The sequence below is a fragment of the Cebidichthys violaceus genome, unplaced genomic scaffold (assembly GCF_023349555.1).
Source record: "Cebidichthys violaceus isolate CVI_PGR_0920_01 unplaced genomic scaffold, fCebVio1.0.p SCAF_8, whole genome shotgun sequence".
Taxonomy (NCBI): domain Eukaryota; kingdom Metazoa; phylum Chordata; class Actinopteri; order Perciformes; family Stichaeidae; genus Cebidichthys; species Cebidichthys violaceus.
The window spans coordinates 11,379,651-11,668,008 of NW_027176964.1; the positions used below are offsets into that span (position 1 = coordinate 11,379,651).

Genomic DNA, 288,358 nt, shown 5'->3' on the forward strand with positions numbered 1-288,358 from the left:
AATTGGTTTGCAAACACTTTAAACAAATAAGATGCTTTTTAACAGCAGTATTCCCTTTACACAGTAGCAGTTATATTTCTTCACTATCTGTGCTAAGTGTGCTGACTTTATTTGAAACGTTTCACAGCTGTGCAACATGAATAAAATGTTTCGTGCATGTTTCAACAAAATGTCTGTCTTCTGTTTTCATGAAAGTCAGAGCATGTGAATGCAACTCCCACTGTTCATCAATATAAAGCACTGTAACTCCGAAGTGATGATGGTTACCCAGCGATGTCCAGTAGTCTCCAGTGAGAGCAACAGCTGGTGCACGTTGTAACGCCGTCGCTTTTGTAGTCCTCTCCTTTTCATACAACTCGTGTATTCTTCTTGTGATGGTGCTTCTTGTGAGGGAGGCTCATACGTGCCGTCATTCGTTGCGATCCTAAGAACGTTCCTCAGACTGACATCTTCCACAATACTAATCGGCCTGCAGTTTGTATCTATCCACTTCTCTGTGCCATTTGTTAGCTTGTCTTGCTTTTGTTTATCTATACTTCTCCCACGCGCTGCATCCAACGTAGTCTGCCGAAGTTTCTCTCCACCATTTGTTTGGGTGATTTGCTGGCATCAACGGTGTGTATTGCATTTTTTTTTTAAACTGCGATAACAAGCGATAAAATAATTGTCAGCGTTAATTAATTTATGCGTTAAGTTGCCCAGCACTACTAATTACTAATATTATGTTCAAGTGAGATTTTCATTGACTAAAATGCTGACTAAAAAGACTGAATAAAAAGACTAAATAACTATGCAATATTTATAGCCTAGCCTATATTATAGTAAACCTCATCACTTGCCAATAGGGGACGAGCCCTGAATCATGGAAATAACTTCAGTGGCTAGACAGATTTTCGTTCTTCTTGACGCAGCCTTTCACGACCTAAGTCACACTCTTGACATAGGCCATTATACTACAGGGGTAGAATCGCATGATCTGTTCAACTGAGGATGTAGGCAATTTTACCAGAGGTGGCCAGCATCATAAGGAGATGATTTAGGCAACAAAATCATTTTTGTCAAAAAATGACTTAGGCCACTATTTTAGGAAGGTGACGTCATACCGCCCAGCACTAGAAATAACTTAATCTTTAACTGATGAACAAATCAGTTAAAAAGATAATTGTATTTGTCATGTCAGCGAAACCTACTGGTAGTGTAACTTCTCTATTGTGGGTTTTGAAAGTAACGGTTAACCTTATAGCTAGCAAACAAAAGGTGAGCCTGTTTCACAATTAATTGTTTGTATTTCGTCAGATTGTTTGAATTGGCAGGCTAGTAATTATTAAAAGACTAATACTAGGTTAATTACAGCCGTATGCTTCACTTTTACAGTGTCCTATTACAGTGTGTGCTACTTGCAGCGCTTTTCCAGACCCAAAGCACCAGACAGAATACAAAAACAACAACATTAGGCATAAAAACACATAACATTGCAGCTACAGACAGTGATACAGACAAAAACATAATAGCAGGGTATTAAGAACATGTTTTTAAAACTAAGAAGACTGTGTAGATATGAACAAGGTCACAGAGATATTGGGGCCGAGACGCTGACAAGTCATTTTTTATGCATTTAACGAACGTTCTTTCATCTGCTGAATGCCACTCGGTCTGCTGAGAACACGGCAAAGCTATATCTTAGGAACTCAACGCATGTACTGTATCATCGCTCCTTTATCTTTTACTATACAGTATCAGTATTTCATATTTGCCTGGTATATGATCACTTCAAACAGAAATGCAATATGAAAAAGACACCCAATGAAAACTTCCCTTTAAAGAAAACACCTGCAATAATAACATAACGTATTTTTCAATAACAGAGTATCTTATAATTCCACTGGGTCTCCTACTAATGACTGTAACTGTAACTTAACACTCTCAAACCCAGAGATGCTTTTTTGGGGATTCCAAGTCTAGTCTCAACTCACTGTGTGTGCGACTTGAGTCCAAGTCCCCGTCTCTGTTATGGGGCCTCGAGCTGTAAACAGTGTGAGGATTTTGTTCTCAATGCGGGAATGAACAGGAAGCCAGAGCAAATCAACTGAGACTGGAGTTACATGTTGATATGGGGAGGTGCATGTGAGAATAGAGTTTTGAACACACTGAAGTTTATTAGTAATAAATGACTGGAGGCCAAAGAACAAAGCAATGCAGTAATGTAATGTGGCTGTAACGAAGATATGAACCAACTTTTCAGCATCAGGAGGTAACCAGAAGCTCTTATTTTTGCAATCATTTTTTGCGGTAATTTTATTGATGTGTGGTACGAATGAGAGCTGGCTGTCAAACATGACACACAGGTTGTGGACTGGAGATCAAACAAGGTCAATTATCACTCTTTTGTATAGCGAATTTTTAAACCGTCACGGTTTTATATTTTCAAAACTTCCCTGGAGTCTAGAAAAGCTATTGTTACAATGTGTGTGTGACTCCAGGGAGATAAACAATAATGAGCTTGTGCAGTGGGCCACACAATGAAGGAGCAAACCAGGAAGCTTGAAAACATTTTTGGCTTATGTGCTTGCTGAGCAATTTTCATTCAAATGGATGAGCGCCATCTTGCAGTCTGGTATCCAGTTATCACAATACATCCATTCGCAAATTGGACAAAATCTAGGTTTTTTTGCTGAATTGTCCAATCTCAACTGTGTAGTCTGGTGATTGTATTGTGACAACTTATGGTTGATTGTGACATTGAGTCAGTGTATGCTCCTTCCATATGTGGTTAGTTTCAACACTGGATGAAGGTTGATTTTAAGAAGTCATGCGCTCATAGGGAATTCGCCTCTGTTTCGAACTATAAATTAAGGTCCCAACTGCACAGATAGATCAGATGGCATCTGTCTGGCATAGTGCTGAGTTTTGCACTCTCACAGTTAAACACTGATGAGTTTGCCACTCGCCGCCAGCATGCGGCAGTCAATCTTTCCCCATATGGCTCCGAACATGCTCACAAGCTGCTGTCAGCCAGTGACTAGATACCTCCTACACCAAACAGTGGAAGTGATATGGGCCTACGCCACGCGTTCAGCAAAACAGCAGCAGATGGTGAATATTCTGGATCCACGAGCCATTGTGATGGACACCTCTGAGACTCCACTGAGTGACAGCTGCTTCTCGGTACGTGTCCAGTCACTGTGCAAGCTGAGGATCGTGGGAAATTACCTGGAAGGGTGGATTGGCAGCTTGATCCCAGATGTGATGTCAACGTGCACCCTTAGGCGTATTATTAACTGATGATGACATAGTCAGAATCAGTACCGAACTAGATGATAAACACGGATGGATATGAGATGTAGCCTGTGGTTTAATTTTTCAAAATGAATGAATTAATGTTCAAAGTAGAATCTCTAAAAATAGACTCATTAAGTTCTGCTGTTTTTCTGCAGCTGAATGAAACACTGACTTTATAATTGTTCCTCAGAATAGAGAAACATAATGTACAAGGCATTTCAAAGCAGTCTAATTACAGATTGTAGCCATAGCTACAAAAAAGTATGCGGCTGATTTGATTTCCTACTACATCTGGACAGATGTTAGCTGTCGAGCTCTTAATGGTGAGACTTGTTTTTAATGAAAGATTGCTGCATCCGTCTCACCTGCATGAATTATGATCTGCATAAAGAAATTAAGCATGACGATCTGCAGATGATCAGCAGGGCGTGATTCTCATGACCACACAGTGTGGGAAATACTTTAACCAAGTGAGTGACTTTCACCGTCTTTATCATTACATTTTCACTATTAATAACCACATTTCCTTCTTTTGTTGTCTCTTCCCAGAAGACAGGAATACAGCATACACTAATTAAAGGTGTTCGAATTCAAGAAATGTGTTAATGATGGATTCTATTAACGCTTTAGGGTGTTTGAAAGTGTAATAATATAATTTCAAGCAGAGTATGTGTTTTGTTTAAATCACTTAAAACATTCTTCCTATCGTACTAACTTTTTTAATTTCTTATACTTGTTGTGTTTAAACATTCTGCGGACACTTTTTAAAAATAAAATGCGTAAACTGAGCCATGAATTTAATCGGGTCTCTCAAAGGTAGCTGAAAAGCTTGGAAAGCTTCTATGATTTGTTAAGTGGCTTCACTTAGTGCAACATTGAAATTATATTCTGTCATTTACTAAAGCATTCATAACATTTGAGGAAGACCTGTTTTAATATACAACTCATCTTAAAGTCTTGTGTGTTTATAGAAATATGTTATTAATCCGCTCAGTGCATATGCAAGGTTGACTTGGTTGTTGACTTTGTCTTATGGTTATTATAGGTTGATTAACGGAGTTTTAACAGAAGTTTCCTCCAAGTTTCGTCTTAATATGTAGCCAAGGAAAAAAATCGTCATGTACAATGTATTAAACCAGTGTTTCTTCAGCAGTTGTGTCTACGCTGAGCGTAACATCAGTCAATGAAATGACCTTGAATCCGCTCTGTGTTTGTTTTCATTTGGAGACATCTCGGTGCTAAGCAGTGTCAGCCATTGCTGTGTTGTTTTCACTGCATTTCTCAGTAATCACTGTGCCAGTATACTGCAACGTCACTGGACTGGCAGCAGACAGCTGCCAAACTCATGAACAAACAGGCATGAGCTGCTCTACTGAGACTAGATTAACAAATAGCAGAAATAAACACAGTGGCCCTGACAAGAGTGTCTGTTTTGTGTTAAAATGTGTGATATAGACGGAGATCAGGCGGTAACCTCTGGGTCTAAAAAGTAAAGTAAAATAAACCAAAATGCAGAGTATGCTTTAGGGCGTGGCTACCTTGTGATTGACAGGTCACTTCCATGGCGTTGTCAAGTTGGGTGTTGTCCAAATTTTCGTCTTAAAACTTTAACTGAAAGCTAATTGTAACATTTTGGTCGCCTAAAAATGTCCCTCTTGTGTCTCTTCTGGTTGCAAGAAAACAAGATGGCGAAGGACAAAATGCCGAACTCAAGGCTTCAAAATGGCAGTCCACAAACCAGTGGGTGACGTCACAGTGACTACGTCCACTTCTTTTATACAGTCTATGGTGTATGGTGTGACATCTTAGGAAGTCAGGCTGAATGGACGGGTCAACAAAACATTTTAAACAGACAGATGACATTTTTTTAAAGCATAAACAGGATAGTTCCATAATCTTAGCCATGTGTTTATAATTGTAACTCTGATGACGAAGATCTCCTAACCTTGACAAAGTACTTTTTTTTAACCCAAACCACAATCTTTCCCTGAACCTACCTCAGTAATTGTTGTGCCTAAACCTAATCAAACCTTAATCAGAGTGTAGTGACATTTTAAAACAGGGATTTATTTTGTTGGAGGAAACAAAAAAGATTACATAAAACTTAACTTTTCAATTAAATCAGTAGGTTAGTTTTGATAGCCAATTTCAACTTTGAAAAATGTAATCCACAAAACACTACTCCATCTTTTATGGCAGCGAAGAAGAGGATTTCAGAATCATGTCTTTTGTCTGATTGCAATGCTAGTCTGATCATGGAAAGATCACGACTGGCTTCGGGGAAGTTAAAGAACTTTCAAATCCATTCTGTTGCTGTGTTTCAACAATATGTCAATCACTGTAACTAAAAAAGATCCCTTATGGGAAGAGCCGTGTAGAAAGGAAGCCCTCCATCAGTAGTTAAGAGAAAAAGAAAAAAAGATGCCTAGGGAGAGCAGGATGTCGCTCACAGGTGTGAATGTGTCACTCCTCCCTGTCTTTCCCTCTCACGCCTCACTCTTTCTCACCCAGATCACTTCTTTTGGAGTTGCCGCAGACAATTCCCGAAGAGTTATCTGTTGCTCAGTGACAGGTGGTGCATTTTATTTTCAAATATGTGTGAAAAGACGGGAAAAGCTTATACCTGCTTTGTGCCGCCGCCTCTCAAAGCGAACACTTACCCTTTTGGTGTGCATGTGAGGTTTGGGATAAAGCAATGTCTAGGATCTCTGTGTGTGAACGCTTGCAAGTGTCAGAAGTCTGTAAGAATGGAGAAGATGCATTCTTCCAAAGGTGATGCAGGAATATTAAAACAAGAACTTGTGCCCCATTATGAACATAAGATGTTGAGATTACATCGTTTCTTTTAGGATTTGTAACAGAGAAACTTTTTCTTTTCATTGCCCGTAGAAGTTAGAGCTGTGCCCTTAGAGGCAATTTCCCATCCCTCTGTATTATAGTCGTCTACAATATTCTATCATTAAAACATTCCTCGCCACACACACACTCACACTCACGCCCGCTCATGTCGCGCTCATTAAAAGGAAAGAAGTAGGATAACATAACCACAAGCTGTGTGCCAGCGTGTACATTTGACTCTCATGAGCACATAACCCATGAAGCCTGAACCTGACGAGCGTCTCTCTCGCTACTCTCGGATGTTCTCCATTCATTAACACTCATTCCATTCAGGAAATTTAGAGAGGTGAGGGTGAATGACGTGGAGAGGAGTGCAACAGTGGATGTCTGCAGGGGGGAAGGAGTTATAGGGTCTTTGTTTCCCTTCCTTTAGAGCGAGAGAGACGGGGAGGAGAATAAAAAGAGCATGAACATGCTTATTCTCACTAATCTCACGCTGAGTTTTCACACCTACTGCTCCAGCATGATACATTATTCAGTGTTTGTTTTGCACGGCCTCGCCCAATCCTGAGCCGAGTGAGCGCACAAGCTGCAGGCAAAAAATAAGATGGTAAAGCTGCGAGGTGTCCGTTTGTTCACCGCCGGCTGAACCGTGGAGGTCAGCGTGTGTGAACTTTTGATGCTGGACTGCATAACTTTTGGTCACAGACACCATTTTTTAAATAACACTTACTACACAAGTCGTCTCTCCACACTTGAGTAAGGCCCGCCTGCTGTGGCCCACCTGCACTGTTCTCCACAGAAGGTTTTTTGAGAAGCGCATGGGACACAACCGCTTTCTATCTGTGTCTGTTGGAGATCCACACTGGGAGAAGAGGGCTTCAAAGAAGTTCTGTTTGATGTTATGCAACACAGAGCCACAAGCTCTCTGGGTTGCTCAACTTAAGTACCACTGACACCAGGGAATGGGAGTTTTGAGGAGAAGCCTGTTAAAATTCATGCTAACAAATTAAGGTTTGCACTGGCATCCTCAGTCATAATGGACCTACATGGGAGGGAAATCCTGCAAATACTAATAAACCCAGGGTCTTAATTGCCAACTATTCGTAATGCTCGTGTTTGTGTTTGGTCTCTTAGATGGAGAGGATTTGCCACCACGGGACAATTTAATGGTGTCAGAGCTCTCTGTGGGCTGAGCTGTCAGTGAAGACGTCATCTAATTTTCTGTGGTGATCTAGAAAGTTTGGGAAACCTACACCTGCGTAATTAAACCCAAGCATAAAAAGTGATCAAAGTCAAAGCATCTAGAGATAAAATACTCTTTTATTATTGCTATTGTAAATTCTATTGTATGTTTTCTTCTACTTTTACTATTCATTTTACTTAATTTTAGTATGAATGTACTTATTGTTTTACTGTGTGTTTATATATTTATTTATTTATGTGTACCTAGCATCCTTTGGCACATTTCCTTCAGTATGAACAAAGTCTTTGTTCTGCAGTATTTGATAATCATGTAACTTTGGCAACTGCTAAGATTCTCAAGGATGTTGTGTTTTTTTAGGATGCACATCGTATTAAACTTAGCATGGAGACGCATACAGTAGCTGAGAAACTGACATTTGAGATGGCCATATAGCCTCATGATGAATGATGGATAGTTCTGGTTACCCATGATCACTCAAGCAGCACAGGTAAAGTGTTTTCCTCTAAGCCGGGAGCCACCGTTGACCAGTGGTCCATGTCTGCAAACCCTCGCCCACATCTCCTCTTTTCTTCCTCCCTGTCTTCTCTCTCTCCCTCTCTCTCCCTCTCTCTCTCTCTCTCTCTCTCTCTCTCTCTCTCTCTCTCTCTCTCTCCCTCTGCTTCCAGAGGGGCTGCTGTTCACCGCAGAGTGCCTCCCGCTTAATGGTTTATGCGACAGAGACCACCACAAGATGCGATTTAAGGGAGAGGGGGACTCGGGGGTTCGGGGGTCTGCAAGGGTCGCAGGGTTTCATCGCAGCCATGACCAGACATCCCCCGTCCGCGTCCCCCAAACCTGACCACTGAATGATTCATGAGGCGAAGAGGGTGAGGAGGAGGAGGAGTGTGTGTGTGTGTGTGTGTGTGTGTGTGTGTGTGTGTGTGTGTGTGTGTGTGTGTGTGTGTGTGTGTGTGATTGCATCATTACTGAGGCTGGGCCCTCTGTTGTGTATTCTTAACCTTGACACGCAAGAAAGAAGGAGGGGCTAGTGTTTGTGTTGTAGGTGAGTAAACACACAAGTGAAGGAAAGACAGACATGCTAATCATACAAGCAATAAATCAGTGTTACACATGCATACACACTCATGCTTCACATGCACAAAGAAAGCTGGGTGTGGCTGTGGCGTTTGGAGGGGCAGTGCGGGTATCCCCACTGGAAATGCCCTGAACACAACCTCCCCTTCCCCCTCTAATACCGTATACATGATTAAGACGCGTCTCTAGAGGCGTTGTAAGACAGAGGAACTATTTTCTGCAGTTAGCATCTTCCTATTTCTCCCACCAAAGGCCCGTAGGCAAAACAAGCCAGGGACACAACTCCTGAAAAATTAAGATCAACTGCAAAACAAAACAGCTCGAAGACACTAATGAGGAGATAAGAAGTGGAGTGATGCACGCCATGAAGGAGCGATGGTGCGGTGCTACGAGGGAGGAGGAGTCATCTTTTATTGATTCAGGCATTAATGTACATAATGTACAAATTGGCTCAGGGTGGCCGCTCATGTGAAGCCTACTGCCAAACAAATTGGGGCACTTGTCTCAATATCCACTGGCGGGCGTATCAGGGCGTGAATATTAAATCCAGAGTAATTATGAATACACTTTTTCTTAATTTTACCTGACTCGCTCGCTCCATGCATCTTTTGTGAAGCCAAAAACTGTCACAGGAGGAATCTAAGAATCTGGGCTTGTCAAAGGGTCTGAAGCCTGCTTTGCTTCTTGACAGCCGAAGAGAAATAAAGAGGGAGGAGGGAGGGATAAATAAAGAATGGACACGTCTTAAATATCGCACAGGTAGCTCAAACCCTGACAATCGACAATCTGTCAGCCTTTTCTTAGCAACAGGGCAACTCCCATGAATCAACGTCCTCGGGGAAGAGACAGAGATGTGTGGCGGTTTCTTGTGGCTAATTCCTTTTGTTGAATTTCATCAATTTACCACCTGTGCTCGACTGTGTTGCTGTTATTACAGTTTCTGTGAGATACACACACACACACACACACACACACACACACACACACACACACACACACACACTGTGTATCTGTTTCCTCTGTTCTGCAGGATGTGTGTGTGTGCAAATGTAAAGTGTAAACCCCATCCCAATGCAGAGCTTGCTCAAGGTCTGCCTTTGTTGAGCACACACAAAATACACACACACACACACACACACACCAACACAATCTCTCTACCTCACTCCCTTTCCACACATACAAACACACTTGACACATGCGTATACATAACCATGTCCCTCTGTGGACCGTTGCCATGCAACATTTCTCTGATTCGGTTAGTTGAGCTCTGGTGCATGTGCACACACGCTCACACACACACACACACACACACTCCTGCTGGCTGATGAGGATCAGATCTCGCACACACGCTGCTTTGCCACACCCATCCTCCTCTCCCACGGGACACAGCTGCACTGCCAAGGCCAGGGATGGAGTGAGGGGAAAGACGCGGCGCTGTTCCTGGAGGAGGGACACTCTCTTTAGCTCTTGCAGCTCAGTGCAGGGTCGTGGCTTATCTTGACGAGCTCCTTGGAGATGTCGGACGGGGTCTTCGGTTTGAATTACAGGTGCATTTGCTTTGATGTATTCAACCGTTAGCTCTGTTTTTTGAAACTGCAAACTTGACATTGTAAAACCACCTTGAAATGTTGTAATGTGGTGAGGACTGGTCAATGAGAAACACCAAAGACATTTCACTTTGCTTTGTAAGTGAGTTAATTCAGTGATAAATCCTCTTGCTGATAGATTGTTGCACCAATTCTGCACAAGGCACCGATGCTTTAGTCTCTTTTTCTGTTTCGTTTCTGTTGATCTAGCTTCGGAAAGATAAATTGAACTTGACAGGACTTCAGGTCGACACAACCCACTAGAGAACAGCAGAGCTGTTGCTGTGCTTGCTGGAGGATGTTTCACTTTATCTTCTGTAATGTGACTTGAGGTCTGTGTTTGTTTCAGGAGAAGATCTCAGTCTGTGGCTGTTGGTGATCATGTAAAGTCAAATTTTGAAGGTAGACTCAAGCTTTATTTTGATTTAAGACTATCAAAAGACTGTAGTCAAGATGTGTGACAGTGCTACAACCGTCTCTCTGCCGTCTTTGTTTCACAACACACGATGTATCATATTAAAAATTATGTATTTCAAAGATTAGACATTCATTAGAAAATGTTGTTGTTTACAAAAATTTATTCATACAAATCTTACAACACTTTCATAACATTGAGAAACGTAAAACCCCATATAAGGACTCCTGTGTGTATAACGATGCCACTTGTACTAAGGTTCACTTTTAAAACACAAAGTCTTCAGATAGATAAGAGATTAAACATTGAAGTAAGGCGTTTGGCGCTTTCAGAAATATCAACAACAGGCATTTTCTATGATCTGAACAACATCTCTGTCATGTTCTGAAACTCTTTTGTTCTGAATAGTGATGCACATAGTTGTAAATAATATGTCGGGGCTATTTTTCTGATTAATAAATTACTGACCAATATCAAAATAATCAACAACACGTCATAATCGACAGTAACAAACACTGGTCATTGTTCACAACTCTCGCAGACACTGAACACCCCAAACTCATGCAACACACGCACACACGCACACACACACACACACATTGCCTGTTCCATCAACATATACATTCTGTTCTTTTTATATTTTTATACTCAATAAATCATTGGCCATGCTTTAAAAGAAAGCCTAATTCTACTACTACTCTTGGGGCAGACTAAGCTGAGCGATTAAACAGAGTGAAAGGAAGTTTCAATGTAAGCTTATGGACTGCAGCATTGTAGGGCCACTAAAATTGCCATCTGTCACTTGTGGCAAATTTCATTTTTTTTTTTCTCATGTCGAAGCAAGGCACCAAAGCCAAAAGCTGTTTCCACCTTCACATGCACGTTCAGTCACCCATTTACACAATACAAACATCTGATGCACGCTCAAACACTTGCACCCAAAACATGAAGGCTCACCAACATTCAAACATCTACCTCTCCGCACACTCGCATTCAAACAAAGCCTGTTGGATAAAGCCGAAATTGAAGAAGGAGTGTGTTCATAGTTTCTATGGGGGGGGGGGGGGGGAACCAGGCCACTGATTGGATTGCAGAGGAGCATAAAGTAGTATTTGCATAACATTGAATAAATATGTGAGATGTCTCCCTATTAAACGTCAGTGGGACGATCCCTCAACTGGAGGGCTGATATTCATCCACCTCCATTCTCAAGCCAGAGGGAAACTGTTCTGTTCATCCTTCTGCCGACACCAAAGGGAAGGTTTTACCATCTGATATTTTCTATCGGACTCATTGACCCCGATGTTACTTTGGCAGGTGAAGAGAGGCGGCGGGGCTCTCGCCTCTTCTTTCGTCTCTGTATCCAGGTGTGACAGCCTCTCTCAGGCTTTGTGGGCGCTGTGACCCGTCTCTTCACTTTGTTTTCTCTCTCTCACACACACACACACACACACACACACACACACACACACACACACACACCTTCTCTTTGTCTCCAGCTCTGTCTTCCTCTCCATGCACACCTCTCTCTCTCACCTAACACTCTCCTCATCTCTTTATCACATCCTCACTGCACAAACCTCAGTAGACATCTAACACAGATCAGTTTCGTCTTAACAAAGAATCACAGCACTGTTGAATCAGCTATTATGCACGGCGATCTAGAAGCAAAAGAATCTTTAAAAACCGCTACCAGGACGAAGGCAATCGACAAAGAGGGGGGGGGGGGGGGGGGTCCAGTGTCTCGTCTTATGATATCCACAATGACAGCAGCATGGGGGAGGTAAGAATTCAACAAGTCAGTGCAGTACCAGTTTCCACCACCTCTAGCCCTCCTTGTTCACATTTCCAACACATCTGAAAGGGGGGTGGGGGTGGGGGGGGGTGGTGCTGAAATAGGCTTAGCACAGCCCACCTACCCAAATAGCACAATCCAAAAAAAGCACGATGACATGCAGTTTTTAAGCAAAAATCAGCAATGTGTCAGTTTCCACATGCACCACTAAATAAGAAACATAGTTAAATATCCCTAACTGTAACTCAGATGCTACCTTTCCTCTCCACCTCTGGTCACAAAAAAAATGCTTCATTTCCTGCATCTTGTTCTGGGTCCGTTCTGAATATTTGTAGTGCTGCCGAAAGACAATCAACAGTTGAAGCACATTCTCCCAAATAATTCTGTTGACTGAAACACAGACAACACTGAGATGACTATGTGCACTGTGTGTAATTTCTATACTGTACATAACACACACACACACACACACACACACACACACACACACACACATATGGAACATTCTTAACACAGCACGATTTATCTCCCCACAGTAAATGACTTTGAGGCAAGTGAGCAAGCAGTGTTTGCCGCATACTGTCAACAGCAACTTGAGTGCTTCCTTTATCTCTAGTAAAGGCAATAGGGCCCTTTAAAAAGCCTGCAATTAAATTTCTGCTTAAAAGAGGGTCGGATTTGTACCACCAGTTACATGAATGGCCGTGGGAGTCAATCAGTTTTTCCATCAAATGAGAGGCTGTTCAACAAAAGCCACGTGGACTCCCCTGGAGGGGCAGCAAGCTCTACGAACCCACAGAGCTCCCATTAAGGGAGCGAGGAGGAGGGTGGACAAGGGCAACATCTATCATTTAGGATAAGCCCCGATATGCCTCACATAGCATGCTCACTGCTTCTTTGGGCCTGTTTGGAAAACAAACAACACTAAAAAAATAGAACGTTGGTTACAAAAATAAGTATAACATTCAATACTTTGATTGTCTTTTTAAAATCTATTTATTTTCTGCATATGTAGATGACCTTTAAAGATTTCAAGCGCATAATGTTGAAGGTGCACAATTATCTTTTTTTTTTCTCTTTCTTCTAATTTCTTCTTTTTTTGCCATTTTGTTTGTTTTTTAAACATCTCAACATGAAAATAAAATATTGGTCCACAAAGTATAACTGTGCGGTATCAAGTGCTTTTGTACAAAAAGAAAAAAAAACGATATTATTATTAAAATATTCATTTTAATGGCTTTACTTCATACATAAATACATGTTAAAAGAACACAGGCGCAATCCACTGGTTGGTCAGATATATCTGAATGACTTTGATTTAACGACTGGATGTATATACACAGGAGGGCAGTTTGGGCGCTTTAACAACGCTACAAATAGGCAAGTCGGCGTCCTTTGTTCCTAACTCTCTGTCTGTACCTTCTTCCCAGAACCGCTGCCAGGTATTTCTGCACGGCCATCTGCTTTCTATAGCGACTGTAGCTGTCGGTGAAGATCCCATCTGAATGTCTTTTGGATAAGGGCTCTGACTCTTCCTCCATGCTGTTGTCTTCACTGAAAAACGAAAGAAAAAAAATAGCATTAGTTAAAGCTGCAGCCTTCCACTTCGAAACACATTTCTGCTCGTTTTGACGTTTTAGCTTTGATAATATATTCATCTTGCCATGAAGCAAAGTAGCATACAATGATTAATAATTCATTTTGGGGCCCTTTATGCTTTTTTTTTTCTTTAAAAAAAATGGGCGCCAAGCAAGACAGTGTAAAAGAAACAGTGATTTGAAGCGTTTTAGAAAAGTAATACATTATTAATTTCAGCCCATTGCATATTCTGACGCATGTTTTTTGTTTTTTTTCAGAGCGTGGGAAAACCAAATGAATTTTATGGATTAATCACATTTAAATCGAAGTGTATTTTAGTCTGAGAAAGCTGACCCTCAATGTTAAGGGAGGACACGGATCATGAGCGCAGAGCTGCGCCACAACAAAAACAGACACAAAATGAAAATGAATACAAGTTGTTTTTTTTCAATAGAGTGATACAAAAAAAATGAGAACAAAACACGCACATTAAATGATAAGCAGTGATGCAGCAGCCTGGACTTGTGCAGCGGAGAAACATAATAAAAGTGATGACTGCAGGTGAACGCTTATAAGAAATGCCCTTACCCTGCACGAATTGTCATCAGAGAATGCAGATAATGTCTCGCTGTTAACTGACCCAGGATCTCCCTCAAGGCTCTATCTAATTCTTCCTCAGCATGCCTTTCTGGTCTGAGATGATAAAACGCCAAAACACATAGATCGTCAGTGACTAAAAAAAGCGCAGACAAAATGATCAAAAGTAGCCTAAAATGTCCCCACCCACCCGCAGGTCCAATATCACATCAGCTGCAATTTTTGTTTTCTTGCACACAGACTATCCTTCCGTGTGTGCCGAGCATTTTTTTTATGTAATCTTGATTATTAACAGTAATTGGAACCAACATTTTAGGCTACTCGGTGTGAAAATAACACTGAACAAATAACATGAGAAACTCTGGGAAAAACAAAGCAAGCAAACATTATCGCAAACAGCAAAGAAGTCATTAAAAATGGAATCCAGCTCGAGGCTCGAGCTGCGTTGTGAAAGCACGTTTACCTCTTCTCTGGCGGGTAGTAGAGAGTGTACGCGTCGTCGTTTAAGGATGGCGGGCTCCTTATAGCAATCTGATCCCCATCAAAACCCATGTCGGATAATGAGTTCCCGTCCTCATCGAAGGCGTCGTTGTCGAGTCTGAAAGACGGAGAGCATTCATCACAAATTTGATCTGTGTGCACAAGTGGGACGCAGCAGTGAAAGAATGCCAAAATGTCTGCTTCCGTTTGTAAAATCACTGGCAGGTTAAATGCATTAGAGACAAGGGGAGGAAACGAAAACACATTCAATACCTGGAGGTGTTTGGAAATAAAAACTAGAAAACGAATTATTTAAATGTGACCAACAAATAGTGGCTTAAAATGTGTTAAATGTGTATCTTCGTGTTTATTCTTTGTTTAAATAGATTGTTGTTTTTTTCATCGGAAAAATCTGTTTTTAATTCCATCTGGGTGCTGCTGCTTTGAACACAGGTTGAAGCCTCATTAATAATTTAAGAATCGAAACAAAGGGTGTGAAAATGATCACACTCAGTGGAGGCGAGGAGCCAATTTTTTTTTTTATTAAAAGAATGCCGCAATTAGCAGTGAAATATAAGAATCAATGAGAACCACGCCCAAATTATGGATATGCTTTCCACAGAAAAAAAAATAGAATACATCTTAAATGCATGGAGCTCTCCTATTCGCTTTGCCTCGCCTCTCCTTGGTGACGCCAGTCCACCGTCATCCCAAGGGCTATCAATTGCATTGACTGCACTCTCATTTTTAATAAGGGGAGTTCTGTGAACCGTCCCACCGGACAGATACCTCTATGCAATTTCCATTATCACTGTCCACACAGGACTTGCATTTGCGTAAGTTAAGATTACTGCATTTCTTTGTGTTCAATTACAAAGCGCATCGTTTTTTTTGCGCAATTACGCACACTTTTTTGAAATTAAAGTGCCAAAATTCAAATCTTCAAAAGAAATAAAATCATGAATAACAATGCAAATGCCATCATTGAACAAACTGGTGTTTAGCAGCAACATGGATCAGTTAAAATAATGACTACAATCAGGTTATAAAGACCCACAAAGCACGTCCACCTACCTAATCTTAGGGTAACTTAGTCCGATAGGTGTGCAGAAGACGCTGTAGTGCATTAAGATTCCGTAGACGAGCAAGATTAAAGTCGCTTTACTCGAACTGGCCATGCTGTTAGAAGATGAAAAACAGACGTAACATTAAACAGGTTAGTCACTCCAACATGCTGGCTCTTTGTTCTGCCAAATTCACATGCTGCGCTACTTCTCTTATCACAAACTACAAAACTGGATCGAATATAAGCCGGTTTGATATTAACCGGATACTGGACACAGCGTCCGTTTGCTCAACAACACCCCCCCCCCCCCAAAAAAAAAAAGAAAAAGAAACCCCACTAAGATTTCTGTCTGTTTTGTTCATCTCTTTCCGTAAAAGTTAAACTGTGGTATTGGCACCGAATCCTTTGCATGCAGTGCCAAAGTAATACATACAAAATAAAAACATCAGATCTCCGTGCAGTGCAGAAAAAAATGAATAATTTCCATTACTTTATCTCGCTCTCCAGCAATGCATTTCTCCGAAGACAATCCGCAGATAAAGCACATACCTATAGCAGGAGAGCAGGGAGAGCGCTGTGCTGTAGGATGCGATCCGGGCGCGGCTGTGGTTGTGTGTCTGTGTGTGAGAGAGAAAGACAGAGACGGTTTCTTTCTCACGGCACTTCTTTCCTGGATGAAGCGCCTTCCGTCGTCTCCTTATGTTTCCCTCAGTACAGCCTGTATCTCACTTTTAAGACACAGTTAGGAGGACTCAGCCCGGCGCACAGGTGAACAACAACTCGGTGGGAAAGTGCGCTGTACGTTCGTCTGCATATCGCTGCTCTAAACTTTTGTCCTGTGCTGTGATTGCCTTGGTTTTTTATCTATGTATCGTAAGCCTGGCCCCCCTCCCCCTTCCCCCTCCCCCTCCCCCCTCCTCCCTCCAGTATGTCACATTAAGGATGCTATAGACGTCATCAAGTTTGCCTCCCGGAATAAAAAAAGTACAGTTCCTTCCTCATCGATGCATCCGTCACCCCCCCCCCCCCCCACCCCCCCCCACCCCCACCACCACCTCCATCCTAAGATGGAAGTTTGCTTCCAAACTTTTTCCCTTTTCCCTTTTAAATATATATATTTTTTTTAAACTGAAATGTTTGCGAATGCATACATGAACTTTACACGGATGATGACGGTCAATACAAATCAATTTGTCCCTCACCGCCACCCCGACGGGTTATTACCCACGCGTCATCAATAAGTCCAATTAGGCTTTTTAGAATTATGACAAAGTTCAGAGCTGGGAAACGATCTTCTTGGCTGGTGGTGGTGGTTTCGTGTGACGGGGGGGACTTCCGCTGAATAAGCCCAAGGCCTCTGGGGAGTCAGGAGCTGTCCAGTGCTGAAACCAGTCGTCTCAAATTGCGGCTTTCTGTATTTAAAGTCACTTATTCTAATCATTTCCAATAATTGTTCGCTGGATATCGACGGGCTGGCGTTAATGGCCGCGCAGTGACGGCGCTGAGGCCTTGGTTTATACGTTAGATTGTTCAAATAAACGAGGCACGTAATCTGATTCGGAGCTGATGACGCAGGATGCCGGTTCAGAGAGCTTTCAGCCTACGTGGCTTTAAAAACGGTCCACTCATTTTCCAAACATTGTTTCTGAAATTGTCTGTATCGTTATAATGCGCTGAATGATACTTTAAAACAAAAAAACGCTCTAGAAAAAGGCGTGTTGCTGCACTGTTATATATGTGGCAATTAACCAAGAAGCAGTATAGGGCCTGATTCTTTCCACGCTGATGAAGCTTTGTTTGGCACATTTTTGGGCAGTCGAACCTCTTTATGTGTCTCTTTAATATGCTACTTATTATTTGCTAATAGTACAGTCAAATAAAATAGCAGTTAAGTATAAACTTGGCATTAATATTCCTGACGTACAGTATAAAATTGATGGCTTGCATCAGAGTGTGATGGATGCAAGTTATGAGGCTTTTAATTTGAAGGGCACTAATTTGGCAGTCCTGTCTGGGGCCTCGTTTTAATCACCAACTCAGGTTACTGCGCCGTTTGATTGAGCTCTGTTCAACACTGAATCAGACATATAGCTCACCGACCAACTGAAGAGTTTGCCAAAGAGGAGAGAGATTAACGTCAGCGTTTTGTTTACTCTGACGCAATATGACGAACAGAGCCAGCCACTGCCGGGGGGGGTGGGGGTGGGGGGGGCGATCCACAACTTCTTCTTCGACTGGCGCGATTCCCACGAAGAGCTCAACTTAAACCCTACATGTTTTAAATGGAGCAGACTGACGGTCGGCCCGATACTGCAGGAGTAACATTCCGCTCAGTAACCTGAGCAAACGGCGCCATCATGAGGAGGAGAAGAGACGCGCGCGAGGTTCGGTCGTCATCACCGGTGAGAAAAGATGAGTCAATACTCTCACGTGTGGTCCTCATGAGGTTAACGACAATAACCAATATCTGTTGTGTTTGCTCAGCAGAACAAATTGAGGCTTCACCACCCACTCATATATTTTAATTATAATGAATTTACTAAATATTTGAATGTGATTATAGCCTTAATTTAATCAGGTTTTTCGTTGAGATCAGGCACTAGCATTATATGTAGAATCCACTATGTTATTACATTATCTTTTAATTCATACTAGGATAAGAATAATACATGTTATACTGGCATTCATGTATTGGGTTAAATTGGGTAAATTTGATTTGATTGTATTCCTGGTTAATGACTATGTCGATTACGATTTGCTTTAGAGGGATGTCAATTACATTGCACTCATGTGTCGTAGGTTTAGCTACAAATGCGTAATGAGAACAGCCTGGATTTAGCATAAAGTCCGGTGGATCTCACCCTGTGGAAGAGGTGATAATGTTGTATGGAAGACTCAAAATGCCTTAATGAAAACAAATCAAACCAAGAAACAAAGTGGAATTCAATACACATTGTTATATGTAGTCCCTTTATAATGTGGGGCCATGCTTCTATAAGTGTTTTTCATTCAAATGACTCTTTGCTAATCCCCGCCCCTTAAACGCAGACTGACCAATCATAGCATAGCATCAGCCAGCCTCTACCTGCGTCCTATACTGAATGTCTACACGTGTTGCTTTTGCTTTATACTGATTGTTACAGTGAATAAATAACGACCTGGCTTTAGAGGAATGTGTGGTTCCTTAATTTCATTGTCTTTTGCGTAGATCGCCAGGTGATGTAATGGTTCCCTTTTACTTTCTGATCTGATGTCTTTAGCTTCTATCGCCATGTTTTTAAACCTGTTTTTAGCTGCTGAATCAGTTCGACATCCTGGATACAGCCATCAACACTTCTGTCTAAAATGGCTTTTTAGTTTCTCCTAAAATTTGATAATATTTCTTCAGGAAGTGCAGTTAGTGACTCAGCTCTGACGGTAGGGGCAGGGGGCGGGGCTTAGCGAATGCTCAATTATGACATACCAAATGCGTAGAGGCCTATAGCAAGAAAATGCATACAATAGTGTGTATTGTTGTTCCTGTTATGTCTTCAGTTTGTCTTTATTGTGGCATTTTAAATCTCCCTCTATCTTGTGACCCCTTGGAGGGGTCTCACCTTAGATTGGGAAACACAACTCCACTTGCTCACACTGTCCATTATTACCCCTCAAAGAATTTCAAATAATCTAATTATTCCTCCAATAAGACACAATGTACTTCAGGCACACATTACGTTTTATCTGAGCACGAATCTTTATTTTTATAGAAATACATATCTGTGAGGAAATAATCTAACCTGACACCCGAGCGAGTTCCAGAAATACAGTCAAAAACTGTGTTTTAGGCCTGTGTGTGTGTGTGTGTGTGTGTGTGTGTGTGTGTGTGTGTGTGTGTGTGTGTGTGTGTGTGTGTGTGTGTGTGTGTGTGTGTTTAGTACATCTTGTTACCCGCAGGGGCCGCTTTGGAGACGTCTCCCAGGGGGACACTTCCAGAGCCGCCCGCGCACAGTGCAGTCCGAGTCAGTAGGGGTCAGCAAATCCCTTTAAACTGAACCTAAAAAAAGCTCTCATACTTATTGAACCTGCAGTGTTGAAGTATTGTAGTTTTTACTCGTACAAGATGTTTAAAATGCAAATTCAACACAACCACCCACTCTCAAAAAAAGCTTTATCCTAGCTTTTTACTTTTATAACTGTCCATAGCAATAGCATTTAACCAGGCCCACTCTATTTCCCTTTGGAAATGTCATGTGACTGATCATACATAACGTGTTAACTGCAAGCCTAGCCTATATATAATGTTAAATATAAGTATAAGTAATAAGCAGTCCTATTCATCCATGCATTCAATCTAGAGGTTGCCTGCACATTGCGAATACGGTTAATAGGTTAAACGGAACGACACAACATCGCTATTTATGTCTACATTATAAAAACAACTATTTTTTTCTTGATTCGGTTGGGTGATACAAATGAGAACCGTTTTATGTATTTGGTACAAAGCCAGATGGAGGATTTTCTCCTCATTCTGAGCCAGTGATGTCGGCCATATTGGTCACAAGGGAAAACCATTCAATAGGAGGTGATGTGACGTTCAGGTGTCATCGAAAATAAGAAAATGTGCCGGCATGAACCTAAATGAACAAAACTACAGAGCAAGAAAAGTTATAGGTGAAGTGTTATTGCTTTTAATTGTTTTGGGAAAATATTTCCCTTCTCAAAACATCAATTAATCAATGTGTTTCTGTTCACTATGTGCTTTGTTACAAAGTATACATGTTAATAATTTAGGTGAGAACTAAAATGATCGGTCTATTGACAGGAAAACTATTTTAATCATTTTAAGTAAAGAAAAGAAATCATCATGAACTTCTTCTGTATATTTCATTTGGGATCATTTACTGCTTTTCTCTGTTTTTATAAGCTACTATTAAATTGAATATCTTTGTGTTTTGGTTGGTAACAAAACCAGTAATTGAGAAAAGTAGCATAAACTGAATTGCTGATTAGAATAATCTTAAATTATTATGGTGATTGGCCTAAGTGTTATTTCCACTAAATTAATTTATATTAATTGAGCAGGAGAATTCTGGAAGTACTGGAGTTTATTTAGGATGTTGGATAAGAAACCCTAGGACTTTAAATATGGTATGTTTTCAGACTTTCTTAATAATACTATTTGCTTTTTTTTTTGTGAAATACAAGAGAGCTTTGAACGTTCAAAAAAATATATATTTTAACAAAAAAGAAAAAGCCGGATGTACGACTCTAATCTGAGTACTTGAACGCAGCGTTATTCCTTCTTCGGCCTCGTCGGTTTCTCGGCACTAGTCGGGCTATTGTTGTGCGTCTTTCGGGGCAACCCTGACCCATCAGCGGGCGGTGATTTGTGGATATTATAACTGGTCTGCTTGGCTCTCACTCCGCCATATTAAGCAGCCTTTGTCAGCTGGCGGTGTGTCCTCGTGTTTTAAAGGAATATAAAGCAGCACGGCGGAGCACTTTGTGCGGGTGAAGTAGTTAATCGGTATGGGACAGACGGAAGACTGAGTTTCCACGTTAGGAACCGCGTCTTTCGGCCGTTTACACTCCTTTGGATTGTCGACGTGAAGAAAAAAAACCGTGGGAGTAAAGAAAAGAGATCACAGGACGCATGTAGCCGCAGTGAAACGCTGCAAAACGTCGCATTTTAAGGTAAGAAGTGCTCGTGAAGAAAAGTGGTATTTTGTCCTGGAAGTGAGCGAGCAGGGCCTCGCTGGTGCTGTGACACTTGGAGAAAGTTAAGAAAAGAGAGCAGGAGAGTTTCCTCGGTTTGTTGCATTGTTGTAAAAGTCAGTTTCATTGTCAATCCAGAACCAGGACTTGATTTAAAGGATTATTTACGTGTATCCTTCGATGAGGGTAGAACACAATGAGTAAAGACAATGCTAGATTGCTGCATTTAAAAGGTTTTAGTCATGAAATTAACACAATAATCAAATCAACTTCATATAAATTGTGTAGCTTCATTTCAAATGTGTTTGAGTTTTTGTTTCCCCCATAAAATGTAACTATCTACTCCTTTTCTTTCTGCCTCACCCAAATCTCTATCTCTTCTCTCACTATCAGCTGCTGCAGGCCTCAGCTGTTTAAAGGCCTTTATTGTAAGACATACTGTGTCACAACAAAAACCTTCCAAAATGACAACATTTCTGTAATCGAAGCCCCTTTTTCAGTGGTCACCAAATCTGTTCTTGCATGCTTTTATTGTGGTGGTGCAATTATACTTCCCAGATTAGCATTTTCCGTAAAATGCATGTGTGTAAGGAGGTATAAAGTACAGGAGTGCTGTTGTAACATTGTGTCCCGTGTGTTCATACAGTCACTGTCCCTGATTGTGGCTGCTTGTATACTCCCGTGCCACGGTAATCCTACTCCACGATAATCCCTCTGTTGGTACAGACCCAGTTGGCTGGACAGTCATGTCGCTCTCTCTCACTCACGTCGCTCTCTCTCACTCACACACACACACACACACACACACACACACACACACACACACACACACACACACACACACAGCTGGAAAGGAGAGGACTGTTGGCAGAGGAGTGAGGAGCGCTAACAGGTGGTGCTGGCCGGGGTTCAGGGACTTGAGTTTAACTGGAGGCTTTAAAGATCCTTGCATTCTCCTCAAGTGTCCTCATGGAACGAATGTGTCATTGCAGAATCGTTACAGTCTGCTGATTAAAAGCTTCCAGTCTGTAGTGAGATGGCGAAAAAGGTCAAAGTCATATTGCCCCGCGCTCTCCCGTTCCTCAGATTTCAGACATCGTCGGTCAACGATGTGGCCACAGAGAAACAAGAAGAGCTCTTCTGTTTTACTGCTTGAAGATGGCCCTCTCTCTCCCTCTCTCCCAGCGTCACTCTAGCCATTGACAGGCACAGCAGGTGGCCTCAATGGCATGAATGGATTCGGAAGGAAGTCCCCCCCCCCCCGGCCCTCTCCACTCACTGTGATTGGCAGAGATGGCAGGCTGCCCTGAAGATAAGGCCGAGCTGCGCCTCAGAGAGCGTGCCAGGGCAATTACCGAGTTATGCTTCAGTAGCGGTTCCGCGGCCCCTGGTACCTCCTGGTCTCTCTGTGATTGTGGCCAGTGTTTGCGGAGCGAGTCTGTCATCTTAGCTTTCAGGCTTAATGCACTCGATCGGTCTTTCATAGCACGAGCTATGAAAGTTCGGGTTGTGGACTTCACAGGCTGCCATTTGTGCAAAGGCATGTGAGAAAAACTCTGAGCAGTCGTGTTACAGTCTCCTGAGTACCTTTTGTTGTTGGGCTGAAATGATCAGTGTAAAACTACATCATAGTGATCAATGAATCCTTTAAGTCATTTGTTATGCCAAAATGACAACATTCACTTGTTTCTCCTTCCCAAATGTGGGACTTTGTTTTTGTTTGGTGGACGAAACAAGAACTATTGAAGATGTTACTTATGTCCTTCGCCATTTTCTTACATTTTACAGCCTAAATCAATATAGTTTCAGCCGTGCTTTTGACTATTTTCATGCGTGTCTCTAATAAGACTTGAGTATCATTTGAAAAGCGTTGATGCTGCTGCAGATACGATGGTAGTAGTACTCTAAGATATAATGTATATCTGGCCTTCCCTGTGCAGCTGTGATGTAGCGTGGCACATCTGGGTGTGGTCACAGTAAAACCGACCACACCTGACCAAACCCAGCTGTGATTTTTGAATGAGGTCAGAGGTTCAACAGACTTAGCGGACACTGAGACCAAAAATAGCCCTTTTGAAACGAGGGCACCGTGACGCACGTTTTTACAACTCTGGAAAAATGTCATGATGTCGACTACTTCATCTTCAGACTGAGAGGTACGCAGGTGGTGTGCTTCCAATTGGCTCCTTGCAGGATGTTGAAGGTAAAGCCAAGTTGTTGTTTTTTGTTTTTTATGCATGTTGTGTTGTTTTGCCGGACCCGCATTGCATTGGCACTCCCTCTCTGGAGGGTCATCCGTCAAAGTTGAACCCGGCAATGCAACTGAAGATGAAACGGTTGCTTCTGTGGTCACTTCCCAGAATTGTAAAGTCTCTGTGAGGATGACAAACCACTAGTGTCTGACACGCCTTTAAACACATTCATCTTTTGCTCCAACTGGACTTTCTGGATCACATTTCCTGTCTCATTGATACCAACACTCCCCAAAGAGGCCAGTGCAGCTATACAACCATAGAAGAACGTTGCCTATATGTAATATGTAATGGTCAAAAACTGACAAAGTTTTGATTCAAAACAAGAGCTATCTGATCAAAGTAAAGAAGGCCTTCACTGCCAGGGTCAGGTTAGTATTGAAGTTTCACATCTATTCCAATGCACTGAAGTCTTAACTATACATAAACAAAACCTGTAGTTTCTGAATATACACTTTTTTTTTTAGGAGTGTGCAGTTTTGTTCCAAGTGACTGCAAAGGTGACTCAAGGCAGTGGCGCAAAGGTTGGAAGGGCCTCTCCCAGTGCGCTCCGGAGTTGCATCGTTTCTGATGAGTCAGAATGGTTAACGAGAGTTCAGAGCTGTGTCACGCTCGGTGAATGAATTACGCAAACGTCACGGTCGTCCAAGATATCCCGTTTACACAGAGCTTTAATGGAAAGTCCAGGCTCCTCTCTGACCTCCATACAGCTGGTCAATCACACAGTGAAGAGGGTGTGAATGTCAGACTGTCCGTTTTGAAAGTTCACAGAATTGGTTGTACACAGCCCCCTAATCCAATGTTTGACTATCAGTTCTGAGTATACTTTCCTCTTTTTGGTGTCTTTGGGTAAAAATTCCGCAATAACCTTCGAGCTTATTGTAATTCAAATAGACTTCTGCACCTCCTCTACAAAAAATCTAGCCCGTGGACGAGAGACTTCAGCCAATCACGGGTGTTGGCTGTTCTACTAATACAGATGTGCGACCACATCTCTTTGGTTAAAAGTCTGATTTAATGGCGGGATACCCTGCAGGAAAAGTTGTTATTCAAGCCGTGGCAACATCTGCCTGCACTGCAGAGCAACACAACTTATCAAAGCGTACAATATCTGTGAAGCGTTATGGAGACGGAGGGAATGCAGTGCTGGTACTTCAGTCATCTGCTCCCGGCTACTGTTAGCAGACGTCTAAACAACTTTCAACTTTTTCTCTCCCGTCTCTGAAACGCTTTGCCAATGTTGTAGCTTTGTTGTTTGAAGTGAATGAGTTACTGTATGAAGGACGATGAAGCGCATCACGGTGTTCGTCTGGTGAGAGAGGAGAGCTGCAGGATCAGGGCTATGTTTTTTTTTTTATGCCTTTACCAGAAAACTGCCTCCTCTGGGGTACCCCTTGAATTCCTGTATATGTTAAAAAGTAATTATTCATTTTTTTGCCCTATGATGCCAACATGTTTTTGAGCCTGTCCCAGATTTGATGTCAACAGTTTGGCCTGGTTCCGTGTCGTGCTGGGATTGTTTTCTCCTGAATGTTGAAGCTTTTGCCGCTGCATGCAAGCAAGCAGCGGCAAAAGCTTCACCTCCTGCAGCTCTCCGGCCTCGTTGCATTCGGCCCTGTGGGAAGCAGCAGCCTGTGTCTCCTTAATCTGACACGGCATCACTGGCAGTCTGGCACACGGCCTCACATGTCTCACGTCCTTTGGAGGAGGTCTGGCTCCAGCGTTTGTTTCGAGCACATACCGCTGCCTTTTGTGTGCGCTTGGACAGTGTTGCCTGGAAGTAAAGTTATTCACAAATGTGTGGGAGTGTGCGAATAATTTTCCCTTCTATTTCACGTCGTACTCGATGCAGCTCGTTTAAGATTCCCACATCTGGTGTCTCTTGTGTGGTAGAGTAAATGTGAGCGTTTGAACTCATCTGGTACGTCTGAACTTATAAATATACAAAAAACCAAACTGTTTCTTACAATATATTTGAGCTCAAAGCTTAAATGAATGCTTAAAAAGCCATTTACATTTGTCCAATAAATCCATAACCCACATCTCTGTGTGAGCTCGAGGCGGTATTTACTGTGTTCCCTTTGACCCACCAAAAGAATGACACATTTCTTCCAGCTCATCTCATTGTGTGTGCGTGTATAGCAGCCTCATTTAGGGAAACCACCCGAGAGACCATACAATAATCTGCCTGTAATTAAATTTAATGGGCGCTTGATTTGAGCCGTCATTAGTTTTGGTAAATTTGTCACTCAAGAACGATCACTCTCTTCCCCACAGATATCCTCACTCTTTATTTCTCAGGTTTTCATGACCCGCTTTTCGCCTCCCAGGACTCGAATGTGTCATTTGAGGGCCGTTAAATCTGAATGAAATCCTCCTCAGAGGATAGACCAGGACTGTGGGGGGGGGGGGCACACATTCTGTAAAGTGGTTTGCATAAAGTTATCCACAAACACTACAATGGTTTTTATTAAGTCTGCTGCAATAATGAAATTGTCCCTTCAAAGGAGCTGTGGTTGTAAATGTGTTTCCCGTCTAAAGAGGCATCTGGTTGTGTTGGAAATTGAATTGTAACACTCTTGATTGACGTTTTGGGCTTTTTGGCTCCACCACCTAAGGACAGTGTCTGTGCCCTTCTTAGCATTCGTGCTGCTCAGTGTTAGCATGTGTATGGGATTGTATAGCTCAGGGGATTGTGAGTGTGCTGAGCTCTGTGGGGGAGCATCACGAGGTACTTTCTCTCCGTCCATAACAAAAGGTAGATGAGACGCACAAAAGAATGAATCCAAAGGCTTTCTCTGGAGAGGTGAACTTTTCTGTTCTTCTCGGAGCACAGTTCTTCATGGGTGGTTCAAAGGCTGGGTAATACATTTGTCATATAAAATAATGTTTTGTGTTAGTTCACATGTCTGTATTAACTGCAGGAAAGTTGAGTGTCTGTTATCTAAACTGTTAAAGTCAGTTGAACAACGGGAAGTGAAAATGTTATTGGTAGCCGGCTGAGCTCGACCAGAGAATATTCGGTTAAAACAGAACTGGCGATGAGGTTTTGTCCTCATTGTTCTCCGTGAAGTTAGCTGGAAGTGATGTAATGTAGATGACTCTCCAAATTTAGTGATTTTGCAATCTGGTATTGACCCAAATTTTGGATCGGGACAGCATCAAAAGGTTTAAATGTATTTCTGTGGCAGCAAGAAAAGTGATTTGTATTATTAAAAACAATATGTTCTCGTTTTTTTAAAATAAATCACATCATGACGGCCCTAGTTCAATTCTGGAAGTCATGTCTTGTATATCTTGGGCCAAAGAGGAGTGGATCCAAAGTAGAACTTGTGGGCGTTGAAGTACTTTGACACGCCAGATCATGCGCCGACCCTGTGGACTCGTTCAGGCTTGCTATCTACTCGTGGCCATTTTAAGAGTGAATCCTCTGGGTGCATAATGGTGTAAATGGGAAAAGGTTTGCAAATCGTTTTGGAAAGGTTTGTTTTTTTTAATACACTATTCAGCCTACTATACATGACAGCATTTGGGAACATTAATCATTAGAGTCTCCCAAACAGAAAGTCAAACGGCTGTGTACCAACAGTCGTCATGATCCTCAGTAGTGTGGTTTCATCCGGATTAGCCATCGGTCTGGAGTGTTTGTTTCAGGGACACGGCCGAGGGTTTGAATCATCGATACACTCTTTAAACCACACTGACACTCTCACACCTTGTTTTCTTTCAGCTCAGCCATTCCTTTGCTGCAGCATTAACTCCAGGGTCAGACGCTAAGTGTTTAGGACATTTGGAAACGTAGTGGTTGACATGTGCGACAGGATGAGGTCAAAAGGTGGCGGCCATGTTTATGTTGTCTTCTGCTCTGATGTTGGGGGGGCTTCTACTGTGACGTTTGTTTAGTGTGGTCTGCTGCTCAATGAACCTGGAGGTTCAGAGCACTTGACCTAGAAGGCAACTAATCGTCGGGTCTGTAAAATGTCTATAATAGTGGAAAATGGCATTACGATTTCCTGTAAGTGACTTCTTCAGATTTGTCTGACCAACATTTCAAAACCCTCAAAGTATTGAGTTTATCACATAAGACAAAGAAAAGCAGCAAACCCCAACAACTGAGCAGAAATTAGCTCTTGACTTTGAAAATATATAGTTTCTAAATCGTTGCCGATTCATTTTCTGACAATAGATCAAACGACTCATCATCTCAGCTCTACTTGAGAGAGTATTGCTTTTTTTTGTGAAGCTGTATCAGGAATCCCCTTGACAAAATCTAGGATGTCCAAATTTTCGAAACTACCTTGATGTTTCTTTGAAGGTAACAGAGTCGTCACTGTTCAGGCTCTTTCCTGATATGTTTTCTTGTACTAAAATAAGAAAGAACAATCTCAGCTGTACCTCATGTTCTCAGAAGCCAGAGAACTGCAAACGTTCATCAAACTATACATTGTTGTCATTTTACACCCACTACATTGCAATCTTTGTAAGACGGAGACACTCTGACTGCTGAAAAGAGCCGACGTGTTTCATGTTGCGTTGCGTTTTAAACAACACTAACAAACTGCCAGCACAAGTAATGCTGTCGTCACTGGCTGTTATTCTGTCCGCGGTAACAAGCCGGCGAAGAGAGTCTGGTTTCCGAAAGGGCCATCAATTAAAGTGGACTGCTTAGCTGGCCAATGTACACGAGTTATACTGACCTACTGATTGTATTTGTGCCAAATAATGTAATTTCATCTTCTTCTACTTCTCTTACATTTGTTTGTATCTGGCATGTAGACGCAGTGTGAGTTAAATGTAAGAATACTATTAGTGATTCACTGTGCAAACAACTACACAAAGAATAAAAAGCGTGTCAGCTATTGAACTGAATTCTTCATTTGCTTTTTAAACAATGACCGTTCCGCTGCCTCAGCATTGGCTTTCAGTCCGTACCGTTTGTTGGTGGGAGAAAGTCAATACTCCATCCATCTCAAATAAGTATATCCATACATTGACTGTTGACCCGAATGAGGTGTAGCGCTGACCTTCACAAGCTGCCGCCATTCTTTCAGTAGAGATTCAACGGGTTGTTTTCTTCATTGGGGGATTTAGTTCCAGTTTTATAGAACAAAGAACTGGCTGATCAATACATGATTTACAATTACTGATAGACGGAGAGCGCCCTGCTTTGGACATCTCACCTCTTGGAGGAAGTTTCTCTATTAGCCTGAGCAGCTAACGTTAACTCAAACAGCTAATGTCGGCAAAATCCAGAAACCGGTTTGAAAGCTATAACATAGTAGCTCACACATTGAGAGTGAAGTATAGCAAAAAGATCCGTAAATAATTTTTTTACTCCATATAATCAATCATCAATTAAAATTAAAAAATGTACGGTTTTGGTTCTCAAACCGTGTGGATAAAATCAAAGAAATTGAAATGCGCCAAACATAATCCAATATTTGTGTTCAACTCAAAATAATGAATAGAAAATAAAGCTAAAAACCAAAACATAGCATGTGATGAGAATTTATAATTAACAGAAATATGGACGCCTGCAGTTCTTCACAAGAACACACATTAACGTTAGTAGATGGTTTAAAGCCTCTTTTAAAGCAAAGCCACTGAGCTGTGAGAGCTGTACTCTGGGTTCTGCTTGTCTCTGCTTTGTTTCCCGTCTACGAGTGACAGCAGCACACACCTCTGCTACTGTTACACCAACATGTGACCTGTCACTGACGGGCATTCGAAACTATGTCGTACCATTTTTACAAATGCCAGGATATGAGTCACTGACAGTGGATCTGACTTGTTGGCGGAGGAATACAACCGTGAGGCGGTAATTCTAGTTTTCATGTCTTTCTGTTTGTGTGAAGTCATTTGGTCTTTTGGTTGATGTACAGCAAACACACACAGGGACTCGTATACGAGTGAACACTAACTCTTAACACCGAAGGGCTTTTTTGCCCCTCACAGATCCGTGTCAGTGACTGTGTGATCACAGGGCAGAGCTGAAATGGCCACAGGCTCTAACGGGATCTAGTTTCTAGCTCTGCTAGCTTGACGGGCTTTTGTTCGGACTTGTGAAGTCATCCGTTTTGCATGCAGTCTTTGTTTTCTGCATTGGAGAGTTATGCTAAGACCACCCAAAAACAGCCCCAGAATAGTATGTACAAAAGCATAATTATTTCTCTCCACGTTGTGACACAAGCTCAGCCTTCCATGGCAAAGCAGGAACTCATGACTTTAAGGTGCTGTCACTAATTTATACCTCGAGACACTGTGAGTTAGGATACCTGTCCAATTTGGGACAATTGCAGTGAGGCTGAACTGGGTCTGCTCCTCTCTGGGCCATAAAATCATACATATGTGGTGTCTAACAATCATTAGAAATGAAACAATAAACATGATTTGGCACATTTGAGATACTTACAAATACTTAAATACTTACAAATTCAATCGGCTGTCAATATAACGGTAATGAATAAGGATTTTAACAAAACGGAGAACTGAGGACAAACGGTAAAAAAGTTTGGTCTTGTGAAGTTCATTCCCCTTTAATGATCTTTAATGGATCTCGATTTACCGTCTCATGTAAAGATATCTGACTGCGTGTTGGTTCAGGAACATAAAGTAACAGGATTTCATGTGTTGTTACAAGATTTTGTAGGCTACCTAGTGACGGCTGTAATCAGTCTACATGTTGATCAATATGTTGAATCAATGGCAATCAGGACTAAATAAATCTGTGTATGTTGGTGGACACAGTGTGGGATGTCTATTCTTTTCAAGACACAGGTTTCAATAATTCTGTCCCTAGATTTAGCCACCTTTACAACCGGCGTCGTTTGCATTTGTATATTCAGATTGTACCTAAATTCACAAATATTGTGTTTTTCTGGCAAGTTTTTGGATTAATTCAAACATTGAATACAGTTAATACGCCATTCATAGTTTGTAGTTGGTGTCTTAAATGTGTATCTAACCACGTCCAGAGAGGTTTTACAAGTATCTTAGGTTTCATTTACAGTTTTGTACGAGTTCATCACAATCCATAACCAGGAGCTTGTGTTGCAAGAATCTAAGATGGCTTCGTCGATGTATAAATAAAGATTAAACTCAAATCTCCGTCTTTTCCTTCTCCTCCCTGCAGGCTTGACGATGGGTTGCGTCAGAAGCAAAGAGGACAAGGACCCGGCGCTAAAGTACCGCCCCGACAACTCGAACGCCACGTCGATCAACGCCCACCTGGGCCACTACGGGCCTGACCCCACACTGATGGGTCACTCACCCGCTATGAAGACGCACAACAACAGCTACAACAGTCACGCCGCCTCCCTCACGCCCTTTGGCGGGGCGTCTTCAATCATGACGCCGTTCGGCGGAGCGTCCTCCTCCTTCACCTCGGTGGCTGTGAGCAGCCCCTTCCCCGGCGCCATCCCAGGTCAGTTTGTGGAGAGGACTTAAGGATTCAGTGGGAGACGAATGGGACCAGGAACAAAGGAAACCTGCATATGTGATTTAAATTTAAAAAAAGGCTTTGAAAGTTTCTCAGCTTGAATTAAATGTCCTTAATTATTCAAATAAATTCAAATAACTTTGGGTCCCCAAGCCCAAGAAACAGGCGTAAAAGCTGTTTTTAATAGAAGACAAAATGAAAGTAAACTAATTTGCAATCCTCTAAACATTTTCCTCTAAGTTTTCATTATATGTAAATCAGTGTACAACTTTAGAATAAACTCTGCTGAACATTTGTTATGCGCGGGACGTTATGAGCAGCAGATGTTATGCAAATTAGACATTTGAGACGAGTCAGCCAACGAGAAACCCCAAATAGGTCTCTTATATGGGAAGCAGTGCAGCGGGCGTGGCGTTTACAGAGCCAAAGAAAACAATTACATGCAGTGGATTAAAATCAAGCACACATTTTCATTTACAACAATGATCAGAAGGAGTTTTTTTATTATGGATTTGTTGGTAAATTAAATGACTCTTGGTGGCATGAAACATTATCTTGTGCGATTGCAGGTGCTTAATGCAGCATAGATTGGATGGGTAAATTATGCAGTAAATGTACACTACAAAAAATAATGTTTCCTCCCAAAGCACACACACACACACACACACACACACACACACACACACACACACACACACACACACACACACACACACACACACACACATCCCTCAGTCCCTGTCTCACTCTCTCAAGGAGGATAATCTGGCCTGAAGGGCTGCTGTAGATCTAATTCCTAAACATTTCAGAGTCCTGTTGTTTCTCTGCACTCTGTCACTTCAGACTACAAACAAATCTACTCTTTCCATTATATATGAGAGATTAGTCAGTGTGGTTCACTGACTTGAAGGGATGCCACAGAGTTTGGCAAATGTGAAAGGAATATCCTTTTTTTTCCCCTCTTGTGTTCTTTGAATATATTAAAGTTAAGAGAGATGGTTGTATTTTTAGTCCAGGCTCTGAGTTGCAGGATGTGGGACATTGAAGTAAAAAATAGTTAGTTATTGTTCATCAGTTTGTTTGCTTAGCTCAAGTAGGAAATATTATAAAAGTAAGTAAGAAAGGAAGCTAATTAAAATGTTGTCTTTATTTGACGGTCAAATGTCTTTGGCTGTGCTTTAATTTGTAGTGCAACATTTCAAGATCAAACGAGACTGGATTAAAGGAACCGGGACCGTTTTTTTGAGCCTCTGTGGGATTAACTATCGTACATGTGCACACCTCCAACACTCAGTTTCTTGTTGCTTTCAGGTGGTGTCACATTTTTCGTGGCGCTGTACGACTACGAAGCGAGGACGTCAGATGATCTGTCGTTCAAAAAAGGGGACCGCTTCCAGATTATCAACAACACGTGAGTGCATTTTACACACGGACGGACCCCTGGTGTGTGTGTGTGTGTGTGTGTGTGTGTGTGTGTGTGTGTGTGTGTGTGTGTGTGTGTGTGTGTGTGTGTGTGTGTGTGTGTGTGTGTGTGTGTGTGTGTGTGTTTGTTTAATCCCTCATTGTATTCAGGTCTGATATCGGGGCAGAAATCTGTCTGGGTTAATGGGTTCCTCTAATGGGCCATCTGTTAAAGTCGCCATCGCTTTTCTCCCGCCGTAGATCATTCCTCTAGTTTAGGGTTACATTGTAAAACACACCTCTCTACCCTCATTTATTAGAATACAAGCAATGCGCATAATAAAATAGATGAATGTAGTATCAACATTTACAGAATTTGTATTCAAAGACTCCAACGATGCATTGATAATATGCCTGAAGTTCAAACTCACAGGGTTATTATGGAATGAGTTTTTATTTTCAATGCTCATTTTCTAATCGTTATTTGTGGGAACTTTACCCCTAATATACAATATAATAAGTATATTGTGCACTTTATTTGTTGAACAGAATTAAAGTTAATTACAATAAGTTATAATGAAAAGGGAAATTGGTCTTTGCTCCTACGACTTACTGCAGCAGCAGCATCGTCTTGCTCCCAGGTGGGAAAATGGGCAGAGCTCCAAATACTCCACAAATCACGTCTTCAGCCGCTGTCCGTGAGCAATGATGAAAATACCATCTGCTTTCAGAGAAGAGGTGGGAGGAGGACACATTTGCTCAGGTTTTACGAAAATGCCAGCATACAGATTTTCCCTACACCTCAGTTCCTCCTTGAATTCAAGCTTCTGCTGTTAAAAATACCAGAAACTGTGCCCAGATGTGCTGATCTTATGAATGCAGTATTTAGTTTCTATAGCCTTCTATATGGTTTAAGTTTTGTTCTCTTCGCCTAGTGTTTCAGAAAGTGTGGATATCACAATACATTAAGCACATTTAAAAGTCAGCCATTTTATTTTTACACTGTGCCATCTTAAGGCATTTACCAACATTTTTATTTCAATTAACTCACAATTACCTCATCATTTGTTAGAAAGTAACGGTAACACTTTCTATGGCGCCAGTGTCCATAATGCATTATAAACATACATATGTGTTATAATCTGTTTATAACACTGTATATTTATATGTATAGTCACTCATAAATATCCAGAATGCTTTATAACAATAATCCTAACCCATTTATAATGACTTACACGGTGAAGTATCCTAAAACCCTAAAACTCTTTGTCACTCATTGACAATTTTGACTTGATGATTTTTTTTTACTTTACTTAAGTTAAAGCAAACAATGACCACTTGGAGTAACTTATAATCACATTACAATGCATCATAACAGTGATTATGATGCATTGTAAAATGTCAGTAAGTGACCAGCAATTATGAAGTATATGATACTTGACCATATAAGTAATTATAAAATACTTTATAATGTGTTACAACTGTAATAAAGCATAATGAATATTTCTTAATGCATATATATATATATATATATATATATATATATATATATATATATATATATATATATATATATATATATATATATATAATCAAGGGCCATATTTTGATGCTTTTGTTCTTTTACTGAGGTAGGATTTGTGATGCAGGACTTGTACTTGTAATTGAGTGTTTTAACATGGTGATATTGGTAGTTTTTCCTTGAAGGATCTGAATATCTCCGCCTCCACAGCTTGACGTGGTTTAAAAACCCACAATGTGATGACGTGGTTGAATGACGCGTGTTGTGACCTTGTTCCTTTTCTCTCTTACCTGCAGTCTTATGAGTAGGTGTATTCTTCAACCAATGCTTTTGTGAGTTTCTGATTTCTAATTTTCTTCTCTGTTCAGGGAAGGCGACTGGTGGGAGGCTCGCTCCATCAACACCGGACACAAAGGTTACATCCCCAGTAACTACGTGGCTCCAGCCGACTCCATCCAGGCTGAAGAGTGAGAGCTCATTACCTTTTTCTAACTCTCTATCTCCGTCATCTTCCAACGTTGTTTCACTTTTATCCTTCACATTCCTCTCGCGTTAATCACTCGGCTCGGTTAGTTCTCCTCTGATTGAGAGGACCTGATGCGGCTGGGTGGCCACACATTGCGACTAATCCATCATGCACCAACACGCAGAGAGTGTAAACAATGGATCTCTGTATTGCTTGTTGTTCATCCGGTGTGACAGAAACTGTAAGACACTGCTTTTAGGCAGTTTTGGCCTGGTTTCTCATTGGCTGACTCATTAAAAGAAAAAAAAAACCTGTGTATACCAGCCAACTGCCTTTAGTCTAAAAGAGTGAATGCAAGTGATCAACAGAGTTCAGGATTTTTGATTCCCTCCTAATTTAGTCTGGGGGAAATGTGTCTCTCTTTGTGCAGATGGTACTTTGGTAAAATGGGCCGCAAAGACGCTGAGCGGCTCTTATTGCTTCCAGGGAACCAGCGGGGCACTTTCTTGGCAAGAGAGAGTGAGACGACCAAAGGTAAGAGGATTTCATTCTTGAAAGCAAGACTGAAAGTATAATGCTGAAGTTTGCATGTATTAGGCAAGTGAGGAAAGCTTCCCTTATTTATGCTTGTGCAAGCTTTTATTACAGCTGTATGTTAAATTGTATGGACAAAGATCATATTTTTAGTTGTTTTTTTATGTAAGTTAGAAGTAGAATGTGTTTTATATTCACCTGCTCCTAAGAAGCACAATCTAACTTACACTCCGTGGCTCTTAAAGGTGCCTACTCTCTGTCTATCCGGGACTGGGATGAGGTGAAGGGAGACAACGTCAAACACTACAAGATCCGAAAGCTGGACAACGGTGGTTATTACATCACCACTCGGGCCCAATTTGAGGTGCTGCAGAAGCTGGTGAAACACTACACAGGTATGCAGCCCGTCACTTAGCATTGAGACAAATTATTGTTTACAACTGGACAGCTGTTCTTTTTTCTTTCTAGACTCATGGAGTCTGTTTTCTGGACAAATAATGTCTATTGTAGTCATTTATACATTTAGTGGTTTTTTTGCAATACAAGTATTTAAGCCAATGAGTAGAAAATGCATAATTCAGCTGCAGATCAGCGGGGCTATGTATTGAATATGTTTTTCTGAGGCCGTTCACTGACAGTCTCAGCTCAGCAATCACCACAATGTCCCAAAAAAGCAAAACCATGTGAGACTTAAGGCAAAAGAGGCATGAATACAAAATGTCTTAAGCCTGCTGTAATCTCCTGAATGTTGACGGTGAGGCAGCTGTGACTTGAACAAAATGCAGACTGTCACAAGAAAGCATCTGGATGATTTTACAAGGACTTTACAAGAACACATTTAAACTCCCAGAAGCAGAACACAGGATTTTAGGTTTTGTGTTGTTGCCCCTGCCCCGCACGCTTCCATACAATTCATGTGATACACTAACTGCAGTGCTCTTTATAACTCAGACTCCTTTGTATTGCTCTAAGTGTAGCCCTTTGACTCCAGTCAACAATAACTGAGAAGTCATACCCGTTCAGTGGTTTAAATATCACAGGATGGTTTCTCATTGTGTCTCCATTTTCTGTGCCCAGAATACCAATGCTACACTTTTACGAGATAGTTAGTGCTGCTGCTGTCGGCTGCATTAAGCGCTCAACAACCTCTTGATCTTTTTGCTTTCTTACTGAAATTGAAATTAAATTGAGTTCAACATAGTTCATGTCATTATGGTGAAATTACCATAAGATTTGATTATTTCTGGAACGAAGCATTTTAAAAAAAGTAAAAGGATTAATCTGTGAGGAGTGACTGAGGAGGTAACGGGCCAAGATTTGTGTCAGCTTCATTGTGGTTTGATTGTAGTTTGTTGGTGTTGATGTAATGTGAATACATTTTTATAATTGTTGTTGGGCAACCACCGAATGAGAGCTAGTGTTAGCTTAGCACAAACCATGAATACTACTTAATACTTGATAAAAGGCTACAGTTTAAATGAATGAAAATAATTTACCCCAAATCTTAAGTTCCGCACTAATTACCTCCAGGTAATGATGAAGTCATAGAGCTCCAGGTATCCAGCAGAAATCACCACAGTGAGAAGAAAAAGCTAATGACGTTAGGCGGGTTAAATTTGTTTTCCAATCAATGGCGCTCCTGCAAAAACAGGCTGATCGCTAACAAGCTACAACTCAAAGATCCTTCTGTTTTCTGTTTTTGTCCCTCCTGTGTGTCTTCACTCGTCTGTTCCTGTCCAGAACATGCGGATGGTCTGTGCTACAAGCTGACGGCCGTGTGCCCCACGGTGAAGCCTCAGACTCAGGGACTAGCTAAGGATGCCTGGGAAATCCCGCGAGAGTCACTTCGACTTGAAGTCAAACTTGGCCAGGGCTGCTTTGGAGAAGTCTGGATGGGTAAGAGACCGCGACGTTCACTGTACTAAAGCACACACGGTATGCGTTTCAAACACGCGAGCATATTGTCTTGTGAAGTGGTTTGTGAGTGACGAATGAGGCCACTAAACCCACTCCGAATGTTCTATCAATCGTCTTTATTTTTGTAGTTCACGTTTTTTTCTTCACTTTTTCAATACATACAAACAAAATGGCACACAGAACCAGTTTCATTCTTTCCTCTTTCCATCCCGTTCCCTACCTGATGAGACATCTGATTGGCTACAGATAAATTCCCTGTTGAAAAAAATGCAGTGAAGTTCACACGTGACAAGCACTTTGTAAATGCAGGTTTGTATATAAATGCAACAACAATTTGTGAATCTCATTTTTTGTTTTTCATTTCACTTATATATAATAACTATTTTTGTGCAAAGAGGCATTTATATATAGATCATAAAATACTTTTCTGAGTGCATTCATCAATATTGAAACTGATCTGACCCCATGCATCATGAATAAGTAAAGAATACAAACAACTGCATGTACATATACTCACACGGCCATTAGGGCTTACATGCAGAGACAAAGCATCCGCTGTACATTATTCATAACTGATGTAAATTTAATGTAAAACAAAAGCTGTAGATGTAAACCGAGTTAGTTTTTAGAATGATTCTTTCTAGCTTAAAGTTATCTCACTGGCCCACATGCTGATGTTGCTGTATGTTCTCACACACACACACACACACACACACACACACACACACACACACACACACACACACACACATACATGCACACACACACACACACACACACACACACACACGCACACAGACGCACACAGCTCAGTAATCACAGGTCACCTCCTACGCTTCAGTTCTCCAGCCTGCATGTGAGACGGGGAGCCTTTCAGTGAACACGGCTCTCTTCTTTCATCATTCCGTCTTTCATTACTCCCGGCCTGCAGCAAGCCTCGACCTGCAAGCCTCCGCTGTGCAATCCCAGGAATCCCTCTCCGTCTCTCCCTGCTCCGTTCGTTCTTGATGGTTTTTCTACTCTGCTACAACTTCTTACTGAAAATCCCGTCCTGGCTCACGTGTTTGTTCAACATTACGTTTCTTTTAAAATGTGTTACGTTTGCTTGTGCTAGTTAACCTCCATCGTGTTCTCACCACCTCATATTGTTATTACTACTATCAGATAATATCGCTGCTCTACTTTGTCCTCCAGCTTGTGTGTGTGTTGTTTGTTCAGCGTGACTCATTCATGAAGGTCAGCCTTATGACGGAAACAGTAGATCTCATGCCTCAGCTCATTGTAAGCAAGCAGGGCGTGAGTAAGTGGCTCTCGACCAGGAAGTGCCTGATTATTTTAGCTGTCGTGTTCTTTCTCTCCAGAGCTGCTCTTCACACATGGAAACGCTGCCAGAGATCACTGGCGTGATTTTTAGGATTGACTTTTCAATCACTTAAAAGGGGTCAAAAAGTCTTTAATGTACCTTCAGGGTTTTAGTAGTACAGTGCGTGTCACTTAATAAATTGGAAAAGCATTAGGTTAATTATACTTTGCAGGATGCACAAATGCAACATTTGTTTGTGTTTGTTTCAAACACAAGGGATCATTTTGTTTTCCTGATGTGTGTTTTTTTTTTTATTCAGGCACATGGAATGGCACTACCAAGGTAGCTATCAAGACCCTGAAGCCAGGCACCATGTCTCCTGAGGCCTTCCTGCAGGAGGCTCAGATCATGAAGAAACTGCGACACGACAAACTGGTGCCTCTCTACGCCGTGGTGTCGGAGGAGCCCATCTACATCGTAACTGAATTCATGGGCAAAGGTAAGGAGAGGTCAAACTCGCCAACCAGAAGAGAAGAATAAGCACGAGTCATAACAGACACACTTGAAGAGATGTATGTGAACAAGTTGACAGGTTTATGAAAACAATGATGGAAACTGAAACATGTTACAAGTGCTTCATAGCTCTAGCTCTATGGACTGGAGCTGTTCGTAGAGTGACATTTGCGTACGTTACACATACAAAAGACTCGGTGATGCTTTCTGCGCGGACATGACGAGTGATTGTTACTTCACTTGTTGGAGCCTCACTGTGCAGTAATACATCTGAAATGTCCTGGAAGAAAGATTTAATTGTAAAAAATGCATCTTTAAATGTAACCACATGATCAACTGTCCTCCTTAATCATCAATGTTCTTAATAACAGGATCATTCTGTAGTTGGAGGCATTAATGTACGAAGAATCTCTAACCTTAATAATTATTTAATTGATTGTAACTCTGATTATGAGTCTGTTTATAAGTAAAGTCAAAGACGAACATAAAACTGAACTTACTGAAGAAGACCTTTGCCGTTGTGTTGCCTTCGAGTGTTTTTGGTTATTTGAGCATTTTCTGATGCTGAACTCTTGTCTCAACTGATCCTTTATTTATTTCTGTGTTGTGTTTGTGCAACACGGATGTATTGATTCCACTCCTCTGAACTCTTGACAGGTAGTTTACTGGACTTCCTGAAGGAGGGAGATGGTAAATATCTGAAGCTGCCCCAGCTGGTGGACATGGCTGCACAGGTAGGCTCAAAACACAGCGTCTGAATACAAACACAAGCACAGAAACTCCCTTTGCCCCTGACCTGCCCAGCTGCTGTTTTTATATCTGTGTGAGAGAAGGATTCACGTGGATCAGCAACAAACAAAGAGAGCTCCATGTTGGCAACTTCCCAGCCAGAGTGTGAATATTCAGACCCTGTGAAGAACGGTTTGCTCTTCTTCTGCCTGTCATATTTATTTAATATCCCACCGGACATCTCGACCCTCCTCATGTAGATGCCTCCCCTCGTTCTCCAACGCTTAACTGCCACTGTAGCACTTAAACACAGCTCATCAGGGGCCACTTAAGCGCGCTGGTTCAGTCACCTACCCTCATCTGCTCTTAATTCGCCTCTCCACACTCCCAGGCTCCCTCTTCTCCTCACTTGGCAGAGTGGAAAATGCTTGAGAATTAGACAGAGGCGAGTTAAAACCTTGAGACGCCTCTGAGGGAGTTGACAGCCAGCGTGAGGAGATAGTTGTGTTAAAGATTTGTTGTAGCTCCAAATATTCTCTTTTTGTAACATTATTGCTGCCTGCATTAATATCTGGATCTCAAACAATGAAGTGTATATTTCCTGTCCTCGACTGTTTGCTTTTGTTGCGTCCTGATGCTATTTTCTCTCTGCCAACCCCCCCCCCGTCTGTCCGGTCCAATCCTGTCTCAGATCGCAGACGGCATGGCCTTCATCGAGAGGATGAACTACATCCACAGGGACCTGAGAGCTGCCAACATCCTGGTGGCTGATAACTTGGTCTGCAAGATCGCCGACTTTGGCCTGGCTCGACTCATCGAGGACAACGAGTACACCGCCAGACAAGGTGTGTGTGTGTGTGTGTGTGTGTGTGTGTGTGTGTGTGTGTGTGTGTGTGTGTGTGTGTGTGTGTGTGTGTGTGTGTGTGTGTGTGTTTCTCTATTTCAAAGACTAAACTATTAAGTGATAAGTTGCAGATCAATCAATGATGAAAATAATGCCATGTTGCAACCCTAAACATATTGGTTATTCCTCCTGCCTGACTTTGTTTTACTTCTTTTTTTCAGGTGCTAAATTTCCCATCAAGTGGACGGCCCCTGAAGCTGCTCTGTACGGCCGCTTCACTATCAAATCAGACGGCTGGTCGTTTGGTATACTACTGACTGAACTGGTGACCAAGGGCCGAGTACCATACCCAGGTAACATTAAGACAGCACAGATGTGTGCTCATCAGAAGTGTGTCTTCATTTGTTCCTTTTCAGTTTAAATGGGAAGCTGCCTTTTCCTGAGGTTTTCGAAACTTTCTGGTTTTAAAGTTCCGCATTAACTTGAACACGTGGCTCATATTTTTCTTCATGGAAAAAAGGAAAAATTCATTCAGTTTTGTCTCAGCATAATTCTAACATACTGCCCATCATCATCATCATCATCATCATCATCTTCATCTGAAGCTTTTAATAGTCTTGTTCTCACACTTCCAGATGAGAATACATATATACTATATATAGCTATGATATGAGTCAACACAGATGTCACTGCATGGGAAAGAACCTCTTACTCTCTCTCACACGACGCTGTCTGCCACCTCGTTTCTGTCCCCTGCTGGTTGAGAGCAGTACTGCATCGTGTCGGCTGATGACGGCGTTTGCCTGGCACTGATTACAGAGCGTGCCATATGGCAGACTTAACCACCATCTCTTGTAGAGGGCCATCTGGCTCCCGGGGCTCTTTTTTTTTGGTTTCAGTGCAAACCTTTCGGTCTAATTATTCACCCCAGAGCCTTTTTTCCCCTTCTTAAAATTGTAGTATGACTCACTGGTAATTTGTGGCTCTTGTCCTGCTGTGCTGCAGTCTTTTTGGGGAGCTTTATTTCTAATCTCTTTTAAAAACGTAGAAGCAGTGTGATGCAGGTATACCAAGACCACGTGCCGAGCATGGGAGCACATCATCTTTACTTCTATTTCAGTCTGTGTGTATGTGTGCATAGATATGACCGGCATGTTATTAGAGCTGAGGGTTTCGGATCCAAGACATAAATCACACTAACACCTCAGCATCCGACATACCACCGCCACCATATCCTGGTCTCAGCAGTTGCTCTGGGTCTTTCCTCTCCCAAACTGTGTGTGATAATCTGATCCCCACTCTCCCACAGAGAGATGGAGATGGGGGGGGCGGTTGTGACCATACCACTGACTCTGTGTCATAACCTCTTTTAGCTGCAGTCGAGCTCCCCATGGAGCTGTTTCAGCGCCGTGTCACAGGGTTCAGGACCGCTGTCTTCCTGTCTTGGGAATGAATCCACGACTCTTGTGCTCTAGGAGGGAAGGAGGAGGGCAGAAGATGAAGCAGCACTGTTTTTGCCAAATCTTATGTGATCTCTAGCTTATTTTACACTGGGACAGCTGACATTTCTAATTACATTTTATTTCTACAAACTACTAACGATGTTTGTGCCCTGTAAGTGTTATTGCGTGTCATTTTTTTCCTTTAACACAGTGGTTTGCGGGGAATTTTCACCTACTGTCAGCAGCATGATGCCATCATTTGCTGCAGGCTTCACACTGGGCTGCCTCCTAATCAGAACTTGCACCATTTTTTTTTTACCAGAAAACTTTTTATTTGGTTTTCTCAGGGACTAGGCAACTCACACCAAAGAAGTCATGTCGTTGCCTCACTATTTTTCATCCGTTAGTTACCTGCAACTACGGTCCTTTTAAAATAAGATACTTTTGTTTTAAAGAGTGACAAAATAAGAGCTACAAAACAGACTATACATGTATTGCAAATAAAATGACTTGCATTATAGGGAACGTCTGTGGCTCAACTCAATTCCTATCGACATGTGGAGGTATATTTGAGCAGGACAGTGAAACCTATAGATGAATGACTCAAATTGTGTGTTATTTTGGATTAAAATGCAATCCACCTGCAGTCCTTTTCAAACCATATTTCTCTGTGTTTCTTCCAGGTATGGTGAATCGAGAGGTACTTGAGCAGGTAGAACGAGGTTACCGCATGCCCTGCCCCCAGGGGTGCCCCGAGTCCCTTCATGAGATGATGAGGCACTGCTGGAAGAAGGAGCCAGACGAAAGACCGACCTTCGAATACATCCAGTCGTTTTTGGAAGACTACTTCACAGCCACGGAACCACTGTACCAGCCAGGAGACAACCTCTAGTCTGAGGGATTTGGGGTGGGGGGGGGCGGGCGACCTCTGACATCATACGGAGGAACATCAGTGGAGAACAAAGCTTGGGGACAACAGAGAACTTCAACATGGGGAAAGGCCTTGATGAGGCTTCAGAGAAAGAGGTTTTATTGCTACAAACTAGTCCACGACCACACTGGTATGTCTGCTAGAGCGGGAAGAAAATGTCTTCTGAAGTAGAGGGTTGTCCCCTTTGTACCCTGGGGACAAATATGTGGGGAGTGTCCAACTGTGCAGATTGGTGCTGGTGTGTTAAACTCTGGGAACCCTGCTAATCAGAATAATTCATATGAACTGGCCACAACACTGTGATGAAAAACAGAGGGATTGTCTTCTAATTTAAAATCAACGGCTTCTTACTGATTTTTTTTTTTTACTTTTTAGATGATACATTTCCCCTTTCTCCTCCAATTCCCCCCTTTTTATTTTATTTTACACACAGTTCTTTGATATTGGAGTCAAGATCTTTTGTACGTGCGAGTTTGGTTTGATTATGTAGGTTGATACGTTATGTTTTTGAAGTGACCAACGACTGGGGTTGAATTGTCAAGTATGCGCCGCTGCGTCTGTAAAGCTTTGATGGAGAAGGTGTGAGGTGAAGTAAATGGCTACTTTATGGATGGACGAATGTAGTGAGAGATCGATGCAGATGTACATAAAGTATGAGCAGAAAGATGTATTTGTAGCACGTGTGATCAGGTGGATGAATGAGAACATGAGAAGACCGTGTTAAACACCCAACAGATTATATTTAATACGGTCACTTGAATGGTAAATCACGTCAATTTTATATACTTTTTTTTTTTTTTTTTTTTTTTAAACAGGGACTTGAAATCATACAGAGGTATTTTGATAATATACACGTGCGGAAACATTTTTCCTGTTTAACATTTCATAAATGTTTTGACATTTCAGCTGTGAAAAAGAAATTAGCATCTTGTCTTTTTGTTCGGTGCACATTTGTGATTGCTGTAACATATTTTTCCTTCTGTCGCACACATCTCCACAGTTTAACTTAGCAGAGCCTGGTGGATGGTCTAGAAATCTGTTAGATCTATTAAATTCACATCATTGTGTAAATCATAGACACAGCTGTTTTTGTTTTTCTGTTCTCAGTAAAATCCCACCAAACTATGACTTAATGCACCGTCAATGTTTATTCCAAAGCAAACAACAAAATGTTTTAATTTGTAAATGCAACTATGCAAAATCAACCAGCGATCTTTTATAGAACGAAAAGTGTGAAGTGGTATTTGCCTGTGTCGAGTTCCCCTTTATGGTTTTCTTACCTCGATTCCCAGTTGTAGAGCTGAGGGAAGTAGAACCAGACAAAACAAACACGTTGCACACACTGTGGTCACGTCAGGGATTTAGAGCTTTTCTAGGTGTTGAGAATATACGAGTCCAATAACAAGTTCTTAGAGGTACTTTCACTGTCTGTCCAGCAGTATGAGATGAGATGAGACATCCGAGGAGATGTAAAGGCATCTTTTTATTGTCATTCAATAAGTGAGCTTAAAGATTGGACAAAGATGTGAACTTTTTCTTTTTTTTTTGTCTTTTTTTTTCTGTGCGTCACTCACAAGAACCTAATATGTGATTGTTCCTAAAGATGGGACTTGAGCTAGTGGGGAGATAATGAAATAACTGAGAATGGTAACTAATATGATTTTGTACAGAAAAAAATAAAAGTTTTACTTAAAGGTTTTTTTTCTTGAGCTCTTCTTGAGAAGCGACTGACGTCGACGTTTCATGGACAAAACTCAACATCCAAGAAGCCGAGAAAGACATTTCTTATTCACTCTAGACTCCTCATGTGGAACACATCTGCACTTCACCCGTCTTTTATTTGTTTTTAGTTATGTACACTATTTGACAACAGGTTTGACGTACATTTTGTTATTTTTTACATTTAATAAATAGCAACGATTGCTGTCGTTCAATTGTTGTGTATATTAATTTCAACCAGATTATGCCGACTATACAGTATGGCAAGCTACTTTTTTTTACACAAAGGAAGTACTGGTAGAAGTTTAGAAAGGGAGACAGTGGGTTTATTCATCCTCGTCCCTGTAAAAAAAAAAAAATTAGAGTACCAGTAAATATTAGAACATAGCAACCAAAACTCAGAAAAATTAAGCACTTTTGCCTTAAGCTCAGCAACTAATGACAACTTATGCCTTTTTTTCCATTTCATGCCTTTTTCTAAAGAAACTCTACAGAAGGACAAGAGATCGGAGAGAGACGATGGATGATGGCTGTGTTACAGTGAAGCTCATCAATGTTCTCACCTGACCATCTCCTTGTACTTGTTCAGAGCCTCCTGGGCCACATACTGGATGAAGGCGGGGTCTCGCAGCTCCAGCTCCCCAGGAACAGAGAGGAGAAGTGGGGGAGAGTTCAGGATGTTGACCTCTACTCTGGTCTCAGTCTCAGATGCATTCTGTTCGTCGTGGCTCTTTGGTGCCACCTGGAGAGTGAAAGAGGTCACCTGTTACACCAACCAAACATCGGTTAGATAAACGTTTTCCACACTTGGTGGAGAGATGTTTCTCTCCACCTTGACTGTTTATTATATGTAAATGTTCCCATGTTAGATTAATTAATTAGAGATATACTTTAAAAAATGTGGACATATCCTTTAATTATTTATCATATGTGACTGATGACTCCCTGAAGACTTTATGACACCGTCTCAATCATGCACATTGTTAATCTGCCTTTAACTCATTTCCTTCTCACCGTGGTGATACGGAAGATGTTTTCAGGAGTGCTGCTGTTGATCACAGTCTGAGCCACCCAGCTGAATTCAGCCGCCATGTTGCTCAGCCAGTTGACGGTTTCGTCAGTGTGGCGCCGGACAATAGACAAGATCTCGTCATACTGCTCCTTGGACACATCCAGCAGCTGGGAAACCTCGTCCAGCTCCACGTGCAGCTCCCGAACACTGGGGCACTCTGGAGACAAGAGGAGGAGCGGTCAGAGGAGGTGCTGAGGTCAAACACGGATGTGATGGAGGTGGTGCTTCACCTGTGAGCAGAGGCCCCTGGCAGGCCTCACACTGGCTCTGCAGCTGCCAGCACTCTGACGTCTGCTTGCGAAGGTCTCTGCACAACTTCCTGTTCTGCAGGAAACGCGGGAAACTTTCCCTCACTACACCAAACAAAAAGATGTTCAGCAGTTAGATTTGTGCTTTTTGTTGATTGGCATTGTGTGAAGATGTTTGTTGTTAAATGTAAATATTAGTGACAAGCACTGAATCGCATCTCTGTAATATACTACTTTTGAAATATGAAAAGTTAGCATATCGAAACTCTAACCCAGTAGTCCTCCACCATGTGCCACTGAAGCCAAATACTTTGCATACAACCAGAATAGTCAGTAGTTTTATGTAGGCCTGCCCTCGACCAAGGAAATTCTTTGTTTATTTCATCGACAGATCTCTGTGTCTCCACAAAGAATCACACAAAAGCGCCACTTTAAAGTGAGAGAAGTGCTCATAAGTTTCTTGGAAATAAGTAATTCAGCATTAAAAAATGAAAAAATCTTAGTCAACTCAGACCAAAACTACCCATTAGTCGCCAATCGATTAGTCGATTAGACGTATTTGGGCCTCTTCCCACTACCTTTCTTCTTCTCTTCCTCCACTGCCACGTGGATGTCATCAAACGCCTGGGTCACCACAGCTCCAAACTCCTCCACCACGCTCTTGCCGAAGTCAAAGAAGGAGTCCAGCACCTCCTCCAGTCCGACGCCCTGCAGGAAGCCCGAGTCCCGTCCGGCATCGTAAAGATCGGCGGCGGCCTCCTCCGTCAGGACGACGCTGTCGTTCAGGAAGGCTCTCTGGAGGACTTCGTCCAGCCTGCTGCGCATCCTGGAGACCAGGGCCACGCTGCGGCTCACCAGCAGGCCAACCTTGCCGGTCAGGCGGTTGAAGGAGTCCTCGATGCGGTCAACCTCGGTGTCGGTGTTGGTGTTGTCGGGGCCCTGATTCACCAGGATGTCCCCCGCATCTATGCGAGGCTCCCGGGGGCCAAAGCGCCTGGATACTCTGCGGAAAAAGTTATCCACCTGCAGTATGAGAAGTATACGAGGTGAGTTTATTTTGATATTGTGTAGGGCGTGTGGTTGACAACCTGGGGATCACAAGATGATTACTGGGGTTCACACTAAGGAAAGAACTCTGCAACACAAAATTATGTTAATATTTCTTCTCAAAAAGCTATTCACATGAAATATACTCTGAGGCAAATGAGTCACAACTCAAAGACCTGAACAGGCCTCAAATAAGACATTTGAAGGGACCACAAGCAAAAAAAAAAAGGTTGTGGAACCACTGGTCTAAAGGAAAAATACATGATTGCAATATACATTTATGATGAATCATTAATTGTGCTACTATTCATCACAAATGCATACAGCTGATTTTAGTCATTAATGCTTTCCTTCATCTTACATGTTGATGTATTTGCAGTGTTTGAAATGAAAAGAAAGACGATGGCACCAAATACAGCAATGGATTGCTAAAAGGGTAAACTTTCAGTTGACAACCACACAATTGTATTATTTGTGGCTGCAAAGAGTTTGGAGAAAAGAGCACAAAAGCCTGAGTTGTAGTTTTCATACCTTGGCTTGGAAAATGCCAAATCCTCTGCGGCAGGTGGAGGTGTAGAAGGTCTTACAGGCGTCCTCCAGACAGGGTCTGCACTCCACCCATTCAGACTGCAGGGAGTCTTTGCACTGCTCCTCCGCCTCCTCCAGCCTCTCAGTCACCTCCTGAGCCAGTTGGTCTGCCCCCTGGTGGCAGAAAGGGAAACATGCTTCATGAACTTGCTTTGCTTTCTGTCTGCCTTTCTTTCTCAGGGAAGGTTTTGTGTTGGTCTTGCCTTCTTCTTGTCACTGCTGTGTCGGAGGGACTTCATGAGGTGTTCATGCTTCTGCTCGTTCCTCCACATCACCTCTCTCATCTGCTTCACCCCATACAGAGCTCTCCTCACCTCCTCATCCACCAGTTTCTCCCCATTCAGGGACAGCTCTGAGAGATGGAGGGAGAAAAGGTGAGATGTTTTAATAAACACTTATGTTGACAAAAACTATCAAAACAGCTGCAGAACATCTGTATTTATTGTTTGTATCAAAAGACGCAAACTTCAAGAGAGAGAAATAGTGTCAGATGTTGACACTGGTTGCATTTTAGAGACATTTGCTAAGGGACTGCTGATAAAAAAGTTACTTTAAACTCTGGTGCATAACATCACACATTCCCTCAAAGATAAGCAAAGACACATTTAGGTTCCTCTGTGTTGACTCACGTTTTAAGGTGTCCTCTGAGATGCCAGTGGGTGGGTCCTCTGGGGCAGAATAAAGGACCCCCAGCGTCGCCACCAGAACAACCAAACCGAGCAGCAGCTTCATTCTTGAGCTCAGAGCTTTTGGAAGGTTAAAAAAACTGACAAGTGATGATGATGATGATGACACATACACAAACCGAGGAAACGAAAGCAACAGGTGCTTTCTACTCTGCTCCAGAAAGCTAATAGGATTTGAGCTTGAGCATAAATAGACATCAATACTGTACATGGTCTTAAGTAGGTCTGCCACTTGGTGGTGCTACACATCTGTTTAGCCATAAGAAACTACAGTGTATGTCATGCAAGTTGGTTGGACTACAAAGATGTGTCACAATGATACATTTAGTAATCCTGCAGTAACACCAGTGTTACATATAAGTTATTATTTCATCTGATTTTGAACTTTAAATCAGACTTCTGTGGCGTAATATGAGGGAATATTTAGACGATAGCATTTACATACAGATTGAGTTTCAGTTTGTTCTTAATCTGATTGTTTGTATTGCTTGAAAACTTGTGTTTCTGTCTGGACTAGCTGCACCGTCGGGTTCCATCAAGTCACAAAAGCTGATATCATGTTGTGTTCACATGTTAATCTGGTAACCAGTAAACAAGCTCAACTCACCTGCCCCAGTTCGGCCACACGAGGAGTTACACAAGTTGGCATCCAGCAGGGATTTACAGTAAATGGGGATGTACTCTCTTATGTCGTTAAGGGCTTAAGCTGCTGGTACAATCAGCTCTATTATATCCTGCTCTCAACAAATCAAGCTGTTGTTTCTAACGCACACTAAGATGACCACAAGAGTCATATAATCTAATCATGAATGTATAATTCTAAATTATAAATAAATGTAAAGAAGCACAAATTGATGAGACTGATGTTGCAGTAGCCATGACAATATCTTTAAAGTAGCAAGAAAACCAATGAGCATTTCAAACGATGATAACATTAATTCATCAAACTAACATTCATTATAATAACATCTTATTAAAAAAAAAAAATTCTAATAAAATAATCAACTCAAGTTAAATACAAATTACACGGTTATGATGACTAATCACAAAAAGAGCAGAAAAGGCCCAAAGTGACCATCACAACAGAGGAACTCACCAGCAGATGACTGAAGGTGCTTCTCCACTGGCAGGAATAAACAAAGAGCTCTGTGTGGACAGTAGGTGGGAAATTTGTGTGGACCTGACCAGATCTATTTGTGCTCCTTCTACTCCAGCTTCATCCTATTACAGTCTTTGATGTCTGTTAATCCAGAGAGGTTTGTTTTGCATAAGAGGTTGCTTAGTCATGTCAGACATGTTTACACTGAGGAAACATGTATTTATTTGATACACATCAACATATGGACAAATATGTATTTTCGATTTTGGGGATGTCTGCCCCTTTAATCCTTACATGCAGAGAAGTAGTGTCATCAGAGCACTTTACAGCATAGTGTTTCTGGCATTTTATTGATGAGGGAATTAGTCAGAGTGGGATTATTATGGTGAACCTGTTGGACATGAGCCATGTGTTGACCTCATGAGAGCAGAGCTGCATCCTTTTGACACACAAGCTACTGTAAATATGCAACCAACCCATAATAGCTGAGCCATTATTTTTAGGTGATTGGTAACTACATTCTGTCATGTATAAATTAACACCAGCTATTCTTAGATCTGTATTTTTAGTCAAAGGAAACGTTCCTCACAGTAGGTAGCTGTTTAGCATCTCCACTCTTGGATTGTGAGGGACTACTAAGGGTGAAAGGGTTCCTCTGTCCCCATCTCTTCACTGATGCCCCATCTCCCTCAAAAATGTGCCCTCTTTGCATTCGGTGACCCAGAAAATAGGGTCCTCACTGGATAATAATCAAAACCAGCCATCGTTCAGCTCAGTCCGCAGCCTCGCTGACACCTTCAACACCTGGTTCCTATAACACTGCAGGGAGAAACGTTCTTCCCATGTTCTCCTGTGGTTTACTTAAACGTAAAACAGTTGACAACTAAAAAGAAAAGGTCTGAGGCTACATGCACGCAATCTGAACAAAAAAAAGGGTTTCACACTTGAACTTAAAATTAAAGTTTTTGTTGATCTGATGTTGCACAGTTGAGTTCTAAGAGAGATTTATGAACAAGGTGCAGCAGAAGGTCCATATAACCGGCTCACGATGTGGCCTTGTGTTAAGTCTCGTGTTACTGATCAAAGCGTCCCGTCCTGAACTGAAGAGATAAAAAGGTGCAGAGGATGAACTGCTTTAAAAAGACATGAAGTAATGGATGAAACGGTTAACGTCTTAGAGCTGTGTTGAGTTTTGTTAATGTAACTCATTCAACAGAAAAGCTCAAAGGGGAATTTGGAGCAAATATTTCCTCAGTCTAAAACAAAACTAATGAGCATGCAACAAGTGAGCGAGGCATGGAAACTCCAATTAAAAAGAGTAACAGTTATTGCATGAGGGATATTTTGCCTTTCAGCCAAATTCATGGTTAACAAACAGCAGATGTGAGGAAAAAATATACTTTGAATTTTGTGTAATTGTCTTCTGTGGACACGGAGTGATCACTCTGTCACTAATTTAAAGCTATAATTAATATATTTACAAAACTTCACAGGACTATGTGTAATGAGAAAGGTGTCGCTCATTGTGACAAACCTACAGAGAATTACCGCCCCAGGCTGCAGAATTTTATAGCATCTTTCAGCTCATTTTGGTTTAATTGCCTCAAACTTAGTTGTTTTGGTTCAATCCCACCGCTCTTATCAGTGTTTTCAGCTGAAGCAGGCAGCTGTTTTCAGTGGTCACAGTTGACACTATCTGGTGAATAACTTGGAGCACCCAGCAGCTAAAGAGACAGATAGTTTTCTCAGGAGTCGGTAGAGACGAAACAGAAAAATCAGAGGTAAAAGAGAAGGAATATTGGACTTCTATTGATCAGATGGCCAGAAACACAACTCCAAATGAATGACGTTGCTTCCTGCCTGCTGGAAGTGTAAAAAGATAATGAACACATTCCTCAAGTCAACTTTACAGCTTGTTGCTGCTCATGTGGCAAAATAATGAATGTACTGTATTATACCGTTGTGCAGGCTCAAAGAGGATCTCCACTATTGGATTTAAATAGTCCAACATTTTGTAGTGGGATTAAGTTATTTTTAGATGATTATGTATTCTAAAAAAATAAGAAACCAGAGAAGTAAGTCTTAAACCTGTTTAAAAGTATAAAGTCTGGGGCTGCTGAACCAATAGAAAATAGCAATTGTTGTTCATTAAATTCAACTCATTTTCAGTATCAAGTGTAACATTGAAGCATGGTGGAAGTAGCACAGCTAGCTAGCTAGCTAGCATGGTTACAGAAAAAGAGCTGAACAAAGTTATCCCTCATCTGGTGATAGCAATGTTCTTTCCTACACAAGTATGTGGATGAAATGTGCTTTTAGTCACGACTGCAAAACCTCAGCTCAGTGAGACCGTGAATTGCTGTAAGTTGGTTTAGTTTCTATGGAGGTTAGCCCGCTACAAGGGTCGCAATGGCAGTGAATCACAATGTAGTGTTTGCAATGGTAATGTCCTTCTACTCCTATTCTATTATGGTTTAAATATTCTAGTTTTTGGATTTGGGAGAGAGTTGCTCATGTTTAGTAATATTTGTGGACTGTCTTAGTCCATATAACATGACGTTTTAAAATGTGCGTAGTTCACCTATAAGGCAACATCTTTTCCCTCTATTCAACATTCAAATTGAGGTAATCACAATGAATTATTCATTGAAAGACAGTGACTTTGATTTTGGTGTAAGAACAAGTATTCAATGGGAATGTGTTTATATCAAAGCACAACAGGGCTGCTTTTATTTTGGCATCTACTCCAAATGCTGCAAAAAGTTGCAGGAACCTGTTCTAAGTTTCATACCTCAAGGATGTGCTCCAACTCCAAACATCAACAATAGAAACAAATGCACGCAAATGCGCGCGCACAGACACACACACACACACACACACACACACACACACACACACACACACACACACACACACAATAAGGGGTGCAGACGGTGCGCACCGATGAGAGAACACGTGGTTTCTCCGCGCAGCACCACTTCCTCTCACGTTTGGATTCCTTCACTTTTTGAGTTTCTCCGGTTACTGCTGCGGGTACCACCAGAGTGCTGAGGCGGACTAGGATACACCCTCACCCCAGCATCCCTCCAGACTACCAGATAAATAACAACATCGTTTTCTCTCTTGCTCTGGGGACTTCTGCTTGCATTCCCTACTTGCAACAAAAAGTCCGTTCCCTAGTTACCTGCTGCACTTCAGGAGATCGTCCCCGGTGTGAGGACTCACGGATGGAGCTTTGAATTCTTATTTCTCTCTACTCCAACAAACTGTGGATTTTTGTATACCCGCAGATCCAAGGGGCTGTGCGCTCAAAGGGAGCTTTTGGGCAAATGCCATTGCGATGCTGTGAATGTGACTTCAAACAACAACAGCTTCACAACGGTAGAGTCCTGTAAACCACAATGAAAGGTAGGCTCCCTCAGAGGAGGCAGAGAGACAGATATTAACTGAAGCACACGCCACAGTTTTCATTGATCATCATTGGATCTATTTTTTTGCTCGTGCATTATTCCGGTCGCACTTTTCTTTTGTCACTTTTCTGCCTCTTTCTCTCAGTCTGAGACGAGAGGAATGCGTGGGCTTCATCTCTCGTCTGACATCTGGTTTCAATTAGGGGACTCTGCTTGGGATTGTTTTGCATCTGGCTGCTGCTGCACATCAAACACTAACCTACACTCACAGAACTATTCACAACAGAGCAAAACAAAAATACACATGCCAATAACTTCATCAAGACAGCAACTCTTAATGTGTTTAGTAGTCAAATATAACGTTATTTGTGCCTTTACAGCGCTTTCTCTTTTTGTTCTATACTAAAGACTTGTACACGTCGGATCAAAAGTTTGGCTTAATGAAATTGGAAGCAGCTGAAGGAAACACTGATTCAGTTTAACTCTCGTGCATGGACGGCTTTATTGTGGTGGGCTATAACTGCGCGCGCGCGTGCATGCTCACCCGCCAACCGGACCCTTAATCCAATGATTTGCTCCCTTTCTACCCATTAGTGAATACAACAGACCCAAAAGTGTGCGAGTCATGGTGGCCATTGGTTAACAACTCATGAATTTAAATAAAGGTTTATTTTAGGTTTGCCAGATGTGATTCTCAGATGCCAGATGTTTTGGATGTTGCTCAATTAACATCGTGCATGTCATTCTCACCCTCTCACAAAGGCTCTTGGTCCAGTATTACATTAAATGAGCACTACATGACTCCTGCCACCTAGTGGTCCATTTTAGAAGACTAACACAAAGCTTTGCATTGTGGAGATGAATATGAACAACTCTCTGCATCTTTAATGTGACTGCCATGTTAGCCACTTCCTGTTGCCCCTGTAGTGAGAGGCAATGGGACTTGTTATTAGAGATTTGTAGTGGCTTTTATTCATTTTGTGTACTTGATTTATTTTTGTAGTTGTTTTATAGGAAGTGGACATCACTGTTGACATCTGCAGGTATTCTGTAAGACCAGCATACACCTACAAAAAAAAAACACCACAAGAAAAACACAGAAAAACTGATTGAGCTTGTTATCAGAAAGTCCTCTTAACTTGTTTTTTGGAAACCTTCGGGAAACCTTTGTGGATAAAATGTACTCATCCACTGATGAAGGCCACGAGATGTGTTTAAACACCCTGGAAAAAGCTCAGGAAGTTGTTATAATTATTGTTTGTCACGCTGCAAACACTTAAGGTATGAACAACAGACTTCTTTTGACTGCATAAAGTTTATTCCTGTGGTGCATCAGTGGCCCTCTGATGTAAAACTTGTTTGATTTTGATTATTGACAAATAGCCACTACAGAGACAAACACAAATATGTTACAGGAAGCAGAAAGCATATGGTCCGTAGTAATATTCATTCAATTTATTGACATATTGCAGTAGGTCATCAGTCCCAGTGAGCACTCACTTGCAAGATGTCTACGTTAAAGCTGAGCTAAATTTGGTCAGAATGTTAGAGTTCTGGTTATTATAACAATAGTTTCAACAGGATTTCAAAGACAATCCTCCAATGTGAAGCAGCTGCTAACAATATATGGAGAATTAGTAATTAAAATGCTGTTTAACCGGCAGTTACGTGTAATTAAGACAGATAAATACTGTTCACTTATTAAACAAATTTTAGCCCAGTTTTAACAATGATGCCTAGACATCTTTTAACCTGCAAAATCACCAAATTAGTGCTCGCTGGGATCCATTCCAGTGGTGTTGAGCAATCCCTCTTTGGAGTTATGGCCCCACAGCAGCAATATTCAACCGAAATGATACAGAGTTTGACTCGTTAATCTATTTTCAAGTTTATTTTCAACCCTTTTGGCAAAATGCAATGAACTCCTTTTCCCCGAATGGCTCTTGAAAAGCCAAGCATACTTACGGTAACATCAGCATTGTAATGGGACACAGTCAAGTTGCTTGGAAACAAAAACAGGAAACCGAGTATTGGGGTTGTTGGGGAAGGCAGATTCCTCAAGTAAGATGTGGTTTCAGATTATTTACAACTGTTTGGATTGTTCTCGTCACCTCTTAACTCGCTCTGCTTTCCTTCAGAGATGTTGGCTCAAAAGTCCCTGTGATTTCTCACTGGTTTAAAATCAAGAACAGTCCTACCTATTAACCCCAGGAGGAGACATGCAATACACCACGAAAAAGACAATGTCCCATCCGCATTTTTCATTCGCCTTTTCACTATAAGGAACCTTTTTAATTTTAGTCTGCCTTCAAACATCTTCAAAACAGCAGATGAAAACTAGCCTCCCTGGCTAACTCTGGCTCACTTACAGTTTGACTGTAGACTAGTGTGCATTGTCCCTGCAAAATAAATAAACAAATAAATAAAAAAATATCTACAAAAGTACTTTCCCACAAAAGTAAGAGCTGTTTGAAAGGAGAGGATGCTCAGTGCCCGTCAGGTCATGGGAGTCATCCCACCAAGTAAAGGAAAAAGAGAGTTTACTTAAAAGAGCTGAGCTAATCAGAGCTAGACCGGGTGTATTTTTATTTTGAAAGGAGACATTTTTAACATTCTGAACATTAATATAGCAGCAAACATTAATTATCTATGTAAAGATATGGTGGAACAGAGTCTACCTGAGCAGAGAATGAATCCGCCGACTCGCCATCGACATGTTCAGGGCCGTTGAGAGGCAATCGAAATGCTCTCAATCTCAGATCTCTCACCTTTAACATTAAGCACTGCACAAAGAATGGCTTCAGTGGACTTTAACACAGATGAAGCAAGTTGTAAAATGTATGTTTAAAAAGGACTAAATAAGGCTAAAAGGATTGAAATTGATTGAGTAAGTTCATCCTTGACCTTGGAAACGATAGTTTGAGAAAAAAATAGCCCATGTGCCATTTAACAACCTTTACTGGAGTTTTCAAAAGCATTTCACAGTCTTCATCAGCAGAAAACGTTTGCAGAAAACTGAGCAAACTCTCATCTGCTGATGAAGAGTGCAAGAGCTCTGGAAGAATGTCAACATCGGCTTCAGATTTGTTTGTGTCTAAGTGCTGTCGAGTTGAAAGTCCTTCACCTTTGACATGCTCTGTTGGGGGGCTTTTATCTGAGTGTCTGGAGGTAAAGAGTCACACAGGATTGTTTTTCCTCCTCCAAGGTGGTGTGATTACATGTGATTCTGTGTGACGTGGGATACACTGCTTAAGGCTGAGTAAATGTAATAACTGAGGCTTATTAAAAAAGAAAAAAAAAATTGTGCTGTCTTTTCTATTTTTAAAACAACAAAACAGAACATATCCAGAGAGCAATATACACATATGATCAAACTAAACAACAAAGACTTTCTCGTACTGTTGTGCCAGCATGTACAGATATAAAACAGAAATAATAATATAATAAATATTAATAATAAATAATAAAATGCATCATAAGAAAATAAGTTTTATTTATATACAATAGACGTGTTGATGTGATAATATGAAGTAGTGTGCCAGTTTCTCTGTTTTTATTGTTTGGATGCATTATGTGTTTGTAGCTTCATAACTCATCATACCTTTAATTGATAAATAATTCCTTTATTTCTGTGTTCTCCCTCCAGACGATTTTGCTGATGAGGAGGAGGTGCAGTCCTTTGGTTATAAGAGGTTTGGTGAGTATCAAGTGACTTCTCGACTTCCAGCTGTGATCCTTCACTGGTTCGTATCCCTTATGGCACATCAGTGAAGTCAATTCTCCAAATGGTTGCATAAAGAATATTTTCTATAATAATTCAATATTTATCTTGGCGGTAGTAATTCACAAGGTTAAAAGAAGGCCACACCTCATTTCCCAGAAACAAACTTATTTTTGGCTGCTGCTTTCATTTTTAGTTCACCATTACAGCAGATGGAAAGGCAAACCGCAGCATCCTGGGTGTTCCCGACCAGTTGCCTGACTTTGCAACCTTATCAGCATCTCAGTGTGCTTTTGCTTCACTCACCACAAACCTACACATAATAACTTGGTCTACAACCAACAAAAATCAGTTTAGAAATGGGTCAATGCTGATTTCCTTTTCTTCAAGTGTATCTGGTTCTCAGATCCAAATTTTTTCCAGACGTAATCTCACTCACTCATCAGGCAATACAAATTATACCCATTGACCAGATGTTGGTACCTTCTCCAGCTGTGTGTAGCACTTTCTAAAATGTTACATTTAAAATTCCTTGAGTTTGAGCACATCTCCGGACACAAGCCACGGCCATTTCCACCAGGAGAGGTTTTAGCAAAATATGTAAAACTTCTTATGAAAACTAGCACTGAGATATTAGACTGGGTCTCAAAAGACTGTTACATTTCCGTATCAATAGTTATTCAAGAAGATTGATCATATGGTGTCCCTGTCCCATGTATGTAGGTCAGAGTAATGTTACCAGCCACCGCAACGACAGGTATTTTCACCTTGTGAGTCTGTGTGTGAGTCAGCCAGGTGTTTATGTGTCCGTTTGTCTGTCGACAGATTTTGATTGCATCACAACTGTGCAAGATGCACAAAACTTTACAGGTGTGTCGTTGAGTTATATATGCATTGTTATGTGACAATAACTTGCTCGAAGTGGTCATTGGGTGCTTTATGTAAAGTGAAAAAAACTTTATTAAATCAATGTAATAATCACATTATGATGCATTATAAAAAATATTATAATGTATACAATTATGGGCATTATGAATACATTATGATCCCTGCAGAAAAAAAGTGATTTATTTATATAAATGGTAAATAGTGTTATAAAACATTATTTATATTTGTGAATTGATGCTTTTAACTATAATTACATTATAAGTTCATTATAGACATGAGCATCGTAGAAAATCGTACCATATACTTTTTTTTCTAGTTTCTGTATTATACACCAACCAATCTACCATAAACATTTGCTTAAATTCACTGTGTCCCACTGTTCAAAGACACTGTTCCTGTGATTTGCTGCTTGCAGCTGTAGCTCTTCTCTCTTTGATAGCATGGCTTGTGAAGAACAATTATTTCAGTGCGATGTATTTGTGTCTCTCGATAACTTTCTCCTGCTTCTGTCCCAGAACAGAGATCAAGTTTCAACACTGAGGTGAAACGGTCACAGTGGTCGCTCTGATTTAAGAGGTGTTTTAGAGCACATGTTTTATCCAGACACTCAGCAGTCGAACGTCAGGAAGTGTGGGTGCAGTAGGACTCCACATTGTGTGTCATCACGATCAAATTACACATGTGCACACATCTTGAATGTGTGTGTGTGTGTGTGTTTATTCAACTTTCTTTACAAGAAGAGGAGAGTTAAGATTTTTGGCTTCCAAAAAGTTTTTTAAATAATCTGTGTGATTTAGATTTACTGAACACATATTTATTCATAACATCTGTATTTTTTACTCTCACTACTTGACCTCTGGCTACTAAGCAGCTGCACGGGGAGAAAGGGTTAAAGGAACACTCCACCAAAAATGTAGCTGTTGAGTATCAAATACTCTTGAAACATGTTAAAACGTTCACTGAGACGTCTCCATTAACACAACAACAACAAACTGGTGAACCACATAGTTACTCCATCTGTTCTGAAGCATCATTTGTTGTTTCTCAACTCACGTATCCAGGGTTTCTTTTAAAAGCAATAGTTTTACATTTTAGGAATTGTGCTTCTTGGCTTGCATGAGAAAATTGATGCCACTCTTATGTCTGTGCATTAAGTATGGAGCTAGAGCTAGGAGGTAATTAGCCTAGCTTAGCATAAAGCCTGGAAACAGGGAGAAACAGCTAGCCTGGTGTTTTAACAATCTACCCATCCGTCCACTTCTATGCAACATCTCCACTGCAGTGACAACAAGACACTCATAAGTTAACCCTAAAACTACAAATTGTAGTTTTACATTTCTATTTGTGTACAGAAGAGAAACTAGATAGAATGTGTCTATTAGTGAGATTTAGTGGTGCTGGAAAACCTACTCTTGAACCTAGCTGTTTTCCCCTGCTTCCGGTCTTAATGCTAAGCTAAGCTAATTACCGCCCTGCCCCAGCTCCAAATTTAGCGCCGAGACATGAGAGTGATATCAATCTTCTCATCTCGCTCTCAGCAATTGAAAAAATAGAGTTATATTCGTAATAGTATTTTCTAAAACCTTTAACTATTCCTTTCACATGCTATCTGTCCACACATACTTGTGTGCTGGCAGAGAAAATGTTCTATGCTTCTCGCGTGTCCTCAGTAAGGAGAGGAATGAAGTCCTTGACTCATTTTGACATCTGCTTTCTGCAAGAGGTCTATTATCCCACTGAGAGTATGTCCAAACCTGAGAAGTTGCTGAGCCACTTCCTGTATCCACACTGGAAGTTTGTTCAGTCCAAACCTATATACCCTGAGTGAGAGGTGGAGAGGGAGACGGCATTGTGGACCTTCAGGGTCTATGCTTGGGCTGTGCTGTGTCAGCAATGTGTCGAGGGAAGAGGGGGATGGAAAAAGAGAAAAAATACAACCTCAACTGGAGATAATTTCACAAATATGTATTTATCTCAATATTTTACAACTGCTCTCTTTATCTTAGTGTTCCTCGGTGCTCAGTAGTTACTTCTGCCTTATTTAATATGCTTTATTTTTTTCTAATTCAAGGGGGAAACATTTGTCAATAGTTTTATTTTCGGCCGAGGAGTTGCATTCCTTGCTTGACTTATTTTTGGGAGCAAAACAGCGAGTGGTTTTAATTTACGGGGACTTTATTACCAGAAAAGAATGTTTCGGGAATGCCTGCCTGTTACTTACAGCCCCCTCCAGGGCATGCATGCATGCAGTTTGTGTTCTGTCGTTCTAATGAAAGATTACCCGCTCATGTTTTCAATAAAGAGCGTAGTGAGTCAGAGGAGGAAGAAAGATAGAGAAAACATTAAAGGATTACAGAGAAGTAGACGTTTACAACAGGGAAACTAAAAGAGAGGCAGATAAAACAACACAGAGCACTGCTGGGTCGACGTTGTTGAGCTTATCGCAGATATCGCAGATCTGCAGGAGTGGTCTGTGACTGGTCGAAAGGATGGTGGGTCAATCCTGGATTGTCCAATGACAGGCAGGCGGGAATGCATCACAGACACGACACAAATCACTACGTCCTGGCAGGGGCCAGCGTAAAGCATGCCATGAGGATTTCTGCTGAGAACGTTTGTTAGCATGAGAGGGGAGACAGGCGTAGGTCAGCTGCAGGTCAGCTGAACAAACCCCTGCACTCAAGAGCAGCCCCTCTATTTAACACTCAGCTTAACACAGATGATAATGACTCAAATGCAGACGGTGATAAGAATATATCTGCTGCTACGTATCTCACCAGCCAGTAGAGGAATGTGTTGACACAGCGGAGGCAAATCATCATGAAATATGACTTGGAAAAAAAATATTTCAGAAGGAAAATGGCATCAGCTTTTGTTTTTCTGTCTTTTTTTCCATTCTTAGCTGTTAAAGAGCAGGATATCAGTTGTTTTTTCATCTCAGTATCCTTACGAATTAATCCTGGAAAATTCTGTTTCAGGAATAATTTATCTACTGCCAACGTTTGGTACCAATGCAGGAACTATTATTCCCTTAATTAATGTACTGAGACAGACAGTAATGGTGCGTTCTCACGAGCATGTACACAATTTACTTTCACTCACTACAAATGGACGCTTTTCTGGCACACAACGAAGTATATGTGTCGTTAGAGTTATAGCATAGAGCATTGGGTTGTTGTTGATCTCGACAATCAGCTTTTCTATGATTTTTTTGTTGTTTTATCTGAGTTTTGAGTGGATCAGATCACAAATATGTGCTTCAGGTTCACAAGGGAATTGAAATGTGATTGGTTGTCGCCGAGTTGTTGTCCCACAGGTCAGAGGACATCAGCATAAACTTGAACCTTTCTTCCATGTCTCACTGAGTGCCTTTTGAGTCTTTGAGTAGTAAATTGCCACAGTTCACAAAAAATTGTATCCTGTGAAAGCACTGTAATTTGTAGATATCCCACAAAATCAAATTGTATGTAATCCAGGTAATCATTTACCAGGTAAGATAAAGACTGTAAAAAGTCCCATAGACACAAACCAACCAGTCTTTCCTCCAGAAGACTGATGTGTAAAACAAGACGGCGACATTGATTTATTTGTCACGTAACTTCTGAACTGTAACGCCACTTCAGTAGTTATTTTAACCCAAACCGTGATCTTTTCCTAAACCCAACCAAGGAGTTCTGTTGCCTAAAGCTAACTAAGTTGTTTCCTGTGAAGATGGAATTTTATTTTGAAAAGACTGAATGCATGTAACAAGCGTGAATTGACAAATGTTGCTGTACATTCTTAGGAAAATGGACTGAATGAACTTTTCGTAAGAACTCATACAAATCGTTGTATGAGGATAGGTTGTATAATCTGAGAGGTGGATGGGCCTGTAGTGCATCTTAGTTTCATACAAGAGACTAGAGTTAGAGCTCTGTTGTAGACCAACAATTACTGTTGGGTTGTTTTCAACCTTGACCATGATTTCTGTAACCTAACCTCAACCACACTAACTCTGCAGTAACCATATGTTATCATAACAGTAGTTTCAGTCTGAGCAAAGATTTTAATTAACATGATCACATACTGAGAAAAGGTTCACATAAATCTAAATACAAAAGGGGGGTAGAGGGAGTTACATTTGCAGGAAGCAGCAAGCAGTGCTCAGCATTGGTGTATGCAGATAGTATACTGCCATATAGTTAATATGGACTCCTTGGAATCAGATATTGTACATTTTCGTATATGGAACAGCATGAACTCCTGCATGGCTCCATTTGCTATCAAGTTCAAAATGAGCTCCAGCTGCCCTGACTTCCATCTTATCTTTATAGCTGGCACTTATTAAACGCATACTGTACAGACAACGCAATGCAGATGTTAGTGAAAGACCCCCGTTAACTCAATATGTCAATGAAAAAGGATTTCACATCATCTAAAAGTTGACACTTTTGTCAGTAAGCCTTGTTATATATAGCCGTAGCTGTTTTGACCGAAGTCGGCCTCACCACCTCATCAAACTTCTTCACACCATTTCGTGCTACGTGTCTCTGAGGGATATGTCAGCCAATGGTAACGACGCGCCTGCAACCAACTGCCATCTGATCAGGCGTCTTCTTTCCCATAATGGATGTTTGTCGAGCTCTACTTTCCCTGCAGGTTTTTGGCTCAATCACAAGAATAACAGACACAACTATTGGACGTGTCTGACTCCATTTTCTGTCAACTAGCCTCAGATATGCTGAAGAAGTTCTGCATATGGCTCAGCTTCAGTGTTACTCTTAATGGAGGTTTTCTTGGCTCCAGAGAGGGCCAACATCAACCTTGCTGCTTCCTCTCTTTGAAAAACAGCAGAAAGCTAGAATGAAGAATGTGTATTTGTCTTTGTGCTGCGAGTCAGTGCAGCTCACCGTTCAACTCTCAGACCAGCCTGTGCTGTATTTGTTGCTCTGGCTGTGATTACGTTGGCAACACACTAGCACACCACTCACTGTTTTTTTCGTGTTTACACTGTAGTACTTGTTTTTTTGGAGATACTGAAAAATGTCTGAGTGTTGTGCAAAGGAGCCAGCCGTGTGGAGTTTTTTGCTCTTTCCGTTGACTCTGCTCTCAAGTGTTTCAGATGACTGTTTCAAGTCAGGCATGTGTTTGTGTATTCACATCTGTACATCTGCTGCAAAGGAAAAATATCAGAACCGCCTGACTGAACATAATTGGAGCAGCTTTTATTATTGTAGCATCAACTTTACCATATTAAGAAGCACAATACTATAGTGTTGGTTGTCCCGCATTGTGCCAAAACAGATTTTGTCACTTGTTTTGAGATTTCTTACACTCCAGTTAAATTGAGGGGAATGAAATTTAATTTGTAGAGCTTAAGCATTACACATTTTTTTGTTTTTTCACAATACAACGGTATCATGTCTTTCCACACACGTGTCCAAGTTTTTTTTTTTTAAGCGGTGTTATTTCTGTGCATTGATTCTCAACAAGCTGCATATGGTGTCAGTAACATCAAAGCTTGTTGCAATTTTTGTGGCCATTTTCTGTCAGTATCTTTCTGGCTCCAGCACAGGAAGATGACAGATTCTGATGTGTGAGTTGTTTTTGCAACTGTGGAAACAGCTGTCAATGAGCACAGCAACAGACCTATTTGATTAACTTAATGATTGGAGATAGGGCAGGAATTCAGAGGCCTTGAGCCTTTCAATGCTTTGAGAATATAATGTTTTGTACTGGGTGACAACAACAAGAGAGCGAGATCTCAGGAACCTCAGGAGATGAAATTAAAACCGTCTTTATGACTAGACTGCACCAACAATAAGTAAGAAAATATAATTTGTCTTCGTTGGACAATTGGAATATGGCATCTATTGGTAAAATATTTATTTAAAGGGACAGTTCATCCAAAATCAAAAATACATATGTTTCCGCTTACCTGTAGTGCTAATTTATCAATCTAGATTGTTTTAGTGTGAGTGTATCGGCCGTAGTGATGTTTACCTCCTCTCCAATATAATGGGACTACATAACACTTGGTTTGTGGTGCTCAAAGCGCTGAAAAAAAAATGCATTTCTATGTTGCATGCAGGAACTATGGTTGAAACAAAATATATCCTACATGAAACTTCTCCCTTTAATAATGCATTACATAACTTTCGACATAGACCACAGTGCAGCTACACTGGCCTGAGCTGGCAGTTAGACCACCCTCTCTGTGGTCAGCGTCTTACCCTAAAAAGTAAAGCCAGACTTGGCTGGACGGCTGGCTGGGTCCAGACTCTGTGGTTTTATTGGCTCTACTGTGCGATGAAGCTTGAAAGTGGTGTGTGGTGATCAGATGGAGTACAGCACAGACCCCGGCTGATGATCATCAGGCTGGGTGATCATTGTTGCTGATTCAGCATCTTAAGTGCTTCCACGGCGGGCCACCCAGCAGGCGTGACCACACAAAAACCCAACTGCACAGATGGTCCGTGGCGTTAACTCCAGTGTTCAACTTGACACGCTGAGCAGCGGTTTTGGGTTGGCATGAATGTGTAACGATATATTCCTTACCCGTGTGACAAAATATGTCTCAGTTTTTTTGTGTTCATGTTATTGTGGTGAGGAAGAGATTAGGAGGTGTCAGGCTTTTTGATTGATCTCACTGCGTACATTTTTTAAATGTCTTCCAAGTCACAGATAGTGAGGCTTCGCTGTGGGAACCATTATAAATAAAATACAAACATGGTTACAATTATAGATTTGTTTGACATTGATCACACTTGTATCATCCACTGTGCACAAACAGAGTGCAACACGTTTTTCCTGGCAGTGGGAAAAGATTAGTTCTTGAGAAATTATGAGATCAGAGGCTCAGCACATTGCCACATGGAGGTTTTAGTCCAGAAATACAACTTCCTGTTAGTTCTTGCTTTACTGGACCCTCTTGTGCACTTTTCCTAACCCTGTAAATGAACCAGTTACACTTTTTATATTTAAAGTGGGTTTGTTCATCGAAGTGGTCAGTGCTTGTCCCATGTGCGTTCTTTTATTGTAATCCTGTTTCACATGTTGGCAGACTATATCACTGACTGTGCTTTTGGAACCAAATATTAGCTTTGTAGCTCACATTAGAGAGTTGCTTTTTAGGATTGAGATTGGTTTCTTGAGCCAAACCTGATCAGCCGTTGGTTGACATGACAGGCTGCACCCAAGATAATTAGTAATTTGAGGACATTTTGACATTGATAAGCTTGTTTTTTAAACCAAAAACAAGATATATGAGTATTCTGCCACCAGCAGTTACTTTCACTTGCTATAGTAACCTCCACTGGCACAGTTTCATAACAGTTGTAGTTTAAGCTAACTGACATTTTTACTGTGACCAAGCATCATGGACAGGTCGAATGTCCGTGTTGGAGTATTCTGCTTCAATTCAGTGCTCTGCTTAATAAGTGTTGTTGTAATTGTCACAGTTGTTAATGTAGTTTTTCTGTGATCACATTACTGCTAGCCAAGCTAACTAGCCATATACTAGCTCTCTGGAGCTAATGTTATGCTAATACCACATTCTTTAGCTAACTGTTGATTACTGTTGGGCTAATTTTTGACGTTATTATGTAAGTTATTTATTATAGCCACTTTGATTATGTATACCAGCGCTGTGCTTAGCCTCTGCAAGTGTCTGCACTATGAACTGTACCCTACAACCTTGCAGTAAGTGAACAGCAAATGTATTATCATCTCTCTCTCTCTCTCTCTCTCTGAGGTTCACATGGTCCGGTTTTACTTGAAATTACCTCATTTCGACATGCCAACACTGGAACATGAGCAGGAGGAGCCAGGGGGTCTCTAGTTCTCCTCTCAGGCCAATAAAGTTAGTTTATGGTTTCCATGTTTTTCTAAATTCATAGTAATGAATGATGGTAATTTAAACGTCTGTTTTAAAGGAGCGCATTTTGTAACTGTAAATTTCCTTTATTTTAGTTGGAAATGTAATGCTCTAGAATGGGAGTGAAAGCTTTGTAATGTTGAATGCCGAAGATACTATAAAATTACCATATCATGCTTTTTTCATTTTCATTTTTCAAACTGTTGGCCCTTCAGAGAAAGAAACTTGATGATTTTAAAACAGTGTTGGGTTTGTATTCGCATGTATAACAACTGATTATCAGGCTGAACTGAGTAACCTAGACCATGTTTAGTAGAACACAGCTACATTATGTCCAGTGGTCTCTTCTCAGCACAATTTGATAAACTGATTAAATGGTTCTCCAGGTCATTGGTTCAGGCTCAATTTTACAGCACAGGCATATAAAATAAAAAGTAATCATCTAGTAAAACCATCACGCTGCATAATCATTATTTAGAATGACAAGTGATGAGAGAAGTTTAATTTTGGCGTTGAAATATAGCTTACAATAAATTAACATGTCCTTAGTATGTTTGCGCAAGTAAACCTTCTTGCATGTGCCTGCTTTAAAAACATTATTTTCTAATAGTGTAGATGCAGGTGCTATTTGAGTTGCATTTTACAGCTTTCCCTGGGAGTATTAATTCTTAATTCCATTTTTAAAAATCCTGCCAGCCAACACCATCTCTACTTGCCAGCTCACAGTGGACCGACATCACATCCCTGAAACTTTATAAAGGACGGGACTCCAACTATTTATCTCCAAATCTTCCCATCCACAGTGAGACCAGAGGCACACAGTGAACCTAGATTTTAGTCTGTGATGGAAACTGCTGACTGGGACACAAAGAGCTTTTTGATATCCAATCCTGCCTTACAAAAGTATCCCTAATACTGCGGCCCATGCAGCTTTGTTTATGGGGCACACTTGCATGCTTAAAAGTCTGTCTCTTGAGATTACGATGTAGGACCGATTTGTCATAGTCTGTCTTCTTCTAACCAAGCACAGATGGGATGACAAAACCTGATCTAATCAGCTCCATGTTCACTGCTTCATTGGATCTGAATCCCTGTTTTATATGCCATCTAACTGTTTTCTCTACCAATTAGGCTGTTTGTGCCTTTTAGCACTTTAAAAAAACAGCACCAAGCTCAGCGAACAACAAATGCACCATAAAGTTTTCCCTCAACAGTGAACTCTGTTCCACTGAAGGATGCCATTTTTCTCCTTTTGCACGCTTGTGTCAACGGATATACCACCACTCATTATTTCCAAATGTTTCACTGTTGTTGTTGCACAACTTCCATGAAACTTCCAACTGTCTATAAGCATGCCAGAGTACTTGTGGGACTTTCAATTATATAAACTTTGCAGGGAAAATGTCATCTTTGAAAGTTTATAGACGGCATAAAGAGCAGGTGGCGATAGGCAAGATTGCAGTGGCTCTTGAGTAGTATATAAACTCGTTGAAGAGATTTTGCGTCAAAAGTTTTTTCATCAAGTAAAAAATGTCAAATCTTTTTAAAGTATACAAATTATACAAGTTGGGGGCGACCGTTGCACACTGCGTTAAGAGAGTCGTCTGGTAACCACAAGGTCGACGGTTTGATCTTTGGCTGGGACGTGTCCTGCGTCGAAGTGTCCCTCAGCAAGACACTGAACCCCTAATGGCTCCTTGGGTGCTTCTCAGCAGCCCACTGCTCCCAATGAGCTAGCGGTGGGTTAAATGCAGATTAAGATCAAATCTCATATATATGTATATGACAATAAAAAATACTAACTATACAAAATATACAAATTAAGGGACAGTATGGAAATTATTTGGGTGGGGAGTGTGGTTGAAATTCATTCATTTGTTAAAAAGCAGGACTCCCTTAGCATTTCTTTTACACCTCATCCCAGCCTGTATTTTGAATAAAGAGCTGCTAAGTTAATGGTTAAGAATGAGTGAAACACCCTGGATTCCACTTCATGAAAATACTGTATATGAATTGTATCAGATAATGTTCCAGACTGATATGTATGAGATCAGAGATATGACTTTTCATCAAATCAACACGATGCCTGAGTCACATAGCTGTCCATAATGGGAGAAATGGCTTCCAGACAGCTCTTTCCAAAAGCACAGCATTACATATAAAAATGAAAGCAATGTTTGATTATCAAAAAAAGAATGAATCTGGGATGAGAAAAAGTTCAAAGATCCTCCCCTGCTCTCCCAAAACGTTCAGTTTCCTGGATTATTTATATTCATGATGTAACCCAGGGATACACAACACAATGCAAATGTAGCCCATTTGCAACACAATTTAAAAAAAGACAGTTATGCATTACTTTAGTGCGTTTCTTTTTATATTTGCATCAGGAGGAATATAAACAGAAGCAAACCATGTTTGAGCACCAAGCATCATTGATGTAAACACAGAGTCCACCTCCTCTCATCCCATCGGGGTCTTGTGTTCTGTCCCTTTGGCAAATGACCACACCCTAATCATTTTTGTACAGTCTCTAAGCATGTTTTTTAGTAGGCCATATAGTATAAGACTTGAGGGATAATAGCATGCTGAAGAGGATGTTTTCCAGAGACGCCGGCCCATATTGGGCTGCATATCCCAGTATGGTGTTTATGTTAAAGTCTGTGGCCAATGCCTTCAAAGGACACTGTTCAGCCTTGTCAGCTTTAGGCAATGTGTGTTTTGTGTGCATGTGTGAGTATGTGTAATGAAGGCATCTCATCCTGTTCAGACATTCAGTCATGTTATTTTTCTTTAACAATCCAACATACAGATCTCTGGCGGCTGTAAACCACTGATCTCCTTACTCATCATGAGTACCACGGAGAAGGTTTCTTATAAAAACACCTGAAATAGCCCACAGAAGGCATAGTTTAAAAAAAACGCAGCCCTTTATTCTTATGATGCTTGGCATGAGGGGATTATGTATCAACTGTTTGCATGCGTCCTTTGATTTGGCTCTACTGTAACAAGGTCCAGATGTTCTAGAGGACCAGGGCCCAATTTAAAGTGTCATAAACCTGTTAGCAGCGAGTGAAAAACATGGCCCTGGCAAGCTCAGCAATTCAGGGACCCTAATGTCTTAGTAATTTGTCTTAGTGGTAACTTCCCCTGTTTGAGAGTGTTTGCTTGTTAACATTCCAGTTGGCGACTGTTATTACTGGGGTAGCGCCAGAGGGGGAGATCACGACCACAGTGCACATTGTTAGTTCAATTAAAAGTTCAATATTGTCTCAAGAAAGAAGCCGGAAGTACAAGTACTTCAATTCCAAGCTGCACTGGGAAAGATTAATAAGTATAATCACATCAATCGTATCTGTCTAAATTGCATTGTATTGTAAAAAAGAAGGCCATCCATCCATTAAGTCACTTTATTTACCTAAATTCAAGTGTAGAACATGGACACATCTGAGGACAGGAAGTAACAAAACTAAACTGAAATGAAATACACATCGTCTGCTAAACAATGGTCCACCACTTTGATCCAGACTGAAATATCTCAACAGCTATTAGTTGGCATGCCATGACATTTTGCACAAACATTGATGGTCACCATGAATTCAGATGACTTTAATTGACCGCCACCTTCAGGCCAAAACCTCCGCTTCAACAACACTTTGGTTCACTGATTTTACCAACAAGATTCGAGCCCCAATTGTACTTTGTGCTGAGCACTGCTGATTGTTAACTATGTTAGCATGCTAACTAAACTAAGACTGGGAACATGCTAAACATAACACATGTTAAACATCAGCATTCAGCTCAAGGCACCACCGGGCCTAAGAACAGTCCGACAGAACCGCTTGCATGGCTGTAGACTCTGTCTTGTTTCCTCTTCCCCTCATTCTTGCTTTTTTTCTTATGAAATATTACTACTACACATGAGATATTTTTGAATGGGCGCCTCCTTGGGAAACCGTATGCCTACCCAAGACAGCAGTATTATATGTCTGAATTACGAATTTATTGAAAGTCTTCCTTCAAGTGGGTTGAAGTAATGAGGCAAATTAACTCAGGAATGAAAAAAATTAAACATTATTATTATTATTATTGTGTCTGAAAATTGCATTTCATCCTCAGTGATCCACTGTGATTTGTGGAATATATATTTTGATGCCTACTTGTGTCTGTTTTGGTTTGTTTTTTAAACCAAATTGTTTCAGTAAGGCTGATTATGAAAATTACAAACTGTAACTTGAGCCACAAAAATACCACATTGTAGTTAGTAACTACTTAAAATAAAAAAATGTGTGTTCCCTTTGGAAATGTGAGTCGAAAGTTCAGCATTTGGCAGTGTTGTAATCCGTCAGACTTGATCCAGGTGGAGTGGAGAGGCATGGCCTGTCTGTATGACCACATCCGGCTGTGGTAGCCACCCAGTTACTGTATATAACATAGTATTAACACTCTGCACAAAGGGTCTTCACACAAAAAGGCTCTAGTCTGTACAGGCTTTCTTTGTGTTGCCATGGAAGTTTCCACTGCCAGCCAGGAATGAGACTGGGCATGCAGGCAAGTCTCATGGCAGGTATGACATGGAATAAGGGAATAAGTGTTGGGGAATTTTTTTTCTTTGACTGACTCAGAGTCCAAATGAAATACAGCTGTTTTACAGACACCACTCTGGACTGCCTCCATCTTTACTCTCTCTGCCTCTTTTCTCGTTGTCACTGTTTCTCTGCTTTTATTCTTCAGTTTCTCAGCAGTGAGCTAATTAACAGTGACAACGCTGAACCACAACTGACCATAACTTCTGCTCAGTATGAGTTATTTGTGCAACTCTCACGCTGGTCAGATACATTCCAGGAGATGCTCCAGGGATATCTATGTTGGTGCTGTTGCTTCAAAACAGTGTCTTTGTTATATTTTATCAAGACTACTGAGTCTCTGTACTTCACCACAATGGTCCTTTGAGTTGAATACTTATATCAGCATAATAACATGCTCATATGCAAATTTTCATATGTTTAGGTATTATGTTTGCCTTGTTCACATCTTAGTTTAGCCTGTTAGCATGCAAATAGTTGCTATCACTAATTATGAAGTACAGCTGATGAGTATCATTAGTTTGCAGGTAAGCAAAGTATTTGATATATTAATCTTGACCTGATGATGGCGCTGTTGTACATAAATGTTGGTACCAAATGTCATGATAATCCATCTCATAGACGTTTAGATGTTTTATTGGGTAAGTGAAAATTCTGTCCTGCTGGTGGCGCTAGAGTAAAAGTCGGAGGAACACCGCAGTCATTAGGGTTCATCCTTCGGACTTTATGAATGTCTTTAGCTAATAAAATGGTAATCTATTCAGCTGTTGAGAAATGTCCAATGGACAATGTCATCCCTTTATTGAAAGCATGGCTGGAAAGCAGTTATAAAATAAATGCTCATGGATATTTATTTTGTCTTGGTCCATAAACTCAGACCATAAATGATTATGTAGATACTAAAAAACAAGCCAAAGCTGGAGCTACATGGTTCTCACTTGACAGCTATGATATGTTAGGTACAGTATTCTCCATGTTACCTCTGCTCTTTCTACACTTATGTGGCATTTATGTACGTCTTGGGGATAATCTTGCTGGATTCCAGCTTGCTGATTGGGACGTCCTGGCTTCCGTCCAGCTTCTTAACTCTCAACAGGCTAAGTCCCCCCCCCCTCGTGTTCTGCACTGGGCCGTTTAGCTAAATGATGTGTTTTCAGTCAGCTCATGACATGTATGTGTCAGCATGTTTATGTACTGTGGTAGTTTATGCGTAGACAGCAAGAAGTCTCAGTGGCCCTTTGGATATGAAACATGGCACGCTAGTGAGGTACATCATGGGGGTTTGTAACACAAAGCTGAGTAAGCAGCACACGCAAAGACAATTTTCTTCTATCTAGATGTTCATGACCCTTGGAATTTGCTTTGAAAAGATTGTATATGATGATTTTGATTGTCCAAGACTTTTATGTAGCGTGCTAGGTTATCATCATCAGGAGACAGTAGGAGTTCAGTCTCAAAAATGTTAACTATAATTTACCATGATTAATACATTAACATACCTTTATCATCCTCTGTGGATGTAATTATGACAAAGCCAGTCATCAAAGAACTACTTGGCCGACATCTAGTATGAATAAAGAACCCCAGTATTTTTGTTTTCGTTCTGGATTTACTTTTAACAGAATAGTGCAGCTACTTACTTACATCATTACTGTGTGCCGCATCTCTGTTGCTTAAGCAAAATCCCTATTAGGGGAACGGAAAACACTCCAGTGGGAAAATGTTGCAACCCTGGCTGCTCTGCCCAGAATGAGTTACCATGTTAGTTCAGTGGAAGCATCATTGCTGTGAGAAACCTGTCCCTGCCAGGTTCTACAACACAGTATGTGATGTTGTTAACTTTAAAGTTAAAGTCCTGACAGTTAAGGCTCTTTCATTTTTGGTTATGATTTTACCATTGTACACACCAACTTTTCCCATGATGACCAAATAGCTTGAACCTCCATCCAAGTCAGAATCCAAAGGTGATGGAACATTTTTCATTGCTGCCGCCTCACCACAGATTCAGAATTTTACTCCTAAAAAATGGAAAGTTTTCTAAATTGATACAGCAGAACCAGAGATTTGGTCTTTTTTTTCTTGAAAAACATCAAAATTAGTCCAGTCATGAACACAATTTGAAACTACAGACTGATGGCAGAAATGTCACGGTGAGGCTTTTTACAATTCATGCTGTGTGTTTTATGACACAATCTGACATGTAATAATAAAGGTATGTGAGGGCATTGTACCGAGAAGAATCTGTTGTTTTATGTTAATAGTGGGGGGTTTGTAGAAAAGTTAATTATTGAAGCATGAAGAAGGGCAATAAGTCTGGGTGAATGAGTTTTGACTGTGAGAAAGTATTTGAAATTCAGTGAACCGGAAAGCACGAGATACACACATTATACTGCCGCCATGTTCAAACTCTAATGAACACAGAAATACCACCCCCCTGCTTTGCTCTTGACCCAGAACCTGCGAAAGGTCGGCTGCTTGTTTACATGGTGTGATGTTGTCCTTTAAGCAGCATGTGGTCAGGACCAGTGGGGGGGGGGTTCTCTGATGGAGCTCGCCACTCTGGCTCCTATCATGAGGCGCTCGGCACACATAAGGACAACAGCGGCCTGCATATCTATGACTGTGGGTCCAAAGCTGGGCCCCTTTGAGGTGGTCAGATGTGATGTTTGCACAGATGTGTGGGTCCAGTACCCCTCTGGTGGTCCAGGCCCACTGCTGGGAAGGATGGAGCCTCTTGTGGCTACACATTCAGTCCCATCACGGGTGACAGAGACAGGCCTCTCATACTCTGAAGTCATGTGAAGATGTCAACAATTGACTTACCCAAACTGCCAAGGGCCATGTTTTGTATTTTAAATCAATGCAAAATGGTGCACAAGCAGTCAAGTGATCAGACAGGTTGTAATCAAACCGCCAGATTAGCCGAAAAAAACAACATCCGCTGCTCCTAAAGTAGTGTTATTACGGTAAGGATGGCCTTGGAGCTAGGTGAACAGCGTTACCATGGTTTTACACTCGGCGGCTCACGTTACGCATATTTGGAAAAGGGAGGGGTGAGCGGAGGAGTATTCAGTTGGTTGCAATCTGCACCCACACCGCAGGATGCCACCAAATCCCTTAAGACAAGTTTGTCCTGACAACATTAAAAGTGTACGATAAACCGTTTTGTTTCACAACCTTCCTGTCTGATAAAGTGTTACATGTTTCCAGAAATTCTCTCTTCCTCTATAATCTGATTTAAGTTTTGTTCCATCTGCACAAAGATCTTTGTTGCCGGTTGTGAAGCACCAGCTGCCCTCTCACTCTGCTCGCCAGAGGCTACATGGTCAGCTCTAATGAAGTCAAGTAAACATCCTGCCTATAGTATAATGTTTAGCATTGTATCACATGGTGTTGGTTGTTTTCAGGACAAAAGGGTAAGACTAGTGAACATCTGTGACATGAATGCCCAAAGATTTCACTGCACTGGGATTTTAGGTTGGATGGCAACGAGGAATGACACATTAAGTGGAATGGTACTGTTTTGTCTCGGTTTCTGGGTCGTATGGCGAACACATGTGCAGCGTTTTTTAAAGTTTCATATTGAGTCATTTATTCATGAGGGCAAATGTTTTCAATTGAGACTTGGCTGAAGAAAGGCACAGCGTGTCACACTTTAGACACGCAGAACTAAACTTAGTTATGAAATGAAAAACAATATCCCATTTTTGAATGAAAGTCTTTGGTTTATTTTTATCAACTCCCTGCTGCACAACATTTGTGTTAATACTGCTCAGACCTACTGAATACTGTACACCGGTTTGTGATGCAAATTCTGTTGTATGTTGCAGGAATTCAGGAGGGAACGGAGTGCACCAAGTGCAAAAATGACTGGGCGCTGAGGGCGGCTATTGCACTGCTCTATGTGCTCTGTGCCCTGCTCACCATAGCAGTGGCCGTCCTCGGATACAAAGGTAAGTCTAAACTGAACTGTGTTTTTCGTGTGTCTGCTAAATGTAGATTTTAAAAATGTGGTCACATAACACAAATCCAACTACATTTAATCGTACATTCAACACAGAAAAATAAGAATAATAAGAGTGTGTTTCAGAGTCACAGTCCAAAGGTTCTTTAAAAATGATGACATCAATGAGGGATAAGATATCTTATTTTATACCAATCTTCTGTTGTTTTAGCCTAAGATTGGACAGATTGCCCTGAATGTTTGTACATACATTCAGGGTCCCCAGAGGATGTATCTTACTGACTTTGGTGATCTCCTGACTTTTCACCATAATCAGATCAAGATCCTTAATTAGACCAATACTTTGGTTTAAGACTAAAAACCTACATTGGAAAGTGGCAAATGTTAGCATGCTGTCATGCTAAACTAAGATTGTAACCGTGGAAACATTACCTGTTAAACATCAACATCAACATCAACAGAATGTAAAACTAAATCCAAACAAGTCAAGAGAGTCCAGCCTAAGATTTACCGCTTGAAGAGACAGAACACATGGTTTACGTTCACCTGAATTGATATCTTTTGGAGAGCTCCAGATTGGAAACACAGTTGTTTTGCAACATTGTCCTAACTGCAATATAGAAACAGAAAGGAATTCCACATATCTCAGGCGCCATCAATATGGAATGCACTTTGTGTATTATTCAGTCTCACGCATTTGTGGCCCCAATCTATCATAGAAAACCTCAAAATATCCTTGAGTTCTTCCTGTTCCACAGGCGCTCTGACCTGGACAGACAACACGAGGCATTCATCCAGTGAGGAATGATTTTTATCAAAATATGGTCGACAAATTAAGATCTAAATCTGAATCGTGCCCTGTAAGTGCTGTCAGGATTGTTTGGGGTTTCCAGCGTTGGGTCTGTGTTTGCGTGAAGCCCATGTGATTTTGGTGGTTTGGCTCTAATGTCTACCAGATGACCATGCAGCGACTGCCCTGGCTTAACAACCCAGAGGAGATTTTATGGCTTGGTAGCAATTTGTTGTCTCATGAACCACAGGTTGACTCACAAATGGCTGCAAGTGTCCAAAATCGTTTGCAAGAAAACCGGTGAAGGCTGTTTTCTGTGTGTTGTGTTGTTTCCCTTCTGCACTCTTTAAACAGCACATGCAGTAGTTTACCAGCAAACATAAATACAGCTTTCTGCACTGATCAAAATCTTTGCTGCTGCGTCACTGAGTTTGTGCTCCTGCTGCATTGATCAGCATTAATCTGCTGGGCCTCATGTTGGGTAACTGCCTAAGTATGGCTCATAACTTCACAATAGGCAGCCAATAAGCCTTACTCAAATTAGCAACCTTATATAACTCAATAATGCTTTTCCAATACAGGACTGTGGGGTAGACATACGTCATTGTTTTTAGGGCCAGGTTGTAAGTAGTGAATGTATGGGCAACAAATACAGTATTTGTCACTACTGAAAAAGATAGAGAAATGAGCATTTTAGAGGAAGAGACCAAAATCTCTTTAAAACTGGCTCCATTTGTTTTTGTTGTTTTTTGTCCCAAGTGCATGTTATTGTCACTTCTGGAATGATAACAGTGAAAGCCAAGGATGTTTTCCAGTGCAGTTTTTAGGCGCCCACATACCGAGAGAAAAACAAACGGTGGAGGAGAGGACATGGACTCTTGTTGCAGATGTGAGGTGGACAGAGAAAGTGGAACCAGAGTCAGAGTGTGCTCGTGTGGTATTAATCATGTGTTTGACATTGATTATACTCTTGACGTTGAATTTGGGAATGTTCTCTGAAAATCTTTGTTTGTATTGATCAACAGATTGCCCGGTTACAAAAAACTTAGGAAACTCCATGTGATTCAACATCCTGCTTTCAAAATTGCTGTTTGAGTTTCCAGATATTTACTGGAGCGAAATTAATACAGCAGCACCCTCTGCTGTTCACAATCAGTTTAGCTCAGGAAATTCAGATTTTTCATGTTATGGTGTAATATTTATGTATAAGTGGAGGAAGTGGAGAAATGCTTTGCCAAAGTAAAGGTAGCAATACCATATCAAATCATTCCTTTAGAAGTTAAAGTTCTCATTAAACAGTAGTGTCAATTAATATATATTGGATTGTCAATACTGATGCATTATTGTGTAAGCAAGGTTTTAAGGTTGTAGCTTGTGAATGTGGAGCTGCTTTTAACTGCTGTTAATGCTGTTAGATAATAATAGATAATTTATAAATAATCTGTTATTACAATATTGTCTGTTTAACATAACTGTAACCGTAATGATCTATTTATACCTTCTCGTTCCTCTTTTGTCAGTGGTCCAGAGAATGGACAATGTCACAGAGGGCATGCAGAATTATGGAGGCAAGATCAACGCTGTGGAGACAGACTTAAAGAAACTAGGTAAGTCTCATAAACATAAGATTGGATATCAAATATGCATTTTTATTTTTTCACCAACGATAGCTGGGAACAAAATTTGAAGTGCAAGGAGATGCTTTTTGACTTTGACATTTTACCATATTTTTGTTTTCTTTAGAGTAATTTTTGTGTGTGTCACCTTTTCAGATGATCAGACAGGAGAGAAGTCAGGAAATGCCACAAGTAACATCAAGACCTTCAAGTCAGATCTGGAGGCCTTACAGAACCAACTGAACGATATCGCCCTCAGGGCAACCAGGAACAGGGATTTGCTGGACGGACTTCAGATCACAGGAGATGACATGCAGAACGGCCACGTCTCCCTGCAGGGTTTTATGCAAGGCAACGAGGCCTCATTGCGTGGGGTCAACCAGACTTTGGCCTCCTACAGTGGCATGATTGACGACCTCCAGACAGACACTGCGCGACTCCAGTCTGAGATACAGGGCCAGGTCAAAGTGCAGAGCCAGACCCAGGTTAGTGTCAGTGCACTAAACATCACCCAATCCCAGCAGCGCAATCTGCTCAGCACGCTGCAGAAGACGGTGGAAGGCGCAGGCCAGGCGGTGCAGAAACTGAAAAATGACTATCAGGGGCTGCAGCAGACGTCCAGACAGAACCGAGCTGACACAGAGTGGCTTAAGGAAAAGGTCCAGAACCTCCAGGTTTTGGCAGCCAATAACTCAGCCCTGGCCCGTTCCAATGGAGAAGCTCTGGATGACTTGGGGGCTCAGCTCAGCACGCTAGCCAGCGAGATCCAGAACACCTCCGCTCTCAATGAGGAGCATGGCCAGAGCCTGCATGAGCTGATGGACCACCAGAGAGACCACGATAACGCCACCTCATCTAAGTTTGATAAGATGGAATCACGACTAGACAGACATGAGAATGACATGGACCGTGTGACTGGAAACGTAAGCTTCGCCACGCAGCTCCTAGGTGCGATCAGCTCCGACCTGAATGGCCTGAGATCGTGCGCCGAGACGGTGATGCGACATTCAGACCTGTTACTGGAGCTGAATGTTAGTGTGACGGAGGTCATGGCAGATAGCAAAGACCAGCGCGCAGAGCAAGATGTGCTGGCAGCCAGAGTGGACAAAGAGGTCAGCAGCATATCTGTGGTGATGGAGGAGATGAAGCTGGTGGACAGCAAGCACTCACAGCTCATTACCAACTTCACCATCCTGCAGGGTAAGAATACAAGACGCACTGACGTATCCTGGAAATAGTGAAAAATGTTTAAAATGATAGGATGATTTATATTTAGTTATTATTTATTCTCCAAATGTACTAAAATAACAAATACATTTACAAATATCTAGTCCTTACATTTCCTTGATTAAAAATGTTTTACAGCTGTTTTTAAAAACTATTAAATTCAGAGTATCTCCCCTCATCTGGTAAACTGCTCCAAATGTTGGCTCTATGCAATGAAAGGATTTAGATCTTAAAGAACCACATTGACTAAGTTCTGGATAACACCTATGTCAGGTCTCTAGTACACTAATACTATCAACAAAATAATGTAAACTAACTAAAAATACCAAAGTAGATCTTTTTGAAACATGTTAACACCCTAGGACATTCGGACAAACTCATCTGCTGTTACTATGTTTCAGGTCCACCAGGTCCAAAGGGCCTCAGGGGGGATAAGGGTCCACAGGGAACAGTGGGCCAGCCAGGACAAAAGGGCGATAAGGGAGACAAAGGGATGCCAGGGTTGGTGGGACCTAAAGGAGAGAAAGGTGCTGCTGGACCACCAGGTGCGACAGGTCCAAAGGGTCCAATCGGGGCTCGGGGTCTTACAGGGGCTAAAGGATCGAGAGGGTCTGGAGGTCGACCTGGAACCTCTGGTGAAAAGGGTGACCCTGGGGCTTCGGGGATTCCCGGTAGGGATGGACTGTCAGGGTTGCTGGGACCAATGGGGCCTCAAGGGCCCAGAGGAGCAGCAGGATCTGCAGGGCACGATGGGTCTCGGGGGCCTGTTGGACCCATTGGCCCTCCTGGTCCTCCAGGGTTACCAGGGATACCTGCGCCTGCACCTCCATTTTTAAAGCCGCCTCAACCCACGAGGCCCGCTATGCTCCCTGAAACCCCCAAACCACCTCAAGCCCCCAAACCACCCCAACCCCCCAAACCCCCTCAACCCCCTAAACCAGCAGAGGAACCACAAGGCTCCGTGTCCCGGCGGATCCAGCCCCCTGTCACCACTGCTCCAGCACCTGGTGAGTTAAATGTTTAAATTAAGGTGGCCCATTCTAAGTACATTTTTACAAATTCTAATAACATTTGACATATGATTTTACTTTTAATTGATATTCTATAAATAATTAATTCCAGGTTGCCCAGCTGAGTTCAGAAGGTTTGGAGACAGCTGCTATTACTTCTCCTCTGGTCCTCAGAGGCTCAACTTTGACGAGTCCAACCAGTTTTGTACTAACATGTCATCTCTAATGCTCATTATCAACGACAATGAGGAACATGTAAGCGAGATATGACCCCGATAGTTATTTTTAAAACATTCAGTGACTTTAAAGAAGGAAACCTAATTTTAAAATCCCAGACTTGTTTTTTTCTGAACTGATTTTCCTCTCAAACATCTTTTGCTCCTCTATCCATAGCAATTTGTGAGAGATGCAATTGCAGGAAAAGGCTATTTCTGGCTGGGTCTAACTGACAGGGAAGAGGAAAATGTCTGGAAGTGGGTGGATGGAACTTTACCAGTTTTGAAGTGAGTAAACCTGCAAAATTGGTTCAACAAATAATTATAAATTTGCAATTAAGCAGATAGAATTACTATGTTTGAGTGATTTCTGACTTGATTCCTGGCTTCATTATATTCCAAAACAACAGGCCTACTAACAAAGATCATGTATGATGCTTCAGCTTTAATATATAATTCTTCATGTTGTTGCTCTTAGGAAGTGGAAGCCTGGCCAGCCGGATAACTGGACCCATGGCCATGAAGAAGGCGAGGACTGTGCTGGCCTGATCCATAATGCCAACTGGAATGATTTCTACTGCACAGACCGCATCGGTTTCATCTGTGAACGTGCCTCTGACTGTCAGTACCTTCTGTATATGAGACCTTTTTAAATGATTTTTGTTCTGTGTATTTGTGCGTGAATATGTTTTAAAGTATAGCGGTGGCAATAGTCTGCCAACAAATCCCATGTAAAGACCACAATCAACAAAGTTTTACTGTCAGTACTCTGTGGTACTCAGCCCCATTCATCCCTACTCAAGATCTAAATCTTGAGTTGGAATATCTTGAAACCAGCTGAGCGCTGTAGTTCTTAGCAAATGTTACTGAAACTGTAGTATTCTAAAGTACCTCCAGGGGTACAAGTACCCCCATTTGAGAAACACTTCATGAAAAGTGAGTGCAGGTATTTCTGATCACCAGGATGGTGAAAATGGGATTTACTCTAAATAGCCCAGAGCCCAGTGACAAAATAATCTAGCTAAAGGTCTGGAGCTTTTGACCACATTGCATGATCCTCATCAGTAGAGTTTACTCAGTTGCCCTGGAAACGTAATGGATGAAACTTTCCATGATTCGGAGCCTCTTAGGCCTGGAGTTTGTCTGCATCAATCTGTGGTGCAACATTTTTATCTGTGTGTACTTCATCATTATAATGAGTTTGCAGATTACCATATTTAGTTGTAATATATCAGCCTGTAAGCACATCATAAAGATGTTAAAATGTACCATATGTGTTCTCTTCACAGTGGAAGTTCCCGTTTTATAGCATCCATCGATGGCAGTGTGAGCTGTCTCTGGGAGAATGGTGAAGAGGCTGAAGTTGAGGTTGAAGATGCGAGGATAATGAAGGACATGAGGAGGAGCTCTAGATGACTAGAGGACTCTGTCAAGCATCACTGAGACTTGGACTGGTCTTTGTCTTAAAGGCACTTTACAAGTATGCTGCAAAAGGCATGCACAGACCCAGCCCACTATTGTATTGATTTGGTATTTGTACTGAAGGATACATTTATTTAGGCTCTACTAAGTCAACCGCCGTTGTACAGGTGTATCTGTAAATAATATTTCACAAAAAGATACATTGTTGGTTGGGATTGAATTTCATATTGTTGTATTTCTTGGCAGCCTTCTCATTTTTTATTATTTCAAAAAATCCATATCAGAGGATTCTGTTGTTAATAAAGTGGAACTATTTTTATACTGTCAAATACTTCACAACTGTGATTAGAAATAAGCTCCGTGGAAAATGATGAGGAATTACTCACTATCAGCAAATGACTGCAAACTCGGATAATAAATAGAAATAAAGAAATTAAATTCACCTTTCTAAAAATGAATTTTTCTTTTTGAGAATAGATGCTCAGTGTGAGCAGTGCTGCTGTTTTATGAAGGACAGTATTTCTTAGAATTTAGACTGCCAGTATGATTTGTATACAGTGAGGCACACATTAACAATATGTAAAATGTTTGTAATGTAGCCATCATATGCTGATTTAGTCATTATGCCAAATATGTGAAATATGTTACATGTTTATAATTTGCATAATCAGTTGTTATTGTTGTATGATCAACCTTTTCCAATTCATATAATGCTTAAGGACTGAGTAGCATTTTGTAATCTGCTCAAGGCCCATTATGCCTTAATGAAATTACCAAGTTCCTATGGATCACAATAAAATGGTAAAGAAACTGTGTGGACTCAGTGCTTTTTGTCCAATGAAATATGGTAATAAATGCCATTTATTTGTTCAATAAATGTTTATAAAAACTAATGAAGAAAGGCAACTCCTAATTGATATATCAATTATATCAGACTCATGCACATCTGCATCCTTTTATTTATTTGTAGCTTTTTATAATCTTTCTATAGTCTTTTTTTTTAACAAAACCAATGTACAACAATCAGACATATAGGGGAATCATGTAGAACAAGATTAAAAATGGCAGTACATCTTCCATATATTTCAAACACCAAGATATATAGTCATTGTTACTGCCTTAACTTTGGAATGAGATCTTTTAGATTAAAAAAAATATGTAAATAGTAATTTGCTAATATAATTAACTTGACAAGATTAAATCTTTAGATTTGTGAAAGTTATGGAATAGCAGTACATAAACATAAAGCTATTAATCAGTGATGGAATAAGTATTTTTACTTAATTAGAAAAACTAAATTATAAGCATTAAAATAAACTAATATATAATTGGAATTACGTATAGAGAACACTTTATTTAAAGGTGGAGTAAATTTTACTTTATGTAGTGGGTAGCTTGTCAATTTCCTTCTGGGATCAAGAGAGTTTTACCTAAAATACACAGAATAATTTAGTTGTTGTTCTTCTGAATTATACATTCAAGTAAAGTAAAGTAAATGTGGTTAGTTACAAACACACAAACACAGGGGTGGTGAGAAGGAGTGTATGCTTTACACTTGATCAAATAGTAATTGCATATGCATATATATTTATGTTAAATAATATTTATGTGTAGAAATAAAGATATGAGCAAAAATTCCCAACAACATACAGATAGTGCAAATAAATAAACATGAAAGGGATGTAGTGGGGTCATGTAATCATGTTTCTGTATGTTGTATATGTTATGTTCTATATATAGATATACAGTATTTAGGGTATTTATATTTTAGAACAAACCCAAAATAAATGTACTGTACAATACATTCTGTGTGAGCATTTCAAAGTGGAACTGCTCTGTAATATTTTTCTTTTTTTCTCTCTTTAAATCAGTGACTTGTTAACCCTGGTAATTATTATAATGCTATGGGTATTTAATTAACTACTGATTGACAACAAATTATTTTTAAATGAATCTACCTCGTACCAGGCGGAATGCACACACTCACACACATATATTAGTTATAACGTAACCGTTGGGGAAAAGATTAAACTGACTTGATGAGTACATTTGGTTAAGAAGATTTCGTGGTCAGCGCAGGGTCAACGCGATGAGCTAACGTCACATGACCACCATCACCTGACGATGACATGTTTGTTTTTTTAGGGCAATTTGTAGCTTATGGTTCATTTCCTCTAATGTGCAGTCAATTCAGACACGTTAACAGCTGTGTGAGTGTTTTTATGAATTAAAGTTGGCGAAAGCAGTCAATTTAACACGCGACTGTCGGCTTCAATTACCCAGCATGCTTCGCTTGTTGCCGTCTGGCGAAGCAGTGACTGTGTAGAATAGAACCAGCCAGTTGCATTTGACATTCATGAAGTTGTCGTTACTATGCGTGTATATTGTATGAAATAACATACAAAAGGGAACGAGCATAACTGGAGGAAGGTGAAATCTGTTGCGAACACACCAGCAATGCCTCTCTTCACGACAAACCCATTTGACCAAGATGTTGGTGAGTAATCACAACTGGAGGCTATTTGTAGCAGGCTAGCCGACGTAGCTCCGATAATACATCTTTGTATGTGTCCTTCAGCTGTATTAACTTTAAATAATACCCTCAAGAGCTTTGGTACTAATGCTGTACTGCTGTCTTGTAGTACATATTGTAGTCTACATTCACTGACATGCTGTAGTCCACGTATATTAAGGTCTGTTTTGTTTGTTGTGATTCGCTCTGTTAGCCAAGGAGCACAGTTAAGGCTAACTAGCTTGCACCCTTATATTATATGTGGAGATTTAGCTGTTCGCTAGCAGCAACTTGCATTTTGGTAACGTTCACAGAGTGTATTTGAAGAGTTAATACTTGCAATATGTGTTTGTCTGTTTCAAGTTACATTATTTGTAAACATGAGATTTACTTTGGTCAGGTTAATTGTTAATAGACATGAGACAGAGATGTTGTCTAGCTAGCCATCTGCCTCCTCATCATCTCACTGTATCCCATCGTATGTTAGCGACCCAATATGATGACTCTAACATCTCCTCGTCTCTTCAACACGTCATTAGCACGTCACGTTACAGTGTGCAGGGCGTGGAAGAAGTACACACACGCCCAACTAATGATGCAGTGCCATATAAAACAGTAGACAGTCTATTGTACAAAACTATGGCCCTCAAAACTAGCAGTACATGCTAATTTAGTAAAGCTTATGATGGGTATGTTTGGACTCTCGAGTGTTATTTCAGCTCGACTGGTTATTTTCAGGCTCTTTGTTCTGATTGTGTATAAATAAGCTGTTAATATCTATGTGTTGGTGATCCTCTACTTGTAAGCAGGGGTTGAGGATGTAAATAAAATCATCCTATTATGGTATTTGTTATCCAATATTGCAGAGTATATGTATATAACAATAATAATAACAACTTGTGAGTAGTCTTGCTGCTAAACACCCAGAGTTCTGCATTGGGTTGTGATGCAACAGGATAGAGAGACGACCTATAAAAATGAATGTTAATATGGTACATTTTCTGTAAAACAATTGAGAACCTGTTAATGAATAAATAACCTGACACAAATCCTGTTTTTTGGGGGGCTTATACAGCAAATTAAATACTTTAAAAATCAATTGACTTTATCACATTGATGTTAGAATTATATAAATATCCAATGGAATAACAACAACAACAGTATAAATGGTATAGCAACTTAATATCTTCACATGGTATATATAATATCATCTCGCCCACCCTGACTTGTGACCACGTTTGTCGGTGCATTTTTTCAGTGTTTAGCCGAAATGTACTTCATGACTGGATAACAATATGTGTCAGATTTATATGAGGTCTTACTTTCACCACTTTTATTAGTGAATTTCTATGGAAACATTAGGTAACTTGCAAGATAAGTCAAGTACACAATTATGTAATTTGGCACGAGTAGTCCCAAAAAAATAATGATGACTTATGCCAAAGACCGGAAGAGTGCAGTAGAGAAGAGGAACACTCACCACCACTTAAAGACACTTAATGGCATATATTCCTAATGGCACAAGCTACAGTCTCAAATAAACTAAATTGATACGGCCGATTGTTTCATCACAAAAACTAAACATGAGCTTCAGATTGGTATTTACTACAGGGCCTTCTGTTATTTTGTCTGTTTATGCTCATTTGTATGATTAACAAAAAAGGAAAGGATCTCTCTCTCACACACACACACACACACACACACACACACACACACACACACACACACACACACACACACACACACAGCTTGCAATTGCAATTTTTGGTTAAAGAGGCTTTATTATTTCTGATCCTAGGAGGATCATCACCTCTCCTCTCTGCCTCTAAATAGAATAAATCCTGAAAAGTGCTTTTGCGCAATCTTTAACTTTTACGCTTCTGTTGGTTGTTTTGCTTCTTTCCTGCAGAGAAAGCAACCAGTGAGATGAACACAGCTGAGGACTGGGGCCTCATTCTGGATATTTGTGATAAGATAGGGCAGTCACGCACTGGGTAAGTTAACTAAACCTGACACACAAACACATTCATCAGACACTGGATTAAGTTTCCCTTTAAGGTTTTTCAAACGTAAAACACACGTAACCCAGGGTTGGAGATAGAGCTCAGGGTCCAGGTGCACATGGAGTAATTGAAGATAAATATTGATACCTTAATGTTCATAAAAAAAACCTATATAGTGTCATATTCTATTCCACATAGCTGGATTGTTTTTTGGTCCTTACCAAGCAGTTAATCTCCACAACCTTTTGATTTCTTCTATTGCAGGCCTAAAGAATGTCTCCGCTCTATAATGAGAAGAGTGAACCATAAGGATCCTCATGTGGCCATGCAGGCATTGACTGTAAGCAGGTTGTTGACAAACAATGTTTGGTATAAGTGTACAGTAATTGTTTGGTTCTTGGGGGCATCATGTAGTCTTCTTCTCATCTATAGTTAACGTTTCACTGAGATGTGAGCGAGTGGAGTAACCAACTTTCCTCTGTGATAAGTTATATCCTAATAAGTGCGACATGTTTGTCAAATGTTGCCATGGATTAAATAATGAGTCTGATGAACTGTTTGCATGTCCTCACAGCTCCTTGGTGCTTGTGTCTCAAACTGTGGGAAGATATTCCACTTGGAGGTGTGCTCCAGAGAGTTTGCCAGTGAAGTCAGTAACGTCCTAAACAAGGTTTGTGATGTGACTTTTGATTTCAGTGTGTTGTCCCCTTTAATTATGTTTGATTACTTGAAATTAGATCATGCTGCATCCATTTCCCTTGTTCTTATGATGTGCCTTTGTATGATTGTCCCCAGGGCCACCCCAAGGTGTGTGAAAAGCTGAAAGCCCTGATGGTGGAGTGGGCAGAGGACTTCCGCAACGATCCCCAACTCAGTCTGATCTCAGCAATGATCAAGAATCTACGTGAGCAGGGTGTTACTTTCCCAGCTGTGGGGTCCCAGGTAGGTGTGTCGAGTGGAATTTTAGCATACTCTATATGTGAAAAGTACATTTTTAAATTACTTTATTTACGGTGGTGAGTCAGATCCAGACCATACAACTGCAAGACCCTCATTTCAATTTCGTCTTTGTGTTGGATGTCGTACTCCTCTCTTGCGTCCCATATATCATGCCAGAAAATGATCTAACAAAAAGGTTTTTATATAATTGGATAATTTTAGGTTGTTTTGCTTAAACATTGAGACCCACACTTATCTTTTTATTCTTCTAGTTGATTCACATGAGCATGTGATTATTGTTTTTCTTTTCACAGGCTGCCGAGCAAGCAAAAGCAAGCCCTGCTTTAGTGGCAAAGGATCCCACCACCTCAACAAACAAGAAAGAAGAAGAAGATTTGGCCAAAGGTAAGGACACTAGCAGATCACACAATTAGATTGCACACTGAAATGCTTATTTAGGGTTTTCAGCCTTGTTCTGGACACTGGACTTCTTCAATGCTCAGACGTCACTGGAGAAATGTGTGCGTCTCTTTTGTGTGCAGCTATCGAGCTGTCTCTGAAGGAGCAACGTCAGCAGCCGCAGACCTCCCTGTCGGGCCTTTACCCGAACACCTCCGGCCTGCTCTCCTCGCACAAGTCTGATGGCAGGAAAGTCCGCGCCATCTACGACTTTGAGGCCGCTGAGGACAACGAGCTCACCTTCAAGTCGGGGGAAATCATCACCATCCTGGACGATAGGTGAATTTTTACACACACAAATTGTAAGTAGGGAAAAACGGCATGCAAGGATTTGTCACGTGACTGAGCGGATTGAGGTTGAGGTGGTGAGCCAATGAGATCTTATTACAGTTTAAATCTGTTTTTTGATTTCTGTGTGTTTACTTTTTCTTTCTTTTTTATTTCAGTGACCCCAACTGGTGGAAAGGGGAAACATACCAGGGAGTGGGTTTGTTCCCCTCTAACTTTGTCACAGCTGACCTCACTGCAGAGCCTGAGATGAGTGAGTACATTTCATCTTCAGTTCTTTGATAGGCCTTTTAGTCCATTAGCAATATTGCTTTATTGATCCTAGAGTGGGAAATGCTTCATCATTTGCACACAGCTGGTCAAACAATGCAAAGACCAACAAGACATTGGTCATCAACAGAAAGTGATCAGTGGGTTATCATATGCAGTAAACTGCAACAATGCCCGTACTTCTGGGAAGGCATAGGAGAAATTCTCTGACAGCATTTTGGACAGATTTGCTCTTCTTTATACAACTCTTTCCATTTCGTATACTGCTTTTAACACTTTTCAGTGTCTGCTCAGAATAATTTTTCTTTTCTTTTGTAAGCCATTCATATTATACATTTAAGTCTCATAGTGTTCCTCAAGCTCTTTTTAATTCACTAAGCATCTAACATCTTCATTGCTGCGTGCGTGCGTGGCCACACAACTATTCATCCACTGTAAATTTCAGAGGATATATAGTTTATTTATTTATACTATTGTTAATGTCAGATGTGGTTAATCCACAGGACAATTGAGCTCCTTATTTTAGTTCTAAAACTCATCGCTGTTTTTAAATGTTTTGAAAGGAATTAACGTACTTGGTGGTACACACAAGTGTGAACAGTTTAAATCTAGATCGGTTGTTTTGTTATTTTGTATTAACATGAGGACCTAACCCCACAGAAAGGGTTAGGTTCTCTGAATGTTTATTGCTTTGTCACATTTTTTATTTTATCTCTTGTTGCTTATTCATCATATTCTTTGGCATGATGCTTCTGCAGGTGTGTCATCCCTCAAAACACTCATACTGCATGTGTGGGTTCTACTATCTTTGCTTTCCTTCCTCCATTCATGTAAAAACACCTCCAATAATCAAACATGATGAGGACATCTCATGAGCGTTATTGGGTTGTGTTTCAACATACAAATATGAACATCAAAACCTTTTGTCAATAGCTCGTAACATAGTTACTTTTGAACTAGTCTTTCGCGCTAGTATCCGACCGTAACTGAGTGTCCAGTCAGCGCACCCTGACCTCCTAAATCTGTAGAACTGATTTATACTGTTACGTTGTTTTGCTGCTGCCGCATTTGCTGTTATTTGGAAATCTGCAGTGAAGACGGAGAAGAAGACGGTGCAGTTCAGTGAGGACATCCAGGTGGAGACCATAGAGCCTGAACAAGAGCCTGTGTATATAGACGAAGTAAGTTCCCTCGTGTGAACACTTGCTCACGATGCTTTTTCTGCCTCATTGAGTTCTCGATGTATCTATCTAGAATGTATCTAGAACATCACAAATATCTGTAAAAGTGTCATCACATGATTATTGAAATCCTTCAGGACAAAATGGACCAGCTGCTGCAGATGATCCAGAGTGCAGATCCCACAGACAACCAGTCGGACAGCGTTGAGTTGCTACAGTTGGAAGGTAAACAGAACTCCGGGTTGATGCTGTATGAAGTGACTGTAAGTGAGATAAAAGTTAATGTCAGTATTGTGAAGCTAATCCGATATTTTATTTTGAAAAGGTGGATTATTGTTGACTACAGATATAATCGCTAACTATTTGTTGTATTTAAATCAGGTGCCTGCAATCAAATGGGGCCCCTCATTGACCAGAAGTTGGAGGACATAGACAGGTACATTGTGCTGACGTGACACGTTTTTCCCGCAGAATGTTTTAAGTATTTAAATCTACATAATTCAATCTGTAAATATTAAATTAAGAAAATCTAAATGTAATTTTCTGGTTTGTATCATCAGGAAGCACTCGGAGCTGTCGGAGCTGAATGTGAAGGTGATGGAAGCTCTGTCTTTGTATGCCAAGATAATGAATGAAGATCCAGTTTACGCCATGTATGCCAAGCTACAGAGCCAACAGTACTACATGCAGCAACCTGCCAACGCAGCACAACAGGTACAGTCACTTACAAATCGGAAATATATATTTTTTTTAAAGGCATAAAAGTCTAAACTGTCTACCATACCAATGGGGTTTTGAGTGCGAGCTAAATTCTGGATGTGCACAATTTCCTAAATCTTAAAGGGGCAGTTACACATGTTTTCCTTGTACTGATTGTGATGCTTTTCTTTGCACAAAAAGGTCAAAACTTTTCACAACAAGCTCTTTGAATTGGTACCTCAGTCGGTATCTCCAAACCTCATAAATTATACCAGAACTATCTCGATTGAACCCAGTTGCACTCCAGATGAGAAAAAAAAACTATTTCAGGAAAGGTTTAGATATAAAGGTATACATTCTGTCTAGATTTGCATCCGAACATGAGGAGAAATTAGTATTAAGATGCCAACTATTTATTATTATTTAGATAACCTTGGTTACCTACCTGCTATTTTTCCATGATACTGGTCTGAATTGCAGTATTGGAGGGGAATTTAGATTCTGCTGCCTATAGATCTGATTCTTTATTAATTCGTCAATATTAAAAAAAAAGTTTACTGTCATGAAGACTTGTCGACATTGATAAAAGAAATCATGAACCTCGGAAGCATAAGATTCCGATTGATTGGGCCTTTTGGAAACCAGTACTTAACTGGAACTGGTTCTCGATTCCCATCCCTACTTGCTTTTTGATCTTAGACTTTCCTCCATCAGTAACACTCACTGTTCATGACTCTGACCACAGGTCTACCCTGGTCAGCCTGCATCGGGTCCGTATGCCGCGGTGCAGGGTTACACTGTCCCCATGGAGCAGCTTCCACCTGGAACCCCCATACCTGGTCAGCCAGCTCCCAGGTGAGTTTCACAAGCCCCAGTGGCTTCTTATTCTGGTTCACTACGCACATTACAAGTTAGTCGCAAATAACAAACTTTGCTGCACGTCATCCCCATTTCTCCAGAGTAAAGAGTGCAATAGTGTTAATCGTTTTCATTATTTGCTTTCTGTCTCTTTAATGTACCATTTATCAAGGAAGAAAAAAAACCAAACAGCTTATTTAAAACGGCAACATAATACCTCTCATCTAGAGTGGATTGTTCATTTTTTACTGTGAATTCTCAAGTAGTAGAACCAGGCGTATAGAAGAGACGGCCTTTCCTTCATAATTGCACCTGTTGCACCAAACGTCTAACAACTTAGAGTGATGAAGGCGTGACATTTTGGACACCCATGGATGTACAGTAAACTGTAACATATGACTGGTTGGTGGATATTGTCTTTTTTAATGTGAATTATGTGCCAGAGTGCATTAAAAAAAGCAAGAGCCTAAGTATGAATTCTACCTTTCCCCTGCTATTTAATGATTCCACCTTTCTGTTGTGGTGTTATTAATGTTGCGTCATTCTTTTTCGTAGTGACGTTCATATGTACATGGGCCAGCCTCCAGTCTACACTGCAGCTCCAGGCAGCATGGCCCCAGCAGACTTACAGTCCTACCAGAACCCAGCCAGCGGCCCAGGCCTGCCGCAGACGCCAAACTACAGCGCCCCCTCTGGCCCGAGCATAGCACCTTCATCAGACGCCTCGCAGGCCCCCTACTCAGAGAAAGCCTTGCTATAGGGGCTCACTGTTATCCTCACGCATACACATGCACCAGACCTGATCAGATAGTGGTGGTAGATCATTTCTTTTTTTATGCGTTTTGATTTGTGTGCAACACCAGGTGGGTGAAAACATTCAAATAGAGTAGACTAAACTTGACATATGACACGCTTTGCGTTGTTTTATCTGTCAGATAAATACACAGTTGCACTTCTCACTCCAGGTTTAGAAGTGATCACGAGGCTTTGATTTGAAGAGCTCACACCAAGACGCACATGGTCTGAAAACAGAAACACACTGTGTTCTTTCAATTAATTATGTTTCTGCATTTTCACTCTTCTTCTCAAATTCCTTTACACGACTCAGAAGTGAAGACACGGAGGAGCTTTCAGTTCACTTTTATCTTCAATTGCTTCAGTTAAGTTTTGGTCATTATTCAAGCCTGATCACTTCTAAATCTAATAGCAATATATGCATTGTCCAGTTTTATGTACGGGACCTGACATTTATTGCTTCTTAAGTTATCATAGGACTATTGAGAAATCAAGTTTATGTTTTATTTTATGAGTCCTAGCCACATAATTTGGTACCAATTATAGAGGAACTGAGACTAAGTTCTTTCAGTTAAAAGTGAATATTCATTTATCAGTCATTTATTATTTGAAACTTTATCCTTCATACTATATATATTTTTGAATGCTGAGCTGACCTACTGTGTGCTGACTTGAGACTTTTTAGGTTATACTATCAATTCATTTTAAATAAGTTATTGGAAGTGACTTAAACTGTTAATCTACAGTAGTTTACCTACAGTTAGTATCACATTTTTCTTTCCTGTAAAACTAACTAGGAAATTACTAAAAAAAACTATGGACCTGTAAAATAAAACAAACAAAATTGCTTTAAAAACAACAAAAAAAACAGTGTAACTATAGCCACTTCGATCTTGCCACAATATATGTGTGTGTGTGTGTGTGTGTGTGTATGTATATGTATATGTATGTATGTATATATATATATATATATATATATATATATATATATACATATATACATACTGTATATGTGTGCAATTACTATTTGATCAAGTGTGAAACGCATTCCTTCTCACTACCCCTCAACATGCACACTGGAGCTACACACAAACACACTACAGGTGTAGAGTAGCGGACACACATCCTCATCAGTGTATAATAGTTTACCTTCACTCACACACTTACACACCGCAGCCTTCTCACCCACTTAACTGCATTGCTAGTCGTGTCACCGAAAAGCGGCGTCAACATACTTTTATTTTTTTTATTATTATTCAGAAAAAGGACTTTTAGCGACGCTAAAAACTTTAGATTACTACATTCTGTATATGTCGACAACTTTTAGAAGTACTGAAAACTGAAGCCACTTTTGTTTTTTTTGGGAGGGGGGGGGGGGGGAAACCAGAAGAATTTAAGCATGCACATGACTCTTGTATATACTGAACTAGTAGTGGAGCCACATGGCGGCCACATGGGTGGATGTTAGCACAGCTCCGGGTGTTTCGCTCAGCCTCGAAGGTGAACTCTGCAGTCATGATGTCCCTGCTGAACTAAAGGTGTAAAAGCCAAAGGGAACAAAGCGGGGGAAAAACACTCCAGAAGACAAGATTTCTTTTCCTTTTCTTCTCATGGTTGACTCTGAACTTCATGCTGCAGAGTTTTCCTTTTCAAAACAAGCAGCTCTAGATCCTTGTTGGTGGATTCAGTGTTTGCTCGTCTCCATTCAGGGGCTGTACTAACAGACGACAGACTCAGCTACTGAGGGGCGAACTCTGAACCGCCTCAGTGTCTTTAAAAGCATCTCTTTAGTCAGTGTTGAAGGTTTTTTTTGTAGTGCATTTTAATTTATGGTATGATTATTGTTATGATATTTTAAATGGAGAAGCAGTGCAGGATGTATGTATTCAGAGAAAAGCAGAATATGTGATATTCTGCCTAACTTAGTTGTATATTTAAATTGCTCACATGAGGACATGGACATTACTCTCACTGTTTTATACTTGCTTGTTGTACTGTAGGGTCAAATGGTAATGTGAAAAACTGATCTAACCTCCCGAAGCATTTCAATCCTGTCCTTTCTCCGAGCTGTCTTACACTAAAACAAATTCTACCTGAAGCAGGACTGAAAGGAGGTTTTATGATTCTGGAAAGCACAGTCAGGATTTATAAGCAGCTCCTTTTTTCTTGGTTTCCATAAGCTATCAGTTATAAAGTCACTTTAATATCAAATATTGTATAAATCTACCGCTCATACCATAACTTTCCACACTCTTCTATGGCTTCTACGTGTTCAACATCTTTGGGAAAGAGTTGTTGTCTATGAATACTGACTGGATTGCAAAACTATAAACATTATTTATCTGTTGTTTGATATTGAATGATGCTACATGAAGGAATTATGAAGCGGTCTTAAATACGATGAACTGTGATTTTCCAGTTGCAAAACTAATTGGTGTATTGATCTGATACTTGAGATACTAGTTGTGCTGCTCCTTGCCACCCCTGTGCCACCGTAACAATTTAAAAACGACTCCGTTTAAAGCTTTGGAACGTGGGACTTTGCAAACAAGAGGTCATTTTTTTTTCCCCCACTGAACTTGATTTTTAGCATTAATATAGTTGATTTCAAAGACGAGAAATCTTTGTTTTGCTGCCTTCCACTAAATGCAAGAGTGAAATGGTGTTAATTTGTTTGATCAAAGAGGGCTGAAAATATCAAATGTATAAAAAGTAGCAGCTATTCTTGGACCTCGAGCCACTTAATCGTCACACATCATCCAAATGTAACATCTCGTTGCACCACAGCGTTGGACTGCAGCCCCGATGTACCGTTATTGCACAGGATTGAGATGCTGCCTGTTTTTAAGTTTTAAACATCATTATTGTAAAGGTTCTGTCTAAACTTGTATCCTGCTGTTTGTATGTATTATTTTAACCATACTTATTAATTGGTATTCACAATAAAACCAGGCCAAATGTACATAATTATATGAATGGCCTTGTTTTCTTCTTTTTAGAGCTCTGTAGGTACAAAGTGGTTTAAAGTGGTGCCTTTGTGATTCTTCGTGGAGAATCTCAGTTTTACAGATCTGTCAGTTAAATCAACTAATTGATTAGTCAACAAATAATCATATGGGTGTCAGTTGACTAAGAATTTATTTGGCCAATGACAGGCCCAGTTGCTAGCCTGATGAAGCAGATTTACTGAGCTTTTGAGCATTAAATACTGTATAATCAGGCTCTTTTTAGTCACTCCCCGTAAAGATTGTGCTTCCAACCAATGGAGGAACATGAGATAGGTGTTCTAATGTACACAGACCAATCCAGAAGTGTGATATGGAAAAGATTTTGAGCATGACCTTAATAATTTGTAGTCAAGTTGACAAAATAATGTGTTAAAACAGCTCACAATCTCACCATTTGTAAAGTTGTGAAAAATAACATGTAACAGCAATGAGGTCTGTAACTTTTGAAAACCCCTTTTATCAAATATCAGATAGCAAAGAGGAAGACACTCTAGCCAGTTGATTGTCTACATTGAAGACAACCCTTGTGTTGTCAGTCTGGTTTCCCTTACGTTACATTCAGCACTCACTAATTTGGTTTTTAAAGGTCAGTGTTAGTTTAATTAGCCATTCATTAGTCAGTTAAGGTTATGTTGAGTAACAGGGAGTAAATGTTAGTTAATGCAATGAACGCAAAACTTAACCGTTAGCATGTGTGCTAGTGAATGCTATGCACGTGTGTGAGGGAGGGAGAGCTTATTTTAAGGGACATGTTTTTGAGTGACAGTGTTCACTTTTTCACAAACTTCTTATCAAAGTGAACACTGGAGCAAAGACGAGCAACTGGCGCCAGCCATCAAAATCCCCCCCTTCCACCCTTTTAAGTGATCCACAATTATGTTGACAGGGGAAATGGGTGTCTTTTTGAAAAGTGTTCTTAATCAAACCCAATTAATTCCGCTCCTTTCCCTTATTATTTCCACCGTGAACCACGGCCCGCTAGTCAGCCTGTTAACTAGAGCCTGGGCCCCAGCGAAGGTCACGCTTGGCCAAGCAAAATAACATAATAATGTGTGTAATTAATCACTCGTTCTGAGGGCCTCTCGAGCAAATTCTTTTTTTTCTTTCTTTTTTTACATTAAGTCTTTCTGACAAAGTTGTGGTGAAAAGGGTTATCACTAAATATTTTAACACTTTTCATCTACATCCTTTTTCACTGATGTATTATGCCAAACTGCTGAGGCATATAAATTGAATGAATACTTAGCAATGCTCTACCTGCAAAACTAAAGGTTAGTAATTAGAAGCTGGGCAATGAGAGAAATAACTTGAAAAAAAAAGAGGAAATTATTCCTGAGTGTGGGTATTAATCCCTTTGAACACCTCTCATAAAGCCACTGTTTCAGTATCCAACAATTTCATACCCCAACCTTTAAACCAATTTTACTATAGATAGAAGCTGTGAAGCATCTGACAGAAGCACCTTATTGATGTCAACATAAAAAAAAAATTCACAAAAACGGTGGGTATTGAGTTTAAGTTGTCTGCCTAATACATTGTTGCAAAGTACTCGGATGCAAAATAGATCTCTATACAAACCTTTGGAATAGCTAAACCACACAGGCTACTGGAGGGCAATTAGAACTTGAGCCCTTGTGGCCTCTGCAGCCAAGCAGGCGGGGCCTCCTGACACCCCTGGATGGGCCTGATGGAGTGGAGCTTCATCTGCCTAACGGCTTGGCAAAGCTCCACAGGCCTGGACGAACACAACAGGCCTCCATCAGGCCAACTCTCTCTGTCACAGCTTACGTGGCCTATTGTACATAAGCGCTCATTAACGACACAAAGTCATGTTGGTAGCTCACTAATGCATGTGTAGGAATAAAAAAAAAAAAAAGATCCACAATCAAAGTGGTTCTACAGTGGTGCTACTGTAACTTTATTCTGTTTTCCACATGGACCAAAAAAAAAATCACATTCTGAAAACTTTATGAAAAAAAATATTTTAAAATAATAAACATCCTCACACATTTATACATGTAAGTGTTTTCTAGAAAATTTCTGTTTTATTTCTTTGGCTTTTTCGTCCACTGTTGTCAACAGGGATTGTAACAATATAAACAAAAAAACTATACAGCTGACAGTGTGGATGCTGTCATTTCTAAAGGCCATGATATACAAATCATTTTCTGAAGTGATGTAAATAATCCTTACACTTCCTTATGCCACAGGGGACTTCCATTGACAGACACCTTTCCCTCAAAGCATTGCCACAGTACTCAGTAAAACATTTAGTGAAGGAATGATAGCACTAACTTAATGACACATTATTTTGTAAGATAGTGGAAAGCATGAGTAAAATGCATCGCAAGTTACTCTTCCCTTGATTCCATTAAATTAGATGTTTTTTTCTGTGTTTCAAGAGCCAGAGAGAAACTTTTATTAGGAAAATATACTTTGCTAGCCTAGCACCCTTCTGCATAATTGTAATGCACACACATCAAATAAACACAGTATAAACACACAAGCAATATTTTCATGAACGTATGTCTCTGACAAATGTCATTTGCTTCTGGTTCCAACAGCTACATCAAACTGTGCTACTTCCAAGGGTTAGAGAGGCTGCCAGCACCCATTAACTTTCTAACTCCTAATCCGCCTGTCTTTAATGAATATTTAGTCAACAACGCAATAAAGAGCATCCTTTACCAATAAGATGAAGATTAAGACAGCGCATAATAAAAAACATTGATATGGTGTGCCGTATATGTAAATTAGAAATAGTATAAATGTTCAAGCTTGAGGGGAGGGGCAAAGTTAAGCAGGTCTTGAAAAGGATTTTTCAGGGGCAGCTGAGGCCATTCTGTCTATGGCTGAGAATCCGGGTTAATCGCTTTAAAAGCAGTAATTAGGTGTTAAGAGGTATGCTTGTCTGTTTAAATTAGCCTCCGAGCCAGATTACTCTCTGTGACTTCCGATAACCTCCACCATCAGGACTCAATGCTCTCCAAAAGGCCAGTTTAATGATTTAAATAAGACACATATCACTTTTGAACCGAATCAAACCTAAATTTAAGTGGGAGACGTTTTTTTTTAATTTAAAACTTGCTTACAAAGGACCCAAAAATATACTCGACATTCTGGACAATAACTACACTGTTCAGGGGAAAAAAATAGATTGAAAATACAAAGACAAAAAAAAAAAAAAAAAAGAGACAAAGGGAGAAAAAACCTCTTTTCACAAACCAAATGTATACTAACATTGTCTAGTTCTGACAATCTAGATACCAGCACAGCACCATGTTCATGAAACCTCATAAAGATATTGTCACTTCAGGGGATTACACCCAGGTTCATGTAGACAGAGTTGGTGTCAGTATTACATTTTTTTTCGAAAATATCTTTCTTTCCAATAAAAAGGATTTAAGACCGCAAATGATGCTACTTCTGACCACATGGCTCTTCTTAGCCTCTCATATTTCAGTTTGCCAGGACTGTCTCAAATGTATCAGAAATGTACTAAGTTAACCCATAAAAACCCAAACCAATTTTTCCTTAAAGGAAAATTATAGGGGATATAAAACAGACTAAATTGACCGCTTGGAACACATTTCTGAAAATATTTTCTAAATACTAACACCATAGAGCCAAAGATCTGAAATGTTACATATATGTCACAATGGGTGTTTATGTATAAATGTATTAGTCATTTGAAAATCAATCACAGTAACAAAGTTATGCCTTTTTAATTTGCACATATCAAAATTATAACTTTTCTGGGTAAGTTTAACCAAAAACAAGACAAACATGTCTTCTCCTTGGTTGATCTTCAGTGCATCCTGAACACTGCGTCGTTCATTCTAGGATAGTTAAATCTTGTTTGTTTGTGTTTTATTTACTGATGTGCAATAATACATGTTACTAATAATTTAATCAATTTGACATTATTTTATGTTTATAGTTGTTTGAATGTCTTTTAAATTCAACAACAGAATGTATTTTAACTACGAATAATTGAATTAGTAAAATCCATTGAGCAGCTCATTACTCATTTTCTTATTGTGACAAATATGTCACATTGGTTTTTATGAGACTATTATAAGTTTAAAAGCCCGATGTGACATATCTGTCACAACAATATTTTCCTAACTTTTTAGACATAAATTAGCTTGATGAACATGGTTAGAACAGTTAAGAGCTAATGTAGGACATGTTATCAATGCATTAGAATTGTAAAATGTGTTGAAACTTACCTTTAGCAACAAAAACAAGCTTTTTGAAATTAAGCTAGTTCTGTCAAATGTGCCAACCAGCCAGGCAGCCATTTTAGAAGTGATGTCATGGGTACCCAAATTAACTCAGTGTAGCATGACCTTACCAGGATGTTCAGTATGTGTCCCTTAGGGACGTCAAGAGTTAAAATCAAGGATACTTACATTGTCTGTGACAACTGTGTCACTATGGGTTCTTATGGGTTTTAACGTTGACACAAAAGTGTTGAGGATTTTCTCTAAATAAGAGTCTATTCCAAAACTGAACCAAAATAAATGCCCCTCAGAGATTTAATATTTTTTTCCTGAGGGCTAAACAAATTTTAAATGATCTTTTTTTAAAGTTTATTTTCAGCCCAAAAATGCCCAAAAATGTCATGTGTCGTCATCATGGGTATATGAAACAAACAGTGGAAAAGCAGTTTGTAAACATTCATGGGAGCAGCTCAAAAATCCCTCCCCGGTGCCTCATCAGATCACATGTGCTGCCAGGTTTTATCCATTGACTGAATGTGCTCTTTGGCCTTCATCCTGAGTGCTGCGATGCTCGAACTCCTGTCATCCTCCATCGGGTATTTATCGTTGAAGCTGGGTGGGCACTGGTAGGGAGGAGGGCCCATTGGCTGCATACCTTGGACCATGCCAGGCGGGGTGTTGAGATAGCTGTGGCTCGGATAGGCAGGCTGCAGGCCCTGCGGTGAACCCATGAACCCTGGAATGGTATGCATGGGTGTAGCACTGGAGATGGGCGACGTCAGCCAGGGATCAAGGGGCATAGGGGTGGCCCCTGGCCCCAGGCTAGGAGGCATCGGAGGACGGTTGAAGGATAACATGGGGGAGTCATGGAGCTTCATGGTGCTAGTGTCCATCTTCTCTTGACGTCTCCACTTGGCCCTTCGGTTCTGGAACCACACCTGGATAAAGATAAATTAATTAAGAATTGGTGCAGTGAGGCATTGGGACACAATAGCAAAAATCATTCATCATAAAAATACATATACATATAAGTAACATTTAGATAATCTTAGTAAAACAAATTTTGGAAAAGTGGTTTTATGAGAAGTGTTCATGGGTGCAACATGAAATATGGAAAACAATTATGATAAAATGTTGAATAAATTGTGCTCTGTTGAATTAAAAATGATTCCGGATTTTAGGCCTAATTGGCCATAACTTTAAGCTGCAGTTTTCTGCTCAGTAACCATGTAACCAATACCACTACCATGGCTTTGTACCAACACCTCATACCATTAGAATATCATATAGCCTTTACCTGAACACGGACTTCAGGCAAGTTAACCTTCATTGCCAACTCCTCACGGCTATAGACGTCTGGATAGTGGGACTTCTCGAAGGCTCGCTCCAGCTCGTGAAGTTGATAGGTGGTGAAGGTGGTCCGGTTTCTTCTGTGTTTTTTTTTAGTGTGCTCTTCCTCTGTAACGGCCTCTGGAGACTCCTCAGCATCGTCCACTTCCTTCTGCAGGTTACTCATTTCTTCATCACACTTGTCAGCGGAGAATAGGTCAGATTCTAAAATGAATATGAAAGGATACATATAGATGCAAGAAAAAGTATATCCTTTAACACATCCGTTAATTCACATTTTACATCCATTGCACTTTTTATTTTTTTTCATCATTTACAAACATAAAACCAACAGTTTTGGAACATCTAAACAAACAAATATACAATTTCAATAAAATAAAATAAAAAGGTAAACGGTTTATGTTTGGGAGGTTTTACTCTATGCATCTTCTGAGTTAGATCCACTAGATCAGCTGTCTTTTCCGTAGTGTTCATCACTGTTTTGGGTCCTGGATAACGTCCATGTCACCCACTTTTCTTCCATTTGTGCTTCTTGCAATCTCAAATAATGCAACCATTTTTCTATTTTCTATGTTTCCTCCAATGTCTTTATCCATTGTTTCCAGCTAGGTGGATCCGCTCTACCCGATTTATTTGTGATAAATTGTATAGCCAATGCGGAAGTGCCTTAAACTTGCATTCTTTCTAATGGCCACCAGGGGGCGACTCCTCTGGTTGCAAAAAGAAGTCTGATTGTATATAAGTCTATATGAAAATGACCCTACTTCTCACTTGATTTATTTTCTCAGTAAACATTGTTAACATAAGATGATGATCTCAATCAGTCGTTTTAAGTCTTTTTCAATACATGACATGCATTTAGTAAGGGATGTTCCCATTTAGAGTAAAATAGACAAATTAAGCAGGGTATGCTTTAGGGCGTGGCTAACTTGTGATTGAGAGCCTTGTCCGGTCTGGGTGTTGTCTGCGGTTTTGTCTTTCAACTTTCACATGGTGTTTTCAGGTCATGAAAGTTGACTGTCGCCGTTTTGGATGCCCAAAAATGTCATATTCAGCGTTTGGTTGTACCACCCTCTTGTGTCACTTCTGATTGCAAAAAAAAAATAATTGGCAACAACCAAAAACCAAGCTGTTGATGGGAGTTTATACCTGAAAACATCACGTTTCTAGGCAAGGAAATACATATGTGTTTTCCTTTTCAACAGTTACTCCCCACATTACTTATCACCATGTCATGTCTTGTTTCAACCAGAAATGTAGTTACCAGCATTAGAAATGTCTTACTATCTGAACTTTGTTGCATAAACATGGATCACATTCCACATCTTTTCCAAAAATTAGGTGTCGTATTTCATTTGTCCCAGAGACTGCCCCATATCTGTTTATTTAATATCAAATAGTTAATGAATGCATTATACTTGACCTACTATAGCTTGTCTTTTGTCTAGTTTTACGACAACAAATATGTCAACAGAAGAAAACACCTCTACTTATGTGTGATTGTTGATCATTTCAACACAGATGAAACTTTTGAACCTGCAGCCTGATCAAAAAGTGAAATCTTAACTCTTCTCATGATAAAACAGCTTAATGACTGATGCCCTTTATACAGTTGAGGGCTTGCAAACACCAGGGGTTTGGCAAGTCCAAATGGCATCACGTCTTTCACTGAATTCTTCCCCTACAGTAATCATAGTAACAGATGCCACCAGTTAAACCTATGATTCCCTGCCTCCTCTAATCTAACAAGGGACTTGGCTTCTGCACAAGTTGAGTAAACAGTCATAGTCCAGATTATGTCTTCCAAAACATGGATGTAGAGCAAGTGAGCCAATAATGAGATGCATCAAAGCTCGTTAATCATTCCAAATCGTTTAAGGCAATGTGGTCAACAGATCAATGGCTTGAAATTATGATGCCATGTAGCAAAATCTTTGCTTTCCAGCTAGTTTGTGAAATCTTTAAAGCATGAATGTTTTAAAGGGTACACCATGAATACACAGAGCAGTATGATGGCTTTTAATACCGATTTAAAGTTACCGTTTGCTTTCTGCTGAATGGAAGAAAACTATTTCTTCCACATCATCACCGTCCATTGTATCGTTATTGACCGTAATATAGGGAACTCTGGATTAAACATGAAACTCTTTAAGCAAATGAGTCACTGTGGCGTTGGCATATGTTATAATTACATCTGTACAAGTTACAGGTATAAAGCACCCTAATAGAAGTGTGTAGTTTACGATATTATTCATGTTTATGGAGCAAATTATCATTTCGATCACCACAAGTGTGGTGAAAAAAATTAAATAAGCTTAATATCTAAATTGATCTAAATCAAACTCTTGCAAATTTTGCCCCAAGACCCATATCAAAGGCTTACAAAATCTTGCTTTAGTGTATGAAGCACTTAAATAGTAGCAGTATGTTTTTTCATAGGTTGTAGCTACGTTAACATACCATATACCAGGCGATATGAAGACAGTCATTCTTTATTACACCCTACATATTGAGAAAATGATTGTGTCTCTGGGTTATTACAAAATCTGCAGTTATCAGGTGTACACAAGACGCATATGAGTAGCAGGCCAGCTTAATGCATGGCCACTGAGAGTCGATATGAGTTGCGATTGATCATGTCCATTATTCTACAGCATTACATTACAGCAGTGATTTTATTGGTTTTTGAAAATGGCTTCATGTCCATAGATTATATCAAAAAGTATAGCAATGTTGCTTTAGATCATGTAAGCATACAGCAGGTGAAGTGTTATGTCTATCCCCGTTATCTCTAAACGATTTTTAGCTACAAGTAGTCATAACAGAAACACCATGGTTTTAATTATTTAACTCAGATCAAGCTTCATATAGATTAAATTCAATTTTAGAACAAGCAGATACAGAGTGATATTGTCAGGTATTGTAAATATGTTTTTCTAACTTTAAAGCAACCTAAGAGTACAGTTAATTGGAAAATGAGGATTCAGCAGAGTAGCATGGGACACTCATCAGACTAGGAAACAAACATTACTAGGGCACTAAAAGATGTTTGCTATTATTTCAGCTTTTTTTGGCTGCCTTTGTATTTCTGTGAGAGTCCGATCGGCATGAAACTACATTCCTGAAAAAAATGTAGTACTATGCTTCCCTTTTCCACTCACCAAAACTGCTATCGTTATTGCTTATTTTTAATTTTCTAGACTTAAGTGCTAGTTATATTTACATACTTTGCATGACTGTCCTTTCAAACAACCAAATAACTCATCATGAGAGTAGTTGATAAAAGGTGACACTTGAACTTTTTTTATGGAAAGTCACTGGTCAAATACTTTTGGGAAATCTGTGTGGGTGTTTTAAACCAGACATATAACACTATGACAACCTTACAGCTCTTCTTTCGCTTGTTGTACAGACAAAATCTCCATTATGGTCCTGCATTAAAGAGTTTTTGTGCCTAATAGTTTCTTTTCTGAAAGGACTCACCATGGTAGGTAGAATGTTGGGAGCTGTCACCCAGTTCTGGAAGGTGCCCATAGGGATCTGGGGGGAGCTGCTTCTCAGGGTGCAGTGTGTTTTCTCCGTTGGCTTTTTGGCTGTCATCATCCCCTTCCGAATGGAGTAAAGGGTCCTGGTCTTTAGTGAATCCCAGTATAACATCAATACTGTGGACCCTGCCTCCACCGCTTGACCCAGCACCTTTTGCCAAGTCATAGTTGTCCAGGCAACTATCGTCCACTATTCCCAGGGTATCCATTGACAAATGCATTCGAGCCTTTTGAGACACCTTTTCTCTTCTTTGTCAGAAAAAAGCAAAATGCTACCAAGTGTGACAAAGCAGGGCAGTTGTTGTACAGAGCTATTGTTCTGCTTCACGTGAAATGGAGCAGATTTATGTGAAGCGTGAGGGCCGTATCCTTCAAGGAGGCTGAATATATTGTTTACACAAAAGACGAACCAATTCACATCTTTGTCTGCAAGGGAATGAGAGAAAAGAAACAAGACATAACATTAGACATTAGTCATGCCAATGTAATATCTGCATTAGTAAGCAGGTTCCCCTGTTTTGATTATTAAGATAGATCACTTTAAATAATGAGTGTGACTATCTTGCTTTTTCCTCCAAAAGAAACTTTGTTATGCTATGTTAGTATAATTTCCATTATGATGAATAATCACAACATGTGTTGTTCAGAACACACATACAAAACTAAGATGTAGGAAGAATTTAAAAGTGAACAACTGAAGAATATGTTGAGCTTATAGTGTCTAGAAAAAACAATCAAATTCTCAAGTCTGATTCCCATCATTTTGTACTTATACATTTTATACCTCAGCATTTTAAAAGTTTTTGCACAAGTATGCAGTTAATTTGGTTTGTAATCCACCCAGCGACATTTGAGAACATCTTGAGAGGCACCAAATGCAAGCTGCACTTATACAATCTTTTAATTTCTTTATTGAATTCCAATGAGCATTATGGAAACACATGCATCAAAAGACACAATTGACAAAATGCACAGTACATAAGTACATCAAGTAATCTTACCTTCTTTCAGGTTCCTCCCACAGGCTACGCTATATACATGGTGTCTCTGTAGTCCATAAGTTGCTGAATGACACTAACAATATCTACTGTAGGCACTTGTTACTCCCAGTTAAGTCCTTGAAATCCCCTGCACACAAGTGAGCAAAGGACCTACCGTTGGAGTCCTGTGCAACAAGCACATGTAATGTCTTTCTCTCCTGACAAAACTCTCCTTAACCACACAAGACACCAAAGCTTGTGGGGGAATGGTAGTAAAACCAAAGGGTTTAAGAGGTTTATTAATTGGAATCCTTCCCCTTTAAGAATGACTGACAGTTGTTTTCTGGTCAAGTAATTGCTCCAAATGTGTCCTGCATTCAGACCACAGAGGGAGGCCATTGCTAATGAAGCCTCAACAAGACTTTCTTTCAAAAAATCTATTGTCTGAAAGATAATGGCTCGTACTGAGAGTTTTTGCTAATCCCTTCATTATAGACAATGTAAGGGAGAAAAGACACAGAGATGGACTTTTAACTTGAATGGGTACACACTGTAAAGACTTGTATTCAAAAAATAGTTTCATTCAAGTAGGCACTTAACTCTTTATGAGCAGCATTTAATAATGAAATGAAATAAAACAGACGTGAATCACGTGTTGTTCAAAGCACATTTGATTGTATTATATTATTTTGTGGAAGAAAATAAAAAACGTTTCCTAATTTGTCTAACTAGAAAGAGTTACTATAAATAATATAATAATAATTATAATTATCATCTGATTTCTGATGCTTCATTTTTCATACCAAAACCAAAAAAGCAATGAGTTTATAGTACAGCTGTAGAGATGCAAAGTAAAAAGACACAATCCTCTATTTGACCTAATTGATGAAAAGACAAGCAAATAGTGGACAAGACTAATGTTGAGCGCAGTCCTCATCACCCCTTTAACCTTTTTCAATTGTGTGACATGCAACCATGTTGTTTACATGTGTCAAATAAATACATAACAAATAACATTGCATTTGGAAGAATAATCTATTTGCTGAGCCTCTGATTGTTCACAGTAGAATTGGGTTGGGGACATTGGGGACGTTTTATCCTACAGCCTGCAAGTTTCTCCTCTGCCAGCTGGCCCAGCCAAAGCTGAAGCAGCAGTAGGTGTTGCAGAGATCAATCCCATCCTTAATCAGTCTAAAGACTTCACTAGAGATTTTCTCTGACCTCACTCTTCCTATCTGATGATATATTTAGGAGTTCTTTGCACGCTAGACAAAAAAAATCCAACCTGGACATTTTCTGCAGACAGTATTATCAAGGATCAATCACGCCACAACAAGAGCATACTGATTTATTTTATTATATTTATGTTATTATTCCTCTAACACCCACACCCTTTTAATGGTAGTTTGCCTTTATTCAGACTAATTGTATGTATTTTATTGTTAGGGTTAGGCCCTTGCCCAGAATGAAAAAGTTTTTAAGAGTTTCAGGAAGAGTTGTCAAGGATTTATTATATTATTATATACATATACAGTCATGCAAACGGACACATACATACATACATACATACATACATACATGCATATATGTTGTTTTCCCTTGTACTAGGATTGTATTAACAGGGCTGCATTGCCAATGCTTTCTATGAGCAGAATGGTGTGTGTTAAGTGGCTTTGGCTCAGCAACTTTTCTTGGCTGTCGAGGTTGTTTTGCTAAAAAGCAGAGACTACAAAGCACATTACTTTTGCCTGTAAATGACAAGCTTTGCCACTAGATAAATATAATAATAAACCTAAAGATGCCCCTTTAGCAATGATTTGCCTTGCATTATGTTGTGTTATTATAATATGGTGACTAAAGAAAGTCAGCAGTGTATAATGTCTTGCAGACCCACTTTTCTCTAACTTTCAGTACATGCATGAAAACAAAAATTGTATTTGTTGATTATTAAGGTATTTCCATTTGTATGCGTTTTTTTTAATGAGTGGCAGTTTGGGGTTTTCTATTGTGTCAAATATTTTGTACCAGAATTTTGAAATATTCTAGTAAGTCAAGACATTGAAAGCAGCAGTAATTGCCTTAGTAAGCTGACACCATAAGACAGTCTATGGACTTAGAGGATGATAATTAGTCCAATTGATTAGAGATGCAACTGAGTAGATTCATTGCTAGCGATTCCGTACATTCAGTTGATGTCAAGAAAATGTAGTATCCACTCAATACATTTTTTCTCTGTCAGAAAAGTTTGAAGTATCACATTCATTTTCTAGACCAACATTGCATCTTAACAGAATTATCAGGAGGAAATAATTTGTTTAAAAAAATAAGCTGGTGTTTTTTAGGGTTGCTAAAACCCCTTTTCATACACAGTTAGTATAGTGTCAATTTTCATTGTTAGGGTTTCTCTTAAGTCAATGAAAATCAAAAGACTGAACTCCAAATAAACAGAAAATCCTGCATTAAAAACTAGACATGGTCAGTTTAAAACGTGTGGGAGTTAAATTGTGGGCAGGTGAAGCCTGATATAAAGAGGCTTTCAAGTTGCATTGTGGGAGATGTAGTATCCAAGGCTTTTGAAGCTTAACTCACACCATGCACAAACAGGTTGGCTAACTATGGTAGGCCTCTGCTGCTTCGCTTTTGACCATTCTGTCTCTTGCAACCCCACTTTGTGGAAGTACTAAATACTAAAATTGGAGTGCCTCTTTAAATTGCAGGGAATGTATCTAGTGAACATTTTGACATGTCATAGCCACAAATCTACACACCTACATGCAATCAGTCAAGATGTCTGCTCTTACATTTGTATTTGGACATTTGTACATGTTATGCCACTGTACACAGATAATGTTTAGAATAGTCTTAGATCTAATTTAAATGTTTCTGATATCCTTTACTTTCTTTCCCACTTCATTAAGGGCTTATATATATATATGAGACTCCTCCTAATACCACCCAAGTCGTAGGCAAGGGAAATTGATAATCATTTTATCACATTAATATATTAAAGCTGTCCCTCTTTGCTTGTTTCTCCATTATCCTAATTGAGTACAAATTGGTTAAGAGGGTGCTGCATAGCTATCAAGCTCCTTAGTTTTATCAGATGACAATTTAAGCCCACGAGATCCTATTAGGAAGAAAGCTGCTAATGTTTCAAGGCGCTGTGTCAGCTTACAGGGGGAAAGGGGGATGGTGAGCAGCAGGGGATGACAGGAAGATGATGGAAAGGGAGGGTAAAAAGCTGAGAGACTAGTCATGTGATCAGCTTGACCTGAAATGTGAAGGAAGAGCCGACACTGTATTGTGCATTCGTAGACATGCTGGTTAATGATTATTTTGTCTGAGCCAGTTAGTAAAAGTAAAACTATTGAAGGACTATAAACCTTTATTCACCACCAGAATTCAATACTTTAAAGTTCACTTTGTTTGCAATTCTAAGATGTCAGCTCAGATCTCCCATGTACCCATGTACAAAAAATAGGTACTTTTATTTTTATCAACCAGAACAAGTAATCTTAAGTGACTGTCAAGTAACAGAGAGGACAAGCAGGTAAAATGTTTCATACTTTATTGACCATTATGACCTATAACATGTTAAACGGTAAAGAAGACTCAAAATCCCGGCCAAACCGAGGTGCAAATGCTGCATACACATCCAGGGAGATCAGGCTGTACTCCTTAATGGATATACAGTAAGTTCCTAATCCTATGTTTTTGTCTTATTACTGTGCTACTTTATAGCCTGTTAACTATTTTATTTCAGACAGAGTCATTTGGAAAGAGAAAATAGACATTTGGAGCCTTTAGGTACTTAGGTATCTTTTACTCTATTAATCTATCAGTCTGTCAAAAAAGTAAAGGAGTTAAGCCTCCCCGGTTAATGCTTTCCTCACTTAGAGTCCCCTCCTCTTCCTCATCATCTTCCAACATTTTTGTGAGGAGGTCAATGTCATTTACAACCATCACACAAAAGACAACACACACACACACACACACACACACACACACACACACACTACACTACACCATATATAAGACATAGAAACTATAAAGCCAATTGTGCAGTGTGCAACTTGTATGTACTATAAAATACCGTTAATTAGTAAACTGATATTTCTAAAAATATATTGCTTTCTTAAAACCCGAGAAATTAAAATGTGATATTTCACAAAAGTTGTATCTTTTCAATCCCTTTCTTGTATATTTGAATGTGTCTCACACAGTAACTCTGGGTCCTGTGACCGATACATCTAAACCCAAACAGTGTGTCCTAGCATAAGGACAGTGTATTAAAAGGTTAAAGGGTAGAAAAAGAAGCAGGTGGCTTTGAGTAAAGCTTTTCTTGAAATGTGTTGTCGTATCAGCAGCAGCATCACCACATTACAGTAATGTTGTTAACAAGGGACAATAATTCACATCGGGCATGCCTGATCAGAGATCATTCTGTGAAACATTATCTTGTTAAAACAACCAACAATAATAATAATACTTTAATTTTATATAGCGCTTTTCTAAGTACCCAAAGACGCTTTACATATGGCAGAGACAAACAAAACAAACAAAACAAAACAAAACAAAACAAAACAGACAAACAAAACATTTTGGTAAAAAAAATAAAACTCATTGCAAGTCACAGTCAAGTCACATTGCACTGATTTGATTTGGTTAAGAAAGCTGTGCACTCTAACTGACCTCATCGAGAGCAATGTCACCTTGTGTGGATCTGTGAGAATGTAGTCTCTCCTCATTTTTATTTTATTCACAAAGCTACGAAGGGTTACACAATTTGGCCTTGTGTTTAGTCATTTTACAACTGAGAACAGATTGGCCTGATAGGGGAACTATGACTATGGAGAAATATAGTAGACAAGTCCAATAGCCACAAAGCATGGTCTTGTTATCCACTAACCTGGATTTGCAAAGAAAACCTCTTATTATTCTCATTGGCCCAGTGGAAGTGCTCAAATTAAAGGTAAAATGCTGTAAATTAAGACCATTGTCTTTTTTGTTTGGAAAAGCAAAACAGATGGAAAAATTGTATTTGCTATGAAAGCATAGGGAGTTGATGAAGGCGCAAGGCGAGTCATAAACCAATGCAGTTTGTTGTTTTATGATTTTTTAAAGCTCAACTGGTTTAATTTTTTGTAAAAAACTAAAATTTGAACATTTGCCTTTGCACCGCTCTTTGGTTACATTTTAGGTCAGTGTTTATGTTAAGGTCACGTTAGATTACTTTGGTTGAGGTTATGTTAGGATTAGGTTTGGGTTTATTATATTGTTTAGGGTAATGGTTAAGTTTTTCTTCTGGTTACTTAATAAAAGACAAATACATACTTAGTTCAAACAGTTCATGAAACATTGGGTTTAAAAACAGTAGGGTTTAGCTAACTTAACTAAAGCAGAAAAGACGCTGTTAATTATTCAATCCAGACTTAACCGCCTGACCTGAAAAAACTGAGCTAACGTCATTTGTTTCATAAACCCACGTCTGTAAGTGTACCTGCAGTGATGTCATCTGTACTATAAGGCAGTGTCCATATTAATTATAGGTTTGAACTGTTTCTATTTCAGGGTGGTCTGTTCAGGCCCTGACACTCTTTTAACAAGATTATCTTTACCAAGAGCTGCAGCTTGGCACAGACCTACGGCTACTTGATGTCTTGGCCAGGGCTGCACTCCTTAACCCCATTCCCTTGCACTGCCATGTCATTTATAAACAAGGATGATCTTGAGATTTACTGAAACTGTGACCACGCCACTCACTTAGATACTGTCTCTTGCGTACATAAAACAAAATTAGGATTTGTAACTTCAAGTAATCTGTTGTTTTAACAGCTAGCCCCTTACTTGTGTATTTAAAAATTTAAAAATGTAAAAAAGGCTGTGAAACTTGTCTGCATATTTAATATTTCACAAGTTTCACAGCCTTTTTTTAGAATTCAAGCTATATTCTACATCTAGAATATAAAGTAAAGAATATGTAGAATATAGCTTGAATGTTCTTCAACTACATTTATAAATTAATTATTGAACACCTTATGCCACTTGAATTTAAAGAATTCACTGACATGTCACAAAGAAACCACACTTTAAATTGGATAATGAGACTTTAACTTCTTTACAATTTGCCTTTTTACTTAATTAAAGATAACTAACACATCAGCATTAGTTGAGAATGTAAGGTGATTAAATAATTATTGTTTTAAAGCACACTGGCTAAGAGACGTGTTTAATGGTGGCTTTTTGAAATCGAGCCCTGATGAGTTATTACACACGGAGCCTAATCTGCTTCTCTGGCTAATTTGAGCCCCAAGGAAATAAACCCCTACCTAAAGCTACCTTGTAAGCCTTTCTCACATCCGTTGATGTCACACATGCGTCATGGCCACACAAGCAAGCAAGTTCAAACCGCCTAAGTCACACCCACACACATTAAAATAAACAGAAAACAACTTAATCTATAGACTCTTTTCACAGCAGACTTTTTGACATGTCAAGGCAGTGTAAACACAGGTGTAATTGATTAATGGAAGAGGGACATAATTAATGTTATTAATTACACCAGTGTTTAACCTGCAATGATATGTGAAAATGGCTGCTGTGAAAAGGGCCTATTGTGTTTATTACAAGTTGTCCTGGTATCAGGTTAACTATCATTTCAAAACACACACAATAGTGTAATAGGTTGTGTAAGACTTATGTTTAATAGAACTCAAAAGGATTTCTACATATAGAAATTCAGATGGTATTCTATCAATGACAGAGTTGTACTATCCACTAAATTGACTTTTAAACACAAAATCACACACAAATCAGCTTGAGACTGATGGAAGACCAAACCAAATATTTGTAGTTAGTCATTTGAGAGTTAATTGTCACAACGGGTATCACTCAGGACAGTTTGTTGTATTTGACTCTGTCAGGAAAAGTCAGGAAACCAACAGTCATGTAGTCTTCGGGTTTCTCAGGATAACCTGTGCCCTGTTATTAAACTTTCCTCTGTGAGACTGATTATGTTCAGCTTTTGTTCACCAGCGATGTGCTGATTCAACTCCAGAGGCTCTTTAAGGCCCACTGCATTATATTGAAAGGTGTGTCTGACCTAACCTATCTAGACTTATCTTTCATCCATTTCAATAAGCTACACCATCTTAGCAGGCGGCAATTTCTAAAGATCAATCGCTCTTATCTGATACATGTACATATTGGAAATTTTGGGTCAACGCTGAAAGCAATATGTTACTGTCCAAATATCTAATGTGATGAGATACTGTTGCTGACATTAATGGAAATAAATAGTTTTCTCTAAATTTCGATGTTATATGACGTCAGTAGCCAGTGTCATTTACTTATAAACACATATGACAGTTTAAATATGTTTGTCTCTAAGATCAAGTAAACGCAATGTCACTGTGTACTTGGTCTATATTGGGAGTTATCTGAAGGTGGGAGGTTTTGTTTATCTGTGTTAATATCTGTGGTTCTTAGACAAACATGAAATGGGAGTCTACTTTTAAGTAGTACTAATCACACCTGCTAATCCCTGCTTAATGGATATGTAGGTCATATTTTCTCTTTCCACTTTCCACTCTATTCAACAATTCAGTATGAAATATTGTACATTTGTTATGCTCACTTTTGTCTGTAAAATGATATAGGTCAGTGTTATCTATTGCACAATGTGCTTCCAGTGACACACACTAAAACATGTAGGTATTATAACTAGTTATTGAATATCCTTGGTAAGTGTGCATACTCCATAAAAAGCACAATGATCATTTTAGGCAGGACATTCTGTTCCGTATACCTGTTGTGCTATACTAGTCATTCATTGTTTGAAGCGCTGTAGTCACTTTTCTTCCAGCAGCTGCTTCTGGTACTCCTCCCTGGACATACCTTTGGACTCTAGCATTTCCTTCTCTTCTGCTCCTGCTTTACTGTCCTGTTCATTACCTCCTCTGGTGAAACATTTGATTCACTAGGAACACCATAGCTCACTTTAAATAGATGTTATTCAATCATACAAGGATAAGGGGAAAGGATAGCCAAGGGCTAGTGGAGGGGAGAAGGGTAATGCTAAAATCCAATCCACTTAACAACAGCAAGATATTAATAACAGCTGAGCTACTTGCTGTTCAAACTTTCCAAAAATGGAACTTTGCCTATTGCGTGTCAAGATGATTAGACTGTATCGATAACTTGTTGCTGGAGTAAAACCGCTAAAGAGCTTAGCTCATAGCTGGAAGCAGACAATGGAAAGTCTTTACCTTGTCAACAAGATGTAGCAGGATAAACGACGAGGATGTAGGCCACTGCTGTCTACCTCACTAGCCAGTGCTAATTACTGAAGTAGACATGGGGTAATATACACAGATACAATTAAGTACAAATACCATAATGCAATAAGGGCACACTGTTTTAATTTATAGTTACTACAGAATTATCAGAAGTTACTAAACTAGGAGATACAAAAATGTAAGTAAGTGAGAAAAAAAGTAATTATAAAATGCATCTAGGGATGTCCAGATACATTTTTTTTGGCCCAAACCCGATACAAATAATTTATTATTGGGTATCTGCTGATATCAAGTCTGGTTCGATACTTATATTACACATATGCAGTGAAATGCTGGCACTGTAGGCTGTAATATAAGGGAGCACCGCTGCAACATTAGCAGGCTGAGGTGGAAAACACAGCGAAATGGCAGGATCAGATTTTGATCGGGTTCATTTTTGCCGATGCCGATTCATTCGAATATGCATAGATCAGCACTCGTATGAGGAATTTAAATTCAATATTTACACTCCATTTAGATCTGTTTTGGTTTCCACAGACTCTTAAGAAAAATATTTAGACCATTAGTTGTAGATGCGCGACTACATGGTCACCAGCTAATTTGTGTCATCTGAAAAATTGGAAGAATGGTCGAATTGAGTTGTTTAAGTTGGCCCAGGGCCGCATCGCAAGAGCTTTATACAGAAAATGAATTCTCATTTTGAAAATTTTATTTCAAAAGCACCACAGACTCTCCTCATTTTTTATCTGAACACTTTTTGTTTTGTCTTTTACTATACTTTTACTATATTTTATACTAGATATGCCCAAACCTTTTGGAATTGATAGATATTTGACCATGTCCTTTTCAGAAAATCATTTACAGTCACACATGAAGCACAGTTCACACTAAGGTCTCTTATGGTTTATTGGCCGGTTCTTACCGGACCTCTGTCACAAGTGGATTTTTGTATTAAGAGGACTCAAGAAGCTGTAAGATACTTAAAATCTTCCTGAAAAGCTGTACTGTCCACTACTGGTGGCATGTATGCTCCTCTTTAGACTCTATATCTTAAGGATGCTTTGGCCTTAACTCCTTGGTGACCTAAAACCTTTGTACTTAACACAGTAATAAGTCATAAGATAACCTAACTACAAAATATCTATTTCAATTATTTTTCCTGTTCTGTGGACTGAGGCCAAATCGTCCAACTTTAAGAGGATATTTTAAAATGGACAAGTCCAGATCTAATATCTGGCTGGTTGAGTGACTTCAGATTCATTGTAATACACGTACACACCTGAAACTTACTTAACTTAAGCTTACTGTAAAAGACTAATTTAATGAAACAAGCTCAGGAGAATGCAGCTGTTATTCAAATTAATGTGCAAACTGAAATTTATTTGGAAATCTTCTTTGGATATTAGCTAAAACCATGACATTTGTCAAATTAATTAGTAAAACCCAAGTTTGCAGTTTCCTTGTCAAGTTGACACAAGTTTGAAAAGTCCATTTCTCACTCAATGGACTGATTCTTCTGATGGCAGGTTACTAAGTTGCCAGTGGAGTTCTTTGGGGAGCTAGGGAAGGCAATGTCGACCGGTCAAGACAAACAAGTACAAAAATGCATGGTCCCCAGAGAATGAATCCTAAATACTTTGGCGATCATCTGACTCTTCTTCTAGTGCCGCTATGAGATCACATTTGAGGTTTTGACTGAAATCTTTCAGCCTTGTACTTTGTGGTTATTGCTAGTTAGTAAATGTTAGCATTTGAACACGTTAAACTAAGAAGATAAACATGGCACAAACATTATACTTGCTCATCATCAGTATTTTATCATGGACAGCCTCTCAATACCGCTAGCATTAGCTGGCTTTTGACTCTAGTCTTGTTAGTTTTGCATTTTCAAACATGAAAATGAAAACTTGAAATTTAATTTATATTTATCTTATTATGTGTACACAAATGGAGTTTCAATGTGTTTGAATGATTTCATCTTAAAACTGGCAGTCCTGAAAGCAAGAGTGGTGATGCTGAGCAACATAAAGACATATTTTTAACTTTGCCACAAAAGCTATATGTCTTTCTGAAAATGATACATAAATTACTCAGCAACAAACCAAAACTTTTGTTCTATTAGGATTATTTAGTTTCATATTACCTTTATCTGTGTGATAGTGTTTTTATGTGACATTGAATAAATCAAATACCAGCACATTAGACCTCCTGCAGGTATTATTCATTGTGTAATGTTGTCTTTTCTGAATTAGATGCTCAAACAATCATTTGCATGTGACTTGAGGGAAAGGCTCGGACAGAAAGTTGATAATTAATGTAGTAAAGTCGTTGTGTTGAAGACATTGTTTATCGCTGCTACTGTAGTGACTGGACTTCATGCGTTAGACTGTTCAAGGAATACCATTTAAAGGTGATCATATTTTTAATCCATGCTACGAGATTTTTTTTTAATTACTTCTTATAATGCCTGCTTGTTTCTTCCATGGACACATTGTCATGTAATTACATTTGTATTCACACTATAAACCTGCTTTTATGTTGTGTGTTCTAGGTTTTATTTATTTTTACAAGCTCTGTAAAGTCTTTCATGATAAATGTCTTAATGGTCCTTTTTCTATGAATGCTAGAGATCTGTGTTTTACTGTTTGTAGGGAATAATCTTCAGATCTCTCAGAGAGTATGCCAAGCCTTAATGACCTGTCTGAGTTGGACTCAGTAGAGGTTACAGAACCCCAGGAAACCCAAACATACCTCAAATGTAATAAGCCCTCAGGTCATGTATCGTCCCAGAATGGAACTAAGGTTATGGCTTTTCTCATGAGAAATGCTTTTATTGTTTTCACAATGGCCGCTGTTGCATCAGGTAAGTGGTTTTCAAACACTGTCATTTATTCTCCTGTAAAACCTGAATATTGTCTTTTAATCTGCCATTGATGAACCATACCATTCACAACGACAAATTGCAACTAGCCACTTGTTTGCTTTGTATTAGTATGTTACTTATCCAGCAGTGTTCTGCGTATTGTCTCTACTGCATTTGGTATTTTGACCTCACCCTTTAACAGACAAACTGACTTTCTGAATTGTGTTTATTTTCTCTGAGGGATTGGTCTGGGCTTTGCTCTACGACACATTAATATGTCAGACAACGATGTAAGATATTTAACCTTTCCTGGAGAGCTCCTGATGAGAATCCTGCAGATGTTGGTGCTTCCTCTCATCATTTCCAGTGTGATTGCAGGTTAGAGCCACACTTCAGCTTGGTTAAACTGAATTTCAGGCATGGTTTTCAATCAACCGGTAACATATGGTAATATCTTCCTGATAATGGCAGATTAGATAAACAAAATGTACACTAGTGGCTGGTGCAACTGTTACTAAGCCTTAAGACAAATGTAAGTGGAGCACAGGGCATGTGTTGAGCAGAGGCTCACAAACTGTCACAACTTCAGCCAGGCTTTAGTTTTTCATTTGTCTGTCTCCTGTTTTGCCACACTAACTCTCATGTCATTTCAGAATCTGCCACTCCCCCCCGCTCTGCACTAATTGCTGATTTCATTTCACCTGGCCTGCCCCACCTCCATACTCACCTGCTCCTCATCAGCAATCAGCCCCTCAGTGTATATGTACCGGTCCATTTCCCTCAGTTCTCTGCCAGATTGTCTAGTGTGTTTCCCTTGCTATCCAGCAACCTGTCATTCTGATTCTGATCCTGATTATTCGTGTATTGACCTGCCTTTTTGGACTTTGGACCTTCCCTTTTGCCTGCTCCCACTGGATTTGTTTGCCACGCGGGTTACTACCTGGTTTGACATCTGCTGGTTATTAAACCCGGTTTCTACACCTGAACTGTTTTCTGTGTCGTGCTATTGGGTTCTTGTCTGTCGTTTTGTGATACCTGACAGTACAATCTGGCCAAAAATGAACCCAGCCGACATGGAGAAAATAAGGCAGGAAATGGCAGCACAAGCTGCCGCCCTACACCATCATGAGAAGCAATTCACCGCTATGGCGACGGCTCTCCAGGAGACTTCTGCACGCCACAACCAACATTTGGAGGCTCTGAGCAATCAGCTTCAGCAGCTCATACAGCCCAGACAAACGCCAGCGGTTTCACCACCCACCAGTCCTTCTGTTCCCACTGTTTTGGGTCCAGAACCCCGCTTAAGTGCTCTGGAGCGCTTTTCTGGAGCTCCAGGTACCTGCCGCTCTTTTCTGACTTTGTGCAAATTGACTTTTGAACTTCAGCCTCTCACATATCCCACTGAGAGGTCAAGAGTGGCTTTCATGATCACCCAGCTTACTGGGCGGGCTCGGGACTGGGGCACCGCTGAGTGGGAGAAGCAGTCGGCTTTCTGTTCTTCTGTGACTGCCTTCTCTGAGGGTCTTCGGAAGGTGTTCGATCATGCTACCCCTGGTCGAGAGGCTGCTCGTGGACTGTTAAACCTGGTTCAGGGGAAGCGGAGAGTGACTGATTATTCCATTGAGTTCCGGACACTTGCTGCGGAGAGTGACTGGAACGCTTCCTGACTGACGCTTTCTACAACGGCCTTTCTGATGGCATCAAGGATGAGCTGGCGGCTCGGGATCCTCCGACTGATTTGGACACGCTCGTCGCCACAGCCATCCGCATTGACGGGCGTCTCCAAGAAAGGAGACGAGAGAGAGCGCTGATCAGTACTCCCCGGAGCCTTCCACGTCCTCCATCGTCGCCTCCCACTTCAATGTTTTCTCCTCCCGCCGGTGCCTCTGGAGACCCGGTTGAACCCATGCAACTTGGCCGGACCAGGCTGTCAGCGGCTGAACGACAGCGGCGCCAAAGGGAAAACTGCTGCATGTACTGTGGGCAGGGAGGTCATTATGTGTCTTCCTGTCCAGTAAAAGACAGGGCTCACCAGGAATCCAGAGGGCGCTGGTGAGCCATATCATGAACTCTGAAATGCCCTCTCGTCCACTACTTCACGCCCAGCTCAACAGTAATGGACAATCACACGCTGTCTCTGTCCTCATTGACTCCGGGGCCGATGCCAACCTTCTGGATCGTGGTCTTGCCATGCAACTGGGTATTAACCAGGAACCCTTGGTCGAGCCTATTAAGGCGACTGCTCTGGATGGGCGCCTCCTCTGCACAGTAACCCACTGCACTGTTCCTCTTCATCTGGGCATATCGGGTAACCACACTGAATCACTTACCTTTCACCTGATAAATACTCCTCAGCACCCAATCATCCTGGGGTTTCCTTGGTTAATAAAACATAATCCACATATTGACTGGGGGACTGGTTCCATTCTACAATGGAGTGAACATTGTCATGCGGTCTGTCTGAAATCTGCTTTGCTACCTGCCTTCAACACCTCTTCCTCTAATGAGCTCCCAGATCTCTCAGGTGTCCCATCCGAGTACTATGACTTAAGGGAGGTGTTCAACAAAGTACGGGCCACATCGCTTCCCCCACACCGCCCGTACGATTGTGCCATTGACCTCCTCCCTGGCTCATCACCGCCAAGGGGGAGACTCTTTTCTCTGTCAGCCCCTGAAACCAAGGCCATGGACGACTACATTAACAACTCACTGGCAGCAGGCATCATCCGTCCCTCTTCATCCCCAGCTGGAGCCGGATTTTTCTTTGTGGATAAGAAGGACAAATCCCTCCGACCCTGCATCGATTACCGCGGTCTGAATGATGTCACCATTAAAAACCGGTACCCCCTCCCACTCATCTCTTCTGCATTTGAACTGTTACAAGGGTCTTCTGTGTTTACCAAGCTTGATCTCAGAAATGCCTATCACCTTGTTCGCATCCGGGAGGGGGATGAGTGGAAGATGGCGTTCAACACCCCTAGAGGCCACTATGAGTACCTGGTTATGCCTTTCGGACTCACTAATGCTCCTGCAATATTCCAAGCCTTAGTGAACGATGTGCTCCGGGATTTTCTCAATGTGTTTGTGTTTGTATATCTTGACGATATCCTCATCTTTTCAAAGACTGAACGGGAACATGTGCAGCATGTCCGCAGTGTTCTCCAGAGACTCCTAGAGAATCAGCTGTTTGTGAAAGTGGAGAAGTCTGAGTTCCATGCCACTGAGGTGTCGTTCCTGGGATACATCATTTCAGTTGGACGTATTCATATGGATCCCACCAAGGTTAAAGCAGTGGCGGATTGGCCGGTTCCCACCACTCGGAAGAAGCTTCAACAGTTCCTTGGGTTTGCCAATTTCTATCGTAGGTTTATCCGCAACTATAGTTCTGTGGCAGCTCCCCTGACAGCCCTCACCTCCCAGAAGATAGCCTTCCAATGGTCCCCTGCTGCAGAAAGGAGGTTCAAGGAATTAAAATCACGGTTCTCTTCTGCTCCCATTCTCATCTTTCCAGATCCTGAACACCAGTTTGTTGTGGAAGTGGATGCGTCAGACTCCGGGGTGGGGGCAGTCCTGTCTCAGCGGTCAGCTGAGGACCAAAAGTTACACCCATGTGCCTTTTTCTCCCGCAAGTTGTCCCCAGCAGAAAGGAATTACGACGTCGGAAACCGGGAGTTACTGGCTGTCAAACTGGCTCGCGAGGAGTGGAGGCACTGGTTGGAGGGCGCAAAGCATCCGTTTGTGGTGCGGACGGACCACAAAAACCTGGAGTACATCCGGTCAGCCAAACGGTTGAACTCCCGTCAGGCCAGATGGGCATTATTCTTTAATCGTTTTGATTTTACCCTGTCTTATCGCCCAGGTACAAAGAACGTCAAACCAGATGCCCTGTCCCGTCAGTTCCAGTCAGACAACTGTCCCACACAGCCTGAGAGTATCCTCCCCACTAAGGTGGTCATCGGTGCAGTTACCTGGGACATTGTGGACAAGGTAAAACAGTCCCAGGCCGACCACCCGGCTCCCAGTGCCTGCCCTGATGATCGTCTGTATGTGCCTGTGAGTCTCCGCTCTCAGGTCCTCCAGTGGGGACATTCTTCTCGCCTTGCCTGTCACCCAGGGGTTAGGCACACCCTAGCTCTGCTAAAGCAACGTTTCTGGTGGGCTTCCATTGAAGAGGACACCAAGGAGTTTATCGCCGCTTGCCAGATTTGTGCTCAGCACAAGACTGCTCGCCATGCCCCTTCTGGTCTTCTTCAGCCACTGCCTATTCCTCATCGTCCATGGTCCCATGTCTCACTTGACTTTGTCACCGGACTGCCTCCATCAGAGGGTAACACCACCATTCTGACTATTGTGGACAGATTTTCTAAGTCTGCTCAGTTTGTTCCGTTGCCTAAATTACCATCTGCCAAAGAAACAGCTGAACTTATGTTACATCATGTTTTCCGTCTGCACGGCCTCCCCTGTGATATTGTCTCAGACCGGGGGCCACAGTTCACTTCTCGTTTCTGGACAGAGTTTTGCCAGCTGTTGGGGGCCACGGTCAGCCTATCCTCTGGGTTCCATCCTCAATCCAACGGACAGACGGAACGGATGAACCAGGAAATGGAGACTGCCTTGCGTTGCATTGCATCCCAGACACCGACCTCCTGGTCCAAACAGCTTCTGTGGGTGGAGTATGCTCACAATACGCTTCCAAGCTCAGCAACAGGGCTTTCTCCTTTCCAGTGCTCTCGGGGATCCACTGTTCCCGGAGCAGGAGCGAGAGGCCAGGGTCCCATCTGTCCAGGCGTTCATCCAGCGCTGTCGGCGCACCTGGTGGCGGGCCCGTTCTGCTCTCCTGCGTTCGTCCAACCGGTACCAGAGAAATGCCAACCGCCGTCGGATCCCTGCATCCTGCTACACTCCTGGTCAGAAGGTTTGGCTGTCCACACATGACCTCCCACTCCGGGTAGAGTCTAGGAAGTTGGCCCCAAGGTTTGTGGGCCCGTTCTCCATCACTAAGGTCATCAACCCTGCTGCAGTCCGTCTCCGCCTTCCTCGCTCCATGAGAATTCATCCCACCTTTCATGTCTCCAAGATCAAACCCGTAAAGGAGAGCCAGCTCCAGCCCTCCTCCAGACCCCCGCCACCCCCCCGGCTCATTGACGGGGGTCCTGCTTACTCTGTCCATCGTCTCATCAAGTCACGACCGCGGGGAAGGGGTTTTCAATACCTGGTCGATTGGGAGGGTTATGGCCCTGAGGAGCGCTCATGGGTTCCAGCTCGTAACATCTTGGACCCTGACCTCATCTCAGCTTTCCATAGGGACCATCCTGACCAGCCCGGTGGGACGTCAGGAGCCGTCCCTAGAAGGGGGGGTTCTGTCACAACTTCAGCCAGGCTTTAGTTTTTCATTTGTCTGTCTCCTGTTTTGCCACACTAACTCTCATGTCATTTCAGAATCTGCCACTCCCCCCCGCTCTGCACTAATTGCTGATTTCATTTCACCTGGCCTGCCCCACCTCCATACTCACCTGCTCCTCATCAGCAATCAGCCCCTCAGTGTATATGTACCGGTCCATTTCCCTCAGTTCTCTGCCAGATTGTCTAGTGTGTTTCCCTTGCTATCCAGCAACCTGTCATTCTGATTCTGATCCTGATTATTCGTGTATTGACCTGCCTTTTTGGACTTTGGACCTTCCCTTTTGCCTGCTCCCACTGGATTTGTTTGCCACGCGGGTTACTACCTGGTTTGACATCTGCTGGTTATTAAACCCGGTTTCTACACCTGAACTGTTTTCTGTGTCGTGCTATTGGGTTCTTGTCTGTCGTTTTGTGATACCTGACACAAACTCACAAAGTGTGCTCTTAAAATTCTGTCTATAGTTTCACTAGAAAAGATATCTATTGCACTTTACATGATCCTGTACTTTAGCTGATTGTTTTTATGTAGCCAACCCTGAAACATCTGAACTTGAGTTAATGTAATAGACAGGGTTCAGTTTAAATATTACATTTCTTTATGGGTTTTTTTAACATTAAACTTTTCACCTTAGTTTTAGTTTGATATTGTATCCTCCACTGTTCAAGTGGAGAATCTTTCAAGATATTTTGATGTTTTCTTAAATACTCTGTCAGGCCTTAGTATGTTAGGTTATCAATCCAAAATATACAGCACTGTATATAAATCAATACAATAACATGGAGTTATGTTCAAATATCAAATCCATATTTTTTTTATTGAAGGAACATCATCTGTGGACAGGACAGCTCATGGGAAAATTGGACTAAGGGCCTTCAGCTATTACATAGTCACCACACTTATTGCTGCATTCACTGGCATCGTCTTAGCTGTTCTCATGCAACCAGGGAAATCATCCAGGACTACCTCAGTGTCCTCGAGTGGTAATGCAGAGGCTGCGCAGGTTGTGGATTCCTTTCTTGATCTAATCAGGTGTGTATTAAAATATTCCTAGGAAACAACTTTTTCAGTGTAAAATATAGGGAACATATAATGTTTCTATTGGAAATCAAAACACCTAATCAGTGTTTTTGTTTTATATAGAAACATGAATCCCTCAAATTTGGTGGAAGCTTGTTTCAGAAAGGTATGATCTACAAGGGCTATTTGTTCTAGATTAATTTAGTCACTGTTTCATACTTATCAATGGTTAACATGCTTATACTTTTTTATCTAGTACAAAACCGTTTATTCCAGGAGTGTGACGGCAACCAGTGAAAAGAGTGAGATTCCTTTTTTTTGTTCCATTCATATGATTGTTGCCAAATGTTTGTCTAAACCAGTGTCCCTTATGTTTAATATGTCATATGTCTGATCTTCATTACTGTTGTTACACTGTCACAACATCACATAATCTTAACGACATTCCTTGGGGCCCCTATAGATGACACAGTGCCAGGGCCGGGAACCTTAGACGGAGTCAATATTTTGGGTTTACTGGTTTTCTCTGTTGCCTTTGGCCTCATCTTGGGCAGTATGGAGAATGAGGCAAAACCTCTGAGGGATTTCTTTGACAGCCTGAATAAAGCCATTATGCATCTGGTCAACATAGTCATCTGGTAAGCACAGGAAGCTATAATGAAGATACACCAGCTGTGTGTAGTCTTGTTAATGCACATTTTAATTTGCATTAGCTATCAATTTCTGTTCTTGTGGGCTTTACGCTAACTAGGAAATATTGTGAGAAAACACCCAAACATGGATATACTCACTGACTACAACATTGAGCCTGTCTCATTGCCTCCCTCTGCTGTGTCTCACCTCTGTATCACAGGTATTCCCCTGTGGGAATCCTCTTCCTACTGGCAGGACAGATTGTGAAGATGACAGACACTGGAGAGATAGGTCGCCAAGTTGCCATGTATGCTCTCACTGTAACCGCTGGCCTCCTAATCCACAGCCTCCTCACCCTTCCCCTCATCTATTTCATGGTCACACGAAAGAATCCCTTCAGATTTATGCTCAGTCTACTCCAGGCTCTCACCACTGCCTTTGGGACCTCATCGAGGTGAGCCAGAGTCTTGATATTAAACATGGCAGACGCATGAACAACAGTGGAATAGCAGCTAACTTTTTATACCATATGTTGTTTTTTTTACAGTTCTGCAACCCTACCTGTTACCCTCTACTGTATGGAGAACAATCACAACATGGACAAACGAGTGACACGCTTCATGCTCCCTATTGGGGCCACAATGAACATGGATGGTGCAGCACTCTATGAAGCTGTAGCTGCTTTATTCATTGCCCAGATTAATAATATGGAGTTCAACCTGGGTCAAATCATTTCCCTCAGGTAAACTCAAACACATTGAGCTCAGATTGGTCAAATGTTTTTTTGTTCAGCTAATCACTGAATTAATTCTCATGAGTGACCAAAGACTTAGCTAGATAGAGATGGAAAAGTGCAGTCCTTACATCAGATTAGTTCCCATAGAGTTGAGTTGGTGTATTTTGAATGCTTGAAACAAAAACGCAAGGATTCAATTTCATAACCATCACTGTTTCTCCTCTTCAGTTTGGTTGTCACAGCTGCCAGCACTGGTTCAGCGGGCATCCCACAGGCCGGCATGGTATCCATGATAATTGTGTTGGAGTCAGTTGGACTGCCCACTGAAGATGTATCACTGCTCATGATAGTTGATTGGATTCTGTAAGTGCACATGGAACCAATATCAGTTTCAGATCTTGACATTGAGAATGTTTTTGGAAAGTGTGGACATTTTGATCTTTTGATATTGATTATTGAAAGCGAGATTGGGGTGTGGATGTGTGAGTGTGCTCAGTGACTGATTAGAGGTGGTTAATGTTGTTTTTATATATGTATATACATTTTAAATTTCATGACCCAACCCCTTGACTCTGTCTCAGCATTGGCCTGCAAGGTTCAGGACTCATTTAAAACAGTAGATGTAATTTTCAACTGAGATGCCAATTCTTATAAATTTGGCAAGTCTGTGTTGTAGAATGACTATAAATGAACCTTGAATAATGTTATTGATTTCACCTGTAACATGGTTAACTTCAACCTTAAAAGTATCCTGTACTTACATTTAGTTTCAACCCTAAACTTAGGTGTAGTTGTGGTCAAGTCACCCTGATAAGTTCCTAATGTAACCTCAGATCTTCTTCTTTGTTGATAGGGATCGTCTGCGGACTACCACCAATGTCCTGGGGGACTGTGTCGGTGTGAGTGTAGTGCAGCATCTGTCCACACATGAGCTGCAGCGCTCCAGCCCTGCAGATAACAGCATGGTGGAGGAAAGCTCCCAGTTCTGAGCCTCATGACATGCTTGACAGGATCTGTATTGGCTAAGAGTAACGTAATATGCTTTTGTTGAATGATGACAAAATACTTGTTCTTTGTCTTGGTTAAACTGATGAGGTTCATTTTACTACCCAGTATACAGTAGAAGTTGATAATCATATAGCACTTGCTGGTATCAGAAGAAGTGACTCGTTTTGGAGACATAAGCGGACATAACCCTCATACTGGAGTCCTTGTATTGTATAATAATAATAATAATAATACTTTAATTTTATATAGTGCTTTTCTAAATACTCAAAGACGCTTTACATAGGGCAGAGACAAACAGAACAAACAAAAAAAAAGAGAAAGGCAAAGGAGCAAACAACAAACATTGTATAAAAGTCTGTTTCTTTTTAGTCTGTTTTCACCCCAATAATACTAACATTTTATGATTAAACCTTTGGCTGCCATTAGTATACAATATATGTTTTGCTTTCTATATGAACAGAACAGTCTACTTTGTGGATTGTGGCAATTTAGATTTGTCTCATTTGTAAGGGTAAATATGTTTTTGTTTGTTTTTTAGATATAGAGAGACATTTCTAATATCCTATACTCTTTAGATTTTATTCTTAAACTCCTCTTAATAGTACTATTGTAGAGGTCAGTCCAACACATGTATCTTAAATGTGATGAGTAGATCTTCCCTTGCAGCACTGCAGATGTCTTTCATAGGGAACACTCTACCACCATCTGGTGGCAGGAGATGAAACACAGAAAAATATCTCGGTGACCCAGTTACACACGAGCGATGCATATAAATACATCGAGCTGCTAAATACTTTATGGTGGTCCACTTAATAAAAGTAAACACAATACAGTGTTGACCTGGAACTGAATGTGATTTTGTTTTGTTTCCTCTGTAAAAAGCTGCAGAAATGTACAGTTAAGAAAAATGAAACAACATTTCAAGATCATATCACCTTACAGAACTATAGAAAACTATAGAAAAGGACTCACACATCTTTAGATTGCCACGTATTTAATGGGATACGCCACAATTGAAAGCAAGGCACGCTTTTTAGTTGAAATAAGAAAAACTGACAACCTACCAATTTATTTAGTCAAATGAGTCATTAAAACAATGCTGGTATGTTATTAAACACCTAAAGCTATCTACTCTATTTTCAGCACCTCTCAACATCTCTCAATACATTTGTTTGCCACGGATCCAGATCTGTGTGGAAACAAATGCTTTTAGTCACAATTCTGGGCATGTTGCAGTATTTCACTGTGCAAAGTAGCGTTATTAATAGAAAACTGTAAACACAGCCTGAAATGTATTTTTCTGTCAAGCAGCCAATGGCAAGAGAAGAATAGGAATCTGTGGCTGCCCCCATTGGGCGATAAGTGCAATGCCAAAGCAAAGCCACTCTGTGTCATGACATCGCCCAGAGCTCAGTGCATCTGTGAGAAGAGAAAGGGAGGGAGGGGGTGTAGGCATCACAGGAGCAAGAGAAAAGGAGGGGAATTCATATGGAGGCGGGGTTTCGTCAAGAGCAAGAGAGCTTAATAGAGATGGTGAGAAAAAGCGAGAGAGAGAGAGAGAGATTGTGTGTGTGTGTGTGTGTGTGTGTGTGTGTGTGTGTGTGTGTGTGTGTGTGTGTGTGTGTGTGTGAGAGGGAGGAAGATGCTGTTGCCAGGGAACAGCGTTGAAGTAGAAGCGCCAATTTTTTCCAGCTCGCAGGAAGAAAGAAACACGTTACATCATGGACTCAAAACTGTCTGAACGTGAGGCGAAAGATAACAGCTGATCCTGACTCCCGGCAGCCAAAGAGAATCAAAGAGAAGGTACGCAGGTGTGATTACATAACCATCACAACACATACGGGTGACATCATCACATCAGGATTAGAGCCTGGGGGGGGGGGGCATTAGTGTTGGTAGAGGGAGGAGCAGGGGAGAGGGGGATTCAGCAGAGATGAGCAGAAGTAGATGGGAGGAAGAGAGATCAAGAGTGATCATCCTGACACGAGCTGAAGGCGCAGGGCGAGGATTATCTGTATTCCAAAATATAGCTTGGGATATGATTTGCAGACGAGACTGAAACGATGACAGCAGGATGGCGTTTGATGTGTGATGACCCTGACTCTCCTAACCGTCCTCTCTGCAGGAGGAAACAGTTTCTCTCTCAGCCTCCATTAGAAGCATCAGTGAACAGCAAGAATCCTCCAGCAGCAGCCCAGATCCTGGGCACCCTCGTGTCCCACCTGCAGATGTAAACAATGATGACCCTCACTCTGCTCAGGCAGATTTAAGGAGGAGTAGGAAGAAAACAAAGAGGGACATCTGAAGGCAAAACAGGGAAGCTTTCAAAACGGCCAAGAGGAAGTCTTCCTAATTACAGTATGTGAGTACCTTTACAGGAGCTATGCTTTTTCTGGTTTTGGCTGAATTAAGTGCTTTTCAGGGGACAGATTCTCGATCAGTGACCTTTTCAGTGCTTAGTTTCATTCTGCTACTGTTTGTGATTCAAATGACTGAGACGGTGTCTGTTTCCATTTGTTAGATAAGGAAAGGAGGCAGTCGTGACAGAATAGCTTTTCTCCTTTCACACACGTTTTAAGGCCCTGAAAATGTCCCTTATGCATCATCTTTTCATATAAGTAATCTACATAAACACACATTTTTTTACTGCCAAATTTAGAACTAATTTTATTATTTCACATTGTGTTCTTTCTCTGTGCTCTTCTCACTGCCTTGAAGGGGACAGGGCTTATTTGGAATAAAGTGGTCACTTACTTTTGTGTACCAGTCAGGATTTAATCTGATCAAACCACAGCAATGCCATCCTGTTGAAGAGGATTATCTTATTAAATTATGCCTACATTTGTTTTTAACTTTGATTGCTGCTTATTTGGTCATAAATATTCAATATTAATCTGGAAATCTGCAATCAAACAAGTTGAGGAAGTCTGTACTCGATTGTGAAGTATTGCTTTGCCTTTTATCACTAGTGGCCCTATTGATGTTTATCTCTAAGCTGCAAGCTACGTAAAGAAATTCATAATGCAGAGGAGGAACAAATACTGTGGGGTTCTATTGAAGTGGAAGCTCTACTGCTTTGTTTACATATTGCTTATTGTATGTCAAAGAAAGAGACATGTTAAGACAAATATTTATTAAACAAAATGCACAAGCATAGGATTTTCAATTATTACGGGTTTGGTTAAATAGGCACAAAACATTGAATAGCTCACAAGATAGTGTTTGGTAAATGAAGGCTGCTCTGCCATCTGGACTCAAATCCCCACCAAACGCGTGCTGCTGCAACATTACTTTGTGTCCATCAATCAGCAGTTCACTGTATGAGCAGCTGAGGCTTGACAAGAGACATCTGCACTGACAACAAACCACACGCACCGGTCCGTGTGAATTTTCCACTTCATCCTCAGCTTCCCCTCTTTCATTCTTAATTTAGCAGGGAAAATGATCAATCTGTTTTCCAAAGCCTTTTTTCAAAAGATTAGATTATGACAACAGAGGAAGGCGACTCAAAGTGTGCCAAAGGGATCTTTATTAAAGTGACGTTTAGGATTTCCCCATCAAGCATATATCAAACACTGCAACTTCCTCATGGGATATACAGTGTAAAACCTCAACCATCATTTAGATCCAATCAGAACACAGCAGCTCCAGCAGCATGTAGCCTTAGGGGCCTGTGCCTTTTAGACCTCAGTTGTTTTCAGTATATAGACTCGGATGTGTCTCACTGTAGCACATCAGTGCCATCCCAGTGGACAAATGGACTGTGGTAAAGTCTGCTGCAGCATGAACTCTGGCTGGGACAGCGATGTAGGATGGACACTCCTCCCCCATATGCGCAGTTCTGACACGAGACTCAAACATAATGTTCACTCTGTGCATGACTGATCCTTGTATGACAGCCTGCAGCAGCCAACACAAGAAAATGACGTGCAGCGTTGGATGGAGACTTTGTTTCATTTCTGATTTGGTTATGTAAAATATGGACGTTCAGATGACTCTCTGCTCCATGGTGGCACATGTGATTTGCTCGTATCACCCTGAGGGGCTGTATGAGCAATGTTGGGTTTTATTTTTGTCTCCTTCCCCAGAAATGTAGGGAAAGGAAACCCACTGGGACTAAGTTTTGCCAATGCTGTATTTATAATAATAACATAAATATCATTATACAATCATTACATGGCAAACTAGCACGAGAGTTTTAAGTAGCTGACCTTTTCTGTCATATGACACATTTGCTATGTATCATGTTAGAAAAGGATAAACGTTGTTGGTTTGATTCTTCATTACACCCATGTTATGTTTTCTCGCTGCCAGAGCACTTAATTACAGCTCCTGAAAGCTGTATTTTGTGGATAAGTCAGCTTTTACTGACTTAAGAGGCACTCCAGCAATTTAGTATACCGCACCCATAAGGTTGTTTGACTTTTGAGAGAGAGGTGTAAAAAGCAGTGCTCTAAATTGAAGCAAAAGGCTGAGCTAAGATATCCTAATTTTTCGTTCCTAGTATGCTTCAAACTCCAAAAACAGGGAATACTACATCTCCCACAATGCAACTGGATAGTGTCTTTCATTAAACCCTCCCTTTCTGATGAACACACACATCTTTCAAACTCCACACCTTCACGTTTGTCACGCTGGCTGTCTGTCGTAAGTTCGTCGCAATTATGTGTCTCAAGCTAAAATTCAGATAATCCTGATGAAATCCTCAGGCTTTCATAAATTGGGGCGGAGTGCCCCTTTAAAACAGCTACAATTACTGTATGTTTTAACAGATTTTAACTCCTACTGATTTTCATTGTTTCATTTATTTGCCAACCACAGTTAGCTGAAGCCTGTCCTCCCTGGCAGAGGATGGGTACAGCAGAAGCCACCTTACGCATGGACAGCATGGAGGTTAAAGATGAGTGGCAGGATGAAGACTTCCCCAGGTAGTCCTGTGTGTGTGTGTGTGTGTGTGTGTGTGTGTGTGTGTGTGTGTGTGTGTGTGTGTAAGCAGTTTGTCTGATTTGTGCAAAGGCTTTGACAAACAGAGCCAGCTCTGATGGTTTTGTTGAATGCTGAAGGGCAGCAGGTGTGTTCTTTCCTTGATGCAGTCGTTACGTGATTATGTTGTTTCATGTCAGTGAACAAAATAGCAGCTAGCAGAGAGAAAAAAAACACGACAAGTCAAACACTTCACAGTGTCCAGCAATGGAAAAATAGTCAGCCAGCCAGTCGTTTACTGGCAAGACTTATTTCTACAGCAGAGGAAATGTGTTTGTGGAAAATGAGCAGAGGAACCCGATTAATCAAGGACATTCAGCGCATTCACAACATTTAAATACAGCTGCAAGTCGTTGTGGTATTTATAAGGTATAATAATATCACAATGGTATTCTCGTAGCTCTGTTGGTTAAAGCTTACACAATACAAATAATGTAATTAGATAAAGGAGGAGAAGTAATAGCCATGTACAGTACAATGAATATAGTGGCAGATAGTTTACACGTGAGATCTATAGTGGAGAAACATTTAAGAATTCTTTAGTACTGTTTTTCTCTTCCCTACTGTTTAATTCACTCTTGAATATCTGGAGCTGTCTTTAGCTTGCATCTACAAAGCTACTGACAACATAATAACAGCAATTATCCAAACAGCTTCATCAGCTCGCCCATGCTTGTGGTGTTTTAGGGTGTGTTTGTCTATGCATGCATGTCTGTGTTAATGTCTGTGTCTTTCTCCATCTGTGTGTGTGTGTGTGTGTGTGTGTGTGTGTGTGTGTGAGTGTTCTCTACTATAATCTGGCCCTCTTGTGCCCCCAGCATTGAGGGTTCAGCTGTCTTATTATAATGTCAGAGGGGAGTTGGTAATTACCGGTGTTGCTTTCTCAAACAACACATATTTTTTCCCAGGACACCCTGCTGTTAAATAACAAAAGCGCCACTCCAACAACAAAATGCTAAGCGTGGAAATGCTACAAACGACATGCTCATACTTTATAGTATTTCAGTTTTTATTGATCATAGCAATGTAATGTTAATGCTTATACCTAGAAATTACATAAAGACGAAACCAAAACAATCATTAAAGGTGCAATTTACGCAATTCAGAGCATTAATAAAGCAGTAAACTGTTTGCTATGTAAAGATATAGTGGAGTTACGTCGTGGTGGAAGCATAGCAATCACCCTCCGATTACCCCTCAGGGAAACACTGTTAGTTCTGTCATCACTTTTGTAGTTTGCACTGCTAGCAGCATTAGCTGTGAGCCACCAGCTCAGCCGTTGCCATGTTGAGAGCTGTTGAGAGACAATCAAAATGCTCCCAATCTCATAGAGCACCTTTAACTTGGTAACAGAAAAACAAAAGGCCAAAGAGAAAGAATAATTCTGATAGAAGTCATTCTATTTTCTATTTATTCTGTTTTGTTTTATTTTATTGATATATATATTGTATTTTGAATGCATATTCTTGTCTTTCTCTGCAGGCCACTACCAGAGGATGGAGACGTTGATTCTTCATGTGGCCTCACTGACAACAGAACCAGTAAGTGGAATAAATACAACGCATTACCAATATACGTTTAAGATATACTGTATCTAAACGTTCCTGCCGTGCCTGTCCAGATCCTCCCACCACTCTGAATGTGGGTGAGTCCATGGCCCAGCGTAAGCGCCGCACTCTGGTCGCCCCCGACATGAACCTCTCCCTGGATCAGAGCGAGGGGTCGGTGCTCTCTGATGAGTTTCTGGAAACGCCTGACGACCTGGACATCAATGTAGACGACATGGAGACTCCCGATGAAACCGACTCTCTGGAGTTTATCAACAATGGCAACGAGCTGGAGTGGGAAGGTAAGAGAGAGGTTAAATGATATTTGATTTAGATGATCAATATTGTGGAAGACACAAATGTTTTTAAGGTCTAGGGATGCATGTTGCAATTTAATCATACTACCTGCTGTGTCCTCGGTTTGAATCGTCATACTTTATTGCAATCTGTCTGTCAAATGCTTGGCTAAAAGTATAAATATATTTGTAGATAGTGTCACATGTTGTGAATCATGTTTTATAGCAGACAGTTACAGCAAGTTGATCCTTATCTGCCTCTGACGTTTGTGTGATTTCAAAAGTGTTAAGGAAGACAGGTGGGGAAGGACAGTTAAACAAAGTGACCGACAACCGTTTTATGTTACCTTGTGTCTAGATGACACTCCTGTGGCCACCGCCAAACGTCTTCCAGGTGAAAGTGAAGAGGAGAGAGACTCATCTGGTCGTCTGTGGCGAACAGTGATCATCGGTGACCAGGAGCAGAGGATTGACATGCAGGTCATCAGACCATACCTGAGGGTTGTCACACATGGAGGTTAGCAAACGAGTGTGTGTGCTTTTATTCAAATAGTGTCTGCGTGTGTGTGTGTGTGTGTGTGTGTGTGTGTGTGTGTGTGTGTGTGTGTGTGTGTGTGTGTTAGGATTCATCCAAAATGGATTTTGGAAGACCAGTACTGACAGGACAGTTTTTGATCAAAGGTGGTGATAGTTAGTTTTTTTTATTCCAATATCATGAACTTAGTTGAAGAAAGAAACATTCCACTCAACCAAAGACCATCCAAATATAGCTGGGTTTCATGTCACTATAGTCAAAGCCCATCAAAAAGAGTGTGTGTGGATAGTTGTACAGGGACAAACTCTCAGTTGGCCGTTTATTAGGTTCACCTTACACAGCCCTGCAGTAATTCTTGCCCTCACAGAGGTTATAGTGTAATTCTACTGTATGACTATTTTAGAACAGGAGCCAGCAACCTTAGGCTTCACTCATGGCACACTAGCAATAAGGATGTAAGAGAGTTTTTTTGGAAATGTTGAAGTGCCATCTCATCCACATGCCAAATCTCTTTCACACCCATTAGCAGTTGTGTGGCCTGTTATATACGGTTATTCTACTCTGCCTTGATTGTCTTGTACTCGTTGTCTTGTACTCTTCGCATCATTTGTTAATAAGTACGTTGCTGATGAACAAGATTGGTGGAAGGTTGGTAGGGTTAATGACTTCCACTGAGATGTGGATGTTTTCAAAAGGATGTCAGCCTTCTTGTATAGTTCTCCTGATTCTGTGAGAAAAAAGTTTTTTTTAGTGTGTTTTTTTAAATATTTCAGTGCACGTTGCATATATGAATGGAATAACATTTCGGATGGAGATTTCAATTTAATGTTGGTGTCATAATCAAACCCTAACGTTAACCTTAATGTGGATATGGCACACTGATTATCAAGAAGAAAAAAATGGCCCTTCAGATCAAAAAGGTTGCAGAACCATGTTTTGGAGGATGTAGTTTGTAGTGCTGCTGGACTATGCTTCGTTGTACTGACAGGTGTTTGATTATTTGTTTCTACCCTCATTGATATAAATGGAGTGGACAAATAATAGGAAGATGGTACTTGTCTTTACTTGCAGCACTTCCAGGATTTAACATTATGAAGTGGTGCTATGAGACTTTGAGTAGCAAACTTTGAATACTTTCTACAACTGAAACCCTAATGCATTTAGTTCCCCTGGAATATACATGAAAAGTGAAAAATAATGAGTAACGGTTAATTAGCTTTGTACCTGTTACTACAAGTTTTCAGGACTGTAATAATCTTGTCAGCGTGGAAAAGCTGCCATAATATGCCATCATACTGAATGTGTGTCTCCTCTCTCCTCCAGGTTATTATGGCGAGGGTCTGAATGCCATCATCGTGTTTGCAGCCTGCTACCTTCCTGACAGTGGCTGTGAGGATTATACGTACATCATGGAGAACCTCTTCCTGTAAGATCCATTCCGGTCTCCTAAGGGAGTCTTTTACTATAGCATTCAATTTTCACTGTGTACTTGACCAAAGAAAATTACCAGACAAATTATTTCCATAAAATGTGCGCATCAAATCATGCTTGAAATGATAATCAACATGAAATGCTAGCAATGAAAGATGAGTTAGTTTAACAACACTCATTTTGGCTTTAAGAATTTTACTTTGTGAAGTCCATATCTGGATCGGTTCCACTCAATGTGAACATAGGATTTCTTCTCATCTTATATGTTACAGTGCAATATATAAGTCAGATGTGAGCTTGCTTGCTCTGTCCTCAGGTACGTCGTGAGCAGCCTGGAGCTGCTGGTGGCAGAAGATTACATGATTGTTTACCTGAACGGAGCGACTCCTCGCAGGAAGATGCCCGGCATCAGCTGGCTGAAGCGGTGCTACCAGATGATCGACAGGAAGTAAGTTTGGGCAACTGTGATAGAAACAAGAATAAAGTCAAGAATGTAAAACTAATGTTGTCGATGCTAAAGATAAATGAGGATACAATCTGCATCACAAACACTTTACTCCTGCAGACTGAGGAAGAATCTTAAGTGTCTCATCATTGCTCACCCAACATGGTTCATCCGGACCGTCCTGGCCATCTCAAGACCTTTCATCAGGTGAGAATACATTCAGTGTGGTTTGTAGTCCATCCGTCTATCCGTTGAGTTACAAATTGGCTCTTCTCTTATCAAATCTAAGAAACAGACAGAAGATAGATTACAGAACTGTGACATAATGATTTAGATCATCTCAGAACATATAAGAATGAGAGCTGTGCTGCAAGGCCTTTGGCTTGATGACCGATAAGTGATACACGTGTTCAGGGTCATGGGTCCTTTGTGACATCAATTGCATGTTGTTGATGCTTTCTGCAGCATGAAGTTCATGGATAAGATCCGTTACGTTCACACCCTGGAGGAGCTTAGCCAGATCATCCCCATGGAGCATGTGCAGATCCCTGAGTGTGTGTTGCAGTAAGTACTCTGGGCCACCAAGGGTCACTGTTGAGACACTAATCATGTGTTGTGTGTATTACATGCTTACAATAACAACATTTTGAGAGAATGCTCACAGTACAGTGATCAAACTAAACCTGATCCAAGCTGTGTTTCATTCATTAATATTTAGTAAGTTTAAATCTGTTAAACGTAAACCAAGTAAACATATGATTTGCAATAGTGTACTGCAATGGACTTTTAGCTTCTATGTTCCACTAGTGAGAAGTATGTTGATGTAATGTATACATCAGTCTGAGATTTATATTCTTATTTTTAAAGGTATGATGATGAGAAGATACAAGCACAAAGGGAAAGGTGAGCAGTAGATTTCCATGTGACTTTATCTTATGAAGCCGTTTTGATGCTTACTCTGTTTCCTGCATCTCAGTAGTAGTATTAATATTTGCCGGTCTTGCTTACAGACTTCAGCAAGAGAAGCAGCAGAGCAACTTAACACTGCCTAAAGAAAGGTGACCTCGTTTTACAGTACATACAGTCCAGCGCCATTTTTGGATTATTTACTTTTTTCCTCTTCAGCTCTACAACATAGAAAATGTTCAGACATTTTGTTATTTTAAGTAAAACTGGTGGCTGCTAGAAGTCGGAAACCATTTCACTCTCAATTATGCACAATGCAACTTTATTTCATTTAGTCAGTAAAGACACTAAAATACGTATCAAGAAAATGTGATGTAAAGGGCTGAATAGAAAATCCATCTGTGTGTTTCTTTTCTTTAAATCAAGTGTGAGCAACTGTAGCCACATGGATATATTTTGGAGCACAATCTAATATGGGCTTGATGCTAAATATTTATATTTACTTATGGCTTGACTTTAATCTGTCGTTTTCAGGCCAAAGTCAATGATAGCAGAGGTTGGCCATGACATCTGACATTAAGGTAAGGGTTCCCTTTACAACCAACTTCACCGGGCTGGTTTGTAATGTCAGCCCACTGTAATTAATCTCTGACATACAGGGAAATGTTCTCGTCTGCACACACACTCACACGCACACGCACGCACACACACACGCACACAAACACACACGCACACACTCACATGCACGCACACACACACGCACACAAGCACACACGCACACACACATGTGTACGCAAAAGAGACATGATACAGTAATTCAGCTAAATGCTGGAAGTTGGCCTGTCTGAAGCGTTGGGTCACTGAACAAAGGTCCAGAGGGTCATCTCTCAGTTCAGGGGAGCCGAGGTCCAATTTACAGTATCGTATCCAGTCAAATGAGACCACAAGCCGAATGACTCAGATCTGTTTCTCAAATCTTCTCTTAAAAGATGTAAAGCTCATTTACTTTTTCAGTCACATATGGATCTGCAAGGATTAGTCAATCAAAATTAAATTAAGTAGGTCATTGATCGAACAGAAATGCCGAACATTTGTCAAAAGTGAAAAATTGCTTATATTATATTAAAGGCAATTAAATGTTTTGTTGGGTTGGACTGTTTATACTGTTGTTTTATTGCTCCGACAATTAATCTGTTATTCCGGGAAATAATTAGCAGATTATATGATAATCAGAATCAGAACAGTTTATTTGCCATGGTATGTTGAACATAGAAGGAATTTGACATGGCGGGTGATGCATAACATTAAACAATCAACGACAATCTACACAGTGCAAAAAATAGAAAATTGTAATTAAAATTTACAATAAAATATAAAATAATATATTTTCAATAAATGAAAATAATTCTAATCTTAAAACAATCACATCTATTGTTTTACAATACAAGTCTAATTTAAAGTACATCTCATTCATGGATAGTTAGCGCCAGGAGAAAACTACTTTAATTACAATCACTTTTATGTTTTGAATTTGAAGTTAGCAAATTGCGTAAAAAAACAAACAAGCGCTTGATCATAAATAGAAGTAAAGAAACATGTGTTGACACTTCTCTCTTCGTCCTTCTCTGAGAGCACTGGACCAAAGGCTGAACCACCAAAAATAGTGCTTTGGGATTTCTGTCGATCATCAAGTCAAGCTCATTTATTTTGCAAAGTCATGTTTCAGGTGTTTAAATTCAGACTACGTTTGCTTCCAAGAAATGTTAGCTGATCCTCCAACATCGTATTCCCTTGGTACCCGTGTTATGTAAAGCACATCTGCTAATCTCTTTAAGCCTGCATGCACACAACCTATCGATTCTATTTTTAATCAGCTCCTCAACCGAGGTCTGGCAAATTAATTCCACGTCCCACAGCCTGTCCTGAAATTGGGGGAAATACCCGCTGTAGCAGGTTGGGGTGGGTTATTTTAGAAACTTCCCCCCCTTCTGTGCCTCCCTGCTGACTGTTCCTATCAGCCTCCATATATCAAAGGAGCTATCAGCTGTAGGAATGGACGACATCCCAGGAATGGACACGGGCACCATCACCTTTCCAAATGCCAAGGGAGGAAGCAGGGGGAAAATAAATAGGCAATGTGTCAAGTTGGACTTAGTTTACATTGAGTGCAAGCTTATTGATTCACGGCCAAATGTAAGGATAATATAGGAAATGTTGTCTTTGTGGGGATGATATCATTCAGACTGGCAGGGTGAAGGTGATGGAGAAAGAAAGACTGTGAAACTGTCTGTATTTGCATTTCAGAGCTTTAAATTGAAGCACCAATGAGGGACATTCATTCATTAAAATGGAAGCCAGCCTCCACCACCATCACACGCTTGTTGCACAGGATTAAATCTACCGACTGGATCCATTAGCTGCAAGACAATCCTTTCTCAAATAATATACATTCAGTGACATGCTTGCTTCTAACTAAAGGTTAATATACACCAAAGCATTACAAGATATAGCTAAATTAAAAAAGTATTTGCATGTCAAGTTGAGTTTCATCTACAGCATGACTTCAGCTATATTTAAAGAAAAATGAAAGACTTGGATGAACACTAAATCTTCTTCAGACAAGGAATATCGTCCGTTCCAAAGTGTACATATTTGTATAGATATTTTTGAGAAAGGTGTTTGCACAGATATTTGTATTTTGATATGAGTGGCATGGGTATTGTTTGATTTCATGGCTGTTTACTGAAAACTAATGTGCAATGATGTTGTTCTTCTTAGACCTACAGTAGATGTTACTAATGCAAACGTGTGTTACAGTCTGCAAGTTTTCCAGAGTTTGATATGCAGGTGGCATGCTTGTTTATACCACTTCTGTCATGTTTCAAAACGTACTTTTACAAGATGGAAATCATACATTGTTACAAATTAAATATATTTGAAGAGAGAGTCAAAGTAATTGCTAAAAGTGTTATTTATGAAAATGTGCCATTTAATGTTTGTAAAAAAATAAACTGAATGAATGAACTAAAACAAGCTATTGTCATGAGTCACCTCTTGTATCCAACCTTGACTTCTGACACAGAACAGATGTACATTACAACTTATATTTTCATCTTTTTTATTGCCTCTTAATGTATTTCAGTTTGGTTCAGAATTATTTTGACAGGCACTTTCTGATGACTTGCAAAGCCGGTTAATGAGTGTGTCGCTGTTCTTTGTGTCCCTGTACAGTCCTGTGTTATAGGAGTCACATAATTCTCCTGAGGTGACCTTTCTTTATTTTTACATGTTGGACACACATGGAAGTGTGATCACAAGGTATTGACAAAATACACAACCCATAATAGACTAAATTATCTTGCATGTTTGTTCACTTTTCTTACCATTAAGTTGCATCATCTATTATCCAAATTCAGTTATTTAATCAGTTACCAAACAAATCGAAGAATGGTTCAGACATGAAAAATAGACCTTATTCATTGAAATGATATTGCTTCATATGTCTCTTGACTTATGATAATATAAAAGTAATATTTCAGCAGAAAAACGGATTAAACAAAAAAAGTATGAATGGAAAAAATTAAAGGAATAGTTTGGCATTTTGGAAAACATGCAAAAAACTAAAGTTTAACTGTCTTCTGAGTCTGACTGCCTTAAGTCACCGGGAGTGTTTCTGTCTTGCGATTAATTTTGACATCAATACATTTTGAAAAACTGTTGTTTTTGTCATGAGTACTTTCACACAGAATGCGAATAATACACTGCGAAAAAGCAACTTAATATTTTTCACGTGGTGTCACTTGACAGACCTGGAAGTTGTAATTGCTTCAAAGCCCGGCGCTCTTGCTGGGGCTTGGTTGAGTTCTATTTATGAAACAACAAAACAGAGGCTCTGTAGTCCGAACCAAGATGGCAAATTGTATTTCAGTACTACTTTCAAAGGCAACGCAGACCAGATCCACTCCTTCCGTGATTACCTTTCACAGTGAAAGCCCTAAACATATATTTGCATGCGAGTATTTAGCATTTTCATGTTGTTTATTCGTCACTGTGTTAAGTCCTCAAGAAGGAAATAGTATGTGCAACACATGCATCCTGGTTCAGTGCCCTACAGAATGTCTGAGCCTATATTGGGAAAGTTTTGTAATCCCAATTTTTTACCCACAATGCAATTTTCTGTTAGCTAACAACAGACTACTAGAACATTGTTACAAAGCTGACAATCATTTTGATATAAATGGTAAAGGAATCATGACATGGTGTCAACAGGCATCTCTTTTACATTGAGATCAATGTCATGGCACGAAAACATGAAGCCCTGAACATGAGACCATGTGCTCTGATAGCTGGGACTCAAAGTTCACCTCTTTGACACTAACAATGTCAGAGTTTGCTCAAAACACTGTCCAAACATAATGAATTCAAGGTTAGACTGCACACGTCCAGAGGTGTGTAACAACTAGGGCTGATAAACTTCAGTTTTAAAGACGTAGATCTGTTATCAGACCTACTGTGCAGCCATGACTCGAAACACCGTGGTCACATGGCTGATGGCCATATATTCCAGTTGGTTGCATCAGAAATATGTGTGACGCAGCAGACGACTAACTATAGTGCTTCTAGTTTTTACCCAGCCAGAGCTGTCTAAGCACAGAAAACTTTCCCTCTAAAAAGACAAATAATGCGTTTCTCTCTGTGAGGTGATACAGATGTCTCAGTAAGAGGACTTTTATACTCGGCCATGTATTACAGTGAATTTTATTGATTGTACCATTTGCAGCCCCTGCATCCTCTCCACACGATGCCTTTTCTATGACAAACTCCCTGATGATAATCACATCTGCACTTAAATCACATGTCTTTTCAGTTTTTTCAATCAAATCTATCTCAAATAAAGATTGTACAAGCTCTAAACTATCAGCATCATCTGTCTACAGTATCTTTATGTCTGAGACTGTGGCTCTTTCAAAGAGAGAGTTAAATGTGAGTTAAACAGCTTAGCCCCATCAACATGCCTTTATTATTTATCTATATGTTCACTGACCCCTGACAGCACGTGGAACGTTTGGGATCTACTTTCATGCAACTGTGAGGTTCCTAAGCGCCCCTCCTCCCGTTGGTGCTGCCCGGCTGTAAAGCAGCGACTCATAGGCTGCATGGAAAAAGGGGGCCGATTGGTTTGAGAGGCTGTGACGCTGCAGCTAAACCCTATATATGTCCGGCAAGGAGATTGTCTATCAATGAAGTAGTAAAAGGGGGGAACGTCTGTGGCAAAGGAGAAGGAAAGGGTTTTTAGAAGAAGCCTTTTGTAGACTGTTTGCTTTTGGTGGGTTCCCTTCTTTTATTTACTGAATTCCAGAGGTGACCAAGACACAAACAAAGTCAAAATGAAGTTCATCATTGGCATTGGAGGGTAAGTCTCATTTAATTGATCCACCTCCTTCTGCTATCTTGTGGTAAAACTTGTGTAACTCACATCTGTGTGGAATGAAATTCATCTTACTTTCAGAGTGACCAACGGTGGGAAGACCACTTTGACAAATACGCTACTAAAGACATTACCCAACTGTTGTGTGGTGCACCAGGATGACTTTTTCAAGGTAAGCTGAATTAAAGTCACCATTATGTTAAGCTTTAAGTCACTATTTGGTTAGTTTAAAGCTACAGTAACTATTTCATTGTATTAATGCTGAGTTATAGTAACTGTTATTTTTAGTATATTTCACTTGCTACGTTAAATTTACTCTTGAGTTCAGAAATTAACCGCCAGTCTGACCTGCAGATGTCCTGTCATCACAGCAGCCTAGTAATACATCTGGCTGATTGTCTCCTGGACAGCCAATAAAAGGACTGAGCGTCCCCACTTAAAGTCAGACTTCGTCCAATCATGTTGCAAATCCGGCAGCCAACTTATTGCATAATTATTAACCTCTTTTGGCTAAAAAAAAAACAAGAAGATATTTATCTCTACCACATCCATCTCTTTGTGCTGCATTCAGGATCTGTAAAGGTTGATTGACCAGCAATCACCGCTTGTATTTAAAATCAGAGTCATTTACCACTTACAAGGCATATTATGCTGCTTTAGCAATACAGCGAGGGTGTCGTCGATGGCCGCACTATTACAAAAAATCCAAATTGAGATTTCCAGTCTGAGACAGTTCGCTAAACGAGCTAGCTTCCAAAACACTTGTCAAAGTGAGGCGACAGTGAGCGTTACGACCCTCCTGTATAGTTTTAAAATACTTTAAAAGAAGTTAAAGACAAAGAGTCTTAAGATATTGAAACCGATATTTCGCAAGCGCAACATAGGAAAAAAACTTTTTTTAATCGCACCCAAAATTGTCAACGTGCGCTACTTTTGGTGGAGACGAGTCCTTGACCTGTCCTGTCCAGGTGTGATCAGCTCCAACTTGTTACTAGGTTGCAGCAATGTTTTATTGGTGACTGTTATTTCAGAAACCCGATCAAATAGAAGTCGGGGAGGACGGCTTTAGACAGTGGGATGGTAAGAATGGATTTTGCGTAGGAAAACCATGCAGTAATGTACTTTTTCTTTCCTGCACATTTCTTTAGTTTGGTAACAAAATCAGTCCTAAACTGTGTGATATTCTATCATCTATTCTGTGAATGCTATAAACATTCACTTACTGTGACTGCTGCGTGTTAAATCACATTGGTGAGGACTGTCGGTTACATGTGTGGTGAAGCCTGCTCTTCCCTCTTCACCTCTGTATCAGTGATCAGCGCCATGGACATGGAGGCTATGGTCAACACTGTGAAAGGCTGGCAGGAGAACCCGGTCAAGTTTGCCCGCTCACACGGCGTCAGCTTGTCGCCTGAAGCTGAGGAATCCAACTCGGAGGAGGGGATTCATATTCTCATCGTGGAGGGGTTTCTCATCTACAACTACAAGTGAGTCGTTTTTTAACGCAAGTTCTCATGTGAAACCTACAGGTCTCTTTACTTCTCAAGCTTTTCACTAATTTGAACATCGGTTCCCCTCTGCAGGCCTCTAATTGACATCTATGACAAATGTTTCTACATTTCCATTCCTTATGAGGAGTGCAAAAGGAGGAGAAGGTAACAAGATCTTGACCTAACACAGATTCCGCTGAACTGTTGGACAAATTACAGGCTTATAAAGTGACTTGATTGGTTGTTTCTGCAGTACAAGGACATACACACTCCCTGACCCCTCAGGCCTGTTCGATGGCCACGTCTGGCCCATGTACTTGAGACACAGGAAAGAGATGGAGAACAACTGTGACAGAATAGGTATGTAAAGCCAGATCCTCCCATCTGAAACTAAATATCCATGACCACTGATGTGCATACATTGCTCTGTGTCCCTATCCACACCCCTAATGTCAAAATACAAGCTAAATATCCCCCTCTCCTTTCAAAATAAAGCTTTAACAGCTAACTGTTGGCATAAATTACGATCATTCACCTCGGGTTTGTCTTTTTCTGAACAGAGTACCTTGACGGGATGACGTCAAAGGAAGATATCTACAACAAAGTACATGAAAGTGTTCAGAACTCGCTGCTGAACAACTTATAGGTAAATAAAAAATATTATCCTCCACATTTTTCCTGACAGTGTGACAGCATCAGTGTTAGTAACTTCTCCCCCTTTCTTTTTCTCCACAGATAGACGGGGGGATATCAAGGATTTGTGTATAGACTTGTAAATATAACTTTGCCAAAATGTATAACATCGGTTCTGCACTTCAAGCCTGATTTGTAAATAGATAATCCTGTAACTTATTAAGAACTAATGGCAGGAGTTCTGTGTTTTGTATAGTCCTGTGTAATTTTTTCTAAAAGATAAGCCACCTCTGGACTGCCCTGTGATTAACATCAGGGACAGATCTCCACTCTGATCTCGTTGTATGTGAACGGATCAAATGCCCACTGGAGGATGGAATTGTGTCTCGCAACCAAATGAAACGACTGAATCTAATATGTGTTTCCTGTTTTTCATTTCACACACACACACACACACACACACACACACACACACACACACACACACACACACACACACACACACACATACTCACACATGTAGCTCCCATATAGGTCCTGTTAAGAATCACAAACCTCACGTTTTACAATGTAAAAACGTTTGTACATTGAGGATGACTGATAACATCCTGTGGCTCTTGAATGAGACTTCTTATCATCATAGATTAGATTTAGAGCCTCAATAAAAGTGGCCTGCTTTTCCTCTTAAAGACAATAAATGAACTATTGCAGTTTAATACAAGGAAAAAAAACATAAAACAGATCAAGATGGTTTGATTTAATCTTCATTTTTAAATTAAGGACATATCAAATCGGCTATAACTGAAGAAAAACTAAAAGAACAGAAGCTTTTGGTATTGAGGAAGGTTACTGTGCAAATTGGTGTGTTTTACTTGCCCATATTTATTAAAGGCGCTTTATATTTAATCATCCACTTAATTACCTGGAACTGGATTTTTTTAATTCTGCACCCATTTATATCTCTTCAGCTTTAAATCTATGCTTTGATAATAAATATTATCATGATTATTGTTTTTGTATATGAAATGGGGAAATAATTAGTCGAAACCTTGAGCTAAAATTGACCGTGGCCGCCTGCCATATAACTGCAACGTCCCTGGTTTGATTCCAGCTGTTGGTCCTTTGCTGCATGTCACATCCCTCTCTCCCTCCTGTCTGCCGCTACACTCTCATCTCTCCAATAAGGCATTAGGTGTAATAATGTCTAAGCTAAAAAAAACAAAATGTACAGTCAACTGATGAGGAACACTTATCAGGACACCGAAGCACTAAATGCCTGCATGATATTTCTGTAAACCTTCCACACAGGAAGGTCAATCAGCCACAGATTGGTCGAAGACTTGTTAAGCTTCCCTGCTGTGCTAACAACACATCCAGTAACATGAAATAACTAAATAACCTCTATATTGTTATAACCTTTCTATATTTTAGCCCGTAGCTTTGCAGAATAAAGGAGTCAACTTGATTGGTTTCAATTACTGGCATCAATTTAATCAAGACTCGGAGGGAAAGTGCTTTGTCCTTTTCACTGATAGTTTACTACTTCTCTAAAAGATGAAAAGGCATCCACATCGCTCTGGCCGCGGCCAACACTGTCTGCACAGAAATGGAAACATAGAGCAGTACATTTTCCACTTTTATTGATATTTCATTATTAGAAAAGCCAGTGAATTATACAGTCAACTTGATTGTTGTCTGTTCTATCTGCCGCTGACTGCACAGCATGAACCATAAAACAAATGACTTGTGTCTGATCGGCAGTGATGACTGAGGATTTATAGTCCAAGCATATTTTAAATCTGTAGTGTCTTATAGGCTTTTTCAGAATCTCCCTTCCAGATCATGCACACTGCACATTATTCTGGCAGGGCCACAGAGGGTGTGCTGGGGGGGTGGGGGGTTCAGGGTCTTGTGATACGTTTCTCTGAGTCTTTAGATGCCACCAGTTGGCCCGTAGCTGAGGGTAGCTGGTCTGTCAGTTTATATTTAGACCAAGGGTCTGGGGTGTCAGGGGAAGATATTAAATGAGTGTACAGCCAATTGCCGATTGCCACACACCCACTCTACGCTTCGCCGCCTGCTCTGACTCAGGGGCCAGTCCCCACACGCCACCACCGGGCCGGTAAGGTGAGAGCCTTGTGATCCCACGTCACCGGCCGCTATGGCAACCCCCCGAAAGTACAACCGTGGCATCCATATTTAGGTGGAGAGGCAGGGACACGAGAGACGAGCGGCTGTCACATGCTGTACAGATCCCCTGTGTGGGTGAGTGAGGACCCCTCAGGCATGTGAACAGTTGTGGTTATGCCACTAAAGTAATGTCAGGAATATTTACGGCTGTGACTAAACATACAGTATGTGAACAACTGAAGTCTCCCTATGTAGCATTTACAAGCTGTATATAAAAATGTAATAAATGGTTTAATATACCCTATAATGTTGCTGTAAGCAGGTATGAGGACAATTTAACTGCTTATTAATGTAATGTATTTGTCTCCAATAGGACGTATCTTATACAGTGTAGTTTTTACTGTATTGCCAATCATATTCTGTTTATACAGCATCCTCCAATTAATAATGGGTGCTCATAGGTCATATCCTTTTGTTTATAGCACACTATTCAGACACAAGGCGATTTACAGTGCTTTATAGAAATATATTAAACACAAAGACTTGAAGAAAACATGTAATAAGTAATAACATTTAAAAATCTAGCCTTCGACACACAGGATGCAGTGGTCAAGGACCACAGCAACGTGCTCACAGTGTTCACGAGGCATTCTAGACGAGCTGCAGCTGTCTGATAGATTTCATACTAAGACCAAGATAAATTAATTAATAAACACTTCTATCTGCTTACAGCTGCATTAAAGTGTGTTATAAAGCATGTATTCAATTATGATATACTACTTTCAAATGCCATATACAGATAGAACAGGTTGGCCCTGTGTTTATCATTAATTTCGTCTTTAAGGGTATTAAAGGTTTTATAGAGATCACCAGGAAACTTCCACCGTTGATTACTTACATTAACGCAATGTTTTTTTTGTATTACAAGTTTTATAAAATGTTATGTTTAAATATGAAAATGAGGCATTATTTTATACTAACTTTTGGTGAATTTTTGAGAGATCTACAGATGCAGACAAACAAAGTAGTAAAGCAAACACCTAAATGTTTATTTTTTTAAGTTATCTTTCCACTAGTCTGAATGAAGACATGTTATGGAAGCAAAATTTACTTAAAACCTAAAAATTGATCAGTGCATGAAACAACACTGTTGCCTGTAGTGTCTCCGCTTAAAAGGTTAAAAAGTGGGTGATTAGGTAACTGGCACTCCATCCCGATCGGTTTGCAATGACGTAAAACACATAATAGAGAAATAAATGGCATGTTGTGCTAATTCATTCAAGTGTTAAAACAGAAGGAGGAGCAGTCACACACAATAAAGCTTAAAGCCCATCACAAGGTATTAACATTTAAGTTTAGGTTTAGGTTAAGGGTCCACTGACTAGACAGTTTTTAATAGCTCACATATTAAGTGCCTTCAACATTAATTTGTCACGTGTAGATGAACCAAAACGTGAAGATAGATAGAGCAGCATGATGCTCAAACCTGAAATGTGAGGAGAGCTGACCGCGCTGATTTTGGCAAAGGTTAATCAACGATAAACAACACATGTCACAAGAAACCTGATGATCTGGCAGTCGTCAAATAATATATAATTCATCATTTATTAGACACTTCTATTTCAACTCAGGTTAGAAAAAAAAGTCTGTTTTATTTAAGAGTTCACACTTGTTGCTTTCAGGTGGAACTAAATGTCCACATAATGGGACAACAGATTTGTTTAATCATTTTCATTTTCTTCACACATTTCTTTCAGCATCTCACCTGCATTTTCTCCCCATGATCTGTGGTAAACCCTCTGGATTTATCATATAGTTGTAAACTCCTCAGACTGGCAGTGTGAGGCCTCAGGGGAAGACAACAGGTGTATTCCTTCTTGTGGTAAAACCATTTTAAGACCATCATCGTCGTTAAATCTCACAAGAAGCAAAGCTGTGAGCAGCCCTGGATACCTAGATTCATGGGATAAGATATATTCAAAGCGTAAAAGAATTAGTCTTTCACTCAGGGAAAGATCTGCTGCTGCTGCTGAAGGTGTACCATGAAAACAACCAGAAACTTTATTTTATGTACAAGCACTCCTAGTTTACAGTAAAGATTATTTTTTTTGTGGCAACATTTGTTGTGATTTGTTTACTTCCAGGTCAGACACACAAGAAAGACTGAATTCAGCGTTAATACTTACTGGCTAAATTTTGTGGGTTACATGTCCTGCTGAGGAAGTCTTGTGCCAAACCAGTGCCGAGGATCTGTGACTCTTATAAATCTGGACTGCAGCAGAGGGCGGGGGGGGGGCTGGACTTTGGAGCAGGGGGAAGGTTTCTTTGACTAAGAATAGAAAAGCATGCAGGCTCACCACCCTGATGCCCTATTTGGCTGAGGAAACACACACCACGGCTCTTCATGGAGAGGTGACATAAACTGAGCTCTGCCTCACTCAGTGTGTGTATTGTGACCCATATCACACGACCTACGTTCCCTACCTAATAACAAGATGAGGCTATAATAGTCTTTATGTAAAAGCCACATTGAGCAACAGAGTTGAATAGGCAACATCAGTGAGTTTAATAAATATGCAGCCCCCTTTTAATCCATCCATTGTCACATACAAATAACTAAATCAACGAGTAAACACATACAATAAAACTAACTTTATAGTTGTTGTTGCTGATCTCCTTTCAGTGTGAATGACTGCTTGAAATGACTTTTATTAAATGCGATCAACTTGTCTGAAATCCTCAGTAACCAGCCGTTGAATGTAACTGAGTACTTTTACTCAAGTACTGTCCTTAGATACAATTTTGGAGTTACTTGTACTCAATTTGATTCTCCAAACATTATACTCTTTATTCCAAGATATTTACTTGACAGTTTTAGTAGTTACCTTACAGATTCACATTGTGAATAGAAAATATAAAAGCCGTTCTGCATCATGGGTACTTTTTTAATCTAATGTACTTCTACTTTAGTAAGATTTTAAATGCATGACTTTTTCTTTTCGTATCGCTACTTTTACTTGAATAAAACATCTGAATACTTCTTCCTACAAATTAATGAGATTAATACAAGTTTAAGGATGTTAATGATACATTTTAAATTTGTAAGTTAAACTTATTTTGTATGTTAAAGGAAATAATGTTACATATATTGTTTCTTTTAAATTCTATGAATATAGAATTTAGTCAAAACTAAAATTAAATTGAAAATATTTTGGACTGTTTGCAAAGCACAAATCCCATTCAGGACCGACATGATCAATGATAACCTGGACTCTCAGGATGATACTGGAGAGCGTCAGTGCCTGCAGGATGGTGACACAGATGCATCCTGCCGCCGTGTGGTGGAGGTTTAGTCCTGCACGAGGCCATGAAGCCACGTGGTGGCTCCAACGTTGTTCTATAATGTTGATTTATTCAAATAAACCTGAGATATGTTTATTAATGTTGATAAACTAACCATGTGAGGCACTTTAATGACAAAATTAATATTGACTATATTGATTATTTAAGTTTTTTAATTGCATTTAAATGCAACAATATTCACTTAAGAGTATTGTTTATATTTTCAGCGGAAAATGTATGTGTAGGTGACATCAAAACTAGATAATCGTTGTTCTTTCCTCTACTGGGCGGTTGGTTCCTAACAATGTCCAGATTGAACGGTAACATTGAGATGACTTCAGTTAACACCCGTGCGTAAAGTTTACTAAGCAAACGTCCTTGTGTAAGTCTTGTGTAACAGAATTTAGCCACAGCGAGGCATGGGTTAAATCTTCTTACTAGGGAGTTTGACTTTGCGTAATCAAATTGAATTCGATAAACGAGCAGAAAAAAAGTCTCCAGTCCTCCTCTCCTCTCCACTTGTCAGTCCTCCTGAGAACTGATATGTTGATCTGCGCAGAAGCTGGAACTGAGAGCGCACTCCTGCTTTTCATCCTTTTCCACAAAGCAAAGTCTGTGCACGCAATTCATGTCATAATCTAATTATTCATTGATTAACACGCGGGATTTTTTTTTTTCTCTTTTATTGCCATGGCAAAATTGTCACTTTTATTTTTAATCTTTTTCCATGGACAACTTCCCCCCATCTTTGGGCAGCAGCAGCGCGCAGCTGGCCCCTGGCGGCACCGGATTCAGTGGGAGAACAACGGGCAGGTTTATAGTTTAATGAGCACTGGGTCAGAGTACACTGCTCCGGTTCAGTCCCGAAGCCAGACGAGGCTGTATGTTACCGGCAGGAGGGACAGCACCAGGAGCCAAATGCCGGGAGCGCACAGAGGAGCAACGCTTGTACGACCCGTGTCGGCTGAGTCCAGACAGTTCAGGACTGATCACAGTGCAGAGCCAAGATCTATAACGTCAGTACGCGATGTTAGACATTATGTGCCTTTTAATGGTCGTGCGTCAGGGGCCAGACAGCAGCCTGAGCTCCCTCACGGAGCAGCAGCTGCAGGTTATCTAGGCGCTCGTCGCTTTAACACTGAACACGCCATCACCATCAACGGCTCTGCACCGGGGAGGTTGACAGATTTTGCAGGCCGGAGAGGAGGTGACAGTTTGGGTGCAACTGCACTGCACACCAGAGGTGGAGAACCAGGACCTGGTGCGCAGTACCAACAGTTACGCGCGGTGCCAGAGGCGATGTCTGTCTCCAGGCAACCTGCGCAGACAGATCAATCCATTTCAGCATATCCCACAACTCTGGAACGGGAATCTGAGGCTCCTGCTCTATCCCCTGCACCAAGTGAGGATGATTCAAACGAGGCAAACGGTAATGGAGAGGACATGGTTAATGACGACCCTCGAAACCCTTTAAAAAACCACAGGAATTCGGTTTTCTACAACTCGTATCCCACAAGAGGGAGATCAGTGGCCCGCACGCGCCGTCCGCCTGGCACAGGTTATGGAACACGATATTTTCAAAATGGTAAGTTAAGTGTCCTAATCACATGGAATGAGTTTAGGCCTTCTTAATTTGCATGGATTTAAATATTCTTAAAACGAAAATTACGTTTCGTCATCATGTCTCACTCAGAGGGAAAAATGAATGGCAGGATTGGAAAAAAAAAAATCTTATTTGGGATTTGATGTCAGACTGAATTTACCCAGGAATTTAAAACACTTTGATTTATGCCAACAAACACTCTCATGTTCAGCCTGGACATGGTCTACTGTCAGTGAATTGTTCTCAGCATTAATAACGTCAACTTTAAGATCTCAGAATGACAAAAAAAAACTTGGATTGTTCCTTTAATCTTCTTTGCCAGGACTTCCAGACCTCATCCCAGACCCATATGCCATCCAAGCAGGTGCTTATATCCAACGCATGCAGATGTTTGCGCTCCGCTGTGCCGCTGAGGAGAACTGTCTAGCCAGGTAATCTGTGGTGCCAAAAGTGATTCACTACCTCTGTACGTAGACACTGAAGCAGACACACACACACACTCAACACACAGGTATTTCCTTTGTTTTTACTGCTCATTGAAGGTTGATTTGACATGTTTTTAGATAACTTTTGGTTGTTTGAGGATAACTTTCAATTACATCTGTATAACTATTCAATGTGGTGGCCCAACTGTTCTCATCATAGTGCTACAAAAATAGTTTGATGTTATTATGGAGCAGTGATTCGCCAACATGATGTCCTGCCAAGATGTAAATGTTCTGGGTTGATTTTCCCAAAAGCATTAAGCACAATGGAACAAACCCTTTGCTCCCAACACAACTAGCCCCCGGGAGCTCAGCCAGTAGCACTTTCCAACGCAGCTTATGCCCGTTTCTCCTCTGATCCATCCAAGGTCGGCTTATGGACCTGCCGTGAGAGACATCGACTTCAGAGTCCTCCTGCGGTTCCCACAGAAAGTGAAGAACCAAGGCACCTCTGACTTCCTTCCTGTCAAGCCGAGATATCAGTGGGATTGGCACAGCTGTCACCAGTGAGTTCATTCAGAATCAAAATGAAAGGACTTTACATCATTTAAATACTATGATTCACACAGCTCTAATAAAAAACTCCACACCCTCAAAATTCACATAAGAACTTAACATTGTGGGTTTAAAAGCCACAAATAATAAGCTCTTATTCTTTCAACCCCCTCAGACACTTCCACAGCATGGAGGCCTTCAGTAACTACGACCTGCTGGACATCGTCACTGAACGTAAAGTTGCAGAGGGACACAAGGCCAGTTTTTGCCTGGAGGACACGGGCTGTGAACCCGAATTCAGGCGACGCTACGCCTGTACGTCTCATACACAGGTACATATACACTCATACATCAAAGTAAATGTTGTTCAACCTTTAACTAATCAAGTGATCTCAAGATGAGCTCAAGATGTCTTTTGCAAGAGACTCCTGATGAAATCAGGAACGAGTAATCACAAACAATCAAAGGCATCACTAAATATGAACAAAGCTAAAAGACACGTTAAATGGTTATAATGTATGGTACAAAGTACTGGAAGTCATCCATGCAACGGTCCTGGATAGACGTCTCATGAAAACTAGACATTTTAGTCACTCAGCAGCTCATAAAATACATTACGAGGAGAATGTTGAACACACAAATTCACCAGACAGTAACATTCTTAACGACTTATGAGCTGATAAAAAACAAAACTGAAACAATCACGTCTCATAAACCTGCACTTCACATTTGATTTGGTTTGAATTGAATTGAATGAAAGAGTCATGTCTTGGTCAGAATAAATCACATCCAGATCAGAGCTGGAGTTAGTCAATCTTGAGGTCTGGTCTGGTGAACAATAGCCCAAAATGTGAGAAGAGATGTAATATACTGAAGCAACTTTAGTAGGAGACCTTTATGACGTAATGTGTGTTTAGTTTAAATTGCAGATAGACAACAACTTATCAACAAAGATAGCGGATTTATGAGGAACAGATATTTTCTAAAACAGTCAAAATCTAAATCTTTGCACCAGAGGTCTTGGACCTGGTTTTTAGTCTCTGGTTTGGGTCAAGATCACTGAATCCTACATGTTTTAGTGTAACAAGATAACCCTCCCTGTTAAGTTAACGTCCCCTTCTTTCAAAACTCCACACCTCTAGTTTTAGTTTTAGAGATGTAGATCAACATCTCCCCTTTTTTGTTGTGTAGTTCAAAGATGTACATTTTTTTATTTTATTTTATTTAGTCAAACAAAACATAGTGTAAATAGCAAGGCTCTGAGTTACAGTTACTCTTTTTGCGTATCCTCAAGATCCACTTCTGGAAAAAGAAATTCTTTACTCCAGTATATGCCAAATAAAAAAAAAAACGTTGTGAGAAATGGGAATATTTATTATATGTGTTGTCTGGGCTCTGTGATTTTGGCTTTACTCTGCTTAGCGTTGGTTTCTTGTAACAGCTTCGCTTCCAGAGAACTGTTTGTATAACTAAAACTCAAATGTGCTTCATTTGCAGCGCTTGTAGGAAAAAAGTAGTCAAAGTCATCTGAAGAGCCTGAGTCAAAGCTTCAAACCACACTGAGGGTTGTTTGGGTTGTATTTTCAGGGACTGAGTCCAGGATGCCATGATGTCTACGCTGCAAACATCGACTGTCAGTGGATCGACATCACTGACGTACCTCCAGGAAACTACATCCTGAAGGTAACACGTGTCAAATTGACTTTACAACAACTGTTACATCTCTCAACATGGAGATTGTATTTATTTAACTAACCTGGCTGCAGAGCTTCTCAAACTGTTTTTATATATTTCAGGTTACTGTCAATCCCAATTTCCACGTCTTGGAGTCAGACTTCACCAACAACATAGTGAGATGTGATATCATATACACAGGAACTTATGTTCAAACACGCAACTGTCGAGTATCAAGGTACCGTACGAGTGTTTCTGTTCAACGAATACATAAAAAAGCAAAACATTGTGATGACAGTTGAGAGATTCTGTATCAAGTCTTGTGTGTTCTCAATTTGGATGCCTGTATTTTGATATCTCTCTTTCTTCACTTTTCAGGGCTTGAAACCTTCCTTTTCAAGGACTTTTGTAGCAAACCTCTCTCCCTGTGCTGCAACATCGACTCGATGACTCACAAAACGTGCAATGGGTAAAGTGTTTAATTGTAACTGTGTGCTACATTCCTGCTATAGTCTAGTGTTGCATATACTGGAAATAAATTCAAACGTTTACACATAATTTTTACATTTAACTAGTGAGAGCCTCACATTTACTTGATTATGTATTTCTACAAATGTGCCTTAAGTCATAACAAAAAGATATTTTCTTTTTTGTCCTTAACAAATACAAGTACTGTGTTCATATACATTTTTCTTGAATGCTGGTTATTGCTTGAAATGTGTTGTTGCCTCATGTTGACTTGTTTTTCTGCTTTATGTTATTTTTGTTGTTGTTATTATGTGTACTGTGTTTTTATTTTTTTTTATTTAAAGGATAAGATATTCTTTATTTTTGTTATTGTCAACAAATCTTATGAAAGCATCAAAATCACCTCAGCTAGCTGACGGTCCGAGGAATGAGGTAGTCTGGGTCAAGCATAGACAGAAAAGGGATAGGAATGGGTGATTCACCAGGTCTTAGTCTCACAAGATTTCAGAAGACTTCTCTGAGCGTGACTTCATAGAACACCACAAACAGACCGGATCAGGCAAAAAAAAGGTAAAGAAAAACGTCTGTCTCTCAATACTTTCTGACTCCTACAGTCAGTGTTTTCAAGTCCATTGGTTTAACAGAGAAAATCAGGTAAAATACATTTTCAATTATTTTCATTTTATAAAATGTCCAAAAACAGCTGAGCACTGTAGTTTTTTGCAAATGTTACTAAAATGGGAGCAAATAGTGCATTTTTGTTAGGGATTATTTCCGGCCGTGGATTTGGATGTGAAAGTGAGTATTTACTGTTGCAGGATGGTGTATGTGTTTGTACTGTACGATCAATTCAGTGCTGCTTTTGGTCATCTTATGTGTTGACAATATGAAAAATGGAGGATATCAGTTATTCTTTAACTACTTTGTGGTTACTTCAGCAAATATCTAATTTCATGTTAAGTATTAAGGGTAGTATGTTGAAGAATGTGTGCTTTGTGTATATCTGAGTGAATGAAAACAAAATGGGGGAAACTGTTTTGTTAAACTGGTAATATTGCTAAAACATTGTTGAAAACTGTATTATATTCTGTTGGCATGTTGGATTTAATGCAATAAAAATGGGGAAGAGAGGAGTTTGTTATTATAACAATTCTTCCCTTTTCTTTTGAATAATAACCACAGGCATCCATTTAATCTTCCAAGATGCCACAATATCAAAGTTGTTTATCTATTGATCTCTTAAGATTTAAATTTCTGGATTTTAGCTGCATGTCCATGTTTTATCATAAAATGTCAAGATCCATTGTCGAATAGTTTTTTAGTTGTTTCAAATCCAGAATTGTTGACAAAAGCATCTTGTTCATAGAAAGTATCACAGCGCTGTCCTGTTCAATGGTGGGCTTTACTTCTAGTGATGCGTGCAGATCGCGGCCTCAGAGACAAACAGGCCTGCAGGCAGAAGCTGGCGGCATGTTTACTGACAAGCCTCTGTGAAGACATAAGCCGCAGGATCTTATATAGCCATGCCATTTACTACGACACAGCCAGAGCACCATGAATGGAGGCTTTTTCTCACCCTTGTCCTCTGTGCATGTAAAAAGAAGAAGTGTCTCTCCCAGCTCCTTCCTGGCCCCTAAATGTATCACATCATTCACATCCATGGGGATTGTCTAACGCGACAGCACTGGGATATTTTGTCTGAGTGGGAGGATTAACACAACACGTCAGAGAATATTTCAAGCAATTCATTCAAAGATGTTTTTACCAAGGACAAATGTGTTTAAGCAGCAAGCACTAGACTGTTTCAAACAGCAAAAGAATGAGGAGGAGCACTAGATTTATAGATTGTATTCTCTCTGGAGGTGGAGGTGGAGGTGCTTCAGCTTGTTCATAGATGTTTTCACCTCCAACATAGCACTGTCCTTATTTATCATGAAGCAGTTTGGAATGATGTACTGGAAAACATACAGGCTCCAGACAATGTATGCCTTGTTGAATGCACAGATGTTGGGTATTTACAACGAAACAGAGCTCAGTCTCAGTTTTAAAAAGCAGCGTACCGGGAAGATTAAGCGCAATTGAAATTGTTTACGTTGGAAGTCACCAAGGTTCTTCCCTGCCAGAGTAGATTGTCTATGTTATTGAAAGTGTCTGGAAAATCCCCTGATTCCTATTGAGTCCACTGCCTTCTTGTCTGTCTGGGAATTTTCAGGACAATATTTACAGACAGTGACTATTTCAGCAAGGAATGCTGTAGCAGAGGGTTAAATCAGTCTGAATTTTAAAGTCTGATCTGAACAGAGGGAACATCATTAAGAGTCTACAGTTTTTTATCATGTTCACATCTTAGTTTAGCATGTTAGAATGCTAACATCTGCTAATTAGTTATGAGACTGCTTTTTGGCCAATTTGGTCCAACTCTCTCAACCAAAGCCCCCTCTAATATGATCGTTCAATACTACTCAGACTAGAGATTAGTCCCTGGCCTCCCACTTGATTTAAACCAACCAAGAAATATCTCTTCCATTGCTATTTGTATAAAATCAAAAATTCTGTGGGATTTCCTTGTTTATTTCACCATTTGGCATTAATCTTCAGATTTTTTACTTACTTTTCACTCTCTTGACTTTTGTTTTTTTATTCACTTATAAGTCAGACCAAGATTGCCATTCGCAGAGCCAATACAAATTGAAGGGATGTTGAACTTTAAGCTGTTCTAACAAGCCGATCAGGTGATGAGTGTTTGGCTGACTGTGTTCCTCAGAACTCAGCTGGTCTCCTCCTTTTTGGACCAGCGTGTCATTTTAAACATGTCATGCTGTAGAGAAGACAGAAACTGTTTGCTCAGCTGTGGAGCTTCACACCAACATCTGGACGTAGTCTCTCGTTAGCCTTACACAAGCACAGAATAGCCTTTGCAAGGGCCAAAAAGAAAAACGCAGGCTGGCACATCTCATCTGGCCTCAAAAAACACAATCCAGCGTACAGGTAGGTAAGGTGAGGAGGGGATGGATTGTGCCATCTGCCTGCAGCCTACACTGAACATACTGTGGCAAGGAGAGACATTTTCCGGATGCATCTGCACGTAGGTGGACAGTGTTTGGAGAGGTTACTAAGGCCAGGGTTTGGTATTTCCAGGTCATATTTCAACAAAGCGGGGCCACGTGAGAGCTGGCGGGGACGAAGCGGCGGAACGTGCTCAGCCTAAAAAGAGTATCTTGACAGGTTGGTTTAGGCACAGAGCAGAGAAATTCCTTTGCAGTTCTGTCATCCCGTTGAGATTAAGAACAGTGCTGAGGTCAGCAATAGACCAGCGAGGGCATGTAGGGCAGACATAGTGGGCTACTTCCTCACCCGGATGGGGGGGGGGTCACTTGTCACTTACACAACCAGCAGAAGCAGTGTCGTAAATTCAGAGAGAATAAAAAATGACATTGTGGGCTGAAACAGAACACACAGGAGTCATCTTCGAGTGGGACTGATGATGAATTGTGTTTCTCTTTCAAGCTGGGCGGTATCGTGACTTGGGTGGTATTTAGAGGGATAGCTCAAAGGATTTGCTTTTCTTTGATTGTTGATCCACTGTATGGTTGGCCTGTAAGCTCTTCAAACACTTGCATTAATCTGTTTTGTTCACTTTAAAACGCCTAAGGGAAGCTCCCGGACATAATAGAAATGGCAAAACTGCTGTGATTGTGAGCTTCTCATTTTCTGGCATTATGAGATAAAGATTTTTATAAAAATTAATCCCTTGTTTGATTTTCTTTAAAAAAGAAATTGTTGTTGTTTTGTCGACTACAGAAAGAAAACTGAAAAATATAATTTCATGATTTCTATGAAAGGTTTTCTGTCCTTTTTGTTGTAAAGCACTTTCTAACTCTGGTTTCAAATATTACTGTATGTATTATGAGACGAAAACAATGTGTCACAGCCACCTATTATTCATCCTGCTACCTCCTGCCCTGCAATAACCCCTTCCCCGCCTTTTCCATCACCTGACCTTCTCTGCCCACATACTCACCTGCTTCCCATTTGCCTAATCAGTCTTGCAGTATCAACACCGGCCTCATTCCCTGCCAGATCATCAGTGTTGCATTTGCTTTCCAGCGATCTGTATCTGAACATGCACCTGCATCTGATTTTGTTCCTTGTTACCTGCTATCTGTTCCTGGATTTTGACCTGCTGCCTGCTTCTGGCCTGTTCACAAGCTGTTCCCCCTTTGGGTTTGTTGGAGTGTTCGGACTGCCTTCTTGTTGCCAACCTGTAAGCCTGTTCTTGACCTTTTGCTTCAGCATATTTCCCTTCATTCTGGCTCTGACACACAAGTGGTACATCAAAACATAAATTAATAAATAAGTATTAAACTGTACCAATGCAGGATTCTTGAGGCAATTAGTAAATCTAATGACAATATATTGGCGCTGATTTTTACCTTACCTTTTACTTTTACCATAAATAAACACAATGTAAAGACATATTTTGAAAGCATCCCCTCAATTCGATTTTAGCTTTGACCAAACTAAGTAAGGCCGATCAAACCACAACATTTTCCTCACCCTCTGACAGCCAGAGTTTCCACCCTCGGAGCCTGAAATTGGGCATATAAGTCAAGTGTGTCAGGGTGTGTTCAAGCCAATTGGCTCTTTTCAGAGCATCTATTTGACACATCATAGCATCGCAAACACAGGCGTAATTGTCCTTTTTAGTGTGACACAATCATTCCAGTGAGCCAGCATGCACAATACCAAAGCCCCAACCCACTTTAATGGAACAAGGTCATAAATAATGTTACCAATTACACCTGTATTTACCCTACAGTGACTTGTAAAAATGGCTACTGTGAAAAGGACCATTTGGTTAAAAGGGGGTGTAGCAGTGAGAGTGATCTATAAAACACGTATCTTTTAAAAAAAACCTCATGAACCGTTTGTTGCGGACAATTGTGGGTGGCATCATTGACCTCAGCAAGGAGTTCCTTTTCTTATTTGGCCATGGAGGTCAAGTGTGTGTGTGTGTGTGTGTGTGTGTGTGTGTGTGTGTGTGTGTGTGTGTGTGTGTGTGTGTGTGCGTGCATGCTTGTGAAAGTATGCGCTTACGTGGTGGTAGCTATGGCAAATTTGCACTTGTTTGTTAAGGAAACATTTAAAAATTGAAATAGTAATTTAACATCTCCTGAAAAACTTGTTTCTGCTGATCTCTGAACTTCTTGCTGCAGTGAAGGAGCGTGACATCACTGTTTGGTGTAGTTACCTGTGCAACAGGCAACATTTCTGACCAAAACATGCTTGAAAATCAATTGCTTTTCCAACTTGCGTTAAGTTGCCCTTAAAAAAATAGATCAACATACACATCAACATGCCGACATATACACCGATACCGATGTACCAACTTGACTAAATATGTCACCAAAATCAAATTTTGATTAGAACTAGATGTCATAACCTTAAAGCTGCTACTCCTCCAGCCTGGCTCAGTGTTTTAGGAGGCTTACCTAGCTGTTATTCAGGATCGGGCCTCTCAGACTGCAGTTGTTCAGCCTGTTGTGGTATTCCATCCAGAATCTAAACAGACCAGGAAACAATACTCCTCTGGACAGGAATCGAACACTTGTGGTATTAACAGCATCCTACTCATGTATTATTTTTGGGTGGATGAGACCAACGGGAGGTGGCTGTATTAAAAGTTGGTGTTGTTCTTGGTCTGAATCTCTGTCTGAAATTCCTCAGTCACTCCAGTATTTACAAAGGCGGCACGGCCAGCGGGTCGGCCAGTGTGCCTTCAGTCTGACAAGATTCATAGACGGGGTATGCGGAAAGGCTCAGCCTTGGACAGCAGGCCAAGGCATGGCCTTTCTCAAAGTCTATTAGGCTTTAGATGCAGTAGACATCTGAGATCCAGGCCTGCAGACTTTAAGGACTGAGGATTGATGGTTGTTTCACGATTCTACCTTGGTATTCATACAGCGTTCTGAGCAAGAGTATTTGTTTTAAAAGTTAGATTTCGGTCTAAAAATCTTTTTAGAGGCCATATTTTTTTCTCACTGCCAAAACAGACCTTCCCTATAGCAGGCAGAGTGATGTTGTGTCTAGAATATGAAAAATATTCTGACACAGTTCATGACTAAACTATAAAATATTCGGTCTTTGCTCCCTCAAGAAAACACATAATTTAGGAGATACAATGATTCTTCTTGAGTCCAGTAATTCAATTAGTAAACATTACAAACATTCCCTAGTTGAAGCTTCTCAAATGAGAGGATGAATACTGTAAAACACTGAGGTCAAGAGGCCAAATTGTCCCACAGTGCATCAATCTCACAAAACAAATGTTGACCACCCACCACAAAAAGTCTAACATTCTCTCTTTCCACATTTTCTACATAAATTGAACTGTTAATATATATTTATATATGCAGATGGAGATACATTAGGCAGGCATTTCGCAGCAACACTTTTTCACTTTAATTTAAATTCAATTAAACATAAAAGATAAAACTGTAACATGCTTTTCAAATATATACAAATTTTTAAGATACAGGTTAATACAGTAGTGCATTTAAATAAGCTATTATGAATGAAAATGATGGTTACAAATTACTTTGATATTCCTGATTTGAGTCCATGCATCTGTAGGCTCACATATTTTAAATAGATCAAGAGCCACCCTTAATCTTGTCTTTTATTCCGACCATTCTTAATTAATGTGGGACTGCAAGCAGCTATGAGTCCATACATTCTCGCTCTCTCTCTCTCTCTCTCTCTCTCTCTCGCCGTCGTCCTCGTCCTCAACGCTACGGTGCAGTATGTAGAGTCGACGCATCACCATAGACCAGGAGTCACTAATAGGCGGACCACAGTCTGGATCCGGACCCAGACGCCGTTGTATCCGGACCCTGGACCTAAAACCGATAGATAATTGAGAATTATTACATTTTGACGGAGCACCTATATTTTAATCGGCGCAGCTTTTCTAGCCTTTATGGCACTTGGTCAGTGGGCCAGGAAACAAACCGACCAATTACATGCGTTGTACATCACATCACATGATGCAGCTCAGTCAATCAAATATGGGTATTCTGACACGTTTCCTAACTCAAGTGAGATGTACACAGACGAGGCTGAGACGAGAAAAGGGAACAAAAGGCAGGTGAATAATTACGTGAGTCAGAGAAGTTGTTTCACATGACGTTCTCCTAAAAGAGAAAAGTGGTCAGAGAGACCAGAGTCCTTAACCAAGAATGAACAGACTCTTATAGGTTAATTCTTCCCACGGACAGTTTAAAACCAGTGTGTCTCATATGTTCAGAGACCGTGACGATTATTAAGAGGAAATGGTGCATAGTTATGAAATCATTTCACCTCAGGTTGATAGCAGACCACCTAAAGGAGTCACTCAGAGAGAACCAGGACATTCTGATATAGCATTTCAAAATTAAAGCCCTTCACAATCTCATGCATTATCTAACTTCAAATCACATTCATGAGAAAATGTGTCTAATTTTAGAGGAAATGGTGCATAGTTACAAAATCATTTCACCTCAGGTTGATAGCAGACCTGATATATCTGAAATCTCTTAACTATGCACCATTTCCTCTAAAATCCCATCTGAAATTAGACAAATTGTCTCATGAATGTGATTTGAAGTTAGCTCATGCATGCGATTTTGAAGGGCTTTTATTTTGAAATGCTACATCAGAACGTCCTGGTTCTCTCTGAGTGAAACCTTGAGGTTGTCTGCTATCAACCTGATGTGAAATGATATCGTAACTGTGCACCATTTCCTCTAAAATCCCATCTGAAGTTAGACAAATTGTCTCATGAATGTGATTTGACGTTAGCTCATGCATGCAATTTTGAAGGGCTTTTATTTTTAAATGCTATATCAGAATGTCCTGGTTCCCTCTGAGTGAAACCCTGAGGTGGTCTGCTATCAACCTGAGGTGAAATGATATCGTAACTATGCACCATTTCCTCTAAAATCGAATCTGAAGTTAGACAAATTGTCTCATGAATGTGATTTGAAGTTAGTTCATGCATGTGATTTTGAAGGGCTTTAATTTTGAAATGCTCCATCAGAATTCAGAATTTCCTAATTAATGTGGGAGTACAAGCAGCTATGAGTCCATACGTGCTCTCTCTCTCTCTCTCTCTCTCTCTCTCTCTCTCTCTCTCTCTCTCTCTCTCTCTCGCCGTCGTCCTCGTCCTCAACGCTACGGTGCAGTATGTAGAGTCGACGCATCACCATAGACCAGGAGTCACTAATAGGCGGACCACAGTCTGGATCCGGACCCAGACGCCGTTGTATCCGGACCCTGGACCTAAAACCAATAGATAATTGAAAATTATTACATTTTGACGGAGTGCCTATATTTTAATCGGCGCAGCTTTTCTAGCCTTTACGGCACTTGGTCAGTGGGCCAGGAAACAAACCGACCAATTACATGCATTGTACATCACATCACATGATGCAGCTCAGTCAATCAAATATGGGTATTCTGACACGTTTCCTAACTCAAGTGAGATGTACACAGACGAGGCTGAGACGAGAAAAGGGAACGAAGGGCAGGTGAATAATTACGTGAGTCAGAGAAGTTGTTTCACATGACGTTCTCCTAAAAGAGAAAAGTGGTCAGAGAGACCAGAGTCCTGAACCAAGAATGAACAGACTCTTATAGGTTAATTCTTCCCACGGACAGTTTAAAACCAGTGTGTCTCATATGTTCAGAGACCGTGATGATTATTAAGAGGAAATGGTGCATAGTTATGAAATCATTTCACCTCAGGTTGATAGCAGACCACCTCAAGGAGTCACTCAGAGAGAACCAGGACATTCTGATATAGCATTTCAAAATTAAAGCCCTTCAAAATCTCATGCATTATCTAACTTCAAATCACATTCATGAGACAATGTGTCTAATTTCAGATTAGATTTTAGAGGAAATGGTGCATAGTTACAAAATCTTTATTTGATTTAACAGTTGTTGACTACACAGAGACGTTACTACTATAGACTTCTTGAATGAATATATATATATATATATATATATATATATATATATATATATATATATATATATATATATATATATATATATATGGCACTAAATAGTGCAAGTTAGATATAATTGTAATTTTCCGGACCTTTGCATGAGGAGATTTTCTCAATCTGGACCTTTTGGAATTTTAATTGAATACCCCTGCTCTAAAGCTTCAAGATAACATCTGGGGCTATTCCTTATTTTGGTTTGGAGAAGAGATCACCAATATGGTGAATTTGTTAGCAAACACTTGTTTATTTACACATCCAGCAGTTATGGAATAACATTCTGATTTATTTGGAGTTGTGTTTTTTTTCCCATCTGGCAAATATAATTCTAATATTCAATCTCTTTTTTGAGGGACAGATCTGTCTCTTTTTCTGCTGAATGCTCCACTTTGTTCACCAGCTAGTCGCTAACTGAGTCTGTCTGCTGTTTGGTGCTGAGCAGGTGGAGCACTTTAGGTTTTTTTGTGGATTTTCATTGAAAACAACTTCCTGCTGGGACCAAAAGCGAGACAAATCTGAGAGTTCAAATATATTTATTGACCAGACTGCTTAACAATGAGCTGGAACTTTAGATTAAGGTGATATTCTCTGTAGGTTCATCACAAAGAGTGGCCTCTTATATAAAAATATGAATTATAGCCGCTGCACGATTATTTTACATGTTGGGGGCAGCGTCCTCAGTGGCCCTGATTTGGGGGTTTTCTCTGGGAAAATGATATTGGAATTTATCACTATTTCCACACATAATACACTCTAAACTCACAAGTAATTGATAATCAAAACAATCCTTGCAGCACTAGTCTGTACTATTATGAAATTATATAATAATAATAATAATGGCACAGGGTGCCAAGAAAATAATTATAAATTTTGCATGATGCTCTCAACAAGTAACACAGGCCTTTGGCACTTACCTCACCCATCTATCTAACCTTCAAGGGGATTATTGACTCTTTACAATCTCCCCTCTCATTTGCCATTATAACACAATAACTCTTAACTGCAATAGGCTGCAGACACAGATGGTGAGTGACAAAGTGGTCAGGACGGTTAACAGTTTGCACGTGTCGTCCTCCATCTGTCACCATAGCTCTCTCATCAGTATTGCACACAATTAAAGAGACAGAAAGTGAGCGATGTTTTTGTGATGCGGATGGATTGTACTAGTTGTCAGAGGGGAAGCGGCGTCCTCTGATAGTAGGCAGGAGCTTGTGTGAGCAGAGTGGTGAAAATCTCAGACAAGATTTAAACAAACAGAGACACAGACGCTGGCTGGCCTGGCTGGGCCGGGCCGCCCTGACAGAATAAGGCCATGAGAGATCACACACTGCCATCTCCAGATCAGTCTGAGAAGTATTTCCACAACTTCCACAACCATTTGGGATTCTTCTATCAGACTCAGTGAATGCATAAATAATTTCCCAGAGTCAGGGGCAATGAAATGCTGTCGTCAATTCTTTTTTATTTCATCTTGAAATGTGGGACATTCAGCGGTCAATGCACATCTCTTAGAGTTCGCTAATTGAGCCGTGAGGTTGTGTGAAAAAGGGAAGAAGAATCTATTGTATTGCAATTATTATCTCAGCTCTGCCACTCCAACGTTCCAGTCTCCTTGGCTAATTATTCTTCTTACATACTGTACTTTGACAACCATGTAGCAGTGAGAAAAACTGTCCAAACTCTTTATTTGTAAAACATCTGTACAATAGTTTTGATGATATAAATCTTGATATAGCATACATTTGGGTAGGTAGTATCCAGACTGGTGTAAGCTGCCTGAAAATATATTTCTTCACAATAAAAAAGAGCCTAGTATAAAATAAATTAACATTGTCATAGAAATATACCTTTTATCTTTCTATTGGTGGTTGTTGAGTAGTAGTTCGCTTTATCCTCCTCATATTATTTTCCGCTACCTCACATTAAAAAGCAAAAGCATGAATTCTCAGAGAGGTTTGACTGCCACTCCTCCATGCTTCTGTGCTTGCGTGACATACAGCCGCAGGTCGACTCTTGTGGGGAGTTTTCCCTTTGGAAATATCCCCACCTTCAGGCCGTGCTCGGTTTCCACCGGCTGACAGCTTGTCTCAGTGGCATCAGCTCCTGCTGGAAACATCATGACAAAAGAGGGGGGGGGGATATAATTTAGATTCTGAACTCAGCGCCTCAGCGAGCTCAGACTGAAATATGTACAAACTGTGCTTCTTCTCAAGGCTTTTCATCATTCATTGATGGAGCCATAGAAACTGTGTTAACCTCTATTGTACTGAAAGTGAAGGTGTGTGTGTGTGTGTGTGTGTGTGTGTGTGTGTGTGTGTGTGTGTGTGTGTGTGAGAGAGTCCTTGTGAGTCATGATGCCTCGCTTGTGGAGGAGCACTGTAAACCAGATTGCATGAAGTGTTGCTGTGGCAATATCTGTTTGCGTGTGTGTTTGTGTACTTATGTCTTTGTGAAGACCAATGTAGTTTTAGACATTGAGGGTGAGGGCATTATGGGAAGTTAGGGCATGTATGCCAGTGCTTGTCTTTGCAAGTGAGTCTCGGGCCTACTTCTAATCACGGATTAACCCAGAAGACTGCCCTGGGGCTCAAATGAGCTGTGCTTCATTATTGACTACCCCATTCTATCGAAAGGCAATTGATTGTGCAGCAACAGAAACACAAAGCATATCCCCGCAGCATGTAAATACAAAGTACAAATTAGTGAAAACAGAGTATACAAGTTGAAACAGTTAAAAAAATAAATTGAAATGTTATAACATGTTGCCTTTGGGTATCCATCAAGCACAGACCTGAGAACAGACTACACATGCCTGTGACATTAATCCCAGAGCTGCAGTACTCCTATGCAGGAATAATACCTGGCCTCAAGACTGCTGTGTACCAATTAGTATGTGCTAATTTGATTTAACGCACGTTTATTTAAGGAATGTGCACCATTAAAACACAATATAAAGTTTTTAAATTTAGATTTTAACCCGTGATCATTTCAGTCTCTGTTTTGGGGCCCCAGAGGATCCGGGTCTGTTTTGTAATCCAGCCTTGGTTCTAACATAGAAATCCAAATTTGGAATCATCTTATAAATCCTGTCTTTTCTATTGTCATACAAGTAACTAACCCAGCCTTGTGTTAAAATGTTTCCTTTGGAAGTATCCAAGGACACCACTTTAGCTAATGCTGATCCTATAATCAATAGAAACAATAATGAGCTGTTTGGGTATTAAGACTAAGATTAGGGAGTGTGTGTGTGTGTGTGTGTGTGTGTGTGTGTGTGTGTGTGTGTGTGTGTGTGTGTGTGTGTGTGTGTGTGTGGGGCTTGGTTACGTACCACAAAATCTGTTGTGCTCGCAATTTTAACACTGAACCTGTTTTGGGTGATTAATTCAGATGATTCAGGCCTTTAAAATGTCAAATGCATCGGTGCTTTGAAAGGATTGTGAAAGTGAAAAGAAAGAGCTGTGTTGAACAGAAAAGCTACATTACACTTACAACTAATAAAACTCCCGTCTCATTTTATAAATGAAAGCTGAAGTACATGCACTTTTCCGACACGTTTCTCTGGCAGTCAGCCTCGACCTGAAGCTTGTAGCGTGGCTCTCCCTGCAGCATAATGTGAGGAGCTGCTTTACTCGTGCAGCGGCGCTTATGTTTATATGGACGTCACAAATATACCAAGTTTGCCTCACTCCGTTCTGGCATGTGGCCAGGGGGTTTTATGATTAAAACCAGATTGTGCTTGCCCAACTCGGAAAGGCCAGAAAAACAGATTGCAGTTCCGCATACTCTGCACAAGAGGGAAGTACAGAAACATCCACCGTCTCTGCAGCATCTGTAAAGGTGGACTTTTTGAAGGGACTGTATGTACCTTTTTTCCCCATGTGCTGGAATCTTTTTTTTTCACTTGTTATTAAATCTGTTCCTGGTTCACAGCCATTAAGGAAACATCTGATTGTGACACAAGAAGAAGGCTTAAGTTTCTCTTCTGCAACCCGTATAACAGTAAATCAGTCAATACTGAGTCAGAGCGATGATCATCCGGTAAATATAATGACGCTTCTTTTGTGTCACATGATTGGAGTCAAGCGGCTGTGGAGGTCTTCTGCCAACTCTGTTCCCTCGAAGTGATGACTAAGTTACACTGCAAAAAAAAGTCTGTTTCAAGATTGTATCTTGCTTTTTTGCTGTTAGATTCAAGTAATTAAAGTGAGAAAGATTGTCAAAAATCAAAGACTTTTTAAGCTGCTTAAATAAATCTCACCTTCATTTTGAGTTCTGTTTTAAGATGTTTAATAACCAATGTCTAATCTTGTTTCGCGAGATCAGAGATCCCTCAAATCTATTCAAAAAAAGTTTAATTTTATTTCAGCAAGTGACATTTTCTCAACCTGCTGGCTGATTTTTCCCACACGTGTCACCAATCTGAAGTGTAAATACTCATTTCACTTGCCAAGACGGACACATTTTGCAGTGTAGTGAAGACTGGGAAATCATGTGACATCAACAAAAGCAGACACATTACACCCCCTCCGCCGCCCACACACAGACATCACACATACACACACACACACACACACACACACACACACACAGACATCACACACACAGACATCAAACACGCACATAAACCCTTTTTTGTAACTGGGAGGAACGCTGCAATTAATTTACTGACTTTGAAAACTACGCTGCCAGTAAACACGGCAAACGTCATCAGCTGAGAGCGCTAATGGAAACATCAACAGTGTAAAACAAGAGGGAGAAATCTGAACTTACCATGAGTTGTTCCCCTGCCTGGTCCCACTCTGACCTCCACTCGCTGCAGCAGGGTCTCATGTTTCAGGCCCCCATGGCACTGGGGCAGACCACCCCCCCCCTCCCTCACACCATGCTGGTGCTCTGGCAGCCTCTCGCAGGGTAGGCAGGGGTCCTCACAGGCTTGGGAGGCGGGTACGGGCCCTTCCCACAGCTCCCGTTTTGAGGGTAAAGAGGAGGCTTCTGAGTTCTTGAACTGGAGGTGCTGTTACCAATAATGACCTTGGGGTCCAGGCTCTGTGGGTGGGGCTCAGGACGAGTTTGGCCAACGTGGTTGGAGTCTCTGAGGGGATAGAGGTGAGGCGGGTGGCCGTTTACGCCTGTCCTTTTGTGGTTGATGTCCTTAGTGATGCTGGGGGGGGTGAAGCGGCTGGTTTTGACGACGGATGCCATGTGAACAGGGGAGGGAGAGTTAGTTCTTAATATGATGCGGTCTTCGTCGATGTGTTGCGGCGGGGCCACCCGAGGGTCACCTGGATAAGTTGAGCCGTGAAAGTTACCGGACGCCCCCTGAGTGATGCAGGGCGTCTCCTCGATGAGGTCAATTCTGGCTGTGAGACGATCAATCTGCTGGACCACCTGAATGACAATAAAGAGACTCTGTACTTGTCCAGACTGCAGTGGTGGAAAGAAGCAAAGTACCTGTACTCAGGTACAGTAAAACTAGTGGTTCTAAACTTTTTTGGGCTCGTAACCCTTCACAAAATAAAGTGTCTAATTCAGGCCCCTTGTTATATTTCAGATGAGTTATTCTCAGTTCAGTCAAGGAGACGTTTCCCCTCTGAACTGTTGGGATGGTTTCATGTAATAGAAGAGGTAAGTCTTTCCAATATTTGAATATAGATCTGTGTCGTCGCATTTAGTTTTATTCCTCTTTCTTCTTCCATTAATCATCTCACAACCCCTCAGAGTTATCTTGTGACCCTTAAGAGGGGCCCTGACCCCTTCATTGGAAACCGCTGGACTAAACTATCTAGCTGTAAATAACAGCTACAACAGAAATATTCAGATTTATGCATTGATACATCACTATTAACAATCTAATGATATCATAGATGATTATATGTCAGTGACGCGCCATTTCTTTCATTTTTTTTACTTTTGTGTTGTTTTTTTTCTCAGTAAAGGATCTGAATACTTCTTCCAACACTGCCAACGTGTATTTTTCCAGTTTATTTTGATGTCCTTTTGTTTCCAGCTGTTTCTATTCACAATCTTGGAGGCATTTTACTTGTAATGTGGTTTCAGTACAATGCCAGGTCTTGCACAGACGCATTCAGCTGTGAATCAAAGCTATTTTACAGCTGCATGTAAAATGGATACTGTAAGAGCAAGGCACAATTTAGTAACAGTCTCAAGCCAGGCTTTTTAATGTGCTGGCCGGAACGCTGCCAATTTCTGCAGCGTTCTGAAAAAGGTCAATGCAAATCGTTCTCAATCACAGCTTCTCGGTAAGAGATGATAAACGAGTCACAAACATGCAGTTAGCATGCTCACACAAACACACATGCCGACATGTTCACATGAACATGGACACACAGATACACGTGTGTCAAACTGATCTGCACTTTTGTCTAAATCTAATCTTTTTAAATATATATCCAGGGGAGCATGGATAAAAGGCTGAGACATCTGCATCTACACGCAGACCTTCATCTTTAGACGCCTGATGTAAAGAATAAACATCTATAATAATAGACCCTCCTACCTCTTTCATCTCCACGTGAACTTGCTTCAAACCCCCCAACACATCCTCCAGATCTGTCACCACTTGTCTGATTTTATCCCTCACCGAATCCTGCCTCCTCTTCTGCTTCGCCACATCCGAACCCTGGCACTGATGGTCCCCGTTGGTTGTCAATTCTGAGGGCTCTAGACTGGTGATGCCAGAGGGTGGGACGCCGGGCCCCTTCTGTCTTCTTTGGTTCAAGTGTTTTTGTGGGACTTCAGTGGGGAAGAAACCTTTGTGAGAGCCACCGCGTCCATTACAGCCCTCCTCTGATCCACCCTTCAGTCTGCCCCGGTCCTGATGGCTATCTCTTTCCTCCCCTCCCTCAAAGAACACAGGCCTCGGTCCACAGTGGCCATTTGGCGTGTGTAAATGATCCAGATGGGGATTGTGTGGCTCCAAATGATAATCTTCTTCCTCCTCTTCCACTGAGACATACCTGACAGTCCTCCGGTGCCTGTACCCCTGACCTTTGACCTGAAGATGGGGGAGAGGATGTGGTATCCCGGCGTTAAAGGGTTGTGCCCTGGTGTCGCTGCGAACCACACAGCCACACTGTTCTCTGACAGACGGGTAGTGTCTCACCCCAGGCTCCGGCGGGTGGCTCCACTGGGCAGGGTTCAACTCCCGGGGGCAAACTTGGCTCAAGTCGTCTGACTGGCTGTAAGGGCCCGGCCCTGCAAACACAGGCCTCCTCTGTGGGCTGCGATGACCGCTTCTCTCAGCTCTGTCCGCTACGAAAGCTCTCCCTCCTACGTCTTTAACCCGAGGAGCCTGCGTGTCTCTCCTGCAGTCCAGAGATGGGTGGTCTGTCTGTCTGGCTGATGCTGGTTGGTATCCCAGCCCACCGTGATGGCCGTACGCTGGCTGCTCATAGTGGACACAGTGCTGGCAGGAGCAGGGGGCGGGGGTGTTGATGTGCTGAAGAAATCGGTGGTGTCCCGTTGTTTGTGAGCCTTCTGTGTACATGTCCAAAGAAGTCCAGAGGCTTGTGTGGAAAACGCCTTAGAAAACAATTGGTTTCCTCCCCTCTCTGCTCTCTCTAGCCCAGTCATTCACTCGCTCTGTTTTCCTCATCTGAGTCTTCCCACAAGAAAACTTTTCTTCAGCTCTTTTTTTTTTTTCTTCCTCTCTACCCAAGACTTCTCCCTCCCCTTCCTTCCTGTCTGTTGTTTCCCTTCTTCTTCTCTCCTGTAGTTGTTAATCTCTGCACTCGTTCTTTTCTTTCCCTAAAACCTTCTCCTACTTCTCCTAACTTTTTCTCTACTTCTTCCTCACCCTGTAGCCCTCTCTCCTACACGGGGCCCCTCTCCACCTCCCTTCCTCTCTGTCTCTCTTTCTACCTCTCCCGCCTCGTTGTTCTGTCTCATTTGCTGCTGCAGGCTCTCTCTCTCTCTCTCTCTATTTCTCTCTCTCTCTCTCTCGCTGTGACTGTGTATTTCCCGTTTCCTCCCCTCCCCTCTCCCGCTCTCCTCTCTTTCTCCACCTCTTACTCCGTCTCCAGCCTCTGGTATATTCGCTCACATAGTCGGTTGTACCTGAATTCATGAAATCCTTCTTTTCCCCTCCACATAAAATCCAGCCGCCCCGCGAGGCTCCTCCGGTAAAGGATTTCTGTCTCTCAGAGAGTGCGTGAAAGAGCCCCAGCTCCGGTGCTGAGCTCATTAGCCCAACTAAAGCCTTTGCACTCTGCAATTAAACGCTGCCTGGGATTCCTCAGCCGGAGACTGAAGGAGGAGGTGAGGGGAGGGAGGGGAGAAGTACTCGGGGAGGTGGGGTTTCAAACATACACAGACGAGGGAGTAGATAGCACTCTGAGTGAAGAAGACAGAGCCACTGCCTTTGTACTAGTGAACATTTTTTCACTATTCTTCTGTATCTGCTTTTTTTCTACCTCCTTCCCCTCTTTGTCCTTTGTCGCTGCTGTCATTTCCACTCTATCATTGTCTCGGTTAAAGTGGCTTCACCTCAACAGTTGAGCAAAACTTAACTCTGCTGAGGCAAGCACAGATATTTTAGTTGAACTATAAAGAAAATCACGCACCCTTCTTCCTCTCAAGTCCATACAATGGTGTTTACATGCCACTTAAACGGCTCACTGCCAGACAAATCAAACCACGTGTTCAAGTCATGTAAAACTCTTCATCCTTTTCATTATAAATCAATCTCTGCTCACTATAGATAACTATAATGTCAGGATAAACACAGGAACAAAAAAGAAAAGCAGGATGAGCAATCAAGAACTCTCTCAAAAATAGCATAACGCGCCTCTGTTGTGGCTCTAAATCAGCAGCGACGGAGGACAGCTAGGCATTTATTTTCAAAGAGGACGACTGTAGCTTTTTTTTAAAAACAATGGGTTGGAAAAAGAAAAAAGAAACTACTGAGAATAACAGCAGAGGAGGATGAAGGGGATTCATCCATCCCGGCAAGAGGATGAGCAGTCCGGTCCCAGCTGTGGGGAAAGATTGTTATAGATAAAACACAGCTGTGACTTTACATATATACGTGTGTGTGTGTGTGTGTGTGTGTGTGTGTGTGTGTGTGTGTGTGTGTGTGTGTGTGTGTGTGTGTGTGTGTGTGTGTGTGTGTATACATGTATATACATGTATATAATAAAAACACGTTTTTGGCCATAACCCAAGATATCATATGCTAATTATGACAATTTGACAGTCTGACAGGATAAAATGATGAAGTGATGAAGTTATGGACAGATATGGATGTTAACTCTTACATGACTGGTTGGCCGAGGCATACGACCATAAGTCGGTAATTCCAGTTTGAATAAATGTCTGTTAAGTCACTATCTATCTCAGAAGGAGCTAAAACAATAGTGATAGAGCCTATGGCCCACTAAAGTATTGGATATTTGTATATTTGCAGTATTACAAACAACAAACGACATTCCTTGGAAAAAAAAATGCGGTATTACAGTTTTTTCTCCATTTTATCCACACAAAAAATGTAATTATGCAGACAGTTCTGAAAACCTGAAGCTCATCAACAAAATTACTCTAGACTGCTAAAGTCTAAGCACAATTCCATTGTTTTCACTCAAAAAATAGAAATTCAACATCAGCCAGGACTGAAATCCTGCCTTTTGGCAATCCTTAAGATTTCAGTTGTGGTTGATTTAGAATTTCTATTTGAGTGAAAACAAAGGAATTAAGTTCAGAGTTTAGCCGTCTGGAGTCTTGGCTGCATCCGAAATTCCATACTAATGTGTTACTAAAGTAACGTAAAGTATTGCAAATATATAAATATTGCAATACTTTCATCAGTGGACTGAATCACCAATGTGTTACCTCCTCTGGTAATAGTGACTTAACATGACTAAACAAGCAAAGTCGCAATATTTCCACCTGAGTAGGAAATTTTATATTTTACACTGCTGAATATAAGCACTTCCCTCCAACTCTATCTATCTTATACATATGCATACACAGTCCAGAGAGAAAGACAAAAAGACGCTAAAGTCGATAAGAGGAGACAGCAACACCTCAACCTGTCGTCTTAATCTCAGTGTTTCACAGTAGGGGTTCCTCAGGCGGATCCTTGTATCCGAGCTACAAAAGGAATATCAAAAGTTGTAGCTGTCATACTGCCAGCACCGTTACCTATAGGCGGGTGTAGTATGTGTGCGTGTGTGTGTTGCCTCAGAAAGTTCCTAGCTTCGGCAGCTCTTACATCACTCTCTTTTGTGTTGGCCTGCCCACCTCCCGCTTGGCTGCACGACTGGAGGGCAACCACAAAGTAGAGAGTGGGAGCCACACTTCGCCACTCTGCACTCTGCTGTCCTCACGAGGGTCAAGATGACCTAATTAGCACATATGGATACCTCAAAAACAACCTATAACGAGAGCTCAATATGGTGTCAGATGGCGTATGCCCTAATTACCCTCCTGTAGAAGGGCCCAGAAATTCACTGATGCAGACTTGAGTGTCCCACATCACACAGTATGCAAATTGTTAGTAATGCATTAGTTTGCAAGAGATACTGTACATTATATGATTAATGTTTTGTCTGTGATATCACCATACTGTATAGGCTAAAGATAGCACTAAAGATATTACAGCGCAAACATGCCCATAAAGTTTTCTGCTGAGTGCAATTTGCCCTTTTTTTCTGCATCTGTTTGCAATTATCCATGTGGAAAAGTATAAATGTGATTCAGGTCATTGCATTGTGAGGTGTGAAAGTCAGCCTGAGCCAAAAGACATACCGAGTCGATTCAAGTCGGGCTTGGGCCATATAGACCAAGCTCGGGTCGAACTCTGGCTCGTTTTACTTCTTTCCTTTCATTATGCACCTCTGCACCACAAAGCACACGTAAGGGGGTGGGTGAAATTATACTTAATTAAAGAGGTAAATATAAATTACATTCTTTTATTTTAAGAACTTTTTTATACATTTTAAACTTTTTTTTTAGTTTATTATATACCTGTATTATATTATTTATTTATTTTAACAGTCATTGCATTTCAAAATAGATGAGTTTGAGCGTACACCCCTTATGCGCTTCAGTTACCACCAACTCCATAAATATGTGAATAATTGAGGCTTATTTGCATAGAAAGAGTCAGATTTTCGCTAAATGTATCCGTTTTACCTCATTTTAATTACGTGCAAATAGCACTGGAGCACGGAGATGCTATTTTCATGGCAGCGCAGTTATGCGTGCATTTAACCCTTTAGGGTGTTTTGAGATTTGCACAATTTTGTCTCATTTGCACAGGTTTAACGGCCGCAAAAGCCATGCAATCCTTTTGTGAATTCGCCCCTGAATGTATAAAATATAAGGGGCATCTTCCTGACACTGCAGTACTCGTCTGCTTCTCTTCATCTACATGTTGTCCTTAACTACTTCTACAATTTTAATAAAGAAAATCAATGACAGAAATTGCTTTTACATGTTATTTATCAAAGACAAGAAAAAAGTTATCCCTAATACTTTGTACATTCAGTGCAAACTGGGTGCTTTAATGAGGATGAACAGTTTCTGTATCTGTAGAGGTCAATCTAATTTCATTCCCAAATGATCTCCTATTGTGAGTAAATTGTTGCATGTCCTGAAGAACCGCCATCTCTGAGAAATAGAAAGTTAAATTTCCATCTAGCCTTGGAATGAGATTATATAATTTCTATCCATGGTGTATTTAAAGTATCAAAAACTGGCCAAAAATCACAGAAATTAAGCCAATTTCCCCATCAGTAGCATCGTAAAAGTGTCCAAAAACTGTTGAGGCAAGATTGGATACCCTGAGACAAGAGGAAATAGCCTGAAAAACTGTAGTCAGATGTGATTTCTCCATCACAGCATAGTGACTAGTGACAGTGTCGAGCCTATTTTACAGAAGACCACGTTAGATCACACCCAGTGAGGTCATATCTCATATCAGCACTCCGTATGTCAGTGCATGTCCTGCTTTTAGGGAACACAATGGTCACATTGTTACAAGGAGGCGTATAAAACAATTCCCATTTCTGAGTCAGGAAACGTAATTGCATCATGGTGCCACAAAAAACGCTGCGTCATGCAATTTATAAGATAAGTTGTTCTTTGAGTTTTTGTAGGAGAACAAAATGGTTTTAATGTGACGTTGGAAGCTGAGAGACACAGTGTGTTCTCGCTTTAAAGGACACTATAATAGACCACGGAGCAAATCACTACTTTTTTTCCTTCATTCTTTGTGCATTTTGGAAAATTACTGTCTCAAGAAAAAATCTGTTGCTTTTAGACCTTGATACTATTCAGTGGTCAGTCACAATCTGCACACAAAGTGTTAAAGACCTCAGGGTGCTGTAGCTAATTTGTCTTTATGGGGAGTATCAAGGGCACCACACGGGAGTGAGCTGTTTTAAAAAGGCCTGAAATCCAAATGACAATGGCAAAAAGCACTAATGGACGGGATAATGACAGGAAGAGTGAGTGGGGAGAAGCACAGCTGCTGAGATGTCTTGCAGAGAGCTGTTGCCATGGCCGACAGTAAGAAAATGGGAAGGAAATGATTCATTTTGCCCTGGTGGCATGAGATTGAACTTTCCTCGGGGACTAAAGAAAAAGAGCTTGCGTACACCTGGTTTGGCTCTTGAATGGTGACAAGGGGGAAGCCGAGATAGATAGGGGGGAGTTTTATCAGCTCTGGACTGACAGCACAAAAGGACATGCTACAGCGAAAGCAAGGTCATGTTTGTAGTTAAGACGAATGAAGATTAATATATGGCAATTCTAAGACCAGATCCATGTGAGCTGAAGAGAAGACAACGTCAAGACCAAAGCAGTGCAAATCTCATCCTCCACAAGAGCAAAGCGAAGCGTTATGGAGTCTTTCCAAACATAAGATTAAAAATACAGGAATTTCTTGAGGTTGAGCAGCGATGGAGGTCAATCTGGAAGGTTTTGCACGAAACATTTATGTTTTAATAAATCAATGGTTATAGGTTTGATTACTGTACATAAGTGTAAAAACTAAAGTGTTTAGGGCTGAGGAGGACATTTAGCCACATTAGCGGCTCTCTGAGGCTTTACACAGCTGTGCTTTTAGCTAAATGCTAACATCAGCATGCTAATATGCTCACAATGACATTGTTAAATGGTTAAGTATAATGTTTACCATGTTCACCTGCTTAGTTTATTGTATCAGCATGCTAACATTTGTTATTTAGCACTAAACACAGTACAGCAGTTTTGCAGGTATTTGGACAAAAACCAAAAGAATTGGACAAGTTACAAGTTTTACCAGATGATGGCGCCAGTTGTGAAATTAAGGGATCACCACAGTTATTACAATTCATTGTGAGGAGAACATATATATGTGTGTGCCAAATGTCATGCCAATCTATCAAATAGTCGTTGATATATTTCAGTCTGGACCAAAAGAACAACACATCCGCTCGCAAGTTAAAATGCTGTTTGACAGATACTAGTCCCACTAAAGTGTTTTCAAGTCCAGACTAAAACACTACAACCCCGCCAGAGGCTACCAAATGACAAAAACATTCTGGCTCTTTTTGTTGTATCTAGGAAGTAAACAGTGTGGCACCATGAACACATCAGTCTGGGGCATGAAAACCTGGCCTGCCATCGTCTGAAAGTTCAGGACACTGATTCTACAACAGGAACAGAAAGTCAGACTTCTTTTCACTCTAATCTAACCAGTAGCAGTAACGTGCACTGACCCAGATAAACCCACATCACATTGTTCATTAAGCAGCTAACGCCAAGGCATTTGGTCATTAGTCCAGGGCAGAAGATGTCAAATGACCACTGCCAAAGTCCATTAAATGTAGGACATTTTTGCAACGGTGAAAGAAGTATTCACATCCTTTATTTAAGATGAAGTTAAAATCAAATTGGGGGGGGGGGGGGGGGGGTGTCCCACAGTGGTCGTGAACGTACTTGCTAGTATTAGCTTTGATTTCCGGATTATCTGGCGTTAGCAATGTGTTTTAGCGTAGACTGTATACAAAGATGGACAGGAGTCTTTGGTATGGATGAAGTAGTCATAGTTCACTCATAATTCCACTGTGCCTTCATGCTACACTGGTTCATCTGGCGCCAGCATTGTGCTTTCCTATGCTGTGACAAGAGTCAGTGGATGAAACATGAAGTTGTTTAATTTTACTCATTTAGCGGCTGGCTAGTTAGCTAGCTAGCTAGCTTGCTAATTCCACTTTCATGCTACCCTGGTTACAGAAATTCAGCACACATGGGAGAAGTTTGCCTCTGCCAAAAATCCTTTGGTTAAGGCAACAGACCTTCTTGGTTAGGTAGGAAAAGATCATTGTTTGCATTAAAATAAAGCCTTTCTGGCAGAAAGCTCTGAAGGCAAACTTCCCCTGTGAGCAAAGTGAGCTAAACAGCCGAGGTGTACCAGCCAATCACAGCACAGTAAGGATGTTTCTTTATTTTAAAGATCCAGATATTTAAAACTGATCACATAACATTTCGGGAATTAGAGGCTCTGTTCATTGAAGTCAGTAAACCTACTTATTCAGAATTGATTAACTCGTTCTCAAATGGAGGCAAGATATAATTACTGCAAAGATCCTTGCTGTATTACATAGTCAGCAGAAAGCATTCATTCAATTCTTGTTTCGCCTCCTGCAATTTTAACATTTGCTTTCATTGATAGGGAGAAAGCGATGGTCCAAACCAGCAATTTTTTCCATTCCCCTGACCTTTAAGTTCACGGCTGTCCATTTGTTCAGAGCAATCTCTCATGTTTACCCACAAACAACAGCTGAATCATTCATTCTCTGTCCCATACAACACAAACGGTGAAGCATCCAGCCTTTAGATTTTCGCATTTGAGATGAATAGCGGTGCATATAAATCGGTGCACTGAGGGAGAAATCAAAGCCATGCTCGACCTGACAGATACAGATATCTACAGATATCTACAGTACTGGTTCATTTTTGTTATGATGCTGTGAAAAATTCTCCAAGGTAACCAATTAACATCCAAATCATCATTTGCTTCCCACTACTTCACATTTGCTTCAAACAATGACTTTAAACCAGCCTCAAACAAAAACTTGCTCTGAATAAATAGTGCTGCTCTTTTGTGGATGTTTCAAGTAGCTCTCGGTGTCTTTCCTCATGTAGATATGGAAACGTGCAGCAGATGGCAAAGAAAAACAATCCCCTGATGTACTGTGGAAAGGCTTGAGAGCAACAGTTTCTTGCTGTCGAGACCATTACGTGGTTCACATCTAATCTGATCAAGGATCAGATAGATGGAGGAGAATTTGCAAACGTGTCCTCATGTAGCCTTATCGTGAGAAGAGCTACTGGTGGTCAGTGGAGGTGTTTCTATGCCTCGTGAACATCCATTAAAGAAAGATGGGCAGTCATGCAAGACCTTGGTTGAACCACCTCCAGAAACGGCCAAGCCTGCAGTGTGGTTTAACACACTGTGCTGACACAATGTTCAATCTTGGCTCAAGCTATGCGACCTCTCTTATTTTCCTAAGTGGCAGTGTCTTATTTAGTGCCGCAGCTCTCATATAGCACCGTCTGTGAGAGTTAGTGAGAGAGTCTTTTTCTCTCCTCTAAATTATTATCAAAGCTGTAGCGAGGACCATCTGAGGCAATGTGCACTGGAGCTGTTATTTATCAAACTTTAGTTGAGTCTTTAGAGCATTCTTATCACTAAAACAGACAGCTCTTTGTTCAAAGTAAAAAAATAAGACATTTATCTTAACTTACAGTGTAGTTCTCATGTGATCACATTATCATTCAATACATTATTATGTATTTAGAAGCAGAAATAGGCAAGAATATACCCACAACTGGCCCATTGTATAAAACAATCCTTACATTTTCCTAATGATGCCTAGTTATTCTGCAGATTAAATCAAATTTAAAAAACTTTGTGACATCTTACTTCATATACAACTGGCTGAAATAGAAATACATAAAACTAAAGTAGGGAGGTAACTGATAAAAAAACGAATCTTTTTTTATCAGTTTGTTGGAAATGATCCTGTGTCACAATACACAAAGAGTGACCAAAATAATATGCCATGTCTTGGAGACATGTTGAAACGTACTTGCATCTACTTTTTTCCACTCTGAAGAAAACAGAGACTGTTCAAAGAGCATGACAGTGTGATTTTGTGCCATCTGAGTGCATCATTTCACTGCCATCCACACCACAACAACAGTAAAACCACACCAGGTTGCCTGAAAAATAATTATAATCCTCTGTTTTTCTGCCATTGTCCACCAACAGCTGCCCTCATTGAGAACAATGCGTTCCATAAAACAGCTTTTGGATGATGAACATCACATCCACTGAACACTTTGGATGAAAACCCCAGCTTGCAGTTTTAGAAGCCGTTGTTTCCAGAGACATTTTGGTGGGCATCAACATTGTTATAGGGATTTCTCAGGATTTTCCTTTGCAGTACATTTCTTATAGATATTTAGAAATAAAATATCTCACAATGTGTAGAGTAAATTGTGTGTTCTGGCTACTAAAAGTGACTCGCATGCATTAAAAGCACGACTGGCTATGTCAACAAAGCAAGGAAGCGCTTGAATTTTAACAAACACAGAAGGAGAGTGACTTCACTCTCTGTCAGGTAGACGCTAATCGATGTTTATAAAGCAAGAAGTTGCTGCTAGGTTAATGCTTTGAATTTTGAATTTAGCACCTTTAAAGTATAAATATTCAGTACTTAAATCGGTGTTCTGTTGCTGTATACTATTCTGCTAATGCATGAAGGAAATGGAGGTCAGGTGTGGAAGTGGTACTCACAGATGCAAAACATTCAAATAAATTGCAAATGGTGGTGAGAACAGCTCCAGAGAGATCTCAGAAAACAAAAATCCAACATTCAATAAACATAACCAAAAAACATTTTGCTTTTATCTGTAATGCATCATATCCTGTTTGTATAAAGTACATACAATTGTTTGTATGCTAACTGTATAAACAGTATACCGTAAAGATTAGTATATAGAAGACACTGCAAACAATGATACAGTATACAAAATGTAGTATGGAATTTAGAGCTTCTGCAATTAATTGATTTAGTTTAGACACTAAATTGATTGGGAACTATTTTGATAAATAATTATTAATTTGAGTCATTTTTGAAGCATGAGAAGTTCCAGCTTCTCAATTCCGAAAATTTTCAAAAATCATTTTATTTATTTTATTATCTTGGATATTTCTCACAGTTCTCTGATGTTTTATAAAACCAAACACCTAATCAATTATTAGATGATTGTTAGTTGCAACCTTAATGGAGTTTGGACGCAGCTATGTAACCCAGTATGTAGAAGGATATTATTGTTCTCACAGGAAACTTACTATTAGTTTAACAAAACTTAAATTCAAGAGTGATTAAAAAAACAACATCTGAACAGATCATTTCTGGATGATTATTTATACACCTTTAAATTAAAATTCTTAAAACGTAATAGAATTAGCTCTTTGCGTTTCCTGTGTGATACCACTTGTACCACAGAGGCGGGGGGAGTCAGCGGTGCAGCCGACCTGACAGCTCGGTATGCACCAGTGTTGCCGACTCCCACAAACCACTGTGAGGGTCAAAGGCCGCCCGGCCATTTTCACAAATGCTGTTCTCCTTTTCTGTAAGCAATAGATATCTACAGACCCTGCTGAGAGTCCAGGATATCAGGGTGAATGTGTTGCACATTCTGCAGCTGCTCTCGAGCTAAACGATCTTGCTGGCAAGCAGGCACGAAATTGATTGAAATGATCTCTTGCACATATATGAAATAGATTAAAGTTCTCATTGTGATCAATAGGTGGCACTCCTGATCCTTGACAGTTTTGAAAGGTCATCTGTTCACAGGAATGAATTATTGCTGCAATAATTAGCTAATTTCCTTCTTTATTTTTATTTGCATGTTTCAGTGCAACATCTCACCAGATTGAGATGTTGCAATCTGGTGTATTCTAAATTATTACCCTTAACTTTGATCGAACTTAGAATTGCTCAGCTTTTTCATGGATGTTATTCCAAATAATTCTGCTGAGTGAAAGAACCTTTACTGCTACAAAAACTCTGCCCATCTCTGTCCTTCATTCTCATTCTTGGCTGCTAAACTCTTATTCAGGCATTTATCACCTACATATTTGATTAATGCAACAGCACCCTCTACAGCAACCTCTCTCTCTCTCTCGCTCTCTCTCTCTCTCCTTTTCTCTCTCTCTCTCTCTCTCTCCTTTTCTCTCTCTCTCTCTCTCTCTCTCTCTCTCTCTCTCTCTCCTTTTCTCTCTCTCTCTCTCCCTCCAAAAAATGCCTGTTGGCTTTGCATGCAGGAAGGGATGCAGATCAATCCACTTCCTCTGCATAAAGAGCTGTTCATCATGCGGCTCCTTCCCATCTCTGTGGCCTTTTTAACTATCTTACACTCTCCCTCTAGAGCTGATGCCAAATGACCTGAAACTCACTGCAAGGACAGAAAACATTCAAGTCTCTCATTATCCACTTCCATTCAAACTATTAAGAGTCACCTTTTCAGTGAAGCACGGATCATTTTGCTCTCACAGGCCATGGTGATTTGTCTAGACACTTTTTGTGAATGTCAAATTACGTAAAAATGACCAAAGAAAAATGTATTTGATGGAACTAATACTGAAACTTTTAAATTGAATTGCTGTAAATATTCCCCACTATAGCTGTAGGCCTATTTGGTTGCAATTTTCTATCAGATAGATTGATAGACGGATAAACAGATGGATGGATAGACGGAGATAAGAGTGAGTTTTTCTAAGTACAGCTGAGGCTGATGGGAATGTCATTAGTTTTGCAAGTATTTTGTCATAAAAAAAGTAATGGATGAATTATAATGTTGGCACGAGTTAAAGTTAAGGGATCACCAATGATATTACAATTCATCCTTAGGAGAATATGAATGTTTGTAGTAAATTTCATGGCAATCCATTCAATAGTTGTTGAGACAATGTGACCCTCGTGGTGGCACAAGAGGAACCGAGAATTTCATCATCTTGGGAACTTGACGACAGACAGACAATAAATAAAAGTTTGTGTCCAGAAGAATTTTTATTTACTTATTTATACATTCAGACATCAGTGCCACATAATAATACTTTGAGAGTGAAGGGGCTTGTTGGACATCGGAGCAGTCAAAAGCAGTTTACCTTCAAACTCTTCCAGCCGTAGCCGCACATAATGGACAGTCAGGCCTCTTGGAGCCAGCTAGCCCATTAGCCTCAGCTAATGCATCCAGAACTCCCCGCCATGCACTGCCCATCACTCCAGACCGGGTCTGATTTCATCTCTTTGTGCTTGCGGCAACTATCGCTGCAAAATAATCACCCCTGAGAAACTATTGCTGAGAAAATGTGTTTTTTCACTCTCATACTAACAAGTTTGTGTATTTAGGAGCCAAGGTTCAAAGGTCAAAGGAAGGTCTAGGAGAGGATATAAGTTATCTGGCAAAAATAATAAACATTTCCGAGGTTTCAGAGACAGACATATTGTGACTGGTTACAAGTGTAGGGGTTACTCTGAAATGAACAGATTACAAAATGCAGAACTTGTATTTTGTGTGTGTGTGGTAACGCCTATCAGATTACTGTTTCTCCTCAAAATGTAAAGTGGATATTGGCTCAATCAGAGGGTGAAATTGTTTTTGACCATGCCTGTGATCTTGGGTTTCACAGCTCTGCCTTGCTAAATGGACCGGGTGCATTAGGGGCCAGAGGAGCACGCTGCAGAGTGCTCTTAAAAGGCGAGGGGAGAAAAACAACTCAAGACAGCCTCCCTGTGTTTTTCAGCCCCGCTGACTTGCTGTAGAGGGACGGGGACATGAACTAACCATGTATGGAAGCTCCCGGTATCGGGTTGCAGCCATCAAATCAAAACAATCATCCTGATGGAGAGAGGGCCGAATGTACATGGAGGGTATGGTGAGTGACACGAGGGCCCTTATGTGATGGAGGGGGGAAGGTTTACATGTTCTACTCTGCTTTGTTACAACTAGACAGAGTTTGCAAAAATGTGAGTTTAGGTATTTTTTGGGATCGGTAACTAACTTAACAATTTTCTGAATCATCGTCATTAAGACAATTATCTCTAATCTGGTTCCACAATGTGGAAGAAATAAGGCAAGAAACAAGGAATTATATACTTTTAATATTGTTCTGCCTTTTTAAGAAAAGCATGGAACTTACTGGGTACATTTTAAACTTATATATAAAAAATATATAAGTTGTGGAACTCTTTCTGTCATGTGGTTAAAACAGCATAGTCCTCCTATTTTAAGGCAGGTTTTTCTATGTTTTTCTCATCGTCAACTACGACGCTCCACTACGGTCGCAGTAGACACCTGCTTAAGTTTTGGTATTTGACGCCCTGGAAATGAGATTTATCAATATGTATATCTTCTACAGGATTGGGTGAGGAATTAGTTGGATAACCAAGTTGCTTCTTGTTTACTTTTTAGTTTGTTCAGTTTATTATGTACAGATGACAGAGTGCATGTCATTTCCACAAAGAGTTGTAATATTAAACTCTAATAAAATAAACTTTTGTCTCAAAACTGACTGAAACAATAAATATGTCCCGCAGATAATTAGTTACTTTATATTTCAGTTTGTGTCACCCTCTCGCTCAAAAACCCACATTTTCCTCTTACTTCCACCAGAAGACGGGTGACTCATCACTCTCGAGCAAATATGCCAATAGTGTGCGCTACCAGCAGGGTGTGTAAATTCCACACCTGTCCCATCATCTCTTCCTCAATCCCTCCCTCCGTCTCCCCTCCCCTTTTGTGCCTTCTCTCTCTTCACTTATGCTCTCCCCCTCGCTCACCCACACCTCGCTCTGAACAGCTTGAGGAGCAGAAAGCAGCACTGTCTTGCTAAGAACATGCAACAGAAAACAAGAGAAACCAGCAGAGAGGGATCGGGTCTGACGACACTGAGGGCCTCTCTCCGATCTTTACAAACAGGTAGGTTGAGATTCACACTGTATTACAGGCACTTTTACAATAAGATGCATGAAGACTGGTGTCTAAGCTCTTTGGTTGACAGAAGACAAATCGGAGATGAAATCAAGAGCTTGTGTTGGAATTATACTGTGATGCATTTAAGTGCATCTTATCTTATTTGGGAATGTTTTTGCTGAATGTGGCGCTGACAAATTGCTTGTATCGACTGATTTAGACTGTGCCTCTCTTTCCCTCTGGTCCCCTATTTTTCAGTTTTTCTCTGTCCTCCTATTACACCCATGTTTCCTCATCACAACTTCTAGAAGAGGCTGTTAACCTGAGCAGAAGAGCCTGGTAAAGTTGAATAAAGTCATGTGGTGAGCTTGTTATCCTGCTAATTTAACACTAAAGATGGATCTTCTCCACAGGAAAGAATGAGGTGGCGGAATGACAAAGGCTGCAGCTGCCTTTTCTTCTCCTGAAGCAGGGTGAAAAATTACATAATGGCATTCGATCTCAGGTAACTTCACTTTGACACTGATACCCTTGAAATTAATCCAACTCTTGGGTTGTGTTTACAAGGTATTTGTCGCTGCGAGAGTGTGAAATTCAAGTCATTTTGTGGACACAGTCGATGATGGTGACTTATTTAGGTAACAAGGATAAAGAAGTGATGAGGAAATGACATGGTGATCTAATTAACACTGTGAATAAGTGTTGTTATCTTCACACTCTTGTTGATTAAGATTTAACTAGTGCAACTTGGAGGCGAGAAGAGTCTTAATATAATCATTTGACGGTTACAGTAAGTTGTAAGTTGTTGTTGAAAATCAAGATACAATTGACAGTTTGCTCTGTAGGCTCCAGATGGAGGCGGCGTGAACGTGAGAGACAGTTGTTTTCCACCGAGCGGTGATGTCATGACACCGCTGTTTGGACGGACTAACAGTTTATTCTGAAAACTGAGCCTGCGTCCTGAGGCTCGGACAAACTATCCGAGTACAAACGATGGAGGTAGACTCTTCACAGCCGGGTGGGAAAGCAATATACCCACTGTGTGAAAAGAGAAAGCTGATAGCTGCGTCTAAAGTTTGTGAAACACCTAGCAGTCATTTACATGAAGTGTACTAAACCTTCTAGCATTGGTCTGCAGAAAGCTGAGGCCTGTATCCAGCCTGTTTTTTTTCTACTTTTTTGGTAATTATATTTGAGCAGTGGTGAAAGTAGATAAATACAATTACTGTGCTTAAGTACAACATAGAGGTAGTTTACTTAACTTTACTCTAATTTACTAATTGTATTAATTTAATTAATTAATTTATTCATTTACTCTAATTTACTCTATTGCATTGATATGAAAGCTATAGTTACAAATTACTGAGCGAACTTGGATTTTAGAGGCATTTCAACACTTACAACATTTAAAATGCAGCTTGCATGTCTCACAAGTTACAATAATTTATATATATATATATATATATATATATATATATATATAATGATATAAAACTGACTGGTGCCACTCTGCTGTATTACATGAAATTACTGAAATAGTCTAAATAATTCCTCCACAACTGGATTTGAAGAGTGATGTGAGGAAATTAACTTTTTACTCAGCTTATTAACATGCAGGTTACTGTAGGAAAGAGCTGTTCATATTGCATTTGGAATTAATAAAACTATGGTACAACCCCATCATCTTATGTGTCACATTTTACCTTCATATTAGTGGCCAGTGCTATATATTAGACTAATACGATTTGATTTATTAGCAAATTTTCTCAGTTTTTTCTAGATTTTATGACGTCTTTGCCTGCAGTGGACATAGAGTTCTCATTTGGATAAATTACAGCATAAAAGCAGCTTGTGGATTACGCAAGAGATATTATTACTTTTAGAGGTCTGAGCATGATCACAACATAAATTAAATCCATGTTCTCCATTAAAAATCTGTATAATTATGTGAGTTGTCTTAAGATTGTTTTTTTCTTGCAGAATGAGACACACAAAGCTCAGATTTCCTGCTGTGAATATTACTTTGGGATGACTTTTCTGAAGATGCAGAACTTAGCTCATTAGTGAGCATTGAACAAAACAGGAATTGTTCACAGTGGCTAAGTTCAGTGTCATGAAAGAATGAGCTCTCACATAATGTCCCCAAACGGAGAGGTGAGGGAAGAAGGATGCACTGGATGGAAAAAAATGGGCCACCTGTACTGTAAAAGAGGAATGCTTTAAAAGTCTTGCATGTCCAGACACATGGTACAGAACAGTATGGAGGTAAGAGAAAGAAGAAGAAGTTCATTTTCATCACTGTATTTCTGGTAAAGATTATTTTGTAAAGCTGCAGATTTTTCAAGCTAAAGATGATTTTAGTCAATAAAAGTATGATCAATTTGTCAACTATGAGCTTACGTTGCCTCACCGAGTTTAAAATGGAACCACTGATGGTTAAACTTTATGCTTGAAATCATTTTTTGGAACTGTTTTTCCAAGTTGTGCACTCCTGTGCCTACTGAACTGGATTCAGTGTGTCTCTGCAGAACTGGCTCAGTTCAGCAGGAACAAGAGTGACATCTAATGTGACCCAATCAGAGCAAACAAGGCTGTCGTCATCATCCCCATTCAATTTATCAGAAGGAGCACATCGCAGATGACCACAAACATGTTTAGCACAGCACTCAGCAGCAGGAGTGATGAATTTGCGTTTCTGACACAAAAGAAATGGTGTGTGTGCATGTGTGTGTGTGTGTGTGTGTGTGTGTGTGTGTGTGTGTGTGTGTGTGTGTGTGGGTGTGTATATATATGTGTCCTAGTTTGTCTCCCTGTGTGGGTGAATCTGGCTGCCTCTGCAGGTAGTCGTTATCAGCAGCAGATGATTTGTGCTGAGTAACACTTCACGTTGCCTCTCCTCATTGCTCACCCTATAATAAGCTGTCATTGTGTCTGCGAGCTTCTTCACTAAATTGGGATATAGAGGCTCAACACCTCTGCAGTCTGAATGGACAGGCGCTGCATTAGCATGAGCAAAAGGGATACTATTGATTTTGGATATCTTCCATGGGTGAACAATTATTCTTCCTGTGGACGTGTTTTTTTTTTTTTTTCTTACTCTGCAATAACATATCTGTGACACATAACTAAGTCCAAAATACAGACTGGACTTTTTATTTCATCGTTATGTGTGTTCATTATTCCTGTTTCACAATCGCATGATCTTTTCTCACCTGAAGGTGGAGAGTGCTTCTAAAATGTGCTCAGGTTCTTGAACATGTCAACAACTGAGCCCTCATAAGGATGAAAACACTTGACTCAATGTGATATAATCCTCTAGTCAAGCATAAGCAGCCATCTTTTATTCATTTACATTAGCTGTCTTAGTTTTGGTATCTACCTTACACTTATATTTTGACCAATCTTGTATTTATTTTTTATCTTTTTAATGTTTTTTTGAATTAATTCTATTCCTTAAATTTGCATTTAAATGTTGTATGTTGCTGTTCCTCCTTAACAATTATGTAAAGCGCTTTTAATTGTGTTTTTGTATGAAATGTAATATAAGAACATTGTGGTCTGCAAGAAGAGGAGAAAGAACGTGTCCACTTGTGCAGGTGAGATAAAAACATCAATGCAGCTGAAGAAGAACATTAGACGCCTCAAGGTTTACTGCAGGTTTGCATTGATTTGCATTATATGAGTTGCTTTTATTGAATCCTGCATACACTAAATATAATAGTATCCTATGTGAATAAAAGGCCAAATTATAGTGAAAGCAAATAACCAAGTTATGGGCACAGGTTCACACGTATCAGTCCCTGTGGAGCTTTATAATGCCCAACAAATAGTCCAACAGCATTATTTACATTATTTACAAATACTGTATTGATTTGTCATGACCAGAAGCAGCTCCACAAGCCTCATATTGTTAACATAACCTTAAAATACTCTCATATAACCTCCCACTCCCCTAATCAATAAATAAATACATGTTTTTCAAGTCCAAACAACCAATTCATTTTCAGCTGCTACTTTCACAAGATGGTTTGAGGCCCGAACGTTAATTCAAATTGTCAAATGGATTTGGAGCCTCTGGACCAGTTTTAAGACTGCAGACCAGGACACAGGATGATGCCATTAAAACCTGACATTAAACCTGAATCACCAAACCAAACACTTTGTCTATTGTTAATGAAGCTGACCATCTTCTCCACTCTGATTATCCCTTCTGGAGTCTGGACAACACTGTGAAACACCTCAGGTAAACAAAACAAACCAATATAATGAACTAACAGCACAAAAATATTGTCATGTAACAACATTTAAATAAATTGCCTCAACTTTTGCAAATATAAAGCAGATGATTTGTGTGTGACTGGGATTTTATTGTGTGATGATGATTGTATTGACTTTATTTATTTTGTGAGACAAACACAAATTTCCTGACAAGGTAGAATAAAGCTGTATTCTATTCTGTTCTACTATATTCTGTTTATACATATATTCTACTCTGTTGTGCTCAGAAAAAATAGTGTTTCTTATTTTAAGAGTGCATTTATGACATTATTAGATTATTAATACTAATCCATAAATTTGTAAGCAGCATTTTACTGGTGTAGCTGGTCCAGGTGGAGCTAGTTTGAACTACTGTATATACTTTTAAGTATTCAGTCCAGTGGTTCCCAAACTAAGGGTCGGGCCCCTCCAAAGGGTCACAAGATAAATCTGAGGGGTTGTGCTTTGATAAACAGGACTCTTTGAGTCTTGACATTTTTTTTAAAATAAACCCATATTTGATGTTTATGAAGGTAATGTCTCTTTTATTAACTGTCAACATCTGAAATAGACCCCAGCTGGACAAAAATGTAGAAAACTAGTTGTTTACTCTTGAACAACCCACTATACTGTATAAGCTTATTATGTATTTTTATATTAAATCTTAATCTGAAAAGTAACTACTTCGGTCAATTTAACATCAAATCCCATGTACTTGTCACATACATAATGAGACATAGTACAATGTATTGTGGAATTGTATTGTGTCTAGCTCCAGAAAGCAGCTAACAAATATAATAGAACACAATACTATAGAATGAAAGAGAAGAAGTAAAACATTTTTCAAAGAACCAGAAAAACAATACAACATTACGTTTCAAAGACTAACACAAAGTATAGTGTGGTAAAAAGTACAAAGGTGAGGTACAAGAAGCAAAGAATAGAAATACTCGAGTACAAGTGCTTGGGTTTATGTACTACCTTTATCTGGTAAAATAAGTGTACTCTCGGTGTGCTGTGAGCTGGTTGTAATACCTCAAACCTCCACCAGGGGGTGCTCAACTCCCACAACTCACTATTCATAACAAATGAGGTCAATTGAATTGCTCCGTCGTGTTGCTCTATGTTAACTTCTCCTCTGTAGTGTGACAGTGTCACCTTCTGTCGCTCTGACACAAAGTCCCGTTGTGGGTTTTTTGTTTTCTCCGCAGTTTTATCTCCTGTTGCCTAATCTGTGACCGCTCTCACGTCAGTGAAGGGAAAGGCATTCATTTCCACCTCGTCGACGGGTGTGTGTGTGTGTGTGTGTGTGTGTGTGTGTGTGTGTGTGTGTGTGTGTGTGTCATAAATCTAGGAAGTAAAGTGAGCCTAACGTTTCGATCAGGACGTCGCGGAGACGTTAATCTCGATTTCTTAAGGAAACTGTAGTTTGTAAGCGCGTGAACGTCTCCGAACAGAAGGGAATTTACTCTTTAATCATTTAAAAACGGGTAATAAGAAGCTTCTTAGCTCACCTTTTAGTTTTTTTGGAAGCTCAGGTGAATGAACTTTTTTCTTTCCTGAGGTTGTGTGGAAGGAGTTCGTTAACGCCAGAGATCTTCCTCTTCTCATCGCTTTCAGGAGTATTTCGACTTTTTTCCAAGATGAAATGAGTGTTTATTTTCCAAAAGGTGAGACTTATTTTGACATTTTGCTTTTGTTTGAGACTTATATGGACGGATGCATAAGTGGGAATTTTGATGAGAATGAGGGAAATGTCGGCTGTTGTTTACACAGCAGGTAGCCCTATTTACATGAGGAAACAGTGTGTGTGTGTGTGTGTGTGTGTGTGCGGGGGGGGGGGGGGCAATTTGATAGACTTGCGTTTTTATTTGCATGTTGCAGACGTTTTTGTACCAGAAATAAATACATTTTACTCTAAAGAACATGTTTAAAATGTAAATCAACCTTAGATTGACCTGTGCTCTTACAATAATTCCTTCTTTTTATTCCCCTTCATGTTAAACTTCCATTTGGTCACATAATGTGTGTGTTTCTACAGTGGATGCTGGCAGAGAGTATGGCCAGTGAGTTATGCTGAAGCCTGCCTGCATATCAGGATGAGCACTAAAGAACATGATGGAGAGGCCCGTGTCGTGCAGATCTACCCCAGGCTTCCCCAGGACACAGCCACCTACTGTCCCCTGCAGGTCAGCGCTGCGGACACGGTACGGGCGGTCATCCGCAACGCCGTGGTCACTCTGGGCCTGGATGCCAGCCAGACGTACAGCCTGCTGGAGGTCAGGAGACCCGGGATGGAGGAGAGGCTGCTGGAGGCCGGGGACTGCCCTTTGGAGAGAGTCCGGCTGTGGCCGCGAGTGGCACAGAGGTGGCACCCTCAGAGCCATGGCTACTACTTCATCCTGCAGGACCAGCAAGCCAACAATGGAGGCAACCAAGTAGAAAACAGCAGTGAGGACTATGATGACCTCTGTAACCTGCAAACTGTCACTGAGGAGAGTATTCTGGAGGCTTTACGCCAGCGCTTCTACAAGCTCAAAATCTACACCTACGCCAGCAACATCCTCATCGCCATCAATCCCAATAAGTTCCTTCCTCTTTACTACAATCCCAAGTATGTCAAGATGTACGAGAACCAGCCACTGGGCAAACTCAGCCCTCATATATTTGCCATAGCCGACGTGGCCTTCCGTGCAATGCTGAACCGGCAGGCCAACCAGTGCATTGTGTTGTCTGGTGAGAGCGGCTCAGGGAAGACTGAGAGCAGCAGTTATCTCATCCACTGCCTGACGGCCCTCAGCCAGAAGACGTACTCCAGCGGACTGGAACGGACCATCCTCGGGGCCGGCCCGGTGCTAGAGGTAGGTCACTGGGATGCGAATCGCCTGTTAAAAAAAACACCCATCTGTTGCAGCAGTCCACATTGTTAACTTTGTAGAGGTATGGAGAAGAGAGCTGACAGTTTTGTCTCATTATCTGTATCGGATAACAAATATCCTACAAAAGGCTAAGGCCAAGGGCCAGACAATCAGTCAATCAACAGAAAATTTATATTAATTAAGATAATATTATTAATCGCGTCATTCGTCAAGCAAAAACTGACAAATATTTTCTGGTTCCAGATTCTCAACTGTTAGGATTGACTTCTTAAAGGGTCAGTTTAGCCCCAAATCAAGACAATCTGTATTTCTTTTTTCACTGTTGGTTGGACGAAACAGGCAATTTAGAGACACCACTATGGGCTATTTTTCACTATTTTATGACATAGACTAAACAATGAATACAAAATAAACAAACGTATTAATCAAAAACGTATGCTATGAATTTTGAGCACCTGACTGGTGATTCATAGAATCCTGGAGATGATTTTGCTGATCACCAGATTAATGTGGATGGTGGGTTTTTTTCTTGTTTTGTTGGTCAGAGTTCAGCCAACGGAAACTACTTTCATACAAATAACCCACTCTTTTTCATATCTGTCTCTTTAGACCTGTGACATAAAGAAACCACCTCTCTCATAGGAGAAATATGTAATATCAGCACAATGTGTTATTCACTTCCTGCTTTGAAAAAGAGTGAATTATTGTTATCAACAATAACCACAAAGAGGCTGTCTGATCTATGATTAGGAAGAACTCTGGTGTTTCAAATTCATAAGGGCCACAAACATGAATAGTAATACAGAAAAGAGCAAAACTAGGAATTTACACTTCAGTTTCACTCACTCATTCAGGTTAAAAGCTTTCTTTGTTGGCAGCCACATGTGTTCCAGTAACTATTTGTCAATGAGTAACAGGACGACACATTTCCCCGTCATGTGTGCTTTCTGTTTCAGTTGTTTATTGAATTACACAATGTGCTTAAATGATGACTGACGTGAAAACAGGCCAAATGCTTTTCTTTTAGGGAAGCACTCGCCTCCTTGGTGCTTACTGAACTTTTTGAGAACTGAGAACACAATTGCCAAGTGGGAGCCAATGCATTAGTTGGTTTCCGTTCATTTATAATACAAAACAAATGCTGTTTACGAAAGTGCTGCTTGTGTCTCTTTACTTTGCACCAGTTAAATGTGTTCCAGCTACCAATAACTGTGAATGGGCACATAGTTTTTCCATCCATCAATAGAGCGACTAACCTTTTTCACCAAGGATCCTGTTCCGCATTGTTACTGATCTCACACACACCCAGACACACAATCCCATGGGGTCAGCTTTTCATTAGAGATTGACTAAATATGGATTCTCTCTCTCTCTCTCTCTCTCTCTCTCTCTCTCTCTCTCTCTCTCTCTCTGAACGAGTCCAACGAGTTTCTTAAGCAACAGCTGAAGTATTTTTCCTGTTAACTTCTTGGCAGTGTCTTCTTTTATGCTCTTCTCCTGACAGGCATTCAAAGAGGCAGAGATTTAGCTAGAGGAGAGACAGTGGCTCGTTGTTTTGGTGTTATTTTATGTATTTATTTTTTTTAACAGGGTCAATAAGGAACACATTTAGGGAAAATAGAGATGTCATTGCACAACAGTTAGCCTTAGGTTAACCGGAGGAGAACATGCACAAGTGTTTACGACACAACTGAATATCAATATAGGCCAAGCCAGACCAATTGGCAAGATGCCTACTGTAGAAATGAGGATCAATTTGTGTGTTAATCTGTTTTTTTATATGATCCTGTAGTTTGGCTGCTTTGCAAAACACCCTCTGCCGTCTTTGGATTTCCTTTATATGCATGAGTCACACCCTAACATACTTCTTACTTTTTATCTGAAATTACAAAACCTTTTTTTTCTTTTCCTCTAACTTTGAATTCAATGTTATCTCACGCGACATCAGAATGTTGTGGAAACAGCACACAATTGTGAAACCGCAGCCTATCAAAGTTGTGTTAAAATATGGGAAAAAATCTGCAGTCGGTAGCCAGCAGGTGATTGTGCTTGCTTGCGTTAAGTATTGGGGGTTGTTGGTGGAGGTTTGTGTTGGTTGTTGGTGGAGGTTTGTGTTGGTTGTTGGTGGAGGTTTGTGTTGGTTGTAGGTGGAGGTTTGTGTTGGTTGTTGGTGGAGGTTTGTGTTGGTTGTTGGTGGAGGTTTGTGTTGGTTGTTGGTGGAGGTTTGTGTTGGTTGTAGGTGGAGGTTTGTGTTGGTTGTTGGTGGAGGTTTGTGTTGGTTGTTGGTGGAGGTTTGTGTTGGTTGTTGGTGGAGGTTTGTGTTGGTTGTAGGTGGAGGTTTGTGTTGGTTGTTGGTGGAGGTTTGTGTTGGTTGTTGGTGGAGGTTTGTGTTGGTTGTTGGTGGAGGTTTGTGTTGGTTGTAGGTGGAGGTTTGTGTTGGTTGTTGGTGGAGGTTTGTGTTGGTTGGTGGTGGAGGTTTGTGTTGGTTGTAGGTGGAGGTTTGTGTTGGTTGTTGGTGGAGGTTTGTGTTGGTTGTTGGTGGAGGTTTGTGTTGGTTGTTGGTGGAGGTTTGTGTTGGTTGGTGGTGGAGGTTTGTGTTGGTTGTTGGTGGAGGTTTGTGTTGGTTGTTGGTAGAGGTTTGTGTTGGTTGTTGGTGTTCAGTAAGTTGAGCGCTGAGCTCCAGAGGGGGAATTTGCAGGGCGTTGTCTTTGAGGGATCACCAGCGAGAGAAGAGAAGCAGGAACATGTCAGAACAGGCTCAGCCAGGTCTCTGGGCAAACCTAGGCCATAAAGTATAACCCCCCCCCCTTCTTTCTCTCTCTCTCTCTCTCTCTCTCTCTCTCTCTCTCTCTCGCTCTCGCTCGCTCGCTTGGATTCTCTGAGGTCTACGTTTCAAGGTGTAATCTGGTCGAAACCATTTTTTATCCCAATGTTCTCTTCTTTTATATATATTTTTATAAATATATTTTATAAATATATATATTTTTTATATATATAAAAACATTTGTGCTAGAAAAAACTAATTTCTTTTTTCAGACCGTCCTCTAATTGTTGTCAATTACCAAGACATGGTGTCATTTTCAAACTGCTTGATTCTGTCAGACAACGGCCCAAAATCCAAAGACATTTAATCTCTAATGCTGTAAACTAAGGCTGAGCAATACATAGATACAATCTGTACACATACGACATCCTCTGTCCCGGGACCCTCACATCGGAACAGGAAAAACTCTCCCAAAAAAAAACCTTAACGGGGAGAAAAGAGGAAGAGACCTGTGGGAGAGCAACAGAGGAGGGATCCCTCTCCCAGGATGGACAGAAGTGCAATAGATGTCATGTGTACAGAATGAACAGCAACAGAGTTACAACACATTCAATACATATGACAGAACCACGGCAGGAGGCAAGACCAGGGTCCAGGTATAACCAGGATCCACAGAAACCTGCGAGGCGAGAAAGCACAGAGACTCCGGGAAGAAGCAAAGTCAGAAATGTGCATTAATTATCAATACCGTGATAAGAGTCTAGATATCATCCTAGATTTTGGCTATTCTAATATACGTGTCGCCTTTGCCATCTTTTCAAGGCTGCATTACAGTAAAGTGATGTAATTTTATGAACTTATCAGACTGTTCTGGCTGTTCTATTATTTGTCTTGTCCCTCTTAGTCATTATATCTACATTACTGATGATTATTTATCAAAAGCACCAATTGTCAACCCTACAATATTGTTGTAATATTGATATTGTGGTATTTCGTTAAAAAAAAAATTGTGCTATTTGATTTTCTCCATATTGCCCAGCCCTAATTCGAGGCCAAATTCCTGATAAGCTTGGAATTTGTTTTACTTTACAAACAAACCAGATCTACCTAAATGCATCGTTAGTTTTTGGAGGAGTGATTTCAACCTGGCCGTCTTCATGATGGTGTCCTTTAGAGGATCCAGACCTCAAACTAGGATGGGGCAAACATCTGTTTCTCTCCCTCCTCCACATACCGTCTTCTCACCACGTGTTGTTCTTTATGTATGTTAGATTGATCTGGTTGAAAATGAAAACCATGTCCTGTATTTACAGAGGTGCGCAGGGAAGGAACATTCCAGTAATTCAAAGGTTTACCTGCCAGCGTGCATTCAGCACATTCTGCAGGTCTCGCTCGCTCTCTGTGTAAGCATTGCTCTGCCTGTTAAGACACGACCTCCAGCATATCTCAGTCTGGAATGAGGGAGAACAGTACTTCTGACATGGGCTCAGTTTGGATTTGTATTCTTCTTTGGGAAAGGTTCAAACTTGGGAAGCAGAAGCTGATCCAGAGTCGGCTGCAGCTCAGGAGCGCTCACAATCCTGTGTTAGTTAGTGGTGACTCTGCGTAGGTGGAGTCTGTTGTTGATAGTGAACCTTAGATACCGTCTCCAGTCACACACAATAACAAAACATGCAACTGTGACGTCAGTCATAAAGTTTCCTCTTGGGCTGCAGCTGATGATTATCTTCATCAGTTTGTTTTTTGATTAATTGTTTAGGTTAGAAGATGATGGCAAATTCTCATCAAGTCTTCAGGTCCCAAAGTGTTTTTAAATGACTTCCGTTGTTGAAATATAAAGGTATTTCATTTATATGATTTGTAACTGGGAAGAAATTCAGCTAATATTGGCCGTTTATTACAAATAACTTTAATTGATAAATTCATCAATTGTTAGGATCACTGTCAATTTTGTGGTAGTTGACTAATCAGTAGTTCCTTCTCACCAGCTGATTGATTAGTGTTTTACCATTCATAACGTTGGTGAAACAATAGCAGTTTTATTTAAGTACTGCTTCATCAGCCCTGCAGCAGAAAAAAAAAATGTCACTGAAATGTTATGAACTACAGAGAATTAGCAGAGCAGAAAACACCAACCACTGAAGAAGGAAGTGTGTCTTAAGTGAGAGTAAAACACACTTCTGTTTAACTGAACTGGACAAAACGGCTGCTGAATGGAGCTTTTGTTTTCTCACATAAATGATGTGAGTCTCCTGGTCTAATTGCGTTACTGGTTAAAAAAAAGTTAAGTTACATTTTCAGAAAAGTTTAGTTGTATATAATGAGTTTTATTTATCTTACATGTACGGAAGCCCTGAGAGGGAAGTGAGAAAAAGACATCTGGTGATCCGTTTTCTAAGTCTGATCTAAATAGTTTTCTCTCTTGTGTTTATGATTTAAGAACAGGTGAAAAAAGGTTTAATATGTAGGATAATATTTCTAAGTTCCTTAATAGTTTTTTTTCATCTGTAACAAAAGTTTTGTGCAGTGAATAAAATGTCTGCCACAATCAAGTGTTGTAATACTAATTTCGGCTACAAGAGGCTTCCGTGGAAATCTGCCCCATGTACTAAATATGACTAAAAGCATTGTTTTCTTTCAGGTGAGTTTAAATTTGCATAACTTGTTAACATACAACATATGTACCATGTGATTAGAGGGCATGGAGCAATTAAAACTCACCTGGAAGAAAACAAAAAACTAAATGATCCTGGCACAGATGATTATTTTTCTCACCTGTTCTTAAGTCAAGAAAACAATTTAGATCAGACTTAGAAAATGTATCACCAGATTTATATTTTCTCACTTGCCTCTCAGGGCCTTTATACATCATATATACATATATTATACATCAGTGAGATGATGCCTACTAACACTGTTTTCAATTGCTGTGATACTTGATCTTCCATGTTTCATAAAAACAGTCCCCTGCCATCCAAAAACCAAAGTGATGAATTGGATCGCTGCTCTGTGCTGTAAACATTTGCCGTGTTTAGTAGTGGGTGCCAGTGTCTGTGAGAAGCATGCCTCCACATTCGTCTGTTTAGTTCAGTGAAAACCTATGCTCGCTATGTTTTAAACAGGCCTTTGGCAACGCTAAAACAGCAGAGAATAACAACTCCAGTCGCTTTGGGAAGTTCATCCAGCTCAACTATCTGGAGAGTGGTGTCATCAGAGGGTAAAGCTTCATGTATCATTTTTCTCATCAACTTTCTTCTGCAGCAGAGTTAACAGTTTATCTTGGTTTATATATTTGTTTAGTTTAACAGTTCGTTTTTTCTTCCTATCTCATAATTGTACAATGTTGGCAACCGCACCAAAGCTTCACAGGTTTTGTTGACATTCTCTTCTTGTGTCTCTCTTGCAGGGCAGTTATTGAGAAGTACCTACTGGATAAGTTCCGCCTGGTGTCCAGAGATCAAGGGGAGAGGTATATTGAAGACACTCAGAGTTGAAATGAAACCTACGTGAGCCCTGATTGCGTATAATGGTGCTGTGTGACCTCTGACCCACAGGAGCTACCACGTGTTTTACTATATGCTGGTGGGCGCGTCCAAAGACGAGAAAAAGGAGTTTCATCTGTTAATGCCGCAAGATTATCTCTACCTCAAGCAGGTACCTTTGATCCACACACTTTACAACAGCAGAGCTGGGAGAGGACCTGCTTACGACGTGATGTGTCATTTTATGTTATCAAACGGGGAAAACCAAAGGTAGATGTTTTATAGGGACAGACCCACAACATATAGAAACCTCTCAACAGTAACTCACATAAAACTGTTAAACTGCAATTAAACTAGGCTTATCTAGGCTGCTTTCCCTCAAAATAATTGTATTATATTGAGAATTTCAGGCCATGTTCACATAATGATACCGTTGCCTATTTAGTCCTTTTTATTTATGTCTTTTAAAAATGTTATTATTTAATTGAACCCTGGTGTGGACTAAAAAAACACACTGACACCAACGGAAAAGCTTGGTTTCTGTCTGGTTTCAAGTAATCTGGTGAACTTTGCATCTATTGACAATGCAACATGGACCAACCACCAGCAATTTCCCATATTCTCCCTTTTTTATGTTTTGAGTAGCTTTTGATTAATGATTTACGGCGTACCAGCTGCAGTCTCAACTAGCTTTCATAACTAACTTCTTTTCGTCTTTTGTTATAGCTTTGCTCAGACATTAGAATATAAATTATAATATAATACGTGATATAATAATATAATATAATACCCTTTTAGCTCACTCAGGTGCAACATAATTTACTGTCACTCACGGAATTTACCTGTAAAATCTTGTACAGCCTAGTCAAATTATTTATAGAGAGCACTTACAAATAACACATGTTGAGCAAAGTACATTATAGAGAATCAGATTAAACCTCAAATATTAATAAGAAATCAATGAATTAGTGAAAGTGAGGGAGTCGATCATTTTTTATTAATTTATGAAAACAATTCCTTCATCTCATTTCTACATGATGTGTGGACCTTTAGATTGCCGGTGTTATCTGTCTCCATGCATACACCTCTGTGCCTGTGCTTTATAATATTAAACACCTCTTTCTCTCCGTATCCCTTCTGATTGTTCTGCAGGAAGACCTCCATTTAGATGACGAGGAGAAACTCAGGCATGAGTACAAGAGGCTCCATCAAGCTATGGAGATGGTTGGCTTCCTGGCCTCCACCAAGAAACAGTATGTATGATTTTGATAATGAACAACACAACTGGAAAGCTGAAGGCCGGAGTCAAAGTGACCAGTGTAGCTTTACTGACCTTTTAGGACAAGTTAAAAGAAGAGTTAATTGTCCAGTGTAAAATGTGCCCACAAACACTTTGTTTGTAAATAATAATTAGGTTCTTTATCTGTTAGACATGTGAGATTTGTCATTGAGAACACAACAGCACATGCCAGAAGACCAGGAATGTATATTATCATTATTCAGCCCACTCACTTGGAGGAAGAAGAAAGCTAGGATTTACAGAAATATTTGAAAGACAAATATTTGCTGTACACGGCCCGACATCAATCTCAGTCCGACGGTGTTTACAACGCTTACTCACAGCTCACAGTTAGCTGTTACAATCAAAAGATTTTGTAGGTAGGCAAAGTCATTTATTCTTTAACTGAACACTGTCAGAAGAGCTCCTCCTTTCTATGCTGGTGTAACAGGTCACAGCTCGTCAAGTCAAGCAGGGGAAAAATGCATCAAGCATGCATCAACTCTTCAGGATGTGCTACCCTGAGCCTTCCACTTAGCACTTATTGTATTCATACTAGCTTGTTGCACTTATTGTATTCGTATTACTTATAGCACTAACTGTTTTTCTTGTTTCTGCACTGTACTTTGGCTCTGAGTTATGCTCTGCTTCATGCTCTTAGATGCTTGTTTGGAAAAGGAAATGTACTTATGACTTCTGGTGACTAGTAGTTCTTTTGATTACCAATGTTGAATGCACTTATTGTAAGTCGCTTTGGATAAAAGCGTCTGCTAAATGACTGTAATGTAATGTAATGCACGTCGTCAAGCGCCTGACAGCCTCAGGACACCTCGCACACATTAAAGAGTGAGCGGCATCGTTTGTAACCTGTTCAGGTTGATCCTCCTGGTGAATAACCACACTGAAGACACAGTGATGGTTTAAATGAATAAATCTACAGAGCAATGCACAGTTGGACACGTAACAGGCATTAAGTCACAAAGAATGGACAAAGTAAAAATTTTATTTTTCCTTAAATGACGGGCTTCATACATTCTTTAGCAACACCTCCAGTAGAGTCACAGAGATCCAGTGAAGACTTTGTTTTAAACAAAAAGTCCTGTTCTTCCTTACATTGACAGTACATTGAACTAACTCTCTGTCTCTTGACCTGCAAGTACACATTGTTTATTGGCTTGGTTTCCTCATCTAGCTGATGAGACAAAATTCATCCTCTCTTTCCTCCTCGACCACTACGTTACTCTTATTACACATTCATCAAACTGTGTCAACACCCTAAATATAGGATTGAAACAGCACTTTTGAAACATATATACAGGAAAATAAACATTTATACAGAAAAAAACAGTGACACCTAAAATTGCAATATTTTAGAGCTTGCACTAAACTTCTGGTTTGAGGTTTACAGATGGCGGTAGTAACAAACATGTTGCGCAACAACCACGTATGTATTGAGAAAGTTGATCAGATGATTGATCGCAGAGGCAAAGACGTCATCAGCGGAAACACTGTTGAGTCCATTCATTTTGAAAGAACAACGGCCAATGGTGTAACTTTATGGCGTCACCTGTCATCACCTATCAACTACTATTATCCTCTACTGTACTAGACGCGCTTAGAAGGCAACACTGATGCGTCAACATCAACATAGCAATATTCAGCTGTTAGCTACACATGCACACCAGCCTTTAGGTAATTAGAGACATACTGAGGAACTAGCAGCAGGGTTGAAATAAACAGCAAAAGAGATGTAAATAAGATTCCAAAATATTCATATGTCAGTACAGAGTGTGAGAAATAAATAAAGTGTGTGTGTTCAACTGAAGTCTGGTGCGAAGGGCAAACCAAATATGAAACAAGTCAGTCAGATTTGTTGTGTAAATGGATATTGAGACTAAAACCTTTTATGGAATATAAAGTAATACTGCGCAGTGCAACTGAAAGTACACAGCTAGTCAAAACTATGTATATGCTTTTTAGCCAGAAATAAGCCATCTGCTTGTGTGCTTCTATTTCTACTGTGCAGAATATTTTTCATCCTCTCTGCCATCCTGCACCTGGGCAATGTGACGTACACACAGTCAGAGGACACTGAAGTCCTGGATGTTGGACCTGCTGAAGTTTTGTCCACACTGTCTAACCTGCTCAAAGTACGTTCTTGAAGTGAAACGGTTGATTATGTATGCTAATTGCTAAATTATCATCTGGAGTTATTATCTACAGCAGGGGTGCCAGCAAAAAAAAAATTATTAAAAGTTAGACTTCATAATAAAAATATCCCCATAGTCGAAGTTATGAGATAGAAAGTCATAATTATGAGATACTTCAACAGTCATAGAAGCAGCTCTTCATAGATTACACTACATTTGACATAGAAATGGATTGTGAGTACATTGAAGACTACTTTAAAAGTGGCTTTACAACAGATGAAATACTTCACGTGGGATTGTGCAAACGCACCCTTGAAGGGATTTTAAGCTTTGAACAAAGTTATTGTAATAACTTGTGTTTGATATTTGTCTTTGTTTTTTTCTTTAAAAGTTTGATCTTTGATAGAGTAATGTGGGTTTCTTAACCCTAAATTGAAAGGATTTATGTTATAATAACAGAAATGTGCTTCAATATATTTTTACATTTATATAACTGCATGTACAATATTTTTACACTTGAATAAACAATAATCAAATGCAGAGACAGTTATTTAACAATATGTTAGGAGTAGTTACATTTATACAGTTTTACAGTTACAACTGGCCTTTTGAGGGCAACCGTAATGCTGATGTGTCCCAGGGTGAACATGAGTTTGACACCCCTGATCTACAGTCTCCATTTGATTTCTAGTGTTCAATAATAAGCCTGTAATTGGGATGAAATCACAGTAACTCCGGGAATTTAACTGCGTCATCGCTGCACCTAAAATAGCTCTCTGTTTTGTTTAAGAACATGTTTCAACGCGTCGTGTTTGTCAAATAGTCATAATAGGGCTTTTGTATGGGATAAATAATGTGTGACAGTGTTGTGAAACTCTCTGTATAACTGTGTTTCTAGGTGAAAAAGGAGCTACTGGTTAAGACTTTGACCAAGAGGAGAGTAGCGACCGCCAATACCGCCGTAGTATCCCAGTACACACTACAAGAGGTATATAGTGAAATGTAGTATTAAAGCTGCCCTTTTGTTTATTTATTAAATGTGATATTAATATGAGTTGAGTTCTGCAACAGCTTTTTATTTCACTTGAGTTTGAGTTGTAATTTGCGTTGTTTGATGTTTCTGTGTGTTTAGGCCTCCACAGTGCGGGACTCCATGGCCAAGTCTTTATACAGTGCTCTGTTCGACTGGATCATCCTTCACATCAACCATGCACTGTTCAACAGACGAGACATGAAGGAGTCGGTCACCGTAAGTCTCACAGGCATAAACTGCAACATTGGCTGCAGGAGGCCTACATGTTTAGTCAAATTGGAGAGGGAAAAAATATTTTCAATCTGCATAATTTTGACTTTAAAATGTAATTTGCCCATTGGAAAATGTTTAAATCATATTCAAATATAGCAAAGTATCATCAAATGCAATGCTGAAAAGGGAATTATATGATGTCTGTGCTCTCCTGTATCTGAAGTCAAAGTTGCATTTCATATCAAAAATACAAACATACATAAAAACATAGGTTTAGCATCACTTAATGTAGTTAATGAATATTATGATCAAGTTTCCAGTGTGCTGCTGTTTTGTATGTTGGTTATGAATTGTGCTGTTTTCTGTTCTGTTTTTAGTGTTTGTCCATCGGCGTCCTGGATATGTTTGGATTCGAGAACCTCCAGACAAACAGCTTTGAGCAGCTGTGCATCAACTACTCTAATGAGAAACTACAGTATTACATCAACCAGCACGTCTTCAAGCTTGAGCAAGTCAGTGTTTTTCTTCTTCTTCATTTTAATCTTTCGTGACATTCAGGGGTGGTTAGTATTCATTCTGTTCATTTGGACTCTGCATGGCTGGCACTTTTTATTAAATGTCTAATTGCCTTTAGCCTGTGCAGTGAGTTACCACTGTGCCTGCAAAAATCTTTAAATATCTGAAATTATGTTATCAAAATTCAGAACTTACATTGTCTTACAGACCGATTTACTGTAGTATTTTAAAACCATAAAGCAGTCCTTTAAGTGTTTCTTGGTGCTTTCCATTTTTTGTTTATTGTTTTTGAATCCAGTTGGCATTAAGTAGACTTGAAACTTGCAGACAGTGTATTTCCTGTTTGGCAGTTACGAATACATCTCTTCGTCAGTGCCACAGAGACACATCATTTACATTTACCCCAGAGTAACCTATTTATACATTTGTTGAAATTTAAATATATTACAGGAAGATTATGTGTCAGAGGGAATCACCTGGCAAAACATCGACTACACTGACAACAGCGGCTGCATTCAGCTGATCAGCAAGAAGTCCACTGGACTCTTTGACCTGCTGGATATGGAGAGCAAGTAGGTGAACATGTAACATTTCCCCCCGCTGTGATTTAGCACACTCAACATATGATGGGACAAGCATTGGAAATTAGCAGTAGCTAAAAAGGCTGTGATACACTGCATTGGATTATTGTTTTGCAATTCTCTATGTATATGTATTTGTCCCTACCACATAAACATGAAATTAAATGAAATGATGGTAATATCATACGGGTCAAAGAAATCAAAACACATGTTTCGATCCTGCTTGGATCTTCGTCGGGTCAAACTGAAAGGACGTCAAAGTCATGTTTTTACATGGATGTCAACATGCCTTAAGTAATGCACAGCATGCATGATCATTGTAAATTGATATTAGAAAAAACTCTAAAAAATAAATATTATTTTTGTAGTATTATATTTTTTTCAGTAAAATGCTTTCATTAGACAACAGTATTGTGTATCATGAAATCATCATCAGTGAAATCATCATCAGTGTTTTTCTACCTTTCTAGTCCATCAGTTGTTGATATTTTTTAACACTTACCGTATGTTATAATAAGAGTCTTTGTATGGTGAAAGGTCAACCGTTGCTTAAGTCCCGTTTTAGAAAGAGCTTTGTCCGCTTGGCTTTTCACTTGCTATATTAGTGTTTTTTCGGCCCTGTGTCCGCTATTTTCGTAGATTATAACTGATGATTCAGGGGGATTACCTTTGTATGGGTCTATACATTGTTTTTTAGGAAACTGATACTGATATTCTGTCTTTCTCTCTGTGTATCTTCAGCATCCCTCAGGCCACAGATAAAACCCTGTTGGACAAGTTGAAGCAGCAACATGGGGACAACCCATTAGTTGTTCCCTCCTCACATGGAGAGCCTACCTTTGTCATTCAACACTTTGCTGGAAGGATTAAATATCACATCAAGGTGGGGTATATTTCCCACACTGCAAACATCTTTATTCTACAAAGTAAATACACATTTGAAATTCAGCAAAAGTACACAGTGATGGGTCTGCAGTAGCCTTGTTAGATAAGCCACCGTGAGAAAAACCTGGAAAATCTTTGAACTAAGTGAATGATTAATGCTGCTCCCTCCCCCAAGAAGACTGTTGTTGCACTGTGAAGTTGAAGGTTGTGAATACAAGGAATGCATGTGGGGCTCCCTTGTGCAACTGCAACAAGAAAAAAAAGGAATACAGCATGTTAATCGTGATTCTTTTTGTTCCTCAGGATTTCCGGCAGAAAAACACGGAGCACATGCGTCCTGAAGTCATATCACTTCTACGGAGCAGCGAGCGGGCATTTATTCATCAGTTGGTTGCATCCAGTCCAGAAGCTCTGTTCAGATGGGGAGTCCTCCGAGCCACCATCCGGATCATCGCAGTATTCAAGAAACTGGGACGCCAGCGGGCAGAATCACGTAAGTAGCTTTAGTTGCTAATCGAGTCGCATTTTGAGCAGCTGAAATAATTCACCTTGTTTAAAAAAATTCAAAAAACATCAGATGCATCTTTGCAGGAATGACATGTTTGTTTAACTGACTTTTTCTGAACGACTCAGTCAGCTTCCATCTCATCAACATGTTGTATTACAGACAACTGATTTGTTATTTTGTCGCCACAGTATCTGCTCGACGAACCTCCCGCAAAACCCTCAAAGATATGAAAAAGAGCAGCAGTGCTATGGAGAGACTGTCCAGGTACATTTACTACACTAATGCAGTTATAGTGGATTATACTGCCACTGACATGTCTCTGTTCCAACTTAATTTTCCTTATGATACAACCAAATGTATTAAAACTGACAATGGGTTTTAAATCAGGCAGGCATTTTCTGTTTTAGAGAATTAACAATTGATTAACAACTGTAGCCATGAACCATCCAGATTACATCCCAAACACAGGCACAAACACTTTATTAATTACTTTTTCATTCATTCATTCATTCATTCATTCATTTACTCATTCACTCATTTATTCATTTATTCATTCTTAGATAATTAGTTAGTTAGTTAAGCTTTATTTATTAAGGATTAATCTTATGAAAGAGAAGCCTGAGACCATATTACATAAACACAAGATCACATCAAGTATCTCACAAACAACCATCACATGCACATTTTTCAAAGACAAAATAGTAACCCAGAACGAACAATGCATATGCCTTAACATTAATGAACAGCTGTTAACGTATGTTTGTCAAAAGAAAAAAAAATGCACCTTAAAAAGAAAATAATAATAAAATATAAAATTTAAAGTAGCTCTCTGACATTTACAGCAACAGCTGGACTCTGGATTTCTCCTTTGATTGCTCTGATGAACATCCTCTTGATGTATTTGAAGACATCTTTGTCAATTATGAAAAGAGAAAGTAAGTGGGCCTCATGGCGTAAGTTTAAACACACAGATTTTGATGTGTTAGCTTTTTGTTTTTTTGTTTTTCCAGAGCTGCATGTTGAATGGCGCTTCATCTTTTCTGTTTTTTCTGCAGGAAAAATCGAGGCAGTCGTCAAAAGCAGCTCATTCCAAAGGTAAACTGCTAATGATGGTGTAAGAGCCAAATTAGACTTAATAAGACGTGTTTGGTTATTTAGTAGCAAAGATGTTGAAATGCTCCTTTAGTAAGGCTACTGATTACATCATAGCCAATAGCTCTAAGTTAAGGTTAATCAGTCTGCGGAGCCAAGTTGAGCACAGAATGAATCTTGTAACGTTATTTTTTGTTGAGTAAACTTTTAAAACAGAGTCTGAAGATTCATTTTGCGAGAAGGTTATTGCCAATACACAGACAACAACAGTAACAGTGTAATGTGGATTACCAGAGAGAGAGAGGAGATTGCTGCTACAAACGCGTGCAGTGTTGGTGAAGCTCAGAGCTTTTTACATCATTTCAAAACCAGCACTATTACAAACACAGTTTAAAAAGTGAAAATGAGTTTGTTCATTCTTCAGCTCATCCTTTCAGCCATGTGTCCGTCCAAAGTCCCTTTGTTGTGGGAGTCAGAAAGCTTACCAACTTGATTATGTTTTTTCAAACAGAACCTCATGGATTTGCAGTCCCTCAGACATATTGTTGGTCTCGCCGCACATGACCGAACCAGCAAATTCATCTTCCACCCTCATCGGAGGACAATGCCCCCGACAATTGGCACTCAGTTTCAGGTTTGTTCTCTCTGCACCTTTGCTGACCATTATGGCCAAGGACAACTTTAATCATCACTTCATGTTACATTCATGTATGTGGTTGGGAAAAGTTTGATTCAAGTCTCGAAATGAGATTCATTGTTTGAAGGTGATATTCTTTTTTATCATTTTATTACTAGGATAAAAGTAAGGCACTATTCTACATTACAGTACATCGGACATTTTGTCTGAACTTCAGGCCACACATTCTTTGTTTTTTTCCAATATGTGATAAAGAGTATAACATTTTGGAATGAAACCTTTTAAAATGTTTTGTTTTTTAGATATTTATAATAGAATATGTGGTCTCAGTGACTAATTGGGAGATTGTTTTGGATTTTTGAAGCCTGCTCTCCTCTTCACACTCACTGCCCATTAAGAATCTAAATCGATTTCAGACTCCAATAGTTTGACTGCACTTCTGTGTCTCACAGACCTCAATCGGAAAGCTGATGGAGGCAATTGAAAAAGCCGAGCCATTCTTTATTTTCTGTGTCCGCTCCAACGCTGAAAAGGTAACGGCATCTGTGATTCTGTTAGATCATCCTCATTGTAAATGTAATCCTACATGTTGGACCATATAACAAATGTTTTGTTTTTACAGAAGGAGCTGCACTTTGATGATGAACTTGTGCTCCAGCAAATCAAGTACCAAGGCATACTGCAGATGGTTCACATCCAGAAGTCCGGCTACAGTGCCAAATACACGTTCAAGGTGGGCAATCCTTATGAATTATGTTTTTACGCTTGGTTTAGATGAAAAAGTTGGTGTATCGTTAAAAGCAAAATTCGACAAAGCGCAATGGAAACAGATTTAGGAAATGTATGATGACGTACATGATGAATGAGACTTCAACTTCCACTGAAGCTTCTGGTCTGCTGAAGAGATGAAAGATAGCAGCAGATTAAGGAGTCTCCGCGTTGCTCCACACAGATCTGATGTGACCTTCTTCACATTATTACATTAAAAACAAACAGAAATGTCATATTTCTATCAAGTTTCCTACAATATTTTTCACTGTTTGAGGTCGACTGGTGCTCTTTTGATTACATCATCTTGCTGCGCCCTCTTCTTCTTCAATGGTAAAATGGTTTTCCGACTGTAGAATTGGTGCCACCTACTGCTCATCTGGATGAACCAGCTCCTAATAATTGCATAACTGTAGTGGATGAAAACAAGCATTGATTCACATGTTCTTTTGCAGATTTTCTCAAAATTCAATTAAAGTTTGCAACACATTTAGAAGGAATCCTGGCTAGTGAGAAGAAAGTTAATTTGCACTTCTGATGCCATTTTCTTTTGATGACAGGAATTTTTTGAGAAGTACAGAATGTTGCTTCCAAAAGGAGCTACTGTGACACGAGAGCACATAACTGAACTGCTTGAGAAGATGGAGCTGGATAAAACCACTTATCAAATAGGAAAAACCAAGGTAAATATTCTTGATCATATCAGTCATTTATTCTGAACTTAACTCACCAGAGGATGAAAGTAGCATTACCATGCCTGGGAAATTACTTCATACTTAGGTCACCCATGAGTACTGCATGTACCCATGTTTCTGTTGATATGTTTTGAATTTAACGCATCCAACAAATGACGTGACAAGCAGGAATTTTGTGAACATTAAAATGTCTCTTAAAGTTAATTATTGTCATGAATCACTTCCTAAAAAGACATAGCAGATTTCATGCTTTACTTAAAGTCATAAAAACACATAAAAGTCACATAATGTAAGTAATGTATGCATTAAAATGTACCACAGATAACACAGTATAAATGTTCCCAGTGGTTTCATCATTTGTGTGTCTCTCTTTCATCTACTCAGGTGTTTCTCAAGGAGAAGGAGCGGCAGCTGCTCCAAGACACTCACAACAAAGAAATGATGCGTCACATCATCATCGTGCAGCGCTGGGTCCGTGCCATTCTGTTAAGGCTGCACTACTTGCAAAAAAGAGATGCCACAATGATTATACAGGTACCATTCATAGTATAAAATACTGTAAAAAAAGCATGGAAATTTCCTCAAGGAGACTATCAGAATTAAAATCATCCAATCACAGGTTTCCTAGGATGTTATAGATAAAATAAGATTTATTAATCCGAAGGAAATTGTTGTGATATCAAAGATTACAACAAAAGAAAAAGAAAAAAAACATATGTGTTTAAGAACAAATACTGACACCAGTGCAAAATAGAAAAGCAATAACAGTAAGGTAAATATAGTAAAATAGAAAAAAAAATCTAAAATAGAAAAAGTAAATTACAACAACATAAGATTAGAAAACTAAAGTAAAATTATAAAATGTATCAGAAGTAATACAACAGTACCTAGTAGAAACTAAAACAAAAGTAATATTGTACATCCCTGTGTCTTTCCTACTCAGTATCCTATCCAAAAAATAAAGTAAAAGTACAACAGATTAAAGTTGACTGAGGATTTCTGGTGTTTTTTTAGAGAAACTGGCGTGAGTTTTACGAGAACCAAAACCGAGCTGCTACAGTGATCCAGACAGCATGGAGGAGTTCGCTGAAGAAGTCAAAGCACCAACATAAGACGGAGGATGATAAGAACGCGTCCGAGACCCGGCTTGGACGGGACAGGTACATACTAAACCTACACAACTGCATGATTTTAGAAAAGAAGTCAGCACATGTATTTTAGCAGGTTCTCCAAGACACGTGAAAATGAAACGTGTAAATATTGGGTCCATTTTGTTAACATAACATGATGGGTGTAATGGGATAATGTGCTGCATGCCATCCACCCAACCCTGACTGAAACACAGAACTGCCTCTATAATCACAATTTTTGTGTTTGTGTTTGTTTAAAAAACAAATCAAATAGTGCGCTTGTCTTTGAAAAAACTATTTTCTTATCAAGCCATAGAATTAATGTAAAAAAAAAATGTTAGTTACTGTAGTGGTCAACTATTAAAAAGCATAAACAAAAAAATGTGGGATTTTTTGTTCTGTTCAGTTGTATTTTAAGTGGAATTTGATTCAAAACCGAAAATAAAGCATAACCATTTGTATTATGGATATGTTTTTCTGATGCCAGTCTGATTTAGTGGTTCTTACATAACAGTTTGACAAAAAAGGAGTTGACGAGGCAGCAAAAAGTGGAGCTCAGCCCCAACAGGACCCAGCAGAGGTCCACGAGCAGAGAGAAGCGAGAGGGCAGAGGATCCCCTCTCAACAGGCCCCTCTCCCTCCCACTGGAACCTAAAGTTGGCAGTGATGACCGCTCCACCAGCCCCTCTAAAAGCAGCTCGCTACAGCGCTACACAGATAGTGAGACCTTCAAGGAGAAGGCGGAGCGGTGGACAGGAAGAAAGAGCGACGGAGAACGGATGGATGAATCAAGTCCAGAACTACGGCGGCGACGAGGCGTTCGGAAAGATGAATTTCTGTAAGCTCTTTTAATAACATCATAAACTTCCTTTGTGTTTCACCAATCAAATCATGTGTTTCGATTTTGTGTCAATCTCATAACAAGATGTTTACACAGCTGTGTTCTTGTTTCCTTCTGCAACGCAGGCTCAAAGGGAAGTCCTTGTCTGTTGATGAACTATCAACGATCAGCTCATCAGGCTCTGATAGCTCACCCTCTACCAGCGAGGTAATCTTTGTCAATATGGTATTACATCATTCTAAACACTAGAACATTCAATCCATTTAACATGTTGCTCCTCATACAGTTGTAAATGTCCTGTACAACTATAAATGTTGGCATTGGCATTTCAAAGAACTGTAGTTATGTGTGCTGTAAACTGACAACCACACAAATGGAGGCTCCTTACGCATGAATCAAAGAAGGGCTCCCAGTCTGTGCCTCATCACGTTTCCTGGCCCAATCAGGTCAGGGTGCGTTTCCGCAAGCAGCCCAAACGCAAGCGGCGCTTAGCCCACGCCCGCAGCGGTCTGATGATGAACGTTGGGGCCTCCAAGGAGAGCGAGTACTGGAGCTTTCCGCTGCCTCCCATCAGCCCCCATGTAGCCAGCCTGAGGAACGCGGCCAGTAGCGTGGATCTCCGGGCCGCCAAATCCCAGGTCAAGGTACTGACCGAAGGGACATTTAGACCGACCACGACTCTCCTCTGCATGCAGGCCTTGCATGTCTATGTCCCAAACGGATTGACGGTTGCATTGCTCTGGGACTTCTCGTTTCTGTTCCGCAGCCAAGGAGGAAAAAAAAAGTGCTCTTGTTTCCGAAACACAAAAAGGAAATCTTAAAAGCACATTTCCAAAGCTCATTTCTGATCTTTTTTTGTCTCTTTTTTTTCTCAAATGAGCTTTCGGTCAGCAGGTACAGTTCAGAGTTACCACAGAATATGGTGTATTGCTTTTCAGTCACTGTTTCTTCGTCACTTAAAAATTAAGACAGGGATTGTAACTTTCATTATTTTGGCTTGTTGCTTAATTTCTCTTCATTTTGTAATAATAATAATAATAATAATACATTTTATTTATCGAGCGCTTTTCACAGTACTCAAAGACACTTCACATTAAAATCATCATATATAAAATCTATACACAAAAAAAAAAAACATAAAACACACAATAATGGTCACACATTAAAAGCAGTTTTGAAAAGGTGGGTTTTGATTTAGGATTTGAATATGGAAAGTTCAGTGCAGTCTCTGAAGTGTTTGGGGAGAGAGTTCCAGAGGAAGGGGGCAGATACGGAGAAGACTCTGTCACCCCAAGTCCGGTGCTTGGTCCTTGGTGGAAGGGACAGGAGGTTGGCATCAGAGGACAAAATTCATGTAAACATGAATTTTGTTCATGTTTACAGAACAAAAACCCCAAATACCATACGACAAATTAATTATGAATCTGATTAAGGCAATTATATGTGACACTATTTGATTTTTGTTCAGTCTTTTGATTTATTTAGTCATGAACACACTTAAATCTACTATACATGGCATCATAACATAAACCAATCATTGAATTAACCCAGAGTAAGGTGACGGCAAAAATCATTATATTTGAATTGATGGAAACATCACTGGAATATTGTTACTCACAAAAACTCACATTCAATAATGAAAATATAAACAGGGGAGGATTTAAGAATCACTTGAATCTGTAAATAACAAATGTTTTAACACACTGACGCAATGTCATTGATTTATGTACTAACTTTGCTCATACTGATTAAATCCAAAAAGGTCAACGTTCAGCTGGTGGCAGGAGACAGTGCGGCTTTGCATGAGTTAAAAATGGTGAAGGACTACCGCTGCGGTGCTAATACTTTATCAGTTTTATGTGGCCTGGTTTAGGGTGGTGCAGCCGCTGCATGGTGGGGAAATGTGGTTTTCTTACGATAGTTTGTTCTTTTGAGTTTTTGGTTATCAAGTTATGTATTTTGGCTTAGAGCATGTTCATGTTTTGATACTGTTGCAGATACCAGCAGAAACGGATGGGTCAAGGTTCAGTTTTCTATCCAAGAGCACCAATGAGGACTCGAGACAACAAGGATCTAACCAATCACAACTCACAACTCCTGAGAGGTAAAACTCTCTCACTCAGTTCAAAGGAAATTGTTCAATGTTTTCAGGACCAAACTTCATGTTTTAACAATACATACTGTAATTGATATGTTGCTGCATGGAGTTGATACAGACTGTCTTTCGTACAGGATTTGGTTTCTCAGTAAATTCCTGAGAAAGCGGGCGCCTAAATATTCCCCGGTCAACGACCCATCAAATACAACAGGTGACCAAAAGCAGCAAAGCAGCCATCTTAATATATTTAGTTGTACAATGCAGAGTATTAGAAATATACTCATACACTTTAAATATGAAGCAAAAGGGACAGTTGAAAGCACTGTAGTAAATGTATGTAGGACAAGGTCTAAAGGAAAGAGGAAACAATCACAGTTTATTATATGCAGTTTTTCTTATGATGTTAGTGTTTACTATATAACAAGTAGAGTTTACCATCATACATCACTGGTTAACACACTTATTCTCTTTACTGCCATCTGGGGGTTATTTTCTGATCATCTTGAAGAACAAATCCTACCTTCATCACCAGTAGATTTCTTGTTAAAATGTTTAATTGTCATGTCAGACTAATAATGCCACATCTCCCTCGTCTGACTGCAGTCACCTTGGCCAGCTACAGTCCACATCCCTACCACAGGCCAAACCAGGACAGTGAGAGGGTCAGTCGAAACCCGACCATTCGAATCAGCCGGGCCACACGGGCGTTGCAGTGCAACACGTCTCTGGAGCGCGAGATCACCGACCCCAAAGAGCTGAGAAACCTGGACGAATTCCTCGGCAATCAGGTGAGATCCACACCGGAGGAGGAAAGCAGCGAACTCAGGTTTTACTTTAAGCACATTCAAACCTTGACACACATATGGCTCTCGTGTGTTTCTACTGTAGATGTGCAGTTTTGTACAGTGTTGTCATATACTGGCCTCCATCTTTTTATCAACACTCAACACTTTTTATCTATCCACAGAATAAACATACATTTAGCACACACATCCAGCCGTCATGGATGGGGCAGTGTGAGTGGCTGAGGGGCGATACGGTGTACATGACCAACAACAACAATGTTGTTAAAAGTGGCATTATGAAATTAAACTGTGGGGAAAAAACCACTGTGAAATAACTTTGGTAAAAGTGCTACAGAGTCGTTTTAAACTACATTATTTTGTAAGCATGCAAGATTTTAAAAACAGGATTAATGATTATTTTAACTGTTAATAAACAACTTTATTTATTCATTCATAAATAATTGAATTCAATTTGTTGTTTTGTTTTTACATTACATTATTACATTACAGTCATTTAGCAGACGCTTTTATCCAAAGCGACTTACAATAAGTGCATCAACATTGGTAATCAAAAGAACTACTAGTCACCAGAAGACATAAGTACATTTCCTTTTCCCAAACAAGCATCTAAGAGCATGAAGCAGAGCATAACTCAGAGCCAAAGTGCAGTGCAGAAACAAGAAAAACAGTTAGTGCTATAAGTAATACGAATACAATAAGTGCAACAAGCTAGTATGAAAACAATAAGTGCTAAGTGAAAGGCTCAGGGTAGCACTTCCTGAAGAGGTGGGTTTTCAGCCTGCGCCGAAAGATGGGCAGCGACTCTGCTGTCCTGACATCAGTGGGAAGTTCATTCCACCACTGTGGGGCCAGGACAGAAAACAGCCGTGACCGGGTCGATCGGCCGCCAGGACCTCTGAGTGACAGGGCAACCGATCGCCCCGAGGCAGCAGAGCGAAGTGGTCGGGCGGGGGTGTAAGGCTTGACCATGGCCTGGAGATAGGAAGGAGCTGTTCCTTTCACTGCCCTGTAGGCTAGCACCAGAGTCTTAAACTGGATGAGCTCTTACAGGGAGCCAGTGTAGAGAATGGAGAAAGGAAGTTGTGTGGGAGAACTTGGGGCGATTGAACACCAGGCGAGCTGCGGCTTTCTGGACAAGCTCCAGAGGTCTGGTGGCCGACGCCGGGGCTCCGGCGAGTAGAGAGTTGCAGTAGTCCAGGCGGGAGATGACAAGAGCCTGGATGAGAACCTGCGCCATCTCGTCAGTCAGGAAGGGACGAATCCTCCTGATGTTGTAGAGCAGGAATCTGCAGGAGCGTGTAACGGATGAAATGTTTGCCGAGAATGACAGTTGGTCATCCCGGGTCACACCCAGGTTCCTCGCAGTCCGAGTTGGCGTCACCACGGTATCATCAATGGTGATGGACAGGTCCCGGTGCGGGCAACCCTTCCCCGGGAGGAACAGTAGCTCAGTTTTGTCTAGGTTGAGCTTGAGGTGGTGTGTCGTCATCCACTTCGAGATGTCAGCCAAACACGCAGCGATGCGCGTCTCCACTTGGGTGTCCCCGGGGGGAAATGACAAGACCAGCTGGGTGTCATCGGCATAACAATGGTAGGAGAAGTCATGCGAGCGAATAACAGAACCCAGAGATGTTGTGTAGAGCGAGAAGAGAAGGGGGCCCAGAACTGACCCTTGCGGAACCCCCGTAGTCAGCATGCGTGGTTCCGACACGGCCCCCCTCCAGGTCACCTGGTAGGATCGACCCGTCAGGTAGGATGCAAACAGGGAGAGTGCAGAGCCTGAGACGCCCATCCCCTCGAGGGATGAGAGGAGGATTTGATGGTTCACAGTGTCAAACGCCGTAGACAAGTCCAGGAGAATCAGGACAGAGGAGAGAGAGTTAGCTCTCGCGGCGCGAAGCGACTCTGTCACCGCAAGGAGGGCCGTCTCTGTCGAGTGACCCACTTTGAACCCGGACTGATGAGGGTCCAAAAGGCTGTTTTGGTGGAGATAGGAAGACAGTTGGTTAAAGACAGCACGTTCAAGTGTTTTGGATAGAAAGGGTAGAAGAGAAACCGGTCTGAAGTTCTTGACATCAGAGGGGTCAAGTGATGGTTTGTTCAGAAGGGGGATGACTCTGGCGGCCTTGAAGGCCGTGGGAAAGCCTGTAAGTCTGTAATTTGTACTTTTATGTGCCATTTATTTGCTGCCTTCTTGGGAAAGACTCCCTTCGAAAAGAGATTATAAATCTCGGTGGGACTATCCTGCCAAAAGTAAAGGTTCAATAAAAATGTGCTCAATTTTATGTGTGCAGTTTTGATATTGGTATTGTATCAATTTACTGGTCAATGTACACAGTTTTTGATATTTATTTATATACATATTTTAAAATGCCTTATTTTTATATAAAATATATGTATGTGTTAATTTTCATAGTGGAATAGTTACATCAATTTTATTATTATTATTGTCCAATCTCCAAAGAATGTTACCCCGGTAGCCGAAAGGTTAAGGCACAGGCCACTTAACTGTCCTTTGTTGCTTGCTATGCCCCTCTCAAATGTGAAAAACCCTGTGTTCCACCTGTTCATACTTTCCTCGTCTTTGTCCTCAGGTGAATGAGCTGCGAAGTAGAAAAGATCTGTCACCAACAGAGAGCATCTTCCTCTCAGCCACCATGCAGTTCAGAGATACCATCAAAGGAATGTACTCCGTCAAGGTCAGTTCAGCTTCTTCCTCCTCTGTACAATCTAGAAAGTAGAGGAACAGTATTTTGCACTTTTTTTATAGTTGTTGACTTACCTTCTGCAGTTATTTTATAGGGTTTTGGATGTTGTTATGTAGATTAATTCAGGTTTATTTTACCATTAAGTCACTTATTCTTGTTCTGCTACTGAATGTCTTACAAACGAGCCAAATTAAGAAGGTGGAAAGTGGTCACTGACTTTTCATGAATACTCTGCGACCAACAGAAGCCCCAAATTGGCTACAAAGATCTGATGAAGGGCTACCACAACAAAGTGAACACACTAGCAGGGTCCAAGAAGAAGACGGAGGTCTCGTTGGTGGTCAACTTGTTTCAGTCTGTGCTGGACGGCTTTATAAGGGGCGAGCTGAAACGAGTGGAGTCTGAACCAGCCAAGGTAAATCTGAGATTTTCAGTCAATCATCAGTCTCTAAACGACTTGGTGAGTATAAACTATCCCTTGACTCGTTCATAAATCTCACTTCTGGCTTCTCTCAGGCCACAAAGACGACGAAGAAGAGGAGGAAAAAGGACAAATGTGTACGTTGAATATCATTATCTGCATTGTGAAGTTTTTGCATTGCACATCCATGTAAATCATCCCAGTGCATTGTCTGTACATCCTCTCTCTACAGCCTAATAGTCCTCTGGATCACCTGTTCAGCACATACCAGGTGAACATTATGCAGTCGTGTGACTTGTGTGGCTCCTACATCTGGGGAATGGAGAAAGCCTACATGTGCAGTGGTGAGTTCAAAGAGCTGCATGAACACAAAATGTGACGGCATTGTTTTTTTTGTTTTTTAAATGTTCAAAACTCTTTTTTTTCTCCCCTCTGTTTTTTTATTTTCAGCTTGCAAATTGATATGTCACAAGAAATGCCTGTCCAATATCATCACAAATTGCTCGACACGGCGTGCCAGACAGGTAGAGTAACGTTTTTACATACTCCTACAAATACCATATTATGATTGAATAACTTTATTTTAACCTCCTCTTGTCTTTTCTTGTGATAGGATGACAGTGTACCAGGCTCACTTCACTTTGGAGTGCAGGTGTGTGTCCTCACCAGTAAAGCCAACCCTGTGCCCAAAGTGGTGGAGTTGTTGCTGATGCACGTGGAGCTGAATGGCCTCTACACGGAGGGTATCTACCGCAAGTCGGGCTCAACCTGCCGAGCGAGGGAGCTCCACCAGATTCTGCAGACTGGTAAGTAATTCTCTGCAAGGACAGCCACAGGATTTCCCATATTCTCTCTACATTCTTTCTTTTTTTTGTCTTTCTTAGTCTAAACTCCTTTGTTATTGTGTATGTTTACTTATTTGTTTTTGAAATTACGCAAAATAATAACTTCAGAACTCATGATAAATTGTATGCTGTGTTTTTAAAACTACAAAACGCAATACTTTTAATCACATCCTTTGTCCCCTGATTATGAGAAATGAAAAGTCATAATAATATTATTGTACGCTTTTTGGTGCGTTTCATCCGTGTGTTCTGTTTTGTGGCATTAGATCCTGAAGGGCCATGTTTAGACAACTACCCCATCCACACCATCACAGGTCTGGTTAAACGTTGGCTCAGAGAGCTGCCGGACCCCCTCATGACCTTCTCCCTCTACAGCGACTTCCTGCATGCCGTGGGTGAGTAAATATTGATGGTATGTCAAACTGAAAAAAAGCCAATCCCCACATTGGAGAAGCTGCAACTAGTCATTTCTTTTGGCTTATTTGCTAGAAAATGACTTAACGATGACTCAATTATTCCAATAGTTGTCAATGAATAAGAATAATGCTTTCCGCTTTACTTGTCATAAGTGATAGGAATTCCTGATATGAATGTTTACTCTGACCAGTTTTTTTAAGTTTATTGATCTCTAAGTCGATTAGTCAACTAATCTGTTATTTTGGGACTAGTCATCTAAGATTTCTTTAGGCAATTAGTCATTTTTTTAAAAGTTTTTTTCATGCTGAATGACCTATTTCAAACTTATGTGCACTCGTAAACTTACAAAGTATTGTGTTGCTTTTGTGTGATTCTTTGTGGAGAACCTTGTTTCTACAGATCTGTCGATTAAATCAACTAATCGATTAGACATCAAAATCCTTTGTTTGAAGGACAACCCTGTTGATCTCCATGTTTGTTTACCTCCAGAGCTGCCAGAGAAAGCTGAGAGGATAAGGGCTGTATACCAAAAGATTGATGAACTTCCGCCTGCCAATTACAACACGTTGGAGCGACTCGTCTTTCACCTTGTCAGGTAGGACGATCCCTTATTCCCTTATTCCCTTCTTCTGCGTCTACTCATTATCTGTAATGCTTACGTCCTGTGTTTTGCCAAAACAAAAAGATTTCCACATTATTCTAAAATGTTTGATGCAAAGAATCCTCCACTCCTCGCAGTGATTATTTGATTCCGTTGTTGACTTGTGTGAGATAAAAGTCCTTTGAGAGCTTCATGTGAGTGTCTTTTTTTTTAGGGTTGCAAAGGAGGAAGAGCACAATAAGATGTCACCAAGCTCTCTTGCTATCGTGTTTGCCCCCTGCGTACTGCGTTCACCTGATGTGGATGACCCCTTCCTGGGTATGAAGGATGTGGCCAAGACTACGATGTGAGTACCGCACACTCCATTAAACCTTCAGGAAATTTTATTTTATTTATTTGCAATACAAAGTGGAAAGAGTGCAAATGTAAGAAGTCTAAGATAACAATAAGGTGCAAATACAAATACATACATATATATATATATATATATATATATATATATATATATATACACAATCCAAAAATGTTTATGGATCATAAAGATATAAAGAGGTCATCGGTAGGGATCAGTCTAGGTGGGGTCGCCTGGCTTCAAAGTACTCTGTGTGCTCTTGTTGGATACACAGTATGTATTTCTAGAGATGGACATTGTGTTTATGGGGGTGTATTCATCTTTGACCGTGTTGCCTGCAGGTGTGTTGATATCCTGATCTCTGAGCAGCTCAGACGCTACAATGAGAAAATGCAGAATATCCAGGAGCTGGAATACGCAGAGGCCCTGGCTGTCAATCAGCTCAAACTGAGGAGACAAAACACGGTGAGAGAAAACTTCAAGACCAAAAGAATAACACCCAGGTCAAGCAGCCTCTGTCAGTCATTTAAATTTCAGTTTTTACATCTGTCAATCTGGCTGGAATAAAATCTGGGAGATTGGCAGTATAAGACAGAGTTAGCCACTGTCACCCAATATTTAATGCATATAATGTTTAACCAAAGAAAAACTCAAAATCTCCACCTTTTTTGCAGCTAAATGACTTGATGGATAAACTTTTACATTCTTAAGAGTATATTACAGTAATATCAATTTTTTCTGGAATAAAATTAATCTGATTTGAAGCCAGTGTCTTAATTTATCAGCTGAAACCCAAACCTACTCCAACCACTGTGATCTCTGTGCAGCTTGTTGAAAAGCCTTCAGCGCTGGATGTTCCAGCCCAAACAAATCCTGACGAAATGGAGAGGACCCTCATCGATAGGATCAAATCCATCAAGCAAGAAAAGTGAGCTGAGATTTTTTTTCATTGAAGTGAAATGCCCGGTGGGTAATTCATATAAATGACATGAGTTTGAATAATAATATCTTGTTTTGTTATTTTCAGGGTGGAGTTGGCCTGCAGGTTACCTGACCTGGAGGAAGACCAATCTGACAATGACAACCTGGACTCATCGTCGTCGATGAGCTCAGACAGTCAAGAGGACATCCTGGGCAGCCTGGACTCGGAAGGTCAGTAGGGAGGTATGGTATTTTCACCTTCCTATGGATTTAAAGAGACAGCTCACTAGAAAAAAAAGAAGAAGACAACATGTTGATGTGATTAGGTTGTTTTTTCACCAAACTGAGAGAGAGAGAGAGAGAGAGAGAGAGAGAGAGAGAGAGAGACACGCACACACACAAGAAGGAAAAACAAATCAATCCTGCTTTTACATCACACCACTGCACACTTCATATACTCTCTAACTATATACAGACTGTTCAACCTCAGTAGAATAACTGATTATATTTATATCAAAAGTCTTTTGTTCATTGTTTCCAAAATTAAGCTACAATATCAAACCAACACAAGAATGTGGGATTGACTTTGTGTGAGTGTGTATACTACACTACAAGCTCATACCAGAAATGTTTGCCAATCTGATGTTTCTCGTACCAGGAAAGGTCACCATGCGATTGAAGAGCCAGAAACCCGACTGCCCACCTAAACCTGCTGACCTGGCGCAGAGAGTCAGAAGTCTGATGTTTCCGATAGATAATGATGCCCAGAGAGAGTTCGCACCAGGACGAATGACAGATGTTACCCAATCCATGTGCTTCCTGCCCGACCAAGACAGACCCTCCCCCCCCGAAGACCAGCCTCAGATCACCAACAAAACTTCCAGTAGGAGCTTTGATGACCTGGACATCCCTTACATCGATGAGGATGAAGATTTAACCTGCACATAACACCACAAGTTGTAATAATTGGAATATTCCCAAGTGTGTGTTAAACGATTTGTGAATGTCAAAAAAATATCTGTGCACTTTGTTTTGTAGACTTTTTCCATTTTTCAATGCTGCTATGGAAACAAAGTGCTTTGTGATGGTAGATCGTACGGACTATCCCTTCAGGGTTTTTATAACTGATCTGGAGAAGAACCAATAGTATGGACCACTAAGCCTCTTTGTATTGTATGCACACTCTATGTGATTTAAAACATTTAAAAGATTTCAGAAATGTACAGTTCACATTTTATAAAAAGTAGGTACTTGTGTGAAGCTGTGTGACCAGTCTAGAGAAAAACATGGTGAGCAACCCCCTTTACTAGTGAACATTATTCTGAGCTCCACCACTGTGGTATTAATGGGATTTTATGGTGTTTTTGGGGGAAAAAATGTCTTGTAAATGTACCAAAAAGGTTCGTAGGAGAATCGGAGTGCTTCTTAATTATACAGAGCGACATTGCGTTTCGGGGCATTGCTGTTCATCTAAAACTTTTTTTGTTATGTTTTTCTGCTCTTCATGTTCCTGTGGTATTGCTGTGACTGACCACTGATTCAATTCACCATGGTCATATTGCTGCCTTTTAGACTGACTGAAAATACCCTCTGTAACTTCTCTTGGCTGTGCAGTTTATTAACAAAGTAAATGTTTTGTCTATACATGTAGTTGTTTTTTTTTTAATATGCATGCCTGTACATTTTATACCGAATAATGCATATTGGGGTGAACATCCTCAGGGTTTGATTTTTGTGTAATAAACTGACCATTTTCAAATGTGTCATGCTGTATTACAGATGTCTATAACCAATAATGCAGCTTTGACAATGACAAGTCTCCTAACAGTATATTGCATATTCTGTTCAAACATTAGTTATACAAAAAAAAAATACTGTACATGAAACACTGCACAACATAAAAAAGAACATGAAATGTTGTCTGAACAGAAACTTATCAGTTCGAAACAAAATGACCAGAGTATTTCGAGATGCTATATTACATTTATTCCTATGGTGCTTTTTCCTGTCTCTATTCTATTTATTGAAAGACCATGTTCTTGAATAAAGACAGGGGAAGAAAAACCCGATAGGTTCCATGATTTGTTGCTACAAATGTTTACGTTACTGGACTACACTACCAGAAATTGTACAATAGATTTAATATAAAAAATGTAATATGATTTATTTTGAATGGTTAAATAGATGAAACATATCTGAATTCAATCATATTTTGAATCATAATCATATAAACAATAAGCCAAGAAAATGGATTTTCTCCTGTTTTCTTTAATTTGAAATGAATTTCTAACACTTTATTTAAGTTAATAAAATGTAAAGCTCTATAGTTTACATTGTTTGCTTTGATGGTGTGTGTCCTTTTATTTACTTTTGAACAGGTTTCTAACCCATTACTACACCATACTGTGCCATTTTGTAATTTTTATGGTGTTTTTTTTAGCAATATATTCTCATTCATGATTTATTCCATGAAGACATATATAATGTATTATTGTGAGCCTGCATTGTATTTTATTGGGTTGTGTCGACGTCTGTTATGTTCTACTTATTTTTCAGTACATAGATGGGGGACAACAACCTAACCTTTTCAACTTAACAAAATATGACAAATAACATAATATATATAAAGCAGCACACATACAAAAACATCACACTTTATCATAGTATGGGCACTTCCAAAGTAGGTACCAGAAAAGGTAATTCACCCACTTTTGTCAACAACAAAAAAATTACTTTAAGACAAATCTGAGATTAGTGTAAGAAAAGAGAGACTTGGAATCCTCTATTTATTATTATTTTAATTTTTATGTCTACTCTGAATTGTTTGTATTATGTTTGTGGAAGTAGCTGAACATCTTTTAAACTTTATTCATAAATCTCAGCCACTTCATCGTATAGGATATTTCTTCTTGTATACGGTATGATGTTTTGTTATTATTGTGTTTGTGGAAGTAGCTGAACATCGTGTACATTTTCTTGATAAACTCAGCCAATCACCATATAAGGGATTTCCTCTTGTACACCCGAACCCGCGGTGTGATATTCGCAAATCGCCATTTGAGGATCGGTAGCGCCATCGGTTTTTTTTAACCAATCACAACCACAGTTTGGACTTGCTCGTTCATCAGCCAGCCAATCATTGTGCGGTGTTGCACTCGAAGGGCGGGTCTACGTTTAGTTCAGGAAGAAGGGTTGAAGTGAGGTGGAGAAATCATCATTTAGGTAGCTCACTGCTAGCTGCCTATAGCCGACTTCCGAGGTGTTATGAGCTTTGTAGTCAAAATCAGTAGATTGTTTTAGTTTTGATAGGAGCAACGATGACCCTCTAACACCAAGAATGGACATAAGTTAACAATGACGGGGGAGAAAAAGAAGAAAAAGCGGCTGAACCGCAGCATTCTTCTTGCAAAGAAAATTATAATAAAAGATGGAGGAAGTGTGAGTTAAATATTTATTTATCTTCGTTAAGTGAGCTTTGCCACTGAGCTAAACTGGCTCTCAGTTGCTGAAATTAGTTAGTAGCCTTGTTTATTTCATGAAAAACGTAGCAGTCGCAGCGCCATTTGTTTATATCTTTCTGTCTTTCATGGTTTACCGTTAACCGTTAGCTGAGTCCGTGTGGCTAACACAGCTAGCTCTGAAGTGGCTAATGTTAGCGGCCTAGTCGTTTACACGTCAGCCCTGGTAATGCTACGGTTGGGTGTGTATTTATTTATCTCTGCACAGTATCTCAGTTAACCAGAATGTTATTTACGCTGACTTTAAACCAGCACTTAATGTTTAACGGTGTCTCACGTGTGTTCAAATCTTCAAAATTACGCGTGACGGTGCTTTATAAAGCATAAACTGGCACTAACGTTAGCTCTCTAGCATATGTGTCTAATTGGGGTTATTTTTATCCTGCTACAACAAACTGATAATCATTGTATTATCTAGCTAACTGTTTCTGAGACAAAGTAGTGTAACTTTCCAGTCAACGTAAGATATGTTTGGTCGATAATGTGGTTTAATACATTTTACGGTTTGGTAATGTTCGTTGAAAACTAGCACGCACGACGGTTAACGTTAAGTAAACATTCCAGATGAGCAAACATATTGACTGCATCTGTTTAAGACCTGCAACGAAGTTCATAACTATATGTCGTCTGTTCAGAATGTGGTGCTAATGATTGGTTCAAAATCACTTTGTTGTTTGTATGTACACTTAGCTGGGTCACCTGTGGTCCAGGTATGAACAATATTATAATGTGATACGATGCCCTTAGCTGGAAGCGTCAACCTTCCTCAATACACGGACCAAACAGACAACGAACTATCATTTCGGAGATTCCTGTTATTTGCATCATTTTTTTTTTTTACATGGTCAAAGTGATGATTGCCCCAAATTTAGGCTTTTGGCATTGAGTGAGTATGGTAGGATTGTTATAAATACAGTGAGGCATCAGAGATGGTTATGTAATCCGGTGGACAGCTATGCCAAACATTCTGAGTTTCCAAATGAAGACACACCGATTTGTAATCCTAATGAAGAGAACCAAAAACTGTTGTTTTCTCTCAGTAATGATCCTGTCGATAACCATGTGTCTGTAAATTTTTTTGTACCTGACATGATGTGGCTATATTCCAATGAGGTCCTTAGTTCAGGTCATTGTTATTGCCTCACTGTATTACTGCAGCTTCTCCTGACTACTCAGCCATTAAGATTTCACTTTCTACATCCAATCCATGATCCAGTCATTGCATATAATAGGCTTAGATGCTCACTAGTCAATAGCAAAATGTGATCTCTAATGATGTAGCTGGTCGTCATTTCAGTGGAGGGGAAGTTGCAACATCCCTATAATGAGACAGTTGCAGAATGTTCCTTTTTTTTTTTTTTTTTTTTTTTTTCTTCGGATAAGCAGGTGCGTCGTAGAACAAAAAGGATGTGACTTCCTTCTGATTTGCCTGCAACTTTTAATGAACCAGTAGACTTATACAGTCCTTGCTAGTCATTATAACATTGCCGCTTGTGACCCGCTCAGTTATACTCAGACCTGAAGACTGGGTTTTTTTGTGACGGTTTCACTCTCTCTACGTGGGGAAGTGACAAACCACATGAGCGAGTAAACTAGCAGCTAATGCCTATGTTAAGGTGGCCCTGGCCTACTTCACAGTCTCGAAGAGTTATCATCATAAGGAATCTGTGGTTCCTGTGAAAGATTCTGCTCAGCATCCACACCCACTCGACCACACGTTCTCTTCACCTTACAGACTTGTGTAGATTTTATTGTGTGGCAATTCAGTTACTTCCTCTCTAGGGAGTGGGTTTTATGAAAGTTTAAAGGATGCCAATTGGTGTTTTACTCATTATAGGTCTATACTTATTGTGACCCGATAAACTATAGAACAGAATCATTAGTTATTTTCACACCTGTAGGATCAAACACTTCGGCTCCTAGCTGTCAAATGTAAATGAAGAATTTTTTCACCAATACATTTTAAATCTTATTTTTTATTTTTTAAATTACGAATTATTGTCCTACACTTGGATGAATTTGAAATTAAATGAGTAATCTCCGCTTGATTTAGGGCCTGTGCATTCACTTACTCAACAAAATTAATTTGTAATAAGCGTAAGGCACGATAGCTGATATTGCATATTGCATGTAAACAGCTTAACTTCGTCTCAATCACATTAATGTTGTAATTAGAGTAAGTATGACTGGATTAAAAGAGCCACAATACTGCTTTTAAATTAGTCTTGGCATGTATGCACCTTAGTCGCTTTTATGTTCTCGGATCTTTGACTTTGATAAATTGTGCAGGCACCACTAAGCTCATGTTGTAGAATAGAGAACAAAAAGCAGAATGGCTTGTGGCAATGAAAAAAACAAAACTGGCAGCAGATATACAGCTTTTTCTCTGTAAGTTATCAGTTTAGAAAGCAATACCATTTCCAGTCCCATGAGCAGATTTCAGTATGAAGATAGTATCAATTTGAATTTCAATTGAAGGAAAAAAGTATGCAAGTCACAGAGCAATCCTGATTCTTTTGGTGGTTTAGTTCAACTTTCAGCCCTGTATTGGCCAAGTCAAAACTTCCTTCCAAAAGTCCAGAGTGAAACAATATTTCCCATTGGCTTACTTACTCTATCCCATCTGTGGGCTGTCCCACAGGATCGGGTGATGCAGAATCTCTGTATCATTAGGCGAAAGCTTCTTTGAATTAGATTCCAGTTTGAGGTTCGATCTATTAATGTGTTACCGTTTACAGGCACTATGATGCAGTAAAAAAAAAAATGTTTGTTGCTTCTTGGCTAATCACCTCTCTGTTTGTATGTCTCCATCCAGCCTCAGGGAATCGGTGAGCCCAGTGTTTACCATGCTGTGGTGGTCATCTTCTTGGAGTTTTTTGCATGGGGTCTTCTCACCACCCCAATGCTCACGGTAAGCCCGGACACACACACACTCTCACGTAGACACACTGTTATGTAAACTGATATAACCGTTAGTAATGCATTCATACGCCTACACCTCTCTTCTCTTGTAACCCAGCCAAAGAGTGGCATTTCCCATTGACTGGAATCATACAAGACCCATCAGTGTCTCTGAATGATTGAATTCCTAATCAAATGAGTGAGGCCCCGCGTGACGCAGTTTGTTTGTTTTTTTGTGCGTGTGTGTTGGCAGATGTTTTGCCAAGCACTAATGGACTGAGAAATATGAAAAGGGCATCAAACTGTTGCATTGTCTGAGCACCAGCTCTTTGTTGAAAAGGCTTATCGGGGGGTCACTGGTTTGTGTTGTCAGGCCACAGCACACAACCACACTTTCACCTCAGTGCACTGCAGAGTGGTGTGGTGACCATATTTGCTACAAGCAACTCGGACCGAGTTATTTAGAAGATTGTCTTTCCAAAATGTTATGTGTTGTTGTTTTTTTAAAACAACAACACAATGTTGGCGCCAGAAGAACAATAAGCTAGTTAATGGAATAGTTGTCCTTCTTTTGACAGTGGCTTTCCATTTCTGTATTTATTTAAATGTCCAGTTTCTTTTTCAACTTGCATGTTTTTTCTCTTTGTAAATTACTTTGTGTAGAAACTGGTATCTCAGACAAATGAGTATACATCTGTGCGCCACATGATGTGAACCAGACAGGCTTATGCAATGCATGCTTTCCAGCAGCCTCTTGTTTGAAGAGGTGGTTGTATGTGTAACTGTTGTGCATTAATTACTGGGGGTTTGTAAAGCCTTAATTACTGGGGGTTTGTTGCCCTCAAGATCCCTGGGCGGAGGTAGGATTTGCATTTTGGACTAATCAGAGGGCGCCTGAAGATGAGAGGGACTGCTTCACTGCTCCCAATGAGTGTACTGCTGTGTGTGTGTGTGTGTGTGTGTGTGTGTGTGTGTGTGTGTGTGTGTGTGTGTGTGTGTGTGTGTGTGTGTGTGTGTGTGTGTGTGTGTGTGTGTGTGTGTGTGTGTGTGTGTGTGTGTGTGTGTGTGTGTGTGTGGAGATTCTCAGCGATGCCATGAGCTTTTCCTTCTGTACCCCTAATCAATAACTAGTTATTTAGTCGAGCTCCAGATGTTCTAATTTAATGGCTTCATGTTATCACACCAGTGTCAATGACACTGACGGTATGGACTTTGAGCTGGACTGTCTTTTCCCCTTTGCATTCTCACAAATGTACAGTATTGTAGGAACATGTCTGAACATATCCTGAAATATGAAATGTACTTAATAAATGCACTTGCATATATATATAGTGCCTTTCTAGTCTTCCAATCCAAGTGCTTCCACACAACATTTACCTGTTCTTACACTTCCTGTGTAAGAACCTGTTCTTACTTTTTTTGTGAGAAAGCAGCAGTAAACCAAGCATCATCAAAAAATTGAAAAGTTCTCCATATCATTTGTTTATAAGAAAGCTTGAAAAATCAAATTTTGAAAGACCGCTTCACATGGAGTAAACATTTTATTGTTTCATTGAAGGTGCTATACACAAGATTGGGAGCATTTCTATTGTATTTTATCAGCTCTCAACATGGAGACGGCCGAGCTGGCGTCTTGTAGCTAACGGTGCTAATAGTGTAAACAAGTCCTGGCAGAGCTAACAGTGGTTACTTGAAGGGGAACAGTAGGCTGGTTGCTGAACGTCACCTGTAATCACCTGTCTTTCCCGTTCTGTTTGATTTGTATCTTAGGGTGGACTATTTGGATTGTCTCAGAAAACAGAACATGTTCGGTACAACCCCTTTGGGATAATTGTGCTGACAATTTATTTAAATCTATACTCTGGTTTTCTCTGTTGATTTTATGACCAAAGTAATGGGATTTAGCACTCGCATGAGGAATGACAACAATGTTAGTGAGTGCACTCAAGTTTTTGTCTCAAAAATTCAAATCTCTACCACAAAGTATAAAATAATGAAGACCGTTTGATGCTGCTGCAGTGTTTACATGCTGCAAATATGGGTGCGGATTTTAATATTATTATTATTATTATTATTATTATTATTATTATTATTATTGGGGTGGGGTGGGTTTAATTTTCCATCTCAAGTTATGTATTCTGTGTTTTTTTTATCTTGTGTTTTATTTTATTTATTTAAAAATTGGGCTAAAAATTAGATCTTTGGAATCTGTTATAGTTTTGAAATGGATAGAGGAGAGACAGGTGAATGTATTTTAGTAAATATGCACAATTTGTATGAAAAGTAATACTGTATCTGCTATAATCTGCATGTCACAATTTGCAGTTGGTAATGGTGCAATGGCCAAGGGATCTGTGTTGTGGGTGGTGTTGATGATTTTTGCCCATGATCACTATGGAACTAAGTCATTTTATCTCTTTGTGTTTTTACCTACCCTGTGTCATGCTTTACATTTTATACACTTTGTCTGTTTTTAAAATCCATTTTCCGTTGGTTTTGTTTTTCTGCATGTCTATGTTTTATGTTGTTTCTGTGTGCTTTTGTTTGTGTTTTCCTGGTAATTATGTGAGATGACTCAACATGTGGGTCATATCCCTGTGAAATGTCTCAGAAAACACATAAGATATTTATGTTTAATGTAGTGAACATGTTTTTATTTTTCATTACAGTGACAAGTTTAAACATCCTGCCAGTGACCTCAATGATTGAATTCATGTTTTATTTCCTGGATTTCAACCCTCCATTATTTGGAGTTTAGTCATGTTTGGCGTCATAGTTGTTTTGCTCCCTAGTTGTAGTTTAACTCTGAGAAAACACTGTAGGTCATTTTTTTTAAATGTGACGCAAACTCTGTGGATAACGTGGTTTCATGCGGTCTTATCTGTGTTTGTTCTTCAGGTATTACACCAGACATTCCCCCAACACACATTCCTGATGAATGGACTTATCCATGGTGTCAAGGTAAGTTATCGGTACACACCAACAGTGAGTATTCTGTCTCTTGGTGACCGTGACTAAGTGGAGAGCAGGGCCGCCTTTCAATCAGAGGGTTGGTGGTTCGATCCCTGGCTCCTGCTCCACTAGTCAATGTGTCCTTGAGCAAGACACTTAACCCAAAAATTGCTCCCGTAGTTGTGCCTACGGTGTATAGATAGAGAATTGTAAATCGCTTTGGATAAAAGCATCTGCTAAATGACTGTAATGTCTTATGACCGCAATATAGCACTGACACGATGCCAGCAAGTTATGTCTTGTTGTTTTATTGACAATACTTCAATAACAAGCAATATATCTAAGGTAACAAAAAGCCATACAGTAAGGCATGCCAGCAGCCATAGGCTCTTCTTTTTTTTTTTAAGCACTGCAGCTGCTGTACAGCAAGTTTGTTTTCCTTTTTTTGCACCTGGAAGATTTGCTGAGCGTGTGCTCTCTTGTTCAGTGACGCCCTGCTTAACACTAATGCAGTTACATGTAAACACCTGCAAGCTGTCCCGTTACCCCGGCAGGTTCTCCAGCTCACTACAGAATATATCATAGAAGCACGCTGAGAGCCTCAAGTGCACCTTCATGGTCCCTATTCAGGGAACAGGAGAGTGTGTCTCAAGATAGTCGGAGAGTGCATGCTTCTGTTTTCATTGGGGCTCATTCAGTAATATGTGCGTGGAAATGTTACTACTTTGCGCACACGTGCAAAATTACCGACATTCTAAACTGACTGGTGCGTGTCTGCTATTTTAAACTGGCATATTGCCACGCCCCCATTTCTCTATAAAAGGATATATACTTATGCTTAGAGTTGTATCATGGGGAAAGCGGTGAAGTTGTTGTACAGGAGCGAAACATGGACACGGGTGGAGGAGGACAAGGACCCCCTGATCTGTCAGCCTAAGATGAGACCCGCCACAATTATTGTACATGCATCTATGCGTAAAGCGTTCATACGCCTGGTTTAGGCATGTTTGTGAATAAGGCTAATAATAATAAGTAAAATATTTACTATGCGAAGAAGTGACCACCAAAAAACACGTAACAATCTGTTTTCTATATGTGAACGTAATGGATTGATTGTTTTTATTTTGTGAAGATAAAAAAAATGTATGATGAAAACAACAATTTTGTGGTCACACAAAAATTAAATTTAAAAAAAACAACTAAATAACTGTCTTTTATTAGCCAGATGATAACATTTCAAACATCTGTTTTTGTTTTTACTTCAAAACAGACCTCAAACCAGAAAAGCTCTAAGTCCTTTGTTATTGTCTTTATTTAGAGTAGGAAAATATTTTCTAAGTCTGCCAGCTACAATAGCCTGGTGATATCAGACTTTCCAGACCATATAAAGGACTTTAACTGGCCTAAACAATAGATATTGTTTGCCTTCATGCCAGTATGGCTATAGAGGGAAACGTTTCACATGAATCTGCTTGTGAGTGAGCAGTAAGGCCAGTATCATACACAGATTAGAGTTGTGTTTAGAGCCAAACCTGCAGGTTTCTGTGTTGACGGGGTATGTGTACTTGAATCACAGTCCCTGTGAATCTGAGTGTTAACTTCACTCACGTTGACCATTTTCAACACTTTTCTGATACATCCGCCTCCCTTTCTGTCCCATCTTTCTCTCTCCATCCTCTCCAGGGCCTATTATCATTTCTCAGTGCTCCGCTGATTGGAGCGTTGTCAGACGTTTGGGGACGCAAATCCTTCTTGCTGCTAACAGTCTTCTTCACATGTGCACCCATTCCACTGATGAAGATCAGCCCATGGTGAGTGCAAAAACGCCAACGGCTCTATCTAATTATTCAGTCTTGTTTTTAGGTAGAAGGTGAATGAAGTACTGTAATGCAACCTAATGCGACAGAGTAAACTACAGCCCCAAAATGACCAGTTAACAACACTACGAACTTCACAAATGTAAAATGACACTGTTAAAAGCCAAACCCTTTTATTCCTTCAGGTGGTACTTTGCCGTTATCTCCATGTCCGGCGTCTTTGCCGTCACTTTTTCTGTAATCTTTGCCTACGTGGCGGATATCACGCAGGAGCATGAGAGGAGCACAGCATACGGTTTGGTAAGGACATGGTTCACCAAAACATCTGTTAAATGCCTCCACACTGATTGAGTTCTAACAATTAGAAAATACAAGTGCATTAAAAGACTAGATCGATTCCTTCCCGTTTGGCTCAGCTCTGCATGTCGCTCCCTCCAGGTATCCGCTACCTTTGCAGCCAGCCTGGTTACCAGCCCGGCCATCGGAGCCTACTTATCGGTGACCTACGGCGACACCTTGGTGGTGATCCTGGCCACGGCCATTGCCCTGCTGGACATCTGCTTCATCCTGGTGGCCGTACCAGAGTCGCTGCCGGAGAAGATGAGGCCAGCGTCGTGGGGAGCACCCATCTCCTGGGAACAGGCAGACCCCTTCGCTGTGAGTAACAACGTGACACATTTCAGTCTGCTGTGACCCGGTATTATGCACAGCTTTCTCACCAAACGGCAGTTGATTGCAGTGTTTCATCAGCTCTGTTGTTGTTTGCAAACCTGCCAACCTGTACGCATTTAGTGTAGCCCGAACGCGCTTTGACATCCAAGTACTCTGGTACGAGTTTTTACTTCCTTTTTTTTTTTTTTTTTTTTTTGTCTGAACTGCAATATCCATCCATTGCAGTTCAGCATGGAAACACTGTCCAGAGACACAAAACAAAACAGAGGAAATTTTGTCCTAAAGTAACTATAACTTTTAGATTAAGGCTTATTAAAGTAGGAGCCAATGGTAAATGGTCTCCACTAACATTGCTCATGTCTATGTCTCGCAGTCTCTGCGTAAGGTGGGCCAGGACTCCACGGTGCTCCTCATCTGTATCACAGTGTTCCTCTCCTACCTCCCTGAGGCCGGCCAGTACTCCAGCTTCTTCCTCTATCTCAGACAGGTAACACTCTGCTCTTTTACACTTCCAGAAAGAACATAAACATGACTGGATTAAACACGCAGATTACCCAAACGAACATTGTTTACACACATCATGTACACTTTTACATCACATGTAATAGCACCTACTCATCCACAGTAGGGACATGGAATTGTGATTTCATTGGTTATTGTGATATTCGGAAGCTAAGACACTGCTTTCTTACATGAAGTTGTTATATTTGGTATTAATATGTCAGCGTCATACTTAAGCAATTTGTTTTGCTAATAAAAAGCTGGAATTGCTACAGGAAAACTCAGCGACTCATTTCTAAACAGCTGGGGAGACATTCTCCCAACACACTTTTTCCTACGTCACTTTAAAATTGGATCAGCAGGTTTGCTCAGCAGTGTGGGAACAAATTCATTAGGTGTCTCAGCAAAATGCTACCGCAGGAAAACCGATGTATTTTAACAGCACAAGTAGCCTGAATTAGACTTGTTCATTCGTTCTTTAAAGGCACAGTAGCATCGGGATGTGATCTCCTTTTTTTCTTTTTAAACTGCTTGAAGTGAGGATTGTTTAGTTTGTGTAAATGATGTCGGATAAACCAGTCGGGCAAGTCTGACATGCACACAATCTAAAAAAAACTAACTGCAAAGTAGTTCTGGAGCATTGAGGCTCACATTACTCTTCACATATTCCAGTTCCCTTTTATGCCGAAGTTATCGTATATCTCTCACATTCATAATTTAAACACACCTCGCACCAGCTGCCCTACTCCTGAGGCTGCCTGTATTGAAGGAGATAAAGGGCAGCATATTTGACCTAAATAGAAAAGAGGAGCACCGTTTGTACACAGCGCGTGTTTACAAAACGCCACAAACAAGCCCCCTTCTTCCTTTTGTGTTAGGTGAAAAATGGGGGATGGCTTTGTGTCTGATCAACTTCTCTTGTGTGACTGTGACTGTGCTTGTCTTCTCGTGTCCTAACTCGTGTTGTCTGAACGCTGTCTCCCCCTCAGGTCATAAGCTTCTCATCAGAGACAGTGGCTGCCTTTATCGCTGTTGTGGGGATCCTCTCAATAATAGCCCAGGTACTGAAAACCACTTTTGCTCTAGAATTACATGTCAAATTGAGCCGTCCGTTTTATTATTGTTACTCTTGACTGTTTTTTTTTAACATGGCAGATAGTGAAAAGTTGCACATTTTCCAGAGCCCATGTTGAAGTCAAGTCAAATGTGATTTGTATATCACAAATTTGCATCACAGCACTTTACAATCTGTGCAGCATACCCCACCCTCTGTCCTTAGAATCACTGGATGAGGTAAAACTCCACAAAAACCTTTCAACAGGGAAAAAAGAGCAACAGAGGACAGACAGACATGACAGATGTGTGAACAGAGTAGACTGTAAACTGAATAACTTTGGGTTGATTTTGAGAAAAAAACAAGCAAATTTGAAGACCCTATTAATTCTATCACAGAAGCCAATTTTAACATTTGAGTGGGTAGTTTATTTTAAATATTGCTGCAGATAACTTTTCTGTCCGTAGATTAATCAAGGGGTTTGTTTCAGCTCTATGTAAGAGTCAAGACTCCAGTGCATTGAAAATGGTTCGAACTATTTGCTACATTACTTTACGCATCCTTGGAGGTTACTTGTGTGACCTATGTACTGTGGTTCTGCAGACGGTGGTGTTGGGGATCCTGATGCGGTCCATAGGGAATAAGAACACAATCCTGCTCGGCCTCGGCTTCCAGATCCTCCAGCTGGCGTGGTACGGCTTCGGCTCGCAGCCCTGGTCAGTAACGTCTAATACACACTCCCCTTTTCAGGTTCAATGTGCAAGCTTAAGATAGAAGTGATCCGGATAAATGTGATCACACTGCAGTATAATTCAAATAAGCAAGGAAGGAAGTTGGTCTAATATGACGAGGCATTTCCTGCAGCTTTGTGCAGAACCAGTCATAGGCATAACGCTTTTGAATCAGATAATGGTGACTCATTCAACCCCAGTAAATCAGAAAATATTTAACCTGTGCATGGCAAGATGGAGTATTTTTTTTTTTTTTTTAAACTTCCAAGTAAAAAACAAAATTACAAAATACCTTTTATGACAAATGTTTGCTTTCAATGTTACTCAAATAATATTCCTAGAACCTAAAGCACAGTCAGATACCAACCAGAATCTATAATCCGAGTCAATAAAATCTAAATGGTACCCAACCCAACATGAGTTAACGCTGCACACATACAGGCACTATTTCCATCTTTTGCATTAGAATTTCTTGTTATTGTTCACTGTTGTTGTAATGCTCTGACAAACCACCAGAGGGAAGCATAGCCTAATTCAAAAGCTGGCGAAACAGTAAGCTGATAACTGAGACTCTAGAAAGGCGTCAATATAGTGTTGTAACTCAAAAGATTTAGTTTGACCAAAGTAAAATGATTTTCTTTCTTTACTGTCATGGAAGTTACACTTTGAGATTCAGTGCCTTAAAAAAAATGTTTTTTCCCCAAAGCTAAAAGCAGTAGAACTAATGTTTCACTTGAAACCTGTAAATATGAAGAAAAGATGCTTTTACTAAAGAAGCCCCACCCTGACACACACGGGTCGTAGATCACAACAACTGCGTCAGCTTCTCTTGTTGTTTCTGCCCGGTGGTGAGGGCAGAGTGACCCCTAACATTGATTGATTGTGAATGAAAGCATTCACAACATGTCGTCTTGTTGAGGCTCTCTGCTTTGGTCAATACCTGGGAAATTCAGTTAAATAAAGGTCAGGTTGTTCCATGGTCACAAAAAGAAAAAGAAAAACAGTATCCAAAGCATTCACACGATGATTGAAAACAAAACCATTCAAATCATTCTCATGGTTCTAGTTTTTCATAAATTGATTAGGAACTATCTCAAATTAGCTTTGACATTTTTTACTTTGAGGCTCAGTCACTGCTTATTTATATCTAGCTGCATTTTCCACAATTTATTCAGAGTTAAGTTTTTTTTTATTTTTTTCCAGCCATAATCTTTTAACCATAGTAGGCATAAAAACCTTCAAGGACCGGTATTAATCCAATTCTTGAAAGGTTAAAAAGCCTTTTGTTTGTATCCTGAACAAACATGTGTTGTTGGCTATAGGATGATGTGGGCTGCTGGAGCTGTTGCAGCCATGTCCAGCATCACTTTCCCCGCCATCAGCGCCATCGTGTCCCGCAATGCAGACCCCGACCAACAAGGTGAGTCACTCAACTGTTAACATCTGTTTGATAAAATAAGCATGCGTCAGTGCAAGCTACATATGAACTTAATGCCCAGCTAAAACACACTCTTAAATAAGCTAAGTTATTGTTTAAATTATTGAGTATCTCATCACAGTAAAAGTGAACAAGGCTAGGAATTTGACCCTGCATTCAATGCTACATTTAGTTGCTTTTATTTTACTGTTTTCCATTCCAAATGCAATACACACATTCCTGTCAGTGCATAAAAAGTATTTAAGTTCAGTGCACTTCATTTGTTGACAAAGTGGGTGTCTGTGCCCTCACATTGCACACTGATACACCAGCAAGAGGAGGGATGTACACAAGTATTTCGCTGCTGTATACCTGTGTTGATCTATATCATACATTTTTATTTGACAAATAACTCAATCTCATTCTGATTGGCTGCTGAAATGTAGCACCTGTTAGAGATGTTCCTGACGGTGTTGTGTTCATATCTGTCCGCCTGCAGGTGTTGTCCAGGGGATGATTACTGGAATCCGGGGCCTCTGTAACGGTTTGGGCCCTGCTCTTTACGGATTTGTCTTCTACTTGTTCCACGTGGAGCTGACCGACACGGACGGCTCTGAGAAAGGTGCCAAACCCAACATGGCCAACCCCACTGATGAGGTATGTACTCAATACTGTTTCACAGACAAAATACTAAGTGGCACATATGGTAGCTGTGCTTGAACAAAAATATTTCTCTCTTTTCAGAGTTCCATCATCCCAGGTCCTCCCTTCCTCTTTGGTGCATGCTCAGTGCTGCTGTCCCTGCTGGTGGCCCTGTTTATCCCGGAGCACACGGGGCCCGGCGTGAGGCCCGGCGCCTATAAGAAGCACAGCAACGGGGCCCAGAGTCACTCCCACAGCCCCCAAGGCAGCGGGGCCGAGGGCAAGGAGCCGCTGCTGGAGGACAGCAGTGTATAACCACAGCTAAGGGGGGGCAGACAGCGCTCCAACCCAACACCCCTGCACACACGGACAGAAATACACATTTAACCACACGGACACACTCTCACCTCAGGCACACGTCAGACTCAAAGTGCCATGAAGAGCTGTTTGTGTCCACGGCACAAAAGTGGGCACTCCTCCCTTAGCAGCCCTTTTCTTTCTTTTTTTTTAGGACTCTCTAAAGACCCTGTATGAAGAGATTGTGTTGAGTATTCTTTTGGGCTGCAGTGGAAAGGTGTGTGTGTGTGTGTGTGTGTGTGTGTGTGTGTGTGTGTGTGTGTGTGTGTGTGTGTGTGTGTGTGTGTGTGTGTGTGTGTGTGTGTGTGTGTGTGTGTGTGTGTGTGTGTGTGTGTGTGTGTGTGTGTGTCTTGCTGAGCTGGACTCTAATCCTTGGTTTCTATAAAGCGGTAACAGAGTGGAGCATACAACAGCTTGTCCCCTCCTGGTGTAAAACAGAAGCGGAGTGATTTGGTTTAGAGTGTGAGTGGGGTGGATATGAAATGTTACTAAATACCTGTGTGATTCTTCATATTCTTCTGTAGCTAGCGACGTGGCAACTGTGTCTGTTTGTTCAACGGGAGTGTAACAAACAGTCAGTTGAGCACTCGTCTGCTGGTCTTTCACAAGCTAAATTCAGTTCTGATGCTCGTCTCTGTTGAAGCGTCGAGAAGGGAACACAGTCCTTCCTCTGAATGCACAGCAGCAACTGTTCACCTACGAGGGGAGTCTCTGCAAACCAGTGTTGGGGGCGGGAGGGAGGCAGCGCCAGCCAAATCTAGGTCAGGAGGGGTCAACCAGTTCAGATGAGAGAGGAAAAAAAAAAAAAGCTTCTGAAGACCACACTTTGTTTAAACATCACACTTCTGACAGAGAGAAGTGTGCGAGAGAGACCACTTTATTAGCTGAAGCTGTTTTTCAGTGTTTACTTGCCATTCTCTAGATTAGTAGTACAGTTTGGGTTGTAATATTTTTCTCTGTTCGAACTGAAAGCTAGTTGTGCTTAAAGTTTTTAGTCAAGAAACAAATGTTGCCTCGAAGTGACTTAATGTAAATATATATTTATATATATATATATATATATTTATATTAATTACGTAACCTGTATGAAGACCGAGGTCTGAAAAGGCTCTGTAATCGTGCGCTATCGCTCCCATCGGAGCAGTTACAAACTTTTTATTCCTTTTTGTTTTCATGCTCTTTCTGTTACTTTGTTTCCTGACATCTATCACCATCAGGGTTACGGCTTACAGAACCATGTTTTTATTTTACAGGCCTCTGGAGCTAGAGCGTCGCGATCGGCACGTCAGTGTTGGCACTGACTGTTAATACGGAGTCTTTGAATTGATATCATTAGGTTGAACAGAATATCACTCGTGCTGCTGCGGTAGATCATTCAAAGGTTGAGTCTGATGTGAAGTGGCGGATACACATTTCTACAGCGGTAATATGAAGAATGAAACGGGTTCACTGAAGCCCCGACATTTAAGCTTCCATACAAACGCTTATTAACAGGCACCGCAAATTCCTCAAACCGCAACAAACAAATGGTAGAAGTTTTAGATGTGATGCACCTCAAGGAACTGGCTTCTAACTCACAAACTGACATTTAACAGGCTTCAGATTGTCTACAAAAGAGAGCCATTTATTTGGTCATTGTCGGGCCAGTTGTGTACACTCTAACCTGCGCCACCTTTAGGAAACTCAGCTGCAACAGTAGTTTAGACTTTCTGATGAAAAGAAATGTTTGTCGCCTGTTTGAGGCAAGGGCGGTAAAAGCTGCTACAAATCTGGCAGACGTTACAGTTTCACATTAGTCTTTTTAAAAGATGTGATGAGTGTTTTTAAGGTTTTACATTTTTCCACAAACACCTGTTCACTACAATAAAATAGAGTATTAAGTATCAGTCAAGATTCAATTAATTCATAAAAACACAACGGTGCTAGCTAGCCTTATCAAGCAATGTCTATTATAAACACCCATTAGGTAAAAACTATACAGAATTAGTTAAAGAAACTTTTCCACAAAAAACAAACGGCATAAAAACAAACTATTAACCTACAAAGTAACCAGGAGGGCTTTGATAGAATTATCAAAGTCCCAGAATTAAGAAGTATGATCCAGTCAACATATTAAATCTAATGTAGCAGAATGTAAAACCTTAAATACGCACACACAGGTGTCATAACTGCAGCATGTATTGTGTTTCTTTGCTGTGGATGGTGCACATCAGCACACATCTGTCTGCAGGTCTAATCTGCTGCGTTATCTTTCTTACCAGTAGGGGGCGCAGGTTGAACATTGAACTGCTCCTGGTTTTGGTGGCTGTATCAGTGATGCTGTGTTCCCTTTGTTCACATACTGTGCTAGCAACTGGTACATTTTCCTAATCCCAAATTTCAGAAGTTGATTTATAAAATGCCTCAAGTGCATTTAAATAGCCAAATACAACGTGATATGGATAAGTAGCTTACAATGGGTTTCATGCTGTTTAACATCTATCTGAAGAGAAGTGTACGTCATATATTTTGTGCCAATTTTTTTCTGGTTTTCATACTGTGTGTATGTGTGCTTGTTCACTTGAGTGATTTGAATATTTTTTGTCTTGTCTTAATTTTTTGGCTGAATTTTTTTATTTTTTTTATAGTTTTTAAAAACTTCATTCAGTAATCTTTTCAACATTGTGGCGAGATGGTAAATTATCGAATGTCCATCTAGCTGTCTTTCAATTTCAATCTTCATTTAATAACAAGCATTTCACTGTGGTTAGTTATATTTGATATTTCTCCCCAATTTATCAGTAGATAATAAAAGTCACTGAATGTTCAAAGCCAAGCTGTACATGTTGACCGCGCTATACCCTCAACATTTGACTTTTTATTATTTCAGAAGGGGTGTTGCTAGACAGAAGGCCATTGATGTTGATTTAATCTCTGAATATCATACTTTTTTTTTTTTTTTATTTAACATTTATTGGACCAACACATTGGTAAACCCATGAATTCAGATCCTACTAAAATTGGTAAGATTCTGCACCAGCCCCGTGTGCACTCATACAGCTTTCAAGCAGACGACTGTAAATGTACTAAAACTACTCGTACGTACATCAAGTGTATATATTTATTGCTCAAGGAGATGGCCACCTCTTGGGTCTATTTTGGTTGTATGGTGCAATTATTATTCTATATTTCTCAAGACTTACCTGCTGGCCACTCTGTTTTTAGTACGATGTGGTTTGTGGCCTGAACCCCCTTCTCTCTCTCTCTCTCTCTCTCTCTCTCTCTCGCTCTCGCTCTCGCTCTCGCTCTCGCTCTCTTTTTCTCTCTCTCTCTGTGTGCCTAAATTAGCCAAGAAATGAGTATGGCAACATAAGTAAATGGTGGTTATTATGTAAATATGGGAAACTAATGACAAACTATTTATTAAAGGTTTATTGTACAATGAAATGTTTGAGTTTGACTTTGTGGGTTTTGGGGTGTTTACCATACATTTTGTGTCTTTCAGGTTTATTTTTCCAATTTATAATTCCTTTTAGTGTTGTGTTTAAAACGTGGATCCTGAATTTTATGTCTGCTGAATCCCATTAGATCCCACTACAAACGGTTACATTTAGCTTTTACTTACTATTCAAAATCCCAGACTTTTTGTTGAATGCTCCAACATGTTGGATGTTTGTTTAGTAATCCTGCCCTTCAGAGTTATATTGAGGCTCTAATGCTTTCCTCCACTTAGACACTGTGTATACTCAACTGTTATTAACAGACCTGAGCTTGTTTACTTTCTGTGGTCTGAGCCTTTCTTTGTTAAAGCCACATGGAGGCAGTAGTAAAGTCTGGCAGAAACCCTTAACAAGGCCATCGGCCTGCTTTCCACTGAACTAGTGTGCACTAGGGGAGGGCGGGTTGATCCGATGTAGAGCAACTTCAGAGCCAGAAAAATATAACTTTTATTATTAAAAGCAGCTACTGTGAGGGGAGAGAAATGTGATGTCATTGTATGATTCTTTTTCATCATTCTCTGGTAAATGTTTATTTGACATGATTGCTGAGTGCGCACACAAAAGCATGCTACCAAGAGCGTTCATGTGCTCAAAACATAATCCAACATGATTTGTTTATTCAGGTTATTGATCCTTTTGTCTGTAGTATCGATACTTTTGGCCCGTCACTGGGGTGTACTGTACCACGTTACAACACTGACCACAAATATGCATTATAATCCTTTACTTTTATATAAAGACTTAAATAGTCCAGTTGTATTTATTAATTTCCTTTTGAAATGAGGTTTTATTTAGACATTTTTAATCTTCATACATTCATCAAGGGTTTGTTTCACTCATTTATATGTTGTGTGTTCTGGTTTCATACAGAAACCAGTGGCATAATATGAATGTGGGTGAATTGACGACATTTGGGCTCAAATTTCAATTTTTCTGTTTGCAGGAGGAGGGCTTTGCAAAAAAAAAAAAAAGTGCCAACATGATCCTCCGTGAGATTTATGGTGCTTTCACATCACTTTCACTCTTGCTGTTAAAAAGAGATCAGTCTACCTAGACAAACGGCGAAGACTCGTCACCCACTCGTGGGACATTTCCCTCTACATTTACAGAATAATCTCTGCGTGCCGGAGCGGTCTGCCTCGCCGGTGTTTCCTTCCATCTGCTGGGATGTGATGAAGTCATCAAAGTGGAGCAACAGGTGCTGCGTGGTCTTAACCTGGGATAGAGGAGATAATAATAAGACTCTTAACTGTAATCCATGCTCATTATCTCATGAGAAGCCCTCGAACAGCACTGGGCACTGAGGTGGTGGTTCAGTAGAACGGGTTTCTTATATTGTACATACATGTGGCCTTCAAAAATCTAGATGATGGTGAAAGAAAGATGACCACCTTGCTACAGTTTTATATCACACTTTGATTTTTATCTCCCTCTACATGTAAAGGCTTGCCGACACATGTTTGACATATAACGGGGTAGATGTTGTAACTTGCAGCCTCCAGTGCTTGTAGCTACACAACTCACAAACAGCGGGCTCCAAGTCTCCGAGAATTAGGGGCTCACATCCTTGTTGGGATTAACGGCTCTCTGGCAGGGAAGGGATTGGGCATGTTTTAACAAGAGCAACTTCGCTGAGCGCTTTAGAGAAGCTACTTGATCATTTCCAAGGTGTGTGTGTGTGTGTGTGTGTGTGTGTGTGTGTGTGTGTGTGTGTGTGTGTGTGTGTGTGTGTGTGTGTGTGTGTGTGTGTGTGTGTGTGTGTGTGTGTGTGTGTGTGTGTGTGTGAGTGAGTGAGAGAGAGTCTGTGCGCGCACGCACGGGCCCCTCTAGAGTTTCCCCTCGTCGTTTAGTTGTGCTCGTGTTGGGGATGAAAAGAGGCCATGTGACAATTTGGGGGAGCTGCTGGAATGTATTGTGATGCAGAGTCGCTGTCATAGCACATTTACTTTCCAGGCTTCAATTAGGTGCATGAGAGTGGAAGAGTGCTTACATGTTTGAAAACCGGCCTCCTGGTCTTGGCTGCAGGCCATACACGGTCCACAGCACCGATACTATAAATGTGAGTGTCCATTAACCTCAGAGAGGCAGCGCATCCATCAAGCTTGGGTCTCAAAACTTAAAGTATTGTCTTAGCGAATTCTTTAACTGTCAGCAGGAAGAAATCTTTCTTTAGAACCATTGACGCAGTGGGAAGGGGAAGTGGGCCCAGTGGTGGATGTCCCACTCGGCCCTGACACACGGCAGCATCTTTTCCTGTGGTGGAGACGTGTAGCATACTGGCGTCTAGGAAGAGCCCTGGAATGAATCATGTGTGAACCTCATTGTTCTTCCAGTCAAACAGGTCTGTGTGAACCTGTGTTTGTCACTAACCTCTGCCACAATGCCTTGCGTTCCCATGTTCTATATACAGACCACCAATGTTTCCTCATATGACTTCCTAGCACATGCAGTTGACGATTAACTCGGGGATAAGTGCGGCTGCCTCCGGAAACAGCCGTTTCACACACACACACACACACACACACACACACACACACACACACACACACACACACACACACAAGGCCATGCTTTAAAAAAGTGTTATCAATTTGAAAGTCCTTGTATTTACCTCTCAGATATCTCCTTCAACTCTTATAGATACTGAAGACTTACAGAAATAACCCCGGTATGTCACAGTGTGTTCACAATAACAGTGGGTCAGCCTTATCACTCTGAACCCTGGCCCTGTTGTTTTTGCTGTCACATTCAAACAGGGTGCTACCTACATACCTTCATGTTGGAGTTAGGTACAGTGTGGTTGTCATTAATGCGGCTGCATGCAGCTTCAGGCTTTTTTTTTTGTAGGAGCGCTTTAATCGCTCCCTGTAGTGAGCTGATCATTTTAAGCACATTTACAGGATGTCATTACTGGAGAAGAAACAATATAAGCTAATGCACCTGTTGCTGTGAGTGGCAGTTAAAGTACCACATTGGTGGGTTTTTCAATGTTTCAGGCTATTTACCACAAATCTTGTCTACTTTAAATTGTTGCCCACTTTTCTTTATTTTCTTTTTTACAGCGTATAATAAGCTACATTCAAACGTTTTTATTTCCTTGTGAGTCTCATCAAACACATCAAATTTTGCAATAAACTGTACCAAAGTCAACATCAGGGTTACCGTTAGTGGTGGAAGAAGTACTCAGATAATTTACTTACGTAAAAGTAGCAAAACTCCAACGTAGAAATACTGTAAAGTAAAAATCTTGCATTCAAATTTGACTTAATTAAAAGTACAAATGTATTAACATCAAAATATACTTAAAGTACCAAAAGTAAAAGTGCTCATTATGTCCACTCAGAATAATGTTATTATATTATTGTTGAATTACTGATGCGTTAAAGAATCGTCTGGTAAAGGTGGAGCTGATTCTAATTACTTTATATACTAATGGGTAGATTAACCTATAGTAATACATCATCATTTGTCAGTTGGTTTTTATTTTGTATTATTAAATTTAATCTGCAAATAAACTTAAGCTTTAAAGTAAATGGAATGATGTAAAATGTGCAATATTTGAGATTTTTGTAGAAGTATAAAGTAGCATAAAATGGAAATACTCAAGTAAAGTACAAGTACCTTAAAAACTGTACTTAAGTTCAGTACTTGAATAAATGTATTTAGTTACTTTCCACCATTGCTTACCATACCTGTTATAAAATCACTTGAAGCCACAAAGAACATTAAAAAAAACTCACTGTAGCAGAAAACAATGTCCACGATCTGCTGAGAACATTGAGCGTCGAGCAACTAAAACAACAGATTCTTTTTCACGGGAGTTGGTGGAGACCAAACCAGAGCTTAAAAAGCCGAGGAATAATGATTTTACATTTTCCAGGTGACCAGAAACAAGACTTCAGTGTTGTTCTGTGTTTGTTGGCTGTATCGGTAGCTAGTACGTTAGCTGTATCAATTCAATAATATGTTATGGTGTCGATCAGCTGTTTGGGAGTTGTTCTGCCTTGTAGTGGCCACTAGATCATTTAAACAGCTTAAATGTTTCTTTACATATTTAATGAATTACCTAATATATATCTAAACATATTTATTTTATACACAGAATCATTAACTGACTTTTTCTGGAGCTTTCAATCGTATCCCTCGGCCTTCAGTTAATAGGTCTAACTCTGGTGTTGTGGAGCTCCAGGAGGCAAAATTAACATTTTTATTGTTTTATTTAGCATTTAACACATTCAGTCATGTTTTCATTGTGTTGTCTTTTTGTTATTACATTGTTTTTGCCCTGAAACCACTTAAGAGACTGCTGCCAAGCAGCTTTTTAATGTTTGTGCCAAATTCAGATTCATTTCCAGGAAGTCCATGTTTGCTTATTGTTCGTCTTCCGAATCTGATTTCCTTACGACATAGCTTGTGAAATCAATGCTTTTTGACAGCCAACATGTAAATATCGGATGTTGAAACTTCCTTGAAGGCCCCGCTAAGGAAGAGTTCTTTCTCCAAGCAGCATCCTCAGATTACTTGACTGCACGTCACTTGAACAGGATACCAAATGGCGGGGAATTGTTCAAGCAAGTTTCAGCTCTCGCACAAATGATTTTCATACCAAAATTAATGGAAATCAATGCCTGAAGGAATAAATCTGTCTAAATAATTGATGTGCTTTGGAAAATGGTAGCCAATGACTTAGTATTTCTTGATGGTTGTAAGAAAATACTGGTATTGTGGCTCCTTACCTTCAAATCATGTGTACTTTCCAGATTTTCTGATTAATTTGTAATGCAGATGTGTATCGATTTTTGTGCAGTATGAAAATTGATTATAAGATTGTTGACACTAGCTTCAGCTTTGTAACCAAGTCTGGATGAAAATGTCATCTATTTATAAAAGCAACACAAAACTACATTATTGAAACAATAGTATAAAAAGAAACTTAAAATGAAATAAAAATTACAGTTTGTTTTCTTCATACATTTTTTGGATGTACTGTTGTTTACCTTGTGGGATGAACCAACCTTAATAATAATAATAATAATAATAATAATACTACTACATTTTATTTGTAACGCACTTTTCATTCATAGAATCTCAGAGTGCCACAGAGCCAGTACATAGTAAAAACATAGTTAAAACAAACTATAATAAAAAAAATAGTAAACATAAGCATAATAGAAAACAGTAAATAAACAGAAACACAAAATAAATCGCTGACAGTGATTTAACACAAGGTCAGAAACACCTTCCTGAATAAAAAGGTTTTAGGCCAGTCTTAAAAGAGTCCAGTGTCTGCGTTGCCCTTAGGTGGTCAGGGAAACTGTTCGAGCTAAAGGCCCGGTCGCCCGTGGTGTGGAGCTTGGTGTTGGGGACCCGAAGGAGCGAGCTGTTTGAAGATCTGAGAGTGCGGGTGGAGGTTTGGGGAGTAATGAGTTCTTGTAGGTATAGGGAATCTTAAATGAACCTGCTGAATCATTCCTACTGTAGGAAAAATGCATAGGTCTTAAATACAGCAGCATCATCTGCAAATTGGTTAGCTGTGATTTAAAGTAAATAATTATTCTTTGCAATAACAAAAACTAAAACGTGCAAAACTTCAAGGTTCCTTTGAGTGACAACATCAGATCTAAATACATAAACTCTTCATATGTGTGGAGGAAGTTGATTTTAAACACCACATGAAGCTCTAGCGTTAGCTCAGTCAGGAAGACTATACTCTTGCATGCCTAATGTAACGGGTGGTGTATGGACCCAATTGCAGTACAAAGGACTCAGAAGACAGAGGTAAAAAGTTCAACGTTTTACTTAGACTCCGGCAGACAGGCAAACGGTTTAGAAACCGGCAAACAGGAATCAGGAGAGGAGAGGCAAAGTTCTTGGTCAGGGACGGAAGGCTAGGTCGAATAACCAGGAGGCAGATGAAGCAGGGAATCAGGGACAGGCGAGGTCGGTACCGGGAAGACAGGCAGGAGAACGCTGGAAAGACTCGCATGGCAAAGAACAATCTGGCAAAGGAGTGAGTGTGGAGCTGGTGACTATATGCTGGGCTGATTGCATGTGATGAGAGGCAGCTGTGTGCACAGGTGAGTGGAGTGAACTGACGAGGTGGGCGTGGCTGACAGGTTGAGTGGGGCAGAGGCAGGATCAATGGAAAATTACTGATGGCTGGATGACTGAACTGTGACACCTAAGCCTGTAGTTTATTTCTCATACAATCACTCCTCACGCATGCTCACTCATTATTTCCTTGCTGTCATTCCTCAGGGCTGTCAATCATGATAGCAGCTGTTTAGATCAGCTGGTCTTTTCTATCCAATAGCACAACAAAACAATGACACGTTAGTCTATCATCTTGCTGCTGTCTCTTCTAAATATGACTGTCTCTCTACCTTCAGTACGTTCATGCTGCTGTTACGCACCCCTCCACCTCCCCATCTCCACCCAGTCTTCACAGATTCATCAGCTTCATCAACTCATCATTCTATCAGCCACCACCAGTGTCTGGACTCTACAGGCTGCCGTTCAGGGCAGATGCCCCTTGATTACAAATCTCCCTGTAGAGTCCACGCGCCAAAGACTCTGTCAAGACTTTATCATCACATTCATTCATTCATTCATTCATTCATCTTCGTCCGCTTATCCGGGATCGGGTCGCGGGGGCAACAGCTCCAGCAGGGGACCCCAAACTTCCCTTTCCCGGGCCACATCAGCCAGCTCTGACTGGGGGATCCCGAGGCGCTCCCAGGCCAGTTTGGAGATATAGTCCCTCCACCTGGTCCTGGGCCTCCCTCGGGGTCTCCTCCCAGCTGGTCGTGCCTGGAACACCTCCCTAGGGAGGCGCCCAGGTGGCATCCTCACCAGATGCCCGAACCACCTCAACTGGCTCTGTTCCACGCGAAGAAGCAGCGGCTCTACTCCGAGTCCCTCACGAATGACCGAACTTCTCACCCTATCTCTAAGGGAGATGCCAGCCACCCTCCTGAGGAAACCCTCCTGAGGAAACCCATTTCGGCCGCTTGTACCCGCGATCTAATTCTTTCGGTCATGACCCAGTCCACATGACCATAGGTGAGGGTAGGAACGAAGATTGCCCGGTAGATAGAGAGCTTTGCCTTGCGGCTCAGCTCTCTTTTCGTCACAACGGTGCGGTAAAGCGACTGCAATACCGCCCCAGCTGCTCCGATTCTCCGGCCAATCTCACATTCCATTGTTCCCTCACTCGCGAACAAGACCCCGAGGTACTTGAACTCCTTCACTTGGGGTAAGGACTCATTCCCTACCCGGAGTGGGCAATCCACCGGTTTCCTGCTGAGAACCATGGCCTCAGATTTAGAGGTGCTGATCCTCATCCCAACCGCTTCACACTCGGCTGCGAACCGATCCAGTGAGTGCTGGAGGTCACAGCCCGATGAAGACATCAGGACCACATCATCTGCAAAAAGCAGTGATGCAATCCTCAGCCCACCGAACTGTAAACACTCCTCCCCACGACTCCGCCTCGATATCCTGTCCATGAATACCACAAACAGGATTGGTGACAAAGCGCAGCCCTGGCGGAGGCCAACCCTCACCGGAAATGAGTCCGACTTACTACCGAGAACCTGGACACAGCTCTCGCTTTGGGCATACAGGGATTGGATGGCCCCCAGAAGTGGCCCCCTCACCCCATACTCCCGCAGCACCTCCCACAGTATCTCCCGGGGGACCCGGTCATACGCCTTCTCCAGGTCCACAAAACACATGTAGACCGGATGGGCGTATTCCCAAGCCCCCTCCAGGATCCTTGCGAGAGTGAAGAGCTGGTCCGTTGTTCCACGGCCAGGACGGAATCCGCATTGTTCCTCTTCAATCCGAGGTTCGACTATCGGCCGAACCCTCCTTTCCAGCACCTTGGAGTAGACTTTACCAGGGAGGCTGAGTAGTGTGATACCTCGGTAATTGGCACACACCCTCTGGTCCCCCTTTTTGAACAGGGGAACCACCACCCCGGTCTGCCACTCCCTAGGCACCGTCCCAGACCTCCACACAATGTTGAAGAGACGTGTCATCCAAGACAGTCCCTCCACACCCAGTGCCTTCAGCATTTCTGGACGGATCTCATCAATCCCTGGGGCTTTGCCACTGTGGAGTTGTTTGACTACCTCAATGACTTCCACCAGGGAAATTGATGATGATCCGCCATCAGCCTCCAGCTCTGCCTCTACAATAGAGGGTGTATTAGTCGGATTCAGGAGTTCCTCAAAGTGCTCCTTCCACCGCCCGATTACCCCCTCAGTTGAAGTCAACAGAGTCCCATCCTTACTGTATACAGCTTGGATGTTTCCCCGTTTTCCCCTCCTGAGGTTCCGGATGGTTTTCCAGAAACACCTTGGTGCCGACCGAAAGTCCTTCTCCATGGCCACTCCGAACTCCTCCAACACCCGCTGCTTTGCCTCCTTCACGGCAGCGGCTGTAGCCCTTCGGGTCTGTCGGTACCTTGCAACTGCCTCAGGAGTCCTCCGGGATAACATATCCCGGAAGGCCTCTTTCTTCAGTCGGACGGCTTCCCTGACCACCGGTGTCCACCATGGTGTTCGAGGGTTACCGCCCCTTGAGGCACCTAAGACCTTGAGACCACAGCTCACCGCCGTAGCTTTGGCAATAGAAGCTTTGAACATCGTCCATTCCTGTTCGATGCCCCCAACCTCCACAGGGATGCTAGAAAAGCTCCGCCGGAGGTGTGAGTTGAAGATCTCCCGGACAGGGGCCTCCTCCAGACGTTCCCAGTTTGCCCGCACTACCCGTTTGGGCTTACCAGGTCTGTCCAGAGTTTTCCCCCACCCTCTGACCCAACTCACAACCAGATGGTGATCAGTTGACAGCTCCGCCCCTCTCTTCACCCGAGTGTCCAAAACATACGGCCTCAGATCCGATGATACGATAACAAAATCGATCATCGACCTTCGGCCTAGGGTGCTCTGGTACCACATACACTTATGAACATCCTTATGCTCGAACATGGAGTTCGTTATTGACAATCCATGACTAGCACAGAAGTCCAACAACAAACGACCGCTCGGATTTAGATCAGGGAGGCCGTTCCTCCCAATCGCGCCTCTCCAGGTATCCCCATCGTTGCCCACGTGCGCGTTGAAATCCCCCAGCAGAACTATGGAGTCCCCCACTGGAGCCCCATACAGGACTCCAGTCAGGGTCTCTAAGAAGGCCGAATACTTTGAACTGTTGTTCGGTGCATATGCACAGACAACAGTCAGAGTTTTCCCCCCCGTAACCCGCAGGCGTAGGGAGGCGACCCTCTCGTCCACCGGGGTAAACTCCAACGCAGCAGCACTCAGCCGGGGATTTGTGAGTATCCCCACACCCGCCTGGCGCCTCACACCCTGGGCAACTCCAGAGAGGAAAAGAGTCCAACCCCTATCCAGGAGTACGGTTCCAGAACCGATGCAGTGCGTAGAGGTAAGCCCCACCAGATCTAACTGGTAGAGCTCCACCTCCCGCACAAGCTCCGGCTCCTTCCCCCACAGAGAGGTGACGTTCCACGTCCCCAGAGCCAGCCTTTGCTGCCCGGGTCTGGTCCGTCGAGATCCCTGGCCTTCACTGCCACCCATGGGGCAGCGCACCCGACCCCAGCGGTTCCTCCTGCAAGTGGTGAGCCCACAGGATGGAGAGGAGGGAGGTGCCACGTTGCTGCTTCGGGCTGTGCCCGGCCGGGCTCCGTGGCAAACCCGGCCACCAGGCGCTCGCTGTCGGGCCCTCTGACTGGGCCTGGCTCCAGACGTGGGCCCCGGGCTTCCTCCGGGCAGGGTCTCCTCGACTCTTCTTTGTTCTTTCATTGGGGTTTTTAGTCTTCTTCTTAGTCTGGCCCTTCGCCTGAAACCAATTTGCCATGGGAGACCCTACCAGGAGCTCTAGGCTCCAGACAACATAGCCCTCAGGGTCATGAGGGCACTCAAACCTCTCCACCACGTTAAGGTGATGGCTCCCCGGAGAGGTTTATCATCACATATCATCTGTCAATAATAAACTATTATCTTTTCTTCATCTGACTGGTCTCTCCTGATTGAACTGTCTGCTCTTAAGCGGTCACCTTGATCCCCCCTCCATCTGTCACCTGAACCAGACTCATATGAATGCAGATTGTAACTTTGCCACTGAAGACAACCGCCGGATATTGGTGGGTGTTAGCGGGTTTTTGTCCAGTGGGAAAGGGGCTACAGTACAGACACTGTGTCCATGTTGAGTTAAGTACAGTCAGCTCCACCTTTAACAGGCCCCAGCCGAGGTCAGGATTAGGAGGTCGTCAGGATAAGAAGACACGACTAAAAAAGAAACCTTTTTTTAGTCCCCGGCAATAGGCAGCAGGCTGGTCACAGCATTCACATCATGCATTTATGAGTCACTTGTTTTTTTGTTCATCTCAGCCTCAATAACACATCAATAGCTCTGAGCCATAATGACCCTAATCTGGTCAAAATAGCAAAGTAGGACACGTACTTTGCTTTGGCCTCACTGGTTTAAAGAAGACATATTATGCTTATATCCAAGTCCGCGCTTGTATTTGAGGGTTCTACTAGAACATGTTAACTCTTTTTTTTTCTCACATTGTCTGAATGTACCTGTCTAAAAGGTTCCTTTTTAGCATGACTCAATGGAATTGCTTTGCTAGGCAACAGCTTGGGTCCATGTTTACTTCCTGTCAGCTGACGTCATTCACATACTGTGGAACTGGAAATAACCTGGGACACATTTAGAAAATGTCTACATTTAAACTGTGGAAATGGTCTATATATTCTATAGCTGTAACGTCAAGACCACACGGAAAGTGAAGTGACAGCTTCAGGTAACAAGGTGTCTTTGATTTAGTATTTTAGTGCTTCAGGATTAAAGAGATGTCTGACATTGTAAAATGGCTAACAGATAGTTAATGGACGTGCACTTCCACACAACATGAACATCTAGAGCTAAAAAAGTGGATGTTATAAAGAAGGTATGGCACTGTCGGACGTACAACACGTTTAACATATCGAAAAATAGCTCTGATATGTTGTATAGGTTTATTTAGCGGATTTTAATCTTCTCTTATTGTTTATTGGAAATATTCAAATAAATATTTTTTTTGTTAATTGATATGCAGAGATGTTTCATATTTTCCCATGTAAAACATTTTGTTACATTATTATGATTATTATTATTATTGTCCCTTGATCTTCCATGCAAAACCCATATACAAACCTTTTTTTCCCTCTTCTACAGAATATCCATTACAAGCAGACAAAACCTGAACTTCCTACTGATGATATACTGTACTTGTTGTGAGAATCAAAAATGAACTCATGAATGGGAAGTGGGACATGGCTTCATCCAGTCACTCACGTTGATCTCATTAAAGCACCTCACTCCCACAAACTGCACACTCTACATGGGATTATGTTTAAGATATGGAATTCACAGCGATGCACATTAGTTCTGCGATGCGCCTGCATTGCATGATGGTCACTTCTGGAAACCTTTTTCTCCCTCTTTGTTATTGGAAGGCGTTAGCAAGCATCACCTCTTGACCCTGCTGCTTCTGTTTTCCTTCAACCATCTCTGACGTGTTGTTGTGAACACATGAGAGCCTCTGAGCTTTTTCCTCTCTTGGTAAATAACTCTGATTACTAACCGCTGATATTACTAATGAGCTGCTCTCCTGTTTTACTTCCCACTGAATCGATGCCTGCATCAGCAGCAGAAAGTGGTTAGTGTTCATTCACATCACCTGCCTGCTTCGTAGAAAAAAAATCAAGGCCAGAGAATATTTCCCAGCAAAGCGCTGATTAAAATGTCACAACTGTTGCAGAAATCCCGTAAATGCAGCTTTTTTTCTTTTTTAGTATTTCAGTAACATCTATTGCCATACAATAAACAACAGGACACGATTACCGTGCTTTGATGGAGGATGTAAACAGGTAGTGAATCAGCTGTGGTGATGGAGATGGCATTGTGGCACTATTGCAGCTCACACACACATCTCAGATATTTTCAGCCTCTGAGAGCTCATGTTCGAAATACCTAATCTTGATGTTTTTCCATTAGTCTGTCTGAGTGTGAGAACATCACGGGATCAAAAGGAGAATCAAGTTCTGTTTTTAAACAATGGTTGAATCCAACAACGATTTCCTTCCTCGCCGTTTCCCGTCGGCTTCCTAAAATAACAGAGAATCTTCTTCATTTCCGAACATGTACAGTCACTCTTAGGTCTTTGCAAAGATGAATTAAGGATGGATTTTTGTTTTGTGTCCTTTCCTCAAAAGCATGTGATCGTGAATTGAGTTGGAAGTAATATAACACCCAAATTAATTCATGTATAAGTGGCAAAATGTGAAGGGGAATTTTTGACATTGTTTCATGATTTCATAAGTTAAAATGCTTAATTCAAGCAGGTATATTAGCAGGTATATACTAATACATAGGTATATTGTTACCTTGAAATCCAAAATACTGCGCTCATATAAAAAATGCTAAACCCTAAACTCAATATACAAAACTCAAACTCAATATAATTATCAACCACTTCACCACCACATTAAAGGCCTTTACAATACCTGTACGCCAGTTTCTGACATCATGGAGGAAGTCAGTGCCGCTGGTATTGAGTTTACTGTATCATTCCAACTATGAAATTACAATATCTGTAATTTTTTTGTATCACTTGGATTGCCAACTAAGTATTTGCATACTGTATTTTTTTTATTAATAACTAAACTTACAAGTAAACTTATCAGCAAAAAAAGAAAATTGTTCATGTAATCATGTAAATTTGTATCATCACTTTGCCTTGGTTTATTATATAATAATCATGTTACTATTATCTCATCTATAGACTGACTTAAAAGACGTGTACAAGGAAATAACTGTTAGCTCCTTATAATCAAACAGCCTTTTTTAACAAATCTCCATCAAATCTCTCCACTATGAGGCTACAATCACACTACAATAGACATTTAACTACCTGTTGTTACAACTTTTGTTTTATTCTAAACACTTGGACTACCTTGCATGTTTCTAGATACTGCATATCTGTATTTGTCGTACGCTTTAAACCACACTGTATACTAGTACTGTTATATTTGTACTTCTTAGAAATCCTGCTGAATGTCTATGCAACTTACCATGAAAAAAAATCTGGTATTTTCTGCTGTACATGTTGTCAAGGGATTCTGAGAAAACATGAAATTTCACAATTGTTGTTCAATAAAATAGTTGAATAAGGCACTTAGATCTGCTCCTCTGTGTGATGTCGCAATGTGAACAAATCTAACTGGAGATCAACAACAACTGAGCCCACTCCATGACAACAAAGCAAACCACATCCACTGAGAAAGACGGGGAGATGTGGTGGAAAGGTCTGCAAAAAGTTAAGGTTCAGGTTCCAGAGTCGACTTACTGTATCAAATTCTGACTCTGATGTTTGTTCTCTGCTATGGTAATAGCATTTGTTGGTGTCAGGGGAGGGGGCAAGGTCAGCAATGCTGCTAGCCAATCACTGTAGCTGTCTATGAATAATTATACTGTTATGTTAACAATCAAAACTTTGTATTTGAGGACAACCCGCTCTATCCACTGGAGAAAAAAGTTTGAGTTTTATGTAGACTAAATTTGTCAAAAATTTGAAAATATACCTTCTAGCTATTTTTTAAATGAGCAACTGAAAAAGTATTATTATTATTGTTATTATTATCATATAATATGATTGTAGTTAAATGTGTTTTATTTTGGACTGCAATTAAGTACATTTTCAATATCCATTAATTTTCCCATTATTTTCTTAATGAATCAATTAATCGTTCATTCGTTTAGTCTATAAAATGTCACAAAGGATCATTGTTAAAGGTGATGACAACAAGAAGGTAGTTAAAAACCTAATAATAACATTCAACGTATTTTCATATCTAACAAAGAAAATGAGCAAATCCTAAATCCCTGATGTTTGCTTGAAAACTACTTACTTACATTACTTAATTAATTAGCAAAATAGTGGCCAATAATTTTTCTCTGAATGGAATCATCGATGAATTGTATCAGTTCTGGTGTATTTGTATTTATAGTAGCAATAGATAGATATATAGATAGATAGATAAGATAGATAGATAGATAGATAAGATAGATAGATAGATAAGATAGATAAGATAGATAGATAGATAAGATAGATAAGATAGATAAGATAGATAGATAGATAGATAGATAGATAGTTTATTTACCTGTACCATAATAATTAATCTAACAGAAATATTAAATATCAAATGCAAATATCAAATGCACAATACATACAATTAAATAGAACAATATTAAATTAACTAACTAAACAGTAGTGCAACGATTTAACCAAGCAACAAACAAACAAACAACAGAGTAACGGTGTTATAGTTTTATGTTTGATTTGGCCAGAGGTGATTTATTGTATGTAGTCATATTAATTTCAAGTGGAAATAAACCTATAGCAGCCTTCTGTAATTCATATTTCAAGTGTTGTACACTGCAAAGTAACACTAGAAGTAAATGAATTACTCTTTAACGCGTTACAGGAGGATCAGTTGGTTGTGTAATCCAATAAGCTCCAGTCCGTATTTCCCCTGAAGCCCATCTGGCTCACTGGCAAAGGTTTGTTTACTGGCGGAGAGGCTGTGAAGAAGAAGGGGATCCTACAGGAGAGAGACTGTACAATCTACCTCTGTCTGAGGAAAAAAACAACTCCAAAACTTTATCTCAACCTACTTTTCTCTCATTCAGATACACGCTTCTTCAGCCTGAGTGTGGTAACAGGAGCGGAAACAACTCGGAACATATACATTAGTATTTATGTTCTGTTCCTAAAAAGAAAAGAAAGAAGAGCGGAGCGCTGCGAAGCCACGAAGTCTGTCTGTCAACCTTTCAGAGAGGGAGAGAGGAGATCTCGCTGAAATCTCTGCACTGACTGAAGAGGAGTTGTCTCTCTGGAGCTAAAAACACTTATTTCACCATCGAAATAAACCGACTGAGATGTGTTGTGCTCGCTGGAGAGCTTGAGTATTGTGTTTTTTTTGTGTTTTTTTTATACGAAAGACACGCTAACGTTACGCCACGCATGCCACAACCATCGAGTCAGCAGCAAAAACGGCTCAGAAATATTCCTCTAAATTAAAGTTAACGGCCGCTTTTTACTGCGATTTTTTTCCCGCATGCAACGTATGTCTTGTTATCAAGAATATGCACTACGGTGGTGTGGTGTGCGCGGGGCTTCTTAAAGTTGACATTAATTGAGACAGTTGCTGTAAAAAGCAGCTCAAACTTCACTTGTGGCCTTGGACTACAGTGGTGGAGCTAAGGCTAGCTTAGCTTAGCTGTTTGCTAGCGCCGTTAGCTTCTTCTCGGAACAACAAGTCTGGTTTTGTTTGTTCCTCTCGGACACAGACATACTCAACCGGAACAATTTGTCCATTAAGGACACAGAAGGGGACACGTATGTCCTGTGGTGGTGTTGACTGTGCTTTTTCCATGAGGTGGCTAACTTTAGCAGCAGCAGCGCCGTTAGCTTGTGTTTGATTGAACACGTTGGACTCGTTCCTCCGCCCATCTTCCGGGATGTCTTTTATTTATTGTTGTTTACCTGTTGGCCCACGTCGCCAAACAAAACCAATTTCCTGAAGGTATTTCTCCTTCAGTCTGAACTGCCCTCCTCGCAAAAAGGATTTATTCTGCATTTGAGCCGGAATAGTGCTGGATGGTGTTTTATTCCGACTCAGTTATGAGGCTCCGGACTTTGTGTTTTGTTTTGACCGCTGTCTGCTTTGTGATGAGCTGTCATCGAGCGAGTGGAGAGGGTGAGTAACACTGATTATCACGTTTCATCATATTTACTATTAAAGCATTTTAACGATGTCAAATTGTTAGAATAAACGGCTGATTGATCTGTACCGATGTCTGTGTAATATACTTAAGATAATATGCATTATGCTTTAACCAACGAATCCTCAAATGATAAAACTGCAGACTCGCATTTAATTTGAAAAAAATATCACATTTTACGCAATTTTCAGCTTATTGAATGTGAGGGTATCAATACCAAAAATCATTCTTTAATTGTGCCAAGGGAAATAGATCAAATTGAATATTTTGTATTTGTATACTGTGATAGTGAACTTGTAGAAGCCAAATAATTGTGACACTGATTATCAATACACTACATGCAAATTATACACTATTTACAGTAGTCAGTGCAATTACATTTTATACTATATAGTGTTTAGAAATATTAAAAACAAACTAGTGATAAGTGCAGACATGCTGTTATTCCCCCACTGCAATATTGGCATCTAGATTTGTTTTGTTTTGTTAGTGATGTCGAGTTGATAAAGGCACACAGACAACAACAGTGTTGTAGACAGTCACCGCATTGCAGGGACAAAGGTTAACACTTATCGGCTGTTTGCAGGAACTGTAAACAAAATGTTTTGTCCAAAAAAAGTAAAGTAGTCTGAGAATTTAGAAGAATTAATTGCCCAGTTCTAAAAAAAAAAAAAAAAAAAAAAATGTGTCTGTGAGAAAGGGAGAGCGTTGGTTTGTTGCTGTGGTCAGTGCAGGAATGTAACAATAAGCCCTCTTTACAGCTCCTGACAATCTCTTTATGTTCACCAGCCAGCAAGCACCAGGTGATAAGAATGAATGAACAACATTTAGGATCACCCAGAGACATTTTCACATTTCTCAAAGACCACAATAATTACAGACACTCAGTGTTTCACACTGTTGGAATCTGTTACTTTAAATGAAATATTTGAAGAAATGTACAACAAACCTGCAAGACCACTTGCTGGTTTAAACTACTGTGAGCATTTTAAATAGGCCAACAGCAGAGACCAGTCTAGTAAACGTGACTCATTGTTTCATAGATTCATAGATTGATTTATTGGTGCAATGCTTGCTTATCAAACTTTGTCTAAAAACAGCTCTTCTTATGGCTACTCTACTGTCAGACCTGTTGAAATAGCAAAACAAAGCAGTTCCTTTGACTCTTGGCTTTGCACAGTTGGAAGAAACAACGCCTTGTGTTCAGTTCCATGTGTCATCACTTCGTTTTGAGTTGTGAAATGAACTCACAAACTATTGCTAAAATAGATGGCAGCCATGTAAATACAAAGAATATGTATTCAAAATCTGAATAATGCTTAAAAGCTCCAGTATAGGGAATTCATATCTATTTAGCTTCCAATTATTGGAGTGTGTCATCTATACAAAAAGGCCAATTTTTATAATTATCACTCAATAATTTTCTTCAAATTTTTACAATGGAGAATGCATTTCAAAATACATTACTTTTGGTGCACTGATACAACATATTCTAGGCTTTTTATAGATGCTTTTATTGAGATTGTGTCACTCAGTAAAACAACTAAACTGCTCTATTGTGTCAACCCATTCTGTTCTTTCTGAGCAAACATTGCTTCAAAGTTTGTGCTGTCTGACAATAATCTTGACACAAGCACATAAATAATCCTTCTTTTGCACAGTGTAAAGTGTCTGAGTTATTTTGAAAAGCGCCTATATAAATAAAATGGATTATTATAGCTCTGAAAGTCCTGCTACTGTATAAGTGCACGTGGCTGTAGTTGGATTTAAGAGGCTCTCCGAAGGAAAACAAAAGCACAGGCTCTCTCACCTTTCATCACATTTTTAGCAAGGGGCGAATGGAGCAATGTCATCGAACCAGTTTGAGCAAGAATTAGAAGACATAAATCAAAAGCATGTTGTGTAATTGCTCGTCATGTCCCCCCCTCTTGTGCTCCTCTCAGACTTGAGAGTGAACCACAGAAGGGAAGAGTGCAACCTGGGCCTCACACTGGCTGATTTCATAAGCTGGACGGACCAGTGTCGCAGTCAGGGAACCGTCTGAGCTACTTGTTGGTCACTGGCCAACTCAGCGTGATGGAAAAATTCACTTAATAATAGCAGCTTATATTTAGTGGCAGTGTTAATTGATTTAATTTCTTTAGCATCAGCTGGCAGTTGACAATTTTAATGTCAATTTGTTCATCCAACTGCAAATGTGTCTTATGTTTTGTTCCAATTGCATATTTCATCATTTAAGTTAGCCACAGTTTGTGTTTCTTCTGAAAGACGGATGCTCAGCTGTGTTACTCAATAGTACATGTTACTACATAAGAGGCCCAGTAGGTCGTCTAACATCGCCAACTGCTGTTTTGAGGCTCCAAAATCTCTACCCTAACAATATTTAAGTTGTGCCTTTTATAACACATCACTTTATCAGGAGTGTCAAACAGCAGGAGCTCACAGTGAAGCCCGTTGTTGAGCACCACTCTGGTCAGAGTAGGTCTTGAAGGCGTGCGGCAACCCAGTGACCGGGTTGTCTTGATTTAAGCCTCCCGACAAGGAAAGTAATTTTAAGGTGATGAAACTGTCACCTCTCCGAAAACATGACAACATAAAAAAAACTGCCACTGTTGTCTGAAGAACCTGCGTCATGAGTCTGTTTGACGTGTATACAAAAGAATGATCTTTACACTTCTCTCTAATCTGATCCTGGTTGACAAGTTCCTTGTTTGGAACGATATCCCTCTTGAAAACGGAGTAAACTAACTGCACCGTTTCACTTCGACCACACAGGCGCCTGACAAGGAATCCCTGTTGTGTCACATCTTTTACCCTTGACACTGTTAGGATAGGAGGAAATGTGCTTGTTATTGTGCTCTCACACTTCAGAGGTAATAATTACCTCACTGCCAACATTGGCAAAGAGAATAATGTGTGTATGAGTGCAGCTTTTGGGCGACTGAATCATCAAGTGATCTTTGGTCCAGAGCCATCCAAACAGGATCCACTTCAAACAACCCCAAGAGGGAACTTTGTGGTTTTATTGGCTTTGTCTTCTTCTCTATTTAAAGACCACAGCCTGGATTACTTTGGTCAAACTGTGTTCCCTGGACTGTTGTATTGTCATACACTCTGCTCTTGCCATATCACCCTTACCTAGCAGCTGACACATTTGATAACCCGCTCTGCCATCGGCTGCACTCTTGTGAAAGAAGGTTTGTTTTTTTAGAGTTGTAGTAATGGCCCAGTCTTAACTGCTGTACTATTTCAACCTGTGCAGTTTAAGAGAGAACAAACTTAATCTTAATTACCTTTAATTGCAACAGTCAGAATTTAAGTCGGTTAGCCTTTTTGATTTTGCTTTCAGGACGGGAGTTTTGTATTATGTGTTATTATGGCCGCCCCTTATTATTCCATTAGTCAACCAATCGGTGATGTCATTTTTCTCTTATAGATGACCAAGATTTCTTTACTCGATTAGTCGTATTTCATGCTGAATGACTTATTTCAGAGAAACTAATGAGCAAATCTCTGGTAAACACAAGATTTAAAATGTTGCATTTTTGTGAAGAAACTTGGATTTTGATAAAATGATTAATCGCTTTAGTAGAGTGTTAGTCGACCAGGACTGTTTTTGGTTGAGGGAAGCCCTATATGTCATTATTTAATTCAGAGAAGAGAATCATTTATTTGTTGTTTTCTGTGTTTACAGTGTGCCATTGAAACTGTCAGGTGATTTGATTTTACAACCCTTCTCAAAGTGGATTACATCACACATCAGTTTAGAAACAGTGAACATGTATCGCGGTGACTTCGGCATTTTGTGGATCCGTGGTTAGTTTGAGCCCGGGTTTGGAAAAACAGCAGTACAGCGAAACCTTGAAAAGGGAAGTGTTGCAATCAGTGAGTGCTTGTGTTGGTGCATGCTCATTGAGGCCTCGGTTCTCTCTGAGGCCAAACAATTACATACGCCATCAGTCTAACTGTGGGTAATCCACCTCCTCCTCAGGATCAGAAGCGTCAGAGCCTGTTGATGCTTGCAGCTGTAGTGAAAGGATTGTGGGTTTGTACAGTGTGCTGCAGACTGTGAAGCTCAGACTGCACAGGACCGGCTCCCTTTAGTGTGGCAATGAACGGTATTTATGTTCACGCGTCAGAGTTATAGTTGGTATAAATGTATTGCCGTCTTGTGACCTAGAGGCTATTTACATCAGGCACTCGCAATGGTATCTATCTGGATGTGTTACGAGGTCAACATGTCACCATTGACACAGTTTTTATACTCGGTTTTAGTTATCTGGTCTCATCTGCAACTTCTCGTCTGCATTATTGGACGCAATTGTGACATGAAATTGCAAAAGTAGAGTCACAGAAGTCAGCTCCATGATGCGAAGAGACATTTTCTTTTTGTGGGCGGATTTTTTCTTCGATGTGATCATTCTTTATAGATTTCATTTATTTCTCGCTGTGGTCGGATCACAATGTGAATTGGACCGAATTCAGGTGTCACCCAGTGCATCGGAACACATTCTGATCGGCGCATGTGCTTATAATTTGCAATATTGTGTTGGACTGCAACTAATAATTTCTTGCATTATTGAATATCCAGATGTTTATTTTTTCTAATACATAGCACTTGTTGGCTTAAAGTTAAACATTACTGCTGATGAGGGCTGTGTGATACAGTCAAAAGCTCCAGAGAAAGTTAGTAAGCGGACCTTGAGTGGGGATTGTTTTATCAAACTATTTCCAGGGTTAAGAATGAACTTTGGTGCTTTGCTTTAATTGACTTTTTATTTTCGTCTTCGTGTTGTTCAAGTTACTACAAGGAACTTTTAACTGGTTATGAAACGGACTCTTAAAGTGTAAAACTGATGCCACTCTATCACATACAAAGCAAACAAGACCATGGGCGAGAAGATTGCCCGTTTCTATGTTGTGATGGTGGATAATTTTAATACCTGTCATCCGGTTGCATTCCCAGCAACAACAGACAAAACCAGAAAACAGAAAGTCCTTCAGCTCAGCTCCTTCGACAGCGACCTGCCGCCTAAACCTGCAGTCAGAGCTCTGGCAGGCTGCGTAGAGCTCCGAGTCTGCTGGGGGTAAGGGAGGCACCGGAAAAACCAGGACTAAGTGGGGCCGACTGTCAGACCCTGCTGCAGTAAAACGAGAGGTTTTCTAAAGGGAGTCTGACAGCTGCAGATCTTTACGACCCAAAGCGATGGAGCTCAATGCTTTAGACCACAAGGGTCCGCCAAAATCAACAATTCAACAATCAACTTTTGTTTGGTAGAGAGCTCCACCACCATTATTTTAATGTTTTTCAATGAAACAACAAACATTATCATTGCCTCTAATATCGCAATTCATATCACACTTGCAATATCTGTCAAAATAGTGGAAATTCAATATTCTTTAAAAATATTTTAGCCCTTATTTCTATGCCTTAGGTAAGGCACTTTGATTATCTCTGTGCTTGAGAAGTGCAATACAAAATAGCTTTATCTTGCTCGTAGGATGATTTAATTGTTGGTCTTGACATTTTCTTTGTATTTATAGTAAAACTGTCACATGGCTCCTTTTTAATTAACCTTAAACGTTCATCTGTCTTAGTGGTGCAGGCTGTGAAAGACTTGGGTCAATAAAAATCTGTCGCTCTAATGACTCTAAATTGTTGACTCGGAGCATCGTGGCTGTTTTCAGGCTCAGATTAGGGGATGTGTGGAGAGCTGGCCTGGTCACCATGGTAACCTTTGTGATGCCTCCCAGTTTGTCTTTCTCAACTAAACAGGCGGCATTTACATTCTGGGATGCACCTGGTTTGTTTTGGTGGAGTTGTGTTGTGTTATCACGGACAGAAGAACAAAAGTAAAAGTTCCTATTTCTGGCAAAGTTCTGTTTCTACACTAAGCTTTCACACACGGAGAAGTCGGCTCGGACAGTTCTTTCTCAGCTGCCGCTCTAAAAATTCCTCACTTGCTCTCCAGGGCTGCCATTTTCCAGTTTCCAAAGCGAGCCACTATCGGTACGGCCGGAGTGTATTAGATTCTCTATTGGGAATGTGGTGCTAAAAATACCGGCCTGGCTGAAAGTGTACACTGATAGCAGCCTGGACTTGCCGCCCTGTGATGATTTGCCTTCTCCACATGGTCACTCGGTCCTCTGCTGGTTGACTTCACTGTGACTACAGAACCACTGTCCTCCTCGTGTTGAACACTGCGAGGGCCTTTTCTCTGTTAAGTTGTTTTGTTTGAGTGTGTGTGTGTGTGGGGTCTTTTATGAGAAAGATGGAGGCTCTTTGTAGTCGTGAACATGTTTCGTTTTATTGATCTACGGTCGGCTACATTTGCTGCAGGTTCCTCTTGGCAGTTCCTGTCAGTTTGTCCTGAAATGTTTCATTTGGAGGTCGATGTGTTGAAATTTCAGGTTTGTGGCGTGCCATTCGTGCTTACGATTTGGCTGTACTGCCAAGACCACAAAGAGAGCTGCAGATATAAATGCAGTTGCAAAGGAGAAATGTACTTTTTAACAAGCCAAGTTGCTTTTAATAGCTTGCCATATAAACCCATGTTAGGACATTTTGTGTGTGTTTTTAAACAAGCCTCAACGTTGCAGTCTGAACTTTAGGTAACTGCTGCGGAGGGAACGTGCTGGTTAAGGTCACGAGTGAAAAGCTTGTTGTTTGGACACTGTGTGTGTGTGTGTGTGTGTGTGTGTGTGTGTGTGTGTGTGTGTGTGTGTGTGTGTGTGTGTGTGTGTGTGTATGTGTGTGTGTGTGCGCGCGCGTGCGTGCGTGCGTGCGTGCGTGCGTGCGCGCCGGTTGTCTTGTTTGTACCGCTATGCAACAGAAGGTGTAAAATGAGCTGCTGCCATAAAGATGTGCACGCCTAGCTGTTACGCCTCTTCCCCACATGGCTGACCAGTTGTCCTGATGCGCCCAGCCCAGTGGTGGGTCGGTCAGTAAACAAATACAGTCCACTCACCCGGCAGCACACCTCCAGCTGCAGCCGGGACTTGTGAACTGTAAAAATCGGGGCCTGGAATGTACCACATCGCACCCGCGAAGGAAAACATCTTTATGACCGTCATTACTTGTGTTGTGTCACACAAAGCGCACGTTAAAGAGCGCGGCTGATTTTCAGAACAGAGAGGATATCCTCATTACTGTCCGCTCTCTACATACAGAACCCCCTTAATATATTGGTGTTTATTGTTTTTATACTGGAGGTGAAAGTTATTCCAGTTGATATTCATCTAGAGCTAAAACAATAGGCTCGTGAATCAAGTAGTAAACTTTGATAGAAAACTATCAAATATTTTGATTATTGATCAAGTAATTTCTTCAATCAAAAAGGCAACTAATGTGCTACATCTGGCTTTCTAGACGTGGGGATTTGCTGTTCTTCTCAGTTTCATATCATTGAATGGGATATTATTGAGTTTTAGCTGTTAATTAGAAGACAAATTGTGCTCAGCTTTGTTCACTATTGTCTGATATGCAATAGACTTATTAAAAAGAATATTGACAGCTCAATAATGGTTATCTGCAGCCCGACATTAATCTGTTGTATCATTGTGATACAGTATAATTCAAAATGTTTCAGACAGTGGAAATGTAACTCATCTGTGCAATAAAGGAGTTTCTCATCAAACAGGCTCGTGTGTCTGGGTGAGGACTGACAAAGCCACAAATCTACTACTGGTGCAATACGTGACCATCAGTGCTTGAGTTCCTCTCCCAGACAAATATTTTTAATGCATTAGCTCGTGTTTTTTATGGTCTCGAGTTACAGAAGCTACGCCGCAAATCAACTCGGCGTAACCAAGGATGAGCACAGCCTCACTCTGATGACAGCGGTCCATATTTGACGGTGGCTCCCAGCCAGATATGTGGGTTGCTAAACAAAATGTCAGCGAAGATGGTCTGGTCTTCGTCACAGTCAGAGACATGGCCACATATTTTTCAGTAAAATATCCACTCTAATTATCAAGATAACAATTTTTTTTTTCTCTCTTTGAGACCATGTCTGACTTCTTTAACCCCGTTTTTCCAGTTTGCAGAGCAGACATCTTGCGTCATGCATCAGTCACGTTCAGCAGTTGGAATCTGCCAACAGCACAATAAGATAAATTGTCTTTGGGAAATCTTTTTATTGTTTGTGTCCAGGAATCATAAGATTTCCTATTCATGTTGCAATATTATTTAGTTACCCATAACATTTTACTGTACATCTCGGCCTTTCTTCATAAAGTTGTTTGAGCCTCGTTTTACTTGTTTTGTGAGTCATACGTGTAGCTGTTTGGTTTCTAAAGATTCCTTTTATGTCTTTTCAGTTTGTCCAAGCAAGGACATCCGCAACAATGTGAACAACCTACGAACGCTAGAGAACTGCACCGTTATCGATGGGCACCTGAAGATCCTACTCATGTTCAGGACCAAACCCGAGGATTTCCGAGGCCTCAGTTTCCCCAAACTCACAGTGGTCACCGACTACCTGCTGCTCTTCAGAGTTTACGGCATGGAGACCCTCAGCGACCTCTTCCCCAACCTAACCGTCATCAGAGGCAACAACCTATTCTTCAACTACGCCCTCGTGATGTTCGAGATGCTCCAGCTGCGAGAAATCGGCCTCCATAGCTTGATGAACATCACCCGAGGAGCCGTGAGAATTGAGAAGAACCCAGATCTCTGCTATCTGTCCACTCTGGACTGGTCCAAGATCCTTGACTCGGTGGAGGACAACTACATCATGGCCAACAAGAACGACCGTGAGTGTGGAGACGTGTGTCCGGGGGTGGCCATTGGAAAGACCACCTGCCAGACCACCACCATCAACGGACACTTCAGTGAACGCTGCTGGACTCAGAACCACTGTCAAAGAAGTAAGTCTTTTGTTATAACTTTCTTGTAATATATTTGATCTCTGTGATTATTTATGGTGGAACTGGAGTCATGCAAACAACATTCACTGTGGAAAGGTGAAAATAATTACCCACTGGATGGAAGGCAGCAATTTATAATGCTATATAAATGAGACTCCCGTTTCATGGTTTGAATTGACTTTAATGGAAGTCACCGCATCTTTTTCTAATTAAATCTTGTTTTTAGTTACTCTATTGCTGTCTTACAATTTTTTATCGTCCTTATAAGTTACTAATAAGATGGGGATAATTACCACAGACGCTTACAGTTTTGGTAATTTATTTTATTGTTATTAAAGGAATACAAAATATGAACATTAACGTCATAATCTGTCAATCTTACGTCAATGTAGTTTTCTTTATAAACTGTAAAAGAAGACGACGTAGTCACTGAGACGTTGGTTTGTGGACTTCTGTTTTGAAGACCCAACTTTGTTAATGTCCAACTCTACAGCAGAAAGGAGCGCGTTTACAACCTGCTACAAAGAAAGTGTTTTGGTCTCTATAGCTAATTCAACAACTGTAGTAAGCTGCTCTTCAAAAACCAATGGGTGGCGTCACGGAGACTACGTCCATATTCTATACCGTCTATGTTTGCAATCAGCGGATTGGCTATTTAAAAAGAGTGCAAATTTAAAGTACTTTGCGTTGGCTTCATTTTTCACAAACTGATTTTTTCCAGAGCTGTCATGATCTTAATCAATAGATGGAGCTTGCTCAGTTTTGTCCCATATTTTGTCACAGTTCGGTCTTTATATTATGTGTAGTTGTAATGCTAAAAAATCACTACATCTAAAACATTTGTTTGAGATGAGAAACTGTATCTAACACTCAGGATTAGATTCCCAACTATTACTTTATTGTCATAAACATGTTTGCCAGCACCAAGTAGCAGCTCCTTGTGTAGTTCTTCTCGTCTACTTTCCGTCAACACATCATTATTTCCACTCCCCTTTGCTTTTGCCACGCGAATGAATTATGACTTGCGGCCTTGGTTTTGCCGAAAGTTAGTTGTGTCCCTTTTTTTGTCTTGAAATGTCAGAGCTGTGTCATGTGCTCAGGTTTAGTTATGTAGGCCAAGTACTGTGTAAATTCAGCTTGAACTGTACTCTAATGTGATGCAGCACCTCACCAGTTAGTCTTTTGAATGTTTACTCTCAACAGACTGTAGTGTTGTCATTGCTCATGATGTGTGGAGGAGGTAAAGGAGATATTAGATATCATTGCTCATTGTTCCCAGTAAGCACAGCTCCTGCGACGTGGGCCGTTCCCTCTGTGCCTCGGCTTTTTACTGTAAAATGACAAGCCCGCCCATTTCACACTGCCAAAGAGTTCAAGTTCGAGCACTGGGAAGAATTTTGCGCATGGGTGCTGTCTGAACACCTTGGCTCGCACCATTACGCAACACGGCATGCATTAGTCCAACAGCTCTTTTGAAGGAGTTTCCCCGTACATGTCTGCTTTCTTCAGGCTCTCAGTAGTGTTTGTTTGGTGTGGCGGCTACAGTTACAGTTTCTGTTGAGCTGAGTGAGCTCCATTATTATGCTATTCAGGCCCCTTACCGCTGCAGAGTGTTTTGTTCTATAGTTTTTCTACTGATGACTGTGCTTGAGGTGATTGCTCATTGTCATCACAAATCCTTGAAGACGTTTGCAGAACAGGCCCAGAAGGTCCTTTTGCCAAATTGTGGTGAATGTTCAAAAAGGAAGTGTTGTATAAAGGAAAAAATCTCCCAGTAGAGTTGATTTCCTAATTATGTGCCATTATCTGATGATGAATCAAGAAGAGCGGCCGTTGACTGGTGAGCCCTGATCTCCGGTCATGGGTCTGTATTGTGCGCGAGCAGTGCCTGTGGTCTTGTGGTCTAAGACCTGCGGTTTATTGCCTACTTTCACTAAAGCATGAAAAGATCTGTTAAGCCCTAGTTAGAACCACAGGACCGAGTGCAAGGCATTCAGTGTCCTCTTCAGATGTAGTCTGTTACTGTGTTTTATAGACCGGCGGTAGTTCTAACAGTAAGCTACTTTTCCCCAAACCGTAGGCGTTCTTTATGTCTTATCTTCTTCTGGTCTCACGTCTGCTGTTGTTTGTGGATCAGATTATTTACATTTTTTACACAATGACATGCATGTATAAACAAACACAGATGCTGGATCTTATTGCAAAGGTAGCATTTATGCACTATAGATCTCACTCTAGAGAATTGTGTCTCTGTCACACTATTTGTCTGTCAGCTCTCTTAATATCAAATAACAACTGAATTTTGTGACGCAAAGTGTCGGCAGTGAGTGCCAGAGGTGACTGCTGGTCACACACCTTCTGTAGTCGCTACACCGACAGGAAACAAAGCCGCAGAACCACGAGGCTTTGGCTTAAATCCCATGTTTGGTATCGCAGCCCACTTCCCTTCCCTGCTTCTATAACAAGAGTAATCTGAGCTTCTCTCTTAATCAAATCACATACAAGACATCGTCCCGTGAAGCATCTCTCTCATAATTTGCTATTAACTCCTCAGAATTTTTGTTCAAATAATTTTTTGGGAGTTTATCTAAGATGAATGTGAGACATCAGACATCAGGCATTGATGCAAAACAAGCTTTAATAACAGAGCTTGAACATTTAACTTATTACTGTGCATTGTAGAGGGGCAGTTCTGTTGTTTTGACATGTCACAAATGACTTATTGCACTCATTATACCATTATTTCTTAAACCACTAGTCGACACTGGACAACGTGTTCTAACTGGTTGGAAGAGTTGGCGTGATGTCATTTTGGCCAACAGCCCGTGTCCTTGAGGGTCTTTGCGGACCGTACGCGTAGACTGCTGACTGCACAATTGTGAACATCTAATAGAGTATAAACAGAATCATGTGCTCGACACTGTCCATCCTCTTGTTCGTGTCTGTATTCATTTTGGAGTATGTTAGGGCCTTATAATGTTAATCCAAAACATATCAAGGACTTTTGTTGTTACTGGCATCAATCTATAGTTGTGAAACCCCTTCTTCTGTGTCTAGTTTTTAATATATAAAGTCTGTTAAAAACACATGTTTAAATATGTTTCAAAACAAAGCAGGCCTTATATTTCCCTTTTACAAATTGAGTTTAAACTTGCTGGCGTGAAGGGAAACATTACAGTTGAGTCTATTTAACTTGTAATTAAGTACTATTTGTTGCCAAGACTCATTTGAAGATAATGATTATGTTTTGGTAATGACTGTCATGTGGCACAGCTCCTTTGGCTGATAGGACAGCAGCCAAGCCGGAGTCCTGAACGCGGCTGGCAGCTGAAAATATTGGCTGTGACTCAATAAGAAATCAGGGGCTTCCCGTTGGGATGTTATCTTTTTCCACTGCTGAGCTGTGTTGACAGAATGTCCATCTGTCCATCAAAGTTATCTTTAATTTAGCATATTTTCTTTTCTAATTTTTTGGGGGGCATTTTATGTCTTCATTAGAGAGGTGGCAGGAAATGAGAGAGATGGGGATTGATGATGGTGCTTCAGGGTCAACACGGTGAAACGACCCTAACCCTGCACATCCAACCGGCTTCTTCCTATTCAAATTTGGGGGAAAGGCCATTTGAAGTACAAAGTAGTTTCTTTTTAGGATTGTGCACATAATTTAGATTAGATTATTATTTCTTTTTCATATTTGCATTTATAAGATATTCTGAGAGGTGCTTTCACAGTCATTTTTCAACTTTGCTGTAAAAGTGTCTAAAATTAAAATATTTGAATCTTGATTTGATTCTTTTGCCATAAAATACAGCTTGTGTTTGTGGCAGCTTGTGGTTTGCAGTGCTCTCACTAAGCCCAGAGAGATATAAATGAGCCGGCATTTCCCAGGTGGCCAGTATTTTACACATGGAATACATTGATATTGATCTTAATTATCTACCCTCTGCCGGAGATGAGACACCGGGGGGGGGGGGGGGGGGGGGGGGGGGGGCAGGGGGTGGCGCAGCAGCTTTCACCAGTGTTTGCAAGATCTGTCACATATCCAATAAGCTCCCATAAGGGGGAGAACAGCAGGAGAAGCCTCAACTTCCGATTGGTTTGGCACTGTCCACACATGTAGCATGCAGCCTGTTGGCAGAGGGAGACCACTGTTAGCTTCATGCAGGCTGTCACAAATGGAGCATTCCTATGAATCACATTTCAGCCAGGTCAGGTGAGGACTCGCTGCCGGACCTTTCTTGATATGGATATTCCAAATTTACTCTTGGCTCACATGTCTGTCCACCAATCACAAGATGGACTTGGAGTTGGAGATGTGTGTGTGTGTGTGTGTGTGTGTGTGTGTGTGTGTGTGTGTGTGTGTGTGTGTGTGTGTGTGTGTGTGTGTCTGTGTCTGTGTGTCTGTCTGTGTGTGCGCGCGCGTGTGTGGACAGAGTGGACGGCTATTGTTTAGTCTTGTTGCCAGGAAACTGGAGAGTAACACTGTGGTGTAATCGTGGATAAGAACACATCAGTCATTCACCCAGGCTGTATCACAGGGAAAAGCGAGGTCACCAGTCTCTACGAGGGTGAGGAAGGTGAGGAGGGGTGAGTGGGTTTGGGGGGAATGAGTCCCTCACCGTTGACCCTCGGCTCTCCTCTCTGCCGACCTCGTCGCAGCTCCCGCACGAAACGGCCGGCGCTGGCGCCACGATCCTGTTCCACCCCGAACATTGGCGGTCGCAGCAGTTCACGGAGAGTTCTTTCCAATTGTTTCCCGTCTTTGTTGGTCTGCTTCCTCTCCGAGGTTATGAATGGACACGGGGGGTCGAGGGTGTCGCCTCGGTAGCGGCAGACACTGTTATGACACCAAAATACTGACGGGTGACCCGTGTGGGTGAGCAAGGCAGGAAAGAGGACAAAATTAGCTGCTAGTAAAGCTGTCTGCGGGGAAATAGGATATTGTTACTAAGCTTTATTATTTTGAGATGGAAATGACCCCTGGCATGGCAAAACATGAAGAAAACCATAATTTTATTATATTGTCCTGACTCTTGACTTGCCTGTATATCTGCCAACGATGTCCGGTCTCTTCGTTGTCTCTCTGACATGTTGAGGGTCGGTGGGTTTTCTGTGTTCGTAGTCTTAAAAACATGAACTGTGTTTGAAAGCCAAGCCAGCCTGGTCCCTCTCCCATCACATGAATCATTCCTTCTGTTTCTATTTTTGCCATGGCTCCTCATTCCTTCAGTATCCTCTTCTATATGATATTATACCATAAAGCTTAAATCTGACACTTTCTGCGCATCGTTGCTTTTCACTGCAGCGGAAAGTAAATTAAATTGTTTTAGAACCAAAACAAGGACGATAGAAAATCTAGACCAGATGTAATATATACTGTATGTGCACATATGGCCACCGAGTTTACAAGGTAAAGGCCACAGATTCTCTTATTGGCTGGTGGATTATCTGTCCAAACGGAGCATTACAACCCCAGCATCATGTTTGTATTCCTTTCCTTTCTTTATTTGTTTCCACTGTGCAGAAGCTTCCAAACAAACATTCAGCTCCTCTGTGAGCCATTTGTCTTCCAGCTTTGTTTTCTTTGCTTGCATTAGATGCTTCTTCTTTTTATTACATTTTATGCAGAGAGTTTAAAGTACTGGTAATAGGGCAGTGCCCTCGGAAGAGCCGTTTGCAGCATTCTTGTGAACGGTTCGTCTCAATACAAGACAATACACCCGCCAAGTGTGAAGTAGATCAGATCCACGATTCTCGAGATATGCAAAGGACATGCACACACGCGCACGCGCACACACACACACACACACACACACACACACACACACACACACACACACACACAGACAGAGAGTCCTTGCTTCATATAACACGTAAAACATTTGAATGAAAGTTTGACCCAAAGACGAGCTAACATTGTTAAAGAATAATAACAAAAAGGTTGAATTCTAAAGGTCTTGAGATGACATTTGAAACACTCAACAGAGCAAGAAAATAAAGCCACTGTGCTGACTCTATTTATATTAGCAAAGTGGCATAACTTGAAATACACACCCTCTATGTTTATTACCCTCTACTCGTGTTATTGTGTAGATCACAATGCAGATTTTCTACATCGTGACCATATAACCTAATTAGTAAACTTATTTTGTTGTATGAATCATATCACAAAACGTTGGTTTGTAATCATCCTTGAAAATAGAAAAAGGAATGAGACGGATGCGTTTTAACCCAGCCGTGACAGTCTACTCTCTCCATGGTTCAGTATGCAGAGTGCTATTCTACAAGCCTAAATCCAGAATGCTCTCGGACCTCCTACACACACACACACACACACACACACACACACACACACACACACACACACACACACACACACACACACACACACACACACACACCCATGAGTCCTTTCCTTTGAGCTGACTTAACTGCTCTGGCACTCAGTCTTGTGGAGCTGCACCCTGCGAACCCTCTCCGCTCAGCTCCTGGAGCCATTCCCATGGAATCCCAGACATTTCAGGCATTCGTTAAAGCTGGGCCGACAAGCGTTTCTTCGCCACTGTATGCGCTCACATCAGACTCATAGGAAAAAATTTCGTTTTTTTTATCCAAGTTACACAAGCCTGTGATCCAGATCTTTTATATAAGTTTATTTTTCTATTAAATAAGGTTTGTATTATTTTGGAAAGTCATTTTGTGTTGTAGCTGTACCAAATTTATTTTCTTTTGTGTGCTGTGCGGCAAAATATCACCATTGTTTAATATTCTAACACCTCACTCCATGAAGTGTTACTGATGAGTTTTTCTTTTGGGGAAAGGAAAAAGATTATGTAATGGTGCTCTTGAAAATGGTGTTTTGTGAAAAGTTAATTCAGGGAGTCGGATGTCATTGATCTTGGCATCTTTGAGAGTGTTTTTCCCGCAGTACGAGGAAAGCAGAATAGAAAAATCTATTGTAAAATGTTGAAGTAGAAAATGTGCACTAGAAGTGTACATCCAAAGCTTAAGAGTATATTTTGCAACTTGCATAACTTCCACTGTTTCGCTGCTTTTTGTTTTCCTCCGTTTGTGATATTAATCTGCTTTATCGTTTTTGATCCTTTTTTTTTTTTTAACTTTCCATCATGAGTCCCACATTGTTAGAAATCGGTGGAGTACTATTTGTTGAGTTCTCTAAGAGGATTCCTCTCAGTCTGAATCACCGGCCATGTTTACTTCCCAGTTTTTCTTTTTATCCACATAATCTGTTGTCGGCACTGCTGAACACCAAAAAAAACCATGCACTCAAAAGCGTCAAGAGTAAAGGTAACATATTTCTTTGAATTATCCAAAGAGCGGCACTACCTGTGCTGTAGTCGCTTGGATTAGATATCATTTCTACGTCGCTTTAGACAAAATCGTCTGCCAAATATATGAATGAATAAAGACTTCACTAGCCCATCGGCAGCCTAAACAGTTTTCTAAATTGAAGAAACTCTTTTAACTGACTTTCTAGTTAGACTTTATTTCTACTGCTTCCCTCTTAGTGAAGAAATAAATTGTGTTAAAATTTTGATTTGGGAAAAGACAAAGAGCGTCGTGACGTTGCATTTATGACGTGAATGCCACATAAATGGTTTTGATGACTCGTCAAAGTCGACCACGGAGCTGCTGAGCCCTGGAAGGAAATGAAGATTCAAGGCCGAAGCGTGCGTCATTAGCCTGTAGAGCAGGCAGTGTGATTGCACATCAATGAGTGCTCAGTCTTTATCATTTCTATTCCAGTCACGGGCCGACTGGATATCCTGCCTTCAGATGACAGGCAGGGCCGCATTAAAAACAAAAAGTGTTTTTCCATGTTGTTTGTGTGTTTTTGTTCTATTAACGGAGGCCGGGGCCAGTTAATGAAATTGTTTACGTTTCCTGTTGCTGCCGGAGTCATCTCTGAACCTGCTGCTGAGTCAGACCAGCTGACAAGTGGTTAGTGCTGGAAACATGACGTACTTAATTTTGCTTCAATTTGAATGAGATTGAACAGTTTTCTGTGTTAGATAAGACTAAATACAATTTATTTTTTTAAATGTATCACTTGTAGATGTATTTGTTGTGATTACTAAATCTTATTTTTGCTATAAAAAAGATAGAACAGCTCAGTCTTGGTGAATCTTAGATCCTGCTTCTGGTGTTTCTTGGTTTAAGTGCTGCAACTAGCAGAAATGTTTCATTATCAATTAATCTATTAATAGATTACATGTCAAGTTCCTAAAATGTCCAAAACAGCAATAAATGCCCATCTCAATTTCCCAGAGCCCAAGGTGATTTTGTCAGCTAATGGATTTCAGCTGTTTTTAACCATTTAATTAATGCATTTTTACCGATAAATATTTGATTATTAGTAATTACCCTCAACTTACATAAAGCCTAAACTGTGAGATGTGAGACGTTAATCTGGATTGTCTTCAGTCAACAAAGCCTGGGGCTGTTTGAGTCATTGTCAATGGCATGTAATTATACAGAATTTAGCATTGTAGCATTTGCCCAATGTTCCTGTCTATACAGAACGTCCTGATCTCGATGAACTGATTCATTGTTGACTTTATCCATCCATCTTCATTCGCTGCCATCTCGTTCTTATTAAAGGTACAGAGGGAGCTGCAGTAGGCAGAGACATGTTTGAAAGTGGGGAGGAAACCAGCAGGCAGCTCTGTATAAATGACATTATCAGGGCAGAGACCAGTAATTACTCTAAAGCTCGGTTTAAACTCACAGTAGTGAAGCCAAAAATGACGTAATCACGGCCTGCGCTTGGTGTGCGAAGGCTCTGCAAGCGGTCCCGGCGTTTTGTCGTGCACTTCTGAAACTTTGTAACTTTGTGTGTGCAAGCAGAGCTTTTCAGACGTGACTTCCACCAATGGTTCACTGATAAAAACACAATTAACACGTCAATGATGGCAAATAATTTTTTTTATGCTTTGGAACAAAGATCGCTGTTTTCAAGGACACTTTATTCTTTCTTCTTTGGATTCTTCTCTTCTGAGCCTTCAGCAAAAAAACCTTGTTTCATAAGAAACTAAATACTACCCTCATCATAGCCGTGGAATTTTAATTACCAACCAGTGCACAACCGCGCTCCCATTTTCTGGGGTCTAATATGATCTCGATGCAAAAAGCCTGATTATGCTTCTGTTTCATCACTGCCAAAAAAGGGAACTTTGGAAAAACTCACCACAAAATGATTTTAGGGAGGATTGTGGTTAATGGCGCGTACGGAGGCTCTTGATTTTAGGCAGAAATCCTTGAGTTTAGTTCTGAGTACCGTGAGGTGTGGATCTCCTTGACTGTATGAATACAATTACTAAATATACTACAGTACAATACTAAAGGCTTCCTGGTGTGCATTTTGATGTTGGTAAAAACAAGACACTTTTAAATAGATATCTCTCCATACAGTGTGGTTGCAGACAGCAGACAAGGAGCTGTTTATGTATTGTATGAGTCATTCCTTGCAAGCAATGTGGATTCTTTCTGCCTTTTCCACACCCCACGTAGTTGAAGCTCGCAGTCTGCGAATATCTGTTTCTTCACCTCCCATTTCCAAGATGGCATCGCCCTGACAGGGTGTATTATTCTCTGTCACACTGGGGCCTTGAGTTGTGTTGGCTTGTTGTTGATGTTTGTTTCAGGCTCGGAGGGTTGAGCATCTCATTGTGTGACTCTGCCCCCCCCCCCCCAGTGAAACCTCTGCTGATGAGATAAAGAGCCAGGCATTTCTGCAACATTACTTCCCAGCCTTCATGTGATCCTGCTGCACTTTGCACAAAAAAAACGCATGACAACAGATCAGACTGGCCCTGACCGGTGTGCCAGAGGAACCAGAGTAATATGGATAAGGGGTTCAAACAGGCGATACGAACATTCAGCCTCAAGACTTTTAAAAGGAATACGTAGCTTAAATGTAAACAGACACAAGTCCAACTGCCGACCCAGCACTCGTCTCCCAAAAATCCCATTGATTTATTGTCGGGTGATTTTACGCTGTCCAAATGGAAGATAAGTAGCGGAGATGCTGACAAGAGCAAACTCAAGCTGCGCATAACTAATTGACACACTGAGAAAAGACCTCTGCTCTTCATGGACGGCGCTAGCTGAAGGGTCTATTATGAGTATAAAGAAAGTGGGCCCTTATTTAGAGATTTGCATGTTTTAAGGAAAGAGCGACAAACTCCCCCAAACAGTCTCCTCAGCGTCTCCTCACTCTGGGGAGATCAAAGATGGCTTGGGGGGGGGCACACACACTCTCATAGGTCCTCAGGGTCTCGTCCTTGAAAACCTTTTGGACAAGCACACAAGAAACAAGTCTATCTGCTTCAGTGTGGTCACTGTTGTTGATATTATAGAAGCCTCTCTGATGTTGAGTAATGCCGCTTATTTAGGATCAACTACAATCATTGATTTTAACTTGGCAGACGCAGCCAAGTCAGTTGTTGGCCGAGTGAACTGTACAAATTTGTTGGACAGTGAGTGGATTGTTTTGGTGCTTCAGGAAAGAAGTTGCCCTTTTGGCACTTTTTGAAGTCACTGGAATTAATCGATCCACATTTACTCTTCTACTGGTGCCTCGGTTAAAAAAACAAACACCAGACATGTAGCATTTGCATTGTCGCACCTGACAATCTATTATTATTATTATCTACTCGGATTGAAAAGTATAAAAAATAAATACATAAATAAAAATGCCCATCAAGTATTTCAATGTTTCATCCAACCAGCAGATCAAAATCCAAAGATATGTAATTTCAAATGATATAAAGCAGAAAACCATTGCACTGAAGACGCTTGAACCAGATAACGTTTAGATAAGGATAACAGGATTAAAAGATTATGAATGTAGTTTCCAACAAATGTTCTGCCTGTTAACTAATCGATTAATATACCAATGAAATGTCAATAAAATGAAAAATACCCATTACAAGAGTTATTCTTGTTTGGTCCAGCCACGACCCAAAGATCATTCATTTAAAATAACAGAGAAAAGAAGCAATCCTTCAAATTGGACCAGAAAATATTTGGACTTTCTGCTTGATAATACAGATGAAACACTTAATTGATAGTCAATCAATGAATTGTTTCAGCTTTAATGTAATGTTTTATATCTGAACAGGCCAGTGTGGTTTCTCTACATTAGAAGTTGACCAAAATACAGTCATTACTGAACAATAATTAACTGCCTGTTGCAACATTTAATGGATTGTTGCTCAAAAAGAATCCACTTAGAAGGAAAACATTTTAATCAGACATAATATACTGGACATTGGGCAAAAAAAAAAAAGATGAACAAAGTGTCTGCAATACAATACAAAAAAAAAAGCAAATCAGAAGTATTTATTAGGAACTACTTGTGCTTTAGATTAGTGGAAAAGCAGTCGATTCGTAGCAGCGAGGAGACGGGAAGGGCAGAGCAGCTGGAACCTGCACTTGTGCTGCCGTCTGACTGGATGTGAGGGAGTGAGAGGGACACAAAGGGTTAAACTATGAGGCTGTCTTCCTTGGAGATGTGAGAGGCCTTTTGAATGGCTAGCTTCTACGGCTAGCCAACACATTGGCTAAGGCTGAGGGTGGATCTGGTGCTGGGCCTGTGCTCCGACATGGAGCCCTGCTGCAGGATCAGGAGTCGGTGTGAGCAGACGGCAACGCTTTTGTTGATATGTGAGTGCATATGTGAGGAAAAAAAAACATTGAAGGGCAGCAACTTTGTCATAGTGTTGAAATACACTTTGGAGACGGAAGCAAAACATAGTATCAAGATTTTTGTTGTTTTGTTTTTCATCACCTTCAGTGGTCTTTGTAAGTCCCACCGTGGAGTAGATGATTTAGACTAGCAGGCTGACGTAGATAAAAAGGTTGTTATATCATTTGTTTTTTTAGCTCAATGCCTCCTTTAGCCCCACCCCCTCACCCCCACCCCTCAAACTGCCGTTCTCATGTCGCCGCCGTACGCCCCAAACACACGCTCTTCATGAGCTGCAGGAGCTTAGTTCGGTGAATGTAAGAGGACAGGGGGTCCATGTTGTTTTGTTTGTTTAATGGCTGACCTCATGACACTATTGAAACCAAGCAGTTATGGACTAATGCTCAACAATAGAAAATAAGAACAAGACTGTTGAGAGTAACTGTCTCCTGTAAAGGAAGCACAGCACCCAATTCTCACATCTTGTTTTTTGTTTATGTGGCTGGATATTAGCTCAGACCCGTAAAGGACACGCATACTGACACCTTTACGGTCTGACCTGTAACCTGCCCCTAACCTCAGCGATGATTATCTCCCCTGCTGTCGAACAGTCCTATATGTGGCTCTCGTGGATGACGAGCTTATCTCAGCGGGCAGGTCAGCTGTCTGAGAAGCCTCCATCCATCCTTGCAAACTTGTCCTCACACCTAGACTGAGACCACAACACACACGCACACACACTCACACACACACACACGAATCCTGAGAGTCTAATGTTATGCAACAGGCTGATTTACAGGCATACACACACACATGCAGACATATACACAAACAGCCAACCTACAGACTTGTCTCTGTCTTTAAATGATTGTGTTTACGCCCCCCAAAAAACATCACTGAACTTCAGAATCTTTTTGTCCGGGTTTCACAAAGAGCTTGTGTCGGTCATGTTGCCAGAAAGAGTCCTGTGCATTAGTTTTTTGTTCAGCCACTTTAGATTAGATCAGGTTTGCCAATGCATGGATATTTATTGTGTGTCACTGTAATGATGATGTGAGATTATTTGGATTACGTTATTTGTGACATAGTTTTGTGCAACAACTGCAGGGCTTCAACAAAAGATAATTTATCAGTTGATCTCTTATTGATGAATCCATTGATTGAATCTTTAAACGTTTAAACATTCCATCCATCGCAATTTCCCACAACCCAAAGTGACATCTTCATCTACCATGTTGTGTTCATCTAAAAGTCCAGTATTTCATTTTCAATTATATAAAACAGAGAAAAACAAATCTGCACCAATGAGATGCAGGAACCAGAGACTATTGTGATAAATCAATGGCACAGTTATTGTTCATTCATTTTATGTCTATCAATTAATCAAATCATTGTTTCAGCACTAATCAACCAGACACTTAAATGTTTGGATATGGTGCTTTTAGATGTTGTGATATATCTGTCATGGTGGTTCCCAAAGGTGGAAACCTAAAGGACAGGCCAAATGTGCAGCAAGATTTATTTTTTATTTTTTGCTTTAACATTAACTACATTTTATGCTAGTTTAGTCACTCATGAAATGAGCTTGAAAGCCACTTACAGAACCAAAAAGAAACCCAGCAAAGACATCTTGCACGTGTGTCACTCGAATGTCCCCCCCCCTCACGTCTCACTTTCACCAAGCTCTCTGGGTAAGTGTCTGTCTTTTAACTATTGGAGGATCCCCACTGTTTGTATTCAGCATGCTTGTTGGCCAATGACAGATGGTCCTCTGGGCTGCTGGCTCGTGCAGCGAGGAGGGATTTCTCTCCCGCTGACAGAGAGATCTGACCATATGAGATTTCTGTGGAGGTGGAAATATTAAGACGTATTGTCATTGGAGATTAAAATCAGCTGTGTCACTTTGGGAAAGCCTACGTAATGTGTTTGAATGCTAATAAGCCTCAGTTTCCAGTCTCTCTTCCTGCTGCTCACGTTCAGTCCTTAATACTTGTACATTTTGAATAACCTTCACTAACTTTGTTGTCCCTCTCTCTCACTTGCAGTGTGCCCCGTTCAGTGTAAACATCGAGCCTGCACCATGGACGACCAGTGCTGCCATGACCAGTGCCTGGGCGGCTGCCTGAAGCCCCACTCGGCCGGTCACTGCGTGGCCTGCCGCGGCCTCCAGCACGAGGACAGCTGTGTGGAGCGCTGCCCCGAAAACCGCTTCATCTACAAGGGCTGGCGCTGCGTCTCCTTCGCCTTCTGCCAGGATCTCCACAACAAGTGCAAGCGAGAGAAGGAGCACAGCAAGCACCCCGACTGCCACGAGTACGTCATCCACAACGGCGCCTGCATCCCAGAGTGTCCCTCTGGCTACACGACCGTCAACTCCTCCTCGTAAGTGGACACTCATGCCGGTCCGATGGGCTCTCGATGGTCGGACGGAACAATGTGTGATCAGTGAAGCCGGCTTAATATTCAGCTTGCAGACGCACACATCCACGTCAACATTGAATCCTCCTGGGCCTTTACACAGACGACTTGTTGATGCTCCTTTATTCCCCTAAAAACCCATCTAATTCTGTCACATTCCTAAAAATACCAACAATGCCTTAATTTACTAATTGTTTTTTTGCTTTGTACAAACTGATTACTATGAAAAAGACTCACGGGTGTCATGCAGTAAGCATTTGATTGGTGTATTTGACCAGGACAGATTAGTAGCATAAAAGGTAGGAAGAATAAACAGTAATGCAAGAAATAAGAAGTAGGACATCTATAATTGTTTATCTTAGAACAGACAATTATACACAAAGGATGTGATTTAGCAGTCCAATAAGAACAAATGATTCAACAGTGAATATAACAGCTTTAACAACATAAAGAAATAAAGAATGAATTTAGCTCTTGTCACTGTGTTTGTAGCAAGCACACCGTGACAGTGTGTGAACTGAAGTTCCCCTGCTGAACTCAGAAAGCTCTCCGATTAGGTGTGCGCGCGCGCACACACACACACACACACACACACACACACACACACACACACACACACACACACACAACTCTTTTTTTTTTTCTGCATGTGTGTGAGAGCGCAGACAGAAAGGTCAGAGTGCTGCAGCGCATTAGGAAGTCTGGCACATCTACGTTTTTGACTGTGTCCATCAGCTAGCATCTTTTTTTTTTCTGGCTCCCACGCTGAACAAATTGTTGGTTGTGAACCAACCGCTGGTGTCTGCATTGCAGTGTGAAAACAGTGTGTGTGTTTTTTTTTTCTTCCTTTTTCCCTACATCTGTAATTTACGACCTGTTGTGTACGTATCCCCGTAGCTGCATCTGAGCAAACTTCTGGTTGACTTGCCAGTGACCTTTATCGCATCCTTCTTGGACACTTTCATTGACCGTGACAGGGCTGTTGATTAGTGCGGGTGTGTTTGCGAGACGCTCCAGTCAGCACTAATCATTCTGCTCGGCCAGAGGTTGAAAACGCAGCTGGAGTTTTCAAGACTTGTCGTCTTCTGTTTCAACATGACTGGCTAGTTGACTAGGTGGCATTTAAACACCGGGGGAGTCGGAGAGACATTCGGGACAGAATGTTGGGTCTTGTCATCACTTGACAGTGATGACAAGGAAAGGTAACGTATATTCAACTTTTTATTTATCAACAGAGGATTTGCCAAGGACCTCATCAACATGCAGCTTCACATTCACAGAGTCACTGTACATACTGTACGTCCACACCCGAGAGGTTTCTAGTGGGACTCTCTGAGCAGATCCAGCTCCACTGGAGCAGATGAGGGTGAAGTGCCTTGCTCAAGTGCAGCCCAGCCATTGTTGTGAAAGAAAAGTGCTTTTGATTTTCATTCACTGTTCAGTTCCGAAGTTTTGAATCGGAAAAGGAAGGCGTTCACATCCAGATGTGCTCATTTGTTACGCAGCAATAATGACTGCGAATCTCTTTAACTAACAATAATCTGTGCAGCTCTGAACATTGAAGAAACACACAGTACCAAACATAATTATTAGGTTTGTGTTTTTAAGAAAGTATCTTTATTTATACGAACCGCATGAGGTTTTAACATGTGTTTTGTTTTAATCTAGGATCACCTCATCAATTGGGTGGCTGTCTAGTTATATAAAGGCTGAATAATATTATAAAATAATATTATTAATATAAAATGTTCTTTTGCCTACGTTGCACAGGAATAGCTTAAGTAGAAGCAGCTCACATCTTTGGAATAATGCTTGAACAAACTGCAGATTTGATCACTTGTTGTCAGGTGATCAGACCTGTGGTGAACCCTGCTGCGCTCCTATCTCAGCCTTTCTACTTTGACTCCCTTTCTGTTCCCCTTATGGTGCATCGCTTCTCTTTGCCACCCCCCCACCCCCCCGTCGCTGGCTTTAAACTAAGCTGTGGAAATGAAAGTGCTTTGTGGATAAGCGGTGTACTCAAAGGCGTTATGAGTCTCTAGGCTGAAAGTGCAGATGTGGCACTAGAGCGAGAAAAAGGTCAAGATAGATCAGGAGCGTTGTGAGCCAGATAAAAAAACAATGCCCACAAGCTACTTCTATTTGCAAAATGAAGACACACTTCTCAGCTATTATATCTCTTGTGTTAGGCTTTTCATTCTTTGTGTCGTATGGGTGGTTTGTTTTGTTGTTGAAAGTTGTCATTACTATCATTTATTACCTCTTTTAAAAGTCTTATGTACTTTATAAGTGTGGCATTAGCATATTAGCTGCCACCAGCTTCCATTATTTGGTATTTCCAAAAGAAATGCCTCATTCTTCTATAACATTCTTCCTGCCCGCTCACTGAACTGTCACTAAACAGGCATTCTCACTTCTTAAACCAGACGGTGGCAAAAAAAGAAAAAAATAGTTTAACATAATCAGGACAGAGCAAAACAGCCCATCGCCGTCTAATCGTCGCCTTTACCCCTAAATTCCAAACCTTAAAAAAACCGAAAGTTACAACATGTTGGCGAACATTTTGCATCAAGCAGACAAGTGGTATTGATGTAATTTCTGATAAGTTTTCAGTTTATTTCTCCCCTAAAAATGTATCTCTCGAATATATGACTATCAATTATTCTTACTTTAACTTACTTACTTACCAATTAGCTGTTTTCTATTTCTGAATAATCCAGATGTGTAACTATACATTCATGAATTGAAGGATTCTTTTGCCCCTGGGAATGTGCATCAATATTAAAGGTTTGTAGGAACGCCATTTAGCAGTGTTACAGGAGTGCAGCAGAAGTAATACAGTCATAAACCACAGAACAGCTTTTTGCCCATTATAAAAAATTAAAAAATAATAATATTCCAACAATGTAATCCATCAAATCACACTTCAGGATTTTCTCTTAATAATAATTAAATTCAGACTGTCAATAAACAGGTTTATTAAGTGTATGCATAAGAAGCTAACAGAAGTAAAACGCATCACAAAGTCCAGCTGATGTCACAGTGAGAAACTTTTCACTTTCACTTCTCTACTTTTCTCTTTTTCATGGTTTGTTTGATGTTCAGCTTGAGATTTATATGTGTATTGATTTAGGTCGGCCTATTCATTGCTTTATGTTAAATATTCAGATGTATTTATTTAGGTATTATTACGTTGACTTCAATGTTCAGTTCAGCAGTTATCCAGTTTGTACAGTCTGTAATAGAGGATTGGTCATTCAGATTGTGGGGGCGGGGCTACACTCCAAACTATCTACTTGGCTCACAAACTACTTTGCCTTCTAAAATCGGTCGACCTCCGCTGCAGAGGTTGCTGTGTACTTTAGATTTGACCTCATCAAAGTTTTCACTCGCCGCATGTGGGGATGGTGCAGACGGCTTTTCAGGAAATGGGTTGATATGGTTGACACACAAAGCCACGGCCATATATCAGTTATGAAAGCGTTATGTAAGCCAGGTTGTTTCACTCTGTTGTTAAGATGAAGGCTCGGGGTCAGTTCATTTTTCAGTTAATTCAAACTTCATTTTCAGTGTTTTTGTTATGCATACAGTCAAGCCATGAAATTTAAAGCAGCAATGACTATTTTGGGAGTAGATCACATCACTACCTGTTTGCTGAAGGTGACACTATTTCTCCTCAGCTCTATGGAGAGTTTTAGCGTCTTTCAGCTTATTGTTTAGCTGTCTGGCCCACAACTGTACTCTTTTGGTTTAATCTCACCTCTTACATCGGCGCCTTCGGCAGCAGCAAGCAGCCGTTTTCAGCAAAAAATAAATAAATCTAAACTCAGACTGTACACTGTCTTCCCAGCACCACATGCCAAAAGGAGACAGATATTTAAGGCTCTAGTATTTCTGGGTTGAGGAGAATTGTAAAAAATGACTTCAAAATGCATCTCCAAGTTGTCATTCCTAGCACCCACACACATTGTTATCATGCACACATTTTCTTGAAATATTTTATTTCCATTTTGTTCTACAGGATCAACTGCACTCCCTGTGCAGGGCTTTGTCCCAAGGTATGTATGGGTTACAGCCTTGTGGACTCTGTCACGACTGCCCAGGCTTTGAGAGGCTGCACTGTTCTTAATGGGAGCCTGGTCATCAACATGCGTAGAGGAAGTGAGTATATGTGGTTTGTTTGGTGGGATGAAATTAAAGTATGCAACAGCTCAACAGAACAGAACAACTAAGAGGCTGGCATTACACAACAAAATGTACGGTTGAAGAAACCCCATGAATTTAAAATGAAACAAGAGTTTAAAATGCTAAAACTGTGGGATTTGACAATACATGTAAACAATCTAAACAACAAATCATCAGTATTCATAAAATGAATGCAATGCAAACAAATTATTAAAGGTTGTCATGAGTTGGTTTGATTTTTATTGAATTTTTAACACACACATTCCCAATCATTCTGCCTAAAGGAAAAGAAAACAGCTGTGCACGATTTCCAAATCATTTGAAAGTTATGCTTGTGGATTTTACAGCCATGAGAAAGTTAAAGTTTATAATGGACTGTATACTATTAATGTTTTGTGTCTGAACAGCTTAAGTAGGAAAATGTGTAAAAGATTAAACCAAAAAGGAAAACACAGCAGAAAAGACCAGCTGCCAGGCAGCTTTTGTACAAAGAATTCTGTAGAATCTGAAGTCACTTCAGGGCTTGTGTGCTTTGGTTTTCTGCAGACAACATAGCAGCTGAACTGGAGGCCAGCCTAGGCCAGCTGGAGGAGATCACTGGCTACCTGTCAGTGCGACGTTCCTACGCCCTTGTATCCCTCTCCTTTTTCCGCAAACTGAGTGTTATCCGTGGAGAGGAACTGGACATCGGGTGAGATGCCATCTTTTGAGCCTCATCTTAAACTCGCCATGTCGGAGCCGCCTCCTGTAATTATGAGTTAAAAGCGGAAGGACTGACCTTTTCAAAATGCCTGTCTGTGGTAACTGTTTTTGGTTAGACAAATCATATGTGAGGCTTCATGCAGACGAGGTGGAAGACGCTTGGAGCACAATGGCCTACACTTACAGTAGAAATGGCGGAGGTCAGGCACATGATCCAAATTGTAGGCTAACCATGCTGAAATACTTTTCTATTAATGTTCCTCTCCAATAATGTCCTGAGCTAAATGTCACATGTAGAATGAAAAATGGGTCTCATGCAATCTTGTGTGTTCTTTTACAGGAATCACTCATTCTATGCCCTGGACAACCAGAACCTGCGGCAGCTCTGGGATTGGTCCAAACACAAGCTGACCATCCTGCAGGGACGCATGTTTTTCCACTACAACCCCAAACTCTGCATGTCTGAGATCCGCAAGATGGAGGAGGTGACGGGGACCAAGGAGCGGCAAGTCAAGAACGACATCGCCTCCAAGACCAACGGAGACCAGGCCTCATGTAAGAACCTCTGCTCTGACGACATGTCAGCGGCTGCAGGAGTTACTGTGGCAGCAGAAAACACAAAGAGTCTGCCCTGGTACAGACGCAAACGTAGTCATAGTTATTGTTATGATGGTCATTTCCTGTCCCTTTATGTTCGCAAGTGTCTTCTGGCCAACTGTTTACTGACGCAGATTAACTAGGAACAACCAACAGAGCACAGCACCAATAAATATGAACACGGTGTTGTAGGTGTTATACTATTTATGTTCTTTCCATCTTAAACTACATGTTCAATTCAAGTAAAGAGACAGGTTGCAGGGGACGACGCGATAATCTCTCCTTCATATGTCTTTGACACATTTCTTTGATTTATTTGACAAAAGAGCAAGGCAGTAAAGAGAGGTAGATGGAGGGGGATTGGATGCTTCAAAATGTGTGATACTTAATACCAAAATCGGGATCAGGGGACCAAGATCTGGCACCGTTCTCTTAGATTTGTCTGAAGGAGGGCCCACAGTGTCAGATTTTATCTACTTCTAATGATTGAGTAGGTGGAGGTAGGCAGCTGCTCCAGGACTTTGCTATATTTCATACTTAATCAACAAAAGCAGATGTTTCTCCACTGATATCTTCCAATAACGGAGATCTAAAGACTTCAATAATTTCTCACTTTACTTATGAACTGCTGTTCATTGCTTTTAATAGGTGCACTGTGTAATTCTTAGCCACATGCGCCAAACAAATAAGGGTCAGCAATTACTTCTTCACATTCTGTGGATGAAGTTAGTTCAATTTTTGAATGTTGTAAACAAAAATTCTGCTCATATCTCACCACGTTGCACCTTTAACTGATTACTGTCTTTTCTCAGGTGAAAACCATGTGTTGAAGTTTACCCAGATTCGAACCTTGAGCGATAAAATAATGGTCAAGTGGGAACCCTTTTGGCCTCCAGACTTCCGAGACCTGCTGGGCTTCATGGTGCTCTACAAAGAAGCGTAAGTAAATCTTCAGCCATCGGTCACAATCAGACTTGGATCTCTGCCAGAAAAAATATTGTCTTCAGCTGCTTAAGTACTTGATAGATAAGAAAAAGATGAATAAAGACATCAGTTGGATTTAGTGTATCGTGGTAATGGAATTTCCTGCATCACTTCATTTAAAACACTTGCACAGAAATCATATGACATATTGTATGATATATATACTATTTAACAGTTGACATGTAAACAGCTGAAAACAACAGCTTCAAATCATGACACCTAAATGACTGAGAAGTAATATGATGAAACATTTTGGATTCAACACCATAGATGAAAATGCATCTTCCTGCAGTAACATTGCCACAGCGACAAATATGAAGTCACCTGTTGAACTAAACGTCAATCACGCCGTGTTTGAATTCATTTGAAGAGGTTATTTGTTAGTTCTCATTTGTTTGAACCCGATTTTGCAAAGTACTAAAATCAGGAAAATAGCCTCCCTTTGAACCAGCATCACTTTGAGGGTCTCTCCGGCCTCTGTGATGTTTCGCAAACTCTAACTGGTCAGATAAAAACAATGATAAATTGCTGTAAAACATCGAACTGAAATTCAATATCCGCCCTCAACTAGAATACAATTTAGGCCTACGTTTAACCATTTTTTCCCGTATGCTGTTATTGTTCTTCTGCACAATAGACCTTTTCAGAACGTAACCGAGTTTGACGGGCAGGACGCCTGCGGCTCCAACAGCTGGGCGATTGCTGACGTGGACCCCCCACGCCGAGCCACAGAGGGGGACAAAGAGCAGTTTGAACCGGGTCATCTCATCCTGCCACTGAAGCCCTGGACGCAGTACGCCATCATGGTGAAAACCCAGCTGTCGGCCTCTGACGAGCACCAGGTCCACGGAGCCAAGAGCGAGATCATCTACGTTCGCACCAACGCCACCAGTAAGACTGATTGAGATTTGTGTTGTTTACTGGTTATTTAGTAAAAAATAATACCCCCTTGATGTAGTTGAACTTGGAATCAGTCTGTACATCTGGCAATCCGGTAATCCATTGGCACGTTTTTTGGTGATCATTTCGACCACATTAAGTTTTCAAAAGGAGCCAGCCACAGTTTCATAATGAATGGTCATCACCATTCATATTATACAACCAAGATGTTTATGATTAGATGGTTTACAAGAGCACAAAGTTCTTTATAGATCTAGCCTCTTAAAAAAAAACGACTTGAAGAATTTCAAGTCGGGGGTCATTAACGGATGATTTGACTTATGGGCTTTCAATGGGCAGCCCTTTATAGGTGTGTGAAAGAAACCGCCATCCGTCTTCTGATTCAGGAGAGAATCAAGCAGCAGCCCTTCCATTAAGTTATCTCCGTAGACATTTAAAGGACGTTACATGTAAACACAAAAGAAAATCAATATTAGCTACACTTATTCCATCACTGTCTGTCCCACAACTGCGGTCTCCTACCAAATGACAATTTGTCCTGAAGCATTGTCTTTTCAATGGCGTATATTAAAAATGTTCTTGCTTGTAAAACACAGTGGAAAGACAAAGAAGAAACCTCTAAGCAAAGTCTTCCAGGTTATTAAAAGTTAGGTAAAGGAAGCTCCAGGTTCCGGGTTCTTACATTCCTTTCAAGGGAAAGGGTTATTCTACTGTGATAGAACTATTTTTAGGGTCGTTTTGAATCCAAGTTTCTTGTGGTGTTACTATCATTGACTAGTAGACTCAGTGTTGTGAGTGTCAGACTGGCAGCTGCCAAAATGTCCTTGACACAAGAACAGGGAAGAGGAAGACAGATGGCAGGATTCGCCTGGGGTGCCATCGACCGACAGGGCGCTGCCTCGTGCAAGGTGTCTGCATCAAGATTATAAATCTTTTCCCTAGTAGTTAATTGTACTCTGCCAGCCATGACGCGCGTCGTGTGCAGTTTTGATTTTGTCGCAGTCACGATGGCCCGTCTAACCGGCTTCCTTTTTCCACAATGTGCTCTTCCTTCCTGATAAGCCGCATCAAACATGACATCTCTCGCTCACACGAAACAGACGGCCTCGTTAAGGGAGGGTTGTTTTCTATCCGTCTGGCAACCTCGTCAGGTTCCGAGGGGGGGGGGGGGGGTCACGTCTAACCGGCATACCTCATCAGAAGGGCAAAGCTGTCATTACAAATAAGCTGTTGCTGGTGAAACTTAGTCTGACAATGCAGTCAGACCAGTGTGTTGCACCGTCATGAAACAGGGCCCACTCAATAGCTGTGTCTCCTTAGGGTTCAGTCTGACATCCCCACGCACCGCTCCTTCCTCCCATGCTTTTCTTAGAAATGTGAAAGTTTCAATACTTTCCCAGTCCACTTCAGGCCGGGATACTTTTAAGATGCAAAGTGTCTCTTGGGTTTCCTTCCTCTCAAAAAATCTGATTCATACGTCTACTGAAAATACGGCTCACCAGACAATCGGATAAATCGGTGATGCCAGTCGTTGTTCTCGCTACATGTAGCTGATGACCTCTTTTTGTACTCACAGCGTGGAACAACACATTTTGTCAGCTGCCCATTATTGATGCAAAGATTGAAAAGATTAGAAAACACATTTAGATGTATAATAGGATAAACAAAGAAGAATCTGTCTCAGAACAATGATTGTGTAACTTCTGCATTTCATTCTCACCAACAACAAGTACTTCTGCCAGATTCCCTGAGAATCACACACCAAACCGTGTTTTTATGCCTCCTGTGTTAGTGCCGCTAGTCTGTGTTCACTAAGTAGGATCGAATTAAGAATAGAAAGATATCTCACATTTGTTTTGCAATTTGAAAAAAAACATGGTACTTCACAGTACTGTTGTGTCTTACATGAAATACTGAAATTTCACTGATGCTCCGCATACCATGAAGGGTGCATATCATGTGTATGTGATAACCAGGGTTATGACAGTAAACAAGAACACAAACAAAACAATAACTAGATGTTACATAAACATGTCGACAAGCTACAACTGATTTAAGAAATGTATATTTATTTTTAAGGCATGAATATGAATGCAGCTTTACTTTATAGTTAAAATGTTCTATGTAAAACAATGAATCTATTTTTAAAAAAGGAACAGAAATAAGAAAAAATGTAAATATCTCAAATACCACACCTGCCACAACACTGAAAACTAGAACTGAAACTGAACATGCAAACCACAGCTTAACGCTTAAAGAATAACTTTAGTAAAACGACACACTGGAAACCACAATGAAGTAGAAATACACCAATGAAGAGACAAAAACTTTAAGATATCTTCAAAATGTACAAATAATAAACAAAACATGGTTCTCTCCTGTGCTCCCTAGAGAGCAGAAAGTACTACAAAAAGCTGTTCGCAGCGCCTACACACTGCCAGTAAGTGTGTATCAGTAGTTCTACTGTAACATGAAATGCAAATTAGATTGAAACAGAACTTCCCCTCTGCTACATTCGATAAATCCTTATGACTCATTTGAAGAAATGAGTAAACTGTGACAACAATGTACCATCACTTCTCAAGCTCTTGTTTCTTTTACTGAATGACTTCAAGACTGAGAGAAATAATAATGACAATCCTTTTTAGGGATGAGAGAACAGAGAGTCACTAAAGTGCATTATCATGATCAGTCAAATTACGTATACTGTATATATTAATAATAAATATTATGAATTGCTTAGCTCTAAAATCAGCTCATGATTTGATATGCTGGCCGTATTTTTAACAAAATGGTCGAGACATTTTATTACAAAAACATCTGCTTGTCAACATTTGTCAACAAAATGTATGGAGTGGACTGTATTTATAAAATGTGATTTATGTTTTTGTCGTCACTCTTAAGCAACTAGCTGCTGTTCAGCGGCAAATGAAGAGATTGTTTACTTATCAAACCTCTGTATTTCCGTGATGTCTCCGCAGAACCGTCTGTCCCGCTGGACCCCATTTCCTCGTCCAACTCGTCTTCCCAGATCATCCTCAAGTGGAAATCTCCCAACGACCCCAACGGAAACATCACTCACTACCTGGTCTTCTGCCAGCGCCAGCCTGAAGCCAGCGAGCTCTACAAGTTTGACTACTGTCAGAAGGGTGAGCTATATTGTTAGTGGTTGTCCTGTTGTGTCTGCTTCTGTGTTTGTGGCTTTATGACTGTCTGAGAGCGGGGGAGAGAAAGAATGTCTCTTGCAATATTTACGTTGGTAGAAGAGCTCCTCTCTTCTCAAGGAGAACTCTTTACTTCTTCTGATTCTCCTTGATGGGTAATTCACGTCAAGTTTTTATCATGGATTTACCATAAATATATATCGACCCACATTATGTACAAAAGCAGACGATCTTAACGACCACACCTTAACAATCCTACAAAACACCAATATAAGCATAATAACCAAACACCCAAAAAAACAAGTTCAACGTCATTATCTTGATAGATTTTTAGGTTACTTCGTATACATAAAATGTTATTAGGTCCGACATAACTCTTAAAAATCAACACACATTTCACACATTCCAAAAAGGTTTCATTAGCTGTAGAGTGGCATGTATGTCTTTTATTATTATTAAATGAAAATATTAAAATCACCAGAACTTCAGTTAAAGAATGTCCAAATGACAACAGCGGTATATCTAAGCTGCATTATGCATGGTTTCTCAGCAGGATGGACAGAAAGGTGCAACAGAAAACTATTTCTAGATCTTTGTGCACATTTTAAGCATAGTGACCGCTTTGTGAATTGAGTACTACTCTGTACCCACTGAGCAAGAAAATCAAGTGTGGTTAAGGTGAGCGTTTGTTTGGGTGTTATGTAGCTTAAACTACATGAAACCTGACATTGGGACAATCAGGATTTCCCTCTCAGTCCGGCTCGGGTTCAGGCCGAGTTCAGACTTCTTTCTTGGTTGAGTTATTCCTGTCACAGCCTCACCTACGTGGATGACATCAGTACCCTTCCATGTAAGCGCACAACAGAGCCCAAACGTTCCTCTTTTGAACTCTCATAACTCCCACACATCCAAAGAATATGGGAGTCTGCGGGAAAGTTGTGTCACTGGTAATTTATCTCCACCGGAGAGGGTGAGGACCTGGAGGTGACAAAGACAGACATGCCCTGCAGGCGTGTAACTATGTGGGAGGAGTGTGTGTACGTGGATTTTTATGCATAAAACTTGAGTTATGCGTCTGTGTTTATTGCACCAATCTTCCCATTCTGTCTGACTTCATATTTTTATTTCACCAGGAATGAAGTTGCCATCGCGGGTGCCCACTCAGGTGGACAGTGACGAGGAGCAGAAGTGGAACCAGACGGAGGAGCAGGGCCAGGGGACCCGATGCTGCGGCTGCCCCAAAACCGACAAGGAGCTCAAGAAGGAGAAAGAGGACTTGGAGTACCGCAAAACCTTCGAGAATTACCTCCACAATGAAGTCTTTGAGATCAAGTAAGACAACTGACAACAGAGTTGTCTTTTTGAGAATTAAAGGTATAATATGTAGCTTTTCCCCATGAAAATGTAAAAGACCCATGTTATGTAGTTTGTTTCCAACAATTTTCAAACTTGGAGAAATGATTGGATATAATGATAGAGTGACTTTGAACAGACATGGATGTAAACTGCAACATGACTGGTTGAAAGAGGCGTTCATTGTCCGCCGAACTGTGTCTTAGAAACACCGATTTTGAACATAAAACTGATTTATTCAGTGTTTTTACTGGTCTTAATCACCCTGGTTTGTTTGTTTTGGAGAGGGGGGGACCTCTGCAGATAGTTGGGCTCCCAGTTAAAACCTCCTGAACGATTAACAAGATATCCTAAGCGGGAGAAGATGACTACAGTGACCGCAGTGGTAGTGAAGACAATAACTACCACGATCCCGCGCTACTCCGCAACGTCACCAAACTCCGTCTTTTGTTTTGATTGAGAGACAGAAAATTACATATAATGCGTTTAAATGTAAGTAAACTGTAATGTTTATTGAATATGATATAACTTTATTATTTATAAATGTTGTCCTCAAGAGAATTGGCTTTTAAGGTTTAAGTCAAGATGGATTAAACCAGTTAAGTATTTAGATTTTCTTTGTTGTCAAACTCAATCAAGTTCAACTTTGCCTTTAGCTTCTCCTGGAAGACACTCATAGTGTTGCACTCAGTTATAAACACTGTGTTATAACTGAGTGCAACACTATGAGTGTCAAAATATAAAGTGACAAAAATAGTTGTTTAATAAATGAAAAAAAGAAAACTAGAGTGAGAAGTTGCTGGCTTGCTTTCTCACAGCTGCAGAGCAGACCAAGTGGATGTAAATGTCAGAATTGCAGGCGCCCTAAAATGGATGTTGGAAAGGTGTGGGGTCTCATAAAGCTGTTTGACCATCAAGCAGTTTGTGAGGAGAATACTGGCAGTTCAATCCTTTTTATATTATTGTCGCTCCAACTACTGCTCCCTGCAATCCCTCCTAATTAATTCTGTGATTTCATCTTTACAATTTCTGTTACATTTTCATTTAAATGTCTAAAGCCTTTTTTTCAAATTGAATGTGTTTTGTGTATTATTTAAGTCCATTAAAACGTACCTTGCTTTGGTTAGACGCTCGAGACAGCGGCGTTCGGTGATGGGCATCGCCAACTGGACACTACCCTTCCTCACCACCGCCCCCAGCCCGCCCCAGGGCACGGGCATCCCAGAGGACGAGGAAGCCTTTGAAAGCACAAAGACCGTGGTCTACGTCCACACCAAGGAGTCCACCGTCATCTCCAACCTGCGCCACTTCACCAGCTACCAGATTGAGGTCCACGCCTGCAACCACCCGACCGACCCGGCCCGCTGCAGCATGGCAGCATATGTCAGCGCCCGCACGATGCCCGAAGGTAAGGAGGCACGGCTCTCTGTTGTCACTGTTTCTAAGGAAATGGACAATGTAGGTATATGTAATAAAATCACAGCAGAGTTGAGAAGTGGGCTACAGAGGTAAGCTCGCTTCTTTCTCACTCAACACCCCCAGATTTATTTTTTTCTAACTCTCATACAGAATTCTCACAGCTCCCTCTGGAGCCACAAAAGACTTTGCACAACTGTTTTCACACACGCAGTAGTA

General features: G+C 40.6%; 13 protein-coding genes and 1 long non-coding RNA gene across 25 annotated transcripts in view; 9 read left to right on the forward strand and 5 right to left on the reverse strand.

Annotated features, from left to right (window-relative positions):
• Positions 1–11,829: 11,829 nt before the first annotated feature.
• adcyap1b (adenylate cyclase activating polypeptide 1b) lies at positions 11,830–16,766 on the reverse strand. 2 transcript variants are annotated; one of them, XM_068701417.1, is made up of 5 exons: positions 16,465–16,766; positions 15,924–16,028; positions 14,833–14,967; positions 14,361–14,465; positions 11,830–13,748 (listed from the first exon to the last, which is right to left on the reverse strand). In XM_068701417.1, the coding sequence occupies exons 2-5, from the start codon at positions 16,025–16,027 to the stop codon at positions 13,565–13,567; spliced, it is 528 nt and encodes a 175-aa protein (XP_068557518.1). In that variant the 5' UTR covers position 16,028; positions 16,465–16,766; the 3' UTR covers positions 11,830–13,564. The 2 variants fall into 2 exon arrangements, with proteins under 2 accessions (XP_068557518.1, XP_068557519.1); XM_068701418.1 differs by lacking the exon at positions 14,361–14,465.
• A 4,450-nt stretch (positions 16,767–21,216) lies between these two features.
• yes1 (YES proto-oncogene 1, Src family tyrosine kinase) lies at positions 21,217–44,599 on the forward strand. The gene is made up of 12 exons (XM_068737679.1): positions 21,217–21,588; positions 30,994–31,284; positions 32,611–32,710; positions 34,591–34,689; positions 35,119–35,222; positions 35,468–35,617; positions 36,963–37,118; positions 38,762–38,941; positions 39,613–39,689; positions 40,376–40,529; positions 40,750–40,881; positions 42,654–44,599. The coding sequence occupies exons 2-12, from the start codon at positions 31,002–31,004 to the stop codon at positions 42,860–42,862; spliced, it is 1,644 nt and encodes a 547-aa protein (XP_068593780.1). The 5' UTR covers positions 21,217–21,588; positions 30,994–31,001; the 3' UTR covers positions 42,863–44,599.
• Positions 44,600–44,835: 236 nt separating this feature from the next.
• clul1 (clusterin-like 1 (retinal)) lies at positions 44,836–48,307 on the reverse strand. Its single transcript, XM_068737680.1, has 8 exons — positions 48,205–48,307; positions 47,779–47,927; positions 47,519–47,689; positions 46,506–46,963; positions 45,925–46,041; positions 45,635–45,857; positions 45,184–45,383; positions 44,836–44,962 (listed from the first exon to the last, which is right to left on the reverse strand). The coding sequence occupies exons 1-8, from the start codon at positions 48,305–48,307 to the stop codon at positions 44,947–44,949; spliced, it is 1,437 nt and encodes a 478-aa protein (XP_068593781.1). The 3' UTR covers positions 44,836–44,946.
• A 4,029-nt stretch (positions 48,308–52,336) lies between these two features.
• On the forward strand, positions 52,337–91,425 carry LOC137892593 (collectin-12-like). The gene is made up of 23 exons (XM_068737858.1): positions 52,337–52,768; positions 56,417–56,467; positions 73,648–73,770; positions 76,092–76,178; positions 76,344–77,387; positions 77,816–78,421; positions 78,537–78,679; positions 78,818–78,927; positions 79,118–79,273; positions 82,458–82,558; positions 84,483–84,567; positions 84,841–84,916; positions 85,151–85,246; positions 85,372–85,518; positions 85,830–85,920; positions 86,058–86,253; positions 86,421–86,515; positions 87,625–87,713; positions 87,851–87,938; positions 88,095–88,149; positions 88,274–88,427; positions 89,158–89,267; positions 89,826–91,425. The coding sequence occupies exons 1-23, from the start codon at positions 52,762–52,764 to the stop codon at positions 90,028–90,030; spliced, it is 3,915 nt and encodes a 1,304-aa protein (XP_068593959.1). The 5' UTR covers positions 52,337–52,761; the 3' UTR covers positions 90,031–91,425.
• Positions 91,426–97,799: 6,374 nt separating this feature from the next.
• Positions 97,800–102,415, reverse strand: LOC137865939 (retinal homeobox protein Rx2-like). The gene is made up of 3 exons (XM_068701530.1): positions 102,133–102,415; positions 98,597–98,853; positions 97,800–98,237 (listed from the first exon to the last, which is right to left on the reverse strand). Exons 1-3 carry the CDS (start codon positions 102,413–102,415, stop codon positions 97,800–97,802), a joined length of 978 nt encoding a protein of 325 aa, XP_068557631.1.
• Positions 102,416–114,150: 11,735 nt separating this feature from the next.
• On the forward strand, positions 114,151–125,366 carry LOC137892594 (excitatory amino acid transporter 1-like). Its single transcript, XM_068737859.1, has 11 exons — positions 114,151–114,334; positions 114,575–114,712; positions 120,560–120,767; positions 120,879–120,921; positions 121,012–121,057; positions 121,219–121,393; positions 121,609–121,842; positions 121,936–122,130; positions 122,353–122,487; positions 122,978–123,106; positions 125,258–125,366. Exons 1-11 carry the CDS (start codon positions 114,151–114,153, stop codon positions 125,364–125,366), a joined length of 1,596 nt encoding a protein of 531 aa, XP_068593960.1.
• Positions 124,678–136,308, forward strand: LOC137892653 (caytaxin-like). 3 transcript variants are annotated; one of them, XM_068737950.1, is made up of 14 exons: positions 124,678–124,935; positions 125,258–125,490; positions 127,954–128,060; positions 129,598–129,656; positions 129,737–129,964; positions 130,317–130,475; positions 131,817–131,919; positions 132,241–132,372; positions 132,490–132,576; positions 132,835–132,933; positions 133,237–133,272; positions 133,380–133,427; positions 133,810–133,856; positions 135,580–136,308. In XM_068737950.1, the coding sequence occupies exons 3-13, from the start codon at positions 127,984–127,986 to the stop codon at positions 133,847–133,849; spliced, it is 1,068 nt and encodes a 355-aa protein (XP_068594051.1). In that variant the 5' UTR covers positions 124,678–124,935; positions 125,258–125,490; positions 127,954–127,983; the 3' UTR covers positions 133,850–133,856; positions 135,580–136,308. The 3 variants fall into 3 exon arrangements, with proteins under 3 accessions (XP_068594051.1, XP_068594049.1, XP_068594050.1); XM_068737948.1 differs by having other exon boundaries at positions 124,679–124,935; positions 125,258–125,494; XM_068737949.1 differs by lacking the exon at positions 124,678–124,935 and having other exon boundaries at positions 125,049–125,494.
• On the reverse strand, positions 128,335–145,192 carry LOC137892655 (uncharacterized). Its single transcript, XR_011105426.1, has 5 exons — positions 145,143–145,192; positions 144,722–144,909; positions 132,527–132,653; positions 130,306–132,386; positions 128,335–129,951 (listed from the first exon to the last, which is right to left on the reverse strand). It is a non-coding gene; the product is annotated as an uncharacterized lncRNA (long non-coding RNA).
• On the forward strand, positions 138,533–141,241 carry LOC137866111 (nicotinamide riboside kinase 2-like). 2 transcript variants are annotated; one of them, XM_068701784.1, is made up of 8 exons: positions 138,533–138,688; positions 138,785–138,875; positions 139,735–139,783; positions 140,016–140,190; positions 140,287–140,358; positions 140,447–140,553; positions 140,754–140,839; positions 140,929–141,241. In XM_068701784.1, the coding sequence occupies exons 1-7, from the start codon at positions 138,663–138,665 to the stop codon at positions 140,837–140,839; spliced, it is 606 nt and encodes a 201-aa protein (XP_068557885.1). In that variant the 5' UTR covers positions 138,533–138,662; the 3' UTR covers positions 140,929–141,241. The 2 variants fall into 2 exon arrangements, with proteins under 2 accessions (XP_068557885.1, XP_068557886.1); XM_068701785.1 differs by lacking the exons at positions 138,533–138,688; positions 139,735–139,783.
• Positions 145,193–146,844: 1,652 nt separating the features above from the next.
• Positions 146,845–152,151, forward strand: LOC137892434 (protein-lysine 6-oxidase-like). The gene is made up of 7 exons (XM_068737543.1): positions 146,845–147,883; positions 148,224–148,332; positions 148,755–148,892; positions 149,057–149,213; positions 150,469–150,564; positions 150,678–150,793; positions 150,934–152,151. The coding sequence occupies exons 1-7, from the start codon at positions 146,989–146,991 to the stop codon at positions 150,938–150,940; spliced, it is 1,518 nt and encodes a 505-aa protein (XP_068593644.1). The 5' UTR covers positions 146,845–146,988; the 3' UTR covers positions 150,941–152,151.
• Positions 152,152–157,461: 5,310 nt separating this feature from the next.
• LOC137892435 (uncharacterized) lies at positions 157,462–168,376 on the reverse strand. 5 transcript variants are annotated; one of them, XM_068737545.1, is made up of 4 exons: positions 166,588–168,376; positions 164,841–165,458; positions 161,918–162,176; positions 157,462–159,342 (listed from the first exon to the last, which is right to left on the reverse strand). In XM_068737545.1, the coding sequence occupies exons 1-2, from the start codon at positions 167,575–167,577 to the stop codon at positions 164,946–164,948; spliced, it is 1,503 nt and encodes a 500-aa protein (XP_068593646.1). In that variant the 5' UTR covers positions 167,578–168,376; the 3' UTR covers positions 157,462–159,342; positions 161,918–162,176; positions 164,841–164,945. The 5 variants fall into 5 exon arrangements, with proteins under 5 accessions (XP_068593646.1, XP_068593650.1, XP_068593649.1 ...); XM_068737548.1 differs by lacking the exon at positions 157,462–159,342 and adding an exon at positions 163,936–164,208 and having other exon boundaries at positions 161,513–162,173; XM_068737549.1 differs by lacking the exon at positions 161,918–162,176.
• An 18,243-nt stretch (positions 168,377–186,619) lies between these two features.
• LOC137892452 (myosin IXb) lies at positions 186,620–217,706 on the forward strand. Of its 4 annotated transcripts, none has more exons than XM_068737577.1 (41): positions 186,620–186,991; positions 187,363–188,182; positions 194,087–194,181; positions 194,371–194,433; positions 194,519–194,618; positions 195,599–195,699; positions 197,752–197,875; positions 198,774–198,863; positions 199,008–199,124; positions 199,499–199,633; positions 200,088–200,209; positions 200,960–201,101; positions 201,407–201,596; positions 201,800–201,875; positions 202,454–202,546; positions 202,667–202,706; positions 203,215–203,337; positions 203,793–203,873; positions 203,963–204,073; positions 204,669–204,791; positions 205,188–205,337; positions 205,818–205,963; positions 206,448–206,771; positions 206,900–206,981; positions 207,221–207,418; positions 208,772–208,878; positions 209,007–209,083; positions 209,476–209,660; positions 212,273–212,377; positions 212,631–212,801; positions 212,903–212,944; positions 213,040–213,151; positions 213,258–213,331; positions 213,421–213,613; positions 213,919–214,047; positions 214,559–214,664; positions 214,885–215,016; positions 215,364–215,487; positions 215,850–215,950; positions 216,050–216,186; positions 216,602–216,691. In XM_068737577.1, exons 2-40 carry the CDS (start codon positions 187,421–187,423, stop codon positions 216,180–216,182), a joined length of 5,379 nt encoding a protein of 1,792 aa, XP_068593678.1. In that variant the 5' UTR covers positions 186,620–186,991; positions 187,363–187,420; the 3' UTR covers positions 216,183–216,186; positions 216,602–216,691. The 4 variants fall into 4 exon arrangements, with proteins under 4 accessions (XP_068593678.1, XP_068593675.1, XP_068593676.1 ...); XM_068737574.1 differs by having other exon boundaries at positions 186,622–186,991; positions 216,050–216,174; positions 216,602–217,706; XM_068737575.1 differs by having other exon boundaries at positions 186,622–186,991; positions 203,966–204,073; positions 216,050–216,174; positions 216,602–217,706.
• Positions 217,707–219,140: 1,434 nt separating this feature from the next.
• Positions 219,141–235,931, forward strand: mfsd14a2 (major facilitator superfamily domain containing 14A2). The gene is made up of 12 exons (XM_068737977.1): positions 219,141–219,381; positions 222,277–222,372; positions 225,261–225,323; positions 226,998–227,125; positions 227,317–227,431; positions 227,570–227,788; positions 228,177–228,290; positions 229,294–229,365; positions 229,962–230,074; positions 231,412–231,509; positions 232,006–232,163; positions 232,251–235,931. Exons 1-12 carry the CDS (start codon positions 219,298–219,300, stop codon positions 232,461–232,463), a joined length of 1,473 nt encoding a protein of 490 aa, XP_068594078.1. The 5' UTR covers positions 219,141–219,297; the 3' UTR covers positions 232,464–235,931.
• Positions 235,932–250,646: 14,715 nt separating this feature from the next.
• Positions 250,647–288,358, forward strand: part of insra (insulin receptor a) — a 45,381-nt gene continuing 7,669 nt past the window's right edge. The window contains exons 1-11 of the mRNA XM_068701864.1: positions 250,647–251,817; positions 260,162–260,710; positions 274,466–274,802; positions 278,860–278,999; positions 279,570–279,714; positions 280,066–280,280; positions 281,135–281,261; positions 281,944–282,197; positions 285,188–285,355; positions 286,504–286,702; positions 287,851–288,131. Of these exons, the coding sequence (XP_068557965.1) occupies positions 251,718–251,817; positions 260,162–260,710; positions 274,466–274,802; positions 278,860–278,999; positions 279,570–279,714; positions 280,066–280,280; positions 281,135–281,261; positions 281,944–282,197; positions 285,188–285,355; positions 286,504–286,702; positions 287,851–288,131 (2,515 nt within the window). The 5' untranslated portion in view covers positions 250,647–251,717. The remainder of the gene's footprint in view (positions 251,818–260,161; positions 260,711–274,465; positions 274,803–278,859; positions 279,000–279,569; positions 279,715–280,065; positions 280,281–281,134; positions 281,262–281,943; positions 282,198–285,187; positions 285,356–286,503; positions 286,703–287,850; positions 288,132–288,358) is intronic.

Excerpts from the sequence above, each read along its gene's own strand:
- adcyap1b (XM_068701417.1), bottom strand. The coding sequence starts at position 16,027 with ATGGCCAGTTCGAGTAAAGCGACTTTAATCTTGCTCGTCTACGGAATC. Across the intron at positions 14,968-15,923 it reads CTAAGTTACCCTAAGATTAG|ACTCGACAACGACGCCTTCG; the intron begins GTAGGTGGACGT and ends TCCGTCTTTCAG. Across the intron at positions 13,749-14,360 it reads CTGATGACAATTCGTGCAGG|TGAAGACAACAGCATGGAGG; the intron begins GTAAGGGCATTT and ends TTCGTTTTTCAG.
- yes1 (XM_068737679.1), top strand. The coding sequence starts at position 31,002 with ATGGGTTGCGTCAGAAGCAAAGAGGACAAGGACCCGGCGCTAAAGTAC. Across the intron at positions 32,711-34,590 it reads TTCCAGATTATCAACAACAC|GGAAGGCGACTGGTGGGAGG; the intron begins GTGAGTGCATTT and ends TTCTCTGTTCAG. Across the intron at positions 38,942-39,612 it reads AACTGAATTCATGGGCAAAG|GTAGTTTACTGGACTTCCTG; the intron begins GTAAGGAGAGGT and ends AACTCTTGACAG.
- clul1 (XM_068737680.1), bottom strand. The coding sequence starts at position 48,307 with ATGAAGCTGCTGCTCGGTTTGGTTGTTCTGGTGGCGACGCTGGGGGTC. Across the intron at positions 45,858-45,924 it reads TGCCAGGGGCCTCTGCTCAC|GTCTCCAGAGTGCCCCAGTG; the intron begins AGGTGAAGCACC and ends GCTCCTCCTCTT. Across the intron at positions 45,384-45,634 it reads ACATCTTCCGTATCACCACG|GTGACCTCTTTCACTCTCCA; the intron begins GTGAGAAGGAAA and ends TTGGTGTAACAG.
- LOC137892593 (XM_068737858.1), top strand. Across the intron at positions 84,568-84,840 it reads ATAGGGCAGTCACGCACTGG|GCCTAAAGAATGTCTCCGCT; the intron begins GTAAGTTAACTA and ends CTTCTATTGCAG. Across the intron at positions 87,939-88,094 it reads TGAGTTGCTACAGTTGGAAG|GTGCCTGCAATCAAATGGGG; the intron begins GTAAACAGAACT and ends TATTTAAATCAG.
- LOC137865939 (XM_068701530.1), bottom strand. The coding sequence starts at position 102,415 with ATGCATTTGTCAATGGATACCCTGGGAATAGTGGACGATAGTTGCCTG. Across the intron at positions 98,854-102,132 it reads CCAACATTCTACCTACCATG|AATCTGACCTATTCTCCGCT; the intron begins GTGAGTCCTTTC and ends TATTCATTTTAG. Across the intron at positions 98,238-98,596 it reads TGCCTGAAGTCCGTGTTCAG|GTGTGGTTCCAGAACCGAAG; the intron begins GTAAAGGCTATA and ends ATCTTTATCCAG.
- LOC137892594 (XM_068737859.1), top strand. The coding sequence starts at position 114,151 with ATGCCAAGCCTTAATGACCTGTCTGAGTTGGACTCAGTAGAGGTTACA. Across the intron at positions 120,768-120,878 it reads TCCTTTCTTGATCTAATCAG|AAACATGAATCCCTCAAATT; the intron begins GTGTGTATTAAA and ends TGTTTTATATAG. Across the intron at positions 123,107-125,257 it reads ATGGTGGAGGAAAGCTCCCA|GAGGAAACAGTTTCTCTCTC; the intron begins GTTCTGAGCCTC and ends TCCTCTCTGCAG.
- LOC137892653 (XM_068737950.1), top strand. The coding sequence starts at position 127,984 with ATGGGTACAGCAGAAGCCACCTTACGCATGGACAGCATGGAGGTTAAA. Across the intron at positions 128,061-129,597 it reads CAGGATGAAGACTTCCCCAG|GCCACTACCAGAGGATGGAG; the intron begins GTAGTCCTGTGT and ends CTTTCTCTGCAG. Across the intron at positions 129,965-130,316 it reads CAACGAGCTGGAGTGGGAAG|ATGACACTCCTGTGGCCACC; the intron begins GTAAGAGAGAGG and ends CCTTGTGTCTAG.
- LOC137866111 (XM_068701784.1), top strand. The coding sequence starts at position 138,663 with ATGAAGTTCATCATTGGCATTGGAGG. Across the intron at positions 138,689-138,784 it reads TTCATCATTGGCATTGGAGG|AGTGACCAACGGTGGGAAGA; the intron begins GTAAGTCTCATT and ends TCTTACTTTCAG. Across the intron at positions 140,359-140,446 it reads GAGTGCAAAAGGAGGAGAAG|TACAAGGACATACACACTCC; the intron begins GTAACAAGATCT and ends TTGTTTCTGCAG.
- LOC137892434 (XM_068737543.1), top strand. The coding sequence starts at position 146,989 with ATGGCAAAATTGTCACTTTTATTTTTAATCTTTTTCCATGGACAACTT. Across the intron at positions 148,333-148,754 it reads GAGGAGAACTGTCTAGCCAG|GTCGGCTTATGGACCTGCCG; the intron begins GTAATCTGTGGT and ends GATCCATCCAAG. Across the intron at positions 149,214-150,468 it reads CCTGTACGTCTCATACACAG|GGACTGAGTCCAGGATGCCA; the intron begins GTACATATACAC and ends TTGTATTTTCAG.
- LOC137892435 (XM_068737549.1), bottom strand. The coding sequence starts at position 167,577 with ATGTACACAGAAGGCTCACAAACAACGGGACACCACCGATTTCTTCAG. Across the intron at positions 165,459-166,587 it reads TTCACGTGGAGATGAAAGAG|GTGGTCCAGCAGATTGATCG; the intron begins GTAGGAGGGTCT and ends ATTGTCATTCAG.
- LOC137892452 (XM_068737574.1), top strand. The coding sequence starts at position 187,421 with ATGAGCACTAAAGAACATGATGGAGAGGCCCGTGTCGTGCAGATCTAC. Across the intron at positions 202,547-202,666 it reads GTCAATTATGAAAAGAGAAA|GAAAAATCGAGGCAGTCGTC; the intron begins GTAAGTGGGCCT and ends TTTTTTCTGCAG. Across the intron at positions 207,419-208,771 it reads CCGCCAAATCCCAGGTCAAG|ATACCAGCAGAAACGGATGG; the intron begins GTACTGACCGAA and ends ATACTGTTGCAG.
- mfsd14a2 (XM_068737977.1), top strand. The coding sequence starts at position 219,298 with ATGACGGGGGAGAAAAAGAAGAAAAAGCGGCTGAACCGCAGCATTCTT. Across the intron at positions 227,126-227,316 it reads CTGATGAAGATCAGCCCATG|GTGGTACTTTGCCGTTATCT; the intron begins GTGAGTGCAAAA and ends TTATTCCTTCAG. Across the intron at positions 230,075-231,411 it reads GGCTTCGGCTCGCAGCCCTG|GATGATGTGGGCTGCTGGAG; the intron begins GTCAGTAACGTC and ends TGTTGGCTATAG.